This window comes from Pseudorasbora parva, chromosome 10 (assembly GCF_024679245.1).
Source record: "Pseudorasbora parva isolate DD20220531a chromosome 10, ASM2467924v1, whole genome shotgun sequence".
In the NCBI taxonomy this organism is placed as follows: Eukaryota; Metazoa; Chordata; class Actinopteri; order Cypriniformes; family Gobionidae; genus Pseudorasbora; species Pseudorasbora parva.
Genome location: NC_090181.1, coordinates 30,056,895 through 30,345,252, shown reverse-complemented (window position 1 = coordinate 30,345,252; position 288,358 = coordinate 30,056,895). Strand labels below are relative to the sequence as shown.

The 288,358-nt window shown below is 39.3% G+C and overlaps 6 protein-coding genes and 1 long non-coding RNA gene across 17 annotated transcripts in view; 2 read left to right on the top strand and 5 right to left on the bottom strand.

The window, feature by feature from the left end:
* Nucleotides 1-9,352: 9,352 nt before the first annotated feature.
* Nucleotides 9,353-16,536, bottom strand: LOC137091432 (uncharacterized). Its single transcript, XR_010908088.1, has 3 exons — nucleotides 16,452-16,536; nucleotides 15,595-15,712; nucleotides 9,353-10,557 (listed from the first exon to the last, which is right to left on the bottom strand). It is a non-coding gene; the product is annotated as an uncharacterized lncRNA (long non-coding RNA).
* A 123,719-nt stretch (nucleotides 16,537-140,255) lies between these two features.
* On the top strand, nucleotides 140,256-170,549 carry ccdc175 (coiled-coil domain containing 175). 3 transcript variants are annotated; one of them, XM_067455844.1, is made up of 20 exons: nucleotides 140,256-140,397; nucleotides 140,601-140,686; nucleotides 144,353-144,464; nucleotides 144,577-144,712; nucleotides 150,734-150,962; nucleotides 151,074-151,196; nucleotides 151,283-151,392; nucleotides 151,479-151,560; nucleotides 156,232-156,368; nucleotides 156,461-156,571; nucleotides 156,689-156,760; nucleotides 158,455-158,590; nucleotides 158,672-158,800; nucleotides 158,919-159,057; nucleotides 159,278-159,357; nucleotides 162,782-162,934; nucleotides 163,022-163,124; nucleotides 163,215-163,258; nucleotides 163,517-163,626; nucleotides 170,075-170,549. In XM_067455844.1, the coding sequence occupies exons 1-20, from the start codon at nucleotides 140,331-140,333 to the stop codon at nucleotides 170,283-170,285; spliced, it is 2,370 nt and encodes a 789-aa protein (XP_067311945.1). In that variant the 5' UTR covers nucleotides 140,256-140,330; the 3' UTR covers nucleotides 170,286-170,549. The 3 variants fall into 3 exon arrangements, with proteins under 3 accessions (XP_067311945.1, XP_067311947.1, XP_067311946.1); XM_067455846.1 differs by lacking the exons at nucleotides 140,256-140,397; nucleotides 140,601-140,686; nucleotides 144,577-144,712 and having other exon boundaries at nucleotides 144,363-144,464; XM_067455845.1 differs by lacking the exons at nucleotides 140,256-140,397; nucleotides 140,601-140,686; nucleotides 144,353-144,464; nucleotides 144,577-144,712 and adding an exon at nucleotides 149,540-149,607.
* On the bottom strand, nucleotides 164,774-173,382 carry jkamp (jnk1/mapk8 associated membrane protein). The gene is made up of 7 exons (XM_067455848.1): nucleotides 173,226-173,382; nucleotides 172,972-173,051; nucleotides 171,822-171,976; nucleotides 171,468-171,674; nucleotides 168,404-168,585; nucleotides 165,921-165,997; nucleotides 164,774-165,833 (listed from the first exon to the last, which is right to left on the bottom strand). Exons 1-7 carry the CDS (start codon nucleotides 173,227-173,229, stop codon nucleotides 165,615-165,617), a joined length of 924 nt encoding a protein of 307 aa, XP_067311949.1. The 5' UTR covers nucleotides 173,230-173,382; the 3' UTR covers nucleotides 164,774-165,614.
* A 1,543-nt stretch (nucleotides 173,383-174,925) lies between these two features.
* LOC137091429 (G-protein coupled receptor 135) lies at nucleotides 174,926-184,026 on the top strand. 3 transcript variants are annotated; one of them, XM_067455843.1, is made up of 2 exons: nucleotides 174,926-175,347; nucleotides 175,487-176,922. In XM_067455843.1, the coding sequence occupies exons 1-2, from the start codon at nucleotides 175,058-175,060 to the stop codon at nucleotides 176,448-176,450; spliced, it is 1,254 nt and encodes a 417-aa protein (XP_067311944.1). In that variant the 5' UTR covers nucleotides 174,926-175,057; the 3' UTR covers nucleotides 176,451-176,922. The 3 variants fall into 3 exon arrangements, 2 of the variants coding, with proteins under 2 accessions (XP_067311944.1, XP_067311943.1); XR_010908087.1 differs by adding an exon at nucleotides 183,943-184,026 and having other exon boundaries at nucleotides 174,937-176,501; XM_067455842.1 differs by having other exon boundaries at nucleotides 174,937-176,922.
* daam1a (dishevelled associated activator of morphogenesis 1a) lies at nucleotides 179,730-262,620 on the bottom strand. Of its 3 annotated transcripts, none has more exons than XM_067455839.1 (26): nucleotides 262,512-262,620; nucleotides 212,026-212,262; nucleotides 208,630-208,719; nucleotides 206,502-206,573; nucleotides 206,079-206,173; nucleotides 203,303-203,636; nucleotides 202,944-203,054; nucleotides 202,754-202,857; nucleotides 202,597-202,663; nucleotides 202,396-202,513; nucleotides 201,506-201,644; nucleotides 200,549-200,607; nucleotides 200,179-200,366; nucleotides 199,035-199,316; nucleotides 198,776-198,883; nucleotides 198,513-198,539; nucleotides 196,888-196,985; nucleotides 194,210-194,294; nucleotides 192,373-192,479; nucleotides 188,532-188,620; nucleotides 188,233-188,401; nucleotides 188,038-188,145; nucleotides 184,396-184,456; nucleotides 183,973-184,104; nucleotides 182,050-182,220; nucleotides 179,730-181,087 (listed from the first exon to the last, which is right to left on the bottom strand). In XM_067455839.1, the coding sequence occupies exons 2-26, from the start codon at nucleotides 212,212-212,214 to the stop codon at nucleotides 180,878-180,880; spliced, it is 3,213 nt and encodes a 1,070-aa protein (XP_067311940.1). In that variant the 5' UTR covers nucleotides 212,215-212,262; nucleotides 262,512-262,620; the 3' UTR covers nucleotides 179,730-180,877. The 3 variants fall into 3 exon arrangements, with proteins under 3 accessions (XP_067311940.1, XP_067311941.1, XP_067311942.1); XM_067455840.1 differs by lacking the exon at nucleotides 262,512-262,620 and adding an exon at nucleotides 238,949-239,269; XM_067455841.1 differs by lacking the exon at nucleotides 198,513-198,539.
* Nucleotides 262,621-281,957: 19,337 nt separating this feature from the next.
* On the bottom strand, nucleotides 281,958-284,756 carry sdsl (serine dehydratase-like). The gene is made up of 7 exons (XM_067455837.1): nucleotides 283,833-284,756; nucleotides 283,512-283,554; nucleotides 283,181-283,320; nucleotides 282,977-283,065; nucleotides 282,676-282,903; nucleotides 282,458-282,582; nucleotides 281,958-282,370 (listed from the first exon to the last, which is right to left on the bottom strand). The coding sequence occupies exons 1-7, from the start codon at nucleotides 283,983-283,985 to the stop codon at nucleotides 282,180-282,182; spliced, it is 969 nt and encodes a 322-aa protein (XP_067311938.1). The 5' UTR covers nucleotides 283,986-284,756; the 3' UTR covers nucleotides 281,958-282,179.
* A 156-nt stretch (nucleotides 284,757-284,912) lies between these two features.
* ppp1r13ba (protein phosphatase 1, regulatory subunit 13Ba) overlaps nucleotides 284,913-288,358 on the bottom strand; it is a 52,355-nt gene continuing 48,909 nt past the window's right edge. For all 5 annotated transcript variants that reach the window (XM_067455834.1, XM_067455832.1, XM_067455835.1 and 2 more), the window contains 7 exons: nucleotides 288,050-288,358; nucleotides 287,188-287,939; nucleotides 286,886-287,023; nucleotides 286,637-286,770; nucleotides 286,357-286,523; nucleotides 286,067-286,266; nucleotides 284,913-285,911 (listed from right to left, as the gene is read on the bottom strand). The exon at nucleotides 288,050-288,358 is cut by the window's right edge and continues 124 nt beyond it. In XM_067455834.1, coding sequence (XP_067311935.1) covers nucleotides 285,870-285,911; nucleotides 286,067-286,266; nucleotides 286,357-286,523; nucleotides 286,637-286,770; nucleotides 286,886-287,023; nucleotides 287,188-287,939; nucleotides 288,050-288,358 — 1,742 coding nt within the window. In that variant the 3' untranslated portion in view covers nucleotides 284,913-285,869. The remainder of the gene's footprint in view (nucleotides 285,912-286,066; nucleotides 286,267-286,356; nucleotides 286,524-286,636; nucleotides 286,771-286,885; nucleotides 287,024-287,187; nucleotides 287,940-288,049) is intronic.

The window sequence follows — 288,358 nt, the reverse complement described above, 5'->3', positions numbered from 1 at the left end:
ACTAATAATTTAAATTAACGTGTTAATTACCACAAGGGGTCAAAGCCTTGATAGCTTGTTAGCTAATGATTTATAAAACTATCATTATGTTATGGCTACTTGTTGGGGCACATGACTGTTAACTAACTGATTAAGTAATACTGTGTGTAATTGTGGTTATGGGTTTTGAATTAATTTTGAATTAGTTAACCCTCTGGGGTTCTTCATTTATGGGTCACACTCAGGACCTTCGGGTCTAAAAGGACCCGGAGGTCGGGAATCAAAAAAAAAAAAATTTGAGTAAAATCAATGAAATATATTTTTGTTCAATAATATTTTTTCTTTTCTTTTTTGGTGTTTTGAGATAATTTTATGATTTATAAATAATATTTATGCAATAATTATGACCCATTTTTTCCCATTGAATATAATAGAATTTTATTTTATTTATTTTTTCCTTTTTTTATTAAAGCTGTATTTCATTTTAGAGTCAAGCCTAGGCCTCATGAAAGCATTTTTTTATTTGATTGGTGCCATCTGGTGGACACAGTGAGCATTTTTATCACGCAATAGCACATTTTTACCACTAGAGTGCATTACAGAACCTGTGTGTGTGTGTGTGTGTGTGAGTTTTTGTTTGTCTGTTTTGCACTCTTGATGTTTTAGAGATTCACCCCTTCACTGTTGAGTCCTTTTTTTCTGCATCCTGGCTGATTTGTAGATTATATGCACAAAAAAACTCTGTATTTTCATATTTTTGCCAATTTCCCATTCATTTCCTATGGGGGTCTTTTTTGACCCGAAGGCCCCGAGTGTGACTATTTTTTTTACGACCACTTAGACTTTTCCAATCCTGTCCCCAATTTTTTTTTCTGTCCATATACCAAGTACCAATACCCTCACCAAGTTTCGTACCATTCAGATGAAGCTACGATTTTTAACATTTCTTTCAAAAAAAAATTCGGGTCAGAAATGACCGAAGAACCCCAGAGGGTTAAAGGTGCACTATGTAGTATTTTTGCAGTAAATATCCAAGAACCACTAGGCCAGTGTTATATATTTTGTTCAGATGAGTACTTACAATATCCAAAATGTTTCCAACTATTTGTAAATTGTGAGAAAATTGCTATTTTAACCAGTGAACCGGGAAGTGTCAGCATAGCGTTTGAGGGAGTCGCCTGTCAATCGCGGCATATCTGCGTTACCCTCGGTTTTATTCTGAAGATGCGCTTTTCTCTTAGCAGTGTAAACATGTCAAAGCAGCGCCGAGCGAACACACAGAGTAACGTTATAACATAATTTTAAACACACTTAAATGTATCTAATATGATAAACAGAGCTGCTTTACCTTATACTCATGACCGGAAAAGCGTAACTAGTGTGCGCGCCCGGCGACTGTGTCCCGTCCCGTCATAATAAAAGTCACGGTACTCGCGAGGCAGGTGTTTATGTAACAATCGCTCCAGCAGCCGTGCTCAGCTCCACAACACTTGGTCCTGCTCTGCTTCATACTACAGTAACGTTAATAACCGCATCCATGAACATGATTTCTGCCCGTGTCCTATTTTCCACTGGCTGTGAGGTGAAGACCACATGTCAGAAGATGCTACGCTAAAACTTGGCATCATCAAACTACACCTTTGTTTTGAATAGGTGCCCTCAAGTGGACGGAAAGTTGCATAGTGCACCTTCAATATTCAAAGTCATAACATAATCATACCTTTATAAATCATTAGCTAATGATTCATTAAAGCAGACAACTGGAAGTTGAAATGCATGGCTTTGACCCCTTGTGGTAATTATCACATTAATTTACATTATTAGTTAATATGTTATTAAAGAATTAATACATTATGTCACATTTAACTAATCATATCTTAATGATTACTTAATCTATTAAAGCTGCCCTAGAATGAGTTGAAAAATAATCCTTAGTTAAACTAGCAATTTTCTCACAAATAGTTACAAATAGTTGAAAACATTTGGGATATTGTAGGTACTCAACTGAACAAAATATATAACACCGGTCTAGTGTTTTTTTTTAGATATTTTACTGCAAAAATACTACATTTAATCATGTAGAATCTTTACAATCATTAGTTGCTGATACAGTAATCATTAATAAATGGGTTAGTTCACCATTATTAATACATTAACTCATGATTATCTGTGCATTAATTAAGCATGAATTAATGCATATTAGTGCACCCGTATTGTAAAGTGTTACCCTAAAAATATTTTCTCAAAATAGTTTGCACACAAATTATTCTTGGACACACCAGATGTTACAGATTTCACTCTCTGTAGTTTTTGTTGCTTTGTTTTCAAACTTCTTGGAGTATTACCCCTGGTTTCACAAATCTATTCCCATAATCAATGTATGTTTGAGCTGTTTTGACTGAAAGCAGCTTGCACTGACATTATGTCAGTGCATTGTGTCATCTCAAGACACACACCTGTTTTTTTCCTAAGGCGCATTTAAAAATTCTACTTAAATCAACTAAGGCCTTATGTCTGTGAAACCAAGCCAATGTTTTATTATTCGTTCTGTTCCACTTGTATTGTGGACATGAATGAGATCTCAAATTGTGCATCTTAATAAAGCCATTTATTTTAATTTCTAAGCAATTTGACCTTTCAGGTAAAAAATAAAACAAGCCATATCTAGGGATCAGAACAACATGGGTGACTTAAAGTGGGCTCTTGACTTTGTGTATGTATGTATGTGTGTATGTACTATGTACAGTATGTCTATGATGTATGTATGGATGTCTGCATTAATAATAACAGTGATAATAATAATAATAAATAATACATTTATTTATTTGTTTATTTACAAAAACAAAATGAAATAATTTTAGAAAAAAAATATTGTGGGACTTTTATGTTATCTATAGGAATAGGTTCAATTCGACTGTTAAAAATTATTATTCTAATAATCTATAATAATTATTATTAATAATAATAATAATTATTATTATTATGTTATATTAGTTTTCGGGAGTTACTTTGTAGTAATACATAGTATTATTTTACATTTAGTTTAATGGAAAATGTAAGATTTTAGCTTGTATTATTACTTCACTGGCATTGAGAATTAGCATTTTCAAGATCACAAATACTTGTTTTGGAAATGTTTCTGTACAGTCATGTGTCATCTGAAAGTCTGTAACTCAGTTGTGTATTTCCAAATGAACTAGCAATACTATGTACTGCCATGTCTAATGGTTCAACATAGTGCCATGCTGTTCTTGGAAGGACATGCACATCTATGTGCCAGAGATCCTTAGTATGTGAGAAGTGCAAAATAATTAACATCAATTCTTTACAGTGCCTTTTAATGCTGCAATTATGAACCATCTGTGCCTTCTACATTTTTCATGAGCAAACAGCTGCTACTCTCCTTCACTTCCAAGTCATTCTCCGCCACTCAGATAGCTCCTGTGTCTTTAAATGCGTTCTCCACTCTCGTAAAAATCATGGTGTCAGGTTCCTCGGATAAAAAGTTTCACAAGCACCTGCGGTAATGATGCATAAAGCCCTAGGTTCAGGCAAATTACCTCACATTCGCCTCGCTGATGCATTGTGGGTAATGGAACAGTGGTGATCCTGCTCACATTTGATGTGGGTTGTGTTCAAATGGCGTGTATAGAAGTTACAAAACTTCTCTTCACCCGATGGCCCAGGTTCAGAGAGCCAGACGCCTGTGGTGTGAGACAGCTGAGTCTCTATAGCATGGCCTGTTAAGGGACAGACTTCTCATTAGTGCTCTCTGCTCCTTTGGTAGCGGAAGCCATGCTGATCGCGCCATCTGTAGAGGGAGGGAGGGATCGAGAGAGATAATTACCGACAGAGAGAAACTGAGAGGTCGAGCAAGAGAATGTAATTTTTTTTTTCTGTGGCTAAACTGGCAGGAAAAAGGCTCTCAGTCTGGCTGGGTCTCTTTGTAGGCCCCTTGCCATTCTCATATCTGCCTGGAGAACAATTAGAATACACACATGAGTGGTCCAGCGTTTGGGTGATTCTGTGTCCCCAAAGTGTCAACAGAATGCTCATTACAATTCAACGTTCACTTACTGTTCCCTAGAACTGGCGCTGCAGTCTGTGAGGCATGTTACTTCAAGCAGTATCAGCTTGTTATCCCTTAAAGACAGAGGAAAAGAGCCCGGCCAAGGAGAACCAGGGGTGTGGAAGAGACAAGACAAGGAATTTCAATGAAACCGACTCGCAAGATCAAAGTTTCTTTTTTCCCCTGCTCTTATTTCTCTTTTTTTCCCTTGCAGTGAGAAGTGGCAGTCTTCGTTTTTAATCACAGTGTTTCTTTCATGTGTCCTCTCAAACGGTGCGCAGCTGTGGTGGCCAATCAGCTTCAGAGTTCTGCGGCCCAGAGGGCTCATGGGAGGAGAGCTGTCTGCTTGTTTTCACCCTTCACTAATACTGAACCACAACTGATCCAGCACCACTCCCTGTTCCTCTTATCCACCCCAGGTGGTGGACGCAGGCATCTGGCGGACGCTACAAGAGACGAGCTTTATGGAGTGTTGAATGGGTATCTGATGGCAATGCTCTGCCATCTCAATTTGACCCGCACTCAGCCACAGTCACTTAAAGATCCTGATCGCACTCTCACTAGGCACTACAATGCTTTTAATACCAGTTTTCTCTGTGCGATATCTATATGAGGAATGCATTAGATTGCTTCGCTTTGCTCACTGCAATGGGAGATACGTCATCAATTATTCATTGATAAATATGTTCATTTACTCTGCTATTGCTTAACCAGCCGTAGAGCCAGAGGAACAAGGCAATATTGCTAAAGAGCTATTTTTAAAACCCTCTGTTAGCGATGGCTTTGCGCTGTGGGAGCTTGATGTGTCTTGGGCTCCTTTTTAGCTGTTGTATTAACCAATTTGTGTGTTCAACTAGAAATGGAGCCTGTGGATTGCATTAGATGTAGTGTAAAAATAGCTCATGTGGTTATTTCTTTAATGGATTTTCCCCTGTATGGTTTCACATGTATGTTTTAGTGAATGAAAGCCTGATTTGCACGTGATCTGAATACTTTGGTTATATGTTCGCAATGGTGATATGTGTTTCCAGACATTATTCCAAAGATTATGCAGTAAATTTGACAGATGTAATGAATTAATTAATTGCCTGATTAGATGAAACAACAGCTTCACAGGTTGAACCACATGAAAGCTGTGAATCTTGCAATTTGTTATATATTTTTATGCAAAGTAATTTACAGTGGAGGACAGCTAGTTATGCGGTGTTGTCCCTTAAGGCAAACTGTGCAATATTGTTTTGTTGGTGCCAGACGGGCCAGCATATTTCACAATCTGCTCAGTTATTGGGATTTCCACGCGCAACCATTTCTAGGGTTTACAATGAATGGTGTGAAAAGGGAAAAACATCCAGTATGCGGCAGTCCTGTGGGCGAAAATGCATTGTTGATGCTAGAGGTCAGAGGAGAATGGGCCGACTGATTCAAGCTGATAGAAGAGCAACTTTGACTGAAATAACCACTCGTTACAACCAAGGTATGCAGCAAAGCATTTGTGAAACCAAAACACGCGCAACCTTGAGGCGGATGGACTATTACAGCAGAAGACCCCACCGGGTACCACTCATTTCCACTACAAATAGGAAAAAGAGGCTACCATTTGCAAGAGCTCAAAACATTTGAAGACTGGAAAAATGTTGCCTGGTCTGATGAGTCTCGATTTCTGTTGCGACATTCAGATGGTAGAGTCAGAATTTGGTGTAAACAGAATGAGAACATGGATCCATCATGCCTTGTTACCACTGTGCAGGCTGGAGGTGGTGGTGTAGTGGTGTGGGGGATGTTTTCGTGGCCTATTTTAAGCCCCTTAGTGCCAATTGGGCATTGTTTAAATGCCATGGCCTACCTGAGCATTGTTTCTGACCATGTGCATCCCTTTATGACCACCATGTACCCATTCTCTGATGGCTACTTCCAGCAGGATAATGCACCATGTCACAAAGCTCGAATCATTTTAAATTGGTTTCTTGAATATCGCAATGAGTTCACTACTAAAAGTCACCAGATCTCAACCCAATAGAGCATCTTTGGAATGTGGTGGAACGGGAGCTTCGTGCCCTCGATGTGCATCTTACAAATCTCCATCAACTGCAAGATGCTATCCTATCAATATGGGCCAACATTTCTGAAGAATGCTTTAGCAACTTGTTGAATCAATACCACATAGAATTAAGGCAGTTCTTAAGGTGAAAGGGGGTCAAATGCAGTATTAGTATGGTGTTCCTAATAATCCTTTAATTGAGTGTAAGTGTCAGCAGGTTTAAATATACTCTAGCCTGCCAAGCCAAAAAAAAAAAAAATTCTTTAAAACCCCTCTAAATCTAACCAGCAGACTGGCCTATGACCAACGAAAAACTCAACAAACCAACTTAGGCTTACAGCCCTACTTTCATTCACATCAAATTACATATGCCATCTACTCTGACTGTGGTCTATATCATTGTGAAGGGAAATACCTCCTCTTAGCTTGAACTGTATCTAGCTATATCACCTCTTCATCAGTGCACATGCTAGTTCAGCCTTACTGTCTCAATGATATAAGACCTTAGAGCCTCAGAGCAAAACCATAAGAGGGCATGGCGGTGTCGGCAAAGGAAGGTCAGAGGCCTCTACACAGCATGACCTATTTAGCATGGTGCTAATGAGGCTCACTGACACAAAATGAATAATTCTAGGTGGTGTGATGGGCCTCTTAGCACTATTCTTCCTACTTTATACATAGAAACATCACCTGGTTGAAAATTAGGGGTCTTTCCTATCTACTGCCCTTGTTCCCTTGGCCTCTCTGTGTCTGAAATTTTATTAGAGTCAGGACTATACCTGCCCTTCTCATCCTTGACCAGGAAACCATACACCATGACCCATGAGCCTCCAAAGGCTCAGTTGAGCCCAATTACATTAATGTCAGACATTACTGGAGAAGGCAAAGAAGAGGCCATTAATTCATATGAGATCGCTTTAAGAGCCTCAAAAGCACTAAGCAAAGTCAAGGTCAAATAAAGAGTGTCTGTCTATAAGAAACCAAATCTTTTTCTTTCGGCTGTTCCCTTCAGGGGTTGCCACAGCGAATCATCTGCCCCCATCTATTCCTATCATGTCCTCCTTCACTACATCCATAAACCTCCTCTTTGGTCTTCCTCCCCAGATAGCAAAATTGCTCTGGCCCAGATCCGGCCCACACTTGACACTTTCATCTGGCCCACTACCCGCGTGGAATGATGGCACTTGGGCGGTCCGCTCCCGTTTGCCAGATTTAGGCCGCAATCAAGCCATAGCAACGCCGCATGTCAGCCATGAACAAAACGCATGAAGCAGAACTGGCCCACATCTGGCCCAGATAGCAAAATTGCTCTGGCCCAGATCCGGCCCACACTTGACACTTTCATCTGGCCCACTACCCGCGTGGAATGATGGCACTTGGGCGGTCCACTCCCGTTTGTCAGATTTAGGCCACAATCAAGCCATAGCAACGCCGCATGTCAGCCATGAACAAAACGCATGAAGCAGAACTGGCCCACATCTGGCCCAGATAGCAAAATTGCTCTGGCCCAGATCCGGCCCACGCTTGACACTTTCATCTGGCCCACTACCCGCGTGGAATGATGGCACTTGGGCGGTCCAGTCCCGTTTGTCAGATTTAGGCCACAATCAAGCCATAACAACGCCGCATGTCAGCCATGAACAAAACGCATGAAGCAGAACTGGCCCACATCTGGCCCAGATAGCAAAATTTCTTTGGCCCAGATCCGGCCCACACTTTACACTTTCATTTGGCCCACTACCCGCGTGGAATGATGGCACTTGGGCGGTCCGCTCCCGTTTGCCAGATTTAGGCCGCAATCAAGCCATAGCAACGCCGCATGTCAGCCATGAACAAAACGCATGAGGCAGAACTGGCCCACATCTGGCCCAGATAGCAAAATTGCTCTGGCCCAGATCCGGCCCACACTTGACACTTTCATCTGGCCCACTACCCGCGTGGAATGATGGCACTTGGGCGGTCCACTCCCGTTTGTCAGATTTAGGCCACAATCAAGCCATAGCAACGCCGCATGTCAGCCATGAACAAAACGCATGAAGCAGAACTGGCCCACATCTGGCCCAGATAGCAAAACTGCTCTGGCCCAGATCCGGCCCACACTTGACACTTTCATCTGGCCCACTACCCGCGTGGAATGATGGCACTTGGGCGGTCCAGTCCCGTTTGTCAGATTTAGGCCACAATCAAGCCATAACAACGCCGCATGTCAGCCATGAACAAAACGCATGAAGCAGAACTGGCCCACATCTGGCCCAGATAGCAAAATTTCTTTGGCCCAGATCCGGCCCACACTTTACACTTTCATTTGGCCCACTACCCGCGTGGAATGATGGCACTTGGGCGGTCCGCTCCCGTTTGCCAGATTTAGGCCGCAATCAAGCCATAGCAACGCCGCATGTCAGCCATGAACAAAACGCATGAGGCAGAACTGGCCCACATCTGGCCCAGATAGCAAAATTGCTCTGGCCCAGATCCGGCTCACACTTGACACTTTCATCTGGCCCACTACCCGCGTGGAATGATGGCACTTGGGCGGTCCACTCCCGTTTGTCAGATTTAGGCCACAATCAAGCCATAGCAACGCCGCATGTCAGCCATGAACAAAACGCATGAAGCAGAACTGGCCCACATCTGGCCCAGATAGCAAAATTGCTCTGGCCCAGATCCGGCTCACACTTGACACTTTCATCTGGCCCGCTACCCGCGTGGAATGATGGCACTTGGGCGGTCCACTCCCGTTTGTCAGATTTAGGCCACAATCAAGCCATAGCAACGCCGCATGTCAGCCATGAACAAAACGCATGAAGCAGAACTGGCCCACATCTGGCCCAGATAGCAAAATTGCTCTGGCCCAGATCCGGCCCACACTTGACACTTTCATCTGGCCCACTACCCGCGTGGAATGATGGCACTTGGGCGGTCCACTCCTGTTTGTCAGATTTAGGCCGCAATCAAGCCATAGCAACGCCGCATGTCGGCCATGAACAAAACGCATGAAGCAGAACTGGCCCACAACTGTTGCCCAGATGTGGGCCAGTTCTGCTTCATGTGTAGGTATTAGATCCGGCCCAGATCTAATACCTTGCTCTGGCCCACATACCACATGGAATAATAGCACTTGGGCGGTCCGCTCTTGTTTGCCAGATTTGGGCCACAATCAAGCCATAGCAATGCCACATGTCAGCCATGAACAAAACACATGAAGCCGAAATGGCCCACATATGGCTCACAGTTAAATTTAATTCTGGCCTAGGTCCGGCCCAGATCTAATACCTTGCTTTGGCCGATATAAACCAGAACTGACCCTAATGTGGGCCACAGTTGGTCTTTTACACAATCCTCATGTGGCCCACATGCTGTTTGCCAAATCTGGTCCACAATCAGGCCATTGCACAATTCAAGTTACCTTTCTTTGTTAATGCTTTATAAAGTTTCAAAGCAGATTTACAGGAATAAACATGAAAATAATTATTTAATTATTCAAACAGAGTTAAATTCTGCAGTAAAGCAGCCCTAAAATGAAAATAGTGTCACAGCTGAAGTCAGGTCAGTGTTGATTCAGTTCTGTTCAATAACTGTGTAAGGTTCATCAATTATGAAATCAGTTCAATTTGCTATAAAGCAGCTTTGCAGAAAACATGATCCAGCGCAGTTCAATTCTCCTCCAATAGCATCAGTGCAATTAAATCAATATTATATAGACATTAGAAATACCATAGACATTTTGTAATTCTTGCTGCCAATGATACAAAAAAATTGTGCTTAGAAACAGTCTCTCTGACAGCGTGCACATGTCGTCAAATGAGGTGTCTTTCACTGCTTACTGCACTTTAGCAGTTTAAAATCCCTTGTTTTTTAACCATAATGCTTAAAAATGCAGGCAGATGATAAGATTTCATTACCACACAAGCAGAACAGCAACGTAACTCCGATAGAGATGATGGTCCAAAATCAGTAGCAGTTGATACATTTCTACCAGTTAATCATATCTACCAGTATATAGCCCACCCCTATTGTAGAATATTAAGCGTCCCAAACTAAGCAAGCCTAAGGCGACAGTGGCAAGGAACCCAAAATCCATCAGGTGACAGAAATGGAGAAGAAAAAACCCTTGGTAGAAACCAGGCTGAGTCGGGGGACCAGTTGTCTCTGGCCAACGAACATGGTGTGAATATGATTCAGGCTGCATTACAAGTCAGACTATGGATTGCAATAATTCAGAATATTTCATCTAGATCCACCAGCTTGAAGATCAGGATACAACATGCCGACATTGAAGCTGGCCTTAGGGGTCTGTGCAGAGGACAGAGGATCTGTGTTGATGGCTGTTAGCAAGTTCCTCACAGGGGATCCGTCTCTAGGAGTTGTCTAGTTGACATGTTATCTATTGACATTTAGGGCTGCGTTGATGTCTAGGTGCAGGTCCACCATCTGATCTGGATTTGGAGCAGATCCAGCTGACAATGGTAACCTCGGGATAAGAATGAAAGATTGTTAGCAAAGAATACACCAAATAAAACCATTACTGTACCTTATCGCTGCCATATTTATATAAAAATGTGTATGTCACTTTTATGTATATAGATTATAACATCCTAAACACTAAAATTAGGGTTTTATTGACATGATTTATTATTTTGTGTAAAAAATACTGAAAATTTGGCTTCCCAAACGTTGATTTTAATCGTGTCTGGATTTACTTTCAGTGCAGAAACAACTGCTGATCCTTGTATCATTTGGTTAATTTCTACAATTCAGAAAGATCAAACAGATCTTAATATTAATCTGCACAAGCGACAATCAGGTCAGTTTTGGGAAAGATCTTGGGACATGTGGTCTTCACCTCACAGCCGGTAGGAAAAAAATCGGGATAGGACTCAGAAATCATGTTCATGGGAGTGATTATTAACGTTTAGGGGTTTAACGATACACTCGTCACGATTAAATATGTATCTCGATACTGAACTCCCGACACGATATGTATCCCGATAAGCCGAAATAAAGTTTTTGTTTTTATTTTGTACTTTTTTATTGTTATTATATTATTATTTGTGTATTATTATCAGGACCCACAAATATTCCCCCATTGCATTATTATTAATTATATTTAACATTATGTTTTGTCATTGTATGATTCTATGTAATGAGATTATTAATGTAATAGTGTCACTGAAACTCTGTAAATTAAAAAACAAAAATCCCTCACGAATAACTCACACTTTCAATGCAGGCAGCATTGCTCATGCTCACTATGTCCTGCTGTTCCTGCTATTAATGCAGTATAAGAATGAACCATCTAAACTGCTTTGAATAATCATACTACTAAAACTAAATGTGATCTGGTGATTTAAATTATGTTTGCGCTTTTACTAAGGATTGCCGCTTTAAATGGTGTTTGCGCTTTGACTTTGGAGAGTGCCACTTTAAATAATGTTTTGCGCTCTCACTTTGAAGAGGGTCATTCCAGCAGTGCATGCATTTCAGATGATCAATGCAATCAATCACAGTTCTAATCGCAAGAAAGTGTCAAAATGGCCGCTCTCAAACTGTAAATGTTTAGCTCATCCAAGAATTTTAACTCACTCTCATGTTGTTTTCGCACGTTCCGCAATCATTTGAACGTCTGTGTTTACTACAGAATGTTCACTGTGTTAAAGCTACACTGTGTAACTTTTTTAGTTTATTCTTAGCTAAAAACACTTAGTTCTTTCAAAAATATGTGCTCATTAATGTATGTAATGTGATGTAATGCACTTCTTTCAAGTAATAAAGTATTCTCGTAAGTTTATAATATGCCATTGAAAATACATACGGGTGAGGGGTTCGAATGCCGGTCGTCATGTTGCCCCTCCATCTTAAAGTACAGAAGCAGAGCAGTAGCGAGTGTTGTGGAGCTGAGCAAGGCTGCTGGAGTGATTGTTAATGAGATGAACAACAAAAGCCTCACGAGCAGCGCGAAAAACGTTGATTATGCCATAGTCGCCGGCACTATTTCTGCTTTTCTGGTAATGAGTATGAGGTAACGCAGCTCTGTTTATCATATAACACATTTGAGTGAGTTTTAAATTATGTTATGACGTTACTCTGTGCGTTCACTCAGCGGCTGCTGTGACACTTGTTAACACTACAGTCGGAGTAAAGCGCATCAGCAGAATAAAACCAGAAACCGAGGGTTAAGAGATATGATGACATCGTTAGGCGACGCCCTCACACGTCCCGGTTCCTTGGTTAAAATAGCAATTTTCTCACGATTTACAAATAGTTGGAAACATTTGGGATATTGAAGGTTCTCAACTGAACAAAATATGTAGTATTGGCCTAGTGGTTTTGGGATATCTTACTGCAAATGTTACATAATGCTATTTTACAAATCTAGACGCACCCTAGCGGCAGCAAATCTAATTTGCCATGACTCTAAATACACTTCTGAGCTGTAAAAACCAAACTCTGGTCAGGCCAAACACATTGTGTGTAGAGCCAGTGGGCGGGGCTTAACATAATGACGGCAGAGAAGGTTCCGAGAAGGTTGGTTGTAGCGCTATCCTATCGCATGCAGAGGTAGTTTGAAAGACAACCGTTTATCCCGCCCCTCGGACTGAGCCCTGTCAATGGTGAGTTCCCAGAGCTAACTTCCTGATGTGGCTCTGGCTTGTCAGGCTAACTTAATGCAGTTTTAAGTGAACATTTGGGGAGCAGTTGGGGAAATGATGTGTAACATTATATTAGATCTGTGAATTAGGTCTTTATATTTATGTTAATGAAACAATAAAAGAAAAAAGGTAATCACTCACTGTTCTTAACTGAACTACATTTGTAGCTTTAATAATGTACAATTCATTTGTAATAAACACACTAAAGACTAAACATTGATTTTTATTTTATTTGATTATTTGTTTTTCTTTCCTAAAAAGTTTAGATAAGTAAAACACTACAATATCTATACAGCTCTGGGAGAAAAAAAAATTAAGAGACCACTGCAATTTTTTTCTTAAATCAGCATCTCTACAAGTATGGAAGCCTACAAGTATATTCTGGCTTTACTGGCATAGGGATACAGTGAGCGTCGGGTTGCTTCCATCCTTAAAATTTTAAAGATGGCGGTTCATAAGAACAACGTCAAGCAGCAGACATTGGGGACAACAAAGTTACAGACTGGCAGAGGGCGAAAACGACTCTACACTGACTGGAATGACCACCAACTCATTCGAATGTCACTCAACAACCATAGGATGACCTCAGGTGACCTACAAAAAGAATGGCAAAAGGCAGCTGGGGTGAAGTTCACGGCGAGAACAGTTCGAAACGGGCTGAAGTTGTGGAAAGGTAGAAAAAAGCCCTTCATCAATGAGAAGCAAAGAAGAGCCAGGCTGAGGTTTGCAAGAGACCATAAGGATTGGACTGTAGAGGACTGGAGTATGGTCATCTTCTCTGATGAGTCCAATTTTCAGCTTTGTCCAACACATGGTCTTCTGATGGTTAGACGGAGGCCTGGAGAGGCCTACAAGCCACAGTGTCTCACACCCACTGTGAAACTTGGTGGAGGATCGGTGATGATCTGGGAGTGCTTCAGCAATGCTTGAATTGGGCAGACTTGTCTTTGTGAAGGACGCATGAATTAAACCACGTACAAGGTTGTCCTACGCTCAAAAAAATGCTGGGTTAATAACAACCCAAGTTGGGTTGAAAATGGACAAACCCACACATTGAGTTGTTTGAAAGGGTCAATTCACTGGGTTCAAACAACCCAATTTCTGGGTTTGTCCATTTTCAACCCAACTTGGGTTGTTAGTAACCCAGCGTGTTTAGAGTGTAGAAGAAAACATGCTTCCTTCTGCTCTGACAATGTTCCCCAACTCTGAGGACTAGTTTTTTTTGCAGTGGTCTCTTAATTTTTTCCAGAGCTGTATATATATATATATATATATATATATATATATATATATATATATATATATATATATATATATATATATATATATATATATATATTAGGGATGCCACAATACTCAATATAATATTGAACCGTTAGGTACGCATTCATGGTTCAATATGCGCTGGTTTTGCATTTAATTAATTATTTCCATTTCCCCCCGTTTGAAATATTCCCATAGACAGTAAAAGAAATGGACAGAGCTATCCCATTGACTTCGATGGCGGAAAGTGAGATCAGTAAAGGAGCACTCATTTCCTGATGGCTGAGCGAACTGCGCAGGGTCAGACTGAGCTTGACGACGTAGACGTGACGTGAGCCCCCTGTCTGACAGCTGTAAGTCTTCTAGTAGTTGTGGAAAGTGAAATCTGAATCACGTTGTTTAAATATTTTCTCCCGTTGCTTTTGGCTCACTATGGGCTTCTCCCCATTCTTCCCCCTTGACTTTATCAGACTTTATGTCTCCTCGTCCCCCTGACTGTCTCATAGACAGTAAAAGATTGCCTGCGAGCGTCTCCTCTGGTCTATACGGTAATTTCTCAACTGTGCGACAGAGTCGCGTTGGTTATGACGCAATAGTTAGCCTATTTTTACAAAAACAGCTTCTGCGGGGCGATAGTGTAAGATACAAGGTAATGGAGCCTTTTATGCATTGTCGAGTTTCTTTAGAAATAAACAATGGACAAATGGAGTCTTTAAACGCCTCTGATGTAAAGTTATTCACTGTCAAAGAGACGCAAAAATGAATGGGAGTCAATTGGATGCTAACAGCCGGTGATGGCTTGGTTAGCAATGGTCTGATCAAGTCAAGGGAGAAGAATCGGGAGAAGCCCATAGTGAGCCAAAAGCAACGGGAGAAAATATTTAAACACCCTATGGGTGGAACGCTTTCCGAGCGCTAGATTACCCCTTGAATATTCCTCTTTATTTATTCTGCTCTTTTTTTAATGGTTTGCCTGAGTCTATGCGCTGATTTGAGCAAATATCCAATCATATGCACTAAAGTTAAGGGTGTTTACCCGCATTTACGTTTATACTCTACATTTATTCATTCAATTTCATACTTAAATGCTACTGTACATCTCTGAGCTGCCACTGTAAATCTTTATATATATTTATTTTATTTAATACAATACACTGGGAATGTGTATACATTTTTTTTATGTAAAGTTTTAAGTTTAAGTAAGGGTTTTCAAGTCTTTTAAGTAAAATAAAGAAAGAGTATTGCAATAAAAACCATTTTCTCCTTAACCTTTTTCTGTTCCTGTCACCTAAGAATAGAAGAGCACAAAAAAAAAAACCCCGAACCGGAAAACCATGGTTAAAAACCAAAGTAAGGTTATGTATTGAACCGTGGACTAACTGTATTGTTGCATCCCTAATATATATATATATATATATATATATATATATATATATATATATAGTTTCTATTACTGTTTTTTATTGCATATTTCTTCTAATTTTTATTAACAAAGATGAAATAGATGAGATAGACCTAACAAGTGAAGTGAAGTGTAGTCCCGGATTTACTCCAAATGATTACAAACAATTAGCAAAATAGACCGTGTAAATTACTTGCGTGTCCATTTTCGTTACTCCTTTTCTCTTCTCCCTCTGTCTCACTTGCAATTTGAAGCCATCTGTTGAAGTGGGATTCTACAGCTTACTCGCTTGCTCTGTGATCCTGTTGTTTCTGTAATACAACTAGTTAGTGCAGTTTAATGTCAAATTTAAGTACACAGAACTACAGAACTGACTGCAGGTTGGTATACAGTGAGTGAAAGTGAAATCATGCTGGTCTATGCTTTTTTTTCAGCAGAAGACAATGTGATTTTCAGTTCGAAGGACTTCTTTGTAACGTTAGTGATGGGAAGATCAGATAATTTTACTGACTTGGATCTTTAAATCATTTAGCAATCACCTCAAGTAGCGCAAACTTTGATAACAACTTCATATTTAAAATAAATAATAAAATAATGATAATAAAAACTATACATATTGCAGGCAAAATAACAAATTATGAGAAACAGATGATTCATTTAGGTTATTCTGGTAACGTTAGGCCTTGTTCATACTTTTGTCACGTGAGAGCCGCATAGACTAACGTTAGTACAGCAATGAAACAGACAGATATTAATATTTTATCACCATTTATTTAGCAGTTAGTAATTATCAAAAATCACGTGACAAATGTATGAAAGAGAGGTGAACTAACGATAATCAACTTGAATTGCTAACGTTATGTCACTTACAAAATCCTTCAGGTAATGGCAAAAGTTTTGAATTGACAAAATAACTAATGTTTGATAGCTAACAATTGTAGCTTTCATTAGCTAACGTTTTAATATCACATAACATGCAGTAAGTTACTCCAACTGAATATAACGAAGCAATCCCTAAAACGAAGCAATATTTTTTTTATTAAATCTTACCTTAACTTTCTTTGCCGTTTTCCACCGTCAAATCTCCAAACAAAAATCCTCCTCTGCAGCTCCGTCTTTTGGGCGCCTTTTCCGCGGCTATTTTTTAAATTTAAAGGGCCGGAAATAGGAACTCGAACCAGTTGATTTTAAATATATATATTCTAGCAAGGGATAAAAAATGTTTTTTGTAATGAAAGCATAACAAAAAAAAAGGGTTGAAAAAATTTGCCTTCAAAATAACAATAAAATGTTCTCATAGCAGGTTTTGCTGATTTGTCATTCATTTAGCCTACTCTTAAATGCATATCTCAATTAATATACTGACAGGTTATAGGACAGGACATAAATGATACAGATAATATTCAATATTTAAGTCAATATTTAGCAAAAATGAAAGACAAATTGAGTATTTTATTTATAATAATTTAGAATATCAGGGTCACTTGAAGCGGTTTATAATGACACTGCCTTACAGTTCCATACATTTACAGGTGAATGTGATTTCAACAAGACTGTTTCTGGATATTTATAAAATTGTTAATCCTGCATTCCAATCAACAAATCATATTTCAGTGACAAGCTTAAAGTTTATGTCAAGTTTATGTTTAAATGCAGGGTTTGGTGCTAGTTATTTACCTATCATTTCCCTCTGGGTTAGGTTAGGGTTAGGGGGTTAGGACTATGTTTCATGACAGGAATTGTGTTCCAGGATAAATATATACATATGTTGACCCAGGAATATGTCCTACTTAAAATCATGACAAAGATTTTCACATACAGCAACTCAAAATGTATCTCAGCCAAATATTCAAGTCAGGACCATTAAAAACAGTTCACAAATTTGACCTGTTGCAAACAATTCATAATCAGACACACACACACACACACACACACACACACACACACACACACGCACACGCACACGCACACGCACACACACACACACACACACACACATATTTTCAACCTGTAGCTGTCTGTGTGTACACAGTATACACACAAACATGATTTTTATACTGTAAAAACTGTATATTGTATCACCCTACACTAAACCTACCCCTAAAACTTCTACCCTTCACAGAGAAATCTAAACTTTTTTTTAAAATTTCAAAAAGCATAATTTTTAATTTAGTTTTCTTCACAGAGACCAAAAACATCCCCACATGGACAAGGATTTCAAATATTGCCATTTTTGTGTCCCCATAACATAGGGTTTACCTAGACCACACACACACACATTGTTTTTTTTGTGAATTGTGGGGACTTTCCATAAGCGTAATGGATTTTACACTGTACATTATATCCCCCTACACTGCCCCTACCCCTAATCACAGGAAACATGCTGCAGTTTTACATTTTCAAAAAACATAGTATGTTTATGAATCCGTTTACATTGTGGGGACCGCTGGCTGGTGATCTCAGGTTTATATTACATTGTTTGGTCCCTACAATAAATTATAAACAAGTACACACACACATTGCCCCTAAACCTACCCATCACAGGAAACATTCTGCATTTTTTATTTTCTCAACAACAACAAAAAACTCATCCTGTGTGATTTATAAGCATTTTGAAAAATGGGGTCATGGGTAATGTCCTCATATTTCACTCTCTCCCACATGTGTCATACCCATGTCATAATACACATTTAATCAGTGTCCTGATATTTAACAAAAACATGCCCACACACACACACCTCACACACACACACACACAGACACACACACACAATTAAAGTTATGTACTTTTTTTATCACAAGGCAGGCCAATCCAAAACTGATATAGTCTTTTTGTCCAGATTAAACTGTACAATTAAGAGTTGCATCCTATCAAATATAGCCCAATTTCGTTACAAAGTATTATGCCATATTTTCAAATGTGGGCATTTTTAGCTATACATCTAAATTAACTGTAATTATATTTATGGCACATTTTCCATGTCAACTAGCCTAGAAATCTAGACACACCCTAGCGGCAGCAAATCTAATCTGCCGCGAGTGTCGTCTAGCAACTCTCAATACCCTTCTGAGCTGTAAACGCCAAACTCTGGTCAGGCCAATCACATCTTGTATAGAGTTGGTGGGCGGGGCTTAAAATAATGACGCCAGAGTTGCGTTTGCGTGCTTCTAGTAAACACAGAAGCTGGCGAACGGCGGTCTTTCGAATCAGCTTTGACCACGACTCTGGAAGACTTGGAGTTAAGCTTTTCTCTGAGAAAAGAACAAAGAACAGCACTGAAGTCATTCTTAAGAAGGGATGATGTGTTCGGAGTTTAGCCGATCGGATACGGCGAATGTTTAATCTATCAACGAGCTCTGCTTCACCTTCGTTGCTCTGGTTAGTTGTAGCGCTATCCTATCGCGTGCAGAGGGAGTTTGACAGACAGCCATTTATCCGCCCCTCTGATTGAGCTGTCAATGATGAGTTTCCAGACCAAACATCTTGATGTGGGTCTGGCTTGTCAGGCTACATGTCAACTGTACTGTATATTTGGCAAACATGGCTGTAAATGTTATTAACTATTAACAGGCTTACACCCTGGTTAGCCACTGCTGACTTTGCTGTACATTTACCAAATGTGGCCCAAATTTGCTGTAATGTATTCGGGCCATATTTGCTATGCCATGTCTGGGCCACTTTAGGTTCACATTCAGATTTGCCAGTGATTAGTGTCCCTCACCTTGGCCAAAACTGCCCCAGATATGTTTTAACATAATTGGGCCTCATTTGCTGCACTATTTATGGGCCAGTTTAGGTTTACAGCCTGGTTAGCCAGTGCTGACTTTGCCATATATTTGCCAAATGTGGCCTAAATTTGGTGTAATGTATTCTGGCCATATTGGCTATGCCATGTCTGGGCCACTTTAGGGTCACAATCAGATTTACTGTCCCTATTGGCCAAAACTGGCCCAGATATTTCTTTAATAAAACTGGGCCACATTTGCTGCATAATATGTGGGCCAGTTTAGGCTCACGCTCTGGTTAGCCAGAGCTGACTTTGGCGTACTTTTGCCAAATGTTGCCCAAAGTTGGTGTATTATGTGCAGGCCATATTTGCTATGCCATGTATGGGCCACTTTAGGTTCATATTCAGATTCACGAGGGATTACTGTCCCTCACCTTTGCCAAAACTGGCCTGGATATGTTTTTAAGAAAACTGGACCATATTTGCTGCATTATATGTGGGCCAGTTTAGGTTCACACCCTGGTTAGCCAGTGCTGACTTTACTGTACTTTTGCCAAATGTGGCCCAAATTTGGTGTAATGTATTCGGGCCATATTTGCTATGCCATGTGTGGCCCACTTTAGGTTCATATTCAGATTTGCAAGTGATTTCTGTCCCTCACCTTTGCCAAAACTGGCCCAGATATGTTTTAACATAATTGGGCCTCATTTGCAGCACTTAATGTGGGCCAGTTTAAGTTTACACCCTGGTTAGCCAGTGTTGACTTTGCCATATATTTTCCAAATCTGGCCCAAATTTGGTGTAATGTATTCGGCCCATATTTGCTATGCCATGTGTGGGCCACCATAGGTTCACATTCAGATTTGTTAGTGATTACTGTCCCTCATCTTCTCCAAAACTGGCCCAGATATGTTTTTAAGAAAACTGGGCCACATTTGCTGCATTATATGTGGGCCAGTTTAGGCTCACATCCTGGTTAGCCAGTGCTGACTTTGCTGTACTTTTGCCAAATGTGGCCCAAATTTGGTGTAATGTATTCGGGCCATATTTGCTATGCCATGTGTGGCCCGCTTTAGGTTCATATTCAGATTTGCGAGTGATTTCTATCCCTCACCTTTGCCAAAACTGGCCCAGATATGTTTTAACATAATTGGGCCACATTTGCAGCACTTAATGTGGGCCAGTTTAGGTTCAAGCCCTGGTTGGCCAGTGTTGACTTTGCCATATATTTTCCAAATGTGGCCCAAATTTGGTGTTATGTATTCGGGCCATATTTGCTATGCCATGTCTGGGCCACCATAGGTTCAAATTCAGATTCACCATTAATTACTGTCCCTCACCTTTGCCAAAACTGGCCCAGTTATGTTTTAACATAATTGGGCCACATTTGCAGCACTTAATGTGGGCCAGTTTAGGTTTACACCCTGGTTAGCCAGTGTTGACTTTGCCATAAATTTTCCAAATCTGGCCCAAATTTGGTGTAATGTATTCGGCCCATATTTGCTATGCCATGTCAGGGCCACCATAGGTTCACATTCAGATTTGTTAGTGATTACTGTCCCTCACCTTCTCCAAAACTGGCCCAGATATGTTTATAAGAAAACTGGGCCACATTTGCTGCATTATATGTGGGCCAGTTTAGGCTCACATCCTGGTTAGCCAGTGCTGATATTGCTGTACTTTTGCCAAATGTGGCCCAAATTTGGTGTAATGTATTCAGGCCATATTTGCTATGCCATGTGTGGCCCACTTTAGGTTCATATTCAGATTTGCGAGTGATTTCTATCCCTCACCTTTGCCAAAACTGGCCCAGATATTTTTTTAAGAAAACTGGGCCACATTTGCTGCATTATATGTGGGCCAGTTTAGGCTCACATCCTGGTTAGCCAGTGCTGACTTTGCTGTACTTTTGCCAAATGTGGCCCAAATTTGGTGTAATGTATTCGGGCCATATTTGCTATGCCATGTGTGGCCCACTTTAGGTTCATATTCAGATTTGCGAGTGATTTCTATCCCTCACCTTTGCCAAAACTGGCCCAGATATTGTTTTAAGAAAACTGGGCCACATTTGCTGCATTATATGTGGGCCAGTTTAGGCTCACATCCTGGTTAGCCAGTGCTGACTTTGCTGTACTTTTGCCAAATGTGGCCCAAATTTGGTGTAATGTATTCGGGCCATATTTGCTATGCCATGTGTGGCCCACTTTAGGTTCATATTCAGATTTGCGAGGGATTTCTATCCCTCACCTTTACCAAAACTGGCCCAGATATGTTTTAACATAATTGGGCCACATTTGCAGCACTTAATGTGGGCCAGTTTAGGCTCACATCCTGGTTAGCCAGTGCTGACTTTGCTGTACTTTTGCCAAATGTGGCCCAAATTTGATGTAATGTATTCGGGCCATATTTGCTATGTCATGTGTGGCCCACTTTAGGTTCATATTCAGATTTGCGAGTGATTGCTATCCCTCACCTTTGCCAAAACTGGCCCAGATATGTTTTAACATAATTGGGCCACATTTGCAGCACTTAATGTGGGCCAGTTTAGGTTCAAGCCCTGGTTGGCCAGTGTTGACTTTGCCATATATTTTCCAAATGTGGCCCAAATTGGGTGTAATGTATTCGGGCCATATTTGCTATGCCATGTCTGGGCCACTTTAGGTTCAAATTCAGATTTGCGAGTGATTTCTATCCCTCACCTTTGCCAAAACTGGCCCAGATATGTTTTAACATAATTGGGCCACATTTGCAGCACTTAATGTGGGCCAGTTTAGGTTCAAGCCCTGGTTGGCCAGTGTTGACTTTGCCATATATTTTCCAAATGTGGCCCAAATTTGGTGTAATGTATTCGGCCCATATTTGCTATGCCATGTGTGGCCCACTTTAGGTTTATATTCAGATTTGCGAGTGATTTCTATCCCTCACCTTTGCCAAAACTGGCCTAGATATGTTTTTAAGCAAAACTGGGCCACATTTGCTGCATTATATGTGGGCCAGTTTAGGCTCACATTCTGGTTAGCCAGTATTGACTTTGCCATATATTTGCCAAATGTGGCCCAAATTTGATGTAATGTATTCAGGCCATATTTGCTATGCCATGTGTGGGCTACTTTAGGTTCACATTCAGATTGGTTAGTGATTACTGTCCCTAATCTTTGCCAAAACTGGCCCAAATATTTTTTAAGAAAACTGGTCCACATTTGTTGCATTATATGTGGGCCAGTTTAGGTTCACACCCTGGTTGGCCAGTGCTGACTTTGCCATAAATTTGCCAAATGTGGCCCAAATTTGGTGTAATGTGTTCGAGCCATATTTGCTATGCCATATGTGGCCCACTTTAGGTTCACATTCAGATTTGAAAGTGATTACTATTCCTCACCTTTGCCAAAACTGGCCCAGATAGGTTTTACCATAATTGGGCCTCATCTGCTGCACTCAATGTGGGCCAGTTTAGGTGTACACCCTGGTTAGCCAGTGCTGGCTTTGCCATATATTTGCCAAATGTGGCCCAAATTTGATGTAATGTATTCGGGCCATATTTGCTATACCATGTGTGGGCCACCTTAGGTTCACATTCAGATTTGTTCGTGATTACTGTCCCTCACCTTTGCCAAAACTGGCCCAGATATGTTTTAACATAATTGGGCCTCATTTGCTGCACTTAATGTGGGCCAGTTTAGGTTCACTCCCTGGTTAGCCAGTGCTGACTTTGCCATACATTTTCCAAATGTGGCCCAAATTTGCTGTGATGTATTCGGCCCATATTTGCTCTGCCATGTGTGGGCCACAATAGGTTCACATTCAGATTCGTCAGTGATCAATGTCCCTCATCTTTGCCAAAACTGGGCCAGGTGTTTTTAACTTAATTGGGCCGCATTTGCTGCATTATATGTGGGCCAGTTACGGTTTACACCCTGGTTAGCCAGTGCTGACTTTGCCATACATTTGCCAAATGTGGCCCAAATTTTGTATAATGTATCCAGGCCATATTTGCAAATTCCATGTGTGGCCCACTTTAGGTTCATATTCAGATTCGCCAGTGACTACTGTCCCTCACCTTTGCCAAAAATGGCCCAGATATGTTTTAACATAATTGGGCCTTATTTGCTGCACTATGTGTGGGCCAGTTTAGGCTCACACCCTGGTTAGCGAGTGCTGACTTTGCCATATATTTGCCAAATGTGGCCCAAATTTGATGTAAAGTATCCGGGCCTTATTTTCTTTGCCAAGTGTGGGCCACTTTAGGTTCACATTCAGATTTGCCAGTGATTACTGTCCCTCATATGTGCCAAAACTGGCCCAGATATGTTATAACATAACTGGGCCACATTTGCTGCAACATATGCGGGCCATATTTGGTTTACACCCAGATTAGTCATTGTCGGTTTTGCCAGATTTTTCCCATAGGAGGCCCACATTCGGTTTGTGATATTTGGGCCATATTCATTAATTATCATATGGGCCACTTTAGGCTCATATTCAGATTACACATTGCCATGAGTGCCGCATCTTTGCCTAAAAAGGCCCACATGTGATTTAAAATATTTGGGCCATATTTGCCATTTTACTTGTGGGCCACATCAGGCTCACATACATTTTATCCGGGCCATAAGAAGGCCTGCAGTGCCGCATCATTGCCTGAAGTGGCCCACATCCGCTTGCTCTCCTGCCTGACAGCTCTAACCTCAGCATCCTTTTACCGATATATTCACTCTCCCTCCTCTGAACATGTCCAAACCATCTCAACCTGGCCTCTCTAACTTTGTCTCCATCTCACATGTGCTGTCCCTCTGATGTACTCATTCCTGATCCTATCCATCCTCGTCACTCCCAAAGAGAACATCTCAACATCTTCAGCTCTTCTACCTCTAGCTCTTCCTACTGTCTGTTCCTCAGTGCAACTGTCTCCAAACCATACAGCATCGCTGGTCTCACTACTGTCCTGTACACCTTTCCTTTCATTCTTGCTGGTACACTTGTCACACAACAGACCTGACTTTACCTCTTCTTCCTGTAACCTCACTGTTCCACTTGGATCTCTCTCATTCACACACATGTATTCTGTCTTGCTGCGACTAACCTTCATTCCTTTTCTCTCCAAAGCAAAACATGTTGCCAGTCTTCAGGGTTCATGTAGCAACTAACCTTTGCTAATCTCCACCCCTTAAAAACGGTTTAAACAGTCACTGAAAAAAAAAAAAAAACAATTCTTAATTTGTCTTTTTCCAGTAAAAATATATGGTATTAAATATGACATATTAAATGGGATTAATAAAAATAAACAATTTAGTCATATATATCAGATCCATTTGAATAAGTCTTGCTTACAACATGATACAGACAATATATATATATATATATATATATATATATATATATATATATATATATATATATATATATATATATATATATATATATATATATATATATATATATATTTTTTTTTTTTTTTAGTTTTTGCTGCCATCTAGTTGAAACAGCCAAAACTGTCTGCAGGGTGCTAGAGCACACAGGGGCTGAGTTACACTCTTTCAAAGCGGAATTTATAACAGCTCAGACAGCATATACTTACATTTCTGTCATGTTAAGCAGTGTTTTATGTAACTTCAAAGGGTTTCCTGTAAAATGACACCAAAATTGTGTATTTATACCACTGTATGTGGGTATGGGAAGCCTTTCAATTTGGGTAGGCCAAATCCAGGCGGAAATCCACAAAAATGGCCCCAGACTAAGGTATGTAAACTTCAATGATTTCTTATGATTTCTGATTTCTTATGACTTTATAATTATTTATTAATTGTACAAACTGTAATATGTAGATGTCATATGTTATATGTTTTTATGTCTGAAACCTTGTTAAATGTGCTGCTGCCTCTCTTGGCCAGGACGCTCTTGGAAAAGAGATTTTTAATCTCAATGAGTCTTTTCTGGTTAAATAAAGGTATAATAATAATGAATGTAAAAAAATAACTAATTAAAATCAAGTTGAAAAAAAACATGCTAGACAAAATACACTTGTATTCATGATACCGTATAATCTATAAACAAGTGTTAACAATTGGTGCGCAAGTAAATTCATATTATTTTTTAATATGTTTGTAGTGAGGTTGGGGCATGGCAAAGAATAATTAAATTTTGTGTTGTATACCCCCAGTATTTTTCATTATACCCTTTCTATTTGCTATGCTACACTGTTAGCAATTGATGTAATTTTTACAGTAAATTTTACAACAACTTATTGTATTCATTTTTTTATTGTAAATGCAAATGCATGATGGGAAATTTATGGACAGTCTTGTAATTTTGTTGTAACTACACTGTAAAAGCATTATTTTACAGCCACCGCATAGCATTGTGGGATTCCTACTATTTGAATTTTGAAATTGCGCGGCACTGTGGCGGCCAATGCACCCGAATCAAACATTTTTGGAAGGAACACATCTCAGGTATGGAACGTTAACATGAAATCTATTTTTATAAGTCCATGGATATATTAATACTGGTGATATGAGTGAGTGGTGATTGTTTCGTTTGGTATTTTTCAGTGACATCTCAGTGACTTGACACTCCCGGTAAAAAACACCACGAACCGACTGCGGTGAAGCGGCGTCTTTACTCAAACCATCCGGGAAAAGTTACCACATCCAGGTACGAAATATTCACAATTTTTCGTTTGGTATATTTCAGTAACATTAGCTAGAGTAACGTCAGTTCTCTATAACGTTAGCTCAACTCTCATCATTAAACTCAAAATGATTAGTTTGTTCTTTTTTTTGCTGAAGGAGATTCAAAGACCCGATCTGTAAAATGATCCAAACTTTGGATCTACGGTGTTCTGTGGAAAGTTTTTTTTATGGCGCGCTTGACTTCTGAGAAGAACGTCACGTCTGCCTCCTGTCAGTGAGTTAGTTTATAAAGGTAACGTTAGCTTATGTTTGCTCTTTTCTTATTTTTCGTTTGGTATATTTCAGTAACATTAGCTATAGTAACGTTAGATCTCTATAACGTTAGCTCAACTCGCATGATTCAACTCAAAATGATTAGTTCGTTAATTTTGCTTAAGGAGATTCAAAGATCCGAGTCTGTAAAATGATCCAAACTTTGGATCTACGGTGGTCTGTGCTGTGGAAAGATTTTTATTACGCGCTTGACCTCTGAGAAGATTGTCACGTCTGCCTCCTGTCAGTGAGTTAGTTTAAAAAGGTAGCTGTTTGCTCTTTTCTTATAACTGTTAAAGCATATATCAAGAACAGATTTTATAACATTATTGTATATATATAATTATTAATTAATTATTATAATAAATATATATAATTATATATATATATATATATATATATATATATATATATATATATATATATATATATATATATTTTATTATTTTTTTTTTTTTTTTTTTTTTTTTTTTGTCCGTTTCGCTGTTTTGCCGAACATAGCTTGCTAGCTCCAGTCATTCTGTTTGTAATCTAGCTAACGATAAAGTCCCTTAAACTGAACTGCGCACGTTCATCTTAGAAAAATTATTTCTAAGTGTAGTAATCATAAAAGGTGTCTTTTTTTTTTTTTTTTGCACGTGCTGAAAGTCCGGTGGTCTGTGGAAAGTTTTTTTATAGCGGGCTTTGACTTTGAGAAGAACGTCTCGTCTGCCTCCTGTCAGTGAGTTAGTTTAAAAAGGTAGCTTATGTTTGCTCTTTTCTTATAACTGTTAAAGCATATATCAAGAACAGATTTTATAACATTATTGTATATATTTGTATAAATATATTTTTTGTCCGTTTTGCTGTTTTGCCGAACATAGCGGCTAGCTCCTGTCAGTTTGTAATACGATAAAGTGCCAAATCTTAAACTGAACTGTGCACGTTCATCTTAGAAAAAATATTTTCAAGTGTGTAGTTATCATTAGGTGTCTTCTCATTTTTTTTGCACTTGCTGAAAGTCCGGTGGTCTGTGGAAAGGTTTTTTTTTTTTATGGCGGGCTTTGACTTCTGAGAAGATCGTCTCGTCTGCCTCCTGTCAGTGAGTTAACGTTAACGTAGTTTATAAAGGTAGCTTATGTTTGCTCTTTTCTTATAACTGTTAAAACATTTATCAAGAACATTTTTTATAACATTATCGTATATATATATATAATATTTTTTCTTCCTTTTTTTTCGTATAATCTTCCCTAATTTTGTAGAAGTTAATTCTGTAATTTTTTTAAATGTCTTTGAGTTGTTGATGGAGGGTGCGGTGGTCAAAGGAGATAATGTTCAAGTGGATCTGTGTAAGTCTTTCTCCACTTGAACATGAATTCATGTTAGGTGGCAATAGTGTGTTGTGCAGCTTTTAGTTATATTGTTAATGGGTTTCAGGAGAGATACTGCGCGGCGCAGACACATGGATTATGTCCATGGAAGGAACATGTGTGATGGGGCCCCACAGCAACCTCCTGCATGGATTGGCAGCAGTCTTCGCTGCCTACTATGTCTTCAACTTGCAATATCCAGCAGAAGCCGCAAGCACACTTGAATTCATTCAGAGGTGTGTTTAAACATGGCACTGTCATGTTTAATTTTATAGGCATTGATTAGCTGTTTCAGGTGTGTTTGATTGGGATTGGATTTAAACTGTGCAGAACAGTGGCCCTCCAGGACCGAGATTGGGGACCCCTGCCTTAAAGGGTTAGTTCACCCAAATGAAAATTAGATGTTGATCTGCTTAGCCCAGTGCATCCAACATGTAGGTGTGTTTGTTTCTTCAGTAGAACACAAATGAAGATTTTTAACTCCAACCGTTGCTGCGCCAGTCATATAATGGGGTGAATAGGTAACAATTCTATGAGAGCAAAACAAACAAAAAAAACATGCTTAGACAATGTGCATAAAAAACCCTGCTGCTCCTGACGACACATTGATTTCTTAAGACACAAACCGATCGGTTTCTGTGAGAAACACAACACTATGTTATTTATTTGTTTTACCTCATATCCCAACGAGTCTCATCAAGTTTTCCCATAGGCTATTACTTCCGTCTGGTGAGGTCAAGCTGGTGTGATCATAGATATATATTATGTAGAATCCTCATTCGGCCGATCCGTGCCGGCACTAATGAGGCATATATATATATATATATATATATATATATATATATATATATATATATATATATATATATATATATATATATATATATATGATCGCACCATCTTGACCTTACCAGACGGAAGAAATAGCCTATGGGAAAACTTGATGAGACTCGTCGGGATATGAGGTAAAAAAAAATTACATAAATACTGTTGAGTTTCTCACAGAAACCGATCGGTTCGTGTCTTAACAAATCAATGTGTCGTCAGGAGCAGCAGGGTTTTTGTGCACGTTGCCTAAGCATTTTTGTTTGTGTGTTTTGCTCTCATAGAGCCTTATCCATTCACATGATTATTTGACTGGCACACAGCAACGGTTGGAGTTAAAAATCTTAATTTGTGTTCTACTGAAGAACCAAACACACCTACTGTGTTGGATGCACTAGGGGGTAAGCAGATAAACATCAATTTTTAATTTTTGGGTGAACTAACCCTTTAATGTCTCATGTCATTGTTATGACCATGTCATATCAGTCTTAAATGTTACCTGATAAGTTTGTTTTTTCCCCCACTGTTTTCAGAGCCTTTTGCGGCATAAATCCCCAGACGGGCAGCAAGACAGAGAAAAAACGAGGGCTGAACGCACCAGTTTGCACTCTTCTGAGAAAACTGCTGGATTTTAATTTGGTGGGTAAGGGACATTAGTGGCAAGGGGACACTACAGGACAATAGGAGACATGTCAATAAACTTAAAGGGTTAGTTCACCCAAAAATGAAAATGATTTCATTAATTACTCACCCTCATGTCGTTGCACACCTGTAACACCTTCGTTCATCTTCAGAACACAAATGAAGATATTTCTGTTGAAAGCTGATGGCTGAGAAAGGCTTCAGATAGGCCTCCATTGGCATTCAGTACATTCCCAACCACAAGACCAATAAAGGCACTAAAAACATCGATACAAAGTCCATCTCACTACAGTGGCTGTACAATAATTTTACAATGCAACGAAAATAGTTTTTGTGCACAAAAAAGAATCAAAATAATGACTTAATCTGCCAAGTTATTGTCTTCCGTGTAGGTCTCTGTGAGCTCAGGCCATAGCGGCATTCCTCCTCTTCTGGGTCATGAACGGTGGATCTGCGTCATATTCTCGCGCATGCGTCGAGTTCACGTCAATAACTTGGTGGATAAAGTCATTATTTAGATTTTTGTGCGCACAATAACTTGTAAAATTATTGTACCACGACTATAGTGAGATGGACTTTGTATCGATGTGTTTAGTGCCTTTATTGGTCTTGTGGTTGGGAATGTACTGAATGCCAATGGAGGCCTATCTGAAGCCTTTCTCAGCCATCAGCTTTCAACAAAAATATCTTCATTTGTGTTCTGAAGATAAACGAAGGTGTTACGGGTGTCCAACAACATGAGGGTGAGTAATTAATTAAATAATTTTCATTTTTGGGTGAACTAACACTTTAATCACAATATTGGTTTGATGTGTTTGAAATTGCTGATTTTTTTCTCTTTTGTTATATTACTCGTGCAAAGCAATAGCAGATGGAAAGCATCTCTTGTGTTGCAATGTACAGGGACAGTGATTTTAAATGTTAAAGATTGTTGTAAATGAGTGATTGTGCATTGTGCACTCTGTGTTCTCTTAAATTTTAAGAGAAAATAAAAAAAAATATAAAAAAATACTAAGTGTTTTGTTTTTCTTTGTAGAAGTTTGAAAGAGGACATTTATCCAAGTTACAACATTTAATTGTAATATTTACAATATTCTCTCCTGTGAAAATACAGGAAATCCCTAAAATTACAGGAAATTCCTGGCTACTGAGTTGCCGTAAATATAAAATTTTGCTGTAATATTTACAGTATTTTATCCTATGAAAATACAGGAAATTCCTGTAAAAGTACCAGTAAATTTACATGATTGTATTGTATTAAATACAGTACCTTGTTGTAGTCATTTTACAATAACAGTCCTGTAAACTGTTTACAGTAAATTTACGGCAACTATTAGCCAGGAATTTCCTGTAAAATTACAAGAAATTTCTAACAGTGTAGTCAAACATAAAGGAAGGTAGAACAGACTCAGCTAGATACAATGGCTAGGTGCCTGTTTGTCACAAACACACATTTGAGAGCAGATTTTGTGCTGTTAGCAAGACAGTTAACAGCAGCCAGTTACTGTGCAAAAAATATGCACCAATATATATATATATATATATATATATATATATATATATATATATATATATATATATATATATATATATATATATATATTCAAGATGCTTTAGATTACTGAGGTTAAAATGGATCAGTTCTGCCTTAAGACGAAGCATCGAGCTCTAACCATTTCATATACAACCTGTGTCCTTTAGCTGTTTACTATAGTGACTTTGCTTTGAATAATTAATGAGGAGCTGAAATGAACCAACTTCCTCTTTCTTCCTCCTTTCCTCTTTATTTTCTCTCCCTCTCTCTATCTCCTCGTCCCTTGTGCTGCTAGAAGTTGCCGTGTTGGCAAGCAGTGCCGAGTGAGGAAAGTCTGCTTATACTGATGCTCTGATATCTCCATTACTGAGACAGTGATGACTTAGAGATATGTGATGTAAACAGAGCCGGTGAAGGAGCAAACGCACACATTTTTCCGCAGCCATTTATAATGTGGAGGCCGGGAATAGCCGAAGGCATTATAACAGTGCCTGTCATTCCCGCTCCATCCCGGAGTTTTGCTTTATGATTAAGATGCAATCACGGCTCTTTTGGCAGACTGTGAAAGTGAAGTAAGCAGACTGAAATGGATGGGGAGATAAGCAGTGTTCAGTGCCCGGAGTCAGCGGGGTGCACCATGCACCTAATAGCCCCCTCTTACAGACACAGATCATATCACGAGCGTATGCTCGGGCCAATAAGGCATGGCCAATTTGCAAGGTTTTCTGAAAATGTATCCAAGCTGCAGTTTTTGTAGACTAAATTTTTGATCTGAATCAGCACAGGTCAGGCGTGGCCATCACGGTCAGATGTTGGGGCAACCTGGCAACAAGCAACAAAAAAAAAAAAAAGGTTTTATATCAAGGCAAACTATTTTATCAATAATGTTAAAGAGTATGTAAAAATGTATATATTGTTCTGAACCCATATGACTATACAAACCCATGATGCCATATTCCAGGTGTTTTGATATGTGACTATAGGCAAATTTAAATGGAATTTGAGAGCTACGGTGAAGAGAAGGATTTTAAGCCCAATAACGTTTCTCAAACAATCATACGGCTTCAGAAGACTATTATGGACAAATCATTTTTTTGGTAGGAATTTTGTTAATCATACAGGTTTGGAACAATATGAAGGTGATTTAACAATGACAGAATATAGTTCATACCTGTCAAGTATCCCGTTTTGGCCGCCGTCCTCCTGTATTTGTATTTTCTTGTATATATCCCGTATTTTAACGTGCGCTATTAAAAAATTATAATACCGGAGGAAAAAAACTAAAGCATTTCCAATCTGAGCTCTGTATCTAGCCTCGCGATAACTGCCATCTGCAGTAGCCTAGTACTATAGGTGGCCGTTGTCGTGAGGTTAGTGTGTGAGGTCAGATGACGAGTGAAAAAAAACAAAAAAAACAAACAGAGATGGATGATGGACGTAACGTGCCAAAAAACAGCACAGGTACAAATTAAAAGTATTATTATTATGGGTCTATGTGAGGATTTATGCCACCCCCGACCTAACTAACTAACTAACTAACTAACTAAACAGTAAAAAAAATCACTATTGTAATAATATAAATATCATATAATTAAAAAACAAAAAACAATAGGCCTTAAAAACAATAGGCCTAAATAAATAAATATATAAATCATCAATTAAATAAATAATATGCAGTAATGAATGTTATAATTTTATAAATATAATTGACTAATCACAAAATACTTTTTTTTTAATCACTCAAACTGTTGTCACTGTAAACCCTAATGCTCAAAATAATTATTTGGTTTAAGTAGGATAAACTTAAACAAATTAGTTCAATCAAATTAACTTATATTAGTATTTAGAACTTTATTTTTCTTTTAAGTTCACAAAACTGACACATTTTAGGTAATCTGAATTGTTTCATTGTATGGAGTTTTATTAACTTTTTTAGTTTTTATTTAGACAAACTTAAATTTAACTGAATCTGGGCTGGGATTTCTATTTCCCAGCATGCGTTTTACCATGGCTCTCGAAAGTCAGAGTAATGCTAAAATTAAGTGGTAAATAATGTTCCCTTTCGGGGAACTCGAGCTGCGTCGAAACGCTGTGAGAACGCCTCTGCGTTAATGCGTCGTGAAGCGCCTGTAGAACCATTCCATCGGAAAAAAGATCGATCGTCGGCGTGATGACGTCATCGACCGGAAGCTATAAAACGTCCGTGAAAACAAACAGGAACTAGCTTCTGTGCCTTCAGTAAGCGATCTGTGTGAACCTGTCTGTCTATTTGGTGTTTTTGTCTGTCTATTGAAAGAGTTTTTCCACCCTTTGTTAAATATTCCATATATTTTACAAAAAAGAGAAAATAAAATAGATAGAGAAATGGCGAGCGAAAGCAGTAACTTTAAGAGGTGTGTTCATCCCTGCCCACGCTACATCACGAGTGGGGATACACACTCTCTTTGTGTTGCCTGCTTGGGAGCGCAGCATGCCCAGGCAGCCCTCGAGGGGGCTGCTTGCGAGCACTGTGAGCGTATGCCACTGAGAACGCTGCGCTCCCGCCGGGCACTCTTCGAGGAGGGTGCCTCGGCTCGTGTTCCCCGCGGCTCTGGTCCCGCTGCTGCCGAGGCAGAGCGGAGGCTGCAGTCGTGGGGTTCACAATTGGATGTTGCGGAGGGGTTTGAGACGGGCGCTGCCTTATCTCTGCCCTCACCCGCTCCATCCAGCGGTTCTTCTCGGGGCTTGGAAGCACGCATTGCGGTTTCTTCCCCCCCGAGAGAGCCGCCGGTGCTCCAACTATCCAGCTCCGAGGAGGTGGACGTTGAGAGCATCGCGACTGAAGATTCGCCACTTCAGTCTCCTGCGAGTGATGAGCTCGTTGAGGTTCTAACGCGAGCCGTGGCCAGATTAAATATTGACTGGCCCGTAGAAAGATCTGAGGCAGGAAAGAGACGTTCTAGTAAATTAGACGAAAGATTCCTGCCCGCTCGCGCTTCAGAACCTCAGCGGCGGGGCCTGCCATTCTTCCATGATTTGCACACCGAGGTGGCAACATCATGGAGGAGACCGGCATCATACCGTGTGTTCAGCCCTCAGACTACGGTCTATAGCAACATCATGGGGCTGAAGCACTACGGTTATGGGGCGATGCCAAAGGTAGAAGAGACGCTTGCGAGCCATCTCTCGCCTTCCTCGGCATCGTCCCTAAAGGCCCCGACTTTGCCCACCAGACCATTGAAAACAACGTCGGCACTGGTGGGCAAAGCGTACTCGGCGGCAGGTCAGGCTGCTGCATGCCTTCACACCATGGCAATTATGCAGGCTTATCAGGCTGACCTGCTCAGGGATCTAGATGGACGCGATGAAGTGGGGGGTGACGTCATAAATGAGCTGAGAACAGCAGCCGATCTAACTCTCCGGGCCACCAAAGAGACGGCCAGATGTGTTGGCCGCTCGATGGCAGCATTGGTGGCTACGGAGAGACATTTATGGCTCAACCCCACCGAAATCAAAGAGAGGGAGAAGAGCTTTCTGCTCGACGCGCCGCTGTCTCCTGGTGGCCTCTTCGGTGACGCAGTACATACTGTCACCGAGAGGTTCCAGGAGTCAAAGAAACAAGCTGCGGCGCTGAAGCAGTTTCTCCCTCTCCGAGTCCAGGTCCCTGGGGCTGCCGCTGACATCAGGCAGCCCAAGCCGAGTACGAGCTCAGCTCACAGGGCACAACAAAAGCAGAGCGTCGCCGCTCGGGCTCCCCCTCAGCGCGGGGACGAGGGGCGGCGCTCTCAGACGAGGCCTTCGAGGGGCAGGGCTGATCTGCGGACAGTCCTGATCGCCAAGAAGGCCTCGTCGAAGCGTTCCTGACGCCAGAAGCGTCAGGACGCTGAGGGTGGTTCCCCCCGTAGGGAAACGGTGTCTACCCCTGCCTACGGTACCCGTTTCCCTGCGGCACCCTCGGGGGGCCGTGCTGCCAACCCCGCCGCAATGCCGGGGCGCAGTCGGTCTCCGCGGGCCACCCGAGGGTGGTCCGCACCCCCTTCGGGGGGTCCCCGAGCAGTCAAGTCAGTCGTTCCCTGCCGGTCCGCCGCTTCAGGGCACTGCATTTGTTGCTCGAAGAACACCAGAGGCCAGCCTCGAGAGGCTGGTTCCCTTAGTAGATTTTCTAGACGAATGGAAACGTCTATCAAATATATCTCATTGGGTCCTGCAGATAGTAGAAAAGGGGTATGCCATTCAATTCAGAAGTCGGCCACCTCCTTTCTGCGGTGTCCTACCTACAGTGGTGGGCCCGGAGCAGGCTCTGGTAATGGCACAGGAAGTAGAGACACTCCTGCAAAAAGGGGCTATAGAGAGGGTTTCCCCTCCCAGCAGGGAGTCTGGCTTTTACAGCCGTTACTTCATCGTGCCGAAGAAGGATGGGGGCTTACGCCCGATATTAGATCTGCGGCTATTGAATCGCTCGGTGGCCAAGCTCAAATTCAAGATGCTTACACTCAGACAGATTGTAGCGCAGGTCAGATCGGAGGATTGGTTTGTCACCATAGACCTCAAAGATGCGTATTTTCATGTCTCCATCCTTCCACATCACAGGAAGTTCCTGAGGTTTGCCTTCGGGGGAGAGGCATACCAATATCGTGTACTTCCCTTCGGTCTAGCACTGTCACCCCGCACGTTCACCAAGTGTGTGGATGCAGCTCTGGCGCCGCTGCGTCTTCAGGGCATCCGCATACTGAACTACATCGACGACTGGCTGATTCTAGCGAATACAGAGCAGATGGCGGTTCAGCATCGAGATGCTGTTCTCGCCCATATGTCGAAGCTGGGGTTGAGGCTGAACGCCAAGAAGAGTGTGCTTTCTCCGGCTCAGAGAACCACTTTTCTAGGTGTGAACTGGGACTCGATAATTATGCGGGCGCAATTATCGCCAACACGCATAGCGTCGATCCTGGCAGCCGCCAAAGAACAGAAGCTAGGCCGAGCCGTCACTGTGAAACAGTTCCAGAAACTGTTAGGTCTCATGGCAGCAGCGTCCAACGTGATACCTCTTGGCCTACTGTACATGAGGCCACTGCAGTGGTGGCTCAAAACAAAAGGGTTCTCCCCGAGGGGAAATCCGCTCCGCACGATCAAAGTCACGCGGCGATGCCTACGTGCTCTGGTCATGTGGAAAAACCCGGGGTTTTTATCTCAGGGTCCCGTGTTGGGGGCTCATGTTCGTCGCGTAACGCTAACGACAGACGCCTCCCTCACGGGCTGGGGGGCGACCATGAGTGGTCGCTCATCCCAGGGTCTATGGCAGGAACATCAGCGGCACTGGCACATAAATCGGCTAGAGATGCTCGCAGTGTTTCTTGCATTGAAACAGTTCCTGCCCGACCTCAGGGGCCACCACGTACTAGTCAGAACAGACAACACGTCCGTGGTGGCCTATATAAATCACCAGGGGGGTCTGAGGTCTCGTCCGTTGGACAAATTGGCACATCGGATCCTCCTGTGGGCCCAAGGGAAATTGCTGTCAATCAAGGCAGTATATATCCCGGGGGCCCTAAACCAGGAAGCAGACAACCTGTCGAGACAGGGGCCGAGGCCCGGGGAGTGGAGACTCCACCCAGAGGTGGTGGAGCTCCTATGGAAGGTTTATGGGAAAGCAGAGATAGACCTGTTCGCTTCGGCGGAGAACTCTCATTGCCCGCGGTGGTTTTCTCTGACCCATCCGGCTCCGCTGGGGCTGGATGCCATGGTACAGGAGTGGCCGAGGCTGCCTCTGTACGCCTTCCCCCCGATTGTTCTGCTTCCAGGAGTTCTGGAGAGGGTACGCCGGGACGGGGCCCAGGTACTCCTAGTGGCCCCGAACTGGCCGACCCGAGTATGGTTTTCGGACCTGATATCTCTCCTGGAAGGCTCTCCGATGGAGATTCCGACCAGGAGGGATCTACTCTCTCAGGCGGGCGGGAGATTCCTGCACCCACGCCCGGAGATGTGGAAACTGTGGGCCTGGCCTCTGAGGGGGCTAGGCTCATAGAGGAGGGTCTCTCGGCCGAGGTCGTAGAGACCATCCTTCACTCCAGAGCTCCGTCCACGAGGAAGCTGTACGCTTTGAAATGGAGACTTTTCTCAGCTTGGTGCAGAGAACGCCAGTGGGATCCAGTTAACTGCCCGGTTGGTACAGTGCTGGAGTTCCTGCAGGAAAGGTTCTCTGCAGGGTTGACCCCCTCCACACTTAAGGTGTACGTGGCGGCCTTGGGCGCTGTCCACGTCCCTTGCAGTGGAGTGTCTTTGGGAAGACACCCTCTAATTACACGCTTCCTTCGTGGCACATTAAGGTTGAGGCCAGTTATGCACTCGAGGGTCCCGGCATGGGACTTGGCCATTGTTTTGAGGGGCTTGTCCGGACCTCCGTTCGAACCTCTGGAGGAGGTTTCGGATAAGTTCCTCACCCTGAAAACTATCTTCCTTTTGGCCATTTCATCTCTTAAAAGGATAGGAGATATTCAGTCCCTGTCAGTAGGGCCCTCATGTCTAGAGTTCGCGCCTGGGATGGTGAAAGCATTTCTGCATCCCAGGCCGGGTTATGTCCCCAAGGTTCCTACGAGCCCACGGGGCCCCATCACTCTACAAGCCTTCTGTCCTCCTCCATTCTTGACGTCAGACCAGGAAAGATTAAATCTGCTGTGTCCGGTGAGGGCACTGGATACTTATGTCCACAGAGCTGCCCTGTGGAGAAAAACTGAACAATTGTTTGTTTGCTTCGGACCCCCTAAGAAGGGGGCTCCTGTATCCAAGCAGAGGATGAGCAAGTGGGTGGCCGAGGCCATTTCACTTGCTTATGAAGCTACCGGGCAGCCATCTCCTTTGGCTGTCCGGGCACATTCTACCAGGGGTATGGCTGCTTCTAAAGCACTTTTGTCGGGGGCTTCCCTCCATGATATATGTAACGCGGCCGGATGGTCGTCTCCTTCTACCTTCGTCAGGTTCTACGAGCTAGACCTGGCATCTACAGTAGGGGCACAGGTTCTCTCGTAACCGTGTGCGCTTCGGTTTCACACATACGAGACACTTGGTCCTATGGCGATGTGGGTATAAGCGTTCTCACAGCGTTTCGACGCAGCTCGAGTTCCCCGAAAGGGAACGTCTCAGGTTACGTATGTAACCCTAGTTCCCTGAGGGAACGAGACGCTGCGTCGCCCTGCCATACTCCCGGCGTGTCCGTGATCACTTACTTCAGGCTTTATCAGAAGTTAGTTCCTGTTTGTTTTCACGGACGTTTTATAGCTTCCGGTCGATGACGTCATCACGCCGACGATCGATCTTTTTTCCGATGGAATGGTTCTACAGGCGCTTCACGACGCATTAACGCAGAGGCGTTCTCACAGCGTTTCGACGCAGCGTCTCGTTCCCTCAGGGAACTAGGGTTACATACGTAACCTGAGACGTTTTTTTTTTTTTTTTTGTTTTTTTTTTTAATGCAAAATTAATGTTAAGTGAGGATTATTAATGTTTATTAATATTTAGCTATGCTAATTTTAAAAAAAAGTATCAGCCCCACTTTATATTAGGTGACCTCAAGTACTATATACTTACATAAAAAAAACGAATACAATGTATTTATTGTTTAAAAATTGTATTGCAAAACACCTTTGCTGATATTGAGGTGAGTTCTATCATGGTGGAGCATTAGCATAGTTTGAGCACACACTGTTAAAAAAAAAAAAAAAAAAAAAAAAAAAATACATCAAGAACATTGATTTTAATTGAATTTGGTCTCCAGTTGAACATTTTCTGGTGACTGGTCACATCTAAAAAAAAAATTGTTGGCTAATTTGAATTTCTGTGAATTGATGCAATTTAATTCAAAGATATTAAATTTGGCCAACTGAAAAAAATTAGATGTGATTTTTTTTTTTTTTTTTTTTTTTTACAGTGGAATATTCTATAGTGGAGTACTCATTAAGCAATTGCTGGGCTTTATGCTGTCAAAGCATTGTGTTACCAATTAGTAATTTAGTATTTACTTAATTTTTACTTAATTTTTACTTAATTTAAATTTTTCAGTAAAAATATTTAAGTTGAGATTGCATGGAGCAATTAAATAAATGTAAAAATAAAAATAAAAAATAAAAATCTGCCAGTTCTGCTTACTTAAATGTTAAATTTCTTAACTTAAAAATGTTTATGTATCTGATTGCCTCCAATATTTTGAGTTTTGCCAACTTATTCTTAATAAAAATATAATTTCCTAATTATTTATAAATAAATAAAAATGCAAAAATCATACCATACAAATATCATAATATAGTTTAATAAATACACCCTTTCACAATCTAATGAGATCCTAATGGATATTTCAGTTCCTTTGAAAATATTCTGTTACTGAAAGTAAGCATTGAAGAAAACCTAACAAAACACTGTCGACATATTAAATCAATCCCTCTTGAGGTTAGATGGCATGCTCTCTAAGTATCTTTACTTCTACTTTAGGGAACAATATGCAGGCTATTTAGCAATGTACACTGTGCGTATAAACTGGAGATCTCACATCAACACCAAACATAACACTGTTGACTAATCCTGCTGCCAACACAAACCAAAGACACCAGAGAAGATTACAGGTGACATTCCAGTATGTGTCCTTTCCGGCTCACTTCCCGCGCTTGTAATCCAGGGAACAACAAAGGAAATCTTTGATGTTTCATTTGACTCAAACTCTTTTGATCAGCACTCACTTGTAAGAGACAGAGCCAAAGGACACAAATTAAGCAGCAAGAAAATTAGCAATGGGTATTATATGCACGCGTTTTATATCCGCTCTATCACTATATTTTATGAAAAATTCACACGTCAGTGCATGAAAAATCCGTCAATTTTGCTCTGAAAGCTTTCATGATAGCCATTTTAGCGAAATTCCTTTATGAACGCATAGCGCGGAATATCCACAAAAGGAGCAGACCTATAATCCTCCATTTACTGCATTAGCTACACATAATAAGAATAATAGATGATAGCAATTAGACTATAATCATCTCATTCTAGGCACTACCTTGGTATTTAGTTCAACCTCCATCTTAATTGCTCTTAACTGTTGATGTTTAATGGGAGTAAAGTAACTGAGGCAGCACTGTTTCATCTCTGGAAGGTGTTGTATCCTCAACATCTGTTCTCCTCTCTTCACTGTGCGACAGCCCGTGCTAAACACTGTGTCAGAATGAACTACATGGTTACCCACGTCACATTTGTCGGCGGCACAGTACATTTCTGCATGAAACACCTCCCCACTTATTTAGTGGACCATATGCTGCTCTGGCTCACGTTTCTTTGCGGTCCCAGTGGAGACGCAATGCAAGGAATACCAAATCAAGCTTCAGAAGATTGACAGCGGAGCAAAAATGAAGCCTTCCGGGCTGAGAAAACGAAACCTTGGCTAGACTCTTTTCCCAGAGGTCTAAGAAGACGTGATCAAACCAGAAAAACACTCTGACATATTACTTCTCGTGCACACGAGCATCAAACAAGTCACTCTTTCTGGCCAATTTCAGCATGCATTAGAGCTAGAATTATAGCATGCTGGGTTTTTTTCCCCTCATGCAAGGCATCCAGCCAACAAAACAAGCAAAAAGTGTCTTGCAAATCTAATAGTTCAACTAATAGTCACATTTAAGTCTTGCCAAACACAAGCAATATGCAAAATCCAAAAGGTTTTTGGCTGGATTTATTTTTGGACTCACAAAACAAATCGATATTTAATACAGCGCATTTTCTTCCAAGGGATCTTTGCCAGGTTTATTGTGGCAATAGGTCAAAAGCTGCAATTGCGAATCAGCAAATTCAGTGGGGAAAAATGCAGCATACAAAGAAAAGCACACAAGTAAGAAGTCCAATTGGCTTAAAGAACATGACAAAACCCTGGTTTCACAAACGAAGCTTAAAAGTCTAGTCCCAGACTAAAATGTTTGAGCCGTTTCCCCTAGAGTAGACCAATTGGATCTGTAACAGAAATTGGGAATTCCCACCTGTTACGTCCAGCGCCGTAAGGTTCTGTTGCTGGGCCAAGCTATGCTTTGTTTGTTTCTCTCCCTGAAGAAAGTAATGTGCACTGACAACTGAAAATATGCCAGTCCCATTGTTTTGTCTCAACAGCTATTTAATTGTCCTAATAAACCAAGGCATAATCCTGGCTTAATATAAGCCCTGTCTGTGAAACCAGGCTTACATGTTTTTAATTATTCTTCAGATGTTAAAAAGTTCTTTTAAACTGGATTTCAGTGGCCCATAAGAGCTGAAAGGTTCACATCATGCTCTCAAATCTGGGGCCTGTACCAATATCTGAACTAACTCGGGGTTACAGGATTCGTTGACAAAACCAAACCAATCCAATCAGGCTTTGCATATCTTCACTTCTCGCGATGTTAGAGACTCGAAGGTCACATTTTTTAAGCTTTATCTGTTTATTCTACAGCTTATTACATAGTATCTGTATTCATTTAAACTAAATGCTTAATAACTTAGAAACCAAAATTGCACCTGATGGAATTTTGGTTCCTTGCCACTGTCACCTTTGACTTGGCTTGCTCAGTTGGGGACACTAAAATTTAAACTAAGTATCCAAATAAATGTAATTACTAAACTAAATTACTGATCTGCACACATTGTCACTATATTGTAATTGAAATGAGATAGATCACCATTATCTCCAGAGCGGTAAAGCCGAATGATATTCCATTACATTATTTTTCTGTTAACACTGTGAAGCTGCTTTGAAACAGTCGGCATTGTAAAAAGTGCTATATAAATAAAGTTGACTTGATTCATGTATTATCGATTAAAGGGATAGTTCACCCAAAATTAAAATTTGATGTTTATCTGTTTACCCCCAGGGCATCCAAGATGTAGGTGTGTTAGTTTCTTTAGTAGAACACAAATTAAGATTTATTAAGATTTAACTCCAACCGTTGCTTGTATAATGCATGTCAATGGGGTGTTTTACTATGAGAGCCACTATGAGAGTAAAAAGCACACAGATATACAAATCCATATTAAACCCTGTGGCTCATGGCGACACATTGATGTCTAAAGACATGAAACGATTGGTTTCTGTGAGAAACCCAACAGCATTTATTTTATTTTTTGACCTCATATCAGACGAATCTCATGTAATATTCCCAATGCCATTACTTCATTTGAAGAAGGTCATAAATATCATTATATAAATCAGTTATAAATTATATAAAACTATTAAAGCCAGACAAAATATTTTTTTATCATATAGTGACCTTTAATTTGAAGCAAGAGAAACTGGGGGGGTGACTTTATTGCATCAGACATGTCACTTTGCTCACAGCTGATCGGTCCAATTTTAGTTTGAGATCTCTTATGCAGAACATAACCGGAGCAGATTTGCTGTGGAGCTTAAAGGGTCACGTCAGCGATTAGCATATGGCTTTGTATCAGTAGAAACCCTGGAGTATATTCGAATGATCGTGCAGCGTTAGTGCTGTGAGACTCACGCGGCTCTTCTATCATTATGTTGAACAGACACGTTCAGTATTTAATTGTAGTGTCTGTTCTCTAACTCAGTCACTGTAATCCAGTAGTGTTGGCTTTGGGAATGGCCTCACAGGGCAGGATTAAAATTCTGGAAATTTTAGTCTTTCATCCCCATGAGACAAAAATAAATTTTCCGTTTTTTCTCAGACTAGAAGGCACCAAATTCAAAAATAATTTCACATTTCTACTACATTAATGACCCAGTTTAATCTTTCCAGCGCTGAAGTACCCCTTTAAGTTACTATGATGATGAACACAGTTAAAACCAAAGCCACTTTCATGGTACCTAAAACATAGGATTGGCACAATCTAAACGGAACTAGAACACAACTTAGTGAATCTTTTAAACTGTGTACAAATGAGAATATGACTATATTACTATGTAGTGCTGGGATATTTCTCAGCAGTGTATTTTTGTAAGCTGGCAGTTTGTTTCCAGAAACCATTACACAACTTGCTCATATTGCACATGTCAAAGCTGCAGCTAATGTACAGGAAATAGATATAGAGAAGAAAGTGGAAGGAAATGGAAGGAGGTTGGATTCAGGATTTAAACTAGATCCATGTGACCACAAAATCCAGCACACTCTCTGAATAGCCTGCTTCTATTGTTACTCTATGCGACGCACTATTGCAAACCATGAGAACTGCCATTATGTCCTGTAGGCAAAGCGCCAGGTGAAAATGTCACAGTCAATGGAATATAAATTAGCGTTTTGACAGCAAATGTTGCGCGTTCATATGCTTGTATACTTCACTGTCACTGCACAAAACAGCCTTGAATCTATTTCCACCCATAAAATCAAAGGACTGTTTCAATGAAGCAATCAGTGGCTTTTATACAAACACGTCAAGGCTAAACAAACCCTATCTTCTCTTCTGACAGGGAAACAAATGCACTCTCCATATTCCATCCTCATGATGGATGTGCAGAAAAGAAGGGGACAGACGGATTTTCCGCTAACAGGAAGAAGATAACCAAAATGATTTAGAAGTGTCTATATAGTCTTGTTTTTGGGCAGGTTTTGCGAAGCGATTAACAAATCACTGACTGATAGTCACTGAGAGAGAGAGAGAGAGAGAGAGAGAGAGAGAGAGAGAGAGAGAGAGAGAGAGAGAGAGAGAGAGAGAGAGAGAGAGAGAGAGAGAGAGAGAGAGCATGTCATTATCATAATATGTCACAGGGTTGCATCATTTTGTTGTATATTGCTAAGCTCTGAGATGTGCTAACAGGGTTGTCTGCTAGCCTGTAAATTTAGATTAGTGAGCTATTAGCCTGCTTTAAATTCTTTCTGTTCTGCATTCTTAATTTTTAATAGCTGTCTCTTTACATGTCCTTCTCCTTGTCTTTCTCATTGACCTACCTTTAATGACAATAACGACATTGAACCTGAAGATAACTATTTAGCATAAATGACTTGACTACCTGAAATGATACTGCATCATGCAATCTTCCCATACTTCCTTCTAAGTTTGGTTGATGAACAACATTTGCTGCTTGGTTTCTGCACTACATTTTATAATAACATTCTGTCTGGCTGTATTTGATCAATAGAGTCAAAAATACGGGTCCACAGCTGCAGTCCCTACAAGGGCTTTTGGCAGAGACATCTCATCGTTAATAACAATCTAATGAAGATGTCACAGCACACTCAGTGCTGCTGGGAAAGCTTGTCATTGTGACTGCTTTCCGTAGTGGGCATTTTCCCCATCAGCCCACATACATTTTTATCAGCACTCTATGTATTCTATACTTGTGTCAAATGGTAACACTGTTGGGGTAAGATTGTGGGCAGCTCACAGGAACCATCAAGTTATTATCGTAGACTTCATTCTAAAGGAACTCAAAGTTCACCCTTCCTGAATACTAAACTGTGCCAGGGGTTGTTCACAAAGAACACGTTTTCCCATTCCATTGCGCTGTTTTTCCATTGTTTTTCAATGTGAACAAACACTAGACAGACACTTTAACCACTGCATTCACGTCTTACGTCTTATGCAGAATACTGTGTGTGAAATGGCATTCTAAAAACGTGGCACTCAAGGTAAAAGAACTTCAACTTTTGAAAAATGCATCTCTAGACTTTGCGCTTGACAGCAAAAATAGGCATTTAAAAGAAGTTTTGTGCCTCTAACAAGTGCTTTCGGCCTTCTTTTTGATATGAATGAAATCACTTGAGGTTTGCTAAAGACTTGTCTCACCGCCTAGAAAACAACTGAATGATTCTTCAAGGGCCTCCATTCTTGAAAATCCACGGTAAACTACTTTTAAACAAGAAACGGCGGAATATTTTCATACATATTTAAAGCTTGTCTATTCGCACAGGATTCGGATGACTTTTTACTTTTTACAGAAGGTAAAAGTTGCCATAATATTTACTGACACTGGGCCCTATCATACAGGGCATAACGCAACATCAGGTGTGACGCAAGTGTTTTTTGCAAGTTTATATGTAATATGTGACAGCATACCCAGAAGTATAAAGTGACGCCGTTTCACAACTGCGCTAGCTTTTTTGCGATGAAGCAAAGTCGCTCCAAGACATGGAGATGTGTGGCAAGACGACGCAGTGTCTCGTTCCCTCCTCACAATAGCAAGGGTTATAGTCATAACCCGAGACGTTCCCTTTCCGAGGGAACTCCCACTGCGCCGTAAAAATGACACTTATGGGGAATGAGTACCCACTATGCCATCACGAACCATGTCTACCCTATTGTGAAGCTGGAACCCAGGCACATGGCGACCCATTCAACAGGGCGTTGCCACACCCGGAAAAAATCTACCAAGGGAATCAGCCTCTCAAGGCTGACCTCAAGTGTTTTTTGAATACCGTTCTCGACTCCCTGAAGCGGCTGCCCGGCAGGGAGAGGTTGTGGACAATTTTCGGTGTGCGAACGGCATCGCTGCCTGCCCGAAACCCCTCGGGGTGGACGAGGTAGTGCGTACGCTGGAAACCTATGTGGCCCCAAGCGTCATTGACGGCAGGATTACCACATCGATTTAGTAACCAAAACGGCCTCAGCCGCTTCTCCCAGGAGGGGACAGCCCTCAGAGGTCCTACCACAGCTAGGACCTCTTTCCCAAAGCCTTCTTAGCCTGAAGGATGGTCTTCAGGTCCCCTTCTGCTGAGCCGGCTGTGGGTGAGAACACTGCCTCTGTTGCCAAGCTCCCCTGGGGAGGGGCTCTAGAGGCGACGCTCTCCTTTTGTACCTGCCGGTACGAGGAGCACGATGACGGCTGGGGCTGGTCGGTCTTAGTACCAGGCCCTTTAGACTTGGAACGGCGAGGGATGAACTGCTGGAATGCCGCAGATTGCCTCTTCACCTCCTAAAACCTATTGACAACCGTATTAACAGCGATGCCGAACAGGCCAGAAGGCGAAAGAGGAGCATCAAGGAGGAAAGATTTATCCTTCTCCCTGATGCTCGAGCGCGGGCCGTCTCCCTGGTGACACGGAGAGACAAATCTGTCACTCTGCGGAGCTCAGCCACATCCTCAGGTGTGGGTCCCTTGCCTTCATCCAAGTCTTTTAACAGGTCGGCCTGGTATGCCTGTAATAGAGCCATGGTATGCAGACATGCACCAGCCCGACTTGCCACCATATATGCCCTGCCCACCATCGCCGATGTATCTCTGCATGGTTTGGTGGGCAGCACTGGGGTTTTCAGGGAGGACGCCACATCGGGAGAAAGATAACTGGCTAAAGCTCTCCCGCCCCCAAGATATTGCTGTAATCCAACACTGTTGGATTAGAGAGACGGGAGGAGTGTGGTTTGTTCCAGGACTTACATAACTCGTTATGAAAGTCCGGAAAAAAAGGCAAACCTCGTTGAGGTTGTGATCTGTAATGGAGGAAGCACTCATCAAGCGGACTTCTTCGCTTCCTGCAGTTCTGATGGCCAACTGATGTTTAGTCTGGCCACCGCACAAGCCTCAACGTCACCCACCTCGATGCAGAGCCATTCACATGGTCAGGCGGGAGCCCAGACAGTTTACACACATAGAGTGCATGTCCCCACCCGTGATGTAACGAGGGCAGGGGTGCACACACTTCTTAAACTGTTCACTCGTCATCTTTCACTCTTATTATACTGAACTAGAAATACTCTCATTCTCAGATTCACACACACACAACACAGCACTGCTGAAGAGCGAAAAAGCTAGCGTGGTTGTGAAACGGCATCCCTTTATACTTCCAGGTATGCCTTCAAATACTACTATCATGATGTAGCACCAATCTGGATTGGTCTTAGTCTCATTCATGCTTCAGATGCGTAACGCTGGGGGCATTCCCCATAAGTGTTGTTCTTACGACGCAGTGGGAGTTCCCTCGGAAAGGGAACAATGGCGCCATTGACCAACAAAAACCTGGTCTAAAGTCAACAGTTTTCCATTGTTAAACTAGCAAAAGTGGCTTTGGACCTGCCTTAAGTGCACCTGTGCCATGCACTTCAGACCATGGATGCACTAAGATTGTTTATAATATAAGTCCATCGTATGGGACTTAAATCACTGAGATGCTCTGGTAATAATTACTTTACCCCACCTCTCCATATAAAATTAATCCCATTGAAATAGGGTTTAAAGTGTTAGTTCACCCAAGATCCATAAAAGGCACTAAAGATGTTGTTAAAAGCCCATCTCACTACAGTGGTTCTACAACAATTTTATTAAGCAACAAGAATTAGTTTTTGTGCACAAAAAATCAGCGGTTCAGATCGCCAAAGTCACGTGGTTTCAACATTTTGGCAGTTTGATATGCAATCCAAATCATTAATCGATACACTGATTACGATACACGTACAAAAACTATTCTCGTAGCTTCATAAAATTATTATAGAACCACTGTTATGAGATGAGCTTTTAACAACGTCTTTAGTGCCTTTTATGGGTCTTGAGAGAGGAAATGACATTGCTGTCAATGGAGGCCTTTCTGAGCCATTAGATTCCAACAAAAAAATCTTAAAGGGTTTGTTCACCAAAAAATGAAAATTAGATGTTTATCTGCTTACCCCCAGTGCATCCAACATGTAGGTGTGTCTGTTTCTTCAGTAGAACACAAATTAAGATTTTTAACTCCAACCGTTGCTGTGTGCCAGTCATATAATGGGTTAATAGGTAACAATAATATTCATTTCAACCTATGGCAGGGTTGAAATTTCTGTGAGAAACCGAACAGTATTTATGTTATTAAGTCTTAATAAAGACTTAAGTCTACAAAATTGGTAAGTGCCGGCAATAGACATTATTTTTAATGGAAGGATATAGGCTAGGCCTGTAATGCACTTCTTTTTTTTTTTTTTTCGTTATTTTGGCTTTGAATTTCGTTAGATTTCATTAATTTTTGTTTCGAAACAAAATAAACAAAATAAATTATTGAACTGAAGATGGTGTTTGGAGTGAGTGCATGCAAAATAATCCGTTCTCTGAATCAACGGCCTTTGTGAGTGTAGGCTACACAAATAAAAGTAGACAGTTTATAGTTTATAATTATGTCTTGCACAATTATCTGGCTAAAAATGTCAATTGTAGCTACTGTGAGTTATATCTGCTTCCATAGGCTAAAGGACAATGTCCATCAGAATTAAATATTAATGTTCCGTTCTCGCACTCAATTTAGGCACGCTGCATTCTGATTGGTTCGGATAGCATACTGGGAGGTTCGGGCCAGGAGCAGAAAAAATCGTGCCATGAAGCGATTTAAAAATCACACATGTTCAAATCGCGATTTTATTACGATTTCGATTAATCGCACACTCCTAATTTGGTCACGTCAAGAGAGAGAGAACAGCAGAACAAAAGGAATATTATGTGATTCATCTGCCTGATAGACGGCCTTCCGTTTTGGTAGCCCATTAGAAAAACAAACAGCCCTAGCTGGGACGTTGGGCTTTGCTGGCCCTGGCCCATACATGTCTGAGTCCCGCGTGCTAAAGGTAACGCTCTGTTAGACACGTGCACATAAGCAAAAAGATATATAACAATGCAATACTATTACATATAAAAAACACGTTTTACTCACATAAGTGTGTTGCAACATTCCTCCTGTCGGATCCAATATAAAAGAATAGCATTGTGACTGAGATTTGTTTACAAACGATCCCGCGGTGAAATAAGTGAACGCCATGTCTCCCCCACGTGAGCTGGAACTTCATTAAAAATAAAGTTCAACCACACATTCCTAATATTAGGATCCGAAGGAAGCTTATGCAGCGACTGTGTTCTTACACAACCAGGAATAGCGCAGTGTCTTGCTATCTTCTTCAGCTTGTTTATTGCTGCTGGCTAGCGTGATCCCATGAGTCGGTGGGTGGGGCTACTGAATTAGAGGCGCTATAGTTTCTTTATAGGCAATGTTTCATCGTGCACTGATGTCAGTATAAAGCACAGGGCCGTTTGCTGAGCCTGGTGTCTATAAAAGCTTTTCTTTGACTAACAAAGACGTTTTCAGCTCTGAAACTTACAGGTTAATTGTTTTGGTTACGTATGTAACCTTAGTTCCCTGAAGAGGGAACGAGATGCTGTGTCGAAATGCTGTGAGAATGCCTCAGCGTTATTGTGTCATAAAGCGTGTGTCAAATCAGTCCAGTCGGAAGACGGAACGTCATAGGCGGATGACGTCATAGACCCGGAAACTATAAAGCACACGCAAACACAAACAGAAACTAGCTTCTGGAAAAACCTGAAGTAAGTGATCACGGGTATGCAGAGAGTATGGCAGGGTTGACGCTACGTCTCGTTCCCTCTTCAGGGAACTCGAGCTGCGTCGAAACGTTGTGAGAACGCCATACCCATGTCGCCATAAGACCAAGTGACCGTATGTGTGAACCCTAGGTGCACACGACTACGATAACACTTGTGCCCCAACCGTGGAGCCCACGTCCAGTTCGTAGAACCTAATGAACATAAGTGGCGTGGTCCAGCCTGCCGCATTACAAACATCATGGAGCATAAGGACCCTTCAAGGACCTCAAATAGCTCCTCACCAGCTGGTGACTGAAGTGGCGAGTCTTCAGTTGCGATGCTCTCAACAATAGTTGGAGCACTGGTGCCCCGCCCGGGGAGGAAGAAACCGCAGGGCGGACTTCCAAACCCCAAGACGAGGCACTGGATCTCACAGGTGAGGGCTGAGATAAAGCTGGGCCCGTCTCAAACCCCTCTGTGAGATCCATCTGCGAACCCCACGACTGAAGTCGTCGCTCTGCCTCAGCAGCAGTGGGACCCGACCTGTTGGGAACGCGAGCTGAGGCACCCTTCTTGAAGAGTGCCAGGCGGGAGAGCAGCATTCTTAATGGAAGCCGCTCACAATGCTCACAAGAAGCCCCCTAGAGAGCTGCTTGGGCATGCTGCACTCCCAAACAAGCAACGCACATAAGAATATGTATCCCCACCCGTGATGAATCGAGGGCAGGGATGAACACATCTAGTATATTGTTGTTGTTCTTTGCTCGCCATACTTTCTTTTTCTCTTTGTTTCTTAATATTTAACAAAGGTGGAAAATTACTGCCTAGCATTCACTAAGGACAAAAACACAACATTTTGACAGACAGATTCACACAGATCACTAAGGCACAGAAGCTAGTTTCTGTTTGTGTTCGCGGGTGCTTTATAGTTTCCGGGTCTATGACGTCACCCGCCGATGATGTTCTGTCTTCCAATTCGACTGATTTGACACGATGACCCAATCACGCAGAGGCGTTCTCACAGCGTTACGACGCAGCTCGAGTTCTCTGAAAGGGAACTTATATAACCATCACCTTTTATCCCTAACAGAAAAAAAATATATTGCAGTATATTGGAAAATATCATGTAATACATTAGGCAATATATTCACATACTGTATATGGAATTTAATATTTATATTCTCCAATATATTGCAATTTATGAAAGCGGCAATCATTTGTATATTTTGCAATATATTACAGGAATATATAATATATTGTATAATACCATCAATATATTATTCCATGTATTTACAATATATTATAATATATTTCAAGTGATATATTGGTAAATATATTTTCCTTTCGTAAGGGATATATCAAAAGCTCAAGGAAACGTTGATTTCTCAATTCATCACCCCTTTAATTTGTGTTCTGAAGATGCACGGAGGTCCTACGAGTCTGAAATGGCATGAAGGTGAGTAATCAATGACATTTTTCATTTTTGGGTGAACTAACCCTTTAAGTTGACGTAGTTGCAAAGTCACTAGTCAGAATGTCATCAAAATAGTGTCAGCAGATATTAAGCAGACAGTCTACAAATAATATGATCACTGGTAGTTGACATGCTCTTGCAAAATTACTTATAGTTGGTAGAATGTCTACAACGGACCATCGAAATAAAGCGTTTGCAAAATGTGTTCTGTTTGAGCCGGCCCTTAATGAGTTGAGTAGAAAGTGCATATTCTACATAACATAACAGGGAATAAATAGGAATTATTTGTAATACACATCATTATTTAATTGTTTAACAACAACAAAAAAACGTATTTTGGAGTAATGAAATTCCTCTTTCTGTCAGTCCAAACAGGGGGTGTGCCATTTCTAATTCCAGCTCATGAACTGAAAGGGAACCAGTTCTTAACTTTTAAATTTTGTCCAAAAGCTGCAAATAATACAGTGTGAAAGCATACCCTCGGGCAGGGGAAGAGGGACTGAATTGAATTTGATTCGGACCAAGAAATCCAATCAATGTGAAAACGGCCTGAAAACAAATTGTTTTTGTCCTGGCACAAGCCCTAGAGCTCTCAAGACCCAAACAAACATGTTATAGTGGGGTGTGAAGAGAGTGCTGGAACTCTTGCACTGATTCTCTAGGGGCTGGATGGTTTCGTTTGAAGTGCATTTGAGTGACGTTGAGTGAAATGTACACTGGTGTGGAGAGAGCAGCTAAAGCCTCTTTCTGTCATTCCCTCAGAAGAAGAAAGAAAATGGAGGGATAGAGGGGTGTCTGCAGCAGTTGAAGGCAAAAGAAAACACTCCCTTTGGGTTTGCCTGCACTCTGGGTTTGGCTTGGGGGGGGGGGGGATTGAACTCCTGAGGTCCAAGGAGAAGGAAGGGAGGGGCGACACTCAAATCAGCTAATGGGACACAAGCAGTCTCTGATGAAATACCTCAGGAGTGCCTTTTATCTGCCCACTGCAGACTCTGCTTCCTACCTGGCATAGTTTTATCTCGTTGACATATCGAGTGGACCTTGACAGGGCCTGTACTAGAAAACATATTATACCATTACTCCAGGCCACATACTGGGCTCGTCTTCTTTCCTCCCCAAATCCCTCTCTTTTTTTCCCTCTACACCCAGAAAGAAAGTTCAGGAAGCACAACCCGTGGAGAGATAAACTGTTTTGATATAACAATTGCGGAACCCACAGTAACTAAGGTAATACTGTGGCCCCAAAACATATTTGGACATTTGAGATGCAAATGATATGTAAAAATATACAAAAAAATATTTTCACATATCATCAAACAACATGGGGTTTATTTTAAATAAATTCAAAACAAAGGTTTATGCACTGCCATTCAAAAATTTGGGTTGGTAAGATTTTTTTGCTCATCAACATTGTTACAATTTAAATCAACAGTATTTTTTAATTTATTTTAATATGGTTTATAATGCAATTAATGATATATTTTCAGAAGCCATTACTCCAGTCTTCAGTGATCCTCATGTTAAAAAAAATGCAGGTAGTGTCTGCACGTTAAGTTACATCACAAAACATTTGGCCAGGTTTCTGAGGCAGAGTAAGAGTTTAATGATCAACAACAAAATAATGCAAGCTTTGGGGAGTACTACGTGAATAATGAATTAATACAATAGTAATTGTTCAATAAAAATAACATCAAAAGTGGAAAAGTTTGGTCAAAACCTTACATTTACACACAAACTGACCACCAAACACAACTCTCAGATGCCCTCTTTCTTTTTAGCTTAACTGTCACAGAATGCACAGGACTGTTGGATATCATAGACAGTGAAGGATACATCTATAGACCTATTCGGACGGTAATTGTTTCTCGTGGGGTGGTAAGGTAATTTCATAATTTACAAAGGCTAGTCTGTGATTTTATTGCCGTCCGAAATCCAGAATATCATTGTTTTTCTCCCACTATCCGCGTAAAAGTCCTCAGCCGAATTACTTACTGTTGAAATAGGTAGACAAACACCAAGACAAACACCAAGGTCGTGTGGTGATTCAATTGCCATCCGAATCCACATCTCTGAGTTTTCAAGAAAAGATTGCTTCAAAATTAACTGTTTTTATCCTTTTTGACCCCTGCAGAGCACCGTATCATTGCGCTTTACTGTAATTAGGATGCATTTTAAAGATCTAGCCTATTACTGAAATGCTGGAAAGTATTTTAAAAAATATTTTTTTTATCACCGCTCAAAAGAGAAAAATAAGAAACACGTAAACATGTAAAATAAGCCATTGTTATGGCAGTAATTGACGTTAAATTTGCAGTGTTCTATTAACTTTATTCCATTAATTTCCACATTTTAAAATGACATATTTTAAAACAGGACATTTAAATAATTAAATAATTTATTATTTCCTTTTATTAAATTAAATATGATTTTATTCGTATTATTCCAGGCAATGGCATTTTTACAGCAGACGATCATTATACTGACTTATGTGAGCAGGATCACAAAACTCGCTCCTCCACCGAGAATAAATCACCATCCGAATGCAAGTTTTATCACTAAGGTGGCATGCAAATGTATTTTTACGGACGTCCACATGAGAAACCATTACCATCCGAATAGGGCTAATGAAGGTATCTCAAGAGACAGGAATTGAGGCTTACATTGTACTCCGACATCCATTTATAGGACCGATTATAGGACCACTTTTAAACCTAGATTTGAGTATGCAAGTAATTAAAACTAAGTCATAAATGAATAAATAAACATATCATGTAACTCGTATTTTTGATAATTTGCACACACAAAAAGGTGATCTCGTGATTATTTGGAACTTGATGGAAGCTAATAAACGATAAGGTTAATAACAAATCAATTAGTCTGCAAAAACTGCTGTTTCGTTAAATTTTTGTAATATGCTGATTTAATTGTTCATATATATATATATATAAACAAAAAAGAAATCCACATCTGTGTCTGTATGAATGTATGCTTCGCTCTCTTATAAGTGGCCAAAATCACTCTTACATCGACCGCCAGAGCCCTTCTTTGAGCTCCATTCGATGCCCCTAGCTGATAACCTTCTCAGCCCTGTGAAATAAAGATACAGGTCAAAGCAACCATTAAAGGCCAATTGCCACATAGCAAACTGCAGTGTAACACAAGAGCTTCACCAGCATCCCAATGAGACTGCCTGGTCCCCTACATCAACAGCATGTCGTGAAGAAACATGAACAATGCTTTGAAGAAACATGAATTGAGCATATTGCTAGCTAGTTTTCTTGCTTATTAGCTCAACAAATATTTATTTTTATACACACATAGAGCATGTTTTTTAAGAACATTTTGAGTCATTATTAAGGCTACAACTAAATGATGTTTTATTAAAGGGGTGGTTCCGTGTTTTTTTTCTAGGCTTGGTTGTGTTTATGGGGCACAGTATAACATGTCTTAATACTTCTTCTTTTTTTAAACGGCATATTTTTCTTATATTTTACCTTTATTTCACACCGCTGTCTCCACTGTCCTTTGAACGGCTCGTTTGCTTCCTGGTTCTATGAAGCCCATCCCTCTGAAAAACGCAATGGTCTTTGATTAGTTAGATGGGTAGTTTCATGTATTTTTATTGGCTGAAGTGAAACCAAGGGGGTAATCTAGCACTCGGAAAGCGTTCCACCCATTGCTAACCAAGCCATCACCTGCTCTTAGCATCCTATTGACTCCCATTCATTTTTGAGTCACTTTGACAGTGAATAACTTTACATCTGAGACGTTTAAAGACTCCATTTGTCCATGGTTTATTTAAAAAAAAAAAACACGACAATGCATAAAAGGCTCCATTACCATGTATCTTTCACTATCGCCCCGCAGAAGCTGTTTTTGTAAAAATAGGCTAACGTTTGCGTCATAACCAACGCGACTCTGTCGCACAGTTGAGAAATTACCGTATAGACCTGAGGAGACGCTCGCAGGCAATCTTTTACTGTCTATGAGACAGTCGGGGGGATGTGGAGACATAAAGTCTGATAAAGTCAAGGGAGAAGAATGGGGAGAAGCCCATAGTGAGCCAAAAGCAACGGGAGAAAATATTTAAACAACATGATTCAGATTTCACTTTCCACAACTACTAGAAGACCTACAGCTGTCCGACAGGTTGCTCACGTCACATCTACGTTGTCAAGCTCAGTCTGAGGCTGCTCAGTTCGCTCAGCCATCAGGAAGTGAGTGTTCCTTACTGACCTCGCTTTCCACCATTGAAGTCAATGGAATAGTTCTGTCCATTTCTTTTACTGTCTATGAGTAAAACACCACAGCCCTTACCATTACGGGCGGAAGTCACATCTGCGTTGACTAGCAAGGGTTTATGATGTCCCAAACCCAGGAAGAAGCTCGTTGTAGTCCAAACGGGCCGTTTTTGTAGGCAATAAACTGCCATAACTTTAAAAGATAATATCTCTGTTTGCATTGAACTTTCAGCGCTGTAACTTTGCAGATATTCTTTATGCTCAAGCAGCAACATTACACACTAATTAAAGTAAAAAAAGTTAAATTGCATGCAACCGTCCCTTTAACAAAGTTCAAAAGGAGCACGTTCAGAAAATTAACATGAGTGGAGAGCACTCAGCAATCGACAATAAGAAGTGTATATATATATATATATATATTCTGCCGTCTCCCCTCAATTTGTTGACATTTTAGCAGCATCCCCCCACCACCCACCTCACTTCTAGTCCTAACCATTTACATACACAGGGGATACTCTGGGTTCGGGACAAATTCCGAGCTCGGTGCCCTCTTGAGGCAGCACGCTAAATGCGCATTAAATTTTACTCCCTCGAATTGTATGTAAGTGTGAACTCGTGAACAATAATTCTGTGATGATATCCAATAGATGTAAGTATTTTTGTTACAGCATTCATTGGGGCTGCTGAACAGGAAATCATGGCACTAAAATGTGCTGGAGATGTGGAAGCTAAGACAGAGCGATGGATGGATGGATGGATGGATGGATGGATGGATGGATGGATGGATGGATGGATGGATGGATGGATGGATGGATGGATGGATGGATGGATGGATGGATGGATGGATGGATGGATGGATGGATGGATGGATGGATGGATGGATTTCCACTGCTTGGCCAAACCTTGACTGTTGTCATCTCTGACAAAATGTATTTACTGTCACTATTGATTAATTTAATGCATCTTTGCTTAAGAAAAGTATTAAGTTATTTTAGCACATCCAGGTCTATGTGGGTAAATTGCCTATTTTTCTTCTCTATGACATTGACTTTATCTAAACCCATCCTGTCTTTGTCTCAACTTCTTTTTGTTCCTGATGCCACTCAGTCAACTTTTCTCTGTCTTCTGGTTTCATGAGTTAGCAGCTGCCAGAGTGAGCCTGGCACTGGTTAAAAAGCATCAGTTCTGTCCCCGTCTGTATGGAGGTCCAGGTGGGACTGTTTTCCTGCAGAATCTGGCATAGACTCTAGGCATCTTTTTCACTTCTCTAATCTTGTTTATCACCTCTTCCCTAACCAATCCATTCTGAACAGCTGATTCAAATGTACAACAACCATTGATCACTTTCACAAGTGATGTCAATGATCATTACACTATGATATGATGCTTTGAGAATCAATTCAAATCCATTCAACATGATTATGAATTATTAATTGTTACATTATCAAACTGAATATAAATGCTGGTTAATTTGATATTTCAGTTATATTTAAAACAGAAGATCACAGGATGACATCAAGGCCATGACTGAAATTCTATCACAACAGTAAAAGGCTTAGGCCCCGTCCACACGAAGCCAGAGCTTTCCCAAGCAATCTTTTTTTTTTCTCGTTTCAAGAAATATCTGCATACACACGAGATCACTGAAACGACTCAAAATGATGTAGTATACATGCCAGGCCAGTGTGTGGTGCTGTAATTCTGCTACAGAGGTAAAATCTCATGATAAAATAACAATAAATACATTTGCTTCTTAACAGATGTGTTTTATATCCCTACACTTACCCCAACCCTAAACCTAAACTACAATAATGCAAATACGGTAATTAAATGACGCAATATTGATGTGCGCATGCCCAGTGCCCGTTGCTGTCTCCCTTTAGTCTTTCACCGTGCCGGATCCATGTGAACGAAATGCTGATACGGTACAAAATTTATACGTATACAGCTAAGCGCATTTTCATGTAGCCTGACAAGCCAGACCCACATCGAGATGTTTGGTCTTCAAACTCACCATAGACAGGGCTCAATCCGAGGGGCGGGATAAACGGTTGTCTTTCAAACTCCCTCTGCACGGCGTGCACCCAATTGGATAGCACTACAACTAACCAGAGCTAGTTGAAAGATTGAACTTTTGCCGTATCCGGTCGGCAAAATTCAGAACATATCTTCTCTTGAATGACTTCAGTGCCGTTCTTTGTTCTTTTCTTGAGAGAAAAGCTAAACTCCAAGTCTTCCAGAGTCGCGGTCAAAGCTAATTCATCATGTTAAGCAGATTAGATTTGCTGCCGCTAGGGTGCGTCTAGATTTCTAGGCTAATCTCCATGTGGACGTGGCCTTAGTTTAGTTGCCTTTTGGTTTCCATATGTTAGTCCCTGTCTCCTAGTTTAGTTTATTCTTGATTAATCCCTAGTTAGTTCCCCTAGTTACTAATTATATTCACCGGTCAATCATAATGTATCCCTGTGTATTTAAGCCCTTAGTTTCCTTGGTCTTGTGTCAATGTTGATTTGGTAGTGTTTACTATCTCCTGTGATCTCCTGAGAGTTATGTTGTCGATTTATTAAAGTTTTTGTTTCTTACACCTTTTGTAATGTGTTTCACTACAGCCACTTGTGACACAGTTACAGCTGACTTTTTTTAAGCTGCCTAACCACACTATGACTTTGCGGGTAGTGTTTGTGCACTAATGTAGGGGAGCACAGGGCACAACCTAATGCGGGATTAGTTGTAACGCATGGTTTAAAACTTTCCACACATGCCAGGATGACGAAGCTTGGTGTAATTACTAGTTACCATATCAACATTATTTAGAGCAAAATTAAAAATATCTTTGGATATATTTTATTCTGTACTTTATTAATTATTTTGAAAACCAAAGAGTGAATAATGACTTAGAGTCGATGTTCAGAAATGATTCATTATTTTTATTATTTTGTTTTTAATTATGCTGTATTATTTTAAGCTAAAAATAACAATTGGAAAAAGTTGGTCAGTTTGTGTGTAAATGTATGTTACATTCACACACAAACTGACCACCAAACATAACTGTCAGGTGTCATCTTTATTTTTTAGCTGTCACAGGATTTTGGGATATCATAGGCAGTGAATGATACATATATAAAGGTATTTCAGAAGACAGAAAGTAAAGCTGTATTCCAATATCCCTTATGCCTTTATACGTTGGAAGGCCTCCAGCGAAGTCAGCATTTTTACGCAACCACTACTAACGCAATTTTTAAGCAGAAATTGTTTAAATGAAGGATATTGTTATGTTTAAGGTCCTTGAGGCATTTCGGGGTGTTTAGAAACAGTGCTTTCTGATATAGAAAATGAATCATTTTGGAGTGGACTTTGTGCTTTGTAACTTTGCAACCCTTTTTCATATACAAACAGCATCATACTTTAAGAAAACATTGAGCGTTGAAACAAGTAAAAAGGCATTATAGGACCCCTGTAAAACCTAGATTTGAGTATGCAAGTAATTAAAAGTAAGCAAGTAAGTAATAAATTAATAAACAAATTCATCTCATTTGATTATTTGGAACTTGATGGAAGCAAATAAACGCTAAGGTTAATAACAAATAAATTAGTCTGCAAAAACAGCTGTTTCACATTATGTACGATTTCAGCTAAAAACAACTCAAAATAACATAAAACATAATTATGACTCAAATCTGATTTGGTGAGCAACATTTGTTTCATTTTAAACTATACTGTTCAAAGTCCATAAAAATGGGGGAAAAATTTTATAAAAGTGGTGACATTGCTTTGTAACCATAAACAGCTAAACTCTGCTTTGTATTGCGCACACAAGCACAAAAGAAATCAAAGCAGAAAATGCAACCGTTTAACGGGCACCTCAAAATTTCCTCTGCTTGGGCAAGCCTTGACTGTTGTCGTCCCTCACCAGCATGTGTTTGTCTCACAGATGACCTCCCTCCACCTCAGAGGTCAGAAAGCCAGAGAAGTAAGGATGTCTCAGCCAGAATGCCATTAACCTCATGAGCCTGGACAAATGGAGGCACTGTGATCTCACCGGTCTGCTGGACCTTGCGCCTGATTGCTGCAGTGGTACTCTCTGAGTTACTGAGCGTTTGCTGAGCTGACCATTAATCCAGACATGGCCTTTCCCTTATACATGTATACCTCTATTCCTGCATCTCTGTGGTACAACTCTATAGAGATATCATATACTGTGTGCCATTATATAGAAACATACAGTAAACACACTGAGGTGAATTCAATAAAGTCTTATGTGGAACAAAAAAAAAGAATATTCTGAAGAATGTTTTTCCCAAGTCAATAGGGTCCAAAACATCATTAGACTCCATTGACATTCATTTTATAGCCAAAGAATGCTATACTATTCCATGGCGTAGGCAGAATTTAATTTTTGGCTGGGCCCGGGCAAAAGTGAGCAGGCACTTTCACACGAGGTGGGGAGTGGGGGGTTGGAGGGTTGTTTGACAGAATCTTTAGCTCTGCTGATGGCTAAGGCTCAAATGGGGCATTCTGGAGTGCTATAAACACCAGAGCAAGTCCCAAGAGTATATGGAGAGAGGACAAGGTGGATTAAACCGTCTCACCCCCCTAAGGAGCCTCACGGCCAGGTTGTGCATCCCAACTGACTTACCTCCTATGGGATTGTGATATTCGGAAAATGTGGCAGCATAGACTTTGAGGGAGGGTGGAGACGGCCTTTGCTCCAACATTTGATGTAGGAAGGAAGGTGTATTCATTGCACTCCAGTGTGCATTGGTTTATTTTAGTTACACTTAAAGTAGATTGGCCTCTCTAGTGAGATTCTTATTCCTATTTGTTTAGAATTGTAAGAACTGATATTCTAGAGGTGTTCATTATTTAATTTTATGCCCTTCTTAATTTGAAGACTACAATAATCATTTTCTCTTTTCATTTTGTGCCAGCTGAAAAGATTGACATGTGAAAAATCCACTGTTTGATCCACTCCAAAACAAATTAAAAAAAAAATTCAAATGAGATTGATACCTGAAATGTGCTATATGCAGCTGTATCTAACACAATCCAGTAATCCAGTAATGCATGAAAATAATACAGCCTTCCATAAAACATTTTTTTTAATATAATATTGTGAAAATGTCAGGTTCAGGCATCTGGTAACAGGCATCGGAGCCAGTCATAATGTATTGCTGTATATTCTGTGTAGAATCAATGCGCTCAACCCTAAACCCAGATTAAAGTCAACTCTGATCAGATCCCTGCCTGCGCCAAGAAGGAAATCCAATCTGGTCACATAGATTCCTTTCAACAAATCTTGCTGTGTGTTAATATGTCACAGTGGGGGCCAAAGATTCTGGGAAATGGGAAAAGAGAGGCAGGAAATGGGATTTTCTCCACCACCATGTGCTGGCATGTGAGCTCTTTCCCTCTCGGCCCTGATCTCTACTCAGGAAATTGAAATTTTAATTCTATTAAGGCAAAGCTGTGAGGCCAGGTGCATCTCTGATTGTGACTTATATTAGCCTATAAATGGCATGTCAGCCAGATCTAACATACCAAATCAAAGCAGATTAGCCAAAAAGGTCTCAAACCTACCCCTATCTGTCCCTTCAATTTATCCCCTGCCTTTTCCTTCTTACTGCTTAAAAAGAGCATCTTGGTAGTAAAAAAAAAAATGACAAAGGCCTTTATTAGAGACATCAAAAAATACAATTAATAATAATAATAATAATTAAAAGGATATACAAATCGTACAAGGATATTTGTTTGTTTGTTTTGTTTTTCATATGTAGGAAATGTCCACCATTCTCCATTTTCTAATTGAGCTGTTTATTTTATTGTTCTTTGGTGTGACAAAATATTTTTTTAAACAAATATATGAAAAAAATACATTTAAGTTTATCTTATATTGTACTCATTAAATGTGCATATTTTGTCTTAACTTAAAGCATGAAAAAACATATAACTTACTTTTTGATGGAGTCATGATAGAACAATTTCAAATATATTGCACATGGGTCCCATCAACAGAACATAATAAATATGGTGCACATGTATGAGTTTCCTGAGGTTATGTCATTAAATTTGTCAGAATAGGCGAACAAAGAAACAAGCTGTTCAGACAAACTTTACATCATTTTTATTTTGTTATCCACTCATCACCTGCTCTCATTAAATGCCTTGTTGCAGAAATGACTAGCATCATCAGAAGCAATATTCACCTGGCAAACTAGCTAACATTAAACAAAAAGAGGAAAACAATAACCAAACAATCAACAAGCCATTTCTGTGCAAAATTGTACATTTTAATGACAGTGAAAACCAAATTCAGGCACTCTCGCTCACTGCACTAGACAAAACAAAACAATTAATTAGACCAATTTACACAGCCATTACAGACAAGCGAGACAACCACCGACACCCCTGATTGAAAATGAGAGCAGTTTCCTTTTTGCCCCTATGAGTGCTGAACTTTACATTAGGAGATTGTGTGTAAAAACAGTCTGCAAGACTAATATTCCACTTTAATGAGGATCTGACATACAGTGAGGAATAAAAAGAGATCTTTTATGATGGTGAACTGACTTTAAATGTCTGATTAGCCCAAATGAATGAGTGTTAACAATCCCGAATCGATAACTAGTCAACAATGGCACCATGCTGACAGTTAAACTCCATATCAAAACTAAGTACTTCTCCCTCAACAACAGTATAATGACCTGTCTTCGTTGTAAATCTGATTTTAATGCCAAAATATGGGAGCGCTGACAGGCTCCAGCTGTGTTATGCAAAAGCAGATCATATTTCTGCAACACAAGAGAAAAAACAAGTAGAGTTTATTGTGCTTATCGATCTAAAATGACCTTCATGCCATTTATGTAGATGTGAAATGTGAAAACCTTTCATAAGTCTTTTCATAAAATAAACTGTTTGCTTTCTGGTCTATTTAATTTATTGGTGAGAAAAAATATAATGTAAAATTGTATGATGTACAAAATTACATAAAGTTGTTATCGGTAGATTCATACTTTAGCATCTTAAGAGCTATTCACGTAAGAGTCTCGCATAAGGGGCACAAGTTACATAAAGATGAGCTGATTAGCATTGCATATCTGAGCAGAGGATTATGGGTAGGAGTCTGAATTGTGTGTAGCTCAATTAAAAGTCATGCAGGCCTGGAATGTTACCTGCATAAAAGAAGAGGAAAATGTTGGCACAAAGTGAACAATCATTGATATAAAAGAGCCGGGAAAAACTTGATAGAGAGAAGTCTTCTTATAAATGTTGAAAACAGTGTTGCTATTTAATACTAATATTTAATACTCATGTATTTTAAGATTCTTTGATGAATATAATTTATTTGAATTGAAAATCTTCTAAAGAGACCAGTTTTGTGATTTTTGGCCAAAGCCTTTAGAAGTTACAAGCAAGTTATTTTTATATCTCCTGACCAATAGGAGGCACTGTGCCGAAACATGGCTTCAATTTCAGTTTGTATACAACTGATTAGTAAATGATTAACGAATGATTTATGAAACATGACTATGCATTCATAAATGATTAATGAGTGATTTGTTAATTATTTTACATATATTTAGTAGATTCAGTTATAAGTAATTTACAAATGATTAGTTGATCTAATAATTTACAAAACATGACAATGCTTTTCATAAATGTAACTTTTTTGTATGTTTTGTAGATTCAGTTATACATTATTTACAAGTTATTAGATAATGATAAACTAATAATGTACAAATCATGATTATACATTCATAAATGATTAATATGCTAACGATTTACAAATCTGTCATAAGTTAGGCCTATCTTTAAAAAAATAGAATTTCATAAAATAATCAAACAGATCCTTAGTAAATGTTTAAGTTACTAGTTAATATATTATTAATCACTGAAATGTCAATATACCATTATCTCATTAAATTGTTAATCATGAACAAATGATGATCAAACCATTAGTAAATGATGAGTAGCCTATATAATGTATTGATGCAATATTATTCCAATGAATCAGATGAAGTCATTTAATTCTTTGCATTTGTAAAAGTAGACATGATTTTATAAATATAAATAGGCTACTTTTTATTGCAAAAACTGACCAAAAACAGTATAAAGCTGTTGCATGTTGCATTCAAAGTTTTCTGAAGTCATACGATATCTTTATGTGAAGAACAGTTGAAGAGTTGATCTTAATGTTGTTATCATTGAAATGATGATTCCTTTATGAACGCATATTTCTTATATTTATCATTCAAATAATACTCCTGACTCTTTAGCATGATACAATCGGTCACATGACACATGAGAGCCAATGGCATTTTACAATCAAAGCTGACGTAATGACGCAATTGGTCACAAGACACACGATAGCCAATGCTGTCAAAGCTGACGTGACGTTTCTTCCTGGCGGCAAATTTTGAAATGTGTTAATCATCGGCCGGTGGATGAACTCGACGCTGCTGATCGCTTCTGGGGATTTACTTCACACAAACCAATCGTTTGGCCTCGGGACACTTGGAATATTTGTACTTTTTGAATAAATTGTTCCTGCAGTCATATCTGCCTGTTTTATATATATATATATATATATATATATATATATATATATATATATATATATATATATATATATATATATATATATATATATATATATATATATATATATATATATATATATATATATATATATATATATATATAACACAAACGGGTAGGTTTCGGGAAGGGATTGGTTATGTGACGAATTGGAGTTAAATACTTACAGTAATTAGATCAATTACCTATTTACACATTTCTATTGCAACTGAATTTTCACATTTAAAGTTACATTTGTTGTAGCAATCAATAGGCGCATTTGTAACGGGTGAGAAATATCCACAAATGACGTGTAAAACATTTACAAGTGATGAATGGTCTACACTTTAGATTAGGGGATGCAGAAAGTGTTGTAAATGCGTTGTATACATGTACAGATCATTTGTAACGGTGATAAAGATTTGTAAATGATTTATTCATGCATTTACAACATCATCTCTAACAGGTGATGAACACTTTGTAGTGTGTACTTTAATGTAAATGCTGACTGGTGAGGGTATAGACAGCTGTCTTCTCTGACATGTGCTCCTGATGCTTCACTGGTAAAACCAGTTCACATTATCACTAACATTAAACCCCACACAGAACACAAGTCTGACCCATTGAGTGAAAGGATTTAACTTAACACACTGCAATCCCCTGACTTAGTCATTCTCAAATGTTTATTAATTTGACAACTAGTAATTTATCATTCTTATAAAAATAGCTTTAGCATAAATGCATTTTGTGGGTTTTAACAGACCAGCTTAAAAATGTAATGATGCATCATAAATTATATATTCATTATCTACTAATGGTTTGATAATCATTTGTTCACAATTAACAATTGTTTATTGATATAATGGTACACTGACATTTCAGTGATTAATAATAGATTAACTAGTAACTTTACCATTTACTTAGGATCTGTTTGATTATTTTATGATTTGCTATTTTTTTAAAGATAACTTACCACAGATTTGCAAATTGTTAGCATATTATACTTAATGATTTATGAATGTATAATCATGATTTGTAAATGATTAGTTTATCGTTATCTAATAACTTGTAAATAATTTATTAAAAAATCTACAAAATATACAAAAAAATAACAATTTAGTAACATTTATGAAATGCATTGTCGTGTTTTGTAAATCATTAGTTCATCATTAACTAATCAATTGTAAATTACTTATAACTGAATCTACTAAATAAGTAAAATAATTAACTAATCACTCATTAATCATTTATGAATGCTTAGTCATGTTTCATAAATCATTAGTTAATCATTTACTAATCACTTGTAAATGACTTGTAACAGAATTTACAAAACATTCATAAAATGTTAGCATATCACTTGATAATCATTTATGAATGTTTTTTAAATGATTAGTTCATCATTAACTAACCACTTATAAATGACTTACAACTGAACGTTATTATAAAGTGTTACCGAAGTTTGAAAAGATATTAGCACAAACATAAGTCAAACTTTGGACAGGTGGTGGCGCTAGAGGGATATAGTAAGAGACTCCAAATTTGCTATGGTCAATGTTTGAACAAACTTCTATCTGTGTGCCAAATTTCACAACTTTTTACCATATGATTCTATGGGCGGCAATAGACTCAATAGCAGAAGAAGAAGAAAAACGGAAGAAGAATGATCAGAATGCTAATGATAACAATAGCTGCCTATGCACCTTTGGTGCTTGGACCCTAAAGAACACGAACACACAGGAAACCCACAGGACACACTGCAACAATCTGACACAAGACTGATGCTGCGTCCCAATTCGCCTACTTATACTACGTCCTAAAAGTATGTACTCTTTATGTGAAGAAAAAGTATATACTTTTGAGTGTATAGCAGAAAAGTATGCAAGCTACGGGACATACTACTTTGCCATCTTTAACGGACTCTGTCGCTTAGTTACGTGCATCCCGTCACCGTTTATCTGCTCTTACAATCATCGTCAGATTCGTCACAGTTCAAATCCTCCACATTCAGATTAATCTCCTGCCGTATCGGAGAGAAATGTAGCCGCTCGTTGATCTGCCATTTGTGGGTCTTCAATGCAGAGACTCTCCTCATGTGTTTGCAGTTTAAATATAATGATGCATTAAAAAGTTAATGGCCAAACGTGTCATTACAAAAGTTCATAATGCTGCTGCATGTGAAATATAATGTGGACAACACTGAATAAATATATTTTTGTCAGGTTAAATATTGATAGGGTCACTCAAACCCCTTTATCTAAACTTCTCTACTTAACCGCATGCTTAACCGTCGAACTCGCACATCCGTCATGTTTGTAGTTTTTTAACGCTTTTTATCCGCGTTTGTAGTTCTAATCGAATCCTCGTCCAACTCGCAATGGGTTGTGGGCAATATCAGCCGTTAGAGTGCCCATCGATCCATACTGTGAATTCGGACCGGAAATAGTAAACCATCCGGGAATCTTTGGAATACTCTTTTCAACATACTACGATTTGGGACATACTAATTCTATTTTCGAATACTATTTAGGATGGATAGTATGCGAATTGGGACGCAGGGCCTGTGAGACACAGGAATATATGGGCCCGGTAATGAGGTGCAGCAGGTGAGAGTGATCGGTGATGAGTAATCAGTGACCACGCCTCCAACAACACCACACAACACAGACAGAATGAGACAGTGAATTCATGAACCATGACACTAATAAACTGTTCACATAGTGCCCTTCCAAAGTTTGATTGACCTACAACACAGACCTCTGATCCTTTTCTAGGGAGAAACTGTTGCCGCAAGTATCTGGATTGCATAAAAAGTGATCTTTGAAATTCCCAGCGCTCTAAAATGTTCATTAGCATTCAGTTAAATGCAGGAGCTATAGATTAATAGACAAGCATGCTAATACAGTGATTTGAGTGGGATCAAATGCAGCCTCTGCTGTCGTACCTCTAGGACAAGCACATCTGATGCCTCATTAAAAGTTATCATTTGCTTTTAAAGTTAATTAACGTAACTTAGTTAAAGGTGAATGGCATAATGTTGTGTGCCACAAGCAAAATCTGATTCAACTCATCATCTCATTAGAAGAGACTTCAAGACCTGAAATGAATGGGTCAAGTAAGGGACCCAGCCAACATATGTATGTGGATCCTACATGGGTTATTCTTGGGCTACATGGGTACTTACTGGGCATGGGCCCAAAATTGGCATTTTATCTGGGTCATCCATGTAGTTCCCACATGGACAAACCCATATATAGGTACAAGTTGGGTCACTAATGGGAAATGAGTGCACAGGCTCAAAATTGGCAACACAAATTGGACCCAGTTGGGTTTACTGAACAGGTTAAATGTGCACAAGTAGCCTAATCAGTTAATGGTTCCAGACTGGGGACCTACCTTATTCGAGCTTTCCTGTAGCTTAATCAGTAGAGCGTGGCGCTAGCAACAGCAATGTCATGGGTTTGATTCCCAGGGAAAGCAAGAACTGATAATAATGTAAAATGTATACCTTGAATGCAATGTAAGTCGCTTTGGATAAAAGCGTCTGCCAAATGCGTAAATGTAAATGTAACCATGTAAAACATCCAAAATATTTACTGTCGCCAGGAAGAGCAGGAAACACTGATCTATGGTCCATGCATTTATTTTATGCATTTACTTTTGCTGTTTTAACCATGTAGGTTTAATGACTTTACTAGTACTTCCTGTAGTAAAGGTAAAATCCGGTTATCAAGCCGATTTAAAGCTCTGAACATGTCAAAGCAATAGGGCCTGGTGCAGACCAAACATCCCCTCCGCATTACCAATTTTCCACAGGGCTTTTCCTCAAAGTTCTTTTTTTCACCGGCTGGGTGAAGCTTTAGTGTGCAGCTGCACTCATGCTGTGCTTGTCAAGAAAATCCAGTTCTCTGTTTCCATACACCACATATGCTTAACATGTCACTTCTGAGCCCAATATCCCCATGGCTGCGCTCAAAAAAGACCAAGTGGAATAATGGAAGAGTACAGTCTCCACATGCCATGTGACACATTCAGCAGTTCAAATGAACACTGCGGCTCCCAAGATACATTACATTAAATGGATCAGACAATGCCAGGGTTTACACAAATTTGTATTCACTTCTGTTTTTTTGATGGATGATAATAAATATGAATTAAGTAAAAGTTTGAATCACTGCAAGATCAATATTGTGATTCATAAAGAAAAAGCATGTTCTTCAATAGAATTATTACTGAAATAATAATGTAATAAATTAATATATAATTATAAATCAAATAAATTACTAAACTAATAAAAAAAAAATATATATATATATATATATATATATATATTTCATTATAATATCAGTATAATATAGTATTATATAATTATTATCTTGGCAAGTACGACTACAAGCCAACAAAATGCTGTTAGCATCCAACCCGGGTGCAAATAAAAGTAATAATCTTAAGTACTGCTAAAAATGCTGATTATGACCATGAATATGCATACCAAATATATCATATTTAGGTGTGCATACTCACACCTTTTAAAAAAGATGTGCAGTTTGATGAATGCACAGTATGTATACCTAAATTGAACGCTGGAAGGTGTTCAGCTAATGCTAAAATAAGTATGTGAGAGCTACTAAAAGTGGTAAGTGATAATGATGTCTTAAAGCAGAACATTTTACAAAGTCACAGCCTCAGGAAAGAAACTCTGGGAAATTATAATATAATATAATATAATATAATATAATATAATATAATATAATATAATATAATATAATATAATATAATATAATATAATATAATAATTAATATAGAGTTTAAATACTGTATATGTTTTAGCATATTTTTGTACTCAATAGCTGTCTCATTTTGTTAAAGGGGGGGGGGGGGTGAAATGCTGTTTCATGCATGCTGAGCTTTTTACACTGTTAAAGACTTGGATTCCCATCCTAAACAGACAACGTTTCAAAAACTAATGCTGGACGTTTGATGGAGTATTTCTGTGTCAAAAATACTCCTTCCGGTTTCTCACAAGTTTCGAGTTTTTTTCGAGTATGGCTCGGCTTGACGTGAACAGAGCGGAAGATCCTTGTATGGGCCGTACGGGCTCTTCTCCCGGTAGGGTGCGCGCGCGTGACTAGAGCGAGAGAGGAAATGCCTGCCCATAAACTCTCTCAGGTGCAGATCCAGTCATCCGTGAACACTTCTGACGCGCCCTATGGTTGCGCCGCGCTCCACTTTATTCCTATGGTTGACGTCGAGCGACTTCAACGCTTCAGCACAGCATTCCGGGAAGGCAGCGCTGCATTTGACCCGATTTGAACGCAGAAATGACGGGAAGCTTCACAACATCGCTTCAGTCGCGTCGCAAAGTGGATCTCCACTGTTCACTGCTGTCAGGACTTTACCAAATCATACCAAAGAAGTGTGTTTTTGACGGAGCGGTCCCAGCGATAAAGGTTCGGTCCTGCTTTGGAAGCAGCCGGTGAGTAAAACTGCTTCAAATGTCTATGCTGTTGTCGCGTGAGTTAACATCAGTAAACAACACGATCGCGTGCTTCATCATTCAAATGCGCTTACGGACTCTATTGTTGTATAACGTATAACCAATGAGATCATCTATGTATAACGTTACACTAGTCTGACGTGCAAAACCGTTTTGCTTGCTACTGCTAAGGTCACAGTAGTAGTCGCATACAATAGTCCATAAACCGAATCATGTCCTCATAAACTGCGAGAAAAGAAAATGTTGACAGGCCACTAAATACAGTACATACCACAGAGACGGACGTCCTGCTGTTGCGGTTTCTCCTGTTCAGTTCAGCCTCCGGATCTGATTCTGGATCATATCTGTATTACCTGAGATCGATAGCGATGGGCTTCTCCACCCTTGAGGTCGTCATTCTTTAGCTCCGCCCACACGATACGCCTCCAGGTGCTCATTTTTTTCCGGAAAGACTCGTTACAGCCCATATTTCTTTTATAAATATAATAAAACTAAAGACTTTTCGGAGATATGAAGGATGCAATACTACTCTATAGGTATTCAAGATGTTTCAAGATGATGGGGGTGTTTCAGGGCTGCGTCCTCCGGAGGACCCGTCCTGTGTAGGATGCAGTATACAGAGTGTCCTCAGAATCCATCAGAATTAAACGAGACGTCCTTTGTAAGACACACAGGCAGGAAGTATCACGTTGCTATGCCAACTTGTTCAGCCTCGTTGCGCACTCACGCCAGTTATATGAATGAAAATAATTTATAACTTGAAAATGACTTTGAAATGTTTCTTGTCTTGACATCAATGTATTGTTCTAAACGTTAAAAAAAAACACTAAACAGTTGTAATCCTGTTTACCACAACTATCTGTTCGAGGTAATAACACTTAAAAAACACAAACAAGCTTAAACTACTTACATTTAAACACCACACCTACGCTGGCATGTATATCTGGCGGTGTTGCCGTTTTTTCATATCATATATAAAAATATGACGTTTGTTAATGGAGACGCAAAGAATTGTGGGTTATCTCCAGCCGTGAAGGATACACTTATGCACACTCCGAATTCCTGTAAAAGAAGGACGCATTCGAAGGTCGTATTTGGAGTTTCCTACTAACTTTTTTTAAATGAGACGGCCTTATGACGTATGCAGCCTTCAAATGCGACCTCCGGAGGAAGCAGCCTTCCGAAATGAGACACAGCTAATTTTGTAATATTTAAAGGAAGTGTATGTAAGATTGTGGCCATGACTGGAACTGCAATCAAGGCCTGCATTTTTTTACAGTGTGCTGTATTTTTTAATTCAATTAAATTCATGGTCACACTTAAATACTGAGTTTAAATACTGCATATATTTCTGTATTTTGTCATATGATGTCTTCAGTCACTGAACCAATCAGAGTGATAGAGTTTATATGTTATAGCAAAAGATGATTTAAATGAATTCAGTTCAAATCTTTTCCTGAGTAAAAATGTATATTTGGCAGCAAAGAAACAAGACAACCTTCACATCTGAGATCTTAATCATGAGAATCTTTATAAAGGGAGCCTGATGTGAAGGGAAAAAGAACTGATGTGTTCAACACCTTTATCTTTTGAAAATGAAAAATGATATGGATGGACTGCTCTCTCACCCAAGCTGGTGGATCTAAGACAGGGCCCTGGGGTAAAAGAAGGGTGTTCAGTGATAACGATGTTGTTAGTCTTCTCTCCCCACATTTCACTTCCCCTGTGTAGTTCAGCTCTGATGTGTTATTTTGTTCTGTTTCTGATCCTGTGAAATAATGTGATGCTGGCAGTAGGAGCAGTGCCTTTGAGAAGTTATCAGAATGCATCGTGAACACCAGTGAGGCTGCAAATGGCAAATGCAAAAGTGCCTTTCTTTTACAAATTACCAAAGCAGAAAGCAGGGAGAACTCTTTGTCACGGCTGTCCTTTCGCTCAAGCCCCCTTGATCTCTCTCAAACTCATTCTCACTTTCTAATAAAACTTATCCAGACACCCGAGTCATTCCATCAGTAGAGAGAAGGAAGAGACACAGATCTTGTGTCAGCAATTTGCTGAAATTAAACAACTTTCTATGCTACTTTTTTCTAAATTAACCATCACAAAGGTTCAGTGCTCTTAACTCGCATTTTGAGGCTCCTTCAGGCCCTGTTTCGTTTTAAAGCATGAGATTCAAAAGCCTAATTATGATAAATGAGAACAAAGTGCCTAGAGAAAAGAAATGCCACAAGACTAAGAAGCAGAGACTGGGGTAACCTCACAATTCAGATTAATAAAAAAAGCAATTTTATCCTAAATAAAGATAGATAGGGTAGAACTTTTAAAAAGAACAAAGGTTGGCTTAAAACAAATCTGCTCACAAATCCTGATGCAAAATTATATGTATGTATGTACTAGCTACCACTACTAGGAATATTACTCATGGGCACTTCACTTGTGATGTCATGGAATGTAGACCAATGAAATCGACGTCTTTGGTACACATCCTACAGACATGTCACGCGAATGCCATTCCCGCATTCCCCATTCTCCATGGTTGAAGCGTTGAAGTCTCACTTCAAAAGGGAACTGATTTAAGGCAGCCCCAGCCGAGTACGTCCTCCTCCGTAGCGCATCGAGCGCAGCAAAAACAGGGCGTGGCCGCTCGGGAACCAGCTCATGAACACGGGTCTATCTACTGAGGTGATAGAGACCATGTTGCACTCCAGAGCACCATCCACAAGGAGACTTTATGCACTCAAATGGAGAGTTTTTGTCACCTGGTGTACGAGCCAGGCTTTGGACCCTGTTAACTGCCCGGTCGGTTCAGTTCTTGAGTTCCTACAAGAAAAATTCTCTGCAGGGTTATCCCCGTCGACTCTGAAAGTATATGTGTCAGCGATATCTGCTTATCATAATCCATTAGATAACGCATCATTAGGGAGACACCCGTGGGTCACGCGTTTCCTCCGTGGTACCTTGAGGCTCAGACCTGCGGCACGCTCGAGGGTGCCTACTTGGGACCTGGCCATAGTTTTGGAAGGCCTTATGTTGGCTCCCTTCGAGCCATTAGAGGAAGTGTCAGAAAAGTTCCTCACACTAAAAACAGTGTTTCTTCTAGCGATTTCATCACTGAAAAGGGTAGGAGACCTACAGGCTCTATCAGTGGCACCCTCCTGCCTTGAGTTTGCACCAGGAATGGTGAAAGCATTTCTCTTCCCGAGGGAAGGATATGTTCCCAAGGTCCCGACTAATGTGCCGGGACCGGTAATGCTGCAGGCTTTCTGTCTGCCTCCGTTCACTAGTCAAGACCAAGAGAAGCTAAATTTGCTATGTCCGGTCAGGGCCCTAGATGTATATGTCCACAGAGCTGCCCTGTGGCGAAAGTCAGAACAGTTGTTCGTGTGTTTTGGGTCCCCGAGCAAGGGAAAACCGGCTTCAAAGCAGACACTTAGCAAGTGGATAGTCGAGGCTATTTCGCTCGCTTATGAGTCGGCCGGACATCCTTCACCAATGAGGGTCAGCGCCCACTCCACTAGGAGTATGGCTGCCTCTATGGCTCTTATTTTGGGAGTTTCACTGTCAGAGGTATGTGATGCGGCTGGGTGGTCCTCTCCGCATACATTTGTGAGGTTTTACAATCTAGACGTAGCCTCTACACCTGGGTCCCGGGTGTTTCTGGGTTGATTTACACATACAGACATTTGGGACTCTGGCGCCGTGGGTATTGAGGTCCCCTAGCGTTTCGACGCAGCTCAAAGTTCCCTCGAGATAGGGAAAGTCTCATGTTACGTATGTAACCATGGTTCCCTGAGAGGGAACGAGACGCTGCGTCGCTATGCCATACTCCCGGCATGCCTGTGATCGATTTGTTTGGCTTTTCCAGAAGCTAATAACTGTTTGGTCCAGGTGTGCTTTATAGCTTCCTGGTCGATGACGTCACCCGCCTATGACGTATCTTTCCGCTATTGGACTGATTACACGAGTGCTTCATGACATGGTACGCAGAGGCGTCCCCTAGCGTTTCGACGCAGCGTCTCGTTCCCTCTCAGGGAACCATGGTTACATACGTAACCTGAGACGTTGTCTCTGCACATTAAGCAACAGATCAGAATATTACCAGAGACAAGATTCTTATTTTACTGTTAGATAACAAAAAACAGATAGCATCTACTGTAACAAATGATTTACTGATAGTGTACTGCTATTCTTTGACATTTCTGGAGGAACTTCCTCTACTGGTAACACATTCTGTCAGGTAAGACCATACACCTCAGCTGGTTTCCCACATTGTTAACATATTTGTGATTCCATTCACGCCCAGTCAAGGTAATATATTCATGGGCAGACAAAGAAAGAATCCCTGACTACACATGAATATGCATTAAGTGAATCTGAAGGAAAATGGGAGGGGCAGAATGATGTTGTACAGTCATGGCAGATATATGGAATATGACATTCCACACATGGCTAACACTTCAGTGTCATTAATTAGCTCGTAAAGGTCTCTTGCTAACCTACTTTCATTTTCCAGACATACTTATGTGTATGCATAATTAGAGCATGCAAGTTCTTGTTAGTTCAAAATGGTTAGTTCATACAGAAGGATTTGCTTTGCTTTACTGTACATTGGTACAGTATATCATGTATAGTTATAAGTTGTACAATATACAAATACAGGTACCAATGTGCCATTTCGATACGTGAAACATTGTCATCTTATTTTTTGCAGTGAATTTCTGGCAACCACAGCTGACATTTTTATATCAGAATATCAGAAATAGGAATGGATACACATAAGCAGCTTTTCCACCATTCTCATTGCTAAACCATTCCGTGCCGATCCGGCCCAGCTGGTACTGACATGGTTTCATTTTCCACTGTAGGGCTGATAACAGAAGCTCTTTGGAATGTAATACAAATATGTCAGTCTTTGCCTTGGGTAACACAAGAGATGCATGAGATGTGAATAGCAACCACTTTATGGAGGATGATCAGCTATTTCTCTCATTAACATGTTTACTTTGTTTTTCCAGCATCAGAGAAGCTGATAGCCAGACAACAGAGAAGTGACCAATCCTGAAATTCATGCCTTGCAGAACCAAGCTGAAACTGTAACAGTAACCATTCCTTACCATTCCTACTGCTCCTTACCGTTCTTAGACCCATTTGGCCCAACAGTGGAAAAGCAGTAATAAATACAAATTGATTTATTGACCCCATTTTAAAGTAATAAGCCACAGAAGGTTTTGCATTATTGTCTGTTCTCAAGCAGGACACAAAGTGAATACCCTATTAATACACTGTAAAAATCATAGTAATGCCTGGTCTTAAGTGATTTTTGCTTTATAAAGTGCTAATACGATACAAATACGATAAAAAAATACCATTTAAAGTTGCATGAAACAGAAGTTTTTTACCTCCCTTCTTGAAATACTTTAATGAGTTGGAATGAGTTGGAAATCTCTAAAAAATTAAGTAATCGATTACATCATATTTTTTATTTTAAAAAATGCAAAGTTTAAAGTCCACATGAAATCAAAATCAATCTTATTTACTTTGCTGGCACATATTACAGGCCTAAGGGTGAACAATTAATCTGTGAAAGTTAATACACAGAAAAAAATAGTTTGCCGTGGTAATCTTTAATCAAAATCTGAAAAGTTACTTCCGGTCAGGAAACGGAGTTCCTTCTTAGCTGATGTCAGTTTGACGGCTTGCATTTTAAAATGTGTAACCACTCCCCTACAACCATTCGTCTGCTATGAGCGAGAGATGGAGAGGAGGAGCGCTATGGTAAAAACCCTGCCCTCTGTTCAATATTCCATTTCACTTGGAAATACGTCACAGCACTGAAGAAAACTCACTCGCTAGTTCCGGTTCACTGGGACTATAAGAAAGCAGACCAGATTTTTATTTTGTACTTGAATGTTTTAATTGCTTTTAACTTGAAACATTTGAGAAAGCTAATTCATACATTAGCTTAAAATTATAATTTAATCTCAACTAAAATATATGCCTAGTTCTGTCATGAAACTATAGATGGCTCAGGTTGGTGGGACATTAACTTTTAAATGTAAATGTAATAACCATTAATGTAGTAGAAATGTGAAATTATTTTTGAATTTGGTGCCTTCTAGACTGAGAAAAGACAGAAAATGTATTTTTGTCTCATGGGATGAAAGACAACAATTCCCAGAATGCTTTACTGCCCTGTGAGGCCACTCCCATAACCACCGCTATTGAATCACAGTGACTGAGTTAGAGAACAGACACTACAATTAAATACTGAACGTGTCTGGTCGCCGCACGGGTGTCACAGCACTAACGCTGTAGGAGTCCGATTACATTTACTGTCATGAATGAGGTAATCACGACCACGCTCGCGGCATACATTCACAGCGCATGTTCAGTCTGACACGTTTTCAGTTCATGCCTTTGGAAGCTTAACTTTCAAAGAAATTAATTTGAGAAGTTAAAACACTCACATTGCTCAGCATAGCTCCATTTACATGAATGCCTGTAGCTGCGAGCTGAGCTGTGAGTGCGATCTCCCATCCCCCATGCGCGGGTTAAAAATGTGGAAATGGCTCCCTCTGCTGGCTGTAGTCTTTGGCCTTTGGCCAAAAATTCCTCCGATGACACAAATATTATCAATGTAATGCTAATTACTGAAGTAACCCTTTAAGTGCATGACTGTTTCGCCAAACATTCTTAAATATTTGTTTCGTTAAAGACCAGGATCTATATTTAACATGGATAGACCTCTACCTGAGGAGGAGGGTAGTGAATGACGTCTCGGGTCGCTAACAACCCAAGGTATGCATTTAAGGGTTAATGCAAACTGATGATAATTACAATGGCACAATTATTAGATTTTTTTCTGATTAGTCCATGTTGCATCTGCAGACAATGAGCTTGCTGCTCAACATTTAAATTTCTGGTTACTGTTTTCTATAGCAATTTTCAGCGTGCTTTCAGAGTTAATCTAAAACCCTCCACCTTCCCCAGCTCCATGTGTATAGATCTGGTACGGGATAATTGATATATGCTATCTGTGCAGCAGCAGCAGCAACATGTCTTACATACTCACGTCAGTGTGTCATGTATGCATTGGCAGTAGCAAGTTCCTGTATTTGTTCTGCAGCAGCAATAATCTACAACAACAGCAATCATCAACAGTAGCAGAAATTGAACAGCAGCAGCATCAATAATATTAATCAACAGCAGCAGCAATTCAGCTGTAGCAGCGTAGCAGATCTATTCTGCCAAGACCAAATACATTTACATGTACATTGTCATATCCATTACCATGCTAAAAGTCATGATAGAAATTCAGCAGTGAAAACATGGCTAGCTTTGAAGGGTCAGGTCACCCAAAAATGACCATCCTCAAGCCCTCACTTTTGAGTCAGAGTTCACATATTGGGAGCATGGGAAATAGAAATCCCAGCTCGAAACAATGATAAAACTTAAAACAATGAAATAATTAAGATTAATCTTAAAACTTAAAATGTGTAAATTTTGTGAACTAAAAGAAGAAAAAAATGCAATTTGTTTAATTTCAGTTGGCTTTACTCAAACCAATTCATTGATTTTGAGTTGGACAGGACTTGATTTTGTCCATGTGGAATCGATTGGATTGTTGAATGAGTATGGTTTGCTATTGCTGTGATCTCATGTGAGTGACAGGTTGTCTTGTCCTTGTACCGAAACACGTCATCAAAAATGTTACCTCAGCCTCAAAAGGAAAACCTTAAGGGTATAGATAAAGGTTTACTTTTAAGAGTAGCTGAAGGAACAACTTTTGCAAAAAAGATCTGACAGTGTACACAACCCAAGACTTTCCGCAAATGAAGGGAACAGAATCAACTATCAACGCCTCCTGCTTCGGCTCAGATGGCTGGTGCGCTGTCTGGATGCATAAAGACATATCTGATCAATTCGAACGTGGGCCTGAGATCGAATGTTCATTTATGACTGCACAGCAGAGACTTCCACTCACAGTGGCACTGAATTCTAACACAAACTTGCCAGTCAAAGTCATCTCTCTTTAATCTGGCTGTTCTCAGAATAACATACGGCTGTAACACTGCTGTTTGATCACATGGAAACTTTTGACTGAGGAGCATCAAGATGCCAGGTGCTTCTAAGTGACAGATTTTGGAAACTGCAACACAAGCAGCGTTCCATGCTGTGGAAAGTTTGCTTGTTCTTTCTTTAATGTTAATATAGTTGGCATGGCGTTGTTCAGCTGGTTCCATCTTAGCTCATCTTTAGCCTTAACTTGCTATTGTCAAAGATCTTGACTTTTACATAATTAAACAACATTATAAACATTTTGAATCCTGAGAAGAATATATAAATGTAAATATGTTAGGTGAAAGCTCTGTGAAGTGCTTTTTAGTAAAATATTGATGTGGTCCAGATGGAGGACACCAGTGGACCATTTCCTGGTTCATAAAAAGGTCATGCACTGATGCTTTCATGGTCTGTTTGAAATTCCCCACCTTCCTTCACAAAGAGAAATAAACATGCATAACCTGCCTTAAAGAAATCCTTAGGGAGGCAAATCATATTTCTACTTCTTTTTGGCCATACATGCATGGTAAACTACCAGGGACCCCCGTAGAGTTCTTTATTACCCTGCTTAAAATGCCATGTTTGGTTTAGTCCTGCAGAAAGAAGAAATGTAAAACAAATGTATATCTGTGCCCAGAGGGCTGACTGACACCCTGTAGGCATCAGGTGAGGTGTGTCACTGAAGCAAAAGCACATGAAATGGTGGCGCTGATAGTTGTCACACTCCATTCAAGTGAAAATTGTAATTTAAAGTGCTCATATTATGCTTTTTCAGATATTACCTTTCATGTAGTGTGTAATATAACTTTTTGTGTTATTGTCTCCCAAAATAATTGAACCCATAATTCCGATCTGTATACTTGTTGTCATTAGCTGTTTCCATCCATTGTTGTGAATTAGATTATGTGAAAAATTCAAATATTGCATAAAACATTTGTAATAAATTTACACATAACACTAACAGTATGAAAAATAGTTTTTTGTGTGATGTTTTTGCAATTGGGGAAGCCCACTCAAAAAATATTCAGGCCTTTCATAGATATGATACATTTCAATTCTGTCCACTTAAACGTATCTAATTTTGTCTCAACGTAATTTAAGTGTGTTCAATCAACCTAATATATTTTAAACTGAAGATTACTTAATTCATTTTTGTTAAAGCTACATTAAATATTTCTGCTGACATAACTAACTGGGCAGTGGATCTGTAGTTCCCAGCATGTTTTGCAAGGAATGGAATTCCTGCTCTCAATTAAATTTAAAGTCTGATTCATGGAGGCCCAACCTCTCAACTTACAGGTCTTGAAGGATCTGCTGCTAACATCTTGGTGCCAGATACCACAGAACACCTTCAGGGGTCTAGTCTAGTGGAGTCCATGCCTCAATGGGTCTTGTTTTGACAGCAAAAGGGGGACCAACACAATATTAGGTCATAATCTTATGCCTGATCAATGTATATAAATATAAAATATTAAACAGTATATTTATTATGAATGAAACCACCTTGTGGCATCTAGTACTGGCCTCCATGAGCACACATATAGTACTAAAAGCACTTTAAAGGTATTTTTAAGGCTGTTGCAACATATCAAGGTGTGTTCACTTAAATATATCAAATCCTCCAAAACTTGTGCAATTTAGTCAGGTCTGCAGACTGCAGAAACTACACGTTTCACTCCATTTTTATTTATCCACATCAATGCCATAGATTTAGAGTATACAGCACTTTACAATTCTTCAAAAGGTTTGGAAACACAAACATCATACCATATGAAAGGTTTTAAAGCTATTGAATAAAACTTTCACATGCCCAAGCAGATGCTCCATAAAATCATGCTTGTTTTACAGCATCTGTTTGTTTTAGTGCAACATTTCTAGGGCATTATTTCGAGGTCTACTGAGTTTGGCACCACTCCCTTATATCAGACTTGGATAGCAGGCTCACTATAAAAACTCATTTGAATACTGCAGTGTTCTCCCATTCAGAGCTTAATTTATCACTGTGTGCCTGTCCAGCATCAAATATTTGCGATCTGACAGTTTTTAAATAACCAGGCGGCTTCTATCAAAACAAAACTCTTAATGTGATGTGTAAATAAGAGACAAAAATCTGCTTATGTTAACCACACACATAAACACGTGCAACAACTCCTATTGCTTGGAAAATGAGTTTCTTTTATTAGATTTCCTCTAAAGCCTTTTTAGCATCTTTTATAGCACGGGACCCAAAACCATTAAACCGTAATCTGTTATATGAGAAGAAGCTATCATGTATAAAAACCACTATTATACTATTTTAGATAGAAACTGTTAAAACACAACCTGCAATTTCCAAACATTCTTTCTATTTTATGGTCCCAAGTTTAAAAATGGATTTTACAATTCATATGTATTGCTGAATTCACAAATGGTATAGGTATATTCATCCTGAATAGCTCATTAATGTCATCCAGAACAGTCATATTTACACTATAGTCCACATTTTGTAGCCCACAAACCCAAAAGATCGTATTCTACTGATGAGACAACATACAAAAGACCCCTCAAGGGAACAAAAGAGAATTCAAAGTATCTTGAGGTAATTCAAATGTTTTCTTCTGTATCCCTGCTGCCAATTACTGGCTCTCCATTGCTGTGTGTAATTTCTTCAAAGGCATTATTGGAAATATCACAATGAGACCTTTTGAAATTTGCCTTTGTTTATTCACAGTGGACTCATTTAAAATCCATTATTCCACCCAGTTTCTCCGTCCTCTACTCTCTGTGTCTTCAATGTCACTAGCAAGTGTGACCAAACGAGAGACAAACATCATTAAAAGACCCAATATCTCTGTATATGATGAATATTTCAAACCAAAGCCTTCAAATCAGGGCCAAATACATCAGAGCTTTGACATCAAAAACTGGCACTGAATACTGTGGATAGAAACCTCATGCTGGAGTGCAAATAGTTCTAGATCACAAATACACATTAGCCGCATGCAGAGACAGTTGGCTGTTCCTAATTTGAATGTCCAGGGGCTCTAGCAAGAGCAAGGGAAAAAATCAGAGCAAAATGTTGTCATATGTTAATGCTGTCAATTAAAAAATATATAATTTTATGCAAAAAGATTATGCAATGTCCATTCACCATTCGTGCAATGTCGTGGAATGTATATACGTAAAAAAATATTTTGTGTACAATATGCCATAAAGTGAATCAGTCAATCAATTTTTTTTATTATAATTAATTAAATAATTAATTATAATAATTATTATAATTTTGGAAGCTATTATATTTTATATGTAATTATATTTTATTTTTATATTTATAATAATTTATATTTTATAATAATATGAATAATCATCAGATATGGACTGCATTTATATAGCACTTTTATCCAAAGCACTTTACATTTTTGCCTCACATTCACCCATTCATACACCGACAGCGATGTCAGCCATGTAAGGCGACATCCAGCTCGTCGGGAGCAGCTGGGGTTAGGTGTCTTGCTCATGGACACTTCAACACTTGGTCAGGTGGAACCGGGGATCGAACCACCAACCTTCTGGTTTGTAGACAACCTACATGAACCACTGAGCCACTGCCGCCCCGGTATCAGGGTGGCATATTCCCAATTTAATGTCAATATATAAATAATGCAATTTAAATTGTAACAAAATAGATAAAAGCACATAAAAGTACACCGATCGATCAGGCATAACATTGTGACCACTGACAGGTGAAGTGAATAACACTGAATATCTCTTCATCATGGCACCTGTTAGTGGGTGGGATGTATTAGGCAACAACTGAACAGTTTGTCCTTAAAGTTGATGTGCTAGAAGCAGGAAAAATGGGCAAGCATATGGATTTGAGCAAGTTTGACGAAGGCAAAATTGTAATGGCTAGACGACTGGGTCAGAGCATCTCTATGGGCGGCCAAGGCTCATCGATGCCCGTTTTACATCACATGGATAGCCAAGTGCGGGCGCGTCACTTACCTAGGAAACACATGGCACCAGGATGTACTCTGGGAAGAAGACAAGCTGGCAGAGGCAGTGTGATAGTTTGGGGAATGTTCTGCTGTGAAACTTTGGGTCCTGCCATCCATGTGGATGTTACTTTGACACGCACCACCTACCTAAGCATTGTTGCAGACCATGTACACCCCAAACAGCATTCCCTGGTGGCTGTGGCCTTTTTTGAGAGGATAATGTGCCCTGCCACAAAGCAAAAATGTTTCACGAATGGTTAGAGGAGCACAACAACGAGTTTGAGGTGCACTCAGCCTCCAAATTCTCCAGATCTCAATCCAATCGAACATCTGTGGGATGTGCTGAACAAAAAAGTCTGATCCATTGAGGCCTCACCTTACAACTTACAGGACTTAAAGGATCTGCTGCTTAAATATTGGTGCCAGATACCACAGCACAGTCCATGCCTTGACTAGTTTTGACGAGACGAGTTCTGGCAACAAAACGGGGCAACAACACAATATTAGGAAGGTGGTCATAATGTTATGATAGTGTTTTTTTAGACTGGTACGGTGTAAGAAAAAATGTTGAGTGTTGTGCCATTAAACAAATTATCTGGTTGTGAACAAGAAAAGCAGATTACCGAAACATGTAGTGTACATAAAGTTTGAAATTGTGTAAATACATAAAAGCAGCTAAAAAAAAAATCACTTTTTGTTACTTTTTCATAGCATCGATTTCAGGGTTTGTAATGCTCATGAATAATGCAAAGGAACTAACATAAAGATGCAGCGTAAATATTGTTTCATTGCAGTCGGAAGAGAACGTTATTTAATCTTAATTAGACGTGAAGTGATCTATATCTGATTCATGAATAACCTTTTGCCTTTTCTTAGCACATTAGCTCAAACCTGCAGTGAGAAGCAGCAGAGGAATGACCTTAATTTATAAGAAATATCATCCCTGTGAAAAGCACAGCATGAGGTGTCGTCATATAGTCTAGTATACAGATACCTCATAATAAATTGTCTGTTCGTCCGCTATATAACTGGATAGTTAATTAGAGAACGTCCTTGCCTGAGTAAGTACATAGTATGCTGCTATAAATTGTCCATGGTGCGCTATTCTCATATTAGACTGCAGGAAATGGTGGCATTTGAGAACTTCAAGTCAAACTAAAAGTGCTGGCCTCTAAACCCCATACTTCCAGGACTGGAGTTTTTAACATTTGAGATGGAAAAAAAAAACTTTTGTTTTTAAATATTAGGACAAAAAATGAATATATCTCTAACATATATAATACTGGGTTGAAAAAATATTAAATGCAAATTTAGACTTTTTTTCTACTCGTATGCATATAGTTGTATAATATAATATTGTGTTGGGAAAAATACATACTGTATATGCATTTTTGGGGGAGAAAATTATATATTATAGTATATTGATCAATATGCATAATCAATTAATTATATGCAGATTTATATGAAAATATGCCTGTAATTTAGGAATAGGGTCCCTCACAAGGGAATCATTATGAATGGCAAAAGATTGAAAACTCCTTACTTATGTTATTGTCAACAAAAGTCTTTAGTATTTTAACGACACCATACTCCCATGCAAATAAATATAATAACCCTAGCTGTCTTTGATTTCTTGCTTATGCTGCTGAGCAGCTCTTGCATTGCAGCGGTACAAAGAAAACTCATATCTCAGCCGTTCTGCTGGCAATCGATACACAGTGTTGAGTGGAGACACAGACAGATCAATGCAGCAACTGCGGCTGTCCGTTTTTTGAAGGGAATCCAGCAGAGCCCGTTCTGATGGATGAAACCGCAGTTTGGGGGGTGCCTTCTTCCACTTCAAGAACTCCGTCATTCATCATGTTGAACCTCCAGGGGTGACGAGGATGGAAATATTTTGCAGTTCGTTTAAAAAGCCATCAGAACCCATCTCGGCCAATTAAGCCGTAAAGCAATCAAAGACGATGAAGGACGCCATGTGTTGCTACCGACAGACCTGAGTGACGCACATAAACGCTAGATCAATCTTAAACAACACCATACCATGATGCGTTATCGCCATGTCGATATTCTGCTGGCTTTTCTGCTTCTTCGATCGCCGACCTCGATTATTTAGCAGTGTAATCATAAGTACACGAGAATGAAGATGCACCGTCCAAGATGCTGACGGTGGGGTCTCCAGGGCGCAGTGGCATCTGTGCAGCACTGGCTGTAGAGGTGAGGCAGCCGGGCTCGGGTTTGTGCTGGCTGAGCAACTTTCCGTAACAACTTAGAGGCCACAAAGGAAGCTCATACAAAGCAGCATAATGTCCAGTTTTGGCACAGGCATCATTACTCATTCGGAAGAACTAGACCTAAAATAGAAGCAGGCTAGTTAAGGGCACTTGCATTCCTCAACAGAGGACATAATCCCCTCAGTAACTTTTTACTAATTAAACATGGTTTGTTTCTCCGATATTATAACCACATGATAGCTGCATTCAGACAGACAGCCAAATTTCATTTTGGCTGTCTTTTAGATCTGTTTAGCTGCTTTGTAGCCTCAAAAGCAAGTGAAAACGCATTTTTACAAACAGTCAAATCTGATTTCTAAAAATGCAAGAATTTTCTGGGCAGCATTTAATGTCATACACAATAATGTCAATATAGTAATGCATCTGTTGCTTACCTTATTTCATGCACCTCAGCTTCACATCTATGTTCAGACAGACTATATCTTTACAAAAGTAAGATATAATTGACTTTGTTCAATGGCCCTATGTCCCTAGTTCAGTAGTCGGGGCACTAATCAGGACATAAGTCAATGGGCTGGCTGATCAGTGCCCTGACTACTGAACTATGGAGCTGATTGAGACAGCAAAATACATTGCGTAACATGCACCGCCTACTCAAAATCAAAGTCGTTGTTTGGATTTAAATAGGCAAATGCTTAAGAGTTGATGCTGTTTCATGCATACTGAGCTTTTTACACTGTTAAAGACTTGGATTCCCATCCTAAACATAGACAAAGTTTCAAAAACAATTGTTGGACGTTTGATGGAGTATTTCTGTGTTAAAAATACTCCTTCCAGTTTCTCACAAGTTTCGGAGAGTTTTTTTCGAGTATGGCTCGGCTTGACATCAATAGAGCGGAAGGTCCTTGTATGGGCCGTACGGGCTCTTCTCCCGGTAGGGTGTGCGCACACATGACTAGAGTGAGAGAGAGGAAATGCACGCCCATAAACACTCTCAGGTGCAGATCCAGTTGTCGTTATAGTCCGCACCGCGCTCAACTTTATTCCTATGGGTGACATCAAGCGCCTTCAACGCTTCAGCACAGCATTCCGGGAAGGCAGCGCTGCATTTGAACCGATTTGAACGCAGAAATGACGGGAAGCTTCACAACATCGCTTCAGTCGCATCGCAAAGTGGATTTCCACCGTTCACTGCTGTCAGGACTTTACCAAATCATACCAAAGAAGTGTGTTTTTGACGGAGCCGTCCCAGCGATAAAGGTTCGGTCCTGCTTTGGAAGCTGCCGGTGAGTAAAACTGCTTCAAATGTCTATGCTGTTGGCTCGTCGCGTAAGTAAACATCAGTAAACGACACGATCACGTGCTTCATCATTCAAATGTGCTAACGGTTACTCCATTGTTGTTCTATGTATAACGTTACACTAGTCTGACGTGCAAAACCGTTTTGCTTAATACTGCTAAGGTTTAGTCGCATACAATAGTCCATAAACCGAATCACGTCCTCATAAACTGCGAGTAAAGACACACAAATGTTGACAGGCCACTAAATACAGTACATACCACAGAGACGGACGTCCTGCTGTTGCTGTTTCTCCTGTTCAATTTATTTCAGCCTCCGAATGATTCTGGATCATTATCTGTATTAGTTGAGATCGATAGCCATGAGTTTCTCCACGCTTGAGGACGTCACCGCGTTGCGCGCTCGTCATTCTTTAGCTCCGCCCACACGATATGCCTCCAGGCACTCGTTTTTTTCCGGAAAGACTCGGCACAGCCCATATTTCTTTTATAAATATAATAAAACTAAAGACTTTTCAGAGATATGAAGGATGCAATACTACTCTATAGGTACTCAAGATTGACATGAGATTGACTGAAACTGAGTGTTTCATCCCCCCCCCCCCCCCCCCCTTTAAAGGATTAGATCACTTTAAAATGAAAATTGCCTCATGATTTACTCACCCTCAAGACATCCTAGGTGTACACTCTAGGATATTTAATATCCAAATAAACCTTCCATTGCACAAAAGGTTCTTTGTAGTACAAAAAGGTTCTTTAGACTATAAAATGGTTAGAAATGGTTCTTTTAAAAACCTTTCACAAAATGGTTCTCTGAGGAACCAAAAATGGTTATGGCATCACTGTGAAAACCCATTTTTGGTTCTTCCTGGCATCTTTATTTTGAAGGGAGCATATGACTTTCTTTCTGATGAACACAGTCAGTTATATTAATAAATATCTTGATGTTTAGAAGCTTTATAATGGCAGTGAACAGGGCCCATGCATGAGTTTGAAGCTCAAAACAGTGCATCCATCCATCATAAGCATACTTCACACAGCTCCGGTGGGGTTAATACAGGCATTTGTGTAACCCTATCCATGTTTAAAGCTTTATAAAGTAACATATAAATTCCTTCCATATTCAACTGACGAAAATAGTGTAACTGATGAATACGTAAACTGTGAGAGGCGTTACACTTTCTTCGTAAGACATGGCCCTATTCCATGACAATGTCTATGTTCATAAGGCTCAAATAGCGATATGTCTCAAAAAGTCTTTGGGATGTGCTGGAGAAGACTTTACAGAGTGCTGGACTCTTGCATTATCAATACAAGCTGTAATTGATACAGCTCTTGAGGAAAATAAATATTGTGATGTTAAAACACACTCCATCGATTAGGGTTAGAAAAACTGTTGCCAAACATATTCTAGAAAAACGTTACATTCATTATGTGTTAATTATTTGATTAAAGTTGTTGAACGTTCGTCAGTTCCCGCCTCCCTCTTCTCTGAACATATGAACTACATTACAGCCCGCGTCCTGTTTTTAAATTGAGACTAAATAAGAGATTTCCACCACACAGAACAGAGCACTTTAAAAAGACATGCCTCAAAAACACTATAATGCCATGGCTTTTAGAACTCACATGTGTGCAAATGCGTTTGTCTGGACATCAGACTCACCTTTCACACTTTAGTAAAGCCATTAAACCTAGTATAGTGCTGAAATGTCAAGTATGTCTTTGTGTTCACATTCTGTAGTACTGACCACGATTATACTGACTTACAGCAATGAAATTACGTCTCACATTACACAATTATCACTCTGAGCGGGACACATTTTACTCTTGACCTAATGTGCCTTAAAAGGTCGTTGACATCGGTTTTGGAAACTCACACCTCTCCTGCTTTTCACGCCAAAAGATATCCATCAAAATCTAGGTTGGCTTATCTCTTCCCAACACCATTTATTCCAGAGGGATCCGTATCTTTGGTGTGAGGAAAATCCTCACCATCAGAGGTTTTAAAATCTCCTCCCCCATTCGCTTTCTTTAAGAAGAGAGACAGTTTTATCACAGCAATTCATCTTAGTGCCCCCCTCTCTCACAGGGACGCTGGTACCCTCACATCCAACATGCGCAGTAAACACACGACATCCAACCCTTGTTAAAATGGGTCATGAGCCTTTCCGCCCTTATGTCTTTTTATAGAAACACAAAAGCCATTCTTTCAGAATCAGCCTTTGTTTTGTTGGCTTTTTTCTCTCAAAAGAAAGATGCACTTTTCCATTGCAATAAAAGCATGCATTTTTCAAACCTGTAAACCACTTTAAAGAAGAAAAATGGGCCGAATGCAGTAATGGAGCGGGTTCTCAAAGCATCACAGTTCCCTTTTCCCCTGCTAAGGGCCAAGTACTGAATTAATAAGTAATTGAGAGTACTTGTAATTAGAGGTGAGTGAGTGGATAGCCAATATCAAAGTGCACTTTGTTTGTCTTTGTTTGTACCTCAAGAATTTCAGTAGATTTTGAATTCACAGCCATTCTGTGAGTGAAACACTACCCATCTGTCAGCATGAGCATCTACATTTCCACACACCACAGGGGAGGACCTGGACAAACAGGAATGTGATAAAAAATTCTGTCTGCTGATGGTTGTTTAAAAACAAACTAGTGTCAGAATGCACGTTTAAATGTAATGATGGCTTCAATTCTGTGACATCAATATTCATAAGAAAAAAACAATACAAAATCATGTAAACATCACCTTTCTGTTGAGGCCTGAGGGGATTGTGGCTATAGTGTGTATGTCACACAGACATACAGTTTTGAGTCAGCAGTCAAATTACAAATTACTAAGACTGAAATAAAAAATAAATTAAAGCTTAATACAAACATGAAAACGAAAAAAAATGACAAAATCAACAGAAAATACAATGACTAAAACAACTAAAATGGAAATGGAAAATATAAAAAAGGTCATTAAAAATATGAATACATATTATAATAGTATGTATAATAATTAAAATATGATACAAATACACTTCTCCAATCTAAAATTCTAATATTATATTTTGTAAACACTTTAGATATAGAAAAAACGAAAATCATTTATTCAGTGAACAATATTGAGACCCTTGACCATAAAACCAGTCGTAAGTCTTATGGTACTAAGTTATGATTGGTTATGATACAGTCGTATCTTCATGGAACATAATCTTTACTTAATATCCTAATTGACGGTTTGGACCCATACAGTCTATTGTTGGGTTTTGCCACAAATATACCCACGCAACTTATGATTGGTTTTGTGGTCCAGGGTCACATATCTTTACAGCCTTTATTATTCTAGGTTAATGCTTATTTTTACATACTAATATATTTAGAGAACTTCTAAAGGTGTATAAAATAACATTAATTGGCATATAATTAAAGGGTTACTTCAGCGATTAGCATATGGCTTTGTATTGTTAGAAACCTTGGAGTATATTCAAATGATTGTGCTTTCTCTCCCAGCACTGAAGTACTCCTTTAACAATTATAAACAAACAGTATTATTTAATTTAACCTTCACTCGCCCATATTTTTGTTATATCTGTTGGTAACTCAACAACACCATCCTGGGATAAATTACAGGCAACTGATCTTGAGCAAAAACTGTAGAAATGTTCAATGAAAGTCACAGCGAAAATTAGACAGAATAGGGTCTGGCTTTACAATAACACTTGTACAGCTTGACAGAAAAATACAACTAGCTTGGCTTCTTTGTGCCATATGACTCATCTGTGAATGACTGTTCTATGAATCAAGTCTAAATAAGAGATTTTTATCATACCACCCAGAGCACTTCAGAAAGACATGGCCTTTAGCACTCACATGTCCTCAGACATGGCAGTCTGGACATCAAACTCACCTATCACACTTTAGAGAAGCTATTAAACCTACTACTACAGCTTAAATGTCAAGTATGTCTTTGTGTTTGCTTGCTGTAGTACTGACCACATCATCTTGACTTACAGCAATGAAGTGATGTCTATAGCTGACGTCTAGTATTCAGACATCTTTTTAAGTGGACCCCCTACCTCATATGCCTTAGAAAGTAATATTTGCTATCAAATATTTGATATTTGTTATATTTACACATTCATTTGCCATAATGCAATATTAATGACTGGGAAATGCACCTGTCATGCTCTATTATCTACACTGAAAGTGAGCCATCGACACACTCCCACCATTAAAAAAAAAAGTCTACACCGTAAGAGCCCAATGTCCGTCATGCACAGCTTCATTGACTTTTATGGGACCAATTTAGTTTTGTTGCATCCCGTCATGCTGCTTACTCACACTGTCAATAGGTGCTCTTGTTCTGGGACCACATACATTTACAAATGAAACACTGAAGCATCGTCAGCTTTGAGCACTAATAAATGCTTGATTTCAATTCCTTCAGAAATGCATGCACAACAATCTCTTAAATAAATATAGTCAGGAATTGTGGTAAAGATTAAACAGAGACCTTAAAGGCCCTGCTATACTGTTAAACTCAAGGAAAGAATGTCATCTAGCGAAGTTAGGCCAAAAGTTCATTTGGCCTACATTTCTGGAGATCAAACTGCTTTTGGGAAAAGTTTCCTCCGGATAGTAAACACTATCAAACTATCATTGGTCCGTGAAGATTACATAATTAAGTAGGGGTGCTCCGAGCTCCGCCTTCTTTGATGTGGGTATCTTCTCTGGTTCATTTCTTCTGTTCAGTCTGTCAAGGTCAGATGTCTAAAACATGAACACTGTCCGCTGACATCTTTGTTTTACATTTATTTTATTAATGAGATGAAAGTGTGCAGCACAAATGTATTTATTCATCTAAATACTGTTGCCAACAGTGTGGGCTGCAAAACAGGTACACTTTTTAACCCCCAAAGTCCCGTTTACACTGAAATTACCCTGAATAATTTGTCCCAGGAACTGTTTTCTCCCAGAATTGTCGTTGTCTGCATTTCCATCGCGGTCTAGTGAAGATTTCCAATTCCCACTTTTTATTTGTCCTCTGCAAATAAGTGTAATTATTTTTCATCTGTCTGATTTTTTTAAACTTCATTGTTGATTGTTGAATTAATGCTTGTTTCACAACTTACACTTTCATGCATGGGCGTCGGAACCATTGTGTGTGGGTAGGACAAGACCCACCCACTTTTTAAGACCAATGATATTGGACTCACTCACTTTTATCGTCTCTAATTCAGCACGTGTGCTTACATTGACTACCCCTTAACCAAGAAACTTATTAAGAGACTTGTGTTAAACACATGTTAAATGCTTTATTTCCCCTTTTCTAATATTTTCTATTTTTTTATTGAAAATAAATACCTTTCCGATCTGATATGTGATGGGGAAAGGGAGTAGAGCAAGTGTGGCTAAAGGCGGATTCAAACCTATGCTCAACATGCGTCAAAACTTGATGCCATGCGTCTTACCCCTACTCTACAGCCACAGTAAATAATTTTGTGATTTCTGTAATTTTGTCTGGCCCAATCAATCATTTACTAAACGGCACTTTTTCTGTCTGGACACGGAGCATAAAAAACATGCAACTTGTTCATTATCATTATCTGTGAAATTGTTGATTTGTATGGCAGTTAAATGAATATAGACTATTGGTATTGACTGGTTTGAGGTCTTTTTTGGTATAGGAAAGAGATATGGCCTAAAACGCACCATAATGCAGGAAATCACATCTATGAAATCATTTCTATGAAATCATCCAGACCCCCTGCATAAAAAATGTACCCACCGATCATATTTTGCCTTAGCTGCTACTGACCCACCCACTTTTTATTTGCTTCCGACGCCCATGCTCTTATGTGTCACTTTCTCAGAAGAGGCAGTGTGTGTTTGTTGTATTAAATGGAGTATAAATGGGCACAGTCCCATTTTAGTACTGCTTGAAACAAAGAGTCATAAAAACTCCAACAGAGGAATTTTATTGTGCCTTCTCACGGACCTTAAAGAGAAACGCACAAATCTGTCTCTCTCTCTCTTATCTGTCTGGACAGACAACTTGGCACATCACCTAGGCTGTCTTTCAGCTGGCCAAGCTGGTAAGGCCTACACACATGTGAAGCCATGTGTGTGTGGGACAGGAAACCCTGACCATATGATTGTGGGCAGGCAGGCCCAACACCTCAAGTTGAGTGCAACTTCCTCAACTTAAAAAGGGGGTCGAAATAACTGCAAGTTGATTATATCTTCTTCAGTGAATGCAGAAGAAATTGATTGCAACTTCAACACCAATGGACCAAATGATCAAGACTTTCTCCTGTGATTTAACATCGGATGCTCTTCAACAGCTCAGGCTAAATGCAAGTAATGTACGATATACAAATCGCTGTGTAGTTAGTAAAAGCTGTAAACCCCTTTGGTCAGATGAAGGAGCTTGTAGTCACTGATGGTTCTCCCAGGTATTTCATTCCTCTGTTCCGATCTGGTTCCGATCCGGTTCTTCATTCAGTCACTTTTCATCTTAACCAAACAAGTGTGCCATGTATGTATGGGTTTTTGTAAGTTTAGTCGTGTTCGTGATTTAGTTTAAAAAGTCTGTGCACAATACATACATGGCATATTAATGCCTGCCTGCAAACAAACTCTCATTTAAATTATCATTTTTTTAATGCGCTATAAGCAACGTAAATGCAAAGGAAGTATCATTTTTCTAAATTAATTAATAATCTATGCTAAATGTTCACAGGATGAACTGATTGATTGACTGATTGATAAGCCCGGTCTCACAAAAATGTGTAAAAATAGTATGAGTGTGCGATCTTGTGGAATATATACATGGCAAAATGAGTTTTGGCGTGCACATGGTATGCTGTTTTTTGCATGCATATACGCACTTTATGGCGTATTATACACACAAACCACCCACCCCCATCCTACCCAAGAGCGTGTCATATTGATTGATTATTGATTGATTGATTGATTGATTGATTGATTGATTGATTGATTGATTGATTGATTGATTGATTGATTGATTGTACTGTAAATGTAACTGCATCAAGTTTATCTCATTAACTGATTCAAATATTCATAATTAATCATAATGATTTATGAATAATTATTAATATTTCCCCCTATAGCTAATACGCTACAGCTGCGTGAACTCAACCAATCAGCATGTAAGTCCTTCTTTGAAAAAGTACTACCTCGTGAGCAGGGACGTTTTAAGGGGGAAATTGTTACTCTGAACTTTATTTAGACCCTGGTCCCTGCAGTCGAAACACATTGAGTACCACCCCTAAGTCCCTAATTCCTGGGGCAAGTTCCTGCGGTGGGAACGAGGATTAAGCAAAGTATGAAAAAAATAACTTTGCTGGAAGTAAATTGAATAGGGGGCATAATTTTTTTAAGCTACAACTGTGTGATATTTTCCCCCATCTAGCGGTGAAAAGGTATATGACCATACAGTGAATATAAGTTTCTGTTCCTCTCAATTCCGATTTCGTTTTAACTCCTACGGTACAGTGCTACTCCTACAAATTGATGATATTTGCATCATAGGAGGAATGTCTGGAATAAGGCTAAAGACTACAGCCAGCAGAGGGAGCCATTTCTGCATGTTTTGAACCCGCGCATGGGGGATGGGAGATTACACTCAGAGCTCAGCAGCTACAGGCACTCATTTAAACGGAGCTATGGTGAGCAATGTAAGTCTTTTAACTTCTCAAATTAATTTCTATGAAAGTTAAGCTTGCAATGGCATGAACTGAAACGCTCCAGACTGAACATGCGTTGTGAATGTATGCCGCAAGTGTAGTCGCGATTACCTCAGCTCTCATCACGAGAGCTCAGCTCATTTATCTGACTCCTGCAGTTAGAGCTCAGTGCTGTGATACTCGTACGGCGAGTCACTTATTATATTGAACAAACACGGTTAGTTTTTAATTGTAGTGTCTTCAACTCAGTCACAGTAATCCAGTAGGTGGCTTTGGGAATGGCCTCACAGGGCAGCGAAGCATTCTGGGAATTGTTGTCTTTCATCCCCATGAGACAAAAATACATTTTCTGTCTTTTCTCAGTCTAGAAAGCACCAAATTCAAAAGTAATTTCACATTTCTACTACATTGATGACCCAGTTTAAATACAGATTATTCTTCCCAGCGCTGAAGTACCCCTTTAATGTTTTATTGCATTCATATTTTAAACACAAAAAAAGTATGAACTCACTTTTGTTGCCCTTGACATTTGGTTGCTACATAACTTTAATAAAGCATTGTCTCAAGTACAAATTTAGTTAATGTACTTATTAGAAAACATTAGAGCTCAAATCAGATTGCCATATGGTTCAAGGGGCTGCAAGATTAGGTAAAAAAAATTAGGTACTTGGGCCTTAATTATCTGAAATGACTGATCTGCTCATAAAGACTTCACCAATACTCTTTTGCTTTGGCAGTTCCTCAAGGCAAGATAAAGATGAACAACTACATCAGTTAAAAATCTTTTGAAAGCCACAACCTGTTGAAAAATCACTATCTGTTGTTTCCTTTCTTGTCGGTCCACAGGAGAGGATGGAGTATTTTTTTTTAAACTTATTTTCCAACAATACACCAGGGAATACAACAGAGTTTGACACGTATGCCGCAACACTTAGCATTCATTACATCCTGCTGCTGGGCTGGGTGTAAACATGGGTGTTAAGTGTCAGAAGGCAGATTGTTATTGGAGTTGGATTTTCTGTTCCATCCTGTTAACACCTGGGTGATTTAATGATTCTTTCTGTTCTCGCTCAGTATTGGGGATCTCAGAGAATCCTCTCTCTCTCCACTGAATTTACCTTGATCTCCTCAGCCTGCTCTTCCAGGGGTCTGGCTTTCAGATCAAAGATCATGGACCTGTCATTAAAACTTCAATTACACTAAAAGTGCACTGTTTCCCAACTTCAATGGGAATGCCCATCTGTCCATTGCCAATTTCCGCTTACAACATGAAAAGCATGAAAATTATTTTCTCTTTGCCGATCAAATCCACAAAACCTTTTTATCTTTTAAATGGACATTTTCAATGTAAACCTCTTCTTCTGCCAACTACTGCCCAGTACCAAAAAGTACTAGAGGCCTTTAACTTGGCCTAGATTTTCTACCAGAGTGCTCGCTTGTAGTGCTAAAGGTAATACTCATAACACAATTTTGCCTTCGTATAATAATCACCAGTGGTTTCAGTGGCAGTCTAGACTTGGCGCCCTAGGGAAAGATATAGTGGAAAAAGTTTCATTTCTCTCAAGGAGATCTTGGTACATATCACAATGTATATCTACATTTTAATAAAATAAAATAAATATAATAAAAATAAAATAAAATAAAATGAAATAACAATGGAATTTAAAAAAATTGCTCCAAACTCAGTTCATGTTTCTGTGTCAGACTGGTCATATGCATGGTCAATTCATATATTTATTCCATAAAATTAACCAATTTTTTTTCAAAGGAATTGGTTACTTTTGTGTTTTAAGTTATGATATAAGATGGTTCAGCTTATTTCTTAATAAGAGTAAAATGACCAGAGTAGGTTTTAAAGCAATAGACTTTACTTACAATCATGTTGTTCCAAACTAGGAGCTAAACGCTTTTTTGAGAGACAACAAAAAGAATGTATTTTGAAGAGTGTGCTGTTTTAATGCAGTTACAATGAATAGGGACTGGATTTCAAGCATCATAATGGAAATAAAATACCATAAAATTATCATAAAAATGTCTGTGTGCTATATTTCAGTCTTATGAAGACTATACAAGTTATTTTATGAGAAACAGTCTGAAAATCGCTGATAATCTTCCCCTCTAGTGAGCCATCAAGTCACTGAGTCAGTGAGTTGAACCTGAAATTGAAACCGATTTTGTGAATTGGATCAACTGATTCGTTTGAAAGATCTGACTCAAAAGAATAAATTGTTCTTTGCAGCCAAGGAGGGCTAAGGTATGTCAGCCTTCCGATAACATCTATTTCCATGTTCATCACACAAAGCTTTCGTATGACTCAAATTAACTGTCCATGATACTTCAACAATTATAACACAATTATAATTGTGGGTTTGGAGGAAGCAACAAGCAGAATTTCTATAGTCTCCAAATTCTTCTTTCTGTGATCCAAGGAAGAATGTTATACAAATCAACACGAGGTGAGGGAAACAATGAATAATGAGAGAAAGCATGACTAAGCAAAAACCGTAGTGTGTATTAAAAAAAATATGCTTCTATCGGTCATTGTCTTATCGTGGCATTCTATATGCAGAGTGCAGAGTTTAGAGGACACCTTGGGCACTAGAGCTAGTCTTCTTGATCATATCGTAAGTCTGGGTGACATTTCCAAACTCGGACTTGTGATTTCTCTGTCTCAAGGCCCTCCTTTCATTATGTCTGCCTGCCCGAGTCGAGCTGGTTTTATGAGTTTCATAATTCCCAGACCTAACAGTGGCCTGGGGGTCCATAAATGTCTGTCTCTCAATCAGCTATGCTACGGGAAAAGTGCACACCCTCTCAATGAGCCCTATTCGCCATGGCAAAACTGACCTGAAACCTGATGGTGAGAAAAAATAGCAATATAGATGCAAGTTTGACATTTTTCCCACACTCTTGCAAACCACAGTAGGTGTTTTATCCAGCCTGCCTAAATGTGTAGTAATAATGTGCTGGTCCCCCATGAGAATGGTGTTGAAAGGCAAAGTCGAGAGAGGTCAGTCCATCAACAATAACCTGAAACAGCTACTTCGGCTAAATGACCGATATCTCTAAACACGTTCTGGATTGCTCTGAAAACCGGCCTTGTCAGAGTACATTTATTCTTACATTTTTTTTTTTTTTTCGCTGTTTCACTCAGCAGGATAAATTGGCATCCACTAAACTAAAGGTCATCCGCAAAATTGTCTCGGCAATATAGGCACTCTCCATTCCTCCATACCTCCCATAAAAAGCGAAGACAGGTTGTTTATGCCGACACAAATCCTAAATGATGGCTTTACGACAAGCTTCATAAAGAGAACCGGGGCCTGAGTTCATCGATTTACGCATTTGCTTATTCATCTTCGACATTATGCGTCTGTCCCTCGGCTTTTCGCCACCACACACACATCATGCCATCAAAAGCAACCTCTTCTCGAAAACAGAGTACAAAAATGCCTTTCTCTCTCCTCCTCTCGTATACACAAACAAAATGAGTGGCCCTGGCTGTGATTCCAAAAGACCGGTGAATCTTGTCTACATTTACAAAGGAAAGAGGCCTGTTCAATGAAAAGAAAAGCCTTTTGAGAGAGAGAGAGAGAGAGAGAGAGAGAGAGAGAGAGAGAGAGAGAGAGAGAGAGAGAGAGAGAGAGAGAGAGAGAGAGAGACTTTTAACCACATTTTCTTTAACCTTATGTAATTTTGTTTATGATTTTTGAAGATACAGGACCATATCATACAACCGGTGCAATGCGACACCAGACACGACAATTTGTTTTTTTTTTTTTGCTTGTTTCAGCCCGTCGCACTTATCATTCTAACGTCCAGCAGTTGTTTAAATAGCAAATTAACTCACGGCCATCTGTTTGCCATGGGCATGCTGGTCTGAAAACAAGGTATCTCTCCGTTCCCAAATTCCACCATGTAAACAGCAATCCGCCATGGTGCAAGTGCAACTGGCTTTTAAAAGGAATCGGAGGCGAAGACTCTGATTGGTTTATTTCATTCAATTATACTGAACGTATAGGAAAACTTCCTTATTTTTAGTTTAAAAGAAGTATACTAATAGCACACTTCAATAAACTTTTTTTGTGTACACCATTTAGTGAGCAAAAAGCATCTTTTTTTTAAATTGAGCATCATCTTCCAAGCATTCATTCAATAATTCATTTGTTCATGTGTGCATGCATTCTTGCGTGTGTTCATTCAATCGTTCATGCGTGCCTGTGTGCGTTCGTGCATGCATTCATTCAGAGAGACAGACAGAACTTCGTTATATTAGATTACATTATATATTGCTTTATCAGTGATATTTTTTTAGGGTAGTATAAAATATCTGCTGTATTATGTCACAGCGCATGATGTCAAAGTACGTTACCGCATTTATGGGTCAGCTGATTGGATCAGATTTTGTCTGGAACTGAGTGCTCAAGACCCAAGATGGCAATCACATTGTGCACTTATGGAGAATCTATGAAAGCATGAAGTTATTACAGGCCTCCTTGTTTCTTCCAGATCTCGTATAGGCCTAGTTAAAAACAAAAAAAAAGTATATATATATATATATATATATATATATATATATATATATATATATATATATATATATAGATATATATATATATATATATATATATAAGACTTTTGGCAGTTTCTTTTCTCATATCTAAATGTGTCATAGTCATAGATTTGTTTACTACAGCCACTTCAGACACTGTCTGGGCAATCAGTTTGAAAAATGAGCCAGTTTCTTATACTGTATCCAGCAGCAGTTCCTGCCAGCCAGCACAATTAGATTAGCACCATCGTCATTATAATGTTTGTCCCTCCTACTCATCCTCTATTGTTTGGAGGCTTATGGGAAAATTCACCGAGGTGTAAAGATGATTTTGCCAACAAGTGCATTGACTGTCTGTAATATTATAGTAACAGTATAATGTAATCACATTCATAAAGTACATTTTGTGGGGATTGTAGTGGAGGAACATGATAAAATCAATATGGTCACAAACTAAAGTCATGATATCTATGAAGCAGAAAAGGGAAGACTATAATTAGCAGTGCTGAGCAAAAGCAATAATATATATATATATATATATATATATATATATATATATATATATATATATATATATATATATATATATATATATATATATATAGATCACACATAATAATATGACTAATGTTGTGTTGGTCTAATGTTGCTTTAGCAGCCAAAACAGCCCTGATCCGTCGAGGCATGGACTCCACTAGACCCCTGAAGATGTGGTGTGGTATCTGGCACCAAGATATTAAAGTCCTGTAAGTTGCAAGGTGGGGCTGTGGGTTTTAATACTCTCCAAAGTTGCTCTCGCTGAAGGTTCTGAGGACACATCTGGGACATTTCTTCACGTAATACTGCGCATCATGCGCCATATCAAGTCAGAAAAACCTCTGACGGGCTAAAGTGCAAGGCTGCCCTTGATGACCGGCCAGGTCGTGAACACCCAAAATTGCCTCAGATTTTAAGAATTCAGGTAAAACGAGTTGGAACTTCTTGTGCTAGGTGAGCGGGTCTTTAATAGCAGGATTCCATTAAGCACAGAATGTATGTCCCACTGCTTCAGAATCCGCAGCACACACTGGTTTTCGTTGGCACGGTTCCTGCTGACATAATAAGACACCCTAGCAATGACAAGGTCCTTGTCCCTGGTGTTTTTTGCAAGTCTGTCAGTAAAAGGGAATGAAACTTTGAGCTATCAAAATGCATACAGATAACACGTATGTCTGTGTAGGTCTGTGCCGAAACGAACCATTATGTGTGTGTGATTCCGCGTGTATGTCTACACCGAAATGAACCATTATGTGTGCGTGTGTGCGTGTGTCCCCACAATGTAAATGGGTCTATAAACGTACTATATGATGTTTTTTTGAAAATGTAAAAATGCAGTATGTTTCTTGTGATGGTTAGGTTTAGGGATCAGGGTTGGTGTTTAGGCAATCATGATTGACATGGCTAAATTAAATTTTTATTATCTGTTGCAGGGCATTTTCACTGAACTGGTTATTTTTTATTTATTTTTTTATTGGAGATATAAGTATACAGCTACAGCCAATTATCTTAACAAGCAACAATGGATGACAATATAAAATTATAATAAGAGAAATTTCCGCTGAACTGGTTTGGGGGGGAGAGAATTCATGCATATGACATCATACCCATGTGCCTTGAGAAACTAATCTCGATTGGTCGATGAGACACTACCAGGAACATCAAGTGCCCCAGATTCCAAAGTTTGCGGTTGGCAGGTAAGATGCAAAACCTCTAGCACATTTCCATCCTCTACACTGTGTACTTGTCTCAACAGTTCAGAATAAGTTTCGGACAAAAAACGCTGACTCATTGACCTGACGAATGGATCCCTACTGAGCGCATCTGCCACCACGTTGAGTTTTCCAGGAACGTATTTGATCTCAAAAGAATACAGAGCAAGTTTAGAAACCCAGCGCTTTTCATATACATCTAACTTCAGTTTGTTCATAATGTATGTCAGCGGTTATTATCTGTCCATATAGTAAACGTATGGCCCTTAAGCCAGTGACTGAACTTGTCACACACTGCACACTTTAGAGCCAAGAATTGCAATCTGTGCGCAGTCTTGGGGTGTTAAACTCCCAAAAAGTGCCGGCTCTCTTGTGACTACCAGCAGCTTTAACTTAGTGTTCCCTTTCGGGGAACTCGAGCTGCGTCGAAACGCTGTGAGAACGCCTCTGCGTTAATGCGTCGTGAAGCGCCTGTAGAACCATTCCATCGGAAAAAAGATCGATCGTCGGCGTGATGACGTCATCGACCGGAAGCTATAAAACGTCCGTGAAAACAAACAGGAACTAGCTTCTGAGCCTTCAGCAAGCGATCTGTGTGAACCTGTCTGTCTATTTGGTGTTTTTGTCTGTCTATTGAAAGAGTTTTTCCACCCTTTGTTAAATATTCCTTATATTTACAAAAAAGAGAAAATAAATAGATAGAGAAATGGCGAGTGAAAGCAGTCAGTTCAAGAGGTGTGTACATCCCTGCCCACGCTACATCACGAGTGGGGATACACACTCTCTTTGTGTTGCCTGCTTGGGAGCGCAGCATGCCCAGGCAGCCCTCGAGGGGGCTGCTTGCGAGCACTGTGAGCGTATGCCACTGAGAACGCTGCGCTCCCGCCGGGCACTCTTCGAGGAGGGTGCCTCGGCTCGTGATCCCCGCGGCTCTGGTCCCGCTGCTGCCGAGGCAGAGCGGAGGCTGCAGTCGTGGGGTTCACAATTGGATGTTGCAGAGGGGTTTGAGACGGGCGCTGCCTTATCTCTGCCCTCACCTGCTCCATCCAGCGGTTCTTCTCGGGGCTTGGAAGCACGCATTGCGGTTTCTTCCCCCCCGAGAGAGCCGCCGGTGCTCCAACTATCCAGTTCCGAGGAGGTGGACGTTGAGAGCATCGCGACTGAAGATTCGCCACTTCAGTACCCTGCGAGTGAGGAGCTCGTTGAGTTTCTAACGCGAGCCGTGGCCAGATTAAATATTGACTGGCCCGTAGAGAGATCTGAGGCAGGAAGGAAAAGATCTAGTAAATTAGATGAAAGATTCCTGCCCGCTCGCGCTTCAGAACCTCAGCGGCGGGGCCTGCCATTCTTCCATGATTTGCACACCGAGGTGGCAACATCATGGAGGAGACCGGCATCATACCGTGTGTTCAGCCCTCAGACTTCGGTCTACAGCAACATCATGGGGCTGAAGCACTACGGTTATGGGGCGATGCCAAAGGTAGAAGAGACGCTCGCGAGCCATCTCTCGCCTTCCTCGGCATCGTCCCTAAAGGCCCCGACTTTGCCCACCAGACCATTAAAAACAACGTCGGCAATGGTGGGCAAAGCGTACTCGGCGGCAGGTCAGGCTGCTGCATGCCTGCATACCATGGCTATAATGCAGGCTTATCAGGCTGACCTGCTCAGGGACTTAGATGGACGTGATGAAGTGGGGGGTGATGTCATAAATGAGCTAAGAACAGCAGCTGATCTAACTCTCCGGGCCACCAAAGAGACGGCCAGATGTGTTGGCCGCTCTATGGCAGCATTGGTGGCTACGGAGAGACATTTATGGCTCAACCCCACTGAAATCAAGGAGAGGGAGAAAAGCTTCCTGCTCGACGCGCCGCTGTCTCCTGGTGGCCTCTTCGGTGACGCAGTACATACTGTCACCGAGAGGTTCCAGGAGTCAAAGAAACAAGCTGCGGCGCTAAAGCAGTTTCTCCCTCTCCGGGTCCAGGTCCCTGGGGCTGCCGCTGACATCAGGCAGCCCAAGCCGAGTACGACCTCCGCTCACAGGGCACAACAAAAACAGAGCGTCGCCGCTCGAGCTCCCCCTCAGCGCGGGGACGAGGGGCGGCGCTCTCAGGCGAGGCCTTCGAGGGGCAGGGCTGATCTGCGGACAGTCCTGATCGCCAAGAAGGCCTCGTCGAAGCGTTCCTGACGCCAGAAGCGTCAGGACGCTGAGGGTGGTTCCCCCCATAGGGAAGCGGTGTTTACCCCTGCTAACGGTACCCGCTTCCCTACGGCACCCTCGGGGGGCCGCGCTGCCAACCCCGCCGCAATGCCGGGGCGCAGTCGGTCTCCGCGGGCCACCCGAGGGTGGTCCGCACCCCCTCCGGGGGGTCCCCGAGCAGTCAAGTCAGTCGTTCCCTGCCGGTCCGCCGCTTCAGGGCACTGTATTTGTTGCTCAAAATACACCAGAGGCCAGCCTCGAGAGGCTGGTTCCCTTAGTAGATTTTCTAGACGAATGGAAACGTCTATCAAATATATCTCGTTGGGTCCTGCAGATAGTAGAAAGGGGGTACGCCATTCAATTCAAGAGTCGGCCACCTCCTTTCTGCGGTGTCCTACCTACAGAGGTGGGCCCGGAGCAGGCTCTGGTAATGGCACAGGAAGTAGAGACACTCCTGCAAAAAGGGGCTATAGAGAGGGTTCCCCCTCCCAGCAGGGAGTCTGGCTTTTACAGCCGTTACTTCATCGTGCCGAAGAAGGATGGGGGCTTACGCCCGATATTAGATCTGCGGCTATTGAATCGCTCGGTGGCCAAGCTCAAATTCAAGATGCTTACACTCAGACAGATTGTAGCGCAGGTCAGATCGGAGGATTGGTTTGTCACCATAGACCTCAAAGATGCGTATTTTCATGTCTCCATCCTTCCACATCACAGGAAGTTCCTGAGGTTTGCCTTCGGGGGAGAGGCATACCAATATCGTGTACTTCCCTTCGGTCTAGCACTGTCACCCCGCACGTTCACCAAGTGTGTGGATGCAGCTCTGGCGCCGCTGCGTCTACAGGGCATCCGCATACTGAACTATATCGACGACTGGCTGATTCTAGCAAATACAGAGCAGATGGCGGTTCAGCATCGAGATGCTGTTCTCGCCCATATGTCGAGGCTGGGGTTGAGGCTGAACGCCAAGAAGAGTGTGCTTTCTCCGGCTCAGAGAACCACTTTTCTAGGTGTGAACTGGGATTCGGTAATTATGCGGGCGCAATTATCGCCAACACGCATAGCATCGATCCTGGCAGCCGCCAAAGAACAGAAGCTAGGCCGAGCCGTCACTGTGAAACGGTTCCAGAAACTGTTAGGTCTCATGGCAGCAGCGTCCAACGTGATACCTTTTGGCCTACTGTACATGAGGCCACTGCAGTGGTGGCTCAAAACAAAAGGGTTCTCCCCGAGGGGAAATCCGCTCCGCACGATCAAAGTCACGCGGCGATGCCTACGTGCTCTGGTCATGTGGAAAAACCCGGGGTTTTTATCTCAGGGTCCCGTGTTGGGGGCTCATGTTCGTCGCGTAACGCTAACGACAGACGCCTCTCTCACGGGCTGGGGGGCGACCATGAGTGGTCGCTCATCCCAGGGTCTATGGCAGGAACATCAGCGGCACTGGCACATAAATCGGCTAGAGATGCTCGCAGTGTTTCTTGCATTGAAACAGTTCCTGCCCGACCTCAGGGGCCACCATGTACTAGTCAGAACAGACAACACGTCCGTGGTGGCCTATATAAATCACCAGGGGGGTCTGAGGTCTCGTCCGTTGGACAAATTGGCACATCGGATCCTCCTGTGGGCCCAAGGGAAATTGCTGTCAATCAGGGCAGTATATATCCCGGGGGCCCTGAATCAGGAAGCAGACAGCCTGTCGAGACAGGGGCCGAGGCCCGGGGACTGGAGACTCCACCCAGAGGTGGTGGAGCTCCTTTGGAAGGTTTATGGGAAGGCAGAGATAGACCTGTTCGCTTCGGCGGAGAATTCTCACTGCCCGCAGTGGTTTTCTCTGACCCATCCGGCCCCGCTGGGGCTGGATGCCATGGTACAGAAGTGGCCGAGGCTGCCTCTGTACGCCTTCCCCCCGATTGTCTTGCTTCCAGGAGTTCTGGAGAGGGTACGCCGGGACGGGGCCCAGGTACTTCTAGTGGCTCCGAACTGGCCGACCCGAGTATGGTTTTCGGACCTAATATCTCTCCTGGTAGGCTCTCCAATGGAGATTCCGATCAGGAGGGATCTACTCTCTCAGGCGGGCGGGAGATTCCTGCACCCACGCCCGGAGATGTGGAAACTGTGGGCCTGGCCTCAGAGGGGGCTAGGCTCATAGAGGAAGGTCTCTCGACCGAGGTCGTGGAGACCATCCTACACTCCAGAGCTCCGTCCACAAGGAAGCTGTACGCTTTGAAATGGAGACTTTTCTCAGCTTGGTGCAGAGAACGCCAGTGGGATCCAGTTAACTGCCCGGTTGGTACAGTGCTGGAGTTCCTGCAGGAGAGGTTCTCTGCAGGGTTGACCCCCTCCACACTTAAGGTGTACGTGGCGGCCTTGGGTGCCTTCCACGTCCCTTGCAGTGGAGTGTCTTTGGGAAGACACCCTCTAATTACACGCTTCCTTCGTGGCACATTAAGGTTGAGGCCAGTTATGCACTCGAGGGTCCCAGCATGGGACTTGGCTATTGTTTTGAGGGGCTTGTCCGGACCTCCGTTCGAACCTCTGGTGGATGTTTCGGATAAGTTCCTCACCTTAAAACTATCTTCCTTTTGGCCATTTCTCTTAAAAGGATAGGAGATATTCAGTCCCTGTCAGTAGGGCCCTCATGTCTGGAGTTTGCGCCAGGGATGGTGAAAGCATTTCTGCATCCCAGGCCGGGTTATGTCCCCAAGGTTCCTACGAGCCCACGGGGCCCCATCACTCTACAAGCCTTCTGTCCTCCTCCATTTATGACGTCAGACCAGGAAAGGTTAAATCTGCTGTGCCCTGTGAGGGCACTGGATACTTATGTCCACAGAGCTGCCCTGTGGAGAAAATCAGAACAATTGTTTGTTTGCTTTGGACCCCCTAAGAAAGGGGCTCCAGTATCCAAGCAGAGGATGAGCAAGTGGGTGGTCGAGGCCATCTCACTTGCTTATGAAGCTACCGGGCAGCCATCTCCACTGGCTGTCCGGGCGCACTCAACCAGGGGTATGGCTGCTTCTAAAGCACTCTTGTCGGGGGCTTCCCTCCACGATATTTGCAACGCGGCCGGATGGTCGTCTCCTTCTACCTTCGTCAGGTTCTATGAACTAGACCTGGCATCTACAGTAGGGGCACAGGTACTCTCGTAACCGTGTGCGCTTCGGCTTCACACATACGAGACACTTGGTCCTATGGCGATGTGGGTATAAGCGTTCTCACAGCGTTTCGACGCAGCTCGAGTTCCCCGAAAGGGAACGTCTCAGGTTACGTATGTAACCCTAGTTCCCAGAGGGAACGAGACGCTGCGTCGCTTTGCCATACTCCCGGCGTGTCCGTGATCACTTACTTCAGGCTTTATCAGAAGTTAGTTCCTGTTTGTTTTCACGGACGTTTTATAGCTTCCGGTCGATGACGTCATCACGCCGACGATCGATCTTTTTTCCGATGGAATGGTTCTACAGGCGCTTCACGACGCATTAACGCAGAGGCGTTCTCACAGCGTTTCGACGCAGCGTCTCGTTCCCTCAGGGAACTAGGGTTACATACGTAACCTGAGACGTTTCTGGCCAGCTGTTAAGTTGAATAAGAGTCTGGAAATACATGAGCAACTTGGAATAAAGGATTGGTAGTACAGGACCATACCAAGGAACGATCTGATTTTTTTTTTTTTTTTTTTTGTGAAGGTGTGGTTCCGTTTTCCTTAATCAGGTCCTCCTTCTGAAAAGCAGAGATGACTTTAACTTTCTTCTCATCAACTGAAACAACCAAACCATCTATTACATGGCCCAGGAACTTTACAGATTTCCTCAGAAAATTACACATTTTCGGTGCTAGCTTCAGGTTACTACCTCTCAATCGAGAAAACACAATCTCCAAACGCCTCTTTTTCAGAAGGTGCAAAGAACAATAAGTCATCATGATAACAGAGAAGAAGACTGGAAAAGTTAAGGTAACTGAAAATGCTGAGCATCATGCATATTAAAGACGCAGGGCTATTGCAAGGGCCTTGAGGAAGAGGATTATACTCATACAGACCCATTGGTGTCCATAGTGCTGAAAAGGACATTACCACCCAAGGCTTTGAGACAGTCAGCTTGATGGGGCAGATGGTGGCCGTCCTTCATGGTTTGAGCATTGAGCCAACATAATTTAGTGCAGACCCTCAGATTACCAGAGTTTCTCAGAGTTTCAGACCATCTCTAAAGGAGATGCATACTCACTGACGGACTTTCTAATTATGCCTTTCTCCTCAATCTCTGAAAATGCTTCTCTCAATTTTTGATAGTGGGCTGGAGGGATGCAATGATAGGGCAGACAGAATGGGTGCTCATCATAAAGATGGTACTTTACTGTAGATGATACTGTGCACAAAATTCTTTGCCTCTCCACAATCCAGCTTATCCTTGGAGAAAACTTCATGGTTGGAACCAAAAAGAGTCCATCAATGTCCATATCCATCAATGTCAATGTCCCTCAGACCATGATCCTTAAGCAACTGTGCAGCATTAAAGGATGAGTCAGTTATCAGGGGCTTTTAATCAGGAACACTACAATGGGTTTTGCTCAGACCCTGCATGACAGTGACATTTTCCATGGCTAGACAGGAAGAAACATCGCCCAGTTTAGTGTTATGGCGAAGTGTCACTGATATTAGATTAGGGTGCAGTATATTCGATCACCCCACATTGGGGTTACTACTTGTCCGACAAGAATGTTTTTAGGCACTGAATGTGCAGTGGTCGGCTCAACAATTACAGCGCCTGTAACAGGAACAGGAACAGGAAACACTAGGGGAAACAGGAACACTAGCAGGCAATTTGCCCCAAAGAAGATACTCACATATAGGAAGTAGAGTGTTTGCCTGGCAGAGTTTCACAGAAACAAGTTTATCAGGCTGTTGAGGCCCACCATCGGGAGATGCAGCTCAGAAGTTCAAGGAATTGCTCACACTCAGGATTACTGTTATTGCAGGAAACAAGCTCCCAGTACTTATCATGCGATTTCATCTTCTGACTTAAAAAACTTAAATCCATAGACTTCAATTTCCAAGTTGTAAGTACACTTTGGCTGAATTGTAAGGCAACCACATTACTTGGAAGTGACCACATTACTTGGAAGTGCTTGAGGATGTGAAAGAAGACCACCAACTTGCAGCTTGGACTCACCCTCTTCACTAAATATGCAGGGCATACTACCAGAATCCAGTAACCCCTTCAATGTGTAACGGTCACAAACTGTCACAGGAGCATAAAACTTGCCTCATCAACTCTTTGAGACCCCACAACACAGATTTGTCTTCTGGCAATAGCTTGCAGCTGTTTACAAAAACATTTAGCTTGATCTGTGAGGGAAGTTTCATTAAAATTGCCCATGCTACCCCTCTCATCGCATGTGCTCTTCAGTTTAACTGAGCAGTGTCTGAGGGAGTCACAGGGCATGCTGCTTTAGGGCAGTCATTCTTAAAGTGGTCAGGACTGAGACAGTGAAGACATAGCCTCTGACGTCGACAATGCAAATATGTAGTGTGTTCCTTGGATCTACAGACCCTACATGCAGAGCCAAAGTTGGTCTTGAAATCTGAAGCTTTGCCTGCATGAACCTGACTGAAGTTAAAGAGGCAGTGCACAATGACAGGACTCTATCCATCATGCCAACCATGTGCTGAAGACTTACAGGAGGCTGCGAGAAATGGACACTGAACTGGGGGCAAGTCAAACAGTGCACAGGTTCCAAACTGGCAGGGACATTGTATGCTGCATCCTAGGAGAGACTCTTTATATCCATCCGATGACCATCCAATCGCTCCTGGACCTCAGCGGCGCTCCACTTCTCAGCTGGCTTAAACTGAAAAGATATAGCAAGACTCGGGTCTGGGTAATGTGAAATAAACATCATGACAGCTTGATCCTCGACACTTATTACGTCTGTGCAAGCACTCATCACCAACATCTATGGCCTTTTTAAGCCGTATCCAGTAATCCATGGGATTTTCATCTGCTCTTGGGACAGTGTTATAGAAGTCAGCCATAGGCATGTTAGAGTAAGACAACTCACTGAAGTTGCGTTTCAGTATGTCAAAACACTCCACTTGGGAGCTCACTGGCACTCAGTTTAGGCCAGCTTCGCACAGACACCTTAACCACTTCTCTCGCTTTGCTCATGACAAGATCAGAGACATCCGTTTGCGTTTCGCATTTAATTCTGTTTTAATGACTGTACATCATATCTTCCCACTCGTACACAGTAAATTAATCATTCTTATCACCCCTGAAGAATGGCGGAGGTGGTGCATCTTGCTGTACTATCACCTTCAGGTATCAATGTACTCACTGGAGTGGTGATACTGGGAAGGTGCTTTAGGCTGTACTGAGCTGGGCTGGTGTGCAATATAAAGGCTAGCTGAAATACTATCCCCTATTCTCTGAGTCAGTGATGCCCCCTAATGACTCAGGAGTAATGGCATGTTTAGTATTCGGGTATGTGATTGGGGTGGAGCTAGCTGCTGGACCTGCATAAGCACCAATCTTTGAAACTAGGGATGGGTAATACCACTTATTTTGTTTTCGATACGATACCAATACTTTCAAGCCCAGTATCACCGATATTGATACTTCTAAACTGAACTTTTTATTATTAAATGTATTAAATTATTAAATTTACTAAGAGTAAAATGGGTAAAGATACCCAGTTAACATATTTGAAAGGTATTTTAACATTTAATATGCTTTAACAGCAACTTTTTAGATCATATTTTTGTTTACACATGGTTAAAATACCATGAAATTAAAATTTACTTGTAGTGTTAACCATGGAAATCTACAAATAATAGTTGAACTACATTCACTGTAGTAATAAACCACCCTCATTTCCTCTCCAGTGGATCACCAATGTATAGAGGAAGAGGAGGGGACAGAACAGGAAATGACCTTAACTCGTTATGTTATCACAATTAAAGGGGAAACCACTCACATTTCAATTAAAGGGTTAGTTCACCCAAAAGTGAAAATTATTTCATTAATTACTCACCCTCATGTCGTTGGACACAATAATTGTACCAAGCGGCAAGAACAGTTTTTGTGCGAAAAAAAATCAAAATAATGACTTTATCTGCCAAGATATTGTCTTCCGTGTAGGTCTCTGACGTGAACTCACCTGGAACTCATGCGATATCGGTGCTCCTCCTCTTCCGGGTCATGTATTCGCTACGATTCGAACGGCGGAGCTGCGTCATATTCTCGCACATGCGTCGAGTTCACGTCAATAATTTGGTGGATTATATTGTTATTGTGATTTTTGTGCACACAATAACTATTTTCGTCGCATTGTAAAATTATTGTACAGCCACTGTAGTGAGATGGATTTGTAACAAAGCCTTTAGTGCCTTTTATGGGTCTTGTGAGTGGGTCAGTGGAAATATACTGAATGCCAGTGGAGGCCTTTTTGAAGCCTTTCTCAGCCATCAGCTTTCAACAAAAATATCTTAATTTGTGTTCTGAAGATGAATGAAGGTGTTACAGGTGTCCAACGACATTAGGGTGAGTAATTAATGAAATAATTTTCATTTTTGGGTGAACTAACCCTTTAAGGTATATGTATGAAAAACAATTTTGGGTGAATTCTAATAAACAGTATATGCAATTACCAGGAAACCTTCTGTAGGTGTTACATTAGGAAGGAGGTACCTGTCAAAGTAACATCCACATGGATGTCAGGACCCAAGGTTTCCCAGCAGAACATTGCCCAAAGCAATGACATGGAGAAAATCACAGATTGCTTCATGAGCAATCTGTGCTACAGTAGCAGTCTGTTTGATCAGACCACGGACATCAACTTTGGCCCCCCAATGACCCTGTCACCAGTTCACTACAGTGTAAAAAAAAAAAAAAAAGTTGATTTAACTTAAAAAAGTAAGTAACCTGGTTGCCTTAAAATTTTGAGTTTACTGAAATTAAAAATTTGAGTTGATACAATGGAGGAAATTTGTTTAATAAATAGAAACTCAAAATATTATTGTATCTGAACCACATAAAAAAAATGATAAATCATGAAAATAGCACAATTTGGCATGTTTCACTGCATCATCACAAATAAAATAACCACAATTACCCAATATGTTTACAAAATCTTTTAATAATATTTGAATAAAGGTCAATGTCAATTCTCAAAAAAAAAATATTTTATTAACTTTTTAAATTTTAATGAACTCTCAATGAACTTTCAATGAATTTTAAGGCAACCAGGTAACTTATTTTTAAATATTTTTTTACAGTGTACTTTTCTTTCCTTGGACCACTTTTGATCAATATTGACCACTGTAGACTGGGAACACCCCACAAGAGCTGCAGTTTTAGAGATGCTCTGACCCAGTCGTCAAGCCATCCCAATTTTGCCCTTGTCAAACTTGCTCAAATCCTCACGCTTGACCATTTTTCCTGTTTCTAACACACCAACTTTGAGGACAAAATGTCCACTTGCTGCCTAATATATCCCACCCACTAACATGTGCCATGATGAGATAATCAGTGTTATTTTCTCATAATGTTATCCCTGATCCGTGTGTATATTATATTATATTATAAATAAATAAAAAATAATAATAAAATTATAATTAAAATTATCTGAATTTCTTTTTTAAAAAGCAATCACAAATATGTTGTATATGTGATATATACCATTACCATAATATCAAATTACTATTTTAATACAATATTTTCATCATTATTCTTTCACAAGGCATTGTGTTTTCATCTAAATTATGAGCAAAACAGCCTCTGATTTGTAATCTTCCAGTGATGATTGGTGTGTGTGTGTGTGTGTGTGTGTGTGTGTGTGTGTGTGTGTGTGTGTGTGTGTGTGTGTGTGTGTGTGTGTGTGTGTGTGAATGCAGCCTGCAATGTAGCATGTGGGCGGATCCTAACTGGCATTAAAACAGTGTGATTCATGAAATGAATCACTCGAAGGATGCTATCTTTAACAAGCACACATCTGTGTGTGGCCCATGAATGTTAATTATTCATATTAAAGAGAAAAATACCAATTTAACCTTACTCACACACAATTTTTGATTCACTTTATTCATTAACCCTTGTGCCTTTCATAATCACCAAATGTATTTATTTTAGAAAAAAAAAAACAAAGAGACTTACAGTGACGGAGCAAAAACTTAATTTAAAATACATTCTGTGTAACATAAGTAGAATTTTTTTATGAATATCCTGACTTCAGTCAGAATATCCTGAGGCATCTATACACTGTACAAATTAAAACATTAAAAGCATCCAATTTTCTTTCAATTAATCAAATGATTAAGTTTGATGAACCAGTTCATAAATGAACCATTGAGACTCATCTGATTCACTAACTCACTGACTCCCATTCACTGTACTTGGATGGAAAAGACAGAGCAGCATTATTCAAAATGTCTTCCTTCAAATCTAGCAACAAAGAGCTACAGAGCAACAGTGCAATACAATGTACTATCCAGGGCCTGTCATGTTCTCAACTCTCCTGGGGATTTTGATAGCGAAAGTCATCCATCAGGAGGCAAGTAGATAGGGTTCCCAATGGCTGTATGGCAAAGAACTGTTCTGCATTGTTCCTTAGACACAAAGCCAAGGAGTAGGGCAGGGACTCTTGGATCTCTGGAGAGCTCATTATTTCATTAAGAGGAGGACACAGTTCGTATCACTCAACACTATTGGGGACAATTTTTCATTAATAGTTTTACAAATACAAAGGAGTCTGTTATCCTTTGGAGAATATTCTGAGGAGTTTAAGCCTTTTACACTTCAGCAATCAATATGTCAGAATACATGCATGGGGGTTTTTATGTCATATTTTCACATGCACAGGTACCAGCCAGACCTTAATGTGTCTTTCTGAGGGTAACCTCATTTCTGTATGCATGTAACATCTGCAGTGTGCACTGCAAAAGAATGTCTGTTAGAAAACCTAAGTGCTATTTAATTACACAGGTGGAAAAAAATACAACAATAAAAATTATACATAACCATTCATAACTGTATTAAAGAAAAGAAAAAAGAAAGGCCCTGGTCCTTTGAACAGTTGTGTGCGTGCATGCATGTGCCATAACAGCGACGAAGCCTGCTCAAAGTGGGTCAAATTTGGTGCCGTGACCCAGGTGGGAATAAGGTTTATGATGTTTAGTGTACCAGAGGCCAGGCAGCTAGTAAGAGCTGTGCAAGTAAACCTCACTCCCCAGGCCCAGACTCCAAGAGGCACGCTAGAGACCGGCTCTGGCGCTGTGGACTTTAGCATCCTTGTTTGCGTGCCCGCCACCCATGCAGGGGATGATGGTTCGAATCCTGAAGGCAAGCTAGTAAGAGCTGTGTGAGTAAACCTCACTCCCCTGCGGTCTTTGGTGTCCTGGTTAGCTTTCCCACTTCCTATGAAGGAGGAGATGTCAGTTCAAAGCCTGCCCGAAGCAGTGCAAGTAGAACCAGAGGGGTTACATTTGGAGCCGTGACCCAGATAGGCATGAGTGTAATGAAGGCAAGCTAGTGAGAGCTGTGTAAGTAAACCTCACTCCCCTGGCCTCAAGAGGCATACTAGAGACTGTGGTCTTTAGCTTTTTGTTAGCACCCTTGTTAGCAGGCCAGTTCGAATCCTGCTAGGAACAGGTTGAGTAGAACTGGATACATATATTTATTATAGGGCTGTCAAAATTACCGTTTAGCGATCAATTTTTTCAGGTTAACGCATTAAAAATATAAATTAACGCAGCATTCGTTTTTTTTTATTTCATCCTTTGGCTTCACTACAGCCTAATAAACTCTCTGCTGTGATTTAAATTTAAGAAAAAGACGACGAGAAAATCACTCACTGCTCTTGACTGATCTTTTGTAGCTTTAATAATGATTAATCTACATTTAAAGGGGTGGTTCCATGTTTTTCTTTTCTAGGCTTGATTGTGTTTATGGGGTGCAGTATTACATGTCTTAATACTTCTTCTTTTTTAAACGCCATATTTTTCTTATATTTGACCTTTATTCCACACCGCTGTCTCCACTGTCCTTTGAACAGCTTGTCTGCTACCTGCTTCTATGAAGCCCATCCCTCCGAAAAACACAATGGTCTTAGATTGGTTAGATGGCCAAATAAAGTTTCATGTATTTTTATTGGCTGAAGTGCCAAGCACAGGTTGTCCGGAAACGCCCCGCCCTTACCATTACGGGCGGAAGTCACATCTGCGGTGACTAGCAAGGGTTTAGGATGTCACCAACCTGGGAAGAAGCTCATTGTAGTCCAAACAGACCGAATTTGTAGGCAATAAACTGCCATAACTTTAAAAGACAATATCTCCATTTGCATTGAACTTTCAGCGCTGTAACTTTGCAGATACTGTTTATGCTCAAGCAGCAACATTACACACTAACTAAAGTAATAAAAAAAAGTGAAATAGCATGCAACCGCCTCTTTAAGTCCAGTGGCCAGCAGCCATATCACCCTGTAGCCCAAGACTGGTTTCCCACTGAATCTAAGCAGGGTTGAGCCTTGTCAGTACGTGGATGGAAGACCAACTGGGAAAACCAGGTAGCTGGTAGAGGTGTTAGTGAGGCCAGCAGGGGGCACTCACCCTGTGCTCTGTGTGGGGCCTTACACCCCAGTGTAGTGATGGGCACACTATACCATAGCAAGCAACGTCCTTTGAATAATACATGAAACCGAGGTCCTGACTCTCTATGCAGCCATTAAAATCCCAGAATGTCCTTCGGAAGGGGTGTAACCCCGGCATCCTGACCAAATTTACCCATAATCCTCTGTCCATCATGGCCTCCTAATCCTCCCCATATACTGATTGGCCTCCTCACTCTGATGAATGAGTTCATATTAATTAGTTCATTATTTAATCGATTGACAGCACTAATTTATTGCGGTAACAAAATGCATATAAAATATGACCTAAGAAGTTGTACCAATTTGTATACATTTTATGAATTTACATGATGTTCAGTGACTTATAATTGTGTCACCCCTGAATATTTCTCACACGCCATAAAAATATTTATCATCAATATTCTCTGAAAACAAGTCTTATTACCTTTGTTGGTAATTTATCTAGTTTTAAGGATATTTAGTAGCTTTGTCTTGTTAAAGTAAAAAAAATATGATAAAGAATATGACAATTTGCAGTGTGCACCCACAGATACGCCAATCCAACATGAACAACTAATAAAATAAGTGCTCTAGCGAGCAGTGCAGTATACTGCACATGAAATACATTTAATACAATCCCAGATGAGTCATTTGTGTACAGCAGTGAGGTTTTTTTTTTATATTAATGGATATTATGAACCTGCATTAAAAAGAGTATCGTGTTTGAATGCGTGTGCTTCTTTAAAACAAGAATAATTGAGGGCTATTGTGATTTGTTACTGCAGTACTACTAATGGCCTCCCAACTACTGCCACATTTACAGATACACTTTTTGAAACCTGTCCAAAATTTGAGTCATCGACTTAAATGAGAGAACGGAATTAGAACATCCAGCAGCGTAGGATTTAATGAGTCTACCTCTCACTTCCCACAGACGGATAAATAGATGACTACAGATCATGTGGGCTGCTTTTCCTCATGGGAGGCTTGGCAAATCAAATGGAAGTCACAAACTTTTGCTTTGGATGTGCCAGGCTTTCTGTCTTTTTCTGTAACGCGTCGTACTGCCTGTGGATTTGGATTTTACTGTTTCTGAACCCTGAGCTTCAAAGTGATGCTCTTCTGCATGATGTATGATTGAAAGGCCACACACAGGCTTGTATAAACAGTTTATGTCCTGACAGATATACATGTCTTCTCACAGGAGACCAGTGGCTTTATTTGGCTAACATGTCCACAACTGGTTGTGTTCATCCTTATTTTTGGCTAAATAATTTCTCAACACCTTTATGCTGTTTCACAAACTAAGCCTTGCAAAAAAAACATCAACAGGAATCTAAAAGCAAGAGGGTTTCTATGAACCATTGTAGTGAACACAACACAGGGTTTAATGATCAAAACAGAGGGAAAAGCGTAACTAATAAATGGAATATGAAATAATAGGCATATAAAAATAGTGTAGAAAAGTCTAGCTTTAGAAATATATGGTTACTGCCGAATCAAACAGACATTTTGAGATCACTAATTGCAATACAATAATTAATTGACATTATTAAATAATACGAAATTTAATAAACATTAAAAACAAGTAAATAAATTATAAATACAATTATTAGTAAGTTATAAAAAAATATAAACTGGGGTTGGGGGGGTGCTAAGTCAATGATTTTGCGTTCTATCGCAAATGTTTTGCATTCCCCGCGAGAAACTTTGCATTTGTTCGCAAAATGTTTGCGTTCCCCTGAGAAACTCAAAACTTTTGTGTTCTTTGTGAGCACAAGGAAAATTTCTTCACCATGTCCCTTTAGGGGCGCCGTGATCCACTGACGACACACAAATGATAGAACACAGCTTCTGGTTTAACAGTCCTGTTTTTCATGCGTTTTTGAAGCTTTGATTGTGTTTACAGTCTGCAATATAACATGAGTTCATGTTTCGCGTGTAAAAAAAAAACAGTATTTTTCACACAATTTACTTATCTGTATACCGCTGTTTCCTCTGTCCTAAAATCGGCCTGATGATTTCCTTGTTCTATGAAGTCCCTCCTTCAGAAATGCGTAACGAGTTCTAATTGGGCCAGAGCTTCCCGTGTTGTGATTCGACAGCAGCTTAGCGCACTTTGCCCGGAAAGGTCACGCATCTTACCATAACGCGGAGATGCACGCACTCAATGTGCGCTCTTCTCCATGTGGGAGAGTAACAAAACCATGCCCCCTTTGTTGTGTATTCTTGTGGGCGGAGGGTTGGTCAACAAACTGTTCTAGTGACGTCATTCCTGAAGGAAGTGCAGGGGTGTAGTCCAAACCGGCCATTCACTGTAGGCTTTGAAAGTGAACTTCCGTTAAATAAAATATCTCGCTTGGCATTCACTTTGAGCTTTATAATTTTACAGGTATTATTTATGCTCTAACAGCAACATTACACACTAAATAAAGTTTGAAAGATGGGATCGCGAAGGACAGGACCCTTAAGGCCCCTTTTTTTTGGGGGGGGGGGTAAATAAGTACATTGACAAGCGCAAACCTTTGTAAAACACATCGAATGATTAATTTGGGGGGGGGGGTGCATTCTGACTTATTTACACTGTTAAAAGAGTTGGATTCTCATGCTAAACATGAAACATTTCAACAAATTTGTTGGACGTATGACAGAGTATTTTTGTGCCGAATACCCTCCTTCAGGATTCGAACAAGTTTTGTAACATTTTTTTTTTCTTCGAGTATGGCCCTTTATAACATCAAAAAGGGCAGAATTTATTGTATGGGCACTTCTCACAGATATTGTGCGTACATCAACCAGAACTAGAGCAAGAGTGTCAACAATGAGCTTAGTTCGGTTTACGGGAGCCGTCGGCAGCGCTGTCATTTTGCAAAGAAGTGTGTTTCTGATTGTGAGTGAAATATAACCTTATTCAGCTTTAAAGTAAATAAAAGTTAACTGAAATAAATCAAAAATTTAAAAAAATTAAACAAATCCGCATTTGTTTTCAAACCTCAAATAAAGATTTAAACGGTCATGAATCAGCGTATTGATTCATGATTCGGATCACGTGTCGAACTGCCAAACTGCTGAAATCACGTGACAATGGCGATCCAAATCATGAATCAATACACTGATTCATAACCTTTGAATCTTTATTTGAGGATTGAACACAAAAGCGGAAGAGAAGACAATATCTTAATAATAGAAATATCTTAAACTGTGTTCTGAGGATGAACGGAGGTCTTACGGGTGTGGAACGACATTAGGGTAATCATTAATGACAAATTTATTTTTTAGGTGGACTAACCCTTTAATGCTTTACAATTTAATCGACTAAAACTAAAACCAATTCAGGTAACTAAATATGACTAAAACTAAATGGCATTTTAGTCAAAAGACTATGACTAAAACTAAATCAAAATTAACTGTTTCCAGGTCACAAGTTGCAATAAATGTCTGTTCTGTTGGCAATTGGCACATAAGTGAAAATTATCCAGGGAGTGTGTGTGTGCTCGAGATTCTTTAGCTCTGCCCACACCATGCCTTCACGAGTTCAGCTATTTGTTTGGAAAAAATCTGTACAGTGCAGACTTTTATAAATATGTACAGTCTTTTATAAATATGATCAAACTAAAAACAGAAACTTTGTATTATGCCCCTTTTAAATATTCTCCTCCCATAAATTTTGCGCCTGAAAGGGAAACTCCTACAAATGCATGCAAGAACGTTAGGTAAAACTACTTTTAAGCAATAATTTATCACTGCGTGTCTTTAGTCCAGACAGTAGTTTGTAATGCCAAAAGAGGTTTTGGCGCAAACTGTAAGTAAATCCGGCCCTTTATGTTACGCTATTTCTTTCATAATTGTGGATGAAAATAAGCAATGAAAAATTAAGCATCAAGTCAAAAGCAACAATACAGGGGAAAGTAAACTGGAAAAGAAAATCTTAAGCTAAATTTATTATAGACATGTGATGAGATGGTGAACCATTTGCCACATGTTCAGCCAGCAGGAGGCTGACAGTTATGGTCAAAAGTTTGTGTCCTCCTCACACACAAACACACATAACCGCTTTTATCCTACAGCCGTGGCAGAGTAAATCATAACGGCCAGCTGACATCTTCCTCAGAGTGACAGGGTGGCATCACCCAGGCTCAACACAGGTGTTCGGTGACAGGAAGCTCACCGTATTACCTATTCATTATTCAGCAATGGCAGGCCAGGCTTTTAACCACAGGCCCCCGTCAGCACAGCTGGAGGCCAAGATGAAGCTCAGGGACTCAGATGACATAAAAAGTCAGCTACTGGAGTCACCTCAGTATCAGTACAACAAAGCACATCAGCACAGAGCTGATTTAAAGCCATTTAGCACAAAGTGAAAAACAAACACTTTAATAAAGATGCTGCGATATACAAAATTCTGTCATGCAAATCTAGATGGTGCAGGCTGATAGACCCTTAACTCAATCTGATCCATAGGCCATAGCTGATTGGTTTCTTATGTGTCAGTAGCCAATGAGCTTACTGTTTAGCCTTCAAATACTTGGTTAGCATTAGCACACTCACTCAGAGAGTTTTCATGGCTGAACTAAGCTATCGCACTGGATGAACAGTATCTCAAAATATGAGTCTGGTTGAGGAGAGGTGAGATACTGTATTACTTTAAGTGATCCGGCTTTTTGATGAATAAAACATCCACAAGAATCATGGAATTGCACCCAAAAATGAAAATTAGCCTATGATTTACTCACCCTCAAGTCCTAGGTCATTCTTCTTTCAGACGTATAAAGTTGAGTTATATTTTAAAAAGTCCTGGCTAATCCAAGCTTTATTATGGCAGGGATTGTTGCTCTATTTTTGAAGTCCATAAAAGTGCATCTGTTCGTCAAATACTGTGCTCCACATGGCTCTGGGAGGTTAATAAATGCCTTTAGAAAAGTTAATTGATGCGTTTTGTGTAAGAAAAATATCCATATTTAAAACTTTATAAAGTAATGTTTCGGCCATTCGCCTTCAGTATTCAGTTCATGGAAAAAGTGTTGAAAGTGCCTCTGCAGTTCAAAGGCTTACGCTTCCAGGAGCACTCACACATCTTGAACTCTGAGAAGGCACTTTCAACACTTTCCCACGAAAGGCGATCAGACGGAGCTTAAATTAAAAAAGTTTTAAATATGGATATTTTTCTTACACAAATGCAACTATTTACTTCAAAAGGCCTTTATTAACCCCCCAGAGCCGTGTGGAGCACGTTATTTGACGGACAGATTAATTTTTATGGACTTCAAAAACAGAGCAACAATTGCTGCTATTAAAAAGCTTGGATTAGCCAGGACTTTTTTAATATAACTCTGATTGTATTCATCTGAAAGAAGAATGTCATATACGTATGACTTGAGGGTGAGTAAATCATTGGCTAATTTTCATTTTTGGGTGAACTATCTCCTTAAGGAGGATCCCAAAATCATACAGGGAACAAAAGAGCAATGTGCAATCTGAATACATTAGCAACACCATAGTAACCATCCAGCACTCCATAGCAACAGCATAGCAACCTCTAAAAAAATTAAAAACCTCACTGAACACCGCAGCAGCCTCCAAGAAAACTGGCATTTGTGAATAAAATTAACATTTGAGATAGATGAAGCCCCTAAAGGGACATGTTGATGGAAAAAATATATATATATAAGATGCTAGGAAAATGTATATTTAAATGTTTTTGCATTTTCTTACAAAAATATTTTGCATCTCCCTGAGAAACTTTGTGTTCGCTCACAAAGAACTCAATGAATGAACGTAAAGTTTCTCAGGGGAATGCAAACATTTGTGAGAGAATGCAAAAAGCATTGAAATTAATACTTTTAAATTTACCAAAGTGTTAAATTTACTGTTACAAAAAAAAATCTATTTCAACTAAATCATCTTTCTGTTCATGAATCCTGAAAGATATGTTCACGGTTTCCGCAAAATATAGAGCAGCACAACTGTTTTCAACACTGATAATAATAAAAAAAAAATTGGTACACTCTCTGAACAATCATATGACACTGAAGACTGGAGTAATGATGCTGAAAAATCAGCTTTGCCATAAATTTAATAAATGACATTTTAAAATGCATGCTAATAAAAAATGGTTGTTTTCAATAATACTTCAAAATATAACTGTTATATAATCAAATTAAAATTAATTCTTAATAGTGAGTATATGACATTTCTTTCAAAAACATAAAAAAAATATATTATTGATCCTAAACCTTTGATCACTATTGTAAAGTTCATATTTATGCATTAACCAGGAATTTTAATAACCTTGCTATAAGAATCACTGAGAGGCAACTTGATCAGCTAGTAGCTACTGGTTACCAGATTTCCATTCAAGAACACTGACAGCCTTTACATTCCAGACTCACACTCTGTGACCATGACACCTTTCTGCTTCCATCATGTCATGCGGACATGCGACCTCATAGATCTCCCTGTCAGCAATTCTTAATGGTACAACATCACTTTACATACGTGTAAAATTCATATCGTGCATGACAAAAGGACACACACCGAAATTATAGCTGCTGTCAGCATCACACAGAGGCAAACATCTTCTTAGCAGATGCTAACACTGTCTGTCAGATGTTTTGTTCATATGTACAAAATGCCATCGGCAAAAATCACAACTCTTAAGACAGTTATATTTGGCCTCCTAATGCACCACAACCGATATTGCCAGATTCATTTTGCACACATTATTTGTTCTCAGGCAATTTAAAGAATGACTAGTCAGACAAATAAAAAAGGATATTTTCTCTATTGCTAGTACCATCCAAATAAGTTAAATGTGGTTAAATTTGCTGGAATTAATTATGGTTATTGTACAAGATCCCATAATGATGTGCTGAAGCTAAACATAGAGTTTCCCCTCATTAGAAAACCATAATGGATCTCCAGAAAGAAAGATTTAATCTCTAAAGCTTTCCACTATTATCACACACACTGTAACACACACTATTACTGTAATTAATGTTCTTCTGCCCCCATGTGGTAGAATTACCCCTAACCTGAGACAGCTCACGTTATATATGAATAATAGTGCTCTAAATCATTGTAGGAAACTGCACAAATGAGATATGATACAGACTGCACATGACAGTGATGAATATGCTTGCATAAGTAAACATCAGTAAATATTTAACTTGAGTAATAGCTCATACAACAAACAAATTGAGAACAAAGTCCAGTTAAGTTTCAGTCTGGATCAGACGTTGCCGAGATGTTGTAAATCCAGCCTTTGTAAACAGAATTGTTATTGTTGGGTAAACAGAGAGGCCATTGTTTCTCCAGGTTAAGCAGATATCCATGAAGTGCATGACTCTGTTCTTGCTGAGAGAAAGATGATTTGACCGAGCAAGTTTAGACAGAAGAAAATAAAAAATGTGGTACACTGATAGAAGGTTTTATTCGTTTTTTCCACTTATGTGATATAAAATCCACCTCGTATCAGATATCCCACAGAGCTCAGTATGTTTTAAGACCCCCTATGGTGAAAAATCAAGCTTTTATTGTTGTTTATCTGTCTATGTTTTTAATATTCTTTAAGGCAAACTTGCAAATTCATAAGTCAACACAATTGCTGAATATTGTCTCTTTAAAACTGTAGAGAACCAAAGGGCCCTATTTGAACAATCTGAGCGCATGGTCTGAAGCGAAAGTACACTTACGGCATGTCCGAATCCACTTTTGCTAGATTAACGATGGAAAAATATGGTCAGCACACCAGGAGCATAGTATAAATAGGTTGTATAATCTCATAATGAAAATTACACATGGGTGTTTTTGGGCATAACGTGCAATAAACCAATTGGAGTCTTATCTCCTTTCCCTTTAAAAGCACGTTGCGCTTGCACCACAGCAGATTCACTATTTACATGGAGTGATTTGTGAGCTGAAAGACATAATATATATATACAGTGCCTTGCGAACGTATTCGGCCCCCTTGAACTTTGCAACCTTTTGCCACATTTCAGGCTTCAAACATAATGATATGAAACTGTAACTTTTTGTGAAGAATCAACAACAAGTGGGACACAATCATGAAGTGGAACGAAATTTATTGGATATTTCAAACTTTTTTAACAAATCAAAAACTGAAAAATTGGGCGTGCAAAATTATTCGGCCCCCTTAAGTTAATAATTGTATAATTGTAGCTCCACCTTTTGCTGCGATTACAGCTGTAAGTCGCTTGGGGTATGTCTCTATCAGTTTTGCACATCGAGAGACTGAAATTTTTGCCCATTCCACAGAACAGAACAGTTCGAGCTCAGTGAGGTTGGATGGAGAGCGTTTGTGAACAGCAGTTTTCAGTTCTTTCTACAAATTCTCGATTGGATTCAGGTCTGGACTTTGACTGGCCCAACACAAAAATATGTTTATTTTTTTTATTTTTTTTATTTTTTATCACGGCACACTCACACCTCTCTGCGGGCCACCTCCACGAGACAGCCGCCCCAGACCGGTGCCTGTATACCCCCTCGCTGCCCCACGGTGGGTACGCCGGTGGTCCCGATAATCCCGCCTTGTTCGGTCTCTGAGAGCCTGGTCAGAGCTTCCCAGTCCGTTTCGCTGGCTCATTCGGACCATCAGGCTCGGCTATGCGATTCAGTTCGCCCGGCGTCCCCCCAGGTTCACGGGCGTCCGCTTCACTTCGGTGAAAGCTGGAGATGTCCGTGTCCTGCGTGCAGAAATTGCAGTCCTACTGGCGAAGGACGCGATAGAGCCGGTCCCTCCAGCCGATATGACGACAGGCTTCTACAGCCCGTACTTCATTGTACCCAAAAAAAACGGTGGGTTACGGCCAATCTTGGACCTGCGAGTACTGAATCAGAGCCTTCACAAGCTACCGTTCAAGATGCTCACGCAGAAACGCATTTTCGAGTGCATCTGTCCCCAAGATTGGTTTGCAGCGATCGACCTGAAGGACGCGTACTTTCATGTCTCGATTCTCCCCCGACACAGGCCGTTCCTGCGCTTTGCGTTCGAGGGGCGAGCATATCAGTACAAAGTCCTACCCTTCGGGCTGGCCCTGTCCCCCCGTGTCTTTACGAAGGTCACGGAGGGGGCCCTTGTGCCCATGAGAGAACAGGGCGTTTGCATCCTAAACTATCTCGACGACTGGCTCATCCTTGCACAGTCCCGGGAGCAGTTGTGCGAACACAGGGACTTGGTGCTCAGACACCTCAGCCAGTTGGGTCTTCAGGTCAACTGGGAAAAGAGCAAACTCGCCCCCGTGCAGAGGATCTCTTTTCTCGGTATGGAGTTGGATTCGGTCAAGCGGACTGCGCGTCTCACGAAGGAGCGCGTCCAGTCGATGCTGAACTGCCTGAACACGTTTCAGGGCAGGATGGCGGTTCCACTGAAACATTTTCAGAGGCTCCTGGGGCATATGGCAGCTGCGGCGGCAGTAACACCGCTCGGCCTGCTTCATATGAGACCGCTTCAGCATTGGCTTCACGGCCGAGTCCCGAGATGGGCGTGGACACGCGGCACGTATCGGGTGAGCATCACTCCGTCCTGCCGCAAAACCTTCAGCCCGTGGTCAGATCCCGGGTTCCTTCAGGCCGGAGTGCCGTTGGAAAAGGTATCCAGGCATGCTGTGGTCTTCACGGATGCCTCATCCATGGGCTGGGGTGCCACGTACAACGGGCATGCAGTGTCAGGGGTTTGGACGGGCCCGCACCTGCAGTGGCATATCAATTGCCTCGAGTTGCTAGCAGTACATCATGCACTGAGCCGCCTCAAGGGCCGGTTACGGGGCAAAGATGTACTGGTCCGTACGGACAACACGCCGACCGTTGCGTACATCAACCGTCAAGGTGGTCTACGCTCCCGTCGCATGTCGCAACTCGCCCGCCATCTCCTCCTCTGGAGTCAGAAGTGTCTGAGGTCGCTTCGGGCCATTCATGTCCCTGGGGTGCGCAACTGGGCGGCCGACGAGCTGTCACGAGCTGCGCTTCCGGGAGAATGGCGGCTCCACCCCCAGGTGGTCCGGCTGATCTGGGTTCAGTTCGGGGTGGCACAGGTCGACCTGTTTGCCTCCCCAGAAACGTCCCACTGCCAGTGGTTTTATTCGCTGACCGAGGGCACACTTGGCGCGGATGCACTTGCGCACAGCGGGCCCCAGGGCCTACACAAATATGCGTTTCCCCCAGTGAGCCTACTTGCACAGACACTGTGAAAGGTCAGGGAGGACAAGGAGCAGGTCCTGTTGGTGGCCCCGTATTGGCCCCACCGGACTTGTTTCCCAGAACTCATGCTCCTCGCGACAGCCCCTCCTTGGCCTATTCCTCTGAGGAAGGATCTTCTAACTCAGAGACGGGGCACCCTCTGGCACCTGCGTCCAGACCTCTGGAAACTTCATGTCTGGTCCCTGGACGGGACGCGGAGGTTCTAGGTGACTTACCTCAAGAGGTAGTTAACACCATCACTTCAGCTAGAGCACTGTCTACGAGCAGGGCCTATGCCTTGAAGTGGAACCTGTTCGTCGATTGGTGTTCTTCCCGCCGGGAGGACCCCTGAAGATGTTCGATCGCGTCAGTGCTTTCCTTCCTGCAGCAAGGGTTGGAGCGGAGGCTGTCGCCCTCCACCCTCAAGGTTTACGTTGCTTCTATTTCTGCCCATCATGACCATGTAGAGGGTAAGTCGGTGGGGAAGCACGACCTGGTCGGCAGGTTCCTTAGGGGGGCGAGACGGTTAAATCCTCCTCGTCCTCCCTCCATACGCTCTTGGGATCTTGCTCTGGTGCTCCGAGCACTGCAGAATGCCCCATTTGAGCCTTTACAGTCAGCAGAGCTGAAGATTCTGTCCATGAAAACTTTGCTGTTGGCTGCATTGGCCTCCATCAAGAGGGTAGGGGACCTGCAGGCATTTTCAGTCGACGAATCGTGCCTGGAGTTCGGGCCGGGTGACACCCACGTGGTACTGAGACCCCGGCCTGGCTACGTGCCCAAGGTTCCCACCACTCCCTTCAGGGACCAAGTGGTGAACCTTCAAGCGCTGCCCCGGGAGGAGGCAGACCCAGCCCTAGCTTTGCTCTTTCCCGTCCGCGCTCTGCGGATCTACGTGGACAGAACCCAAAGCTTCAGGACCTCAGATCAGCTCTTTGTCTGTCACGGAGGCCAGCAGAAGGGAAAGGCTGTCTCCAAGCAGAGGATGGCCCACTGGATAGTGGATGCCATCACCTTGGCTTATCAGGCACAAGGCGTGCCCTGCCCGCTCAGGCTGCGAGCACACTCTACTAGAAGTGTTGCATCCTCCTGGGCGCTGGCACGTGGCGCCTCGCTGTCAGACATCTGTAGAGCTGCGGGCTGGGTGACACCTAACACGTTTGCTAGGTTTTATAGCCTACGTGTAGAGCCGGTCTCCTTCTGTGTTCTCACCTCAAACGGGTAGAAGCACTGAGAGGCCCGGCTCTTGTCGGCTTGTTGCGCCTCAGCGCTTAATTCTCCAGAAGCAAACTCTGGGAGTCCTCCACCGCCCTCGGTGCCGGGCGTGGCGGAGCGTCCGGCATCAGGCCTCTTACCGCTGAATCCTGGAGATCCGGTAATTGGCTGGGGCCATGTGAGTGACCCTACAGGGATCCCACACTTCTTCCACGGTTGCTCCTCTCGGAAGCCCGTGTCTTTCCCTTGGGAGAGCCCTCCATTTTAGGGATGGAGCCCCCCTCACGGCGGCGGGCTACGGCTCAGCTCGGTCCCCACATAACTCCCGTGGTATGATGTGGTTCCGCAGCGGCCCCCCATTGGGCACGCTTTCCCAGTGTTATCCAATAGTCACTGAGCAGGTCATGCGGAACAGCAGTGATGGACTTCTCTGTGTGAGCCCCGTCTCATCAGGTAAGAGAGCTCAGGAGGCTCACACAGGGCACTGGAAGGGGGCAGAGTCCAAGGCGCTTTGGTAGGGATTCCTATTCGTCGGTACTCCGACGTGGCGTCGAGAGTGACCGACTGAATGGGAACGTCTCGGTTACGTATGTAACCCTCGTTCCCTGAAGGAGGGAATGGAGACGCCACGTCCCATCGCCATGTCCTCTGTCCCTGCCGGGGTGCCAGTCTACCTACTCGGCTCCTCAGCAAAAAAGATAATTTGATGCAATCACCTGTGTATCATTTATACCCGCGTGGCGTGGCATGAGCACCTGGTGCAATCATTGCATGCCAATGTGCATTGGCTCGTTTAGTTAGACTCGAAGTAGATTGGCTCTCGCAAGCGAGATTCCTATTCGTCGGTACTCTGACGTGGCGTCTCCGTTCCCTCCTTCAGGGAACGAGGGTTACATACGTAACCGAGACGTTTTTGATTTGTTAAAAAAGTTTGAAATATCCAATAAATTTAATTCCACTTCATGATTGTGTCCCACTTGTTGTTGATTATTCACAAAAAATTACAGTTTTATATCTTTATGTTTGAAGCCTGAAATGTGGCAAAATGTCGCAAAGTTCAAGAGGGCTGAATACTTTCGCAAGGCACTATATATATATATATATATATATATATATATATATATATATATATATATATATATATATATATATATATATATATATATATATATATATATATGCATGAAAAACACCACAGAAAATCGCTGGGATCATTAAAATGTACACCCCTAACATTTGCATATGTCCGAACATGTTCATTGTCAGGCGGAACTGACAAGTGTCACGTGAGGATAGCGAAAACGGTAGATCATGGGCACAAATGTCATGTTCCAGGTTGTGCAGGGGACGTGAGGACTTTTCTACCCTTCCCACAGATAAAAATTTCAACAGTCATGGTTGATGTTTATTATAATCGGATACCACAACAATTTAATTTAAAATTGTTCGTTTGCTCGGCCCATTTCAAGCAAGCTTCGCTCAGCGTCTAAAACTGAAGAAAGGGGGCAATTACAACTATATTCATGCAAGCAGTAACTAGTGATTTATCCAAGTATTGACTGTTTAAACTATTTCTGATTAAATTGAAAGTTAAATAATAAATAACGCAAGATGCTAGTACAGTAACAATAGGAAACCCCAAGTACCATACAAAACTAAATAGTGTGTCTAATGACAAAGGTTAATAGTATTTTGTATTACAAAATACAACGATAGATACATATGTCATACTACATTAATTTAGTTGCTTACAGATCGCTCACTCGATCCTTCTAGCTAACGTCACCTTCTCCACCATATAAGTTCAAACGATAGTCATTTGAAAAGGCTTCTATTCATTTTGTAAAAAATATATATTTATATTTTTGAGAACTGAAGTATTATGTTTTTGCATCATGCTTATTGCACAGTACAGAGTACATCACAGTCACTGCGTAGCCTACATTGTGACTAACGTTATATAAACATGCAATATCATTGACAAAAAAAGGCGAGTCTAAACTGTAGTTAAAAAACTTGAACAAAAAGCACTATTTTTGGTTTGGTCATGGGGGAAAGAAGAGCGTTTGAGCGTTCGGGCTTGCGGTTGCCTTTCAGTAATTTAAATCCCCCAATCAGAGCTTTTGTGTGAAAAGAACACGTAAAATACCCGGTGATTTACCTAAACATGCAATCTGGCAACCATATGCACGCAAGCTCTCTCTCTCACGCGGATAATCTGAAAACACCAATAAACAAGTAAGCTGCATTTTAGCAATCTCCATTTGAGATTTCCTGCTTAAAGTGTCATTCAGTCGGTCTGTGTTCTGTCAGGACTCACGAGCCGCTTCGCTGAACAACTGAACATGTGTGAGCAGTAAATGGCCCTGTAAAACTGTATCTGGACAAGTTTTGCCTTTAAATAAGCTACATACACTCTATGTAGATATCAGAGAACAATTTATCATATTGTTTCAACTCATTCTAGGGCACCTTTAAACAACATGGCGCTGGACATGAAAAATGACAACTGCGTAGGGCTGAAACTAACAATAAACAGTTGACAGCCGCCTGTGTTTTTCTGATGCCACAAACTACCTTGTAACCACGTCAATGTTCAGACGGGCTAGGTTATCTAAGAAATATTTTTCTGTTGATGTGAATAATCATGGAGATATAGCGGGTAAATTATGTATATGATATATATTACAATGTTATGATATGCCTTTCTCCACTGACATACTAAAATTTTTCAGAATGTAAAGGATGCTGATTTTTAGAAGCTGTCTGCCTCTGAGGTGATGGATGGGAACATGGTTTGTGTAACATTAGCAACATACTATAAGCTGTTTGATAATGTAGGCTGATTATATTAATTACTGTTGTGTGTCCGACGTTGTAGAGAGAAATACATTTTTACTACAGTAAAGTAGTCCTGTGGATCAGGTAATCTTAGCTTGTGTGATTGAGTGGAGACAGGCTAATTTGCATATTCATAGGTCGACATATTAAATAAAGCAACAGTGTAGAGCTACATTTAAGCTATTTAAAGGCATGAATATTTTTTTAAATCTGTAATTTTGGTGACCAATTAGGAAGGGGTCCAGAGCAAATTACAGGGTCTCACATCTTACTTGCAAGCTCACACACCTCTTTAAGACATTGATTTGCTTATGAAGAAAATACTTAATAAAAATGCTTTTTAATGAGACTGAGAACAAAGATGTAAAAAACACAAGCCATCAGAAACAGTCAGTTTTGTAACATGATTTGAGGTTAAATACTTATTCGGAATGTTACTGAAACTAAATATTGACAAGCTGTTTTATAGACTTCCATCTTCATCCATTCAAGTTGATAGAAGATGTACTTGTACAACCACCACACCTACACAGAATTAGTTGCCCGGAGGTGTTAGCATCTAGCCGTAGAGTGAACTGCATAGACTGAATACACTGCCAAAAAGATTTTAACTGTACATTTTTTATTTCATGTACAGCGGCAACACTGAGCTTTTTCATCTACATTCTCCACAGGTTGTGTCTTCAGAGACGCTCTGAGTATGGTTTTAAATCTAACGCTGCACTGGTGAGGACCTTATGAGGGAAAAATCTAATAAAACCCTGGTCCATAACCAAGAGAGGAAACAACAGCCAACACAAACTCAGTTAAGCAGGTTTGAGAAATGTTTCGGGAAGAACTATCTGAAAATGTATAGGCCCAACAAATATTACTTTCCGCTGATCTGGTGACATCAAAGACAACTACATTATCATCATGTAAATGGTAACAAAATGCAATTGCAAAGAACATCAAAGCAAAGGTCTACAAAAACTGCTGATTGTAAAATCATGCCGCACTTTCTACATGTGTACTCATGCGCACCTGCATTTCTGATTTCATTTTTTTTCACATTGGTTCAGCTGTGATAAAGAAAGATGGTTAATTAATCTTAGAAGAGGGAAACTCATCTCTATTTTCTAAGGCTATTTTAGCTGGTATGGGCAACTGTGGATATTTTACAAACAACCATCTGATTAAACATCTGGAACAGCCAGTCTGTTGAATATGCTGATTTGATGCATAGTAAAAAAAATAATAATAATAATAAATTATCAATATTGAACGCAGTTGCGCTGCTTAATATTTTTGTGAAAACGCAATGCATCTTTAAAGGATTCTTTGATCAACAGAACAGCATTTATTTAAAATAGAATTTTTTCAGCGGAAGAAAGCATCTTACTGAGCCCACATTTTTTGAATGATAAGTGCAATAAAATATTATATTATACATCATGTGATGGCCTAAATACCACGAAAAGTCTTAAAAGCATGCCATTTTAGATTCCTCAACAAAATACAGTATAAATGGGTCGGGCCAACTGAGCATCTTCTCACCTAACCAACCCAGCCACCGTGGGAGTAAATAATGTGCTTGTTCATTTGAAAATGATCCCATACAGTTACTTTCATGTACTGTAGCGACAAATGTAATAAAACTATGAGGAGGCATATCAAGGCCATTAGTTCCTGCTAAACCTTTAGTTTCAAGCACATCATGGTCGAAACTCCCATATGAAACCCCTATATGTGAACAATTATTTTCTTCATCTCTTTCAACACAAGCTGACAACTTTGAGAATGACAAAAGGAATTCATTTTATGTGGATTTGTAGGGCTGGAATCAGGTAGACGATCGATTTTTAACAGCACACGGAGGACTGGAGGTAAGAACGTGTGCGGAGGCTTTAAACGAACAGGATTTGATCTGCTTTCTCTGCCACCCTTTAAAACCTCTCCCTCTCGTTCTCTCAGGCTATGCAGTCATTCTGTGAGGCTATTAGCGCAATCAGACAGCAGCTGCACACTTGGCTGTATAACAGGTAAACACAAACAGGATTAGACTTGGCAGAACTGTTATGGCTACGCTCCTGAGGACAACTAGCTTGACAGTTCACTTTTGACGACCCAAGCTTTTTCCTCAGAGCGCTATTGTTTGCTTGTAACAGGCTTTCAGTTGCGCAGGCAGAGAAGTGTAAGACATCGATTATGGCCTATGCGCTGTCTCTCCAGTCATTCGACCATTGTTAGTTGAGCTCTGACAACCAGGTGTATTCAAGGTCTGCTCTCAGAAGGAAGGAAAATCAATTGGGGCTGATTTCGCATTACCCACAAGATGACATTAACATGCCTCTTGGAGATTGGTGTACTTTGCTGTCCATCACAAGGCTAGAGAAAAACCAAAGCAGATAAACACAAGTCCGAGGTAAAGACTCTCTTGATTTGAGGAGCTCTCTGGCACTGAAACAACAGAACAGTTGGTTTTCGGTCTGGTACAGGAGACCATCTGCAATGTGATAAATGTGTGTTTCTGGGGCCACCGAAGAGTCCCACATCAGCAAATCAGACCAGCGCAGTATGTGGTCAAGGTAAGGTGAGCGCACAAAGGGTGTTCAAAGAGGAAGACAACTTTGTTCTTTCCTTCCCAGAGCGGGACATTTATTGTGCCTCTGGGTGACAGGGTGTCCTGACAGAAAAAAACGTCTGATTTAACTGCCGTACTAACACTAGTAGACAAAACCTCAGTGTCAGCAAGTACTCCTTCACTTATACAAGCCATTTCATAAATCTCAACCATGCCCCTTGACGAAAACTGCCATCAAACAAACTTGTTAAGAGCAAAATTGAGTCGTGAGTCCTGTGATCTTTACCAGGAGGGTGAAGTCGGACTTGGCCGAAGGGAAGAATCCAGCTCTGGTCAGACGGGACATCGGACGAAATGCTCTTACACGCATAAGCTCTACTACCCAAGCGAGAGACATGATGATGTATTACCTCTGGTGCTTGGGTTCCATTGGCAACAGGCACACAGAGACTTCCAACACCCCCTCAAGCACCAATTACAATTTGGGAGCGTCTCTTTGCCAGCAGGGTTTTTTCCATTCAAGCTTCTGCAATTTCAAAACGCACACAAAGCTTTGTGTCAATCCCTCAATCCCCAATCTGTCCACTCATTCACGTGCCGTCTCACTCCATCATTCGCAATCACTCTTTCCCCAGTTGTCGCCTCTCTTTCCCTTCACCAAACACACAAAATGACTCGCCGTTCCCCACGGACTAGTGTCTCTTCAGCAAGGAATCCGCAGTTTATGTGAAGTGTGGTATTTATTACTACATCATGTATTATGCAAGCCCCATTTCTAGAAAGAGGCTCAATAATGTATCAAGTGAACAGCATATCTGGTAGCATAAGGCACAGCCCGCGTAGCCGTTCGCGTTGCTTGCGGAAAGTGGAACGTGTGAGTATTTTATAGTGTCTGATGTCATAAAGACATCCTTGGGTATGTCTAATTTTCCCAGAATCAAATTTGCACATGGCATGCATCTGAAACAGAAACAGATAAACAAGTCTAAAAGGGTTACTTCTCTCTCCTGAGAGAAGCCTCAAGCAAACTGCGCGATGGTTTCACATGAAGTAGCTAGTTCAATCATGAAAAACAAATTAGCAATTTTGACGTTAACAGATACATGGCACACATGGAGTCGTAGACACTTATAACACCCAGGTTTTTTTTACTACAGCTGCAAGTGACACTATTACTATAGTCACAATAAAACAAAAGATCATGCATTCCCTATTGTGTGATGTACAGCCAAGTGAAACATAATCGAAAATGTAAAAATGGGACTTTGTGGATGAGGATTGGAGAAGTATGGCATACATCACCACAAAGAGGTCATTTCACTGAAAGACCATTATGAAATGAAGAATTAAGTGGTAAAAATTAAACTTTTTCTCAAATGAATTGTTCACAATAGGTCAATAAGGAATTTGCTACTTTAAGGGATACAAATCACTACCATTCAGAACAATGGGATTTCACAATGGGCGTGGCAAAAAAAAAAAAAAGGAAGAACTTTTACCACAGTTCATGTTATTGTGACACAATTACAACACAATTACTTTTCAAAGTAATAAGACCTTCATCTGGTGGATTTTTTTTTAAATAAGTGAACAAAATATTCATAAATCTAAAATAAAGTAGGGACTAAAGCCATATCTGAGACCAGATATATATAGAATATTGACTTGGACTAGTAAGAAACTACCCTCATACAAAACACACTAACAACCAAACAGCTATGCCATACCACTGATATAATATAAATGAGTGGATTACTCATGATGTCATAAAAAATGAAGCCTCTGTTGGTATTCCCTAGCCCCTTACATTCTATAGAATTAATAGGAAATCTGATTTTCATAAGGAAACATTAGGCCCTACCTACCGAGTCAGCGTTTTTAAATCTGAAGTGTCTCCCTGTACATTCTTGCAACGCAATCATAACATTAAATGGTTATTTGTTTAAAAAGCTGGGAAATTCCCCTGCTTATTAAAAGTTTGTATTAAAAGCATTTGTATTAAAAATGTCACAACGATTCTTCTGAGATCTAAAGGCAAATGTATGCTTTGTAAGGCATGCACACACAACTTAAATTATCACAGGCTACAGTTATTCACTGTGATTATGTAGCTTAATCGTGTTGTATTATATAGGCTAATACTGTTTTTATTCGTAGTAACTGTAAAAGATTCAAAAACATTTTCGTTATCAGCATGTATTTTGAAGCAGTACATTTGACAACTTAAACATTGGTTACATGAATAATTAACACAACAGTATATAAAAAATAAAACAATTCATATGCAAACTGCCATGCTAGTACAGAGCCATAAAATTTGAGCTGACCTGTGGCTTTTTAATGGATCATTTGGTCAACAAAAAGAAAATAGGAAATAATATAGGCTTACACACTTTACAAGTTAGGCTATTCAGGCGCTAGAGAATCATTAATTTTTTCAGATTTCCGAAGTACGATTTTTTTTCCCGGAGAACCCCCCAAAAAAGCTATTGTTTTGGGGTAGTGGTGGCGGGTTTTGTTATAAAAACTTGGCAACCCTGTCTGCACGCGCGCTGGAATAAACGAGCTTTGCTGTGTTGTAAAAAAATAAAATAATTTAATGATACACAGAGTACTTACCCAATATGATCATCATTTTTGAGAGAAATTGTGAAGGTGAATGCAGATACAAACAAGCTCTCCGTTTAGAATTCAAACAAATATAAACCAAGCACCTTTGATGACGTACATGATCACGTTACTGTTGATCATCTGTCCGTCATCGTCTAAAGCCTGCCCTGATGATTTCATTGGTCCAAACTGTTTCTGTTCAGGATAATTACTCCTCTATGGATCGAGGCCAGACTGAACCGCCGGACCTAAAAATGTTGTGGGTGGGGCTAAGTTCGGCTGGCATCCAGGCTAATAGCAAGTACATGTAGTAAGGTGTAACTATGTCAACTTTAAATAAAGTGTTACCAAATATAGCTATATTATTGAAACCCTGGGTTTGTTGATGAAAAATGCTAATTGCTACAGCTGCACAATTTAGAAACATGATATTTCAGACAGCTATAGAAAGTTCAGTATTCAAATGGCAGATGCACATGCTGCACCAATCTGTGTTCTCGATAAAGGAAGCCAGTAAAGTGCCTATAATGAGAAAACAACAATATACAGTAGTTTTTAAAACACTTTTAAGAGTAATCTGGCATCTGAGAGCTGTCGAGAACTAGGAGGTCTCGGCACAGAGCACAGTGAAGAAAACACCTGCTCACCTGCTGCACTGACATTTATGCTAATTGTTTGATCCCATCTGTGGAGCAATACAAATTACTGAAGCAAACAGTTTACTGGCAAACACTTCTGTGTTCCCAACACATCTCCGCATGCCATGTGTTTTAAGCATCCTATAGTTCTGTGTAATTATTCCTTTCGTAATAGTTTCATAATTAGTATACATAACCTCTTCACACGTCCTTTCACCCAGGATCTGATTTCAACAACCATTCCTTCCCTACAATCTCATTATGTATATCATTTTAATAGCTGTATAGATAGTCTATATGGAGAGGGAAGGTTTTTTTTTTATTATTTGCCTGCAGCACCGTGGCACAGCAGATGGGAAACGATGACAGCTCAAGATCCCTGTACAGTCTCAGCTCTCTGTACTGTCTGCATCAGAGACGTGGTCGTGTTGTAATATTTTATTCACATCAGTCACATATAATAGAGTGTCAGCCACAATGCAATGCACATGTTGGGGCGAGGCAAAATTATGAATTTATAGAAATGTCTTTCTTTCAATCCATGAGTATACATTTGCAATTTAGTGCCCCACTGGATGTTGAATTGGAATGACAGTAGGAGGAACAGGGTGACCTGCAATGCAAAAGACATATCAATCTTGGGTGTTTTGTTATTAAAGCTGCATTCCAGTTTTTTCCTCTTTTTCGCCATCTCTGTTCGAAATCTGCGTTTGCAGTTATTCGCGGAATAATCAACTTTATGTGAGTTGTGCCTCCGCACGGCACAGCGCAGATGAATCAAATGTTTTGAGGATAATGTGCAGCAGTCACTGCACCGGAATGGATTGTCATTCCGGTCATTCGGAATCACAGATTCTACTTAAAGGGTTACTTCAGCGATTAGCATATGGCTTTGTATCATTAGTAACCCTGGAGTATATTCAAATGATTGTGCTTCCCCGACCCCCCACCACCCAACCCCCACCCCCTCATATCCCCCTGAGACAAGAGATTTATGTCAATTTGCGTCATGGGAGGAATTGTTGGCCAAAGGCTAAAGACTACAGCCAGCAGAGGGAGCCATTTCCGCATGTTTTCAACTTGCACGTGGGGGACTCCCTCAGCGGCTAAATCACATATTGAACACAAACGTTCAGTTTTTAATTGTAGTGTCTGTTCTCTAACTGAACTGATTTTATGAAAATGAACACGGTCGCGGTGGGAAAGTGAAAGTGATTCAGTAATCTAGTAGCCGTGGCTTTGCGAGTGGCCTTTTAGAGCAGCGAAGCATTCTGGGAATTGTTGTCTTTTATCCCCATGAGACAAAAATTTATTTTCTGTCTTTTCTCAGTCTAGAAAGCACAAAATAAAAAAATAATTTCACATTTCTACTGCATTAATGACCAAGTTTAAATACAAATGTATCTTCCCAACCCTGAAGTACTCCTTTAATGAAAGTATAACCGACATAAGAATGTCATCTGAACAAGTAAGTAGCTAACATCCACTAATTTTGACCAACTAAAGAGGGGAAAAAGCATTGCAATAAATCACAATGATTAATCTAACGATCGTTTATCATATCACGTCAAACCGTGCAAATTACACTTTGTTTTCAAATTGTAAATCGGCATTGCGTGACTATATTTAATGTGTATTACGGCTACCTGTAGCTACCCAGTCTAGGTTATAATTGTCATACTAACACATTAATGTGGAGAAGAGGTGAATTGCTCCCTATAGCTAGCACAAAATAATAGAAATTACCATAATGCTCATAGCAAAACGAGAAAGGCACAACAAAGAAAACTCCCTAACAATATTAATTAAGGGAACAAGTGTGCTACTGTAATTGAACCATTGAAATTTCTTACCTGTCCAGCAGAAAAAAAGCTGGGGGGGGGGGGGGGGGGGGACTTAAAAACACGGAGTTCAAAAGCCCTTTTTATCTTTGTTTTCGCATGGGCCTGGTTGAAGTCTCTTTTTTTCTGTAGCCACTCCAAAGTCCGAAGTCTTTTGCATTGTACAACGGGTGGCTCTCCAGTTCTCACCGGTGATTGTCGTTTGAACCTTTTTGGATCCGCCATCAAATTAATAAGCTTAATAACTTGATTTCCGGTATATCAAGTGCTGTGAGAAAAGGCTATAAATCTCCACCTCTAACATTCTCACGCGATATAGCCTACTAGCCAGGACAACTTATTTATGTAAAAATATGTGACACAATGACGCAAAGATATGCTTGAATTTCCCGTGGAAATCCACCAGTACCACTGGAATTAAAAACATTATTACAAGCTTACCGTTGTAAATTGAGCTACGGTAAGCAGATCGTTTTTGAACACTGGATGGTTATGTACTTGTTCAAAAATGTATTTTGGATCATTTTTAACCCAAAAAAGTTATGGACTGCAGCTTTAAGTTGTTTTATGTTGTTTGGCTCAAGTGCATTCTGTGAAATAAATATAATATATATATATAAATATATAATTTTATTATATATTTAGTTATTTAATTATTTTATTTGGTATAGACACACACTAACGTTCACAAGTGTTTTAAGTATAATTAATACTTTTCTTCAGCAAGGATGGTTTAAATCAATCAAAAAGGACAGTAGAGCCATTTATAATTGACTGCTGAAAATACAGCTTTCCAGCACAGAAATTAATTACATTCTAAAATGCTTTAACATAGACAACCGTTGTATAAAATTGTAATAATTTTTCACAATGCTACTGTTTTTACTGTATTTTTGATCTTTGGTGAGCATAAGAAATATTTTACATTATATACCAATAAAATGTACAGTATTTAAAGAATGCTGATATTTATGTTGACAAAAACAATATACTTAAAAGTGCAATTTAGCATTCTATTTACTCAGTTAATTTTAAAAAATCATTCTAATCAGAAATGACAGAAAACCCTTTTCATTAATTACTTCATGCGTATGTTTGCGTGCTGATTCAAGAAAATCAAAATGCTTTCAAAGACAGAATGTGTTATGCTGAATAAAGTGATTATGCAATATGAGTCATGTGTTTTAATACAGCCTACTGTGCCATCATTGAGTTAATCCCCCTGCTACATTATCAGGCAGAGAATTAAGCTCCATTACACCGTAATCTATTTTACCCTATTTCCTCTTCCAACTAAGAACTGCTGATTTTTCACAAAACAATATTAAGACCAGCAATTTTGGAAAAGAATCCTCTGCTTACTTCCATAATGAGAAACATTAAACCCACTTCAAGTGCTGCTATGTTAGATGTCATACCATTGCAGTGGCTTTTGACCTTGAATCAGATCAATTATGCACATGATTCGTAACACAACCCAGGTTTGAAGCAAAGCCAAGTACTTTAACAGTGCAACAGCACTACCTGTTCCATTATGCACAATCAAGCCCCATAATGGGGCTGTCTGCAAACAACACAGGAGACAGCCGCGTGAGTAACCCAACACTCTTTGGCCTGGATGTGGCACCCCATGATGTATACAAGGACAGAAGGGAAGGACACACACAATTCTAACAGCATACCTGAACAAGCATGTGGAGGGATGACTGTAATTTGAGAGGTGTGCTGATGTGCTTGAGCCTAGAAATAAGCAAGCTGGAAGCAGGCCTGGTCCATTTTGCCACTGTTGCATCTGTCAGAAATTATAGGTTGTGGCCCTTTGGAGGCTTTTTGTGGCCACTGGAGTCCGAATCAAAAAGGAAGATTTGATGCATTCCACCAGATAGGCTTTATTACGAGTCTGTGTTTTAAAGAGCTTTACTCAAGACCTCAGTGATCCCTTTTAAAGTTCTCCTAAGAGGCTACTAGCTGTGAAGAGGCAGACAGTTAGCAGCTCCCATCACAAACTAAACCATGAGCCTCGGCTTTTCCCTTCACTCGACTGCCCACATCAGCTAGTATGTTGGCTACTGAACCTCTGTCCAATTAAAATCACTCCGCTTGGACCCATTCCCAGTTCAACTGCATTGGCAGGGAGCACTAACATTCAGACTGGGAAAGATGAAAACGAGTGCAGTCTCATTCAGCCAGACTATCATTATCAATGTTTCAAATTTTGTAAGGTGAAGATCATGACAAAGCACTCATCTTTCCAAAAACATTATTTTTAACACGATTCAGAGTATGCTTTTGAATATCATCCTTTCTTGGTAGAGACTGTGGTAGCTACTTGTGGATTGCCATCTCAGCAATAATACAAACATTATCTTGTGAAAATCAATTATAGGTGTATGCTTAATAGACTTTTGCTGATAGTATTCTAGCCTACACTTATGTACTCATAGACTCAGTACCCACATCCTTGCACAGAGACAGAAATTCCATATATTGTGAAAAGAAATACAAAATACACACTATTTTCTAGATGCTGTGGCAAGGAAATCAATAGCAACACTGCAGTTCTTGCCTATTCTAATTGCATTTCTAGTCAGGAATGTCGGGCTCACTGTCTGCTGTTTACGTGGACTAACAGTGCTCTCTAATGGACGCTTTAAAAAGGACAGCCTCTCCGAGAGTTGTTGAACCACATCAAACTATCCTCTTTCCTTTCACTGTCTCAGAAGATTACAAAAGGGTATTAGGTTCAGACAGGCCCTCAGAAGAAGCACTGCTTCAGCTACTTCTGTGAACCATCAAAGCACTTCCTGTCTTAGCTGTAATACAAAAGATTAGCAATCATATCAATGATGGCTCGTTGCCTGATATCCTGACCAGCTACGACATGAAACAAAAAACAAAAATGAACCATAGTTTCAGCCAAACAAAAAGTCTGATTAGTGTTTGGATGACAGAACAATAGATGGATTTTACAAAAGCAAAATAGGTCATTCATGTCAAATCAACCTTTTTTTTTTTTTTTTTAAATTTTAATTTTATTTATTTATTTGGGGGGTGAGGGGGGATCTGTACAAACATAAATAGTGATGAAAGCCAAACTATTAAATGTCACAGATTATACTGTGATCCACTATTTTGTAGAGGAGGGTCAAAATTAAATGTTCACCTGAGATTTCAAATTTGATGGGTGTAAAAAATTACTTTAGAAAGATGGCAGCATCATTGCAGAGATTGGAATGGGAATGTATATTAGTAAAATCTGTTAACTCTATCAATTTTTGTTTCATTATGCCAACGATGACCATTCAAAAATGGGAAAAGCACAAGAAGTATTAAAGGTAAATCCTATTCGATTTTGGTTCAGACTTTTCTTTTGGTATCTTCATTTTAAAGACCCTGTACGGTTCAATTCCAGAGATAGATCTTAATGTGGCTCCATGAGTAAACTGGTAAACACATTTTCAGTGGTCACAAACCAAATGTGGTTAACTGCATACAGCTGATTTTTATTTTATTCTTTATTTTAAAGAGTAATATCTGGGCAATAAATAATGATGAAACTAGAAATTGTGTTTTTCTGTCAACACAATTGCATGATATACCTGTCTGAATGTCATAAATATAATTTTTCAAAATAAATATAAATATTCTTTTAAAGTTACATGCCTGTAACTCTAAAGTAGCTCAATGTCTCTGGGATTGAACCATTTAGGGCCGGTAACTTTACAGTACTTTACAGTAATATGCATTAATTCATGCTTAATAATGCACAGATAATCATTAATGTATGACTCATGAAGAACTAAACCATGTATTAATGATTACTGCATCAGCAACAAATGACGATTATACAGGTGCTGGTCAAATAATTAGAATATCATCAGATATTATATTTATTTCACTAATTCCATTCAAAAAGTGAAATTGTTTATGCTATTTATTCATTACACACAGACATATATTTCAAATGTTTGTTTCTTTTCATTTTGATGATTAACTGCTAACTAAGGAAAATCCCAAGTTCAGTATCTCAGAAAATTTGAATATTGTGAAAAGGTTCAATATTGAAGACACCTGGTGCCACACTCTAATCAGCTAATTAACTCAAAACACCTGCAAAGGCCTTTAAATGGTCTCTCAGTCAAGCTACATAATCATGGGGAAGAAAAAAGTGTACAAGCAATAGAGATAACCGCACCCTGGAGCGGATTGTGAAACAAAACCCATTCAAAAATGTGGGTGAGATTCACAAAGAGTGGACTGCAGCTGTGCTTCAAGACTGTGACTGTCAGTGCTTCAAGAACCACTACGCACAGACATACTAGACATGGGTTTCAGCCAGTGTTCGAACTATACTGTGTCCTTTGGGGGAGCCCACTTTTCGAGGGGGGGGGGGGGGATCTATCTCGCGTCAATCTATTGCGATCTAACGCGTCAATCTATTGCTTAATGCATTGCGGAGACTCTTAATATACAATTTACAATCATTGAAGAACATCTTTGATTTTAATGAAGGAAGAAAAAAACAAGAATTGATAGGTCAAAAAGCCCACAAATCTATAAACAAAGCATCCGGCTGTCTTTGAGTTCACATGAACAACGGTTGAAGTTACTCGTCAGGCTACAGAAGAATACCATAATTCAATCGATAGTCGCGCAGACCTATATCAACCCAGCCACAACACATAATTGGGAATAACATGCCTTAACACAGAATCGACCACAGAGGCTTGAGGTCAGCTTCATTTGCTGTTCTTCCAGAAATCCAAGATCAAGAAGTGGATATTCGTTTTTGTTTTTTCTACGAATCTTTGCGTTGACATGTACTAAACATGAGTGGAATTTGCACCGCAGTGCCACCACACCTTGATGGTCATGACAAGAACAGCATGTATAGTTATCTTTATTGAAGTGAATTAGATTTAAACTGCCGTCATGCATGAATTAATTATATATTTTTAGCAATTTTACAAATAATAATCCACAATGATTACATTACATAAAAATGAAATTGCACCTCAAAATAACACAGTGTCAATATTTTTGAGACCCCCCAAAATTTCACAAATCACGTTTTCAGGGGAGCCCATGTCTTATTTAGGGGAGCCGAGCTCCCCCTAGCTCCCCCGTAGTTCGCACCCTGGTTTCAGCTGTCGCATTCCTTGTATCAAGCCACTCTTGAACAACAGATTGCATCAGAAGCTTCTTGCTTGGGCTAAAGACAAAAAAGAATGGACTGCTCTTAAGTGGTCAAAAGTTATGTTCTCTGATGAAAGTAAATTTTGTATTTAATTTGGAAATCAGAGTCTGGAGGAAGAGAGGAGAGGCACGCAATCCACGTTGATTGAGGGCCAGTAGAAAGTTCTCACAGTCAGTGATGGTTTGGGGTGCCATGTCATCTGCTGGTGTTGGTCCACTATGTTTTCTGAGGTCAAGGTCAACGTTGCCGGGAAGTTTTAAAACACTTCATGCTTCCTGCTGCTGACCAACTTTATGGAGATGCAGATTACATTTTCCAACAGGACTTGGCACCAGCAGTGCCAAAGCAACCAGTACCTGGCTTAAGGACCATGCATCCCTGTTCTTAATTGGCCAGCAAACTCACCTGACCTTAACGCCATAGAAAATGTATGGGGTATAGTGAAGAGGAAGATGTGATATGCCAGACCCAACAACGCAGAAGAGCTGAAGGCCGCTATCAGAGCAACCTCTCATAACACCTGAGCAAAGGCACAGACTGATCAACTCCATGTCACGCCACATTGCTGCAGTAAATAAGGCAAAAGGTAACTAAGTATTGAGTGCTGTACATGCTCATACTTTTCATGTTCATATTTTGGCCATGTTTTCTAAAAATACTTTCTTTGTATTGATCTTAAGCAATATTCTAATTTTCTGAGATGCTGAATTTGGGATTTTCCTTAGATGTCCGTTATAATCATCAAAATGTAATTGGTATTAATGAAATGTGTTATCATGTATTTATTTCAGCTTGTTTTCTGCTTTAATTAATCATAAGCTAATGATTTGAAAAGGTAACATTATATTATTAGTTTACTTGTTGAGGCACATGACTATTAACTAATTGTAAAGTAATATGTCATTGTGGTTTGGGCTTTTGAATTAATTTTGAACACAGTTATGTGCATCAATCAGTAGGCTAAAGTAGCCAACCAACACTCCTCTAAGAAATTACAGTATCTACAAAACAAACATTTTCAAAGAAAATGAGACAAAAATACTGATTTAAAAAAAGCTTACTTTGCAAAAAAAATTACAAAATAAAAAAGTATCTACAAACTGAACAATGTAAATCCTTCATATACATTAAAATAAAATAATAAAACAGCAACAAGATTTAATGTAGAACACCTGACAACTAAAGTATTCAGGGCAATACTTGAATTTTCTGTCTTTTTGTTTTTGTTTTTGTTTAGTTGTTTTAGATCTGCTTACTTCACAATCATGCTAACGTTACACCAAAGCTGCCAAAAACGGAGATCATGCATGGGGTCTCGCGACTGACGCCGGTCGTCATGCCAACGCGTCCAGTACACAGATTACCTGACAGACAGTCTGCTGTTTTCAACTCGTGCATCTTCTGCCTATCGTCCTTTTCCCGTTTAAAAATAAAATAATATTTAATAACATGGCGACTTGCTTGGTACCGGATTTCCCAGCTGTTAGGATTGCCTTAGAACATTTGGGCGAGTTAGGTAAGAATTTGAATTTGTAAGGTAGGAAAGTATGTTTACACTCACAATAGGCCAACTAACGTTAAGTTAACGTTAACGTTAACTTAACCGCGTTGGTGGCAAATACTAGGTTCGCTTCGACCAATTTCAATATGCCCGTTTTTTAAAAAAAATCGAGTCTAATTTATTTGTGAAATAATGTGGATTCATTTATGTACTTACAGATACACGACTGAGGGAAGAAGGAGTGTCATTTAGTCAAGAAGCAAGTCACCACCTGAGAGAGACAGCTGAAGCCATTAAAGAGCTGGTATTTAATACGTCGCAAATATTTAACTGAATCATATAATCTAAAACTTAACGTTATACATTCTTTACTATGGTTGTCAAAACTTATTTAGTAGGCTACATATCAAATTTGTCGTTTCTGTTATGTTGTAGGCTACTACAATTTGTATGTAACTTAGTGTAATCATTTTCTTCCCTTACGAAAAATAAGTTTGTGTGCTATCAGTAGCCCTATAGCCTATTCTTCTTTTAAACAAAAATAATAAGAAAGTATGCTTTTGTCAAAATGTATGTATTTCTCAGAAATATACTTAAAATTGCAGTAAGTACAATTAAGTAAACTAGTTAAAAGTATATTTCAAGTATTAAAAATAACACCTAAATAGGAACATAGACATGCCTATTTAAAGTGCAAATAGTAAATAATACATATGGTGTTTTGTTCACTTTTGTTCAAAACAATGATAGCAGAAAAGTACTGCAATGTAATCATAAAACATTTTACTGAACAAGAGAAGTAAAGCACAAAAAAAAGCATTTAAAGCGAATAGCGGAAAAACAGCACACATCAGCTGGAATATACAAAGCCCATAAAAAGGGATGGTTCACCCAAAAATGAAAATTCTGTCATAATTTACTCACCCTCAAGTTGTTCCAAACTTGTATGAGTTTCTTTGTTCTGCTGAACACAACAACATATTTGAAAGAATGTGTGTAACCAAGCCTATGGTAGTGAATTGTTGATCTATCTGCTTGGTTACAGTTGGTTTTAAATGATTCTGTTTTATTTTATGCTGCATTCACGTGTTATCGGAAGTTTTCTACTTCCCACTTCAGAAGTCGTGATTACAAGCTTGTGTTCAGGACCTTTGTTGTCGAAAAGAATGAAGGACGCCAGTTTCATACTTTTGTGCATCTTGGGAAAATGTTATTTTAACACTAACCATTTCAGTAATTTTCTGGTCCCAGAAAATCATAGAATTACTGGCAAACACTAGCAGCACACACAAAACCATATTTTTTATAATCACATTCACAATAAAGGCGTAATGTAGACAATGTAAGGCTGCTTAAAGACTAAAATGTTAATAGTTTTCAGCCATACATCCTATTGTATAGCTACTTTTTACCACAGACTCCGCTTGCTCACTATTCTGGAATGATGGTCAACTACATGCGATTTTCGATGTGTTTAAAATACACAATATGCTTCAAATTATTATTAATTTATGTAAATATGTACTACTTTAACATCAAGACAAGACAATAAAACGAATAAAACACCTGCCACAGCAGAAAATCGTCTCCCAACCTGCTATTTTTAACGGTTATGCCACGCCCATCTCCGTGTTTCAGAAAACCATTTTTAAAATCATGTTTAACTATTCTAGATTTAGGCCTACTCCTGGCTTAATTTAAACCCTGTCGAGGAAACCACCCCATGACGTTTAAGCTTGGAACATACTCTGCAAGAACAAAGAAATTTGTTAATTTTCTCGAGGTGGCAAGAACAAGAATAAAGTTCGTTCTTGCCAGTCAGGGCCGACGCTCCGCACACGCACATCACGCACTGCGCGTAGGGCACCAAACAATCTGGGTCGTGAAAAAATCATCACAATAGGCTACTAGTATAAATAACAAATAAAATATTTCTAAAAGCATGTTAATATACAAAAGTAATATAGGCCTAGACCAAATTAGTCGAGAAAAATGTGAATCTCTGTGCCAGCCTCCCTCTGGTGGCCCCCCTTTCCCCACCTCTCAGTGGTCTGTTTAATCAGCCGGATCTCACGAAAACCCAAGAGCGTGTCATATACACGCCATAAAGTGAAAAACGAGTTTTGGCGTACACATTCCACGACATTGCACACTATGCCTCAATCAATGTCAAATTTGGCAGACACCGCAGTGCAAAAGATCTGGGGCTTTTAGCCCTGCATGTTGAGTCTTTTATTTTAACGGGTCCGGGGAAATTGTGAAACTTGGGCTGTTAAAGATGCAGTTTGAGAAGGAAAGGAAGGCCAATCATTGGGGTCCTCATCGTCATATTTGAATGACAAATAAAGCTAATTTTCCCTGTACGTTACAGATGTGTCGTGTGCATATAGCTATTAGTGCTATATATTAGCTTTGCTTCAATACAATGTCTATCTGCCTCAGTCTGAACTTTAGAAAAACCCTGCAACTGAACATGATGTGATTTTGCCAAATTAGACTGCTTAGATAATTATTTTTCGTTGTTGTACTATGGCAAATTATTAGGGCTGGGAAAAGATTAATCTCGATTAATCGCATCCAAAATAAAAGTTTGTGTCTACATGATATATGTGTGTGTACTGTGTATAATTATTTTGTATATATAAATTATATATACAAAATAATTATCCAAATTATATAAATTATATATACAAAATAATTATCCAAATTATATAAATTATATATACAAAATAATTATACACAGTACACAAACATATATCATGTAGACAAACTTATACTGTTATTTGCACTAAACTTTTTTTGCACTTTTAACTTTCTGTGTTTACATTGTTCAGTTCCAATTATTCATGTGCAGCAGTTATTTTGGAAGTAAAGAGAACCTAACTAAGAAATTCTGAATGGTAGTTTTTTCTTTGGTTGTTGGGTGGGGTGGGGTGGGGTGGGGGGCACATTAAATGTATGACCAATCACACAATAGTTCTCGGACACCCAAGAAAAATGTTCTGCTCAGACGATGTGTCGAGAACAAGCTTGCGAGAACTCCCAAACCAGGGCTGCAAGAACAAAATAGCATAATGTATGTTGCAGCCTTTACTACTGTTACACTTAAAGTTGTCACAAATGCACTCACTCTCTCCACTCAAGCACCTGCACCTGTTCATTCACAATCACAGGAGTTCTGATCACCCGCACCTGATCCTCATCGCCATCACAGTATATCAAGCCTGCACTCATAACATTTCACTCTCAGGTCTAATCACACTGCACTTATCTGCCTATCTGAGGTCCTTTTAATTCCTTCAGTTTCTGCTCATGAACTACCATCCTGGTTACCTGTTGTACTCACCTTGGCTGTCCATTAGTTAAGTTGAAGATCATACATTCACTGTTGTGTTTGTGTCTCAGCTCAGCTCTGTCCATAAACTTTTGCTTGTATATTTTACTTATATTCATTCACAGTCTGTTCCCTTGTTCTGTTTCATGAAAAAATTAGGCTATGCTTAAAAGTATAGTGTATGTACTAAAAAGTGGGCCAATTTAGTCTCAAGTAATATTGCAACCGTGCACTTAGAAGTACATTAGTAGTACATTAATATGCATATTTACTACATAAAGTATACTTAAACTATACTTGTATTTTACTTATGTATACTTCATAAAAATTAACTTGAAGTATGTTTTTTTTTTGTAAGGGTAAACATATATAAATAAATTCCTAATTTAGTTCCTTTTTCAAAATTAATATAGGTGAATTCAAAATAAGTTTCATGACTAGTTTTGATGTTGCTATTTTGAGTCCCATCCACTACCGTCTAACATGGGGGGGGGGGGGGGGTAAGAACTGTATTAATATTCCAATCTCAGTAACATTATCCATCCTATTGCAGTTACTCATTAACAAATTCTGATGATACTGCATGACAGATATGATCAATGTATGTGTTCATATCACTGTGGCAAACTCATTTAGGAATCCTCTAGAAAAACAGCACATGAGAAACTTGAGGTTGAAACCATTGAGACGAGCAAGCTTCGACATCGAACGATGAACCTGCAGGATGAAATCAATAGTGAAATATCAGGTGAGTTCATCCTCAAATCTTTTAAAAGTTTAAATGCGGTGGCATCTCTGGCACCAGCTCATGGGGGGGATGGGAAACTACTCATGTAACTTTTTGAAGTTGGGTATTTTAGCTTGTGTTGCTGCTGCTAGACAACGCAATGCTGCAGTGGTGAATCAACTTCAGTCTGAGCTGAAATCTGTATTAGATGACATACAATCCATGGAGGAGAAGCAACAACTCATTGAACAAGAAAATGCTGTTCTGATGTGAGTCTTTAAACATGTTGGCAAACAGAGATCATGGGAAATGTAGTTCACATTTATTTGTATTATTAGCTACACCATACTAATTAAAAAGCTGAAGTGTGTAAAATTTCTTCCACATTCACTTTCTTGTAAAAAGCAATAGGTGTGTTCGACTTCGGCTGTTGATGCATGTAACATATTTGTGAAATTTGCAACTTTCAATCAGGGTGGAGTTGAAAACAAAGACAAGAAGTCAGACAATTTCTGCGTCCCATAGTGGAGAGCAGTGTTTGACTACACGCGTCTCGCAGCGCGTGAAAATGCTGGTCTTCTCGAGTATCATCAGTTATGTCTTTTAATTAGTAACTAAACCCTAAATGGCAGTCACTGTGAGCGTTTGTCATTTTTCACAAGTTTCATGGCCCACAGAATTATCCAAACATGAAAATATATAAAAAGAAAGAAGACCTGCTTTATTCTAGTGTCATGCATTCTTTATTAATCAACACTTGAATGTGTGTACGTTTCATGAAAAATCGCGTTTTTTAAAAAGACACGTTACATCCAGAACGATGATCAAAACACGGATGTAGTAACTGTTAGATCCCCTCCATCAACGTTTCTCATTCAATAAGCAGTTTTTTATTTAGTTGCTGTTTTTTGCTGATGATCACATTTTTCATATGCATCTCGTATATGAGGGCTGCGTCCGAAAACCTAGGCAGCTGACTCGTTGCCTCGCTGCCTTATCAGGCAATGGCTTGTGAGGCAGCATTTTGTGCATGAAGGCACCTCACAAAACTGATTTCGGACAGACTTCTAAGGCAGTGTAAAAGTTTAATGATCAACAGAAAAATAGAGAGAGCTTTGGTGAGAACTAATCCAGCCGGATCTCACGAAAAATGCGTATAAATAGTACGAGTGTGCAATGTCGTGGAATGTATACGCCAAAACTCATTTTGGCGTGCATATGATACGCTGTTTTTTGCGTGCATATGATACGCATTTAATGGCGTTTTATACATACGAACCCACTACCTTAAACCTACCCAAGAGAGCGTGTCATATACATGCCATAAAAAGTGCGTATCATATGCACACCAAAATGAGTTTTGGCGTATACGTTCCACGACATTGTACACTCGTACTATTTATACGCATTTATGTGTGATCGGGTTGACTAAACACATATTTAATTACTGCATTAGTCATTTCTTGCTAGAAATGACATCAGAAGTGGAAATCTAGATTTACACACAAACTCACCAGCAAACGCAACTTTCGGACGCCATCTTATTTTCCAAGCTCAACTGTCACTGAATGGAAAGCACAGGATTGTGGGATATCAAAAGCAGTAAAGGAAACGTGTGCTGCCTTCAAAAATCGGTCAGATGAAGGTCTCTCAGGAGAAAAGTGAAGTAACCATTAGATCCGGACTTTGCTTGATGCGTTCCTGCCTTGAAATCTGTCCTCCGAAGGCAGCATTTTACCAAGGGGGTAATCTAGCACTCGGAAAGCGTTCCACCCATAGGGAACCAAGCCATCACCTGCTGTTAGCATCCCATTTACTCCTATTCATTTTTGCGTTACTTTGACAGTGAATAAATTTACATCTGAGGCGTTTAAAGACATTTGTCCATGGTTTATTTATAAAGAAACACGGCAATGCATAAAAGGCTCCATTACCTTGTATCTTACACTATCGCCCCGTAGAAACTGTTTTTGTAAAAATAGGCTATCGATTGTGTCATAACCAACACGAGTCTGTCGCACAGTTGAAAAATTACTGTATAGACACAAGGTTTTTCCTGGGTCAGAAATGGTCTTTGGTGGTGGCTGACCAGACATGGTCATCCACACACGCGCACACACACCAACAGTAAAAGTGCCTACCCGCGTGATCTGTGAGCCCAGTACTGACAATAAATGTAAAAAAAATGTTGTTGTTTTTTCTCATCTAATTTTGATTTCTCATTATGTATGATGTCTTGATGTTTGTTTCTTTAGTTTCTCATGTTTACACAGTTTGCATGGTTTACCGATTAATTATTTTGGCAACAATCATTAAAAAGTAGCATTAAAAATGTAATGACAAATAGTCTAATTCTCTACCATATACAGGTCCTTCTCAAAAAATTTGCATATATGATTAAAGTTCCTTATTTTCCATATATTTTAGATTCATTGCACACCAACTGAAATATTTCGGGTCTTTTTTTATTATTTTAATACTGATTATTTTGGCATACAGCTCATGAAAACCCAAAATTCCTATCTAAAAAAATTAGCATATTTCATCCCACCATTACAAGTGTTTTTAATACAAAAAAGTCAACCTTCAAATAATTATGTTCAGTTATGCACTCAATACTTGATCGGGAATCCTTTTGCAGAAATGACTGCTTCAAAATGGCGTGGCATGGAGGCGATCAGCCTGTGGCACTGCTGAGGTGTTATGGAGGCCCAGGATGCTTCGATAGCGGCCTTAAGCTCATCCAGAGTGTTGGGTCTTGCGTCTCTCAACTTTTTCTTCACAGTGGCCCTCATTTATCAATCTTGCGTAGAAACGGGCGTATATGTTGGCGTAAGATTATGCTTACACTCCTCTCACCGCCTGATTTATGAAACTGTGCGCACCTCTGCAATTCAGGTGTACGCAATACTTGCCCTTAATAAATGCCGCGGCTGAAAACGATCATCATTAGAATAACACGCCCCTATAGATTCAAGTCTCTGCCTCCCCCGCGCCCTCATTTTATGCCATGGACACGGAAGACGGCAAAGGAGCGAAACGTTTTCTCCGTGGAGATCGGACGCGTCTCAATCATCTTGCTAGTCCACTAGTCAGGGCACTGATTAGGACATCAATGGGCTGACTCCCTGATCAGTTCCCTGACTAGTGGACTAGCAAGATGATTAAGACGCGCCAAACGAGACCATCACCAGGGAAGTGGGGGTAAAAAATTTAATTGTTTTATTTGGGAGATTACAGAGTAGGATTAAAGGCACCCAAAAAAAAAAAAAAAAATTACCCAAATTACGAGTACTGTTAATAGTGTGGAGGTTGAGAAGCGCACTCCAACAGTTTAAATAGCTGTTTGGATGATAAATTACCATCACAATGCATTATTTTACAGCATGTTTTGAAACAATTAGCATTTAAATTCGTATAACGGCACCTGTATTGGGGTGTACGATATGATGTGATGTGGAGTAGCCTACCATTCATTCACATTAATAATTGCATGACAATTTGTAAGATTCTTTTTATTATTATTAGGCCTATGATTTTTATTATTAATGACGCTGTTATTTAGAAGAAATGTCGTTATTATTTATTTTATTATTATTTAAAAGAAGAAGAATGTAATTTATTATTTTGTCAGTCTGAATTATTCAGTCACAGTCCGTGCGCAGCTGCCACACAGGCTCGCAACTGGAGGAATACATGCCTCAAATGCTTTGGTAGCCTATAGTCACACAAATTAAACATTGAAGTCTACGTTGCACAAAAATAAACACATAAAAGTTTATACTTACTTTTTTGTTGTTTTTTACAGTGGGTCATAATACAGCATCTCTTTGTCAGTGCGTTTTGTGGTGTTGGGAATAGTTTTTCTGTGCATTTTGGCACTAACTCAAAACGTGCATACACCACCTCCTGAGCTGGCGTAGGATTTGAGCGTGCCGTACACCAACGTCCATATTGATAAATCTCAAAGTCACCGTGGGTTTGGGTGTACGCAAGGTGTACGCTGGAAATTTGGTGTAGGCACTTTTGATAAATGAGGGCCAATATCCCACAGATTCTCTTTGGGGTTCAGGTCAGGAGAGTTGGCAGGCCAATTGAGCACAGTAAAACCATGGTCAGTAAACTATTTACCAGTGGTTTTGGCACTCTGAGCAGGTGCTAGGTCGTACTGAAAAACGAAATCATCTCCATAACGCTTTTCAGCAGATGGAAGCATGAAGTGCTCCAAAACCTTCTGATAGCTAGCTGCATTGACCCTGCCCTTGATAAAACACAGTGGACCAACACCAATAGCTGACATGCCACCCCAGACCATCACTGACTGTGGGTACTTGACACTGGACTTCAGGCATTTTGGCATTTCCTTCTCCCCAGTCTTCCTCCAGTCTCTGGCACCTTGATTTCCGAATGACATGCAAAATTTGAGCAACAGTCCAGTGCTACTTCTCTGTAGCCCAGGTCAGGCACTTCTGCCGCTGTTTCTGGTTCAAAAGTGGCTTGACTAAAGGTTCTTCACCTTAATTTCAGAGAAGCAACTGTTTCTTTCCATAAGATAACGTAACTCTTCTATAGCCACACTCAATTTACGCCCATGTACACTATGATGTACTCATAACCACACCTTAAGTGACGTGTGATCCAAAAATCACAACGTCAGCGGTGATGTGAGTATCAATCACTACCTTACTTAGTGTCCTTGGGTAGACGAAAGTAAAAATCACTACAGAAGTATATAAAAGTAGACTGTTTTTTTAGTTTGTTTATTTTTAGTTTAAAAGAAGTATACTAATAGAACACTTGATTAAACTTCTTTTTTTGGAAGGGTCTTCAAAATATCTTAAAGGTCCCATGGCATGAAACTTTAATTGTATGAGGTTTTTCAACATTAATATGAGTTCCCCTAGCCTGAATATTGTCCCCAAGTGGCTAGAATTTTTTGATTGGTGGAAAACAAGTTCAGGCTGTCTTTCTCTGCCTTTGAGAAAATGAGAGCCCAGACGAGCTGATCTTGAATTCTCCTGTTATGACGTCATAACAGGAAAGGTTACCTCCCCTTCCTCTGCTTTGCCCACAGAGAATTAGTAGAGAAAGGAGTCAGTTTATCATTTGCGATGTCAGCACATGCAGGCTTTACCATACGGATTCAACAGCACCGCCACAAACAGTGAGTAACAGTGTTCATGAATGCCTGATCTGGGATCAGTGAGTTCTGATGTGTAGCTAATTATTCAAGTTCACACCAACTTTCTTTCTAAATCGTTTAAAACTGTCAGTCCCGCCACTGGCCGTCTTGATGCATCAGTGAATCAAGCCAGTGACTAAAACGATCAACTTCACCTCATTTCTGTTAGCAGCATGAAACAAATGTTATTTAAATGATTAAACTACAGAGAGCATTCAAAGAACACTCTTTATAATGTTTGGATCGGTCAGTCACCCGTTTGAATGATGCTGCTCTAGTAATAATGCTCAACAGAAGCTCTTACTATATTCATGTCGTGTTTGTTGTTAGTTGTGGTGAAAGCATTTTGTGAGAGAAATAACGTTGCAAAGTTCACTCGTGTTTATTCAGAGCTTTGATACAAACAAAATAAAATCGTGCTCTCAACTTGGTATACACTTCCTCAGTAATCTTTCCCCAGCTCCGTCTCTCTCGACTGGCCGCGCGGCAGCTGCTCCTGCTCGTGCCTGACTAAACCACGCCCCCTCCGCACGTAATCTCATTTCAAATGCAGATGTCAGCCAATCACAGCAGTGGGTGTTTTCACTGCTGTCTTACAGCAGACACGCCTCTTGAAACAGCATTCAAGCCAGAGGGCTAATCAGTATAGAAAAAATGCCTTTTTTTTCTAAATTATGACATTCTTTGATGTAAAAACCATACTAACAATATAGGTATACCCCAGGAAACATTATAAAACAATCCATGCCATGGGACCATTAAGATGAAAGAAATGTATACAGGTTTGGAACTTGAAGGTATTTTTGGGTGACCTATCCCCTTAAGTCAGATAAAATTTCTAACCGTCATGCACAGTCAGATTCAGAAGCCTTAAGTCGAACACACCTAATGTCATGAGATCAAGGCTGGGATAAAAATAACAAAATTCTTTTTTTTTGTCTTTTTTTTTTGCCTTTTTGTCTGACCAATGGTGAGCATTTGAGAAATCTGTTTGAAAACAGTTATCTTTACAATTTTGGTGCTGTAGAAATTACTCACTTAAACATTAAAAAAAACTCAGAAACAAATTACAAAATGCTAACTTTTCCCTTTTGTCATTATATTTCAGTCGGGAGAGAGAAAACATTAAAGAAAACTATAAAGAAGCTGTTGATCAGATGAATCAGCAGCTGTCAAAAAAAGCTGGTGCACAGATACTGCTTATGGAAAAACAGAATGAGATCCAAGCATCGAAGGATAAAATGGTACAGGTTGAAACGGCCCAACAGGACCTGAAAGAAAACATGATTCAGAAGAGGATAACATTTGCTGAAAGAAAATGTGCTGTGGGAAAGGAGGTAGTCTGAGCAATTCTTATTTTATTTTTTTCAAATGGGATAGATTTTCACTCAAAACAAAAGTTTAATTTTACAATAAATTTTTATTTAATTCATATTTTTCCTGTTTAGATAGAGAAAACTGTTCTTAAGATTAAAGGACAAAGAAAAATTAATGCAGAAACATGCAGGGAGATAGCTATCATTACATCAGAACTCCAAGACAAGGAGGAGACCGTCACACAGTGTGAAGAAGTAAGCACCTAAACACACTGTAAAATGTCCAAACAATATTACAATAATGTTTGTATGACATGCTTTATTCATTCATCTGGTTTCAGCATATCTCAGAGTTGGAGAAAAACATTGCTAGACTGACTACATCTAAAATGAAGTGCAAAGAATGGCTTCATGAGGAGATCAGTAAGGCAGAAAAACTCGATCAACAAAAGTAACTTGCCCTGCACAACGGTTGTCTTTTTCTGTTTTCTTCACCTCTGGACAACAGAAATCAGTTTTGTCATTCATAATCAACAGGGAGTTTCATGAGCGAGAACTGCTTGAATTGGCAGAAGCATTTGAACAGAAAGTTCAGGCCATTCAGGAGCAGATGATAGAGGTAAGACGAGGCAGACATCTTTTGTAAAACTCCTGACACTAAACGAATGGATGCTCCGTGTTTAATGCACTCTTTTCGGAAAGGGATCAAAACCCTCAAATCTTAGTCTTTAGATGTCAGATCTGAAGCATCGATTTCCTGCCTCTGACAGGTCCCGCTGAGCAGCCGTCACATTGAGCTTTTAAAATGCTTTTCTTCAAAGACACAATGTGCATAGATGACCTTTTGATACAGCTGAGTGTTGGACTGCCTTTAGATGTTATATAGTTCAAGCTGTCAAAAGGTGTGCGCCTGGTCTGGGTGTATGAATGTCCTGTCTATCTATCTGTCTATCTACCTTGCAATGGTACAAGAGGGTGTCAGTGTGCTATTGTTAACTAAAACTTTGTTAATTGAAAAAAAAGCTTAAATAAAATATAAATATATTGTTAAATAAATAAAAAATGTGACGTTAAATTAAATTAAAAAAATGTAACAATGATCATTAAAACTGAAACAAATTCCAAATATTAATAAATACTGTGTATAAACAACAAGTGTTAGGGAGCAACAAGTTATGTTACATTAATTACAAAAATAAATGTAACTGTTGGCCGTTTAGTAAAGCGATACTATTCTGATGCTTTTGATTAGTTTTCTTGTTTGAATTTGCACCGCACCATGTCTGGCAATTACATCAATCCACATTACCATTGAAACAATTTAGGATACAACCTGTCTGAGAGTTGACACCATGTCAAGCGATAAAGATGCTTTCCTGATCTGGTAATTTAAAAATAATTTCATCCAGAAATCTATTTAACCTCAGAACGAACTCAAAGAAAAATGAGGTGAGAGTCTGATTTTATGTTGGATCTGCTTTAAAATTCAATGATTATAATCTTAATTCAAGTGATGAAAGATTTGGAAAGTCTGACAGTGATCAGTATTTACTTTTGTAAGGTTAACCCTGCCTGATTAAAATGTTTGGAAATGATTTACAGCTGCGTTAGAAATTTAATAAACTAATCAAATATAATCGGTTACATTACTTTAATAAAGTGATTGAAATAGTTACACTACTTTTACATTTTAATGGGGTAACTTGTAATCTGTAACCTATCACATTTCCAAAGTAACCGTCCCAACACGGTACAACACTGTAACCCAGGGTCGTGCACAGGGGGGTGGCCTGGTGGCTAGAGCCACTGCCCCTTTGCCCTCGTCGGCTAAGGTGCCCCTCTTCCCCCTTTCCTCCCTCACCCTCAGAGGATTTCCATAAAAGCGTTCGGTTCCGCTAAAAATCCACTAGTTCCGCTAACCCTTTCCGTGTTTTCCCGCTCGCTCCGCGCAGCATCGCCCTGTCTGCGGCTGTCTGCTCTCTGTGGAGACGGCTGTTCCAGAATGTCGTCCCATTAACAGGTATATTACAAACTACAATCCACAACGTTGAATTGTTTCAACAGTGCAAACATGGATTCAAAGCTCCAGCATGCCACTCCTGTAAAATAGATTTCCGATTATAATCAATTTTACGAGTTAAGCCTAACATAGCCTACTTCATATTTATGATATTTTATTTAGACCATATTAATCATTTACACAATTTTTAAAAAGGTAATACAGGCTATTATAAATATACATGAGTTGTATCAGGGTAGCCTATAGCCTAGCACACCCTAAGAAAAATGTGTTCATTTTTCAAAAAAGTCCATACTTGTGCAAAAAAGCAACGTTTGCAGTATTTTCTGTTTATTTTGATTAATAAAATATTTAATTATTGTTCCGTAAATATTAAAATGTTTATATAAAAATTTATTTAAAATACAGAAACAAATGTTTAGCCTAATAATCTGAAAACATTGAATAAATGAGATTCCATAATAATTTTATAAAGTTTTATCCTTGTAACAACTAAATATATGTGTATTATATGATTATTATCATATTTTTTATTATAAATATGATGTTGCCTCTAAGATGGACACCCAACTTAAGATATTTACCAGCTGAATCTTAACCATGTCATGTCAACAAATGGAAGTCAGCCAGCTGTTTATCATCATGTTAAATATGCCTTTTACCCCAAATACCATACCTTTATATATTCTGTTATTAAAAATCTGTTGCGTATGATTTACATAAATCATGAACAAGACCTTTGTCTCAAAATATATTTAATTTTAGTGATTCTCATTTGCTACTTAAATCTCCAATAAAAAATGTAAATAGAAAAGATATCAAATTTGCCCAGAATCAACTTTTTGGAAGAATAATTAGAACAACAGAAATTTAATTAGCACTAAAGCCTAACAATTGTATTTACAGTATGATTGTAAAAGGTTTGTTATTCATTTTCTATATTAAGATGATACTCAATCCCCTTATAGTGCCGCTTTTTTTTGGTTTGGGCCACTGCCCCTCAAAATATCTGTGCACGGCCCTGCTGTAACCTATGCAAAATTTTATATTTGGTTTACCAAATGGAAACATTATTAATGAAACTTTCTTAGTAAAAACAGTTCCTTTATAACCTTACGTATTCACGTGACGTCACCCAGGAACGCCCACCAGGAGGGCAAAACAAAGCTGTCCTTCATTGCCTGCCAGTCATTTTTTGTACTATATAAGACAGTGATATTGAAAACCCAATTCAACAGCATATTGATGAAGCATACTATGTACAGACAAGTAGATGAACTCCAAAAATATAAATGTAACACACAGTTTCTCATTAAGCATTTTTCCATAGAAATCCATTATAAAGAGAAAACAGCCATTTAACTGCTGTGTTCATATTCTGGGCTCATCTGTTTGTCTATATATAGTATGCGTCAAGGTGTGTATAGGTTTTAGTAGCTTGCATTAAGACACTTGAGGTGTTTTCATGTAGTATTTTTGCAGTAAAATATCCAAAAACCACTAGGCCAGTATAATATATTTCGTTCAGTTGAGTACTTGCAATATCCCAAATGTTTCCAACTATTTGTAAATTGTAAGAAAATTGCTTTTTTAACTAAGGACCGGGACGTGTCAGCATAGCGTTTGAGGGAGTCGCCCGTCAATGGCGTCATATCTGCATTACCCTCGGTTTTATTCTGCAGAAGCGCTTTTCTCTTAGCAGTGTGAACATGTCACAGCAGCACCGAGCGAATGCACAGAGTAACGTCATAACATCATTTTAAACACCGTTAAAGGTATCTAATATGATAAACAGAACTGCTTTACCAAATCATGACCGGAAAAAGCGGAAGTGCAGGCGCCCGGCGACTGTGTCCCATCCTGTCATAATAAGTCACGGTACTCGCGAGTCGTGTGTTTGTATAACAATCGCTCCAGCGGCCATGCTCAGCTCCACATCACTCTGTCCTGCTCTGCTTTACACTACAGTAACTAATAACCACATCCATTAACATGATTTCTGCCCAAGTCCTATTTTCCACCGGCTGTGAGGAGAAGACCACATGTCCCAAGATACGGCGCTCACACTTGGCGTCATCAAACTACGCCTTCGTTTAGAATAGGCGCCCTCCATTGGACAGAAAGTTGCATAGTCCAACTTTAAGCATATTAAAACATCCAAAATGTTTTAAGTTATTGAAATACCGCAACAGGACCTATATTGCATATGGGACACAAGTACCCAAAAACTTGCAGTTTGTTAATATATATTTTGTTTCTCCTATTGAGATGGAAAACTGACAGACCAGTGCAGCAGTTCTATGGATGCTTTTGTGTCATGTGACTAGGAATGTAAATGAATAGTTGGCTAAAATCAAGTTTGCAACTCTCAAATTATTATAATGATTATTATTACTATTATTATTATTCTCATTCTCCTGGCAACCGCCAAAACCAGACTCGTCCATTGAATTGCTAGACACAAGCGTGAGTCGTCACTCCAGAGAACGCGTCTCTACTGCTCTAGAGTCCAGTGGCGGCGTGCTTTACACCACTGCATTAGACGCGTTGCGTTGCACTTGGTGATGTAAGGCTTGGATGCAGCTCCTTGACCATGGAAACTCTGTCCACAAAGCTCTCTACACACTGTTCTGTTACACACAGAGCTAATCTGAAGGCCTCATGAAGGTAGGAGGTCTGTAGCTATTGACTCTGCAGAAAGTTGGCAACTTTTGCTCATTGTGCGCCTCAGCATGCGCTGACCCCAATCTTTTTATTTATTATTATTTTTTTTTTTACATGGCCTATAACTTAATGGAGTTGCTGTTGTTCCTAATTGTTTCCAATTTGTTATAATACCACTAATAGTTCAATGTGGAATATTTAGTTGTGAGTAAATTTCATGAATGGACTCATTGCGTGGGTGGCAACCCATCACAGTACTATGCTTAAATTCCCAGAGCTCCTGAGAGCGACCCATTCTTTCACAAATGTTTGTAGAAGCGTCTGCATGCCTATGTGCTTGATTTTAGACACCTTTGGCCATGGAAGTAATTGGAACACCTGAATTAAATGATTTAGATGGGGGCTGTCCCAATTCTTTTAGCAATATAGTATATATTTGAATATATAATTTTAGTATATAATGCTTTTCATGCAAAAAATATAACTTAATATAGTACATTTGTTTGATTTTGGGGTGACTTAGATTGCCCATCTAAGCCATCCATAGACCCGGGTTAAACATTTTATTCTGCTCTGAGACCGTAATGAGATGTGATTTCTCCTCAGACTGAAAATGAGATGAAGGAAGAAGAGAAAGTGAAAAGTGCTTTATCAGAGCCCCATGCTAAACTGTCAGACATCTTCAGAACTCAGAGGAAAAAGGAAGATGACATGATTGCTGAAAAACACAGTCTGTCCAAACGGTATATTCGTCTCTTTAGTACTTTTTCTTCTTTGCTTCCTCCATGGGGACTTACTTGAAGTGTTTATATTTAAAATGATCTTTTCATTCCAGGTTAGAGGACAATAAACGAAGACATGAGGAAGACATTATATCCATTGCCAAATTCAGATTTGAAATCAAAAACATGAAAGAAGAGATGAGACAGCTTCATGACGCTAACATGTATGATTCTTTATTTTGTTTAATGGTTTTGTCTTACTACATTACAACCAAATTAAACATTAACATTAAATTGTCATTAAATTGTTTCATAACTTTATTTGAATGGTTGTCTCTCAGAATCAGTGCAGATATGTTCAGAAAATCACTGGAGGAACAGGAAAGTCAATTGGCCAAACAGAACATAAGCAGGTCTGTCTAACATGTTATTTTAATATTACTCAACAATACATGTCCTTCTCAAAAAATTAGCATATTGTGAGGAAGTTCATTATTTTCCATAATGTAATGATAAAAATTAAACTTTCATATATTTTAGATTCATTGCACACCAACTGAAATATTTCAGGTCTTTTATTATTTTAATACTGATGATTTTGGCATACAGCTCATGAAAACCCCAAATTCCTATCTCAAAAAATTAGCATATCATGAAAAGGTTCTCTAAATGAGATATTAACCTAATCATCTGAATCAACTAATTAACTCTAAACACCTGCAAAAGATTCCTGAGGCTTTTAAAAACTCCCAGCCTGGTTCATTACTCAAAACCACAATCATGGGTAAGTCTGAAAAGTGGGAAGGAATAAGTGTGGCAAAAAACGCTGCACAACGAGAAGAGGTGACCGGACCCTGAGGAAGATTGTGGAGAAGGACCGATTCCTGGGGAGAAGGAAATGCCAAAATGCCTGAAGTCCAGTGTCAAGTACCCACAGTCAGTGATGGTCTGGGGTGCCATGTCAGCTGCTGGTGTTGGAACACTGTGTTTTATCAAGGGCAGGGTCAATGCAGCTAGCTATCAGGAGATTTTGGAGCACTTCATCTCCATAAAGCTTTTCAGCAGATGGAAGCATGATTTCATTTTTCAGCATGACCTGGCACCTGCTCATGGTTTACTAACCATGGTATTACTGTGCTCAATTGGCCTGCCAACTCTCCTGACCTGAACCCCATAGAGAATCTGTGGGATATTGTGAACAGAAAGTTGAGACACAAGACCCAACACTCTGGATGAGCTTAAGGCCGCCATCGAAGCATCCTGGGCCTCCATAACACCTCAGCAGTGCCACAGGCTGATCGCCTCCATGCCCCGCCGCATTGAAGCAGTCATTTCTGCAAAAGGATTCCCGACCAAGTATTGAGTGCATAACTGAACATGATTATTTGAAGGTTTACTTTTTTTGTATTAAAAACACTTTTCTTCTTTTATTGGTCGGAAGAAATATGTTAATTTTTTGAGATGGCAATTTTGGGTTTTCATGGGCTGTATGCCATAATCATCAGTATTAAAACAATAAAATACCTGAAATATTTCAGTTGGTGTTCAATGAATCTAAAATATATGAAAGTTAAATTTTTGTCATTACATTATGGAAAATAATGAACTTTATCACAATATGGTAATTTTTTGAGAAGGACCTGTGTATATATATATACTTATGATATATCTTCTATGGAGGACTAACCTGAAAAACATACCTGAGAAACAAATTCTCCAAGTTGCTAGCCAGCAGCCCCATAATATTTTATGAATATATGAACATGCAATTTATTAAAAATAAGAGCCTCTGCTCTTTAAAAAAAAACTTTTTTTTAAAATTACCTTTTTATCAACACTTGAATGTGGGTAAGTTATATTTAAAAGCAAAATTTTGAACAAAAAGCTGAGAAAATTGTTTTACTCAGGAGTAAATGCATATATCGCTTGTTTCTGTTTTTTTTTCGCCTGTGTTTTGATCCAGAGATTCTCTGCTCTTTCAGAAGAGCCCTAATAGCACCTGTACCATATAACAGTGTGTGGGGGGGAAATATTGCCTGAAATTCCATCCATATTGGGGAAAGAGTTAACATGGTCATTATTGTGACATTTACATATTTGCACCCAGGGCAGAAATTGAAGCTGAAAGAGAGAAAATATGCCAATCTCTCAAAACTCTTAAAGAGGAACAAAAGGAGTATGTAAGGGAGATGAATGAATCCATCAAACAAATAGAGAAGAGATATGGAGAGCTTCTCAAAGAGGTCTGTCGGAATTATTAGTCAGTAGTGGTGGCAATACAAAAGAGGCATCATTATATCTAAGACCTGTTATTGTTTTTGTAGGAGAAGAAACTCCAAGACCATATATTATTGAATGCAGTGATAGACAGTCTTACAGAAGAGATGGCCAACACTGAAGAAGAGGGAAAACAAATGGAAATGAACTACCAGTCTGAAATTCTACAGCTTACTGTACTAGAGAACAGTACTATCCATATTTGTATACTTATTATAAGTGACTTGATGTGGTTTAGCTTGGCATGCATAACTGGATCTGCTAACTAAAAATGTATGTCTTGTGATAAAAAAGAGGGATGCAGAATCAGTCGCTCAAGTTCATATGGAGAAACAGCAGGAGCTTGAGATCCAGGAGTCGATATTAGCGACAGTGGAGTCTCAGTTAGACATTGACGATCTCAAACATCAGACTTTAAAGAACCAAATAACAGGTACAGGTTCATTTCTATTCTCATGTAGTTCAGCGCTGGATAGAAATATGGAGTAATGAATGTTTTAAATTTCAGTTTCTTTGAGATATTTACAATACTGGGTCCTTCTACAATTGAAAATTATTGAAATGAGAAAGAATAGAGATTAACACAGCACAGAAATTGTTGTTTTGAGGGTTTTGCATTGTCAAATGTAGTTTTTTTTTTCTCCCTTTATCAGATTTGGAAACCCAAAAGAAACGTCTTGAGCTCTCTATTGAGGAGGTCACAAAGCAGACTGTGGTGCTCCTACAACCAAAGGTTAATATTTAATCAATAGGGGTGTAATGATTCATTTTAACAACGATTCGTATCGCGATTTGAGATTGTCGATACGATTTAAGGACGATATTGGTTCATTTAGAACAATATGATCCGAAACGATTCAGTGACTTAATCAATTCAGTAACTTTTTAGCCAAAAATTTAAATAAGTGTGACTGATTTATTTCAATCGAATCGTTGTTAAAACAAATCGTTACACCCCTATTAATCAACATTTCACATTTCCTAATTGTATGCTATAGTACATTATGTTTTTAGGTACGTCTACATTAATCCGGATAAACCCGGATTTGAAAATGGCTTTTTCACTTAAAAAAAAAAAAACTCTCTGACCACTCTAGTGCTTTCAAGTGTTTTTCAAAAGTTTCTCGTCCACACTGATGCTGCTGCCTTCCGTACTATATAGTAGGTGAAAAACAGTTTGAGACTCGAGTAGCATGTCTGAATTCATAGACAAAGTGCCCTATTTTAACGATCTGAGAGCATGGTCTAAAACACAAATGGCGCAGGTGTACTTAGTCTATGGAAGCCAGTTTCCACCACTAAATAAAAAAATAAAAAAGAGTAATTGTGACTTTTTATCTCAGAATTCTGACTCTTTTTCTCACAATTGCGAGTTATATTGGGCGAAGTATAAAATGCCAGAATAAATCGTCTTACTGCGCATGCATAAAACATAATAAAATCTCACTGAGATGTAAAGAGACAGAGAGACCAGAAATAATGACTGCGTTGCTTCACTGCCCTATCAGGCAATGACTTTGCAGGCAATGTTTGCACGTGACGGTACCCCACAAAACTGATTTTGGACATTTCGGCTGCATAACTGTTTCATGATCAATAACAAATTAGAGAGAGCTTTGGTAATAACCAAGCGAGTATTTATTTTCTACGAAAGTAATTTCTCGGAATTACATCTAAAGTGGAAACCGTTGGTCAAAACATGCATTTACTTAACTGACCACCAGCCGCAACTTTCAGATGCCATCTTTATTTTTTTAGCACAGGACTGTGGGATATCAAAGGCAGTGAAGGATACATCTATGCTGCCTTCAAAATCGATCATGACATTATCTCAAGAGGCAGGAAGTGAAGCTAACATTCATTTCAGTTGTGCCTTGATGCCTTCATACCTTGGACTCTATCCCCCTTCATGCTATTCTTTTGCCATGATCACTTTATTAGCAAAATGTGTCATACCAATGTTTTTTTAGGTCACACTTAATCGCCACTCCATATATGATCTAAAATGCAATTGCCCTCATGCTTAGCCACATGACAGCATCTTTGAAGAAATGATATATGTACAAAGAAATGTAACTTTAGCAAAACTGTAAAAGTAAATAGCACATAGCAGGCACATACTGGTATAACGAGATCTATCAGTGTGTCACATGACTAAACACTTAGGAAAGCTTCTCCAAAACTTTTCACTAGACAAAAATGGCATCTCTGTGTACGTAGGCCAAAGCGCATAGAAAAAAGATCAAGTGTGTATTCGGATTAGTGTACATAGACATATATTAGCCTTAAAGTGATGATACACAGGGCAAATTTTTGAGCAGTGTTGCCCAGCGATGTTGCTTGGGCCCTTTCCCATTGAAAAGGCTCAACAAATTTCTATCTGGACACTTTAGATTGGTCTGGACCCTGTGTCTCACCTGTTGCCCATTGATGGAAACATTGCTAAAAAAATTGCCCCATGTATCATCACCTTGAAGGGGGTCGCACACCAGACGCAAAGTTCAACGCCGCAAAGTACCGCGCCATGTCTTTAAAATTCGAACACATTATTTTCAATGAGTGTACCCACACCGTCGGCGGCATTCGGCCCCTGTCCACGGCTTTAACTTTGTTAAATCAAAGTTTATCTATTAATTCTGTTGCACCAAATAAGAAGATAAAAATAAGAAGGTTTACATTTAATCCATCATTTTGAATCTGGATTTAATTTATATTTAAAATGGATTAACTTTAATCCTATTGCTCCATAACTTTAAACTCAGATTTAAATCTCAATAATGGATTAATTTTAAACTTACATGTAAGGAGGTTTATATAGAAACAGTAAGTGTGTCATCAGGTCTCAGAGAGGTGTTTATTTAGCCTGACAAGCCAGACCCACATCAAGATGTTTGGTCTGGAAACTCACCATAGACAGGGCTCAATCCGAGGGGGGGGATAAACAGTTGTCTTTCAAACTCCCTCTGCATGTAATTGGATAGCGCTACAACCAACCAGAGCAACGAAGGTGAAACAGAGCTTGTTGATAGATTAAACTTTCGCCGTATCCGGTCGGCAAAACTCTGAACACATCTTCCCTTTTTAAGAATGACTTCTTTCTTTTCTCAGAGAAAAGCTTAACTCCAAGTCTTCCAGAGTCGCGGTCAAAGCTGATTCGAAAGACCGCCGTTCGTCAGTTTCTGTGTTTACTAGAAGCACGCAAACGCAACTCGGCCGTCGTCATTATGGCCCCGCCCACTGACTCTATACACGATGTGATTGGCCTGGCAAGAGTTAGGGGAATACAGCTCAGAAGGGTATTGAGAGTTGCTAGACGACACTCGCGGGCAGATTAAATTTGCTGCCGCTAGGGTGCGTCTAGATTTCTAGGCTAGTGTTTATTAATAATAAAAATGAAAAATAAAGCTAGCCTATTTGAGCCATCAGAGTGTGAGGGTTGTGGCAGCCTGTGAGTTTATGCCTTCTATCGTGTCCAGGATGTAGATCTGTCACTCATCTCGGTGTCCGACAAAGAAAAGAAGAAAGGACTATATTTAGCATTTAATGGTAGCTGTGATGATGAGGTGAGCGTCAGTGATCGCGGCCTCGCCTCGCGTTTCTCATGCCAGCTCTATCGTGGCTGTTGCGCGGCAATCAGACGGAATGGGCAGTGAAAAGTGGAGATGGTCACTCCGCCAATTTTGACAGTTGTTTTGTCATAAGTTACAATGCCACAATATACTCCATTTATTGATACTATAAATATATGTCCAGGTTTATGAAATCCGCACACGCTGCTGTGATGTTTTCATCGCCTGCTTGATCAGTAACAGTCTTTCTACATAGCACTATAAGACAGCTGAAGTTTATTTCCTTTATCGGCAAGAGCTACTTATGTCAGAGAAAGAGTTTCTGGTGGTCAATTAAAAAAAAGGAAAATTGAATATAAGTATTGTTGCTGTCTGTGACGAATCCATCATGGTGACAAAAATTAAACGTAAATTGAGGTTTTAATCGCAGGTTAAATTCCAATCCCTGATTTGTTATTCTAGGTTTAAAATGAAGTGGTGCAACGAAATTAAAGCCTAGATCAACAAATCCTAGATTAGCTCTAAACTGAGTTTAATTTAATCCTTGTTGGTGCAACCTACCCTAATTGTATGTTTGCTGCCATGCAGGATGATCTGAAGAAAGAATTGATGACTTTGAGGGCCAAGCATATGGAGATGTTAACCGCTAACGCTGCAGGGATCAGTGCAGTCGAAAAAAGCATCTATGAGAACAGGGTCATGCTTGAGCAAGTCGGGATGGAAAACAGCCGTCTGCATGTGGTGAAAACACACGCTACTCAGCAGACACATTAGCACATTGCTCGAGAGGTTTTTCAACAATGCTTTCTAACAGCTCTGTACTTGCAGTGCATTGAACAAATGAAGGAGGAAATATTGGAAACCGAGAAAGACCAGGAAAAGTATATGCAGGAGGTCAACAGGATGACAGAGGAAAAGCATTTCCTCTTTAGTGAGTTTTTTGACAGCCACTTAACATTTTAAAGTATTGTGCTCTTAGCATAATGATCCAGAACGAATCATGTCTCTTTTCCATCCCCAGAGAGTCTAATAGACACCTGGACCACAGAAATGGTGCTTACTGAGGTACAAGCAAACGGCAAAGTATACAAATAAACCTCAGTCAACAGCATACTGTCGACCACTACTCGATCTTGTTTGCACAAAGAGCTGCACATTCCTGCTTTTAAGCTCTCCTGTAAACTGAAGGATGGCGACAGATGCTGGAACGTCCCTTTAAGCTGATGAACTTTAGTTTTGTGTTATTGAAAAATTCATTATTGGCTATTGAAAAATCCTTTCTGACCTTGATGTTTTGATACATTTTCCTTTCCTTTATATTAGGAATCTGCAGATCAAGACCAGAAGATTGTGGAGAACATATACAGTCTCATAGTAAAGATTCAAGAAAGAAAGCATCACATCAGTGACGTCAACAGCAGGCTGGAGAAAGAGTTAGTGTGCATGAGTTCCATGTTAGAGAAGCCAGGAAATAAGCATTTACACAATACATAAATATGGAACAGCATTTCTACTATTTCCAATATCTTCTGACATTTCAATCTTTAAAGGGATTGTTCACCCAAAAATGAAAATGACCCCAGGATTTACTCACCCTCAAGCAGTCCTCGGTGTATATGACTTTCTTCTTTCAGACAAATACAATTTATATTTTTAGTTATATATTTTTTTATTTTTTAAATATCCTGGCTTTTCCAAACTTTATAATGGCAGCCCAAGTTTTGAAGCTCAAAAAAGTGCATCCACCATAAAAGTAATCCATACAGCTCCGGGGGTTAATAGAGGCCTTCTGAAGCGAACTGATGCGCTTGTGTGAGGAAAAATATACACATTTAAAACTTAATAAAGTAAAATATCTACGTCATAATCGCATTGGATACAGAAGGTGGTCTGGAGGAAGCTAGATATTTTACTTTATATTTATGTTATATATTTATATTTTTCTCGCACAAACTCTTCACTTCAGAAGGCCTTTATTAACCCCTGCATGGATTACTTTTATAATGGGTGGAAGCACTTTTTGAGCTTCAAATTTTGGCCTGCCATTATAAAGCTTGGATTTTTTTTCTATTTAATATAACTTATTGTATTTGTCTGAAAGAAGAGAGTCATATACACTGAGGACTGCTTGAGGGTGAGCAAATCATAGGGTAATTTTAATTTTTGGATGAACTATCCCTTTAAGAGCAACTTCTTGCTGATTTTCTACTGATCGTACTAGAAACATTGATTATAGAATTTTTGGTAGTGGTTTCAGTATAGCATTAGTAAACATGACTCTCTGCATTGGATGATCTAACAATGAGCAAATAATTTTTACAGCATAATCCTTGTTAATGATGGTTAATAAAATACCATTTTAATTTTAGCTCACCAACTTGTTCACCATTTTTGATTTCGAAAAATGTACTTTTTTAAATGCATGACACAGTGAAATAACATCAAGATCAATAAAAATTGTATTGTTCCTTGTTAGTTCATGACAAACTAATATAATTACCTTACCTAACAAATGGAACCTTACTGTAAATACGTGTTTGGTTATTACAATTTTTAAAAAAAATCACACCTATGGAAAAATCTGTTTTAATAATTTATTTAACAAGTCAAACATGGTTGACAAAAGTTCATTTTCATAGATCTGATGGCCATGGATGTAACTCACCACTAACATGTAAAACCTTATTACATGTTGAATAAAACATCATCTCTAATCAGCTTATATTCCACACATAACTGTAGACCTTATAAATATGTTTAAAAAAAAATCTTTAGTCAAGTTGTAATGTTGAGTGTCTGAGAACATTGAAAACTACATAGAATTATTCCCACAATACAATGTGTACGCAGATTTACATATTCAGCAGCAAAGCATTCATAAAATGCCACATGCAAATACGATGTCACAAAATTCCTTTTGTAGTGTTAAGCTATTATTTAACCGCACATGAAAAGAATACAATTTATATTTGGCACAAGAAAGTTTGACATATGAAAATGGTTAACGTTAAGTGAGAGCACTCAAGAAATTCACAGACCAGCTGTTTCATATATATATAACACACAAAACCTCCAAAAATGACATTGTACATTACAGCACATTTTTGATTTGTAACTCATTTTGACGATCGATACAAATTGCAAAGTGTACTGAATAATATACACTAAATTTACAAAAACCATTAACTGTCTTTCCAAAACTCGCTTTTAGGATTCAAAGGAAACCTGTAAAGAAAAGATTCTTCACAGAGCATTTCATTGGATCTCCGTTCAATACAAGCAAACAAATATGGCAATATACAATATCGAGCAATAACTAAATGCTTTGTTTATGGCTTTTTGGTGTCCATGCCAAAGGTATATCTATGCAGCTCTAACATGCAGGTTTGTAGGAAGGTGATTCTCCTAAGAGGAAGTGACATTAGTGTCCATTCCCACCCTCTGACAGAATTCTGTTTGGCTCTGTGAACCTGGCCGTCAGTAAGTAGAAGAGAGCGGGTCCGGGCACCAGAGCCAACAAAGGCAAATCCTGTCCCAGTTTGTCCAGTCGGGATATGGAAATGATACCATATGCATGGAGGAGCCAATGGCTGAAGAGAACCACGAGGCGTTTTTTCTTAGCCACAAGGTTTTTGAAAGACTGCAGGAGATAGGGCACAAACAGTTAACATGAAATAAAAAGCACTGCGACATTAAAAGAAAACATATAGTACATAAATACACTTACTTGTATCTCTGAAGCTGACATGTAAACTGCCAACGTGACCAACGATAATACCAAAATAATATATGGGAATGCATAGTCTGAAAAAAATAAGAAAGGGAAATATAAAAAACACAAACGTCAACTAAGTAGATTTTCAAATCATCATTAAAGGTGCAGTCTTGTAAGTTTTGCCTCTTTGTCGCCATCTCTGTTTGAAACCTAGATATTTGGGGAATAATCATATTTATGTGCATTGTGCATCGGTGTGTGTAGTGATTCTACATCTTGGAAGTATGATAACAATACGAACTTTCACTGAAAAATGTAACTTGAACAAGTGAGTAACATGTCTGCCACTTTTGTTCTGACCAACAGAGAAAAAAAAACATTACAATAAATCACGCTACCAATGGTGATTAAATTGCTTAGTTCATATCACATCCAACATGTAATTATTATTGTTATACTTTGTTCTCAAATTGTTAATGTTGACAACATCAGCATTCAGTGACTTTTGACTAGGGGTGAGTCTCCAGTTGTCACCAATGACTGTCATTTGGAACTTTCTGGATCAAAATGCTCAATTTAATTAATCCAGCTGCTTTGAGAAAAGGCTATAAATGATCTGCCACCTGCACCATCCTCACATGCGATAGTATACAGTCCCTGACAAAAGTCTTGTAGCTTGTGTACAAATTGACCTAAAGTGCCGCTGAAATATATTTCTAATCAAGATATTTTTACAAGAAATGGCTCATTTTAATCCCACCAGCTTTTGTGATAATGTTTCAGTGAAAAACTAAACTTTCAAAAAGTATTCTAAGCCCATTGAGTCAATTTTTGCAAAGACATAAGTGTTGTCACCTTGTCATATGAGCTTCCCCTGTGACTAATATTGGATCAATTAGGTCTCAAGTGTGTATAAAAAGAACCCCAGTACACTAGACCTTCACATCAACTGCAACTAGACCTCTGCAAACATGCCTAAGATTCACCCTGAGACTAAAGTTTTGATTATCAAGAGGCTGAAGACCAGATCCACTGCTGATGTGGCAGACACCTTCAATGTGTCTCAGCGTCAAGTACAGAGGATAAAAAAAAGATTTGAATAGACTGGAGACGTTTTTTGACAAGCCCAGGTCAGACAGACCCCGCAAGACAACTGCTCGAGAGAACCGTTTGTTGGCTCAAAAATCCAAGGCCAGCCCATTTTCCACTGCAGCAGAGCTCCACGAGACCTGGTCACCTGAAGTCCCTGTGTCAACCAGAACAGTTTGTCGGATTCTGTCTCGAAACGGCCTCCATGATCGAATCAGTGCCCAGAAGCCAGCACTAAACAAAATACAATTGAAAAACCATGTGGCATTTGCCAAGGCCCACAGCCTGCTAAAAGGATGGACGCTGGAAAAGTGGCAGAAGGTGGATTTTCAGATGAATCTTCAGTTGAAGATTGCAGGAGACCTACTGAAGCCTGAATGGATCCGAGATTCACCCAGAAAACAGTGAAGTTTGGTGGCGGAAAAATCATGGTCTGGGGTTACATCCAGTATGGGGGTGTGCGAGATCTGCAGGGTGGAAGGGAACATCAATAGTCTAAAATACCAAGAAATCTTAGCTACCTCTTATATTCCCAACCATAAAAGAGGCCAAATTCTGCAGCAGGACGGTGCTCCATCGCATACTTCCATCTCCACATCAAAGTTCCTCAGGCGAAGAAGATCAAGATGCTCCAGGATTGGCCAGCCCAGTCACCAGACATGAACATCATTGAGCATATGTGGGGTAGGATGAAAGAGGACGCATGGAAGACGAAACCAAAGAATATTGATGAACTCTGGGAGGCATGCAAGGCTGCTTTCTTAGCTATTCCTGATGACTTCATCAATAAATTGTATGCATCCTTGCCAAACCGCATGGATGCAGTCCTTCAAGCTCAAGGAAGTCATACAAGATATTAAATTTGGATCTCACAGCGCCACAACTTAATTTGCTGACATATTTTTGTATTTGCAGTAAATTTGTTACATTTCTGTATAGGCGACAAAACTTTTGTCTTGCCAAAATTTGACCTTTCTGTCTTGATTAAATGATAAATATTTCTTCTGTGAAAATTATTTATTTCAGTGCATTAAACATCAATTGGGAGGGTTTTAGCTTTTCATATGAGCTATTTCTAACACCAATTGATTAATTAAAAGTCAGGGTAATATCAGGTATTTCTACAAATAGATAAGCGACAAGACTTTTGTCAGGGACTGTATGTATACAGTACATATGTGTATACATATATCCTTTATGTATACGGATCTGGCGTAATGACACAAAGACATGCTCGAATATCCCGATGAAATCCACCAGTACCACTCAAATTATAACACATTGTTACAAGCTAACTGGGAATCGGGCTAAGGAAAGGAGATAGTTTTAAACACTGGCTAGTTATGTACTTGCTCAAAAAAAGTTACTGCAGCTTTAAAAAAAGAAATACAAAAAACAACACTCACAAAGAAGTCCTCCTCCTACCGCCTGCAGGACAGTGAGGATCGGGAAGAAGTACAGCGCTGCGTAGATACTCTTGAAACGATCGGTCTTGCCTAAGCCACATGCAATCTTTTTAACCAGAAGTGGCCGCAGAAGCATCATAAAAACCAGACAGAAGGCGTAGTAGATCAACACAATGGTGTACCTGAAACAACAGAAATTGATAGGGGTGCTCATGTCACAATGCATCGCAAATTATATGCAACAATACTGACATCCCACCTCTCCCGGAATTGCCGGGGTCCTCCCGAATGGCTGACACACGTTTCAAATGTGTCTCCTGTGATCACTTGTGTTTGGAATTCGTCAAGACACCCCTTTTATTTTGTGACACTCTAGCTCTGGCTTTTCAATGCCACAGACCCCCAAATATGGACATCCTTGTGTTTTCATTTCTGAAATTTAAAGGGATACTTCACTGCTTTCATATTAAAGTATGTTATTCCCTTAACTAAGATGAGTTGATACATACCTTTTTTTGACAAATCCTCCCTCTCATCTCCCCCTCCCTCTCTCATTTCTGTCAAAAGGGGGGAGGGGGAGATGTGAGGGAGGATTTTTCAGCCGGGACTTTCTACTGCGCCGAGTCAAAGTACTCTCAGAAGTGCTATTCCGCCGTACATTATAGTTCTCCTTTTTAATCCCATTAGAAAGTCGCCACGTTTTATTTTATGTCACCATACTTGATCGTTCAACTATTAGTGTAACTGTATTTAAATAAGGAAACCGTGGAGGTGTTTGGTCGCTTCTAACTTGATCTCTGTTTGGTACCATAGTGAATGAACTGGGCTTAGTGGGCTAAACTAAATGCTATCAGAATGTCACCGTGCATCAGAGCGATTAAGTGCACACACTGAGACTTAGTGTGTTAAGGGAATAACAGTTTAATAATATGAAAAAGCGGTGAAGTATCCCTTTAGAAGACATCTGTCTTTTATAAACACCCAATTAATACACTAAAAAATAATATTAAATATCTAACATTAGTTTATATTAAGTTACTTTATGATATATAGTTTCTTCTCACTATTAGAATTTAATGCTAATTGCATAATTTATTTGTATATTTAAATCTCATTTTTATTAATTTATATTGATAGTTAATTTAATAGAATAATATTTTTAATCATTTATTTTAATCAAATTTATTTATTTTTCTTTTCAATTTTATGTTAATTTAACATTTAAATCACTAATGTATAAATCTAATTTATGTGCTTAATTTATTATATGTTTAATATATATTTTAAAATATATTTTCTCTAAAGTTTTCCACTTTTATTTAAGCTAATTTATTTATTTATTTATTAATTGTATTATTATTATATTTAAAATTTTACTTTAGGCTTTTTAACATGTATTTATTTTAATCTTATGTATATATTTATTTACCTTTTACATTTTTCATATGTTAATTTACTATTCAATAATTTATTTATTTTAATCTAATTAATTTATTTAATTTTATACTGTTTCTCTACACTTTTAAGCAAATTAATAAACAAGAAATGTATTGCATTTATAAATAATACATTATATTTATTTACTTATTTTATTTTTTGTGCATGTTTTATATGTTCATTTAACATTTAATCACATTCATTTATTTACATTTTCTCATGGTTTTTCTCTAGACTTTTCCACTGGTTTGCGGCCTCCTGGAGTTCCCCGGACCCCAGTTTGAAAACCCCTGCTCTAGCTTGCATCACTCTCAGTGGACAAACACTACTGAATGAACAAAATCATGTTACATGGCTTATTCTAATGAATATAATACACTGCCCGGCCCAACAAAAAAAAAGGTTGCTTTATTGCAGAGATTATTATGTTTCTAATGTGTTATAGGTTTGTCAGCAGTTCTTTTAACACTGATGGAGTGTGTAGCTTTTCATTTCTTAAACAAGCATGTAGTTAGAAACAACCATGCTTGATGGAAAAACATTACAACATATATTTCTATCAAGAGCTGCCTCAAATATTGGTCAAAATCTTATATTGTCAATGCAAGAGTCCAGCACTCTGTAAAGTCTCCTCCAGCACATCCCAAAGAGTTTCAAGGAATTTAAAGGGTTAGTTCACCCAAAAATTAATTCTATCAATAATTACTTACCCTAATGTTGTTCGACACCCATAAGACCTCCGTTCATCTTCACACACAGATGAAGATATTAGTGTTGAAATCCGATGGCTCAGAAAGGTCTTCATTGACACCAATATCATTTCCTCTCTCAAGACCCATAAAAGGCACTAAAGATGTCTTTAAAAGCCCATCTCACTACAGTGGTTCTATAATAATTTTATGAAGCGACAAGAATAGTTTTTGTGCACAAAAAAAACCTAAATAACGACATATAGTGATGGGCCGATTTCAAAACAAAGTTTCGAAAGGTTATGAATCAATGTATCAATTCACGATTCAGATCGCCAATGTCACGTGATTTCAGCAGTTTTACACGTGATCCAAATTATGAATCGATACGCTGATTCATAACCTTTCGAAACTTTGTTTTTGAAAGGTTTTAAAATTGTTTTTTTTGTGAACTTTTTGCACAAAATTGTGCACAAAAACTATTTTCGTCACTTCATAAAATGATTGTAGAGCCACTGTAGTGAGATGGACTTTGTAAAGACGTCTTTAGTGCCTTTTATGGGTCTTGAGAGAGGAAATGACATTGGTGTTAATCAAGGCCTTTTTAAGCCATCGGATTTCAACATTTGTGTTCCTAAGAGGAACGGAGGTCTTACGGGTGTCAAACAACATTAGGGTAAGTAATTATTGACAGAATTTTCATTTTTGGATGAACTAACCCTTTAAGGTCTGGACTCAGAGGTGCCAATTCATGTGTGAAAATGAATCTTCATGCTCCTCCCAATCATTCTTTCACAGTTTGAACTTGATGAATCTAGACTGTCATCCTGGATTATGGCCACGATGATTCTTCCTACATGGTTGTTTAAGAAATAAAAAAACTACACAGAAACCAACAGAAATAACTGGCAACTCAAATCAAATTAAAGGGCACTCACAGAGGGAACACAGCCTCCTGCGTGCAGTGCAGCATGGTGACGTAGTCGGGACTGGGGTTATACAACATGGTGTACCAATCAGAAAGCATCTTAACCTCACAGGAACGAATAGACAGCAGGCCGACGGGATCGTTGAGCAGCAGAGTCACTACGGCAGCTGCTGTGCACTCAAACAAGGCGGTGATGTGCTGGAAAAGGGCACTAGAACTAGAGGGGACATTAGCATAGGTTAGTCTGGAAAGCTCAATTAATGCATCATCAAGTTTAAGACGCAGCATTGCAAACAAAATCAGATCCGCACAATAATATTGCCTCATGTATTTTTTGTGTAGCACAAGAAATTCTGCTGACTACCTTTTCTTCCCAGAATACCACTCAATAAAGAACCAGTGCAGGACCAGAGGCAGCATCGCCATGAAGCCCAGGTAAAGCCAGTCATACAGCTCAGGGGATCCAGTGCATTTCATGCAGATCTTCTCTAGGTTTGTCCTCTGGCCACGAGGACACACCTTTAAAATGAGAATGGTAAAGGTTATTAACACATCAAATAGTCCCATGTGCAATCATACCAATTAGTACAAGCAGTATGAATCATTTGTTCTTGAATGACCAGGTGACGGCTGTTGCCGTTAGTAATAAATAAAGGACTTAGAAATAAATGTAACACTTTACAATAAGGTTTGATTTGTTAACATTAGCTAATGCATTATCTTATTCCCGGTACATGTTGTACGATTTTGGCCTGTCCCAGATGAAATGCGATTTCTGTGGCCGTGGCTCCTAAATGGTGGTCCTACGTCGTACAGTGAGAGAGAGGTTGTCACAGTCTTGTGACAAAAGATAGCCTGCAATCATTTTTGGACTGTAAGAAATTTAGCATGGTCATCTACCTACGTCCACTGACTAACTAAAACTTAAAACTACTTACCTCGAGCTCTAATTACAAAATTGACATGCCAATTTGGCCTCTTTTCCCTAGTCATGACCACGTCCATATTCTCCTCTTTCACTTACTCCTCTTTTTTTTCAGAGCATAAAAAAAAAAACAATTTCCAAACGTGCTCTATTTGTTTACCACTAGCGCATACTGAAGATGTTTTACTCTTCTATGCTATATTGGCGTCATCATCGTACTGTCTACATACATGTCATATCATGTAAAGGACCCCCATTCTTGATTTAAAAAGGCATATATCTTTTATAAACACCAAAATTATATACTGAAAAATGTATATTATAAATCTAAAATTTGTTTTTAAGTTACATCTATTTTTCTACTCACTGTTAATCTATTGTTTGTTTATTTTTAATCGAATGTTCATAAAATGCGTATTTATTTTTATCTTATTTCGTTTTAACAGTTGTTCCAGAAATAAACACATGTGACACATCAGGGTGCATATATATATACACAACTGACCTCTCTAATTGTACATTGTAATCAGGCAGTTGCACAATACGTGCATGTTTTAAACTGATGATTAAATGAATATGAGGCACTTACCCCACATTCTCCTTCAATAGACTCATTTATGATGGTCCTTCCACAGTACAGCCCAGGACAAGTGGAGCTCATTGCTACAGCTGCATTACACCCAGATAAACATCATTAAAACACACTTTAATTCAAAATAAAGACATATCATTTGCATGTTGCTGTTAGCAAACTAGGTTAGCGATATTATCAACAGCAATAATCCAATTAGATATTGACAATGTCATTAGTTGTTTGCAATAAATATTGTACGTTTAACATACCCATGGCATATGCAGCATTACAAAACTATCAATAAGCCCAGTTTTTTATTAGTAATTTTAAAATTCAACGATCTAAACGACGTAACAGAAACCGGAAGAATAAACACATCCGCCTTGTTCTTCTTCATGTGAATGTGGCACGTGTCGCTACAAAGTTTGACAGCGCCTCTCACTGGTCAGACACAGATCATCAAAAGTGCACTTTTTCTAACATTTCAGCATATTTTCAACCGTGTTAGTATACACAAAACAACAACGTATTATTTTTTACTACACAAATTAAGTGTTTCATTTATATAAATTAGAGCCGAAATGTTTCATTCGCAGTAACTGCCTTTCATAATTAGCTCTTGTCTTGCTAGCAACCTTTTGATTTGCATCTCTTCTCATTCAGTTTAATACATGTCTTTATTATTTATTTAATTCAATTGATGTTAACGGTTAATTAATTATTTGGTACATATATAGATCTCAATGTAATCTATATGGGCTAGTTTCTAAAGTAGAATTTTGCAATCGATATGGATCAATGTAGATAGATAGATAGATAGATAGATAGATAGATAGATAGATAGATAGATAGATAGATAGATAGATAGATAGATAGATAGATAGATAGATAGATAGATAGATAGATAGATAGATAGATAGACAGACAGACAGACAGACAGACAGACAGACAGACAGACAGACAGACAATTATTAAATTACCTCAAATAAATTATATAATATTATATACATTGTGCGTTAAAATGGAAACGGCTGGAGGTTTTCATCAGCGGCTGCGTGCGCACAGAGCATAGCAAATGAAACAAATATTCATAAGAAAGTGCGTAATTCAACTCTGGGAAAAAAATTCAGGTCCAGTGTCATGGCAACGGCTTCAAACGTCACGGGGAGGTCCAGGGTCCTGCATCTGTATAATAGAAATAGAAAAGGCACGTAGAGCGGCGAATACAATGAACCTGAGTCTACAATTGGGCTGGCGTTTGTCAGATACAACGAACTAGACAAACGATTAAACGCTCTTTTTAGTTCACTGTTTAATCGAGTTGGCTCAATAGAAGTGTAAAATATTTTCCAGGTCGCTACTGAGTAGACGAGAAGACGGCTTTGTCACATGACACTTGTTACTTTTCACAGCGCCGCTCAGGATGGACCAATCACAGCTGTTTGCTCGAATTCACTTCTTCACTTCGGCTGATGTTTATCAATGTATTAGGCCGAATCAGGGCCGAATCAGTAGTCGTAGAATGGTATGTAGCAAACTATTCTTAGTTCATCTGAAAATAAGTATTTTTTATATAATGGAGAATTGTATTGAATCAGGTGTATTATAACCCAAACAATAACAAACGATGCTTTATCAGCGATGAGTCGTGACTGTTACTTTTCTCAGCGCTTGTCAGAATGGACCAACCGCAGATGCTGGTGCATATCCGATTAATCATTTTTAAATTAATTTTATAGAGATTGACATGGCATATTTCCATGTGTATTTTCTATATTAATCCATTAATTTATAATATTATAAAAAAAATGTATTATAAAAAATTCCAGTGCAACACAAGCTGTCTTAAAATATGAATGTGTTTCAATGGTAAATTGGCTTTCTGGGCCTCCAAGCGCCCTCTATAGGAATGAGCTCGTTTCGTCTCACATTAACAGTAAGCGAGCATCATTGTCAGCTCAATCTGTAACAGGGGAGGGCACGGGGAGCATTATTTACTCCAAACACAGTATATGGCATCAAAGAACTACATAGGGACCATATGTGACATCGTAACGCACTCATTTTACTGTGATACGGACACGGGAGATACTGACAAGGGATGAATTCTCTCTCACCCCGTAGATGCGCCCTAACAGTGTCCAATGGCTCTCCCGGGCATTCGCAACACGACCGTGGACAACATGTCAGGTTCGGGCTTCATTTTAGAGATTGTGACCATCAAACCAGTTGTAAACAGCCTGAGCACTCAGGCCGGCAACTACACGGCCGGGGGCGAGATGAACCGCGACACCCCAGTGTGGAGTTCGGAGGGGAACTCGGTTCTCCAGGGCATCGCGGTGGCCGCGCAGGCGCTGCTCCTCCTGGCCATCTTCTTGCTGTCCAGTCTGGGTAATTCAGCGGTCGTGGTGGTTATAATCAAACACAGGCAGTTGAGAACTGTCACTAATGCTTTCATTATGTCCCTCTCCCTCTCTGATTTTCTCACGGCCGTTCTTTGTCTACCCTTCTCCTTCATGATGCTTTTCAGCAAGGATGGCAAGTGGATGTTTGGGGAGCCCTTCTGCATCGCCAACGGCTTCTTTAACACCTGCTTCGGCATTATCTCCACCTTGACCATGACTCTCATCTCATTCGACCGGTATTATGCTATCGTCAGGCAGCCGCAAGCCAAAATCGGCCGGAGGAGAGCGACCCAGCTCCTGGTGGCCGTTTGGTTCTGCGCGGTGGTCTTCTCGTTTCCTTGGTACCTGCTTATGGAGACCTCCGGGCGCTTGGTGGTGCACAAACAGGGATTTTACCATTGCATGTATGTGTTCCACTCGGGCACCTCCAGGATGGGCACCTCATACAGCATCGCTTTAATTGTAGTGTGTTACCTACTCCCCTTCGCCCTCATGTGCTTCTGCCACTATAACATCTGCAAAACCGTCCGGCTGTCGGAGATCAGGGTGCGGCCGGTGACCACTTACGCGCACCTGTTGCGCTTCTACAGCGAGATGCGCACCGCCACCACCGTGCTCATCATGATCGTGTTCAGCATCTTCTGCTGGGGGCCTTACTGCCTGATGGGCATCATCACCGCGCTCGGGAGCTACTCTTTTAACCCTGCTATGGATACTGTGGCCATATGGATGGCGTGGGCTAACGGTGCCATCAACCCGTTGATTTATGCCATAAGGAACCCGAATATATCGATGCTGTTAGGCCGGAGCCGAGAGGAGGGATACAGGACTAGAAACATCGCCGCGTACCTGTCTACGCAGACGCAGCGCAGGGACGCGGTCCGGACTCGGGCCGACCGGATTCGTGACCGGTATGTGAGCCGGCACGGCGCAAACAGCCGCATGTCTTCCTCCAGCCCGGCCAACGGGGGAGATGTGGCCATGTGGGCCTGTAAAAACCCGGCTGTGTTCTTCTGCAGAGATGCGCATCCGGATACTATCACGGAACCTGCAGTGCCCAAAGTTGAGACTGCTGACACCAGTTTGTAATGCGGTTACACTTTATGATGACTTAAACGAAAACGACGGGAGGTGCTACAGGTGGGCCCAAACAATCACTTGGGTCACACTTAAAATATAAAATTAGGCCTACATGTTCATTGGAGAGCAAAATCAAGTCAGGTGGAATTTATTTTAACCAAGAGAAGTTTGTTATGGTCTTTAGAGTTAAAAATAAAACTGATTTGGAAGTTATTGTAGCATTTGTATTTGGATTCCATTTGGTTTGATTTTCTTTTCACGCAATGACATTAATTTTTAAGCTGTAAGAATTTAATTGGGAAGGATTCAACTATTCCTTTTTGCAATGCCTTTACTTAAAAAAAACATGCAACATGGCCACCTTATTTCCACATTTATATGATTTTTATATCGCATTCGCATTGTTTGCATTGTTTCCAGTGGCAGTTTCTTGATAGTTTGCTCATACAGTAAAGATAATATAATATCTAGAAAACCTCAATATCTAGATTTTCTTCTTAAATTATACTGATAATAGTCAGGTTTTTTTTCTCCCTATGGGCCATTCTATTTCATGTAATAGTTTTGGCTATTACATGAAAAAAAGTAGCCTGTTATTAATATAGTTAAACAATTAAGATTTTGACAAAAGGAGCTGACAAACCCCAACCATTAAGTTGTTGTTATAATGTAGACCCTATAGCCTACAGAAAATATCACACATTTAATTACTTGTTAATCCAATTAAATGTGTGATATTTCTGTATTGGGTCTACATTTTGCGATTGGCTATGCAAATTTGTACATTGGCTATTTAATAAGATTATGTTTAATTTGCTGTTAAACTTATGTAGGCCTATAACATTTATTTAATTAAGTCATAATGCTAAAATGTTGTGTTCTTATGTATCTTATTACAACAAAATTTCATTTTGCTTAAGGAGAAATTCACCTAGGCCTATACTTCCCTTCAGATTTCAGCAAATAGGCTAAATGGTCTATGGGCTGCTGCGTGAATAAAGTTTCATGGCAGTTCCAACTATTTGAATGTACATTTGACTTGCATTTTTTTTTTTTAAACTGAAGTAGCCTACCCAATTTGTTCACTAGCACCACCTTGGATATTTGCAAGTGGAGCTTAGCGAAGAAACAGAAAACCCCGCCCCCTACTCACGCAACATTCTTCAGTTTTATGACTATTTCAATGCATAGGCCTAGATTAATTGAATAGGCCTACCTGTTATGCATTATATGCTCTAATACTGTTTATGATTCACTTACAAGTCATTATAAAGTGTTGCTGTGTTTAACACTTTTGCTATCACCAACCGAATTTGTGTATTGAAACAGCTGTGTGTGTGTGTGTGTGTGTGTGTGTGTGTGTGAGCCTGTTTATGTGGTTTATGAGGACACAAATTTGTATAACTACATGGGTATTACACTGGTATTACACTATAAATGTGGTTTATGAGGACATATCAAATGTCCTCATAATTCAAATGGCCTTAAAAACATACTAAATTATGTTTTTTTGAGAAAGTAAAAATGCAGAATGTTTCCTGTGATGGGTAGGTTTAGGGGCAGGGGCAGTGTAAGGGGATAGAAAATACGGTTTGTACGGTATAAAAACCATTACGCCTATGGAGAGTCCCTGTAAACCACATAGACCAACATGTGTGTGTGTGTGTGTAGTGCCAAGATGAAAGTCACTATTAAGCCTAATGCAAATGCTTTACACTGTGAACGAACCGAAGGATTTAGGCTACAGAAATCTCTCACATAGCCTAAAACCACAATCTTCATGATCTGCTCTGAGGTATTACTACTGACCTGGAATATTAAAGAGGCTATTTGTAGAATTCAGAAACCCGTTATTAGCGACACCAGTGGCCATGAAGTGAACTGCAGCCAGCACCTTACTGCACGTACACACGTATAGTACAAAAAGACTGTAGGCTACAACATGATGCAAGGCCTCGGTATACTTACCGCAAAGTTCTTTTTAGTTCTTCAGTAAGAAGTAAAAAATAAGTAGGATTTGCAGCGATACTGTTATGGCAAGCCGTTTTGACTTTTATTCATCCCCATTTGAATTCTTGATATCAACAATTACATTTTCACTATAGGCTAGTAAAAATGCTAATTCTTTATTAGTAGCTAATTGTATTCTAACTAGTGAATTATCACCAGACTGGCATTCAAATTCAATAGTTGATATCAGGAATTGAATTGCTACTAGTAAACATTTTCATATTTAACATCAACAATTTATTTGCGACTAGTGACAATGTTTATATATATATATATATATATATATATATATATATATATATATATATATATATATATATGGGAAATAACTTCATTTTAATAATCTGTAACAAAGAGCATATTAATTGATTACTGACAAATCCTCATATTTTTGAAAGAAACCAGATAATCGTCTCTAAAGTATGCCATTTTGGAAGATCAACACAAAACCTGTATATAACCAACGACCTGCCTTAATTGTTGGATGTAGCATGGTTTACAGAATGCATTAATATCAGTTTTTAAATATTTGGAACCATTTCCATTGTTTCAGTCGGTCACCTTGGAGCATGAGTTTATAAAATGACGATTGTTATAAATGTATATGACTGCAGCATCAACTGCCATTTATTGGTTTGATGTGAGGAGTTAACCAGCATTCACCTTTCCACATATCAGTGCTTCTAACTCTTCTATATTTGATGAAAATCTAACTTTTTCCTCAAACGTTCATCAGCACACTCTAAAAAAAAAAAGCGCTATATAATACTAAAAGTGGTTCTTTGGCTTGTAATCATAGGGGAACCACTTTAAGTGCTGTATAGCACCAAATCTTGGTGATTCAGTGGTTCTTCATCAGTTAATTGGGATGACTGGGGTGCTATATAGCACTGTTACCATATGAACCTGTTAACCCCCTGTATGGTTCTTCGGTGGTTCTTTGGGGTGATAAAGGTGAGCAGATACAAATATATCATGTTCATTTTTTACCATTTAAACAGCAAAGAGATGCATTATTTTTAAATACTCAAATCCTTCATTTTTGAAATATCACTTTAGCTAAACATTGCCATTTGTCTTTGAAAGCAGTATGCCTGAAATAAAGTTTGAATTTGTTTTATCATTTTTGCTTCTTTTAAGTATTGTTGAATACTCTTCACAGATCACTCTAATGCATTTTTTTTATTTACTAGAGTAATGCTGGGTAATTACGACGATGAAGCACTCTCATTGAGTTTCAAGAATTAATTTTGAATGAAAAATCATACACCAATGGAATGACCCTCAGGGTTTTGTTTATTGATTACTCATCTTACATCCAAATGAAATATTTAAATAAAGAAAATGAAACAATCCCGCCAACAAAGGAAACTATTACAAAGTATTACAAAGAACTATTAGTGAAAAAGATTTAATGGCATCTGATCAACAGGAAAAAAATATTAGCACAAAATTGTGTCAAGGACTAAGAAAAAGCCTTGGTCAGAAGAGTTAACAATGGGTATATGTACATATATACAACCTGAAACACAAACACAAGAAATTACAAGAATATACATGCACGGCAGACAGTTTGGTTTTGCTTAAGATGCAGGTTTTGCATCCACAGCTCATTTAAATGAGTTATTTTTGGTAACCGCAAAAAAAGAGGATATTGCGTTGTTTTATCTCTCTGCAATATATTTGTGAAATCAAAGATTGACCTCAGAATATTTTTTCCCACTACATTTCCTATCAGTACATTTAATACATGGCATCGGTAGATTATAATAAACACTTAACTCTCTAAAGTTGTGCACTGTGCTTTAACAGGTCTGGAATGGACAGTTTTTTTATCAAACGATCACTTGTGCTTGAGTTACAAGTGTACCAAAATGAAAATACTTATTACAATCAGGCCAATCACATCATACAAGTATCACTGGTTTTGTCATCGGAGTCCCACGATTTGGCAAAAATCATTTTTGCTTCTGAAACACTGACTTTTAGTGTTTACCACAACACATATTGCAAAACAAGGCCTGTTTCTTGATAGTTCAGGTTGTGCACTACCAAACATTCAACAAAAACATATGCAGTATCTGAGCTGGCAGAAACAAACAGGGTTTATGGTTGTCAGGGAAGCAAAACTATGAAAATGGGTGTGCATTTCAGCACATTTTTTTTCATGTAGCCCTTTCTGTTCATTCTTTCCGTGACAACTACGGTTCTCTTGGTGCACAACTCCTGTCATCTTCAACACAAACACTGTCAACTGATTTACATGTTTAGAAAAGCCTTTATAAATCTTTCAGAAGTATTTTGGCAGTCAGCACAAATGGGGCCTGGATATCCTCTCCAGTTCTAAAGTGGTCGAGCATTGCGCACGCACGGGTGTAATGTCTCAGCTCGACCACCAGGAGGCAGCGCTCGCGCGCGCAGCTTCCTCAGAAGTTGAGTTTGGTGATGGGCCTCTCTCTGCTACTCTCCGCGCTCTGTTTGACAGGACGTTTACGGTTGTGCTTCATCTTCGACAGATCTTTGTCGAACACCTCCCCAGATCGGAGTGCAGACACCAGGTCATCGAATTCTCCATCCTCTTCACAATTCTCTTTGGCCTTCCGGGCTTTTCTTTCCTTCTCACGCTGTTCCTTGAGCTGTGGACAGAAATATTTTCCTTAATGTCTGTAATTGTGGGGGTATTTAGTTTGCTCAATGAAATAGAACAGTACTACCAACTGCATACTACACAGGGATTACTATAGAATACAGCATACTATTTTTTTGTCAATTAGATATATTCTTCATAATCCCCCTCCGAGTTTTTAATTGTGACTTTTTATAATGAGATTACAATCTCGCAATTCTTTAGAATTGTGAGGTCTTTGCACACTGGGTCCGAAATTTTTGGGTTTTCTTGTCACCAGGCGGTTCTGAATTGTCCAAACTCCTCTCAAAATGCGGATGCGAAATGCAGAATTCGAACCTAATCCAGAGGGGGTTTTTTTTATGATGGAAGAAAGTTGCAGAGGCATTTTTTTAACGCACGAAAATATAAAAATAAGTGTCTAAGGAACTTTATAAAGTAAGAATTACGTTGAGGGGAGGGGGGTTAATCAGTCATCGGTTAATCAGAAGTAGTTCCCCTAAAATCAAGTTATCTGGAACATCTTGAAAAAATAAATGAATACTTTTGCACTGAAATGACAGTAAAGACATTTATTTCCTTCAAACAACTGTTAACTGCCCTGATAATAAGGAACATCTGACACTGAAGATTGGAGTAATGATGCTGAAAATTCAGCTTTGCCATCACAGGAATAAATTACATTTGAAAGTATGTTATAATTAGTTTTTAATTATAACAGTATTTCACAACATTACTGTTTTTACTGTACTTTAAAACCTTTTTTGGCCCCATTTTGGACAATGTTTGGTAATGGTAGTATGGCATTCTGAACATACGCATAATTGTTTTTACTTAGATTGGGGAAACTGTTTGTATATATTTGTATATAAAATGACAAGTGTTAGTACAACACTTTAGAGAGGGGCTTGCAAAGGGGATGTGTGTACATGTGTTTGAGATGGACATACTGCGTTCTTGCTGACACATTACCTGCGCCTCCATACGGGCTCTGCGCTCCTCTTCCTCCTTGCGTCGTTTCATGTTCTCATTGTCCTGTTTAGCTTCACTGAAGGCCTGTAGAAACTGATCGAAGATGCCAAAGAACTCATCGGGCTGCATGCGTGTGACGTCCTCCCCAAAGTGCTTCACGGCCTTCTCAAACTGTGTAAAATGAAAGACAAGGACATTTAGGAGGGTGATTCGTTATGTTGTATAATCATTATTTTATGAGGAATACTTTGGCACTTGAACTTGATGAGTAATCCAAAAACTGATGTAATAAAACGATTGGGTTCAGGCCACTAGAATGAACCAGCTTTGAATCTCCTTGCTTTCCATATACACTACTGTTTAAAAGTTTGGTGTTGGTAAGAGTTTTTAAGTCTTCATGTTGCATTGTCTGGCTATCACCAGACCAAGCTCAATCTTGGGGAGTCTGCTCTGTATTTTCTACTGCACAAGAGGCGTGATCAACGGGCAACGATCCATCGCTTCACTATCCGTCATAGTGTTAAACCCGCCAATAGCACGCCAGGTGGATGAGCCAGTCTGTGATTGGTTGCCGCAAATGTGTAACAGAAGCAGGATAAATTAATGCACAGTTTTCCAGCCTGAGCTCCCGGGCAAAATCAAATCGACTGATCGGGCTGGGTTAACCCAGTCTACATGTTGCATTTACTTGATCACAAATAGTAAAAACTGTAATATTATCAATGCTGTATGCAATGTGATTCATTGGCTAAAAAAGAAAACAAAACACATAATAAAAAAAAATAATTTGAGTGATAACATTGTTTTATCTAGTGGCAGCAAATCTAATCTGCCGCGAGTGTCGTCTAGGAACTCTCAATACACTTCTGAGCTGTAAACGCCAAACTCTGGTCGGGCCAATCACATCGTGTATAGAGTTGGTGGGCGGGGCTTAACATATTGACGGCCGAGCTGCGCTTGCGTTCTTCTAGTAAACACAGAAACTGGCGAATGGCGGTCTTTCGAATCAGCTTTGACCGCGACTCTGGAAGACGTGGAGTTTTTCTGAGTCTCTGAGAAAAGAATGGCACTGAAGTCATTCTTAAGAAGGGAACATGTATTCACAGTTTTGCCGACCGGATACGGCGAAAGTTTAATCAGTCAACTAGCTCTGCTTCACCTTCGTTGCTCTGGTTGGTTGTAGAGCTATCCTATCGCGTGCAGAGGGAGTTTGAAAGACAACCGTTTATCCCGCCCCTCGGATTGAGCCCTGTCAATGGTGAGTTTCCAGACCAAACATCTTGATGTGGGTCTGGCTTGTCAGGCTATGTTTTATCCACAAGGGTTCTATATTGCGATATATCGTTACTGTGAATTTGTTTGACCACGATAACCGAAAAATCTGATATTGTGACTAGTGTATGAATATAATAAAATGTTAGACCAGATCCAAATATAGGAGACATAACAAGCAGATCTTAAACTTCTCACTAAGACCAAACGTGTCCAATTGCCAACCCTTTAGAAAACCAGCTAGAAACAGCTGCAGTAGCATAAAATCCATGTGCAGCTTAATGAGCAGGATCAGACTGGAAGAACCTGCCTTTGAAACTGATCTTCAGCCTATTGCAGTTAAAGATTAAGGTCCATGTTTCCAGCGGTTCCAATGTCCACACAGACGGTCAGAAGCCCAATAAACTCCAATGAAAACAGTGATTTAACTTCTACAGGTCTGAGTTATGTGTGTTAGCGTGGTGCAGGGAGAAAATCTGTCATTTCAGACTTTTAACAGCAACTTCAAAGCTGCAGCGGAGCAACTTTATGTGAGCATTCACATTTATGCAGCCAGATAGAGTGACAGGCCTCGCTATGTTCAAACCTCTAATAAACCTTTAACATCTATTATCTCCTTAGGTTCGGTGTACTGTTGTGTGCTTTTCTTACCAATTCCTTGGCATCCTGAAGAGAGTCTTCAACTTCAGAGAAACTGAAACCAGCAACAGTGATGAACTGACTCACAACAGACACAAACTTGTCGCCGTGGGCCTGAGGCTGACCCCTCTGGTACTCCAGCTCCTGTTGAGAAAGAGAGACAGGCTGCTATCAAGAAGGAGGGATGGACACAAGTGAGGATATGACTTAATAGAAAAATGCCAATTCATCCTAAATATCCTATAATGACTCAAAACACCTTAGCAATCTAGCAGTCTATCTATTTTTTTAATTTCAAGTGTAGTAACAATAAATAATGTTTTAGCCAATTATATTGCAAGTCTGTTGTATAAATATATGCATTTGCTACACTGGATGACTTCATAAGCTTTAGAGCTTTTTGTAATTGTAACGAGACGAGAGAACGTCACTCACCGTCTCCACGCTTTTTAAGCCAGCGCGCATATTGTTAATGTCTTTCTCCAGTTCAGTCATGCTGGGAAAAAAGGAAGAAAAATAAGTCGGAGAGGGAGATAATGAGAGATAACGTTTCACTGGACAATTTGCAGACCCTTTAATCTCATTTCGAATGGCTGAGAAATGAATCACATCAAACAGTATCTTCACACAGTGACTACGGTTTTGCCAAATAGGACATGTTCCTGGATCAACAACTTTTGTTGGTCCTGGAACAACATTCCGGTCTAACAAAGATCCCGATCCCGAACTATAAACTACCCTAAAAAGAGTGAAATCATAGGCTGATGCTGTTCAAGTCTCCAAATCAGCCAAACATCTGTTTGTTTGTTAAAACAATATTTGGGGTTCAATACACACTACTATTCGGAACTAACAAGCTCCTAGTTTTTCATATATAGTACCGTATTTTCCGGACTATAAGTCGCATCAGTCAAAAAATGCATCATGAAGAGGAAAAAAAACATATAAGTCGCACTGGACTATAAGTCGCATTAGGGCAGAAGCAGAGCGGGAGCCACTCCCGCTCACTGTGCATAACTGAGCAGAAGAAAGAAAGTTTGAAGTGAGATAAACTTATGAGGAACTGGCGAAAAGCAGAGGTTACTTTAACTGTAATGAAGAAAACAAAGAAAGCTAATCGCGGACTGTAAGCAAGATGGCCAGAGCTGAAGGGACGAGTCCACAGATGCTTGAACTCTGCTGGGAGAGGCTCAGCCGCGCGAGACAAACTTTCTCGGCAGCATATTTACTACATGCAGTTTTTATTTTGCAGAATAAGATATTCTTTATTTGGGCATTTTGTTTGTGTTCAGTCTTTCTAAGTTGTTGTCTTTTACAGTTAATATTTCAGTTAAGAGTTTTTTTTTTTTTTTCTTCTGTTTTCAGTTATTTTTTTCTGGGCTAGGCTACAGGAGCAGCATAGAGTGCACTCTCGCGGCTATATGTTTATTGTTGTCAGTCAGTACGAATTAAATTTGACATATAAGTCGCACGACCAGCCAAACTATGAAAAAAAGGAAAATAAGTATTTGAACACCCTGCTATTTTGCAAGTTCTCGCACTTAGAAATCATGGAGGGGTCTGAAATTGTCATCGTAGGTGCATGTCAACTGTGAGACATAATCTAAAAAAGATAATCCAGAAATCACAATGTATGAATTTTTTTAAAACTATGTATTTGTATGATACAGCTGCAAATAAGTATTTGAACACCTGAGAAAATCAATGTTAATATTTGGTACAGTAGCCTTTGTTTGCATTAACAGAGGTCAAACATTTCCTTTAGTTTTTCACCAGGTTTGCACACACTGCAGGATTTTGGCCCACTCCTCCACACAGATCTTCTCAAGATCACTCAAGTTTCTGGCCTGTCGCTGAGAAACACGGAGTTTGAGCTCCCTCCAAAGATTCTCTATTGGGTTGAGGTCTGGAGACTGGCTAGGCCACGCCAGAACCTAGATATGCTTCTTACAGAGCCACTCCTTGGTTATCCAGGCTGTGTGCTTCGGATCATTGTAATGTTGGAATACTCAGCCTCGATCCATCTTCAGTGCTCTAACTGAGGGAAGGAGGTTGTTCCCCAAAATCTCGCAATACATGGCCCTGGTCCTGTCCTTATCCTCTCCTTAATACATGCCCTGTCCCATGTGCAGAAAAACACCCCCAAAACATGAGGCTACCACCCCCATGCTTCACAGTTGGGATGGTGTTCGAGATCGTACTCATCATTCTTCTTCCTCCATACACGTTTAGTGGAATTATGACCAAAAAGTTCTATTTTGGTCTCATCTGACCACATGACTTTCTCACATGACTCCTCTGGGTCATCCAAATGGTCATTGGCAAACTTAAGAAAGGCCTGAACATGTGCTGGTTTAAGCAGAGGAACCTTCCGTGCCATGCATGATTTCAAACCATGACGTCTTAGTTTATTACCAACAGTAACCTTGGAAACGGTGGTCCCAGCTCTTTTCAGTTCATTGCCCAGCTCCTCCCGTGTAGTTCTGGGCTGATATCTCACCTTTCTTAGGATCATTGAGACCCCACGAGGTGAGATCTTGCTGGAGCCCCAGTTCGAGGGAGATTGACAGTCATGTTTAGCTTTTTCCATTTTCTAATGATTGCTCCAACATCGGACCTTTTTCACCAAGCTGCTTGGCAAATTCCCCATAGCTCTTACCAGCCTTGTGGAGGTGTACAATTTTTTCTCTAGTATCTTTGGATACCTCTTTGGTCTTGGCCATGTTAGTAGTTGGATTCTTACTGATTGTATGGGGTGGACAGGTGTCTTTGTGCAGCTAACGACCTCAAACAGGTGCATCTAATTTAGGATGATAAATGGAGTGGAGGTGGACATTAAGGCATAAAGGCAGGCTAACAGGTCTTTGAGGGTCAGAATTCTAGCTGATAGACAGGTGTTCAAATACTTATTTGGAGTTTTATCATACAAATAAATAGTTAAAAAAAATCATATATTGTGATTTCTGGATTTTTTTTTAGATTATGTCTCACAGTGGACATGCACCTACGATGACAATTTCAGACCCCTCCATGATTTCTAAGTGGGAGAACTTGCAAAATAGCAGGGTGTTCAAATACTTCCTTTTTCCTCCGTAAAATTCAATATCAGTCTACTTCTAAAAATTATAACATTTTAAAATGTAATTTATTCCTGTGATGGCAAAGCTGAATTTTCATCATCATAACTCCAGTCTTTAGTGTCACATGATCCTTCAGAAATCAGTCTGATATGCTGATTTGCTTGCTCAAGAAACATTTCTTATTATTATCAATGTGGAAAACTTTTAGGATTCTGAATGGAAAGTTTAAAAGAACAGCATTTCTTTAAAATAGAAATCTTTTGTAACATTATAAATGTCTTGACTGTCCAGCTTGATAAATATAATGCATCCTGGCGGAAGAAATGTACAGACAAAAAAAAAAAAAAAACACTTCACACCATTCCTCATTTTCTTTAAAATAGATAAATAAATACATACAATCAATGTAATGGAGAGGAAATTATTTTGAGATGATTAAAAAGTACAGTAATTCTTCTGTTAAAACCTTTGTATTATTTGAGCTTTGAAGCAGCTTAAACCATCATTTTTAAAGTTTAGGATTTATGGCATTGCATTGTCAGCAAAACATGTGATATAACTTTACACATAAAAGGCCAGTAATCAAAATTTTCACATTAAAAGCATGAAATTATGGTTATTGATTATGACTCATTACTATTGAGGCATTGAGTATTTTAACGTTTACAGATTGAACTCTATTCACTTCCCTTTTAAGTGTCTCACTGAAAGCAAAAATGTAGCTTTGTTTAATAAAAATAAATGGAAAATCATTTTTTTGGTAATCAACATTATGTCGTTATGTCAAGTGCTGTCGATTATGCTTAACTAGTAATAAAAACAGAATACTCTTTTTATAATGTTGTTCCTGGACCAACAATGACATTGATCCAACTTAGCAACATCCTAAGCATCTTCCAACATTCCCATTACATTACATACACTCTTTTTAAGGAGAGAAACTCTTTCAAAGACTTAAGTGGGTGAAATAGTGAGATTTGATAGTTTTAGTGCTTACTGGACTTTTGCTGCTTCTGTAACGTTGTGCAGATCCTCATGAATCAGGCTGACTTTAGGGTACTTCTGTTCAAGAATGGTAATCAGATAGTGCAGAAGAGTGACGTTCCTATTGAGAAACACACACAGCTTGTTAACTGCATGGCCGGTTGGAGTTTAATATACATAACTTGCACAAATAGAAGCCCTGTCTTACTTGTCGATGCTGGACTTGGTGTCAGCGATCTTGTTGAGAGAGGACACTTTGAAGCCATAGGCATTGCCCCTCTGGCCTTTGTTCATGTAGTTCCCAAAGGCCAGCACCACCTCCAGAAGCTGTCTAAGATTCCTACTCTGAAGAACCTCCTTAGATGCATTACTGAGAGCTGTGGAAGAAAAATTAAATTTTTAATATTAAACCTTCCATAACCTACAAGGTGTTTGTATATGTTTATTTCTCACAAGTCTAGTAGGGAACATAACTGTAGATCACACATGATTTATAGAGGGATTTACCTTCCACTTTCGGCTTGATTTCTGCTATTCTTTCTGTAAACTTCTTTTTGAAGTAAAGCGACTGTAGTCTTTGCTGGTAGTGGTTGATTCTGTGGATTAAAAGGAAAATTGAAATGAAACAAAATAAATATTTGATAGCATCTCATTTACACTACCATTTTTTTATATTAGGCTTAAATTTCAGGCTTAAAGGCACAGTATGTAATTTTCGCAGCTACATGTTGCTTATTCAAAACAAAGGCGTAGTTTGGTGACGACGTAATTGAGCATGGAATCATGGAAGTTGTCGTCTTCACCTCCGCTGATAAAGGAATCCGACAGACTCGGGCAAAAATCTTAGTGGATGAGCTAATGATCAGAGGCCGAGGGAGGAAATGCTAATGAGAGAGACCTGCAGAGCTTTTATTATTCCGCTTATTAAAGAGTTAGTTCACCCAAAAATGAAATGCATGTCATTAATGACTCACCTTAATGTCGTTCCACACCCGTAAGACTTCTGTTCATCTTCAGAACACAGTATAAGATATTTAATATTTAGTCCAAAAGCATATGAAAGTGTATGCACTTTAAAAACATCATCAAAGTAGTCCATATGACAATCAGTTAGTTCATTAGAATCTCTTGAAGCATCGAAAATACTTCTCTTCCGTGTTTGTATTCAATCGTCAAATAAAAATTCAAACGGTCATGAATCAGCATATTGATTCATGATTCGGATCACCAATGTCACGTGATTTCAGCAGTTTGACACGCGATCCGAATCATGAATCAATAAACTGATTCATAACCGTTTGAATCTTTATTTGAGGATTGAACACAAACAAGGAAGAGGAGACAATGCTGAATAAAGTCATGTTTTTTTATATTTTTTGGCCAAAATGTATTTTTGATGCTTCAAGAGATTCTAACTAACCAACTGATGTCACATATGGACTACTTTGATGATGTTTTTATTCCCTTTCTGGACATGAACAGTATAGTGTGCCTAAACTTGCATACGCTCTCGGACTAAATATAAAATATCTTAAACTGTAGGGCTGTGTATTGCCAAGACTCTGGCGATACAATACTTATCACGATACATGGGTTACGAAACAATATATTGCGATATTGTAAGAGAGGCAATATATTGCGATATTTCGTTTTTGTTTTTAATAATTTAAAAGAATAAAAAACACAACCATAAGCCTAAAACACGAGACAAAGTATTTTATTTAATTAATACAGTATAATTTATATCACTAATCATATGCAATGTGCAATCTAAGTTAAGGGAAATGAAAAGTGACTGCAGGATTCTTTATGTGTACATGTTTTAAAGGTTCACAGTATAGCAGTGGCTATTTAACAACAGAAAGTGCAGTCCATTTCATGACTGAATGACTGTTTGTTTTATATTTAACACAGTAGCCCCGATCACACAGAACGCGTTTTTGCAGCGAGAAGCCTTTTTTGAATGGATTTCGGTTGGCAGAGAGCGGTATGCGCGCCTCGCGTTTTTGAAGGAGCGCTCAGAGCGCATGAAGTTGAAAAAAAGTCAACTCTGAGCAGAAAAGCGCGCAACATCATCGAGCTTATTTTCTGTTGTCCAAACACATGAATGAAGAGGCGGGCCTTCCGTTGTGTTGACCGTTACATTGATTTGACTGACAGTACGGGTGATTCGGGGGTTGCTTAGAAACATTAAAGCGCACTGCTCATTTTTGAATGAGAAAACGCCGACCAAAAAAGGGAGTGCAGTGTGCCTCGCGTTTTCGAACCCGAAAAACACGTTCTGTGTGATCGGGGCCTAAAGCTGTTTTCTATAAAGCAGTCTATTGTATAAAGTGCTATTTCAAGTACTGAACTGCAGAGCTGGTGCATCCATATCCACATCGCTATTATCTTTCGTTCTCCTGCCACCGCTGTCAGTTTTGGAGTGTGTTTATTTTGTTACTGAGAGGAAAACGTGCAGTACATTCTATCGAAACGCTTCTCAGCAGCGCGGGTGACGTCAGGATGTTAAGCGAGCTCTCTGTTTCAATGTGTTTCCCGAGTATTAGATTATAACTTGGCCTATTTTGCAAACAAAATGATTCTTGTCGATTTCCTTAGTGGCTTCTTTTTAGCTGAAGCCAAAATGAGTCCACACTTCAGCTCTGTATACTGCAGGAGCGGAATAATGCTATCGTCTTGAGAGCTGGGTTTGCTAATGTAAACACTAGTGATGCACGCACTTTTACCTTGTGCTTCTCCGGCTCCGCGTCAGTTATACGTTCTGAGATAACACTGCCATCTAGCGGTTGGGTGTTATACAGTCTGTGGTTTAAACCGAACACAAAGCCACGAATCTTGGATGTAAATAAATAAATATATAAATATCGATACAGCGTTTTTGAGAATCGATACAGTATCGCCAAACATAGCATCGCGATATTCACGTGTATCGATAGGGGTTTTCTTACACCCCTATTAAACTGTGTTCTGAAGATGAACAGAGGTCTTACGGGTGTGGAAAGACATTAGGGTGAGTCATGTCATGACAAATTTCATTTTGGGGTGAACTAACCTTTTAAGGCCGCTTTCACTCATTTTGTTGAGTATGTGGGTAATACACACATGCAAATGTTTGACATGAATAAATAACAATCATTCTAAATACATTTAAGTGTGTTGAAAGTTATGTCATAAAATTACTCTGTGCGTTCGCTCTGTGGCTGGTATGAGACACTTATCGATATTGGAATATCATATTAATAAAAACTGGATGACGTTGTTGCTTAAATGACATGCAGTTAATTTTAAAATATCCAAACAGTTGCTCATCTGTTTATTACATATTGTGCCTTTAAATTATTTTTTGTGACAATTATAAGTTGTCTACTTTTGAATCCAGACACAATTGATCAAAAATAATTTTTGATTCATTGATTTAACATTAACAATTGCATTCTTTCCCATTTTTGATTACTTATTTTAAAATGTGGAAAATAGCAAAAATAAAGAACACCAACAAAAACCTCTTGATCTAAAGGCTTCTGCTTATGTTGAAATTAGTCTTGAATGAGTTTTGATTTGTTTAACATTTGTGTGTAACATTTGTTTAACCGTTTTGATGACTTTTATTCCAAGTCATGGAAAATGTTGAAAATGGTCCAAAATAAAGAATAAATGCACCAAACTTTTGACTGATAATGTATATGAAATATAATAAAAAATATATGCATACTAGAATAGAATAATAGATCTTAAAAAAATTTTACTGACTGTAAAAAAACATTTATTTACAAGGGGTGTACCCATAATGCATAGCCACAAAACGTCTGTAACATTAACAGCCAAATATTCTTCTGTGGTTTTTCATTGTTCTGTCGACGCACACATGTTCATGAGACACTGTTTCCCATATTAAAATAATAATAAAAAAAATAGTCCAATAACACCTGCAACTTGTTTATTTTTAATTAATTGATGGAGAGGCCCATTCATCATAGCTTTTATATTTATGTCTTTGTTTGCTGACATTCCACAGAGATTAATGACATTAAGAGCTGCACAATGAAGAGGTCAGAAAAATGACGAAATGTTTCCAGGCCCGTCTCAGACCATTTCAGCCTGCCAAATTGAGGGAAACTGCATTTGGTAACAGGAGTCAAAGATTATTATAGCAAGAGACTAGACAGACCAAGATAAGAATGTCCTCCTGAGTCAAAGAGTTTATTTTCCACATACTGACCGCTTCATCACCTGCAACTGTTGTGCGGCAGCACCATTTAGGAGATAATGTGTTTTGACAGCTCTGTCCAGTCTGATGAACATTATTTTTTATATCTCAAACTAAGCGACCTAAATTGACCGTTACCTGCTCATCTCATAGAGGAAGCGATCTGCCTTCGCCATCCGCTCCAACTCATGTTTGTGTTCCTCCAGAAGGTCCACGTCACTTTTTTCTGGCACAAACTTCAACAGCTGCAGGGAAGGAGAGGAAGCATTATAATGACTAAATTGGGCCAACCAATCAGAGTTCGTTTTGAAAAGAAGTCTTAAAGGGATAGTTCACCCAAAAATGAAATACTCACCCTCAAGCCATCCTAGGTGTATATGACTTTCTTCTTTCAGACAAATGCAATCGGAGAAATATTAAATAATGTTCTGGATCTTCCAAGCGTCATAATTGCAGTGAATAGAGGATTTGATTTTGAAGCCCAGAAAAATACATCATAAAAGAGATCCAAATGGCTCCTTCTGAAGTGATTTGATGGATTTGTGTAAGAAAAATAACCATTTTTAAAACTTTATAAAGTAAAATAACTTGCTTCTGGCAGACGGCCTAAACAAGACAACTTGCGCCAAAAGAGTAAATCCTGACACAATGTAGAAGTAGCGAAAGTTTTGACGCCTTTTGCGGTTCAAACAAATAGGGCTGAGCAACAAACTCAAGCTCCTCTTCTCTTATATAGAAACTCCTCAACATTTCTCTTAAAAAAATCTTGTTTTAGACTAATTCATGGCCGGTGTTTTCTTTTGCTCTACCCTCTGCGCTTCTGTGCTCATCAATACATCATGCGTCAGAGCAAGATTACACTTTTTGCTATAAAACGATGCATACAGCCGTCTGTCAGAAGCTAGTTATTTCAGTTTATAAAGTTTTAAATATGGATATTTTTCTCACACAAACGCATCGCTTTCCGGAGCCGTGTGGTTAACTTTTATGATGGATGAAAGCACTTTTTGGGCTTCAAAATGAGATCCTCTATTCACTGCCATTATAAAGCTTGGAAGAACCAGGACATTATTCAATATATCTCCGATTGTGATCGTCTGAAAGAAGAAAGTCACATACACCTAGGATGGCTTGAGGATGAGCAAAGCCATCCAAGGTGTATATAAAAGTGACTAATTTTCACTTTTGGGTGAACTAACCCTCTAAAAATACAGTAGCAAAAAAGTGTTTATTCACCAAATAAAATGTAAAGATAAAGGGGCATATACACAAATTCACTTGAGTATATTATAGCTCTTTTAAGTGCTTTAATGCAATGTGGTGCAATCAAACACAAATCCATTAAGAGAACATGCCTTCCAGTCACACTACAATAGCTGTTTGATTACTGTTCAGATTAAAACAACAGCAATCAGAGGACTTATAAAACCTGATTGCCATTATATTGCTTTTCAAGTCCATTTGGAAAATGTTACAACCATTTACTTGCTGCTCTTATTTGGTGATTTGCTTTAAAGGTTAAACAGGGTGAGGTATACAAAGCTGCATTTTATTAACAAAATGGCTACATGGCTTGAACAGGTTTTAATTAAACTATAAATGTGTTTGATTTCAGTCACCGCTAGCAGGATATACACAACAGATTTGATTCAGGCATGTGGAAAGGCTTCAGTATGGTTTATATTTATAACAACTACAAGAAATTTCACCATCATTCAGAATGACAAAAATGCAAGGACGATATGGTATCTTGCCAAAAATGTTTCTGCAAACAATAATTACGTGCTGACTTGGACTCTTGGGCCTATGCAATTAAACTCACCGCCTGTGAAGATGCTGTATCAGCTAATCACAGTTCTGAAATGTTTGACGTCAATCCACTTGCAGTAAAACAGGTTTGTTTTGGACATGAGCAATCTGGACGTATGTGTTAAAGTGTGAGCTAACTGATGGAGTATGTGGTGATGCATCTCACCTGCTCTAACATATCCTTAGGCAGGTCTTCCTGCTCATCCATGGTCAGTATGGCTCTCTTGATTTCCTCGTTGGAGAGTTTTAACCTGCATGGAAAAGATTGTGAATTTGACTTGATTTTGAGTGAATTTTGCAGTCACAAGTGGACAACGCTAAATCCAGTTTAAAGGGTTCTGGGACATTTTGAGCTTGTCCATTTTTGATCACTTCCAGAGGTATTCAAAAAACAAATTTGACCGGATTGCTTTCGTAGTGTAAAGGCTCGTGGTTGAATGCATTTTTACAGCCACAAAAGACCGCCTACTGACCTAATGCATAAACATTACGGGAAGTGTGCTAGACAGACGGGATTTTAACCAGGCTTGTGCAAAATTCAGAATTTTAGAATTGGCCTTGAATTTGAATTGAAATGACTCCGCCCCATAGGAAGTTGAATTGGAATGACAGGAAGTAGCATTAAATTCATGATAATTCAAAGAAATTCCACAGTTACACAACAGAAAGAATGAATCTCACATACATTCAGTGTAAGGAAGGTTACTTTGGTAATGTAATTGATTACTGTTATAAGTTACCCATTATAAATGTGTTTTGGATTACTTTATCAATGCAAAGCAATTTCCTTTTAATATGATTAGTAACTAATTGAATTACACATTTTACCTCAGTAATGTAAGAATTACATTAATTTAGTAATTTAATAACACAATTTTACTACACGTATCTACACTGTTAAAATATTACACAGTATCTACTCTAAAAATGAAGTTAACAATATTACACATAATATTTAAGTAGTTTTTATGATGAATTGATTCACAATGATTAAATCTTATTAGTGGAATGTGCTTTTAATTCAAGCTGACTTTGGAAATAGATATATAAATTAGAGTAAATGGAAATGACCTGTTTATATTTGACTTTCAGTTGTTATTCATTTAATAGTCTGTTTGATGCTGGTACAAGTAGAAACAAGCGTGTTATTGCACTAGCATTAGCAAAGTTATTGCTCATTGAACAAAGCAACATTCTTCATAATAATATTAATAATAATACTTACAGTTATTCACATCACAACCTAAGCTCTACTCTTCTGCACAATGGTAACGGTCAAAACTTCAACATAACAGAAACTTTTTCAAATGTCAAACATAAATGAACATTATACATTAACAATGTTTCCCTTCACTCAAAAACACATTAAACAACACTTCATTTCAATATTAATCTCCATTTCCAGCCATATGCAAAGCATGCTGGGAACTAATGGTGTCTCTAAATAAAACTGCACAATTGAGCTAGTTCTCTTAAAATAAACAAGTAATCTTACTTTCCTTCATTTTATCAGCTTAAGTTCCTCAATTCAAGCCTCAAAATTGCTTACATTTCCTTAAAAAAAAATTGGAAAGTGTTTTGTTTTATTTCTATACAACACTGAACCATAATTTTCTTAAAAATAATATATAATAAATATCTATAAAATATACACACTATTTTTAATTATCACATTCATTTTTTATGAAAATTACAAGACCCATAATTCATTTTTAAAATGTCACTCCTCAACCCTGCATACATTTTGTTCTAAAATACAGATAATTATCAACTGAAATAAATTACCCCCTCAATATTGTTTAATTTGCTTTGTTCCAATGTTATTTTCATTTCAAAGTAATCAAATAACACAAAGTTGTTGTAAATGCAGTTATCATTAATTCCAGTGCAAAACTCACTGAGCAACACTGGTGCATCTAATTCTCAATCGCTCCTCAAATGTTTAATCATTGAGTCTGCACCATTCTGAAGATCTTTCCTGCAACACTTAAGATTCCCTCAACAGGTGCAGATGAAGCTGCTATGGCAAGATGGACATGTATATGAATTTATTTGAATTTTTCTTGAATTTAAATTCTGCTTCCTTTAATTCTATATACTGTGTTTGACTTCAGTTCAAGAACTGAATTGGAATTTGGGAGTCATTCTCAATTCAATTCGGAATTGTGCACACGCCTAATTTTAACTTTGTAGGCTGAAGACACAAGTTTGGTTTGAGGACGAAAAACGTACCAAGTACAATGTTCTCTCACCATTCCTGATATCTAACACACTTAACAATGTTCACCACAGTGTTTTTCTCCGGGTGCATTTATATATAAATTACCTTATTTTGTCCATTAGATCGAAATATCGGATTAAATCCCCCCAATCCCCAACCCCCCCAAAAAACATACATTTACCCGCCTATAGACCCTCCCCTCAAAGAATACAGGACAGAAGTGGTTGAAAATGGACAAAAGAGATGGATTAAAACACCAGGTTTAAACGGAGATACGTCTCACTCATCTACTTGTGATCCGATCGACCAGAACGCATCTTAATACCAGATTTAAACCTCAATTAAAGTTTCTTAATGCAGTTAATGTTTAAAATAGCTAAATTCCAGGTTTCATTCCCAGCTATACAATTCAAACACATGAAGTGAGCTTATGGGATATATGTTTATCACCACTGCTATGGCAACTTGTGATACAACAGGAAAAGAATCCTGGCTAGGATCATCCAAAATGGCTTGAGTAAACAAAGAATTATTCTTTAGTGAGTCATGCAGGAATGTTTATTACTGTGAACGAATCTTAAATGGTCAAAGATGGTGTCAGTGGGTTCCTAAGCTAGACTCACTTGGAGAGAAGGATGTTGCAGTTTTGCGCTCGCCGGCCATCAATGACAGATAATTCTCTGACCTTTTTAGAAGTGACAGGGTCATCCTCCGACTCTTTCTGCAGAAAGACAAATGGAGTTAAGGTCTGCATCAATATCACATTAAGCAAAAGACTTGAGAGAGAGCAGGCTAGAGATTTTGGTGCAAATCAGCAATTGATTGTCCTCTAAGTTGGTGTACTCATCATGTATGGGATGATATTTAGCAGGTCAAATGCAGGTTTGGACTCAAGCAAATACACACGAATGTGAAACCGACAAGACACCTGCTGTCTTAAACTGAATTTAAAAAAAATTAAAACAGGACAACAGGCTCATGACACATCCATGACCGAACACACCAGACATCCACAACAGAGGCTGAAAACAGTCATCTCCGCCTCTTTAGTGCCAGCTGGGGAGCAGACAGCAAGAAATTGCGTGTTTAGACGATAGTGCGGCGGGTTTTATTTGGAGGAGGGAGAGAGTGGAAGGGAATCTGTCCAAGAACAGGGGGGATATTTGTTTTTTAGTTGGTGGAAATCTGTCTCCTTCACTGTTGCATAAACTCCAGATGCATGCCTCATAACCAACTGCATGCCTCATAACCAACTTGGCTAATTACGAACAGAGACATCTTGAAATGCTCGCTAATAAACTGAAATAGGTCATTTGGTTCATTGCGTTTTTTAAGCTGTTCCACAAAACTCAGCAATTTGGTGATTATCTGCATAAAGAATGCTGATAAAATTGCACAAGTACTATAGTGGATCAGACAGCACTTTGATATACATTAATGTATTTATTGATTACTATATTTATATATGGTATTTGAGTGAATCCCATCAAAAACTTTTGAGAAACATTTTAGAACAGAACATGAAATGTATTTTAGGACAATATGTTTTGATGACATGTTTACATTTTTACACACACGAGCATTATTTTAATGACAGTTAAGCATGGGAAAACCCATCTAATTTTCTAAATCATATTCTCATTATTTGATATATTATTTTAACTTTAAGGTATAGACCTTAGTCGAGGTGGCCATATTTAAATTTTGACAGGAATGAAACCGATGCTGTGAGAGTTTTGTAAATTGTGTTTAATGGACTGTACTGTTGTTTAACATTTTCAGCTGATGAAATATCTTTCTGAAAATATTTTAAGTAAACAAAAACTCAATTAAACGGTTTTTAAAGTTGTGAGGTGTGAAAATTACTTGATCTAGAACTTTGCCATTACTGAAAACCTGACTAAAATCTATTTATACATCATTGTATTATTTTTGTACTATTGTATGCTCATTTTAAATAAAAAAAAGAATTGTATTTTTTATTGTAATACAGAAATGAATAATGTATAAGAATAGCAAACTGCAAAATGTGCTTAATTACTCAGACAATGTCAAATTGCAACAAAACACTATATATAAACACCAAAAAATAATTACTTTTCTGTTGATTTTGGGGGTGAAATGTAACATTTATTTGTACGAATCAAACATGCATATGGTACTCCAAAGTACTTTAGAGAGCATCATCTACCTATAACATGTCCTTAACAAACACCAAACTAAAAAGTCAGGACCAGAGACCACTTACCTGTCTAAAGTTATTGAACAGAAAGTCCTTTGTGGCAAGCAGGGAGCAGGAAAGTGTTAGTTAGATCAGGAAATATAAGTACAGGTGTAAACAATAGGAAAATAGAAAATACAGGGGGAGGGACAGAAATTAAAGGAGTGGAGTTTTAGTCATTTTAATTTGATAGTGCAGCATCATCCATAGAATGCATTTGGAACAATGTGCACAATATTTACAATACAGGAACAGACAAAATTTTCAACAACAACAAAAAAATCGTATACCTGCTGTCTTTGGTAAGCGGAGAATGTTTTTTCAATATCCTCCAAGTCCAATTGTTTGAAAACTCTGATTTCATCCAGTTCCAGCCACAATGTACCTTCCAGTTTATTCTGTGAGACAGAGATAAATAGCAAGTAAACTATGAATACACCTTAAAGGACCTGTGTTTACCTGTAAAAACATGTGTTTACATTACAACGTAAAAAGAGGAATATTTAAAAAGACTAACAGTTATAGAATTGCAAATGTTTATTAACTAACTTCATTGAGTTTGGTCCAGTTGAAAGACTTGAGTGGGTTGGATGGCTGAGGAATGTTCTTTTTAGTCAGTGTAGAGCCTAGAAGACCTCCGATCGGAGGAGGAGCACCAAAGCCAGGCAGGCCTGGTGGAGGTGGCGGTCCACCAGGAGGAGGGGGAGGGGGTGGTGGTGCTCCACCTGGAGGTGGTGGAGGAGGAGGAATGCCAGCTAGACCTGGTGGTGGAGGTGGGATGCTACCAGGGGCCAATGGGACGAGAGGGGGGCCACCTGGGATATTTGTCCTCTAAAAAACAACACACAATAGAAATATAAAGCAAAAAGTTTGTAATGCTTTGGGTCTATTATAATTATGAACCAAAACATTTTGGTCTGCTAAACCCCAGTGAGCTGTTGACACTGCATTTTAGGCAGAAAGCCCCAGGCTGTTTCAGTTATGCTGGCTTATACACAAACAAACAAGTACCACTGGACTTACTGTTATTATTTTGGACATGACATTATTATAGTTATCTTTAGTCTCCAGTGCCAACGTTTTCCAGAACAGAAAACTATATATATATATATATATATATATATATATATATATATATATATATATATATATATATATATATATATATATATATATATATATATATATATATATATATATATATCCAAGAGAATGTGTTAGTATATGTGTGTGTGTGTGTGTGTGTGTGTGTGTGTGTGTATATATATATATATATATATATATATATATATATACACACACACACACACACATATACACACACATTCTCTTGGATTCACTGAATTTACCTAGAATGCTGTTCCCTTACAAAAATTACTTTAGTTGTAGAATGTTGTTGAATAATTACTACTTCTTTTTTTACGTAAACCATCCTATGGTGGTTTGCTGGTCTTAAGTTTGTTTACGATGGTCTAGCTGGATTATATGGTCTCCTTTGACAACAGATCAGCAGTCTAACTAGCAGCCAAAGAGCAAACCTTTTTTTTTTTTTTGAGGAACTAAAGCTTGTTCCAATTCATTCACATATGAGGTTTCGTTTCAGTGAGTTTGTTGCCTTAAAATGTAGCTGCCAACAGAGAGAGCACTAGGTTTTGGAATAGGTACTTTGTGCTTATGTGTGTATGTAACATACATTACTCATCTCATGTAGCCGGGCAGAAAGGTCAGTCACTTGCTGCTTAACAAGCTTATGCTCACTGCTTTCTTTCTCCAGCTTTTCTTTCATCTTATTGAGTGTTTGCATCATTTCTTCTTTCTCTTGGGCTTTTGCATCACACTCTCTTTCTTTCTTTTCCAGCTTCTGCTGAAGTTCATTATGCTCTACGATTCAAGCCAGAGAAAAAAAAAAAACTGAAATCAAAATGCACAAACGCTTCAGTATTTGACAACATCAGCAATGTCATCGCTGATTCCCATGCTGACGAAGGTACATATAAACACATTCAAGGCATCCTGAGGGTAAACACTCAGATCAATATTCGCCTCATAGAGAGGTCATGTACCTTTTCTCATTTTTTCCGCTTGTTCTTTCCATTGCTTCACCTCGTTCTCGTTGACCAACCTGTAAAATTGAACAAGAGAACAGTTTTGGTCACTTGTGAATGGCTAAAGGGATAGTTTGCACAAATCCTCTCTTTATTTACTTGCCCTCAATCATTATAAAACTGTATGATTTTTTTTTCTACAGCAGAACATAAAAGGAATTGAGAATGTTTTGTTCCACACAAGAAAGAAAGTTAAGAGCTTTGGAATGACGTGAGGGAGAGTGAAAGATCCCAATTTTCATTTTTGGGTGAACTATCATTTTAAATATCACCATGTGACCCTAAACCACAAAACTTGGCATTCATAATTCTTAAAAAAGCAGAAAGATGGCTTCATATTAGTCGGGTAGGACCAGCAGGAAACCAAGGAACCTCGGTGCGAAATGTTAAGCAATCAGAGATGCTCCTGTCAAACTTCAGCTCTGTAACATTTGATCAAACCACCAAATGTTTTCCATATGTATTCTGCATATTTGTCTTTATTTGACTGAAACTGTCCCAGACCGTCTCTCAGCCTTCGACTTGTTTGAACTAGAGTGAAGTTGTGTCTCGCTTCTAATTAATCCCATGCAGAAAGATGACACAAAGAAGTGTTTATTTTAACTTTTGTACCACCAAAAGGAAGCAACTTTTCAGTCTGGTACACATTGTTATAAGATTGTCATGTTCAGTTATATCCTGTAAATCTATATCCCGGCGCTTACCTAAAATGTGATGAGATACAGGTGGATGGGTGGCTTGCTCCAAATTGACTTTGAGACAGGATTATGTATTTGGGATTTCAAAATTTTCCAAATGGCAGGCAGTTTTGGAGGGTATTAAAAGCTTAGGATATTAATAAATGAGAGGAACTGAGGACAACAAGGTAACACTATTTCTTTGGATAAACAAATTCTTGGACAGTCCTTCACTTACATGCGCACCACATTCTTCACGTCGAAGTTCTCAAGGGGAGCCACATCTGGGTCATGACCCTTGTCGTTCTGTAGGACAATCTGCTGGACAATTCGATCGAGAAGGAGCCAGTACTGCACAGTGTTCCCGGTTCTTTTGTCTGTGAGCAAAAAGATGATGTCAACACTTCCAGATAGCACATAGCAAAGTGTTCAGTGGCCAATACAATACAAAATATATACACTACTGTTCAAAACTTTGAGGTCTGCAAGACTTTTTAAGGTTTTGAAAGTACCTCATACTAATCAAGGCTGGATTTATGTGATCAAAAATACAGTGAAAACAGCAATATTGTGAATTATTATTATTATTATAATAAAATAACTGTTTTCTATTTTAATACATTTCAAAATTGTATTAATTCATGTAATGGCAAAGCTAAATTTTCAGCGTTATTACTGTCATTCTAATATGCTGATTTGCTGGTCAATATTATCAATGGTAAAATATGTTGCTTAATATTTTTTGTGGAAACTGTGGTACATTACTGATCTGGTCAAAGAGTTCAAAAGAACAGCATTTATTTAAAATATAAATATTTTGTATAAATGTTTTTACTGTCAATTATGAGCAATTTAATGCATCCTGGCTAAATTAGGTAATGTACATGATGAAATCTAACACTGACTAAAATTCACAAAAAACATACTTTTTCAACTAAAACAAAATTTTTACAATGGTACATGAGCAAAATATTGTTCATGTCCATTAAACATGGTATTATCATAGTGGCATTTCAAAAAATGATATACCATGGTATTCTTTTGTCAGTGACACAGTTTATGATGAGCTAATATTATGATATACTGTTATGGATTTGGAGGGGGGTCAAGGGAAGTGACATCACTCACAAGGCATATGAAGACAGTGCTGTAAGACAGACATAAAGTGCGGGAAGGCGTCTGTGTGGTTTATCCTCTTCCGAATGAGATCAAACACCTGAGTGGCACTTTTAGTGTCTATATGAACCTGAAACGAACAAAGAGACAATCTTGAAATTACTATTGAAACAAGTGTTTATATTCAGAGACAAATTAAGACTGCAAGTGTACATTTTCAAACCGCTTAGCGAGGGCTAATTCATCTTCATTCCGTAGCATCTCAAAGAAGTCCAAATGCCTGAAGAGTAATAAAAGACGACTGCATGTTAAGTTCAACAAAACGTGGCCAAGTACTTGAGGACAGCACTTCTCAAAATACAGCACTTACCGATCTAACGTGGAGTTTTCATGGGACCGTAATTTATCAATCACTGGTTGGATGCCCAGCATTAGAAATTCATACCGCAAATGAATTCGGAATTCCAAACTGGTCTGTAAATGAAACGTTGGAAGTCAGGGAGAAACTCTTGGATGATTTGAATCTAATGAGATGCAGATGTGGAGAAAGTAGCGCTTACCTCCCCTGCTCCTTGACTGAGGACTGCGTTGATGAAGGACATGATTGCCGTCTTGAGGTTCACCTCATCTCTGTAGCGGCCTGTACTCTTGTCCAAGTCATTTAGAAGGGTCTATGTGTAAACCGAGAAGAATGGGAGAAAGAATGAGAACAACAAAGGAAAAAGACCTCTTAATATTTCATTCATTAGTCTCGATGGACTTATTCATGAAACACAAGCAGAACGAATTTCTCTCTGTAAATTGTTGCATTCGATTTAAAAGGATAATTCATGTATAACTGTTTTTTATGAATGATTTGTGTTTGAATAACGAGGCCCAATGTGGCTATAAGAGAAAAGTCTTGAATTTTCCTGCCCACCTGAAATCGTGTCCGTTCACATGCGAACTTCTGATAGTGCAACATGGCTTCCAGGATTTTCTTGTGTCCTCCGGGCACCAAGCAAACAGCACCCATGATCTCCAGAACGGCCACTTTGGTCTTAATGTTCTCAGTGGCCAAGCTCTGAGCGATGATGTTGATGCTTTCTGAATGTGCGAGCACATGGGCACGTCCCTGAGAGTTGTTCATCAGGGCTTTAATGCAGCCTATCAGTGAGGTATGGATCTGAGATTCGGTGGTCTCGTAGTCCATCGTTTTCAGGAAGTTCAAGATGCACGTCAGTCCATCGAGGTCTATGAAGCGCGTCACAAACCTTGAGGAGCATGACAGAGGTCAGGCCAAGTGCATGAAAATACATTTCAACTCATAGGTAGGAGAACACATGGAAAATTTAAAACTTAATGTCCTGAATTTTAAGGGCATTTTCTGTTGTAGCTTAGAGATGGTTGCTGGCTCTGTAAATGGTTTCTGGGGGACAGCAATACAAATTCCTAATCATTTTTGCAGCTGTCTCAATGCACGTGCTGTTTTATAAAACTGGGAATTACCAAAAAACAATACAATTAAATATGCGTAAAAGCAGGCCAAAATTAACATATTTTGCACAAGCTACATTTAAATTTTCAATTTTAGTGTGCATATATTGGGATAACAAATATGTCACCTCTGTTTTTTAAGCATTTTCATACAAACATGCAAATAAAAAGAGTACATGAAAATAGTATACAATACTATAGTATACATGAACATTTCCTGATGTATGCATGAAAGTAGATCTATTAAAAAAAAACGCTGATGATCAGGGATGTTTATGTCCTGTAGATCAAAAGGGGGAGGAAAATCGTGTCAGACTGCAACTTAAACTATGTCTGAAGAAAATCTCTCTTGTTGAATATAGGGCAAGTTAACACAGTAACTCATAAACAGTTAAAATAGCTATGTTGAAGCATATTTGACCCTATGAATCATCCATAGTTCTAATCTAGGGTGCACTGGTCTGCGGTTTTTCCCTACACCAAACATTATTTGTAGCGCCTCCCATCCAATAATTGAAAAGAGCTTTGTGTTTTGTTACTTCTGATAAACAATAAATTGTGTTTTGACGCTCTTAATGTGATGTGACAGATTGCTGTAACATCTCAGTTCAAGCAGCAGAGTGAAGAACAAATCTTTCCTTTATAGCATAAAAACATTCATGAACATCAAAAGGTATGTTCAAAGATAAAGTACTTTCCGAAACAAATCATGTCTTATATAATCGTTCAATATTTCAACCACAGAAAGAAAAAAACACTAGACAGGAGCTTATTAACTGTTAATTATATGTTTGAATAAATTTGTCATGAAGACAAGTGTTTATGATAACTACCTTATGTGCAACTGAGTTGTATACACTCACCTAAAGGATTATTAGGAACACCATACTAATACTGTGTTTGACCCCCTTTCACCTTCAGAACTGCCTTAATTCTACGTGGCATTGATTCAACAAGGTGCTGAAAGCATTCTTTAGAAATGTTGGCCTATATTGATAGGATAGCATCTTGCAGTTGATGGAGATTTGTGGGATGCACATCCAGGGCACGAAGCTCCCGTTCCCCCACATCCTAAAGATGCTCTATTGGGTTGAGATCTGGTGGCTGTGGGGGCCATTCTAGTACAGTGAACTCATTGTCATGTTCAAGAAACCAGTTTGAAATGATTCAAGCTTTGTGACATGGTGCATTATCCTGCTGGAAGTAGCCATTAGAGGATGGTTACATGGTGGTCATAAAGGGAGGGACATGGTCAGAAACAATGCTCAGATAGGCTGCGGCATTTGAACAATGCCCAATTGGCACTAAGGGCCTAAAGTGTGCCAAGAAATCATCCCCCACACCATTACACCACCACCAGCCTGCACAGTGGTAACAAGACATGATGGATCCAATGTTCTCATTCTGTTTACACCAAATTCTAGCTCTACCATCTGAATATCTCAACAGAAATCGAGACACATCAGACCAGGCAACATTTTTCCAGTCTTCAACTGTCCAATTTTGGTAAGCTCATGCAAATTGTAGCCTCATTTTCCTATTTGTAGTGGAGATGAGTGGTCCCTGGTGGGGTCTTCTGCTGTTGTAGCCCATTCGCCTCAAGGTTGTGCATGTTGTGGCTTCACAAATACTTTGCTGCATACCTAACTTGTAATGAGTGGTTATTTCAGTCAAAGTTGCTCTTCTATCAGCTTAAATCAGTCGGCTCATTCTCCTCTGACCTCTAGCATCAACAAGGCATTTTCACCCACAGGACTGCCGCATACTGGATGTTTTTCCCTTTTTACACCATTCTTTGTAAACCCTAGAAATGGTTGTGCGTGAAAATCCCAGTAACTTAAATCACATTTCTTTCCTATTCTGACATTCAGTTTGGAGTTCATGTGTAACTCTCTCTCTCTGTGTGTGTGTGTGCGTGCGTGCGTGCGTGCGTGTGCCCTTTTTTATATTACATTGTGTGGACAAATGTCCCCATAAGGATAGTAAAACCTGAGTTGCCCTTTTATATCTTAAAAGGATTTATAAACATACTAAATTATGTTTTTTTTTTTTTTAAATGTAAAAATGCAGAATATTTCCTGTGGTGGGTAGGTTTAGGGGTAGGGGCAGTGTTGGGGGATAAAATGTCCAGTTTGTACGGTTTAAAAACCATTATGTCTATAGAGAGTCCCCACAAAGATAGTTAACCAGATTGTGTGTGTGTGTGTTAAAGGCAGTACCTCATGGGCTGTGTGCGAAGAGCTGTTTTCAAGCTCTCTATGGTCTTATTCCTCTCCTCCTCATCCTCTTTCTCCAAAGCCAGCAGGGACTTCCTCTGGTGGTGATATTTAACGCAAAGGCAAATAATTAACGGACTGACCAAAGTTTGCCAGGTCAGAGTTTTAATTTTTAAAAAAATGTGTGAAGGAATTTATAGCTTCACCAATTATGATGATTTTGACGAGCATCAGCGCTCTTTGCCCTATGAAATATTCACAGTTGTTTACCACTCTTACATCCCCAACAACTACCTCAAGGGCAGGATATGTGAGTTTAATGACTCCCACTTGACTAAGACTTTTATATCCTCGGGGAAAAGACGGAAATTAGCATGGTCAAGGAAATGTTCAGTATTTGCTGCCTAGCTTGCAAGTCATACTTACAGCAGCCATAGAATTTATCTGATCGATGTAGAATTCAGGCCAACTGGTCGCCCCCTTATTCTCTTCCGTTTCCTATGGAAAAACTAAAGATTAGCCTGCATACTGAAATCATATAAACACACATTTGACAAGACAGACAAACAGACAGAGTAAATAGGGTGAATTTTAAACTACAAACATCTGACACAAAAACATCAACATACTGTCCTCCACACCAACAGAGATCTCTTTGTACTGCCACATTCTCATGAACTTTAACAGCCACAATGTGTGAGAACAGCTTATCTAACCATTGTGATTCCCAGAAAATCGCATCCAACAATCCAAGTGTTTGTGAACGGATATATTGTGAGTGTCCACAGCTGACAAATTGATTGAGATGCTTCTTGTTACCTAAAAACTGACACAGACACTGCACTTTAGCACTACTCCACTCCCAATTTTGAGTTAAATGCTCTGGCGGAGTGCTAAAAAGCTACGATTTAGTCCAAAACATGACTTTTCCCATAGTAACTTATTCTTTAAAAGCTTTTAATACAAAGCCTGGGGTTGGGAAACAATACCACAGTGTTTTGTGCTATGCTCAAGTGTCTATAATATAGCAGCTGCTTGCTCTTTCAGACTGAGATTGACTTATGCTGGCCAGGGTAAGTTTGGAATTGGGAATTGGGGTTGTTTTGGGGGGTTCCGCGCACCACATGAGCCGATAAGCTTCCAGGAATCTTTTTTAACAGGTCCACCCATTGTTTTATAACCACATTCTGCAATTATACAATTTAACTGAACTATTTTGGACCATAGGGGCTTAGAGATTAATAAAAGTATAGCTCGAAACCAAATAGAAGGGTGAGAAAGTTCTCATTATAGTTATTATGAACACAAATACTTCATACCAGACATTCACAAGTTATTTAGCCTCAACATCTTGACAGTAGTTTTAGCACTCATTATATTGCACGGTGTTGGTTCCACATGTTGCTCAGACCCCAAAACTCCACCGGGAGGAGATTTGATCCAGGCCTTGCAGGTGTAGTTGGCTGACACGCTGCATTCAGTGTTTTATTGAGCTGCGTTTACACGGCATACCCATTTTTCTGAGACCGTTAGGGATGAAGCATTTCTGCACAGTTCTGCAAATCTGTATTTCCAAAATAAAATAACAAAATAAAAAATAAAAGTTTTACTGGAAAAATATAAAATATCTATTTATTTGCCATCTGTATTTCTGGGGAACACAAAAGAGCATATTTTTTTGCCATACAATGAAAATCAATGGGGTGGAAAACATTATTTGTGGGATCCCACTGACTTTTACCGTATGGCTAAAAAAAAATTACTGAAAACATATTTCGTGTTTTATAGAGAAAAAAAAGTCAAACAAGTTTGGCGAGTAACTGGGCGAGTAACTGGCAGAATTTTGGGTAAACTTTCCCTTCAAGTTGAGAGCTGACAGACATAAGCTATAAAAATTTCCAACTGAAATTCCATCTCTACCAGTGTATAAGCTTACCGAACTTTGATCCATCATACAGAACAACGACATAAATGTTTGCTTTAATATATGAATGAGAATAAACTTCATTCCTAACATCATAATGATTGACAGTATTCTTTTTTAAGTGTTTTTGGAGGACAATAGGTCAGCAGCTGAAGAGCGGTCCCCTGGTGGGTCGTGACCAGGTAACTGGTCATGAACTCCAGCAGCCGTAGACAATCCCCAGGCCACCGCTGTGTGGTTTGCTCTTTAGTTCCAGTGGTGTAAATGCCTCTTATAAATGAGGGTTTACACAGTGTGTCAGGGCAGCCTGGGTTCTGTTACCTCTCACTCCTCAGACCCAAATCACACATACTGTGAAAATAAACCCTTGCACTCAACACCACTTCTCTGTCCTGAAGCCAAGCCTGTGCTGGAGAAGCACCGTTTACATTACATCCTTTTTTGGATGTACAGTAAGACTGCGATGTGTTCATACATTTAGCTGCTTAGTTTCAAACTCTAACGGTTAAGTCCGTTTGAATTGGTTTTAGGAAACTGCTGTGGATTTTTAAAGCCAAGCAATACCCTTTGACATGCAGGTCTTTCTGAAAATGGAAAAGGTTCCAGTCCCATGCAGTGGCAATGTCTTACCTTCTTCTTGCTACAGTAGATTTGCCATTTCTTCTCAGCAGGAAGGGCAAACATGGCCTCTCTATGTTTCTCTGTGAGATCCAGCTCATCCTGTAGGAGAAGGAGACACGATGAGAGATTTGAAGTGTATACTCCATAATTTCAAGCCCAATAAACAAACTTGTCACATTCTCATACATTTAAAAACTTAAAATGTAGACTTTAGGTCCATTGAATTGAATATAATAAAATATAATACAATTCAATATAATAATAAGGGATAAATTTGAATAAATAAGATTTCCATTGATGTAAGACTTGTCCAAAGATAGGACAATACTTAGCTGAAATACAACAAATTGATAAAGGGTGCAAAATAATCGAAATATTGAGAAAATCGCCTTTAAAGTTGTCCAAATGAAGTCTTTAACAATGCATATTACCACTAATAATAAATGTTTTATATTTTTATGGTAGGAAATGTAAAAAAGTTTCATGGAACATGATCTTTTTTTATCCCAATGATCTGTCATAAAAAAATTATAATTTTGACCCATACATTGTATTGTTGGCTATTGCCACAAATATAGCTGTGACTTACGACTGTTTTTGTGGTCCAGGGTCACATTAATATATAATATAATATAATATAATATAATATAATATAATATAATATAATATAATATAATATAATATAATATAATATAATATAATATAATATAATATAATATAATATAAAAGATGTACATTATATTTATGAAATAAACATCTATGAAACGTAAAAATTTACAATAAATTCACAAACAAACTAAAATGACTGCGCAAAAGAGGAAAAAACATTTTGAGTAAATAATAAATGTCAAATGTACTTGCAGCGACACACTATCAATTTAGCCACGAGGCCTGACAAAACCAACACGACTTAAAGTCTGACATCAGCCTCTGGATATCACTGACCCTGAAGCGGGGGTTAATTTCCCACAATTGTGTGTGAGATAGAGACTTTTTGTTTCCTCACAGCAAAGAAAAGATTTAGTCACGTAAACCATATATTAATGCCTGCACACTCATGTGACCTCTGTGCATTCCCGTGATGCAGCTCTGGACTAAGTTGGTCATATTCAGTCCAGATGTTCAGGCACAACTTAATTAACGTCATGTGAGAGACACATACAACAAGCAGGTCCAGAGACCAATTTAACAGGCTGCATAAGGAAATAATGAGGATTAAAAAAAGAATGAAAAATACAGGAAAATCGTATAATCCAACTCATAAGTACTGATGTATATTTGAGCAGAGATTCCAGAGAGAGAACATCACATCCAGACACCACATCCATTGTAGAGGCAGGCAGGTCAAAATCTGATCTTCTCCAGATCGTTCTCTCATACTTTCTCCCTCTTTATGTCTCAGCGGAAAAATCTGAACCTGATATTTTGTTCACTGAAAGCCATTTAGTTAGAACAAGTGATAATTGGATGCTTTCAAGCAGTGACAGCAGTGTATTTGCGACATACTGTATGTCATCTAAACATTTTCACAACATATATTCTAGTATTGCGTCTGGCTGTGGCAGTGTTAAACTATGAGAGCAGTTGAAAGCAGACAATGTTTAAAGATAAAGTTCAGACAGTATTCCTTCACGAGGTGGACCGCTTTCTCACCTCAAATCGATCGCAGAATCAAAAGCCTGCGAGAAGTATTTTCCTGTTAAATCAACTTCACATGATACTGATTGACATCTCCGTTGTGGCTCTCTGCGAGTGCTCAAAGGCTCAGCAGGGGGACAGGCTGTGTAAAGGATGGAGTCTGGCGCATGCAAGTCATCCATGAGCCCATCTGTGCCAAATGCCTGCTGGTCACGCGCTGGTGGGCATGAGACATACAGACGGTCCTCTACTCAATGGAGTCTGCAGAGCTAATGAGGGGACATGCATTGTCTAACATACTCTTTACTGGACCATTAGTAGGGAATGCTTGGATTCCCCATATTACGGAATCCAAGACAAGCACTGATTCACTCCACAAATGGAGGAATGGTAGAGCAAAGCACTGCTTAAAGAATAAGCTTTTTTTCCTAACTATTCTGATGGGATTTTTTTGAATGAACCCAGTTAGCAGGCACTGTTTGTGATTTTTGGCCATTAGGCGTGCAAGCTTACAAACTTCGCACGTTCTGTATTAGCAAAAAAATGCAAGGGTGAAAATTCATCATGGGATGCAAAGACAAGTTCCTTCCATTTTAAAAAAGTTATCCTAAGTTATCATATATGTATACTGGATAATATTTGACAAAACCAAAGATCAGAGTTAACTTCCAAAGTGGCCTGTGTCCATATGTTTAATAAAACACAAACTAAAAAAAATAAACTACAATGAGTGCTCTATCTATCTAGCCATCCATTCGTCCATTCGTCCATTCGTCCATCCATCCATCCATCCATCCATCCATCCATCCATCCATCCATCCATCCATCCATCCACCATCTACCCATCCAAGCAACCACCCATCCATTCATCAATCCATCCACTCATCTATTTACTCATCCTTCCATCCATCTGAAAATTCATCATGGGATATAGGCAAGTTACTCTCTATTTTAATAAGTTATCCTTTATACTGTATGCCTGCAAATATAATGTTTGACAAACCAAAGATTTGATGATGAAAGTGGCCTGTTTCCAAATATCTGAAGTATCAAGCTCCAATCAAAATATAAATAAAACGTATAACAAATATTTATAAAAAAATTAAACTACAAAAAGTACTCCATCTACCCATACGTCTAGCATATATCCATACATCCACCGATCCATCCATACACCCACCCACCCATCTAATTCACTCATCCACCCACCCATCCATCTGAAAATTCATCAAGGAATATAGACAAGTTCCTCTACGTTTTAACAAGTTATCCTTTACATGCCAGCCAAAATAATGATTGACAAAACCAAAGACTGGATTTGACTTTCAAAGTGGCCTGTTTTCAAAGATCTGAAGTGTCAAGCCCCCCAAAAAGTTGAATAAAATGTATTACAAACTTAAAGAAAATGACACCAAAAATGCTCCATATATCCATCCATGTAGCATATATCCATACATCCATCCATCAACCCATTTACCCATTCATCCATCCATCTAACCCCCTTTAAAAAAAACATCATGGGATATAGACAAGTTCCTCTCCGTTTTAATAAGTTATCCTTTATATGCCTGCTAATATAATGTTTGACAAAACTAAAGACTTTGGCTTTCAGATTTGACTTTCAAAGTGGCCTGTTGCCAAAGATCCTACCGATCCATCCATCCATGCATCCACATCTATCCATCCATGATCCATCCAATTGAAAGTATGGGGAATTAATAAAATAAAACAAAAAAACTAAGAAAGAGGTCATGGTACAGCACATACCACCAGTTCAGTGAACATGGCATCCAGTTCCTCGGTGGGGGGCATGGGCAGGGTGGGCTCCATAGTTTGCAGTGTGAAGTTGCTGTCATGGCGGAGGCGGTAGGTGATCTCAGGCTGGTCCCGCCCCTTTAGACAGCAGCAGAGAAATGACAGGCCCCGCCCTCCTCGCTTACTACGTGGGGCCATCATGGCCAGAGGCCCAGCCAGTCAAATTTGTCTCGCTTCAGCTACGACCCCCTGTCCAAGAGAAAACAAAAAGAGACAATGAGGAGGGATGTTATCAAAGATACAAAAAAAGGATACTGACAATCCATTCTAAGTTGACTGAAAATGTGACTGGATGTGCTGGGTGCTCAATACAAAACAGATCAACATGGCAGAAAATCATACCCTCACCATAGCTATTTGCAGCCATATGTCACATGACATGTGTAATGTATTGAAACTAAAATGTTAATCTATTGAGTTTACACACTTGACTAACAGGTTACATTGGACTCCCCACTGTATAATTTCTGAAGGATCATGAAACGCTGAAAACTGGGGAGATTTGCTGAAAAAATCAGATTTTCCAACACAGGAATAAATAACATTTGAACTGTATATATATTATTTAAATTATAATATTATTTCACAATATTACTTATTGTAGTCTGAGTGTGGTTAACAGACTTAACCCAGACTTCCAAAAGGAAGTTTATGTACTAAAAAAAAGTGAGTAATGGGGTTGACTTTTTATGTCTCCATGCAGTGATACTCATAATATTCAGCATTGTATGATCTTATATCCCATTACAACAATAACATAAGCCTCAAACTCTAGAAACACATAGTTGCATGATTCGGCATGCTCTAAAAGCAATGAGCCATCACATTACACTATTAGGTGCTTTTAAATGTGAACTTTACAGGAAAAAAACAATGACACTATGTTGACACTAAACCTTGTTTAAAATGTGCTTTACAGGTAATATAATTTAGTATTTAAATGGGTCTGTGTCTATCAGTGAAAGGCAAATGCATGGGTAAAACAGAGAAGCCCTTCACAAGGATTAATCAAAAATACTAAAGCAATAAAATGAGTAGTAACTAATATTAGAACCTGATTCAGCTACATTTCGTTTTTTAAAGATGTGGTGACGTAATGTGTGAATATCGACTGAGACGCAAGTTTCAACACCACATAACATTGTGAAAGAAGAATGTTTGAAAAAAATGTACACATCTCCTTTACACGTAGTGAAACAAAATGAATCAAGGGCTGACAAGTTCTAAAAAGCACCGTAAAAATGGGTTATACATTGCAGGTCTTCCGAAGCCATATGATAGCTTTGAGTGAGAAACATACCAAAGTGTAAAATTTGAGCTTCTGCACATCAAGATAAGACTTAGATTTTGGTCAGAGCTGTCGTATGACTTCAGAAAACTTAAGATATAGTGCATAAACCAACTTTATGGTGCTTTTTATATTTATATTTTTGGGGGCTGAATGAACTTTATTCAAAACATATTATTTTTAAACAGATTTGGAGCATCATGAGGGTGAGTAAATTATGACTGAAACTGATTTTTTTGGGATGAACTTTCTTTGAATCCCTATAACACCAGGTTATACTCCAAGGAGACTGCCCTTTGCGTCTTCATGATAAAAGTGTCTGCCAAATGACTACTTACTACTTAACCACAACATCACCTTGTTTGATCTAGATCCCCAGATGTCCCAGATTTCATAAAACAAAAGATTTGTCTGTCTGTGGTCTATATGCCCAGACCTCACACAGTGAAACTAGCCCTCACCTCTCAAAATACTGAACCAAGTTCATCTTCCCATTCTCCATATTAGGAATAACAGAAAAAGTTACAATGCCCAAATTTATCTTCATCCAGTCCTGTTTTAATGAGTACACCAGCCTGAGCTCCAGCACTATGGCCATCATGACCCAGAAATCGTCAAACATAAACTTCACTCTGAATTTATGATCAGCCCCAGAAGCTCAAAGTGACCAGATGTTTCCCTTTAGAAGAGCAGGGACATAAAGGCCTAAATGGCTGTTGGATTAGACTGGAGTTTATAGTATGTGTGTTTGTGTAAAATCTGCTCAGTGTACTTGACCCTGCAGAGCTGGTTTATAGTGCCATCATACCCAAACACAGACTTAACTGGTGATGCTAAACATGATCTGCTACGCAATTTGACTTCTGAATATTTGTCTGCAGCTTATTTGAGAAAAGAAACCAATGAAATTATTCTATCAATACTCAAAGAAAACTTTCACTGTAGTTAGTTGCACTAAAATCATCCTTGTTCACATTACTTTAAAAAAAAAAATCAAGCAACTACATAAACTTAAACTTACTGAGTAGTTTCTACTAAAAATTAGTATTGACAGCTTTACTTAAGTGTTCGTTCGGTCAACTTACATTGCTGAGTGAAACAAACAAACTGGGCAGTGGATCTGTAGTTCCGGCATGCTTTGGCAAGGGACTGCGTTAGGAGAGTAAATTTAGGGATTAATGTGATTATAATATGGTTATCAGTAAAGGGAAAGATGTTGTCAGGTTTATGTTTTGTGTCAATGTTGCCTCTTATTTCTTTTCTCACTGAGCAAAGCATTTCTCTTTTGGGCGGACATTTGGGTCACCTGAGCAAAAAAATTATTTATACCAGACCTGTACAGCATACATAAACACACACAAAAAGGTTTTATCATGCAGTTATAATTTTTAACTTTAAAGTAACTGTGATATATTAAATAAAAAAACAGTTTATTTAGAAGTCAAATCAAGCACATTTTAATTTGACAGAGATTAGTTTTTTTAATATGCTGTTAACTGTACAAATGTTCTTTACCAGGAAAAAAATATTAAAACTATCCCCTAAAACAGTTAAATTCATTATAATATTATAATATGGCATGGATCCCTAAACAATCCCCTTGTGAGAACAATTCTTTATTAGGCTAACAATATAATATAATTATAACAGTCTATAATATGCTATAAAAACTAATTGAAGTATTTAAAGGGATATAGACTATTTTATCGGTTTAAATGTTTCAATTTAAAGAAAGAAAGAAAGAAAGAAAGAAAGAAAGAAAGAAAGAAAGAAGGAAAGAAAGAAAGAAAGAAAGAAAGAAAGAAAGAAAGAAAGAAAGAAAGAAAGAAAGAAAGAAAGAAAGAAAGAAAGAAAGAAAGAAAGAAAAAAGTAAGAAAGTAAGAAAGTAAGTTAAAGGAATTTTAAAAAGACATCTGTAAACGTCTGTTTTGTTACCTGTTCCCGTCATCCATTATTTCCACCATTTAATCAAGCCAAGTTTCTTTAAAACATGATGATGTTTTATTTCACGTCGCCTCTAATATTGAGCTATTTGGACCGCAAACATAACTCGTGACATCATTCTCTCTATGAAACCTGAAAACCGCATTCACCGATTCTAACATTATAGCGATACTAACTCTATAGTGGATGAATTGAGCACTGCAATTATTTCTCAAGTAACATTCACCTATCATTTATTGACCTTAAATATGGCTTATCATTTATAGAAACATATAAAAAGCTATAAATGTCTTTCGAATAAACCAATTTGATTAGAAAACAAATACTCTCTGATTACGTCAGCAGTATCAAAGGTGCATATTCACTATACTGCAGAGATGACAAGTCAACATCGTCAACAGCAGACACTGACACAGAAAACACTAGTTTATTAATAAATAATTCAAATGACTCATTGCTAGTTTTTCCCAGACACATTCATAATCATTACTTTTGTCGGTGCTTAGCACCAAGCTTTATGCATGTGCTTGGGCATGAAACATATATTCCACCCCTATTTAAGTAATTCAATTAATATAAATGTGCGATTAGTCAACTAATGGCTTAAATGACTACTAGTTCGCTAGAAAAACTTTAGTCAGGGGCAGCCCTACACAGAATTGACAAAATGCCCATATCGGTGAGTATTCTTAGTTATGTCTTGTGTGTTTGATTATTGCCTCCACTTATTTGGTTATTAGGCTGCAAACCATTGAATGATTTAAACCATATATACAGTTAAGCAGCATCATACAATTCAAGATGTAGACATATAAAAGGCAGAAGTAAAGCTTCTGTCTGTAAACTCATACTAGGCATATGCAGGACCTAAAAAGTCACATCCAGATGAGAAAGATAAAAAAGGAAGGAAGGAAGGCAAAGAGAAAGCAAAATCACAGAGGAAAGTATTCTGTTTTCTCTGAGCCTTGAAACAAATGATTCACTCTGCCGTGTCAACAACCTGGCTGTTCACACTAACACGGCCTTGAGTAATTTCCAAACCAGGAAGAGTATCTCGATTCTCACACTGTAAACGTTTAGCAGCGATAACCCAGCAGAGCAGACACAGCTGTTCCTCTGAGCCAAGCAGGGAATTTTCTCACCGCTGGGTTTACTTCATGGTGTGAAAATAGCTCCGGCCTGGCTAGCTGGTCAAACAGTCAGTGGACAAAGACCACACACTTTACACCATAAAAATGGATTCCACATCTACTATTAGACTCGTTTTCATAACTTATAGAACGATTTCTACCATGACAGCAGGCGTTTAAGAATTTAGACATTCTCCGCAACATTACAGTTATTCATTTACACTGTAAAAAAAAAAAAAAAAGTCTCCAATTAAAAATTTTCTATTGACTGATGACATCTAAATTTTTCAGTTGGTTGAATTGAAATTCTGTGAATTGATTAGGCATGTGCCGATATTCAGATATTCATGTTGCGATTAATTGCTGAAGCTTTTATCACGGTATACGATATTATCACGATATTGAAATAAGTTGCAAAAAAAGTGTTGTCATAGCATAACAGCTTTAAGAACTATTTTTGTAGTAACAAAAATAACTGAATGTTTAAATACAATAAACCAGAAATATATACAGCTCTGGAAAAAATTAAGAGATCACTTAACATTGAGAAATCAGATCTGTAAAAGTAAAATTTTCAAACAGATTCAAGTGCAAAAGAATTAGGCTATAAAGAACAACAGGTAACACATTACAATAAGGTCTCATTTGTTACAGAAAGTATAATGTTTTTGGTAATGTTAGATAAGAAATACTGATCATTGTTAGTTTTATCTTAGGTCCATTAAAAAAGTTATTTTGATTTTAATGTTATTAAACAGTTACTCAGAAATTAACATTACTTACAATAATGAATTCTTTATAAGTAGGCTATTTTTCATTGTCAGTTTGGTAATAATGAATTAGGATGTTAACTAATGAAGTGTGTTAACGAATGAAGTTTTACTGAACAATAACACATAATAATAATAGTCCAGATTAAAACATTAAAATGTTTAAGTTTGAAAATAAATAGCCTATTAAGTCTTTAAGTATTAAGTATTTGCCGTATACTCCCCCCCCCCCCACACACACACACTCTACAAATTCAATCACTGTACGCACTACTGTTACGAACCTTGCTTTCAACGTGTTTGTTGGAAAGGGGCTAAGCAAAAAGTATACGCAAGACAAAAAGGCATTTTGATGATACCACTGCATTCACGTGTCACCGTTTAGGCAAAAGGTTGAAATCAATCAAAATCAGCTCAAACTGCTGATGACATCAGCGGGGGGCAGGGCACCCACACATCGCTGGGCCGTTCTATCACTACACATCAAAATTTGATTGGCTGATGACCCACGTCAGTCAAAGCTATGGTCCAATGGAAAATAGCAGCTTTAATGGAAGGCTAGCTATTCTTCTAGGGCTGGTCCTCAGAACTGTGATGCGTTTAGATGATAGCATATGGAAATACAGCTCAGCCTCACACAAAAATAACAATATCGTGCATATGCATTATCGTGATATATTGCATTATCGAAAATCGGCACATGTCTAGTATTGGTGTAATTTAATTCACAGAAATTCAATTCGGCCAACTGAAAAAATTCGATGTGATCGGTCACTTGAGCATTTTCAATTGGAGACCTGAATTGTTTTATTTTAACAGTGTAGAATTAGAAGATGGGCAAATCTCACAAAAACATGCCAGAGAACACACACGATAAAGGAAAAACACATTTTGCATAATGATAATGAAGCCTGACATACAAATAAAATCCCATTGAAGCACATTTTCCTCCAAATTCTTAATACTGTAATGCATTTAGTCATTTTAATTTTTTAATTCCTATTGTACTACTGATAATTTATATTTCTCATTACCGGAGTGGGTTGCAGCAAGGGAGAGTAGATGCAGGATCTAGTTGCAGCGGTTACATTTATTTACAAAAGAACCATAATACATACCGCAAGAAAAAAATCAAAGGAACAAGTAAATCACTGACATTTCAATAAGAATGGACAAAGAACTTCTAAAACTGAGGGCTACATATACATAGGATATCTAAGCAGACTATAATAAGCTAAGCTGAGCTTCGCACCGCGCCTTTAAAATTAGAACACGTTCAATGAGTGTACACACACCGGCGGCAGCATTCAGCCCCTGTCCGCGGCCACTCTGGAAGTTGTTTAAAATCCTGCTGCACCACAGAGCGCTTTCGTGCAGCTCATCTGTCAGTCCATTCAAAATTGAGCTCGCGTGTATATAATGTGCGCGTCAGGTGGCGGTGTGAGTGAGATCCTGAGGCGCGCGGGGCTGAGCTTTGCGTACGTCTTCACCCGCTTTAGGCACAATCGGCTTCAGAACGTGCATGTAAACGCACTCAAAGTGTTCTTTTCCTCTTTAGGCAGGTATTTTTTTAGGTTTATTTATCAAAATGTTCTTTTATATATTTGTGTGATGTTCTGTAATTCGATCGCGGCTTTAACATGTTATGAGAAAGCGGTTTATTTATGTTTATCCACCACATTACCTTTTAGGCTATTTAAACCTAAATAAGAAAGCCATTGTCAGTTCGTCTGTCAGTTGGCAGGCAGTTTTGGTCGCTTTATTAAAAGGAAAATAAAAATAGCTTTACCCTTCTGCTGAAAGTGTCGTGCCCCTCCCAACCCATTCACACACACACACAGATGATTCGACTATCAGTCGACCATAGAGAGATTCGACAATTCTGATTCGATTGTCTAAATCCTTAGTCGACGACAGCCCTAATGTTTACAGTGTGCAATATAGGGATGCGCGGTATACCGGTACTGGAAAAATACTGGTATATGTTTTATTTAAAACGGTACGATATCATGATTTGGCACATTTCGGTATATGCTGCTTTTCCGAAGTTCACCACTAGATGGCAGCGCGCTACCCAAACTGACCCGAAACAACCGGCAAATGTGACAACAACATAGATGAACAAAATGGATAAAGCAGTTCAATCTCACTCAAGATGCCCAAAACGAATTAACAAAGAGAGGAGTAGAAGTGACATTTGTAATTACTTTGCTTATAAAACTGATGAACCATCAAACCTAGCCAAGCATCTGTCACTATTCTGACTTAAAGGGTTACTTCAGCGATTAGCATATGGCTTTGTATCAGTTGAAACCCTGGAGTATATTCAAATTATTGTGCTTTCCCCCCTCATATCTCCCTAAGACAAGAGATTTATGCATTTTATTTCTGGAAAAATTCCTCCTATGATGCAAATTGACGATTTTTGCATCATAGGAGGAATGTTTGCCCAAATGCTAAAGACTACAGCCAGCAGAGGGAGCCATTTCCGCATGTTTTGAATCTGCGCATGGGGGATGGGAGATTTCACTCAGCTTGCAGGGAGAGCTCAGCTGGAAGCTACAGGCACTCATTTAAACGGAGCTATGGTGTGTAGGGATGGGTACCGAAAACCGGTATTAAACGGGCCCCGGGGCTGAATTTTGAAAGACCGTTGTATCGATAAGCTTTGACGTTATCGGTTCTGCTGTCGGTACTTTTGAAAATACACGTGACGAGAGAGAGAGAGAGAGAGAGAGAGAGAGAGAGAGAGAGAGAGAGAGAGAGAGAGAGAGAGAGAGAGAGAGAGAGAGAGAGAGAGAGAGAGAGAGAGAGAGAGAGAGAGGCTCCGCAAACGACAGCCGAGGACAGAACCAAACATTCAAACATAGCCTGGTTACACTTTAGATCTGTGATAGTCTGCTTTTATTTTAGATTTTGTCTACCAAATATTATAATAATAATATTTATGTCTAGCCCAACTTGATTCCCTTTGCAGCAGTAGCCTACGTACGCTGTCATTTCTCCATAAAACTAAAACGTAATGACAGAATCAGCACGATCAGGGATTGTTGTAAAATACAGTCTAGCTACTGTTGGTAAATTGTGGGACGCGTTTTATAATAAAAAGAGCGATTAAAAGCACAAAAATGTGCGCAAGAGATTGTTCCCAAGTCGACGCGCGCTCTGAAACAGCCGCAACGAGACGAGCACATTACACTTTCGGTTTCACACTCGCGTCTAAACGATCAAATGTACTCAAATATCTATGTCAAAATGACCGGCTTGGAGAGTCTCTTAAACACAACACAGTTTGTGTCTAAAATGGACGTAGTTATTATGGATATAGTCAGGAGAAAATGTAGTGCATTATCTGCCTATTATCAGTCGCCTATAGAGCTGCACATCTGTCTTAAAGAGGCAGCAGTGTAAACAAACAAGCTGACGAAATACTGCGAATTAAACAACCAAATGCAAAGAGAAAATCCCTCACAGCTCTTGCATGAATAACTTCAGCTTTAATAAGCATTAATTTGGCTATTTATGATGAACAGTGTTATTTTACATTTGATTAGTAGAATTCTTCCTGAAATGAAAGCACTGCATGTGTAGGCTGTGTATTTTTGTTAATTGTGTGTGTGTGTGTGTGTGTGTGTGTGTGTGTGTGTGTGTGTGTGTGTGTGTGTGTGTGTGTGTGTGTGTGTGTGTGTGTGTGTGTATGTGTATGTGTATGTGTGTGTGTGTATGTATATATATATATATATATATATATATATATATATATATATATATATATATATATATATATATATATATATATATATATATATATATATTTATATATATATATATATATATATAATCTCAAAAAGTACCGATAAGAATACCGTTAAAGTACCGGACCGATAAGCAGTATCGGTAAGAGTAGTAATACCGTTAAAACCTTAACGATACCCATCCCTAATGGTGTGCAATGTAAGTCTTTTAACTTCTCAAATTAATTTCTATGAAAGTTAAGCTTGTAAAGGCATGAACTGAAACGCCCCAGACTGAACTCGCGTTGTGAATGTATGCCGCGAGTGTAGTCGCGATTACCTCAGCTCTCATCACTCCTGCAGTCAGTGCTCAGTGCTGTGATACTCGCGCGGTGACTCACTCATTATATTGAACAGACACGTTCAGTTTTTAATTGTAGTGTCTTCTCTAACTCAGTCACTGTAATCAAGTTGGTGGCGTTGGGAATGGCACAGGGCAGCGAAGCATTCTGGGAATTGTAGTCTTTCATCCCCATGGGACAAAAATACATTTTCTGTCTTTTCTCAGTCTAGAAGACACCAAATTCAAAAATAATTTCACATTTCTACTACATTGATGACCCAGTTTAAATACAGATTCATCTTCCCAGCGCTGAAGTACCCCTTTAAAGACTTAAGAGATCTACAGGTCAGTGAATCATTCAAACCATCTCATTTAGACATTTATTTTCTTTTTACACTGATCAACGCACATACATAGCCTAACATAAGATCTAATATCACAAAATCTTCAGCTTTCGTTTCAACCAATGACATTTAGATCTCATAATATTTGCATGCGTACTATTGCACTTTTTACATTCGTGTTAGACACAACCAACTGTGTTTATGTGAATACTCACTAAAGACGGACATTTGTACATAATTCTGTGTATTTGACTGTTTAAGGAAACTTAATTTGTAATGTGCGAGCTCTAAGTTACAGGCGTGTGTGTGTGTCATTATGAGCTCATATCTCCTTATTACAAAATGCTATAAAATCGCTTGCATGTTCAAATGATTTCCGTTATCCATCCCGAGACGAACGTGAAATGTTGAATCAGATTATGCAGATTGCTTTAGTGTAGTGCGATGTCTTTTGAAACCAGAAGCAATTTGCTAATTTTGAGAGATTTTTGCTGCAATTATTTCTCACAAGAAAGTTTTCAAAATGACTGATTTGATGTGATAAGCTTTGCTAAATAATTAACTAATAAGCATTTGTGGTAATTTCCCACTTTATAAACTCAAAACTTGCATAATTGTACTCAATATACCCGCGCTAATATCAGACCGTGTGGTATCGATTTAATATCGGTACTTCGGTATTAGTTTGGGGTATCGTACCGAACCCAAAATTGTGGTATCGAGCCATCCATAGTGCAATATAACATGAGTTCATGTTTCGTGTGTAAAAAAAACAGTATTTTTCACACAATTGACTTCTGTACAGCGCTGTTTTCTCTCTCCTAAAAACGGCCTGATGATTTCCTTGTTCTATGAAGTCCCTCCTTCAGAAACACGTAACGAGTTCTGATTGGGCCAGCGCTTCCCGTGTTGTGACTGGACAGCAGCTTAGCGCACTTTGCCTGGAAAGGTCCCGCCTCTTACCATAACGGGGAGATGCCAACAGGACCACGCCCCCTTGTTTGCATGTTCTTGTGGGCGGAGGGTTAGTCAACAAACGGTTCTAGTGACGTCATTACATCCCTGCACTTCCTGCTGTAGTCCAAACCGGTGTCATGACAAATCCTGTCCCCCTGTGAAATCGTGTCCGCAAGGACCCCCAGAGCGATTCTATTGGCTGAAAGAAATTTTAATAGGTAATCCGTTCAGAGCCTGATTACAATTCTTACACAATCGCGTTTTGATTTTTGCTGTTTAAATTGTGTTAAAATAGTCTTTAATGTCTTACAAAGCATGTTTCATATATTAGTAGTATACAACGGAAGCTATAAGTGCTTATATAAGTATATAATTCAGAACATGTTTTTGCTCCCATTACAGCAATCAATTTAATATTTCAAATAAATGTTTTGCGTGTGTACTTAGTATGGCAATGAATTCATAGTTTATTAGTTTATTATTTAGTTTTTTTTAAACAATTGATTGTCCAGAACCATGTATAACAACTTTTGATCAGGCATTTAAAACCGCTACCAGCAGACACGATTTCACAGGGGGACAGGATTTGTCATGACACCGGCAGTTCGCTGTAGGCTTTGAAAGGGAACTTCTGTTAAATAAAATATCTCGCTTGGCATTGAACTTTAACCTTTTTTAATTTTACAGGTATTATTTATGCTCTAACAGCAACATTACACACTAACTAAAGTTTGAAAGATGGAATCCCAAAGAACGGGACCTTTAAAATATGCCCCAGGAAAGTGGGGAACACAGGAAACAGGAACAGAACACAGGAAAACAAGATGATACAAAATAAAAGTCATACATAAAAGTCAGAACATAAACCTGAGAATTACATTAACTAAATTAAATCCAGTAAAAATACTTCAATACTCCTGATAAGTACTTGATTAGAGTAAAATACAGAGTAAAATTAGAGGCATTTATTTAATTTCAGTGTTCTAAGCAATATCCAATAAACCAGTAAGCCACTGTAAATGATTCATAAGCGGCAGATTTTAATCCCACATGCCACTACTGGATGTTCTTATTTGCAAGGTCTGATCCAAACTATGACCCACAAACACCGCAAAGCAAATATTCTCTTCCTTTGTAATTCAAACATGATACAATGCAGGAGCTTATCTGACAAATGTCAAAATAAAAATGGATTATCCAAATCCACATCTTGTCCAAACAAAGCATTGGGATCGCTTGGCAGAAAAATAATCTTTACATCCTAGGAAACCCCTAAAATGTAAACATCTTTAAAAAGACTAGAAAAGGAAAGTTATTATTACAAAACCTACAAATGTGTGAATGTAAAAAAAATCGTCTGCTTCTCATCTTTCATCTCATAGGCTTATGAAATACCCCAGTCTGTACAGAGACAGGTGACTAAAATATTTACAACTAAAATAGTAAAAGAATCAGCAGCTAGCCTAAATGAAAATAAACATGTGCTATGAACGGAGCATAACATTTTATCCCTAATAAAAAATGACGTCTTTCCCAAAGCCCAAATGAAATAAGAGTCTCGTTGTACTTGTAAAACACATAAAACAACCAGTTTATGTGTAAGTTTGTCTTTTCTGAAGGGACGACTGTCAACTGAAAAAGAGAAGCATGTTCTAAAAATTCTGGTCACAAGTTCAAGTCCATTTCATTTGACATGCATCCTTGACAGTGATGTTATAGTTGACTAAAACGTATATGTTGAAATAACTGAAATAGCCTAAGTAAAATAAAATAAAATAATACTGCAGAAATATTGGGAGGGGGGACAAAATCTTAAAACTAAAATGAAAATGTAAGAATATAAATAAATAAATAATACTAAAATAACACTGTCCTTGAAAAAGGGACATCTTGTTATAAATACCTCACAGCATGGCGTACTTCCCTGGCAAAATTGACTCACAATTAAACTTGGCTGCCTATACAATAGAAAGGCAGACTAATTAAATCAACACTACCTGCCTAGAGAAAACAAAGTGGAAAAAACATCTTCCTTTTTGCCAATTAGGTAGAAAAATTTCAACACCCAAAATGCACTATAAATGTTGCTATCCAAGGCCACTCCTACCAGTTTGCTATGGATACGCTTGACTAAAGTCAAGTCTTGCTTTAGAAGGAAATACTTCTTTGCAAACTTTTAGTCAAAAAGTTGTCCACTTGTACAGTTCCCGGGTGCATGTATTGTTTCAAGTGAAGGTTCCAGTGCATACGCAGTGGCTAAAGGCTGCAAATAGGGCTGCGCGATTAATAAACCGTGCTAAATGAGTGATTTGTCAAAGGCTGCAATGTTTTTATGCACAGCTTGCTAGTGCAGCACAGCTCTGTGATCAGCAGTAAATGCTGCTCCATCTGAAAGCCAGAGGGTACACATCGTTTCAGGAAATCCCTATGGGCATCATACTATGACAGTAGATGAATAAACAGAAGATGGAAAAGCGTTGATTGATTAAACATGACTAATAAACACATGACTACGACAACATATGGTTTAATATATAGTGTTCTTAGCCTTCTAAGTAGGGCTGAAACGATTCACTCATTTGCTCGATGCATCGATTACAAATCCTGACGATGCATATGCATCGATCTTGAAAAATGTATTTTGAATTATTAATCGTTCATTTAGGCCGATGCTCGATGTAAAATGCTAAGAATCAAAAAAACTAAAAAAAACTAAAAAAAACTAAAACTATTCGGTGCTTTAAAATAAATATTTGTATATATCTACATGCGTGAATTAATAGAGACATTGTGCTGCGACAGCTGCGTCATCCGCGCCCTCACAGCCACAGCCCTCCTTCACAGACATGCGCTCGCTCTTTACCGCCTTCACTGGACTGGCTCATTTATATAAAATAAAATACAGATGTTTTATGGAAATGGGTCACCCCAGAACACTTGAAATACAACCCCGCTTATTCAAAGATGCACATTTATTGCATGGACGGAGCAAACACATTTGTAAGTGACGTGTCTAAAATGCATACGCAGAGTTCTGATGAATGATACATGAAATTTAAGTTACATCTTTAAAATATCATTTAACTGACTATATGAAGCAAACTGTTAAAGTTACTACAACATTACCAACACTGAAATAGGAGCGCTCGGTTTATCTATCAATCAGAGGCACATTAAAGTTATGTCCGATACTATAGCAACACTGGCACATTTACTTTCAGAATCATCATCATAAGGAAATGTTTCGTATAAAGAGAACAAAGAAGGCGTTTCTTTCTATTCCGTGAAGAAAAGTTAGTTTAGTATTAGCTGGAAACATGCCTGATATTTCCTCTCCATGGAAGGATTGCATGTTTAATGCCTGGAACACTTTAGTAAGGTTGTGTCCATTAACACTATCAAACCCACAAGTTAGTATTAACAATACTTTTAAAGCCTTTTTAAATTTGGGCTTATTTAAATTTTCACAAGTGCCATTTTATATAGGCTATTAAAGTAAAGTGTGTAAAAATAATAAAACAATAAAGTAATAATATGAACTAACATTAACAATGGACAAAAGTTTTTTGGCAACACTTTACAGAAAAGTTCATTAGTTAACAAACTAATAATGAACTGCACTTATGAAGCAGTTATTTATCTTTGTTAATGTTAATTTCAACATTTACTAATACTTTATTAAAATCTTGTTAACATTAGTTAATGCACTGTGAACTAACGTGAACAAACCATGAACAGCTGGATTTTTATTTAAAAATAAAAATAAAATACAGTAACAAGTGTACTGGTTAGTTCATGTTAGTCAATACATTAACTAATGGTAACTAATGAAACCTTATTGTTAAGTGTAACAGTTTTTTTTTTTGGTAACACTTTACATTGTTTCATTAGTTAATGCATTTTTTAAACATGGACTTACCATGAAAAACACCTCTGTTCAGCATTAGTTCATCTTTGTTAACATTAGTTAATAAAAATCCAGCTGTTCATGGTTTGTTTATGTTAGTTCATATGTGCATTAACTAATGTTACCAAGATTTTAATAATGCATTAGTAAATGTTAAAATTTATATTAACAAAGTATATATGCTTTATAGTGCAGTTTGAAGTGCAGTTCATTATTAGTTCATGCTAACTAATGAACCTTATTGTAAAGTGTTACTGGGTTTGTTGCTCACTCTCTGACCTCTGAAGGCCGCTGTGTAATTCACACCCTGACTAAAACAGATTAGGGAAAGCATTTTAATAATCCTATAAATGCATAATCGAATCGAATTAATCGAATCGTATCGAATTTTAATGTGAATCGTCTTGAATCGAATCGTTCTGAATTGGCATGCATAAATCGTTCTTGAATTGGATAAAACACCTATTTATCGTAAATTGAATCGATTTGCTACCTAAAGATTCACAGCCCATCTTCTCAGGTATTTTCATGATAATAAAGTATATTTATACTCAATGCTAATAGCCTTTACCACTGGGCCTTATTCTATGTAAGAAGCCACATCATTTTACATGATGCTCAACTGTTGTTTTGAGTAAAAATATGTTATTAAATGTTGTCTTTTGTTGGACAAGAGGTTCATAAATGCTTCTTATGTTTAGAAAGATGTTTGATGAGTATTGCTCTTTTTTTTTTTTTAAACACATTGTAAGCAACTCAAACTGTGCTGTGCCACAGTGCTTTCAGGTGGAGCAGCGTTTACTACTGACCACAAACAAGTGCTTCATTGCAAAAATAAATCAGCCGATTTCATGATTGTAATATGCCAAAGCGGTTAAGGCGTGATTTTAGGTCAATTGCGATTAATCGTGGAGCCCTAGTTGCAAAGAATCGTAAATATGCAGAGAGCACCGGGATGATAAAGAACACAGTGTTTAAGAGCAAACAAAGGGGAACAACTGAAAGAAACTGCAGTTCTGTTGGTCCACCCTAAATAAAACTCACATACAGGTAAGAAATCTCTTGCTATAGACCTTATTCACAGCAGCTTTATCTTTGATTTTTAACAGGGATGAAAGCAAAGCTGTGAGGGATAGACATACATCTCTTCAGTGGGACTGAAGAGGGGGTGATGTTATTTAATGTATTATACATTAATGTAAATATTTCATCAATTATGTGTAAAAACTCTACACAAGAGTTGTGGAAAATTATAAGTAAACTAAGAGCTTTATACAGCTTTTTACAACCGATGCCACTGAAAACTTGGTATGTCTATCCATCACAGCCTTGCTTTCATACCGGTCATGGCGCTGCGATGAAAAAGGTCTATATACCTTTTTACCATAATTCCAATTTATCCTAGTAATAACTGTTCTGCTAATAACCCTCTGTTGATCTGACTGTATGTGGGCCGTTATATAAATGCAGCCCTGAAGCTGTCAAAAGGCTTTCAGATGATCTGTTTTGCATCACCCGATGGATTTTTGGTGAAAAATAAATCTGAATTTCTCACTTACACGAAAAACGAATAAACATTGTCTATTAACATTACTACAGACATTGTAACAATACAAAGTGGATTGAAAATCGGTGAAGTTTCACTTTAAATACTCCCAGCATCCTCTTCCAAAGCAATTCAGATAAATTGTTGGGTCTCTATTAAAGGGATCCCATGGTGTTGAGACTTGTATGGCTTAATATAACATAAATGATGTCTCTTACTGAATTATGTGGTAGAAAACCCATGAAAGATCTACGTTATTTAAAAAATCGATTTTATATTTGGACCATGGGCGGCGCCATTTTGTTTGCGTTCTAGGTTGATGACGTAGAGTGGTTGAACTAGTGTTGGGCGATATGCCTAATTTTCCAATCGTCATATCGTCAACCTGTGAGATCGCCGATATGCGATCTTATCGCGTCGGGGCGGAGCATTCAGTGGCATAACTTTGTTTTAAAAAGTGGGTGGGACAGTCTCACGAAAATGCGTATAGTACGAGTGTGCAATCTCGTGGAATGTATAAGTCAAAATGAACTTTGGCTTACAAATGGTAGGCTACGCAGTTTTTTGTGTGCATATGATACACACTTTATGGCGTATTATAAGGGGATGCATCTAAACACAATATAGCGTTAGTGTCCAGATTTTTCACGTGAATAAAGGCATAGATTTGCACACTTTAAATCCTCGTATTTTTTTCTCATTAAAACCGAATATCATCAGTGATTGTACATGAAGAGCAGGGACAGTTTTTGTGCATTTTGTTTCGTGATTTTACCGGAACGAATACAAAAGTTAGATTAAAGTGCTCTGCACATGCACGAGCCACGAGAGAAATCTGCACCACTGAAAACAGCGGCAACGAGCGCCAGATCGCCTCTTATTTAACAATCGAAATGATGCTCTTCTAGTTAACCAGATGTGTTGTGTTCGTATTAGTTAGGTTCATCCGTGAAGCAATCCGTGTGCAACTGGTCCGCTGTTGCATACCACAAACACAGCATTTATTCATTATTTTTTATTTAAAATCCAAAAGTTTTTACTGAACATGGCTCGTCAGAATTGCAATTCTGCTAGCCTACATAAACAGCATTTTATTCAATTCATTTATTCATATTTAGATTTAGCTCACACAAGTGGCAAAACATTTAAACATAGGTTATAGCCTAAATCACAAACATTTTAAATTAGAAACTTACAATAGGCTATTCAAAAACAGCAGACTCTCGTCTTTTCTTTCGTTTTTAAACCTTTTAAAGGAAATCCTGCAGTCTCGTTTCCTTGCTTAACTTAACTTAAAAAAGCCATGTGTTGACTTTGAAACAAGAGTAGGCCTATATTTTAAATTATACGCATCTGTGGTTAAATTACTAGATTTTCGCGTCAATAGCCTACCTGTTTATTTTAATGCGAACAATGTTCTGTCGTTTTAATGCAGCAACGCAGCGCAGCAAAAAATAGCCTCGGTACGAAAACGATCCGTGCACTGCTGCAGACGCACCGCTCCTGGAACGGACTGACGGACAGCATCCGCGTGCAGTATGAAAGCTGTCATCCGTTAACATGGGTACGGAAAAGAAAACGCACCGCACACGCACTGCAGACGGAGTATGTGTGAAACGGGCTCCATCGGAACGCGTGTTCAGTGCAGCCGGCAACATACTCCCCACCGCAACCTTCTCAAACCAGCTGGTTTTCTTTATACAAAACATTTTTGGGAATAGATACCTGAATTGCATAACAATAATTGTTGTCTTAATTGTTTCTGGCCTTGTGTTTGTTTTAGCAATAAGTTCATTCGAGTAGCCTATACATTTGAGGTGATTTAATTGTTTTGCCGTTTTATTTGAGTTCTTTCATTGTGTTTTTTATTTATTAAAGCCTATTTCGTTATTTATTATTTTTAGGCTACCGTCAACCTGGTGTCACAGCCTGTCTATTTTAATGGACTATTTATTTCTGTAGCCCATACAGCGGGCAAGGGCTAAAACACATTATTAGAAAATACATTGTCTGGTGACATTTAAGTATTTCACTGCACTTTAACAAGAAATCTTAGCTTAACGGCCAGTGCAATATTTTTTGTTCATTGTTGTTCCGTCGTTAAGTCGTTTGAAATAAAGCTGCTTTTACTTTTTGACTGATTGCTCTGTTCAAATGTATAGGCTATAGCCTATAATTACAATATAGCAATTTGTTATTGTATTATTATAAGTATAAAATAAATGTACATTTATGAAAAAAAAATGCTTTAGGCTGATGATGATGATGCCGTTTTCGCCGTGGCTTATGTGAATTTGTGAATATAGGGCTAGGTTGATCACCTTGCAATTAAATTCTGAAACTATGTAGTTTTTTCGTCTTTAAAAAAACATTTTTTTCACTGAAGAGTAACTCATTTTTACATTTTAAAAGCGTGTGGTGTTGCACTCGCAGTATATATGCGGCACATAGCCTGTGAGTGCAACACCACGCGCTTTGATGTTGATGTGAATAGTAATGCTAAGCAGAATAAGTACAATTAATGTAATGATGATGATAATAATAATAATAACTATGATCATAATATTTTCATTTAATAATAATTTTTATTTATTTATTATATTCATGGGGAACGAGCCAAATATCGCCTTGAAATCGCCAACAGGTTCCGCTTTCGGCGATCTCTCTGCCTATCGTCGATACACGATACTATCGTCTATCGGCACAACCCTAGGTTGAACTCCTCAATCAGCTGGCGTTACCCGTTGCTATTTTTACCACAACGCAACTCGAAAATTGTTTCAGAGTTAAACAAAACAAATGAATTGCTTTGTAATTGTACTTAAAACACACTCAAACATACATGTGCACACAAACTCACCTACACAAGTCACAAACAGATCGGCGGGCGCGCACACACACACCTGACTGCTCTGTCTCAATCGCATGCATCATCACCAAAACATCCTGCCTCTCTTCCTCACGTTACTTTATCCCATCGTCCTACCTAGATATTTCCCTCTGCTGGTCACATTAGGCATTATAGTTAATCTACTATCAACAGTCTATCTAGGGAACAGGATGTGTTGAACAGGATATCAACACAGGGAATAGATTGAGGGGTATGCGCGCGCAGTGCGTGCGTGTGTGTGTGTGTTCGCGCCGATCTGTTGGGGTGTGTGTGTGTTCGCGCCGACCTGTGGGTGTGTGTGTGTGTGTGTGTGTGTGTTCGCGCCGATCTGTTGGGGTGTGTGTGAGAGTCTGTGTGAGAGAGAGAGTTTGTGTGCACATGTATGTTTGAGTGCGTGAAGTCGGACAGCTGTTTGTAAATCGGCTTTACTCGTTATTGCGGTGGAACGTGAGACTGAATGACTGCACTCGAACATGCACTATGGTGTCGGACAACACTACAAATGTCCGTCCCTTCAAATAATGCCCTATTTAAGGGTATAGGGTCGATTTCAGATTCAGCCCCTGTCGTGGAGACTGAGCAGCCCAACATCTCGATTTAGACAGAGCCTGTCGTGTGCGCGCCCGCCGATCTGTGTGTGACTTGTGTAGGTGAGTTTGTGTGCACATGTATGTTTGAGTGTGTTTTAAGTATAATTACAAAGGAATTCATTGGTTTTGTTTAACTCTGAAACAATTTTCGAGTTGCGTTGTGGTAAAAATAGCTACGGGTAATGCCAGCTGATTGAGGAGTTCAACCAATCTACGTCATCAACCTAGAACGCAAACAAAATGGCGCCGCCCATGGTCCAAATATAAAATCGATTTTTAAAATAACGTAGATCTTTCATGGGTTTTCTACTACATAATTCAGTAAGAGACATCATTTATGTTATATTAAGCCATACAAGTCTCAACACCAGGGGATCCCTTTAAAGGTCAGGCTCAGAAAAATTAAATAAAATCAATAAAAATCAAGCACTATCCACAACAAGACTGATTTTTCACTACAAAAAAACATGCACAAAAGTGTAGGGAGTATAAAAGATAATACTGACAACAATCACATAAAATAATTGTGAGGAAAGACCTGAAAGAAGGTTAATCTGAAGTGATGTTCATGTCTGTGCAACAACTTGCATGAAAATACCTCCATTACATGCTTATCTTATGAAATCTCTCTGTCATAAACCAGTGGAGCTAATCCATGACAGCCCAGCCCGTGTATCTCCGTGGACCGTGCCCCATCCTGGTGACCGCACTTCAGCAGAGCGCGTGTTGCCGTTCACACCACCTCTCTGATCGGATTCACCATTTATGTAAGCAACGTTCTATCTTTATGAATGCTGTATTGATCCTTCTTCCGAAAACAATTCCCATTCATGCTGGATCAGGAGTCAATGTATTATGTCAATGTATTAATACACCAAAATCGTAAAGCATGGTTGCACTCCTACATATCATGAAGCAAGCACTGTACATTAGTGGTGTGAACCTACACTGGTCACACGGTTCGGTTCAATTATGATTATCATGTCATCAATTCAGTTCAATGCGATATCACGATGCACTGCATCCTCGGATTCTCAGGGGGGGGGGGGGGGGGGGGTATACTGCTCTACAGTCATTTGAAAGTGATTGCAGTACCAGTTTTGACCTAGTGTTGTCACGATACAAAAATTATGACTTCGATACGATACCAGACCAAAATACCTCGATACCGATACTAAATCGATACCACGGTTTAAAAATAAAAACAAAAAAAACAAGATAATATGATTAAAATGACAACAGAACTTATTATTCATTGTTTTATTTTTTTACTAAAAATTCACTTGGCCAGCATTTTCCTGCCCTGGTTTTTGACCATTGCTCCTCTTATTGCTATAATAACAGCCAGTGTGAAGATCCTCACAGAGATCACATTATCAATCAAATTATCATTCACTAACCTTTCACTTCTCAATAGGTTGGGATGACCAAAATCTTATTTCATGATAAGTAATTTAGTAATTTAATATTTTTTAAGTGTAATTTAATAATTATAATATAGATTTTTAATTGTATCTTTGTTTTTAAAAATAATATAAAAAAAACGCAAATTACAAACAATATGACAAAAACAGTGCTTTATTTTTCAGTTACATTAGGTCTCTTTAACAGTAGCAAGTCAAGAAAGAAATTAAATAATCAAATATAAAACTGCTTACATAGTCTTCACTCTATAATTTAGCAATAAACTGATTCTTAATAAATATATATTTAGTTATTTAGCCAACCATGTGTTGGTTTTCTATTTTTCTTTGGTGTTTGACATTAATCACACAGAATGTCTGTATTAAGACCTGCACTGATCTAATTACCTCAACTGTATACTTTCACTAAAGACATATCCGACTGTGTTTACCTCAATACTCACCAGATCGTGAATTTTTACATATGTTTGACCATTCAAACCCAAATAATAATCCGCGAAAGAACTGAATGGTGATCGCATGTTTGTTGTCTGAAAGGCGCGTGTGCGCGCACTTTAGGTCAGAGTCCGGTAGCGCAAGCACGTCCGGCGCAACGCTTTTTCTTCTCATGCGCGCATATTTCTGGTGCTTTCTTTATGATGCACTGGCGTATATTTAACTCTTCTACTTTTAATGTTAAGTGAACAGTGGAAGCAGAGCTCTGCACACGTCCTGACACACATCCACGCACATTAAGAAACACAGCTCATATTAGCGCTGTCCTCCTTAAAGTACCGGTACTAATAAAAGTCTGTATCGTACCGTTTGTAATAGCAGGGTATCGCAATACTTTTTTTAGAACCGGTATATCGTGCAACACTATTTTGATCACAATCTTACATACACTTCCTTTAGCTTACACTACACGGCTAACCTTCTCTGCAGCAGGTTTTATTCTGGGTTAAAGATCACAAACCAAAACTGGACTAATCAGCTGCAATTAAAGATGCAATAAAGCCACACCACCAGTATCTCTAATTCCAAATTAAAACAGTTTATAGTGAAAAATTTTAGAGAAAATTGCTCATCCTTTGGTGCTAATTATTTATTATATTTATATTATATGAATTACACTTACTTTTCTTTTAAATAATATATTGATATAATTATTTTGGACAAATGTAAATATAATACATGCATTCATAATTCTTTTAAACAACGTGTATTCATTTGAGCTCTTTGTGAACCTATAATTATTAGGCTTTTTTTTTTTAATTCACATCATGCATTGATATAGTCCCGATATTCATTCAGCTGTCTTCTCAAACTATCGCTGCAGCAGAAGCATTATTATACACATAACTGTGATAAAGATGAGGACTAGACCAAAATCTCTACTGGTTGACAAATTTATACCAGTTAATTGTGTCTATAATCATCGCCGAGCCCTAAATGGCAGGAGGTTAATTGTTTTTATATGCTCTTACAGAATGGTCTGATTTGACTTAAAGAGCTGTCAAATAAATAAGAATCCATTCCTATTATCCTCATTCCACAGACAGATCTTAAGAGAAATAAAGTGAAAGATACAACCAGAATTTTAATCAGTATTGCACAAAATACTGGTAATTACTTGTGGTCACAAACACTTCCTAAGCTTCAGAACACGGGGCGCTTTGTCTTCAATTGTCAACAGAATGTCTGGAACCTATAGAAAACTGTGTCCGTCCTGTTTGTTGGTTTTCCCTGCAAACAGCTGAATGTGGAGAAGACTTCTTCACCAAAAGAATGAACAAATCTGAGCAAGCCAATATAAGCATAAAGATTAATAAAATATGTGCATTCTTTAAATATATGGGAAGAAAAGTTTTCCCTGGTCTTGTGTACTTGTAATCAGTTTCATTAAAAGTCTCACCACATTTAGGCAGCATCTAAAGAGTTTGGGCGGTAGGATTTATAAAGGAAAGAGTTCTCAAAGAGGCACACAACTCAAGTGATGTCATGGGAAATGTACTGCTCATTGGCAATTTGCATTTTCTTTCTTTGCTGTTGCAACGGTTGTGACACGAAGAAGATATTTGGATAAGTAGTCTTAATTTTAAATCGCTTAAATTTTGCCAATAATTTACATTTTATTTTACTAAAAAATATCTTAGCTTAGCTTGAGTGTAAAAATGTTTTTATGTATTAATCAAAAGTACCAGTTATAATGATGAATTTAAAAAAATTATAGCTTTTAAAATTCATTGTTATTACTGGTACTGTTGTTTAATAAAAAAGAAAAATGTTACACTTAAAGGGCTAGTTCACCCCAAAATGAAATTTATGTCATTAATGACTCACCCTAATGTTGTTCCTCACCCATAAGACCTCCGTTCATCATCGGAACACAGTTTAAGTTCACGTGATTTCAGCAATTCAGCGGTATGACGCGATCCGAACTGCTTAAATCACGTGACCCGAATTGGCGACCCGAATCATTAATCGATTCACTGATTTATGAACCGTTTGAATCTTTTTGGAGGAACACGGAAGAGAAGACAGTTTTTGATATTTTTGGACCAAAATGTATTTTCAATGCTTTAAGAGATTCTAATCAACTAACTGATGTCACATATGGACTACTTTAATTATGTTTTTATTCCCTTTCTGGACATGGACAGTAAAGTGGGCATAGACTGCATATGCTCTGGGACTAAAATATAAAATATCTTAAACCATGTTCTGAAGATGAACGGATGTCTTACGGGTGAGGAACAACATTAGGGTGAGTCATTAATGACATTTCATTTTTGGGTGAACTAACCCTTTAAGCCAAGCTAAAATATTTTTTAGTAAAATAAAATATAACTTATTGTATATGTTTGTATTACATTTTAAAATACTGTATAATAGAGTAGAACAATTTAATTGCAATAAAATGCTTCACAATTTTACAACACCAACATTTTAAACAGTAGTGTTCTAATGCAGGTTGATTGCAAAGAGCAGGGTAAAGGCCTTCATAGATAGTCCTAAGATACTGTGCCTTAAAACCAAACCAACACTAACACTTACATCCCAGAGCAAACATCACTCAAGTCCTGGCGCTCCATAATAGCATAATTGCACAGCAATTGTATGAACAGATGAGGCAGGATTTTGAGGTCCCATGATGTAGCCAGCAGTCATATCTCTTCCAGGATATGACCTAAAGAGCTTTTACCCTGGGAAAGACAACAGCACTTCAACACCAGAATCTAATGAATCTGTGGCTGTTAGTCTGTCTTTCCTTATTTGCTCTGTGAAATTTTTCTCTCCCTGCGCCATTTATTTTGTGCCCGTGTCATCTGCATGGAAAAAAATCCATCATCATCATCAGTGCTCTGATATCAAATGCCGTCATGAAACTAACACTAAACCAACAGCTCTGCAGGCTTGCGACATTGTCTGTAATTTTTCTGCCTCTCTCATTAAAAGCTAATCCATTACTCTAGAAGCCTTGATCAGCGGGGCTGGAGAAGAGCGGATGGCTTTTTACATTTTAGAGTTTACATAATGGAGGTCAGCCAGTGCAGCTCTCAGGCCAGCCTAGGATCGACTAGAAAACAAACCCTGGCCTTTGGTCTCTCGTCCAACAGTCACGAGCCAATTTTCCTAATGGCAAGTTACAATATTGATCCCTACTGAACTAATCAAAGCAATGTTAAGTCTGATATTGGCATATCCAACCATGAGATTGATCTGTTGTTAATGTGCAAGAAAACGAGGAGGAAAAAAAACAAACACATGAAAGGTCTTTGAATCGCGATCATATGCGACAACGAATAATATTAAACATACATGAAATAAAATGGGAAGCAAGAAAGCAAAGAGAGAACAAAAAGAAGATACAAATACACAAATGTACAAAATATATATTGCTTGGACTTCCAAACATAAGTTAAAAAGATATCAATGCTATAACTTAAAATTAACACATTTTGTATTTTAGCGTTTCATGTTTCCAGATTGTTCTAGTTGTAACTGAGAAAATGTTAAGAACCTATCTATCCTATCTATGCATGCATACAATCATGAAAGATAATGCCCAAAACCAAGTCATGTCAAACACGCACACATAAACGTTATCTACGTCCCTAGATAGTAAGTCTGTTGTGCGTACCGGATGCCACATTTAATCTCAATGTAACTAATGTGTGTACTCAATAACATCAGGACAGTAGCAGAGGCGTCCCACAGGGGTCATGGGCCGCACCCGTCAGGGATCTGAGCACTTAGACAAAACAAGAAAGGCAACTAGAGAGAAAAGATGCAAAAATGCTGTCCATCAGGCAGACGACGAGCCAAATCGCTTTCAAAATACAGACCCCTGACCCACATTAGCTTCATTCCACAGCCACATTTAAGCCTGATTCCCCAGGCTCAGACTCCTCCAGAGTCCAGAGAACCAGTATTATCCAGTACGTGCAAACTGTCTGTTTTCGCCAGGCGTTTGAGATTCGGCAGGCCGCATTATATGTGCTAATCCCGTGGCTTCAATACTGGGGATTGCGGCCAAGCAGCGTATATAATGAGTTTCCCCAAGCTCAACTGTGATTGGACGGGCAAATACCAAATCGCATGTGCTGATACTGGTTATTAATTCATATACAGTAAGTGGGTCATTAACAAAAGCACAGTCCAAATGTCACCATGGCTATAATCATCACAATGCAAAACGCTACAGAAAAGGACAAAGATACTTTCGTACACTCTTAAAAATAAAAGTTCACGTTGTTTTCACAGAAGAACATTTTGCAATCCCCAAATAACTATTTCTTTCTTAGCCATTTTAATAATCTATTGAGCACTTTTCCACTACAAGGAATGTTTGTGCCAATAATAAACTTTTATTTTTAAGAGTGTATTGTAGTGAACAATGAATCTAAGAGTGAACGTATACACACATACACAGATATCCTCATCCAACAAAAACAGATCAGTACACAATGGACAAACATGCATCAAAAAGGACAGTAACATATTAGATAAGTAGATCATTAACAGGCAGTTTACGAATAGCTAGCTGATTAAGTATGCATTATGTCACTAGGCACACCCACATGAAAAATGCACACCAGTCTCATTCCATTCACAATAGATCCTCAGTTGAGTGCAAAACTTTACGGCTGCTTCACCTGAGTCACTTAGCTAAGGGCACGGGACAAAAATGACACAAGCACACACACCAGTTCATCTGGGGCCGGTTGCACCAGCCGTGTGTCTGTTACAACTTTTAGAAGTTTTGATGTAAATTCATTCAATGAATATTTTTGCATTGAACCATTAAACTTAGCTGAAGCGTAACTCAAGGTATAAACTAAATATTTACGGAAGCCTCCAATCAGAGCTTACACTTGGAATAAAGCAGCAGACTGACTGAACTGCATCAATAAGCTCTTGTTTTACCTGACAGACTATAATTCTCTAGGCCTACTGTATATGCTGACATTTACACACACTTACATTTTAAGAGGAAGAACATTATGTGAATGGATTACTATTTTGTTAATGGCTCACCAACACAAACCTGTCCTAAACAGGTGTCTGCATAGGTCCGTGTTGCGCACGTCAAATAAAATCTAAATAAATGTCTGTTGATCCTAAGCCATTTCAAATGGCTTCTGGTCTGCTGCTCATGTATTTGAAGGCTGCTATTGGATCATTGAAGGTAAGCATACTTTACAGAGAGCTTACTAGCTACATTCTGCCTTAATAACAAATGGTGCAACCGAATAAAGAGTAAGGTGCAAACTAGCTAGTAGTTACTAAGCCACTAGTGTGGACTTTCATGTTCCAGTTTATGTAAGAAGTTACAAATGGTTGGTGCAACCCTACCCTGGGGCCAAAGGGTAAGTATACATAAAGATTATATATCTGCAGTGATCCATGTATCTATAAATGACAACTCACACAACAAACTACAGTATGTTACAAATACAGAAACAAACACAATATTAAAGTGACTTCACTTTCTGATTTCTCTAAATCAAAGACGGCACGCTCACCTCAGAGAAAGGCAGATCAAGAGAACATAGTCGCGTGAAATCCAGGCAGCGAGAGCTGTGTTGATCTCAGCCCTGAATGCTGCGGTGTGGGAAGCACGCAGACCGCAGCGGCTCATACATCTCTCACCATCAAATCACAGAGCTGGTCCTGAAATAGCTGATGAAACTCCCTCCACTCCACAAGATCAACACAAAAAAAGTACTCTTCGAAACAACACGGCCTCAGGTTTAATTCTCCTCTGGATTTGCAGTATAAGCGGTCTGAATATTTTAATATCTGACTACAACTGTAGGCTTGAGCTCAGAGTCTGAATAAGTGCTCCGTCCACACAGTCAAACAGATGTTCCCGGTCTAACTGGGACCGCCCTTCTTCCTCAATGCCACACCTCCTTTCTGCACTGTCCACTGGGAGACATGACAAGTGTAAAGTGAAAAAGAGATCCATGTTACAGTGAACAAAAACAAGAATGTGAATTATAGAGAACCAATTACTTGCCAGGCAAAACATTACTTTGCTAGGCAGAATAAAAACTGTTTAAGAAAAATTAAATAAAGAAGAAAATAAATAAAACATAAATATACAATTAAAAAATAAACAACAACAATTTACTAAAATTACTAAAATAAAATAAAAGGTAATTAAAAATACTATAAATAATACTAAAATAACACTGTAGCTAAGGCAACTGTCACGATTACTGAACTGTTAATGGGACAGATATGAATAACACCTCAAATTAGGGCTGCACAATTATGACCAAAATCATAAAAATCGGTTATTCCATTGAAACTGTAATTGCGATTATTAATTACAACTAGCACCGTGTCCTAACTACACGTGACGTCGCGACACACGAAAGAAGGTATCTTTTCCATGTTAATTAGAGTTTTTGTCTATCTATTTTAGAAATGGTTTCTATTTGTGCGACGTCGCGGCTGGAACAACACCACAAAACAAGGCAATGTTAATCTCATGTACTGTTTATGTGCTTTATGTAATGTTGAAAGTGTGTAATGTTCCTTTGAATATCATTTAGCGCTCCCAGCTATGTCATACTAAAAGCAGCAAAGGATAATTCACCTCAGATCTTGAAATTAACACATTGGAACAAGAGCGTTCAAACTGTGAACAAACAAGTATATTCTTTGACAATGGTTGTTTTAGTTTTAGTATGTATTTTTAGTAGTTTAAATTGTGTAATATTTGTAAATTTGATTATGTATTTATCATTTCCTTGCAAATGCTGTCAAGATTAATCTCTGGTGCAGCTAGAGCTCCGGCCACAAGCTGTTTGATTGGCTGTGGTTTTTGATTGATTTGTTCCATCTTGTAGTCGCGTCGCGTCGCGTCGCGTCACGTCACGTCGCGTCTGGTGTGGACAGACAAGTTGCTTTTCACTGGAATCTTATCGCGTTGCGTGTAGTTAGGACACGGTGTAGGGGTGTCCCCAATTAAGGATTTACTCATTTGAATTAGAATTGTCGAATCTCTCAATGGTCGACTCATAGTCGAATCATCTATGTGTGTGTGAATGGGTTAGGAGGAGCACGATACTAGTCAGCAGGAGGGTAAAACTATTTTAATTTTCCTTTACACACTGCACACAGCAACAACTTGTAATAAAGCGACCAAAACTACCTGTCAACTGACAGACGAACTGACAATGGCTTTCTTATTTAGGTTTAAATAAAAGGTAATGTGGTGGACAAACATTCTTAAAACGTTTTCTCATAACATTTTAAAGCTGCGATCTAAATACAGAACATCACACAATATATAAAAGAACATTTTGATAAAGAACACGTTGAGTGCGTTTACATGCACGTTCTTAAGCCGATTGTGCCTAAAGGGGGGGGGGGGGGGGGGGGGGGGGTTGCACACCGGACGCGAAGCTCAGCGCCGGGTCTCTCACACCAGATGCGCACATAAAACGCAAGTAAAATTTTGAATGGACTTCTGACAGAAGAGCTGCACGATGGGTGTATCTTGTAGCACAGGGTGAAATCAGTATGTACATTGACGATTTGAGGGAAATATAATATACATTTAATATAAAACCTTGAACTGGAGCTCTGTGGCGCGGCATGATTTTAAACAACTTCCTGAGTCGGCGCGGACAGGCACCGAATGCTACCATCGGTGTATGTCACTCATTTAAAACGTGTTGCAATTTTAAAGGTGCGGCGCGGCGTGTCTGGTGCGAAGATTAGCACCCTTAAAGGGGTCGCACACCAGGACGCGATCATAACACCTGCGAAGATTCAACTGTGAGAGATCGATGGTCGAATCCAGCTCCGCATATCGATGCAGAGAATCTTTGACTATTCGGGGTCATCCCTAATTACAACCATCACAATTTACATTGAATGATATTTTAAATAGCTTTACAGTATTGAAGCAACTGCGCGGTGTATTTTTATATGAAAATAAGCTGAAACCACTATCTGAAAACTTGTATTGCTTTTCTATATCATCATGCCTCAAATGGCAACTATACATTGGTTAGATTTTTTTTTAATAAATAGAACAACAAATAGAAAGAAGAAGAAAAAATTAAGCATGCAAAATAATCTAAGTGGAATTTCTTTTTGTAATACACCTTTAAACTGTTACGTAATCGTGGCATCTGTAATTGTAATCACGATTAGAAATTGTATTAATTGTGCAGCCCTAACTCAAATCATGAGGTTTACTGCGGTGCGGAGGAGGCGTGTTATTATTTTTCTTAGCAATCAGACTTAGGATTTTCAATTAGCTGCCATAAAATGAGCAAAGCAATACCATTAAACATGAATATCAAGACTTAAGGGGGAGAGGGGGGTCTTTGACTCTGGCTAATAGACAAACCACCTTAGAAACCATAAAGTGACACACTAACATTGTCAGCTAGTTTAGCGTGAACGAGCACCACATGGTTTCTTTGGAAAACATAAAAATCAGTTCAAACCCTTTATAAACATATTAAACTGATTTACACTGCCAACAATGTACTAACCCTCACAAAAAAAAAGATGTTTTCTTTACTAGCTTTCTCTACGTGCCTACAAATAAAGCCTGCTTTTGTGTTCACTGAAGATAGTAAACAAGTTAAAGCAGATCATGCAAGACTTGATTTGAAATTATTATAATTCTGAAAGCCTTCTGTCTATTAACTCCCGTTTACAAACCTTTAGCTTAGAAATACAGCTGGGGAGGACGATTAAAAAGCTGAACAGCTGTCACAGAACATCTTTACTGCAGAAACGCTAGCCATTTTTTGAGCTTTCAGGCATTTTATGCAAATCCTATCTGGTGGAATACATACTTCTGGAAATACTGTTTGCATAGACCATAAATACATCTTAAAACGTTTTTGTTATTAGTTTCAAAAACATGTTTCATTCAACACTGCACAGCATCTGCAACTCATTTTTCACCCGTAATGCCATTTTTGAGTTAAACTGGATTGATTCAATTGTGAAAAGTAGCCGTTCAACACCAGACCTGGATGGGAATTTGCTGTCGATATTGGTTGTGGACATTGTCTAACACTGACCAGTTATTGGTTAACATTGACCAGCTAAAAAGGAAGTTTCAGATAGGGATGCACCGATACCAAAACCAGTAGGGCTGTAATCTCCCAGTCGATTGTTAGTCGAAACGTTCTGGCTCGACCAAAATTCTGATTGGTCGATTTTTTGCCGCATTAATTTAATCAGTTTTGCCGCCTTCATCAGTTTCATCAGGTGGAAAGCAAAGCACTGATTGCGAATGGGCGTTTTTTTTAGGGCGCCCCTGTTTCACAGGACCTGTCTTCAGAACACCCCCCTTATTTTCACTTCTTTTGGATTACCCAACCCACTGGAGAAGAGAGACAGATGGAAGTAGGCTACTTGCCTACATTATTTAATTGTGAAAGTCCCCTTCTACAATGTCAACAAATACATTGGCAGTATTGCAGCATTTTTAAAAATAGAAAATGGGGGAAAAAAAGTTGAATGCAAATTTTGCAAGCAACAGTTTGCATATTACGTCATATCACCTAAAACCAGAAAGCTAACTTGTCTGCGTTAGGTTGCCCCGTCTGTTTTGAGTAGGCTATATATATATATCGGATTTGTCATATTTTAATGTTTTAGTGTAGGGTTTTTCAATTGGAGCCTGCGTGATGCGCTCTGCCAACTGTTTGTATTAGTTTTGAACGCTTTATTTTTCAATTATGCACTATATTTAGTTTCAGCTCTTGATCTGGCTTGTTTAATAAATTTTTCTTTTTTTATTAAAGTGGATGTGCCGTTTGTGTTTAAGAGTAAAAGCTTTAAGTTAGTCTATTCGTGTCTCAGCCGTGAAGCTGAGCTGAGCTCTATAAGTTCGAACTGCACAGAGCGGCTGAAATTATAGTGCCTGTCAGTTATAATATTACATTAGACAAAAACAATTGTCTAAATTATGTTGCATATTCCTCAAAAGTTATTGTGATGATATCACTAGTTAACAACATAGTACTATATTTTCAGAAATCATAGGCTATGATCTTGCACAGGTGCACGCGATGCAACGCTGTCTGAGCCGATAGACTCGTGTGTCAGACTCATTTTCAGTGCAAAAAAATATTTTATATACTGCAAATAGCCTACTAGTTTTTTATGTTTATTTATCATCCATTTAGGCAGACAACAAGGCTACTGCACACAGTGCGCAGCTAATTAATTTAAAGGTTTTTTCCTAATTTCAAATTTAAGTCGAAAATTTCAGGATTTCAGTCAACCAAGATTTTCTTTGGTTGATTACAGCCCTAGATACCAGTGCTCGGGTGTCGGTCCGATACTGTGCTCAAGCCTCAAGTACCCGTACTCGTAAAACTACTCCGATACAACCGCACCCGATACCACTTAATGGCAACACACTTCGGATGTGGAGCCACGCAGAAAGTTATAAAGGGTTATAACACCATGCTAAAGGGGGTCCGTGCTCTCAAAGCACACGACTGCGATGACTTCAGTTGTGGCGCTCACAGCTTCGCACCAGTGCGGACGCGGCGAGTATAAAACAAGCTTAAAGGGTTAGTTCATCCAAAAATTTAAATTCTGCCATTTATTACTGACCCTCATGTCGTTTGACACCCATAAGACCTCCGTTCATCTTCGGAACACAGATGAAGGTATTTTTGTTGAAATCTGAAGGCTAAGAAAGGCCTTCATTGGCCGCAAGTCATTTCATCTCTCAAGACCCATAAAAGGCACTAAAGATATTACAAAGCCCATCTCACTACAGTGAATCTACAATAATTTTATGAAGTGACGAGAATAGCTTTAAAAACGTTAAATGTGCACAAAAAAAATTCCAAGCCGATGAGCAGCAACACTAACATTTAATTGACCGTTTTCACCAAGTTGAATGTTAAAATGTCAGGAACAGCATCAATTTGTATAATTACTTTGTTAGAGTCATAAAGTGAAAAACATCTGATGAAAATAAAACATTGCTGGAAGAACTGTAATTGTATCATTAAGTACTAGTATCAGTAATACTACTCTGTATCGTAAGTAATTGTACTTGCTCTGAAAAAAGTGGTATCGGTGCATCCCTAGTTTCAGAGACTAAACAACTTATTACATTTTGATTAAAAAAAGTCTAAAAAAAAACATTTGTAATAATGTGCGCTGATATAGTCATGCTTGCACAATAAGACCCGGAGTTATTTTAATTTCATGTTGACAAAGTGTTGTCTGAGGCTCAGACAGCAGACATCTGATCACATACCTTATCATAAACACTGACTGATCAGTGTTCAGTTAGCATCAGCCCATATCACTCTAGCGACTGATCAATCCCTCATTCACGTCATTCCATTGATCTCCATAAACCAATCAGCTGTGCACTTGTACATAGAGTAGACACAAAAACATGTACACAGTGCTTGGTTGCCTTACTTGAGCAATCTGCTTCAGATATGAAACGCCATTATTTTCCAAGAATACTACTTGGAAGCAATAATGAAAGCCTTGGTTTCCAAGAGCAGATCACATTTCCTCCGTTTAAAGGACATGAACCAGAGTACATCTGGCTCTTTCCTTTTCTGTGTTGAGCGCAGGTCACAGAGGTCGGGTTGGGTCATTGTCAGGAAGTGTGGGTACTGCTAATGGGGATTTGTGTCTGTCAACATCAATTATTGATCATGAACTTTGCTCCTTTGCATCAGTGGAGTGGACAAATACATTCACTTCACTGCATCAGCACAACACCATTTGAGGTCAGAGTCTATACCAACTTTTTTAACATGCTAAACATTTTTTAATATAATATCTAAGTGCAATATCTTGGTTATATGTTGGAATATTTCTCCTAACTAGAACTTCTTTTCCTTGAGGAAACAGCTTGCTTTTTGTCTGGCTATCGCCAGACCAAGCTCAATTTAAGACTGATCATTGGTCTGGGGAGTCTGCTCTGTATTTTCTACTCCACAAGAGGTGTGATAAACGAGCTAATTCAAATGACTCTGTATGCAATTGGATAGTCCTTCAACCAATCAGAACACAAGAGGCATGATCAATGGGCAATGACCCATCGCTTCTCATCCCTTCTTCTTCTTGGTCTTTCCTGTAGCTCAATGAGTAGAGCATGGCGCTAGCAACGCCAAGGTCATGGGTTCGATTCCCATGGGAAAGCAAGAATTGACAAAAATGTATAATGTGTACCTTGAATGTAATGTAAGTCGCTTTGGATAAAAGCGTCTGCCAAATGCATAAATGTAAATGTAAATGTTCTCTATCCATCATCGTGTTAACCCGCCAATAGCGTGCCAGGTGGATAAGCCAGTCTGTGATTGGTTCCAGTAAAAGTGTAACAGAAGCAGTACAAATGAATGTACAGGTTTCCAGACTGATCTGCAGGGCAAATTCAAATCAGTGGCAGATCAGACTAGGTTTACCCAGTCTAGTTGTTAAAAGTTTTGGGTAAGTTTAGGTTTAAAGGGGGGGTGAAACACTCAGTTTCAGTCAATCTCATGTCAATCTTGAGTACCTATAGAGTAGTATTGCATCCTTCATATCTTCGAAAAGTCTTTAGTTTTATCATATTTATAAAAGAAATATAGGCTGTACCGAGTCTTTCCGGAAAAAACCGAGCGCCCGGAGGCGTATCGTGTGGGCGGAGCTAAAGAATGACAAGCACGCAAAGCGGTGACGTCCTCAAGCGTGGAGAAACCCATGGCTCTCTCAGCTAATACAGATAATGATCCAGAATCTAATCTGAGGGAAATAAATTGAACAGGAGAAACGGCAACATCAGGACGTCCGTCTCTGTGGTATGTAAGTTACTGTATTTAATGGCCTCTCCACATTTCTGTGTGTTTACTCGCAGTGTATGAGGACATGATTCGGTTTATGGACTATTGTATGCGACTAGACCTTAGAAGTAGCAAGCATACTGTAACGTTATACAGAGAACAACAATGGAGTAACCGTTAGCGCATTTGAATGACGAAGCACGCGATCGTGTCGTTTACTGATGTTTACTCATGCGTCCGTAGCCAAAAGCAGAGACATTTGAAGCAGTTTAAGTTAACTCACCGGCTGCTTCCAAAGACGGACCGAAACTTTATCGCTGGGACTGCTCCGTCAAAAACACACTTCTTTGGTATGATTTGGTGAAGTCCTGTGACAGCAGTAGCGTGTAAATCCATTTTGAGACGCAACTGAAACGATGTTTTGAAGCTTCCCGTCATTTCTGCGTTCAAATTGGTTCAAATGCAGCGCTGCCTTCCCAGAATGCTGTGCTGAAGCGTTGAAGTCGCTCGACATCACCCATAGGAATAAAGAGAAGCGCGGCGCCACATAAGTGTTCACGGACGACTGGATCTGCATCTGAGGGACTGTTTACAGCGTGCTCTAGTCACGCGCGCGCGCACCCTACCGGGAGAAGAGCCCGTACTGCCCATACAAGGACCTTCCGCTCTTATTAACGTCAAGTAGACCCATACTCAAAAAAAACTCGCCGAAACTTGTGAGAAACCGGAAGGAGTATTTTTGACACAGAAATACTCATCAAACGTCCAACATTAGTTTTTGAAACTTTGTCTATGTTTAGGATGGGAATCCAAGTCTTTAACAGTGTAAAAAGCTCAGTATGCATGAAACAGCATTTCACCCCCCCTTTAAGCTTTGGATAAAATGCAACGGAGACATCTTGTTTTGTGTCAGTTGTGCCCAAGAATCAACGCATTATGGCTTTATGCCTTTGCAGTTTGGATTACATCAGCAAATAAAAGTAAGAGAGACCAATTGCAATTCAGAAAAAAATATTACAATGACATCGTCGTTTTCATTGTCGATTAAAAATATTTTAACAATAAAAGATTTTAAGTCTAAATAAATCAGGTGGTAAAAAAATGCTTGAGTATTAATTTTTAAGTTATAAAAAAACAATTCTAAAATGTTGTGCATGTACAAAAAAAAACTGATAATAATATTTTAAAAAATCAGCTAATTTGAAAAAAAAAAAAAAAAACTAGGTTACAAATTAAAAATGGCAGGTTTTAAGTGCTGTAATTTCTCTATATTTTTATTCCCATCTATTTCTCTGCATCAAATCTTTTGTCATGGCAAAAATAAATAAAATAAAATAAAATAAAATAAAATAAAATAAAATAAAATAAAATAAAATAAAATAAAATAAAATAAAATAAAATAAAATAAAATAAAATAAAATAAAATAAAATAAAATAAAATGCTTCCATGATGTGCAAAAATGCATTCATGTTTAATTAAAGCAGCATTAGGTAACTTTTACTTTCAGGGTCCCCTTACAGATATTGTCCTCTACTACTGTCGTAAACTCTGTCATCCTACATCAAGTGATGCGCACGTGCATTTGTTGAAATGACAACCATGATAGCCCTGAACTAGTGATGAGCGGGTCGTCTCATAACTCTACTGTATGTCTATTTAATGGTCACGGGTGTGGGGCGGGTTGTAAAAATATATACAGTGGTGTGGGGCGGGCCAAATAATTTCATAAAAGCTGGACCCGCAGGTTGGAAAAAAAGCAGACCCGGTGCATCACTAACAGTTCCCCTGAACACTGCAGGAGGAGTTCACATGCAGTTGTTCTGCTTGCGTCGCGTGTGAAATGTCTTCATCCCAGGTACAGTCAGTGGCATATGTTTCAGCATGTCATATGAATATAATTTCATGGGTTTTATTTTTTTCAAACGCCAAATGATCGCGATGCTCACGTTTACAAGCCAGCGTCATTATAGTAGCCTAGTCTATTGGTTACCATTTTACAGAATCTATGATACTTCAATTCAATGTTTGAGTGGTAGGTAATAACCATAGCAAGCATGACAGCATCAGTTGGGCACGCCTCCCTCAGCTCACACCAACAAGCAAACGTTGGCCCAATGTTGATCCTCGTCCTGCCTTTAATCTGATCACTTTTTTGTTTCCTCTTATTGCTTTCCTCCAACAAAACCTTTGCTTTCTTATTTTTCTGTGCTGCTTCGGACTATAACATCCGACAAACAAACAATAGTTGAGCTCGCACGTCCGATTTTAAGGAAGTGGGGATGGTGGTGGATGTGACGTATATGCTTTTGTATGCTTATGCTTAGGGCTGCACGATTAATCGGAAAAAAATCACGATCTCGATTCAAACATAAATACGATCTAATTTCTTAATGTTGGCGATTCACTTCCGTGTATTTCCCTCAGATCGTGCTGCGTTCATGCGTTATTGGTCACACCAGAGCTTGTCACGCTCACACAATAACAAAACACTAACCAATCAATCATAAATCTCCACTTCTCTCCTCCCCCTCATTGGCCACGTTCCGCTGTTACTGACGTGTAACAAGGCGGCAGACCTAAATGGAGTCAGATGATGTAATAGTACAGAAAAAAGGAGTACATTCCACCGTGTGGAGCTTTTTCAGGTTTAAATCTGAAGACGATGCACAGAGTTATATTTTGCAAACACTGCTTTTCCATCTTCGCAGCACCGCAAGGTAACATCACTACAATCACCTCAAACGTCAACACAAAATACATTACGAGTTAGCCGTCTTTGATCGTTAGTTTGACATGTTCTTCGGCAGCCGATTAATGACCACTGCAATCACATTTTACCTCATACGAAATTCTGGCAGTGTCAGAAGATTTGGCGCACAGTCCTGCAGTGTGACTTCTCCTACGACGACAGTCAAATATCTCCGTTTTTCAAGACAACTTATGACCAAAACGAAAGCTAGAGATTTCTTTGTAGCCACCATTCATGCGTGTAGCCTAATGCTGCTGACTGTCACCGAACGCGTCATTCATTGATATAAAACTCTGGACGAGTTTTCTTTCGTGATCCGTCTTTAGCACGCCTTGACTATCGAACATTCTGACATTAATGACAAGTGAGATCTTAGTGTGACATGGCTTACAGTGGCGATCATGTTCGTACAGTCTGACAGTTCGTACAGTTTCCCGTTTACATGCCAACCAGTAAACTGACAATGCAAGTATACCGCGTTTACATGACTTTATTAATTTATTTCCTTGTAGTGACAATTATAATGTCCCTATCTGACTGAGAGTTTTTCAAATGTTACGTCAGTTGTGATGATAAATAAAGCGTGCACCGTGTCACCGGGAGATTTACGGCTCATATTATTCCTCATATGCAGTTACAGCGTTCTGACTGAACCTCTTCTACTTCTGCTGCTTGAACATATCTTTACAAATTTCTAGGTCTTAAAAGAGTCTGCGTTTGTGATATATGTCCTTATTTCATGCAAACCGCTAGCTCGCTCCGTCTGGATTAGGGCTGGGACAACGCGTCGACGTCATCGATGACGTCGACGCAAAAAATACGTCGACGCAAAATATGCGCGTCGATTCGTCAGACTCAAAATAAAGATGGCGGCGCCGGAGAGTAGTAGCAACCATAGATGTACATAATAAAGTATATTATGTAATTAAGTATATTATTTATTATGTATATCTATGGTAGCAACACGAGTGGCTCCTCAGACTTTCAGAAGTGCAAGGCTTGCGGGTTGGCCACAGTCTATGGGGTTGGCGCGCAGTGAGCACGGAGCATCACAGGTATGCGCGCACGCGTTTTGTTGTCACGGCTACATAAACAAATTTCTGCACACAGGAAGACAGATGTTTTGGTAATATTTGATGTATTTTAATCACAAAAACAAACGTTTACATCAAGTGAAAGCATCAGACACATTGGCTACGTTACCTATATAATAAGCTGTTTTAAATGTAAAATGTTCGATGTCTAATCGCGCTGATGTGACCGAGGGTATCCATCCTCTAAGTGAGCAGTTTCATCCCAGGACTATTCCGGTTTTAAACGGAATATTGGCGCCCATAATGCACTCTACATGTAACTTTTTTCACTGTCATGCCGCGGATGCGCATGGCGTTTCTGTTGCGGGTCAGCCACGGGGCTGTGTGGCGTTTTCTCTGCCTTTGCACACTAGAAGCGTGTCTGACGCGGCGCTGCTGCTGCTATTGATGCGGAGGGAAGCCCTATTCCTAATGTTAAACATAAATAGCCTACTGATACAGCAAAGAAAACGTCGGGAGTAGCCACATTAGATTAGATTAGATTAGATTCAACTTTATTGTCATTACACAAGTACAGGTACAAGGCAACGAAATGCAGTTTGGGTCTAACCAGAAGTGCAATAGTAGAAAGTGCAGTATTTACAGTGGTTGAATAAGTGCAGGACATGGTTATGTACTGATATAAATAGAGATGATTATTGCTATAAACAGAATATACAGGTTAATATGTACTATATAAATATAATATACAGACAACTATTACTATAAACAGACTATACAGGTGAATATGTACTATGAATATGATCATAGAATCAATGTGTACAATAAGTTAGAAATAAGATGAGCAGTGTAGCAATGTATGATATAGTGCAAATGAGCATATTCAAGTTAAGGTGGAGTAGTGCAAGGTGCTTAAGTAAACAGCTGTCGCTGTATTAAACAGTCTGTAGTGCAAATGAACATTCCAGTAGTGCAAACGAAGTAAAGGCAGATGTGAGGGGGGAGAGGAGTGTTAGCCATGTATGAGGGGAGTTGGGTCAGCGAGGGTTAGAGTTCAGCAAAGAGACAGCTTTTGGAAAAAAACTGTTCTTTAGTCTGCTGGTCCTGGTCCGGAGGGACCTGAAACGTCTGCCGGAGGGCAGGAGAGTAAACAGTCTGTAGGCTGGGTGAGAGGAGTCTTTAAGGATGCTGCGAGCTCGATGCAGACAGCGTTTCCTCTGGATGTGCTCGATGGCAGGTAGTGGAGTCCCTGTGATGCGCTGGGCAGTTTTCACCACCCGTTGCAGTGCCTTGCGCTCTGCAATAGAGCAGCTCCCATACCATACTGTAACACAGTTGGTCAGGATGCTTTCTATTGCGCAGCGATAGAAGTTCACCAGGATAGTCGAGGAGAGTTGGTTCTTCCTCAGTGTCCTCAGGAAGAAGAGGCGCTGGTGAGCCTTCTTGACCAGGCTGGAGGTGTTGGTTGTCCAGGTCATATCCGCCGAGATGTGGATCCCCAGGAACTTGAAACTCGAGACACGCTCAACAGCCGTTCCGTTGATGTGGATGGTGTCATGTGTGCCTCTTGAGTCTTTCCTGAAGTCCACGATGAGCTCCTTCGTTTTGGTGGTGTTGAGGAGCAGGTTATTTTCAGTGCACCATGTGGCCAGGTGCTGGATCTCCTCCCTATAGGCAGTCTCATCGTTGTTGCTGATGAGACCAATCACCGTAGTGTCGTCTGCAAACTTGATGATGGAATTAGATCCATACACAGGCTTGCAATCAGAGGTGAAGAGGGAGTAGAGAAACGGGCTAAGCACACAGCCCTGTGGTACACCAGTGTTGAGTGTGATGGACGTGGAGCCTGATCGAACATTCTGGGGTCTGCTGGTCAGGAAGTCCAAAATCCAGTTGCACATTGAGGTGTTGATGCCCAGGTCTCCCAGTTTGGCTATTAACTTGGTTGGGATGACAGTGTTGAATGCTGAGCTGAAGTCAACAAACAGCATACGTGCATAAGTGTTCTTATTGTCATATCTATGATATGACAATATCTATGATATAACACATATCATGTGTTATATCATATCTATGATATAACACATATCTATGGTATTGATGGCAAAATAGGCTACAGAATATTTCGTTCTGTATTGACAGTTGCAATATTTCAAAATCGATAATTGACGTTTTTTATTATTACAATTAGGCCTATATCTGCATTTATGTAAACCTACAGACTTTCAAACATGAAAATGTAATTTAATAATATGTATTCGTGTCAACATGATATATAAACATCTTTTCCTATTCTATTTTGCCTGGAGACGCTCCCAACACACGTGAAAAATAGCGCTCTTCTATTTCCAGCATGCACGCGTTTTCCGCGCGTCACAGGCAGTGTGCAAACTCCAACCTGTTAACATGGGAGCCGAAACAAAAACGGACACGCCACGCAGCCGAGACGCTCACGCTTGCAGTGTGTCCCCGGATTTGATTAACCAACTTGTTGATATTTAATCGATGTATTACAGGCATAGCCTGTAGGCTGAGTTGCATACATAGAAAAATCGTATAATATGTTTCTTTGTTGTAGGTTAATACTTATTTATTTGTGTGTGTGTGTGTGTGTGTGTGTGTGTGAGTGTGAGTGTGAGTGTGAGTGTGAGTGTGAGTGTGAGTGTGAGTGTGTGTGTGTGTGTGTGTGTGTGTGTGTGTGTGTGTGTGTGTGTGTAGCCTACTTTATGTTTTCAAGGTTTTATTGAATGCATTGCTCTTGTATAGTCTTACTTTGGAATTTTAAGAGCAATAAACATATTGCAATGTTAAGGAATTCGTTTTTTCATTCAGATAATTAAATCAACATGTATAAATAGCTATTAGGCAATTAATGGGGAGATAATCGGTAATCGAATCGAATCTTAACCGAATCGGACAGGAAAAATTAATCGTTAGATTAATCGATGCATCGAAAAAATAATCGCTAGATTAATCGTTTAAAAAATAATCGTTTATCCCAGCCCTAGTCTGGATGCATTTAAATCTGCTCGAAGTTTCCGTTATTGTCCCCCATAACACATGCGCACTTGGATAAGCCGACGAAAGCAGGTTAATGCGTTTACATGCAGCGCGAAATCGGGGTAAAAGGCAAAAACTCCCTGTGTCGACCGGTTTATGCTTACGCCGTTTATGACCTTACTCCGATAAAAGAAAACGGGTTACCGTGTTTACATGACCATGTTCATTGTTGGCTCATTAGGCATAATCGGCTTAAATGTGCATGTAAACGCACCCACTGCCAGCGAAGATGACCCCATAGTCTAATGAAAAAAATACAAGGGACAATATCCAATACCGTCTTTGCTAGCAAGGAAATACCTCTGTATCACTGCTATAAGTTCCCCATCAGAAAGGGTTTTTAGCACAGGGGGAAGATTATAACATGCCAGCGTTCCTCCCTGACACCTCAAAATGTTGTTCTTGGCCAAGAACCTTTAAGGTTATGTGGCGATTGGAGCAAAAAGCACAGTTTCTATTTAGTTATTTTAATTTATTTTTGTATATTTTAATGTTCTCTTATGTTCAACAACATAGAGCTTTAAAATTATTATTATAAGGTGTCTAAACTAAAGAAAAGAGGTAGAATTTTTTTTGTTACTCCTGCACTTTATTATACTGAATGTCGTGTTTTGTTTTTTTGTACTTGAGTGCAATACATTTTGATTGAAAAAAATGAGAATCGTGTCAGAGAATCGTGATCTCAATTCCCATGGAGAAAAATCGTGATTCACATTTTAGCAAAAATCATACAGCCCTACTTATGCTTATGTAGTTCTTTTTGTTCTCGGGTTACTACCCAAAACTCAAAGTTTAAAAGTACGATTAAAAACGATACAGACCCCATCAGGCTATGGCAGACGTGTCATTCAACCTATTGTAAGTCAATGTATCATCACAAGAGTCTTGAAAATATATTATGAAGGTTGAAAAGTTACCTAGTGCTGCTTTAAGTACATTACTTTTGCACTTTCATCTACTGATGATTAAATTAAAATCACTTTAAAATCAGTTATTGTGTAGATCTCGCATTGATTAAAAAAAGACTTAGTTGACATCTTTCTTCAAACCTCAGGCAATTGGCAGGGGACTTCAGTCACTTACCGCCTACATTACAGCAACAGCCTTTAATCACGCCTCAACATATCTGAACACCCGCACTGTGAGACGAGGACACTATTTCAATCATTTCTTTTCTTCAATCAGTGCAGCACAAAATGCAAAGCATTTAATCAGATACAAACTCAAGTATGAGAGAAAGAACCCGATCTGATTCTTCAGGTTGTAAGGCGTGTCTTGAGTAAACATTCAGATTCTGAGCGTATCCTGAGCGAGGATTTTTCACACCCTTAGACTGCCAGGTAAAGAGACGGGTGTGGGAAGTGGGTGTGCCTGCCCTGATGACAGGATGTGCATCATGTAGACCCATGGGCCTGTGTGAAAGTGTTTATAGTATGACAACACTCGATCTGCAGAGGGCTATTCCACCACCCACCACTGACCTTCACCCAGGATATCCCAGAACAATCTGCTCCTTTCAAAATACTATAACAAAGTGAAGAAATAGAAACTTTCCCTTTGGCCAAAAACCTCCTACGGCGGAATGGATAAAAGCCTGGCTCTAATAAACCAGAACGGGGATGCACAGAAAAAGTATGAAAGTTACAAAAGGCCAGCAGAAATCATTCATTTTATTTACACAAGAGTCATTTTAACACACCCACTCATTACACAGCAAAAAAAGCCTCTTTTGTGTTCGTAAAAGAAGGGATATCCTGTTTCTTCATGTCACTGTCCAAACACAGTAAAATTCTAATAGTAAATCTGCCAGAAAGATCTTGAAAACACAGCAGCCAGTCCATTGGGGGACAGTGTCCTGTCCTCTTTATTTGATATGAAACAAATCTAATCCACAGCAGTTCAAAACAATCTGAGATATGATGTTCTGTTCGAATAAAACCCACCCTTTTCTTCATTAAAAGTCTATGTCTAATGTTTAAAGGACAATATAGTCAATGTTTTGGGTTTGGATACATTTTTTTTTTCATTTAAGGTGTGTCACACATAGGCGGATGAATTCAAGGTGACAACTCAGAGCCTCGCCCTTGAGAGACAACCTGTGATTGAATTGCACTTAAACATAGCTTCATATGACAGCCAGTGTTGACAAGCACCATTTAACCATTAAGTCTGACAGCTAGTGGTAGCTAACATGGAAATAATTAAGTCAGAGACATGACCTAGCATTCCCTAACCCTACTGCAACTATTATCGGCCTCATTAAATATAGAAGAAAGTGAATAAATAGTTCGTTTTTCAGAAATAGTTCTGGCAAGACTGGTGGCGCAAACAGTCTTGCTTTTGTCCGTAGTCTAGGGGATAAAGCTGAGAGCTCTGTGGCCTTTCTTCCACTCCGCAGGATAAATGTAGTCAGTTTTCCCCACCATTATTGCTCTAATGTGCACCCTAAGGGCTTCTAGTCTTTGCCAAACCAGAAAAAGCATACTGGTTCACCCTGGTAACAAAAAGGGCAATAAAATTCCCCCCGAGGATAACATTGCCACTGGCTACTGTTTGGAAACACCCTACCGCATGTGCCGGCTCCAATCCAGAGCCAATTAGAGACCTTCAGACTTGATTGCATTTTCAGCCTCAGCGGTCTTGTTAGAAACTTGCATTTCCACTTAAGTTAAACCCACATTTGCACACATTTCATGGCCCACTGAAATGTTTAGTTAACAATGGCAGGTCGCAGGCATTCCCTTCTGCAATGCTAGCTAGCCCCCTCGGCTTTTGAATACAATGACTTCCAAAACATCTTTGTTTCAATCCCCAAGAGTATTAATTGTCGGCCTGTCTTCCTGGTGCAAGTGGAGTTCAAGGCTACGGCGTTTCTGCTGCTTCTTTCCTAAATGACTTGAACCTCTGAAGTGGATTCAATGGACAATGGCTGCTGGCCACCACCTTCTCCATCTGGTGAATCCATCACTTAAACCCATTCCATGTAGAAGCAGTGTCACGCCTTCCCATGTGTCACTGAGGACAAGAGGTTTCAAGCTGGATGAAAGAAGAAAAAAAAGAAAAAAACTTTCGGCTTCTACAACAGATCAAAAAAGAAAAGGAAGAGAAAAGGGAAAAATAAAAAATAAACCTGTATCATTGGGCCTTTATAAATAAAAATATAAAGCAGCATATTTTAGGGGGTCCTTCTCAAAGGCATAATCATATTTGACCCCTGGCTAGGGATAAAAATCTATGCTAAATGACTACTAATTAGGGAAAATGGCTAATTGCTTTGAATGTTTGGGTTGTACAACATAATATAATCTATTGCATCCATTAAATCACATACAGTAGACTGTATGTTCCACACCTGTCCCATGAAAACATTAGATTAACTCTTCATTTTAACTAATTTTACCTCATTTTGTTTATCTAAACTAGCACCTTTCCACGCATCATAAAGCTTAAAGTCTACTATATCCGAGTATACTTATACAGCAAGAAATTTTCATGAATACCAGTCAAACGCAAATGCACTGTCAAAGTAGAATGGTATTAGCAAACCTTTAGTTGATCTCCATTAAGGAATGCCACTTGGGCTCTTGCGTCAGATGTATGTTGCAACAGGATGCCATGGGCTGTGGCCATGATAGATACTACAGGAACCAGTAGAAAGGACAGATCAGCTCAATGGTATTTGGGTCCCCTGCCCAAACTGAGAGCCTCCTGCCTTGGGTGGTTAAAGGTGCAATGCTTTTTGGAGCACTAGGGTGCCAAGCAAGACCATAATATGAATAACATGAGATCAGAGCATTGTCCGAGCTTTATCCAGGAGAGAATGGCAAATTTAAACAGCTACACTGGGCTTTTGTTCCTCTACACTGGACAGAGCTGGGATAGGCCTCCCAGAACACCTCCTTTATCTGAGGCACACAAACCCTGAGGCACATCAACATCCACACACACACACGACTCCTTCAGCAGGCTTGTGCAGTTCAGAATACAACCTGATGAAGAAAAGGCTGGCACCAGCACTAGAAGACAAGCATGTTAAAAAGAGATCAAAAGAGAAACTGAACGGTGGTACCTCTTTCGCCCGACCGAGTTTAATACAGTTCAATGTTTTACACTGTACGCACCCAAGCAGAACACGGACTGCTTTTTTTAATCCTACTTTTGACAAGACCTGTATAAGACATCACACAGGTGAAGCAGACCTGGCTCAGCCTCAGACGTCACACCAACGTGTGCTGAACATCTGATGTATATGGCACTTATCTAGAAACTTCAGGAGTTTTGAAGTCATCATCTGATTGGTTGAATTCTACTACAGGATGTCCAGGATACATGAGTGTCATGTTCTTTAAAGGTCTGCCTGGAAACAAATGTTGTGATGAACTCGTGGAAGACAAAGAGCACTAAATGGCTCAACTAAACATAGATTTTCAAAAGTATGTGAAGTTCGCTGCTCACAAGACGCAGAACAAAACAACTGTGATTGGTTGTATTACAAGTCAGTCAAACTGCTTAGCCAATGAAAGCTGCAATAGAGTCCAAACTTTCTGCTGTCAGTCTAAAGGTCTAGTTATGCGAGATGTGCCCCACACCATACTGGTCAATTATATTCAATACACTTTATTGACTTAAAGGCAACTAAACAATATTGCCTTTGCATCCTTATTGGCTCACAGATGGGTTTTATTACATTGGAATTAGGGGTGTCCATGGTTAACCGATTGACCGATTAACCGTTAAAAATTGCGTAACCGAGTGAAACATTTTGCTCGGTTAAATGGCGTCAATGACGTGCCTTGAATTTGCTCCCAGACATTTGTAGTATCCATAGGGTAGTATCCACAAGAAGAAGTCATGACCAGCTTTCTAAGCGGGCAAAGATAGCGTGGGAGCACTTTAAAAATGAGAGTGACGGGGCAAAATGCAAGTATTGCAATGCAGTGCTTACCGCATTTTTCAGGCTAGTTGCTCCGGAGTATGAGTCGCATCAGTCAAAATATGCGTCATGAAGAGGAAAATAACATACGTCGCACTGGACTAAAAGTCGCATTAGGGCAGAAGCAGAGCGGGAGCCGCGCGCGCTGTGCATAACGGATCAGAAGAAAGAAAGTTTGAAGTGAGAAACTTGTGAATGACTAGAGAAAAGCAGAGGTTACTTTAACTGTAATGAAGAAAACAAAAAAGCTAATCGCGGACTGAAAGCAAGATGGCCAGAGCTGAAGGGACGAGTCCACAGATGCTTGAACTCTCTGCCGGGAGAGGCTCATCAGCCGCGCGAGTCAAACGCTGTGTCTGTGTGAATCATTCTCGGCTGCATATTTTACTAACGTTACATGCTCTAATCATGCAGGCGCCCTCGCGGCCACTTGCATTGCTCGTGAACTGGAGCGCATCTCATCCTAATTTAACGAAACTCAGCGTACGCCTCGCAGACATGAAATAGATCTTAAGAAACTTGAAATGTCTTTTAACAATTTAAAACGAAAAGAAATAGGCTACTCTCTGATTATGTAATCCATGATGTGCATTTCTCTATATAGGCGCGTTCACTACGGAGATGGCGGTCGTCAAATTAATAAGCTAAAAATAACCCCGACGCACACTATGGTTAACCGAGTATTAACCGCTAAGGGCCTCGGTTAACGGTTAATGAAAAACTTGAAAACGTGCAGCCCTAATTGGAATTAATCTACAAACCCGCCTAAAGCATTGCAATGGCTTTATGATTTGATGTTATACCTGCACTTTATATTCAATGATGTTCAAAAATGTTCTTATGCCTGGCAACCCTTATTATCACCATAAATAAATCATTAATATAATATAAATAATATAATATAATAATATTATATATTAATGATAATATAAATAATCAACCATAAATGTAATTCCTGGGATTTACATTGTTATTGTAACTTTTTCATACACCTCTCTGTATTGTAGTCTTGTTTCTTGGATGCTTAGGTACTTGTACATAAGTCAATATGGTTTATGCTGTTTATTACACTGATTATAATTATCGTATCTAACTCCTCTTTCCCTTATTTATTTACATTTATTTTGTCATTATTTAACTATTGCATAATTCTCATTTTTATTGATGGTCATTATATTTTGTACTATAAGGCAGTTTGTTCTGGGTAGGTTGTAAAGGGATTGAAAATGTAAAAAATACAGTCTCTGTACAAACAATACATTTGTCTGAGGGGAAAAGCGGGGGGGGGGGGGGGGCAAATAGTTGATGTCTTTATGACAATATATAAAGTTTGTTCATAATGCAACTTCCTATTCACCTAAAGGGTGAATCTAACAAAAACATTACCACTAAATTTTACCACTAAATCTAAATATATTAGTATTTTTTTTTAAAGAAAATTATAACATTGCATTTTTTCCATTGTTATGACAATGAAGCCCATTTTCTTTATAGTATTTATTATAGGCTATTGTAAATATTTTAAAAGAGTGATACTGAAAATAAGAGATATGGAACTTTTCCGTCCACTTGACTGAGGGCGTCTATAAAAAAAAAAAAGTGTAGTTTGATGACATTAAGTTTGAGAGCAGAATCTTGGGAAATGTGGTCTTCACCCCACAGCCTGTGGGAAATGACTCGGACAGAAATCATGTTCATGGATGCGATTATTAACGTTAATATGAAGCACAGCAGGACCGAGTTGAGGGAGCTGAGCAAGATCGTTGGAGCGATTGTCACACAACACACAAGAGCAGCGGGACTTTTATTATGAAGGGACACAGTCGCCAGCTCTATTTCTGCTTTTTCAGTGTGCGTATGAGGTTACGCAGCTCTGTTTATCATATTAAATACATTTAAGTGTGTTTAAAATGACGTTACTCTGTGCGTTTGCTCAGCGGCTGCTGTGACACTTGTTGCACACTGCTAAGAGTAAAGCGCTTCTGCCAAATTAAACCAGGAACCGAGGATAACGCAGATATGACACAATTGACAGGCGACTCCCTCAGACAGACGGCTTGGTTAAAATAGCAATTTTCTCACAATTTACAAATAGTTGAAAACATTTGGGATATTGTAAGAACTCATCTGAAGAAAATATATAACACTGGCCGGGTGGTTTTTGGATATTTTACTACAAAAATACTACAAAGTGCACCTTTAAATAAAACACCTTTTCTTTTGATTTTGAGGTGAATTATCACCCAGACATGCTCTCGATGGGTTTATCTTTTAAAGTTATCTACTGTACTGTAGATGTGACAAACGAAGAATGTCAAAACAATAAAAGTACTTTAGGCAAGCAAGAGACATCCCTCACAGTGCTTTAAAGAAATCTCTGTTGCCATGGATACAGTAGAGAGGTTGTCATCATGACATGGACTGAGGGTTTTGGGTATTCTCTTTAAACTTGAAACTAGATTACAATATCTGTATCTTATCAAAGAAACGTGAGAATGTGATTATCAGATCAGAAAATCCAAACCGACTTGTTCTTCTCTTACTTCAGTTCAGTCTGCACAGCAAAAGAAAAGCAGTTTCAAATCCCACAAAAGCCAACATATTACACATATTTCTATTTACAATGTATTTCATCATACGTTACGTACAAGAGACACAGAAACTACACATAACACTTAAAACCTAAAAAAAACACTTGACCAGATTAGCTCAGAGACAGAGCCCATGGGAGGGTGGAGACTTTAGTCTGGTATCGATTGCACTCTGAAAGAAGTCCCGGTATCATATCTTGGCACTATTTTGACATTCTCTAGCCCTGATACAGTGGAGATGTGTCAATGTGACCCCACCTCTGTAATTAAAGACATCTCCCACACGTCTAATGTCAGCATCTCTACCAGCCTCCCCAATTAAACAAAACAAACTCTCGTTGCTGTGCACGACCATGTACAAACACACACACACACTCTTCACATAAACCATCAACCCTCTCCCAAAAACAAAAACTGCAGGCAGTGCCGGGACTGCAGGCAGGAATTCTGGACCCTGCTGGAGGGATTTGGCCTATCGCCCAGCATGTTAAGCACTAGAGGTGTGACTAAACGAGAGACGCTGAACACTGCACGGTGCAACAAATTAATAAGGTCAGACGGCCCTGGATGAGCAGTCACGGATATAAAGGAATGTGGCAATGATTTTCGATGTGAACGAACCTGCATTACATCCATGAGCGAGCAGCAATTTCAGTCGCATCAGACTCTTTGCTTTAATGCTTACATTGTCACTGCAAGTCTGTGCTTGTGAGCTTGATCACAGAAGAACGCTATAACTCCTTGTTATTGCAATAATTTAAAATGCTGAGGTGGATCGCGTGCAGGCGTAATTGTTCCACTTCCAATTGTTCCATTGTTTCACTAATAATCACACAAGAAAGACCCCAAGTATTATATTTTTCATCCAAACAATCAGCAAACAGACCACACACACAGTCTATCAAGATCCAACCAAGATCTTCTTGGTGAAGCCACTGCATGTAATGCGAAAGACCCTGACATTGCTTTGATAAGCAGTTTTTGCCAGATTTACATATAGCTCCTTTTGAAAAAAGTTAGTTTGTGTGGGACATATAATGAATAGGCTGTGGCTGGTGGAATCAGGGAGGGATATGATCAATATTTTGAAAAAGAAGTAAAGTTTAGATGCATGCATATCTACCATGAATGTTGATTTTGTCAAAGCACACAAACATATCACATGAGCTTAAAAATAGCCTTAGTTTTTCCCTTAGTTATACAAGTCACAAAAACCACAGTATCAAACGCTTATTACAGGAAAAACTACAACAAATGTGCTTTTATTTTTTTTAAAAAAGCATACTCTGTCAAGACCACAAGTATACTATATCACCACTTCTGCTGTTGTGAATGAACAATATATGTCTTCTAATAATCTATGTGGGTTTTTCTTGTAAAACATGTCATTTATTAAAACACAGCTCACCAACATTTCTACTCCAGTGCATGAAAGTAGATCATTTCCATTTGCTTAATCATTAACTTTCCTTTGTCCTTAATGAAAAGTAGCACAAAAAAGCAGCTGACAAAACACTGACAACTGCTGTCTAAATTAAACAGAAGTAAATTTGGCGTGTAAAGAAGTTTTAAATGGCAACATTGAATCAAACTGTCATGAGTTGGTAAACAAACAACGTAGCCTATAAAGTGCAGTTTATAAAGTGAAGTACATTAAAGTTGTTAATTATCCGTTGTTACAAGCAGGACGCGTTTGAATGCAAACAAATGTACTGAATCAGGGGAAAAACATGTTTCATTTGTTTAATAAATCAGACGACAATCACTCGTCCATTGAACCGCCGATTTCGCATGTATTTCTATGTCCCACCCTTTAAAGACAAACAACTTAAAAAAAGAAGTCCAACGTGTTTTTATTTATACTACTTGTTTTTTCTGGAGGTCTCGTGTAGCTGTCAGTTTTGACGTCTGAGATTGAGAACTTACCTTGTAAACAGTCCCATCCTCCCCGCGAACGCTCTGAGCTCGTGCGCTGCGCTCTCTCATTCCCCTGTGCAACAATACAGCACGACCCGACAGGCGGGTGACGTCATCCCATTTAGGCTACGGATTGACAATCAATACGCATGCGCAACCGTAAGGGGCGCATGTTTACATGGGAAATGTAGTAGACCTACTGTGTCTTAAGAAAGGATCGCGAGGGGAAGCGCCAAAAGCAGTGGGGATTTAAATCACATGCATTGCTCATAGATAAATAAAAATAGATGGCTGTAAGCCTGTAAATTCCTATTGGCCTATTAATAAAATGCAATTACATGTGAATTTAATTAATAATAAATATTACACTTTTTTTATTGTAGCCTCCATAATGTGATCATTTTTCTAACATTTTTAAAGTACATCCAAAAGACAATGTTAATAGGCCTGTGTCTTATTTTGATATTTGAAATGTTAAATTAATGATCAACGAAATAACATGATTATTCTGTGCTTTTTATTTTATTATATATATAGGCTATGTGAGTGCAAAAATGAATCCCAGACTCCCAGTGTAGTCACAAAGCTTTCTTTTCCATTCTGTAACATGGAATCACTACAACAAATAAATCATTATAGATAATAAAACCTTTAATTTGTGAAAATCTTGCAAAATTTAGTTTACAGGACCATTAACATGAGCACTAGCAAGTAAACCTTAAATTTTAGACTAATTTATAGGGCTGGATAAACAGGCCTAATCCAATTGGATTTTATTTATTTATTTGTTTATTCATTCATTTGTTTGTTCGTTCGTTCGTTATAGTTTTGTACATTTTTGAAAAATCATACCAAACATTTATTTCTTAAACAAATATAATAAGATAATTAAGATAAGTAAACTCATTAAAAGTATTTTTAGTAAGATGTAAATTCAGATGCAATGTTCAGAAGCATGGCAGTGCCATGAGTCAATAAGTAAACAAGTCAATATAATCATTACACATTACACTTTTTTCATCATGAACTAGTATGAAATACCAATTGAACACTGATGCCCCATTAAAACATTTTCTCAAAATACTTATGTATACAGCAAGTCACGTGACGTTTAATGTGCCACTCATTCCACTTAAAAGCAACTGAAAGAAGAGATCCATAGGATTTATTTAGGCAAAAGCAGGCCACAGACAGACTTACAAAGGATTATGGGAATGATTGAACATGGTGGGCTGTCTGGTGGAATTACAGACATGGCAGCAGCTGGTGATAGAGATTGGGCCATGGGGCGACACTGACCAAATTTGAATTCCCAAAACGACATACTGCCTGCTCTAATTTATTTCAAGGAATTAATGTTAGTCAAAATTAATGTTAGACTTCTGTAACACCTACACAGTTATATCAACTTTTTTTTAATAATAATAAAAGTTTAATGTTTTGGGGCAAGAAATAGTGCAATGACAGAAGCATAACTTGCTAGTAATTAAATTAACTTAAACAACTTTTGTTATCTCGAGATCATGAGAAAATGAAGTCGTGATCATGACAAAACAGGACAAAAATTATTACCCATGGCCGTTCGGGGCTTCCGTATTTTCACTAAGGCTCCTGTGATTTTTAATCCCGGATTGAGGAACGTTTCACACTTGTAGTTTAAATATATAAATACATTTTATGCGATCTAAAGTAGACTACCGCCGGTTATGTGGGACTGTGCGTGACTTTCCAGTTCATCCTCCGCATTTCATCCTCTCCATATAAGCTTAATAAAGCCTGAAGCCTGAACCTCGTCGTTGGTCCATCGGGCGTACATTTTAAACTCCATTGTTGTCTTATAAAATTGGTTGAAATAAAAAGCTGCTCTACCAATTAAAGTCTACCAATTAAAATGCTGCGTGAACTCAACAGACCCCAGACAGTTCCTGAACTTTGAAAAAGTATGCTGCATGGGGCGTCGGCGTCAACACTTCTCATTTACTTTGAATGGGTAATATATAATAATAATAATAATAATGATAATAATAATAATAATAATAATAATAATAATAATAATAATAATAATAATAATAATAATACATTTTATTTATAATGCACTTTATATTAAACAAAATCTCAAAGTGCTACAGAATTAAAAACAATCAACAACAATAAATAAATAAGTAAATGAATAAAATAAAATAAATAAAACTGAAAAAATAAAGAAGTAACAAGTCAATTAAAAGCACTGCTAAAAAGTTGGGTTTTAAGACCACGCTTAAAAGCATCTATAGTCTGTGGAGTCCGCAGGTGGTCAGGGAGAGCATTCCACAGACTGGGGGCTGCAGAGCAGAAGGCCCGATCTCCCATAGTATGGAGATTGGCTGTGGGAGTTTTAAGGCGATACAGCGAAACAGAGCGGAGGTTACGAGCGGCTGTTTGTGTGGTGAGGAGTTCCTTGAGATAGGAGGGAGCATCACCATGGATGCACTGGTGGGTAAGGAGAGAGATCTTGTACTCGATCCTGAACGACACAGGAAGCCAGTGGAGTGATTTTAGAATGGGGGTGATGTGGTCGTATTTGCGCACCCTCATGAGGATCCTAGCAGCGCTGTTCTGAATACACTGCAGCCTCTAGAGATTTTTGCTAGGGATGCCAATAAGGAGCGCATTGCAGTAGTCCAGCCTGGAGGAGATAAAGGCGTGGACAAGCTTCTCCGCATCTGCCAGTGATAGAATGGGACGAAGTTTGGCAATGTTTCTGAGGTGGAAGAAGGAGGTCTTACACAGATGTTTGATGTGAGCTTCAAAAGTAAGCTGCGATTCCATTCTGACCCCCAGATTGGTGACTGAAGTGGAAAATGGAATGACCTGACCAGAGAAAGCAAAGCTGGTGATAACGGACTTCTGGACCTGAAGTGGAGTGCCGACTAGGATAGCTTCAGTCTTGGAGCTGTTTAGCTGCAGAAAGTTTTGCTTCATCCACGCCTTTATCTCATCCAGGCAAGTGATCAAAGTGGATGGTGTGAGGTCAGCAGAGGGAGATGAACTTGTCCTAAAGTAAAGTTGAGTGTCATCAGCATAGCAGTGAAAAGAAATCCCATGCCGGCTGATGAGACGGCAAAGGGGGAGCATGTAGAGTATGAACAGGGTGGGTCCGAGCACAGAGCCTTGAGGGACACCGCAGGTGACATTGTGTGACAGGGATGTAGCTTCTCCTAACGCAACATATTCAGTTCTAGAGACCGATGGTGGAATGTAAACGGTGAAGGAGGATGTTATGGTCAACTGTATCGAAAGCTGCAGTTAAGTCCAGGAGGATGAGAAGGGATGGGGAACCAGCATCTGCCACCATCAATAGATCGTTTGTGACCCTGACCAAAGTTGTTTCTGTGCTGAATTATGATAATGAAACATGATGACAAAATACGATTGGATGTTGTCACTATGATGGTCGCATCAGCACCAGCTTCAGACACACCCTCCATCAATTAAGCACTGACACTGTGTTAAAGGTGGGGTAAGTGTTATTTCAAAACTGTTTTACAAAACGGACTCTGCCGAGTCCAATAACAAACTTTTAGCCAATCAGCAGTTAAGGGGCGTGTCTACTATTGATGTAAGAAGAGAGCGCTCACTCAGTGCAAGTTATTATTCAAAACATACGACACATGTGACGGACATTAGCTGAGAACTAACATATGCTTGCTTTTGCTTTTGTGTTGTTTGTCCATTTACGATCGTATTGTGGCTCACTTCAGCAATGATAAAGACCCGGTCATTTCCACACCGTATGGAGCATCTAAATCTCTTCACTGTCTTACAAAATGTGTCAGACAAGTAAGATACTATACTCCTAATATATGTTTGTTTCCTCTTTTCATGATAACTCTAATCCGGACGTAATTGTAATGTGTTGTTAGTTGGACTCGTGCTCGTGCTCGTGTAATATCGAGTTGTCATGAGAACGGTTTGTGTTTTTGTGATCCCTATATAACTCTAATCTGGTCATAATTGTAAAATGTCGTTAGTTGCTCATGAGACCGGTTGTGTTTTTGTGATGGAAGGGGTGACTTTTTCATTGAATGTTCAACCTGGATTAGTAACACACAGATTCTGCCATAGTCGTTGCCTGGGTTACGTATGTGTGGGGCCGAGCTATCAAAATAGGGGCGAGACCCTTTTTGGAGGTAGGGGCTTGTTTGTTTTGGTGATTTGAAATATCAACAATGGTTACCAGAAAGCACTTACCCCACCTTTAACCCAGAACTTTATTTAGACACTGGTCCCTGCTGTCAAAAAAACACAGAGGCTGTGTCTGAAAACTGGAAAATGCTGCCTTCGGAGTACACATTTCAAGAAAATAAGGCATCAACACGCATCTGAATCCAATGTTCGCTTCAACTCCTGCCTCCTGAGAGACCTTCATCTGATCGATTTTTAAAGGCATTGTAGATGTATCATTCACTGCTTTTGATAATCATTTCATTCGGTGACAGTTGAGCTAGAAAAAGAAAGATGGCGTCTGAAAGTTGTGTTTGGTGGTTATTTTGTGTGTAAATGTACATTTTTGACCAATGTTTTCCACTTCTGATGTCATTATAGTTAAATATTTGTTTAGTTCTCCCCAAAGTTCTCTCTATTTTGCTGTAGAGTCAGTCTGAAATCAGTTTTGATGTACTTTTGTGCATTTACAATAAGGCAAGGAGGCAACAAGTCAGCTGCCTTTAGGTTTTCAGATGCAGCCACAGTACCATTCCAAAGTCCCTATAGTTCCTGAAGAAAGTTCCTGTGGTGTAAACGCAGCTTTACTTAACCTTTATTGCTATCAGGATGTGAAGAGAGTTTCAGCCAGCATAACAAAAAATGTTTGAGGAACAAATCACTTACCCTGCCTTTAAGTGGGGTTAGCACTGCTTTTTATGCGGGGTTAAAGGGTTGGTTCACCCAAAAATGAAAATTCTGTCATTAATTACTTACCCTAATGTCGTTCGACACCCGTAAGTCCTCCGTTCATCTTCGGAACACAAATGGACACCAATGCAATTTCCTCTCTTAAGACCCAAAAATGGCACTAAAGACGTCAAAAACTAAATAACAACTTTGTCGTGAAGGTGATGAAGGGGAGGACTCAAATAGCGGGTGAAAGAACAAGTTTATTCAGGCCAACCAGAGACACCAAAAAATAAACAAAAGACAACAAAAAGACTGGAAACTGTCTGAGAAGACTGTCTGGTGCTCCCGCTGTGTCAGTGCACACCACAGCTGACACGCTGGCTGGAAAGGCCACCGAGAATACAGGAGGCAGGAAGAAACGAGACCCAGCCAGCAAGGTAACAACACTTGCTGCAACTGCTCGTCTAAGGGTCCTGAATGCAGAGTAAAAAGACAGGTAAGACACAAGACAGAACGTAGTGCAGACATCCAACATCAACGTGACAAGAAGTGATCTACTGACAACAAGAGATAGACACAGCTGGGTATATAAAGGGTTGAGGGAACAAGGGACAGGTGTGGGAGATCAGCTCGTGATCAAGCTAATTACTCCAATCACGAGCTGCAGGAAAATGACAGGACAAGACAAACAACAGGAAGAGCCAGTGTCACACCCTGAACCTGTGACAGAACCACGCCACTCCTCCAACGCCAACTTAACAGCCAGTAACTCCTTATTCCCAATGTCGTAATTCCGTTCCGAAGGGGTAAGACGATGAGAAAAAAATGCGCATGGGTGTACTCTGTCGTCTGAAGGTGACCTTTGAGACAATATCGCTCCCACTCCCACCTCTGACGCATCCACCTCCACAATGAATTGACGAGACGGGTCAGGGTTGATAAGAATGGGGGCCGAAACAAAGCGGCTCTTTAGATTTTCAAACGCCTCCTGAGCCTGCGTTGACCAACAGAACCGAATTCGTGTGGAGGTGAGATTCGTCAGTGGTAGGGCGACCTGGCTAAAGTTCCGAATGAATCGTCGGTAAAAATTGGCAAACCCCAGAAATCGCTGGACCGCCTTGCGACTCTCTGGGGTGGGCCAATCAGCAACCGCTTTTACCTTCCCTGGATCCATTCGGATGCCTTCAGGCGACAGAACGAAACCCAGGAACGGAACCGACTGTGCATGAAACTCGCACTTCTCCACCTTCGCAAATAAGCGATTCTCGAGTAGCCGCTGTAACACTCGTCTGACGTGCTGGACATGGTCGCGCTCGTTCTGGGAGAAGATCAGGATGTCGTCGAGATAAACAAATACAAACCGGTCGACCATGTCTCGAAGCACGTCATTGACGAGTGCCTGGAAAACCGCTGGGGAGTTTGAGAGTCCAAAGGGCATGACCAAATATTCAAAGTGACCTGTCGGGGTATTAAATGCGGTTTTCCACTCGTCCCCCTGCCTAATCCGAACCAGGTGATAAGCATTGCGCAGGTCCAACTTCGTAAAGATGGTTGCTCCCTGCAAGAGTTCGAACGCTGAGGACATCAACGGCAAAGGGTGGCTATTCTTTACCGTGATGTCATTCAGCCCTCGATAATCTATGCAGGGACGCAAAGAACCATCCTTCTTCCCCACGAAGAAGAACCCCGCCCCAGCTGGAGAGGAAGAAGGACGTATTATGCCAGCTAATAGAGAATCGCTGATGTACTTCTCCATGGCCTCCCTCTCAGGACCGGGGAGCGAATAAAGGCGTCCCTTGGGTGGGGAAGTGCCAGGTAATAATTCTATTGCACAGTCGTACGGACGGTGCGGAGGAAGAGATGAAGCTCGGGACTTACTGAACACCGCTCTCAAATCATGGTAAGCCTCTGGTACATCCGCCAGGCTCACCGGTTCCTCCTGTGACACAGAAACAGACATTAATGGGGAAGAAGCAGACACCAAACACTGAGACGAACAGAATGGGCTCCACGCCAATACGGAGCTTTGAGCCCAGTCAATATGAGGGTTATGCTTAGTTAACCAAGTGTGCCCCAATACCACTGGAGCAGAGGGAGAATGAATCAACAGGAAACGAATCTCCTCAGAATGATTCCCAGAGATGGTGAGGCTAACCAGTCTTGTGGAGTGAGTGATTCTTGTGAGGGGTGTGCCACAAAGTGTTCTGGCTGAAATCGGCTCAGGCAAAAGAGAGCGAGACATGCCCAAGTGCTCAGTCAGACCAGTATCCATAAAATCACCCTCTGCCCCAGAATCAATTAAAGCTGACACTCGATGAGCTGCCCCTCCAAACTGCAGTAAAGCCGGGAGTGTGGACCGACCACCAGATGGCAGTAGCGTGTTAGTAACGCTCACCGTGCGTCGTCCTCCAAAAGATCTGCGTTGCCCCTTTAAGGGACAAACCGCCGCCATGTGCCCTGCCTCTCCGCAGTAGAGGCACAAGTTGTTGGTGAGACGATGATGCCGCTCTGCGACAGTCAGATGAGTTCTCCCAATCTGCATGGGTTCCTCCTCAGATCGGCCAAACTGCTGTGATGCAGTCATTCCCGTGCTCTGTGCGTTGTTGATGGATCTGTGAGGGAGCCCCGCCCTTCGATGCTGGGAACGAATGGAAATCCGGTTGTCCACCCGAATAGCGAGATCCATCAGACTGTCAAGGGAAGGGGGTAACTCCAGTGAGTAAATCTCATCTTTAATGTGCTCAGCTAAGCCATGAAGAAAATGGTCCCACTGAGCCTTAGCATTCCACCCACAGGATGCTGCAAGTGTACGGAACTCGATAGAGTACTCTGATACGGACCGAGCACCCTGCTGTAATAGCGACAATGCTCGTGCCGCCTCGGTGCCCAGTGCCGAACGGTCAAATACCTTGCGCAGCTCTGCTGAGAAGTCCTCAAATGTACTGCAACAATCATGCTCATTGTCCCACATAGCTGTTCCCCACTCTCTCGCAAGCCCCGACAGGTGCATGATGACGAAGGCTACCCTCGACTTCTCCGTCGCAAAGCAGGAGGGCTGTAGTGAAAAAGTCAAGGAGCACTGTGATAGGAATGAACGACATGAGTTGGGCTCACCGGAATATGGAGCTGGTGGGTTCAGGCGAGGTTCAGACTGGCGGGTATTCACTCTCTCAGTGTCAAGTTGGCTCGGGGAGGGAACCACGGCAGGGTGTGGCTGTAGCTGTTCGAGCCGCTGGCTAATATCTGCAAGCTGGCGTGACATCTCTGTAATGGCATGATGAGAAGCTGACATCGCTTCTTGCTGCCGTCCCAACAGAATGCCCTGTTGAGTAATAGCTCGTCGTAACTCTAGTTCCTCCGCTGAGTCCATCGTTGGTCAGTAGATTCTGTCGTGAAGGTGATGAAGGGGAGGACTCAAATAGTGGGTGAAAGAACAAGTTTATTCAGGCCAACCAGAGACACCAAAAAATAAACAAAAGACAACAAAAAGACTGGAAACTGTCTGAGAAGACTGTCTGGTGCTCCCGCTGTGTCAGTGCACACCACAGCTGACACGCTGGCTGGAAAGGCCACCGAGAATACAGGAGGCAGGAAGAAACGAGACCCAGCCAGCAAGGTAACAACACTTGCTGCAACTGCTCGTCTAAGGGTCCTGAATGCAGAGTAAAAAGACAGGTAAGACACAAGACAGAACGTAGTGCAGACATCCAACATCAACGTGACAAGAAGTGATCTACTGACAACAAGAGATAGACACAGCTGGGTATATAAAGGGTTGAGGGAACAAGGGACAGGTGTGGGAGATCAGCTCGTGATCAAGCTAATTACCCTAATCACGAGCTGCAGGAAAATGACAGGACAAGACAAACAACAGGAAGAGCCAGTGTCACACCCTGAACCTGTGACAGACTTATATAGTGATGGGCCAATTTCAAAACAAAGTTTCGAACCGTTATGAATCAGTGTAATCATGTTATGATCGCATGTGAAACTGCAAAACTGCTGAAATCACGTGACATTGGCGATCTGAATCATGAAGCAATACGTAACCTTTCATAACCTTTCGGATCTCTGTTTTAAAATACGCCCATCACTATACAAGTCATTATTCAGGGGTTTTTTTGCGCACAAAAAAATATTCTTGTCGCTTTATAAAATAATTGTAGAGCCACTGTAGTGAGATGGACTTTTTAACAACGTCTTTAGTGCCTTTTATGGGTCTTGAGAGAGGAAATGACATTGGGGTCAATGAAGGCCTTTCTGAGCTATCGGATTTCAACAAAAATGTCTTCACTTGTGTTCCGAAGATGAACGAAGGTCTTACGGGTGTCAAACGACATCAGGGTAAGTAATTTTTGGGTAAACTAACCCTTTAAGAAACCCTGCTTTCGGAGGAGGGTTCGAACCCCTTTGTGGTCTCATCTCCGCATTGCATTTGACAGTAAGCATGGAAATGACCGGTGTATAAACACCTAATTTTAACATTTGAGGGGGAAAGGAGATTCCATTTCATTCTTACATTAAACTTTATTGCAGGTCTACAGGTGGCAACATATAATGTAACCTAAACATATCGTTTGTCCAGTCAGTGACATTGACACCACAATTAAATGCAAATAAGGAAATTAACCCAGGGTTTAAGAATTTGAAACCGCAGTTTACAAAAACGTCAGGATAATTGTTAACCCAGAGTAAATTATGAGCAGTGTGAAACGTGAAGCAAGATACACAGGATTCCATTTACCAAAATGAGCCAGGGTTACCTATTTCAAATGTGAAATGCCCTAAAGTTTATTTATCTAAATATATGGCAATATTGTTAATCATTTTTAACCCTGTTAGTAGCAGTGTTGGGAACGTTACTTTAAAAAAGTTATTTGTTAAAGTTACTCACTACTTGTTCGTTGTTAGTTAGTAACTGAATTACTCTATAATAAAAGAAACACATTACCAGGGAAAGAAACTATTTGCATTACTGTAAAAAAAAAAAAAAAAGTGCTATAAGTCATAGAAATTTGATTTTTTTTAACCAGTTTTCAAAAGTCAGTTGAAATGAGTAGAAGAGACAAGTGTTTGTACATAACTTTTAATATTTATTGTAGTGTCTAGACTCTAGAATAAGGTCTATTGCTTTCACATTCTTAATTAGCATCCATGTAACCGCCACTATGATGTTTGTGACTATGATGACCATATTAAGAACACAACGGCTCTCTGTATCTCTCCCCTATATGCACTTTCCACATCTTTTACATCTTTTAAATCTTGTTCCACTCTTTCTGTCTCCACTCACTGCTACAACTGTACATAACCACGATCTCTGCTTCTGCTATTTTGGCAGCAGCTCTTTAGTCTGAAAACTCACTAAGGACACCTAACTTGGCTTTCAACATGCCGGATTGTCTTGGCAGTCAGTAAATGTCTTTTCAGAAGCCAAAGCTGTTACTTTCACCTCAGCTCAGAGTCAGTTTGCCACACTAGAGCCGTCATGGTTGGAAGGACGGTCTGTTTAATGTATAGAGAGGGCTTCTAAGGACTTGGCCGAGAGTTTTAGAGGTGTGTAAATATTTAAACAGTCCAGGTCTGCATATTGTTATCAGCATGCAGGAATTAATGGGAATGAGCCTGTTCTCTTCTATAAGCTTTAAAACTGCTTAAACCAGAAGGATTCTATCTGGATTACATGACTTATCTATAACGCCTGTTCGACCCTTAAACTAACTGTTATAATTACTGATTCTGAGCATAATTCGTTAGGAAATCCCTGTATATTACGTAAAATTACACAGAGACAGAAGTAAATGCAAATACAGCATATCGTTCAAAAATGTGGGATGAGTAATGTTTTTTGGAAAAAAAAGTGTTCACCCCGAGGCTACATTTATTTGATCAGAAATACAAATAGAAAACAGTTATTTCAATTGTAATACATTTCACAATATTACTGATATTGTGAAATTTATTACAATTAAAAAAGAACTGTTTTCTAGGCCTATTCTGTGATTACAAACGTGATGCATCAGTGATCTGATAATCCTTCAGAAAAACATTTCTTATTATTAACAGTGTTGAAAACTTCTTAATATTTTTGTGGAAACCCTTTAAATACAGCACTTATTTGAAATGGAAAACATTTCAAAAGTTTTTACTGCCACTTTTGATCTATTTAATGTGTCCTTGATGAATTAAAGTGTTAATTTCTTTGGAAAAAAATCTTTGGTTTATGAAACATTTTCTAAAAGTTCCTATTATAAAACTTCCCTAGCAAGATAGTAAATAGTTTACTCTGACATTTACTCACCTTTGTGTTGTACCCTTATAACATTTAGCAGAATATTCAGGCTACTCTTTTCCCTGGAATAGAAGTGAAAATGCTGTTGTAGGGGATGAATGATTTTTTTTAAATCGACATATGTGATGAAAGTCGAGTCGACTAGTCGCTAATGCCGCTATTAATGAACAAATAAGCCTGAAATTCGAATCGAATGCGTGTTGCCTTGTGTTCATCTATGACACAGCACTGTGACCACAAAACATGACCACAAAACAGCTTATTTTTTACCAGTTCTTTTGTCTTGGGGTCATTATATTTCTGAATCTGATTTAAAACTATTAGAAATCTGTGAGAAATATAATCATATACTGATAAAGTAGCACAGTAAAGATTATATGAATGCATTAGGGATGCATTACTTCTGGCAGTGTCTCAACTACTAGTAATTAAATTAACTTAAACAACTTGTGTTATCTCGAGATCATGAACAAAGTTGTGATCATGACAAAACCAGGAGAAAAACATTTTTTAGGACCTATGGCCGCTCAGGGCTTCCGTATTTCCACACTGCGCTAATTGTGATTTTTAATCCCGGTTGAGGAATTTTTCACACTTGTAATTTAAATATATAAATAAGTTGTTATAAAAACAAAAGTTGTTTAAGTTAATTTAATTACTAGTAGTTGAGACACAGCCAGTTAGAAATAATTCATCCCGTGCAGCACAATGCAGCACTCATTACTTTAGAATGGCGATTAATTTACGTGTATAAGCTGTTTAAAACATGCATTCACACAATCAATTTTGAGGATGCAGATGGTATACTCAAACATATCTTGTGAAGCGCTCATGGAGTATGCATTTAATTATTTGCCATTTTAACTGTTTGGAAACTGAGAGTAAAAGTGGATCAGTGACTAGTCAACGTCAAGCTTAAAGGGATAGTTCACCCAGAATTTTGAATTATGATTTACTCACCCTCAAATCATCCTAGGTATTGTCCTACCAGACTCGTACATTTTATTTGTACAACGAGTCTGGGCACTCTCCATTGACAAGCGTAAACTTCCTTGAAGGCGGGTTCTCTGTTGAAGATTTAAACCATTGGATCTGCCATAAACAATCACTAACGTTTGGTCTTGACATGTCATCTCAAACTATAGACTGTAGCGCATGGCATCAACATCATCGCTCTCAGCGACTCCCTCTGTTCGATGATTGCCGAGTCATTGGTGGTGGTTGAGGAGATTCCCCCTTCTATGTAAAGCGCTTTGGATGCCTAGAAAAGCGCTATATAAATGTAATGAATTATTATTATTATTTTATTATTGGACCGGTTAAAATTTGATCGGAGAAAACCAGAGAATATACCGCAATCCAAGACGGAGTACTGAAGGAAACTTTTTTTTTAAATTGAGTGGAAGTATACGTAGAAGCGCAGAGCCAAGCTCTTATCTTTCAGACGAATACAATTGGAGTAATATTAAAAAATGTCCTGGCTAATCCAAGCTTTGTAATGGATGGCTGCCCAAAATTTGAAGCCCAAAAACGTGCATCCATCCATTATAAAAGTAATTCGAATGGCTCCTGTGGGTTAGAAAAGGCCTGCATATGGGAAGCAAACATATGGGTTTTTTTCAAACAAATATCATATTTATAATATATTTATCATGTTATAAAATAAAATAGCTTGCTTCCGTCGGACCGCCTTTAGTATCAAACTAATGAAAAAAGTGTAACTGGCGCAACAATGATGTCCATAAGTGTTTTGAAATGCAAGAGGCATTACACTTACTTTCTAAGTTGAATATGGAAGGTGGTTCCGGAAGTTAGATATTTTACTGTATGAAGTTGTTGTGTAAACATACCCTAAGTTTGACGTCATCAAAGAGACCTGATAACTTCAAAACTGGGATATCCTATCATCCCCATTCGGAAATGAGCCGCCAGAAATTTCTGCTTTTCCACAGAAGTAATAAAGTCATATGGTTTTGGAACGACATTCATTTTGGGGTAGCTGTTCCATTAACGCGATCACAGATAGCATAAATATTCTTTACAAAGGCATCAACTTCAAACATATCATTGCCATGTGTATTTAACAACAAGCCGCTTTTTTCAACTGAAATCAACCTCTAGAGTACAGATAAAAGTGGCCAGAAGTAGAGTAGATTACGGGCCCTCTGTGGGGCTCAGAATCAATCTCATGACTTTGATCTGCACTTAACCCTTAGGACTGAAAACTGTGAGAAGCTTAAATACGCTCTCAAGCGTAAAGCCACTTAGGTCTTTTTAATCTTGGCAGAAACTTTATTAGAAACAAAGAGCTGGTTCCCTAAAAAGCGCTCTTATTCAAGCTATTCAATAATGTATAACTAGATAAACATTCTCATGTATCAGTCATTTCAAACAATCATAAATCAATGCAAAAAGAACATTGCTCATGTCAGAAACTGTACAATTTCTTAACCACAGTGAAGTATCTTGTACGCTGCCCAGCATTCAGTGCACCATAAATCCTGTAATATACTACAACCACGGTCTTTGTTCTAACACAATTACCTGCCTTTTCCCAATCACATGACAAAGCACTTGGTAATTTCATCGTTATTTACATGGATCATGAGGTCCATTAATAACAGCCTTAGGAAACAAGGCAGATCCTGAGTTACAGCCAAGTGGTTTACATTACTCTCACACTTTTTTGTCTGTAGTTCCAATACCAGAAGACTTTATGCGTGCAAAAGAAAACATATATTACGAGAAAATATACACTCGCTGGCCACTTTATTAGTACACCTGTTCTACAGCTTGTTAATGCAAATATCTCAGCCAATCACATGGCAGCAACTCAATATAGTTAAGCATGTAAACATGGTCATGATGGTATGCTGAAGCATCAGAATGAAGAAGAAAGGTGATTTAAAGGGTTAGTTCACCCAGAAATGAAAATTATTTCATTAATTACTCACCCTCATGTCGTTGGACACCCGTAAGACCTTCGTTCATCTTCGGAACACAAATGAAGATATTTTTGTTGAAAGCTGATGGTTGAGAAAGGCTTCAGATAGGCCTTCAATTGGCATTCAGTACATTCCCACTCACAAGACCCATAAAAGGCACTAAACACATTGATACACAGTCCATCTCACTACAGTGGCTGTACAATCATTTTACAATGCAACGAAAATAGTTATTGTGCGCAAAAAAATCTAAATAACGACTTTACATGCACGAGAATATGACGCAGATCTGCTGTTCATGACCCAGAAGAGGAGGCACCGCTATCGCGTGTAGGTCACGTCCGAGACCTACACGGAAGACAATAACTTGGCGAATAAAGTCATTATTTAGATTTTTTTTCCGCACAAAAACTATTTTCGTCGCAATTTAAAATGATTGTACAGCCACTGTAGTGAGATAGACTTTGTATCAATGTGTTTAGTGTCTTTATGGGTCTTGTGAGTGCAATATACTAAATGCCAATTGGAGGCCTATCTGAAGCCTTTCTCAGCCATCAGCTTTCAACAAAAATATCTTCATTTGTGTTCCGAAGATGAATGAAGGTCTTACGGGTGTCCAACGACATGAGGGTGAGTAATTAATGAAATAATTTTCATTTTTGGGTGAACTAACCCTTTAAGGGACTTTGAACGTGCCATGGTTGTTGGTTCCAGATGGGATGGTCTAAGTATTTCAGTAACTGCTGAACTGTGGTCTGGCTATCACCAGACAAAGCTTAATCTTTTAGGACTGAACATTTGTCTGGGGAGTCTGCTCTGTATTTTCTACTGCAAAAGGAGTGATCATCGGGCATACAGTGTGTACAGAAAGTATTCAGACCCCCTTCAATTTTTCACTCTTTGTTATATTGCAGCAATTTGCTAAAATATTTTTTTCTGTAATTAATGTACACACAGCACCCCATATTGACAGAAAAACACAGAATTGTTGACATTTTTGCAGATTTACAAAAAATAAACAACCTGCAATATCACATGGTCCTAAGTATTCCGACCCTTTGCTCAGTATTTAGTAGAAGCACCCTTTTGATCTAATACAGCCATGAGTCTTTTTTGGGAAAGATTTAACAAGTTTTCACACCTGGATTTGGAGATCCTTTCCAGTTCTGTCTGGTTGGATGGTAGTTGGAGGACAGTCATTTCAGGTCTCTCCAAAGATGCTCAATTGGTTTTAAGTCAGGGCTCTGGCTGGGCCATTCAAGAACGGTTATGGAGTTGTTGTGAAGCCACTCATTGTAGTTGTGTGCTTAGTGTCGTTGTCTTTTTTGGAAGGTGAACCTTCGGCCCAGTCTGAGGTCTTGAGCAATCTGGAGAAGGTTTTCGTTTAGGATATCCCTGTACTTGGCCGCATTTATCTTTCCCTCGATTGCAACAAATCATCCTGTCCCGGCAGCTGAAACACACCCCCACAGCATGATGCTGCCACCACCATGCTTCACTGTTGGGACTGTATTGGACAGGTGATGAGCAGTGCCTGGTTTTCTCCACACACAACTTAGAATTAAGGCTAAAAAGTTCTATCTTGGTCTCATCAGACCAGAGAATCTTATTTCTTACCATCTTGGAGTCCTTAAGGTGTTTTTTTTTTTTTTTTTTTTAGCAAACTCCATGCAGGCTTTCATGTGTCTTGCACTGAGGAGAGGCTTCTGTCAGGCCACTCTGCCATAAAGCCCCGACTGGTGGAGGGCTGCAGTGATGGTTGACTTTCTACAACTTTCTCGCATCTCTCGACTGCCTCTCTGGAGCTCAGCCACAGTGGTCTTTGGGTTCTTCTTTACCTCTCTCACCAAGTCTCTTCTCCCCTGATAGCTTAGTTTGGCTGGACGGCTAGATCTAGGAAGGGTTCTGGTCATCCCAAAAATCTTCTAATTAAGGATTATGGAGACCCCTGTGCTCTTAGGAACCTTTTTTGCAGCAGAATTTTTTTTGTAACCATGGCTAGATCTGTGCCTTGCCACAGTTCTGTCTCTTCAAGCAGTTCCTTTGACCTTATGATTATCATTTGCTCTGACATGCGCTGTAAGCTGTAAGGTCTGAAATAGACAGGTGTGTGGCTTTCCTAATAAATTCCAATCAGTATAATCAAACACAGATGGACTCAAATGAAGGTGTAGAAACATCTCATGGATGATCAGAAGAAATGGACAGCACCTGAGTTAAATATATGAGTGTCACAGCAAAGGGTCTGAATACTTAGGATCATGTGATTTCAGTTTTTCTTTTTTAATAAATCTGCAAAAATGTCAACAATTCTGTGTTTTTCTGTCAATATGGGGTGCTGTGTGTACATTAATGAAAAACAAAATGATTTTAGCAAATTACTGCAATATAACACAGTGAAAAATTGAAGAGGGTCTGAATACTTTCCATAAACACTGTAGTTCAAATGACTCTGTACGCAATTGGATAGTCCTTCAATCAATCAGACCAACGATCCATCGCTTATCTATCCGTCATTGTGTTAAACCGTCATTAATCCGTCATTGTGTTAAGTTTGTGATTGGTCCCCACAAATTTGTAACAGAAGCAGGATAGAAATATGTATAGGTTTATGTAAAGTGTATGTAAAGTGTAGATCTACTGGTCTTTTCACTCAAACCCATCTTTAGAATTTACAGAGAATGGTCAAAAAAAAAAAGAGGAAATATCCAGTGAGCGGCAGTTCAGTGGGTGAAAATGCATTGCTGATGCCAGAGGTCAGAGGAAAAAGGCCAGACAGGTTTGAACTGATAGAAAGGCAACAATATCTCAAATTTCCACTGGTTACAATCAAGATCTGCAGAAGAACATCTCTGAAAGCACATGTCCAACCTTGAAGCAGATGGACTATAGCAGAAAACAAGACACAATGGTGCCACTCCTGTCATCTAAGAACAGAAAACTGAGGCTACAATTCCCACGGGTTCACCAAAATTGGACAATAGAAGATTGGAAAAACTTTGACTGGTCTAATGAGTCTTAAACGTGACAATGAGTCTCCACAGTCACCAGATATCCAATAGAGCACCTTTGGGATGTGATGGAATGGGAAATTTGCATCATGGATGAGCAGCAGACAAATTGGCAGCAACTGCGTGATGCTGTTATGTCAATATGGACCAGAATCTCAGAGGAATGTTTCCAGCACCTTTTTTTTAACCCATTCCTTGAAGAATTACGGCAGTTCTGAAGGCAAAAGGGGGTCCAAAGTGATACTAGCAAAGTAAGTGGCTGGTGAATGAATGTGTGTGTGTGAGATCTTTTTAAAACAAGTGATTTTCATCATTGAAATGGCTAAGCTGCAACTGACAGTGGCTATGTAGTTTTCAAAGATTTTACATTATTTACATTATGAAAATTTGTAAAATCTTAAAGCAGCACTAGGTAACTTTTCAACCTTCATAATATATTTTTTAAGACTCTTGTGATGATAAATCGACTTACAATAGGTTGAATGACACGTCTGCCATAGCCTGATGGGGTCTGTATCGTTTTTAATCGTACTTTTAAACTTCGGTTTTCGGGTAGTAACCCGAGAACAAAAAGAACTACAAAATTTGACTGCTTTACGGCATATACGTCACTTCCACCAACACCCACACTTCCTTAAATTCGGACGTGCGAGCCCAACTTTGTTCGTCGGCTAATATAGTCATGTCCGAAGCAGCAGAGACAAATAAGAAAGAAAAGGTTTTGTTGGAGGAAAGCAATAAGAGGAAACGAAAAAGTGATGGGATTAAAGGCAGGACGAGGATCAACATTGGACCAGCGTTTGCTCGTCGGCGTGAGCTGAAGGAGGCTTGCCCGACCGATGCTGTCATGCTTGTTACGGTGAGCTACCACTCAAACACTGAACTGAAGTATCATATAGATTCTGTAAAACGGTAACCAATAGACTACTATAATGACGCTGGCTTGTAAACGTGAGCATCGTGATTATTTGGCATTTGAAAAAAATAAAACCCATGAAATTATATTCATATGACATGCTGAAACATGCCACTGACTGTAACGTTACTTACCTGGGATGAAGACATTTCACACGCGATGCCAGAAGAACTCTGAACTCCTCTTGCAGTGTTCAGGGGAACTGTTAGTGCTGCACCAACCCGCGGGATGCTTTTATGAAGTTATTTGGCCCGCACCGCACCACTGTATATATTTTTACAACCCGCCGCGCACCCGCGACCATTAAATAGACATACGGGGTCCGCGGGTTATGAGACGACCCGCGCATCACTAGTTCAGGGCTATCAGGGTTGTCATGTCAACAAATGCATGCGCGATGGCATCCCCTGATGTAGGATGACAGATCTTACGTCAGTAGTTGAGGACATTATTTTTTCCAAACTGTAGGGGGACCCCGAGAGCAAAAGTAGCCAAGTGCGGCTTTAAGAAGCTTCTTTTCTATTATTATTAGCATATTTGTGGTCATTATTTAAGGAAAAGACACTACAGTTGAATATAGTGAAAAAAACACCATACTTTCCAAGTTGATTTAATTTGAATTATTCTAATTATTAGAATTTCAACAACAAAAAATTAGTTTGACAACATTTCTAAAATATTGTGCTACTCTGTAAAAAAAATTCTCCAATTGAATCTCTTGAGTCTCCAATTGAACATTTTCTAGTGACTGGTCACATCTAAATTTTTCAGTTGGCCAAATTGAATTTCTGTGAATTGATGCAATTCAATTTGGCCAACTAAAAAATGTAGATGTGATCAGTCACTAGAAAATGTTCAATTGGAGAACTGAATTACTGAATTTAACAGTGTAACATGTACTCTAACATGCAAATAAGGCATTATATAACAAATTATGCACTAATTTGCATAGATTTTTTTTATCACTTCATGAAATACTGTCAACATAAAATGTTGTATAAATTAATTATATATATATATATATATATATATATATATATATATATATATATATATATATATATATATAAATTTGAAGTTTTTTTTTATTGAAGTTTTCTTTTTTGCTGTTGAAGTTTTTTTTTTTTAAGTTTTTTTTTTTTAAACCTCTGTAAAAAAAATCTTCAGACTACTGAGGTAAAGTGCATTAAAATGATCGCTAAAATGTATATTTTGGATGTTTTCTTTCCACTAGTCTAAAACAACATGATATAAATAGCCCAAAATCTCAAAATGAATCAGTGCATGAAAAAAAAATGTTTTTTGCCTAAAGTGTCTTGCCATAAACTTAAGCAAAACATACAAGCTTTACAGTATATCAAAAAGGCATTAGCACCAACAAAAGACATTAGCACCACCTGCAGTTTACAGATGGTAAGTGACAATATTCTGCTTTGTCAAGGGACTTTATTACACAAACAGCATTTCAGTGAAGCAGGGTTACAGATAATGCAACAAAAAAAAAACAGTTCTGAATGTTTGCTCAAAGCAATACAGCAGTATTATCCTTATATATATTTTGATTTATGCAACACAACCAGTCAGTGCTACTTAAATCAGATGCATAGACCTTTTTTTTCAGAGAATGTAGAGATGTGGTCATTTCCGTATGACTGCCTGTAGATGCTGAAGCTGAGCCCGGTTGACACTGCCACCCCCACACACAATCATTACCAGAGGGTCGAGCGGTTTAGGAAGGCGTCCATCCTCCTGTAGCCTCGGAATGAGTCCGCTGTACACTGCAGCCAATGATGCTCCGCAGGCTAACTCCACCAACACACGCTCCTCATCTGCATACAGGATACAGCAATCAATCGCAAAGCAAGCTTTATGGTTATTGAGCTGTTTGATGGCCTTTATCATAGAGATGAATTTACCCAGGAACAGTTCCACTGCCTCCAGGGCCTGTAGATCTGTCACCACCTCTGAAATGACATTGGGCCGTTTGCTGTACTCAAACGCCTTCTGGCAAGCCGTTTTTGCTCCCAGACACGTTGCCTCACTTGCAACCAATCAGAATTCAGATGTTCAAAAACATTCAGATTTGCAAACAAAAAAACTGTTCATGAATTCAAGATGATTTGTTCATTTATACCTTGTAATGTCAGGCAGTGTAACCAGATCTCTTGCTTTCAGAGCAACATTTAGACAATCAGCACCCTTGGTCTCCATGCACAGGACAGGCACATCGCCCCAGCCTACCTCATCCAGCCCTTCCATCACCCCACAAAACAGACCTCCACCTCCTACGGAAAGCACTATAGCTCCAGGTTTGGATGGCAATGAGGCCTTGAGTTCATGCACAATGCTGGAATGACCTTTCCTAAAAGACAGATTTTTTAACAATAAATTTAATTTCTTGAGTTTATTTATTTATTCATTTTATATAAACTCACCAGACCAGAGGATGGTTGAACGGGTGTATTACAGTAAGACCTTCACTTTCAGCCAATCGTAGGGCCTCGGCATTTGCATCATCCCATACCTACAACACCACAAAAAAACTGTCATGTAAATGATTTAAGACAACGTAATAAGATAACTGCATCATATCTGGAATAAAGGCATTTAGGTTAGCTGTGATGGTACGTTGATCTTGCCTTGCCGACAACTTTGACTGTAGCTCCTTGGTCCTTTAGTTTTTGAGCTACCAGTTGGGGTGTCGTAGAGGGCAAAACAATGGTGGCTGGCAGGTTGAGTTTTCTTGCTGCATATGCTGTGGCCATACCAGCATTACCACCTATATGCACAGAAACAGAGAGGACGTTCAGAATGCTGTTAAACACAATAAATATTTGAATATGTTCATGTTAAATAAGTGATATAGTGTGAAAATTATGTTTTAAGTTTGTTTTCTAAATCAAAGGGCCCTTGGGCCAAAAAGTGTCCATACAAATGGAAACACAAGTAAATCTTTACCATTTTACTCACCAGAAGAACAAATGACACCCCTCGACTTGTTTGAACTTGCAACCTTATAAAGGAATAAAAAATAAAAAAAGTTTATGTTTATCACAATAACCTATGCGATCGTTCCTTTAATAAACACTAGATGGCGGTGTGAACCCGGACTCTACTGCGTTTACTGGAAGTAAACATTTGCTTTCTTAAAGCTTGATTCAATGATCGATACAATGTTAGGATCATTTTAAATGCCACATTGTGAGTTATAACATTTAGCAGCTTTATGTTTAGTCAAAAATATATATTCTGGTGCTTGATTTAGTGAAATACGGCGATATTTTTCCTCACATTTTGACACATGTATCCTATTCCACGGATTTTGAAGGAACCAGCGGGTTGTGAGCTCTCCATCTTCATAAACACTGTAGTCCCCATCCGCTTAGACATGCCCGTGCTCTCGAGAAGTGGGGTGACGACATGAAATCCATTTTGCGTGGACATTTTGCTCAAAATGTTCTGAAATACAGTTAATATGGTAGGAAGTGGACAACCAGTTACGGTGGGTAAGCGACCTCAGTGCACAAACCGTGACGAACATTTTAAAGGGATAGTTTTCACCCGAAAATTATAATTCTGACATAATTTACTAACCCTCAAGTTTTTCGAAACCTGCAGGCCTATGCATTTCTGTTTGCTGCTGAACACAAAAGATATTTTGAAGAATTTGGGTAACTGACATCATCTTTAGTTTTGTGCAGAAGAAGTCTGGAACAACTTGAGGGTGAGTAAATTATGACAGAATTATAATCTTTGGTTGAATTATCACTTCAAGAAATTGCCTCAGATTTTTCTTAAGAATATTGAGAATTTTTGTAAGCACATACGTTAAGTTTTAAACATAAAATATGCAGACAAAGTAGTATTTATCACTCAGGCCTACTCACCTCTTTGCGTGCTGGTGTTATATGATTCTGTTGAACATTGCCTATAAGTTCAAAGTTCTTTTACTGACAATAAAGTAATGGAGCACTAATGAAGTAATGTCCAAGACCGCTAGATAAAACATGACAGCATGCGAAATTATCAAATGTCAGGTTAAACTAGAAGTTATTCCTGAAATTGAGAAACACGAGTCTAATTAATTAAACATCTATATTATGCTTCACAAATGCTTGCCAACAATATTTTTTTCAAAAGATATAAGCATTTATTTTCCAGCTAAAAAAGTAATTAATTAAAATAAAGCAAGACTTTGGATACCATGTTGCAAACTTTATGACAAATGCATCTATTATATTTCAAGATCGAAACCCAAACAAGATGTTTTTAAACTTTCATCATACTCCTACATAGAATACAGGCTGTAAAAAATCCAGTCAATACAACATATGTGACTTTGTCCCAATATGGAAATTTTATTGTGCACATATACATGACATTGCATAAAGGGCTCTCATATGGCAGCACAAACACAAGGCAGATCCCGCCTGTTTTGACAGCCATAAAAGTCTATATCAAGCTGTTAAAATAATTGTTTTCCCATTTTAATTAAATAAACAACCTTTAAAGAGGGAAAATATCATGTAGCATAAAAAAATCACGCCCAAATTAAATAAAGCGTAGGAATATAGGTTTTATGTGATATGTTGTCAATATCTCCTTGTTGATAGGAAAACAGCCACAGCATTAGTTTTTATGGCATCAGTTTTCCTTTCAGCATCCACAGTTCCTCATAGATGACTACACAATTTCACCTCCATCAGCCCACATAATTCTTCACACATAAAAATATACATGTTTCCATAGCAGGCCACTTCCTTATTATCCATCAGTAGCTTGACCAGCCTCAAGGTCTCTTCTAAACACTTTCCAGCACTTTCCTTCCTTTTCCCCGAATCAGCAACTTCCTAACCATGGGAAATGAAACATCAGTCCCTTAGGTTTTCTCTTCGCCTGATAATAACCACAGAGCACGAAACATTGGAATCCAAGACTGCATACTCTGTCACCAACTCTTATCATCACATCCACATCCCACTCTGACAGTAACATCCCATTCTGAAACACTCTCACACATACATATACTCAGGAGGTTTGCACTGTGGAAGAGGTCAGAAAAGCTAACATGTTCCTCAACAGATACAAGGGTAAGATGGATACTGCAAAAACAACACATCAAAGTGACGATTAAAATCTCGGATGCAAACGGAAGACCACTGAGTTCGACTCTGACCACTCTTCGGATATTCCCTCTTGTCCAACACCAGACGTGCTCCTTGCCACCCCTGTGAGCTCTGTTTTGTGGTGATGGCAAAGAAAGGGTCGACATCCAGCAGCTTCATGCCAACGGCTGTTGCAGGAGCTCGCGCTGTCTCTTCTGGCTACCTATGCCAAGGAACGTTGCCTGGGTTTGATCCTTGGGTACAGCTACAATGACAACAGTGAACAACAATTACAGATGGAGAACCTACCTTTTAAACAATTAACAGAGTCGATTCTTTCTCATCTTAAATTTGAATATTTTTTTAAAGCATAACAGTGCCATTCAACAAATAAATACATGCTCTATAAAGATATCCTACCCCTAACAAGTTGCGTGGTACGTAGCCCTCCTTGTCATTAAGCCTGGCCCACCACCACTCTGTCTCGCTGTCATCCCTACGGCTCAAGATGGTGAGAGCATCGCCCTCATGGAAGGACACCTCATCTGAACTCTGAGCTTCATAGTCCCACAGGGCATAAACTGTCCCTTTATTCATTACCCCCAGCTTCTCCTGTACACCTGGAAGGTAAATAAAGAAGCCACTAGTCTAGAAACTCGCTTTATAGTAAAAAAAAAAAAAATAACACCAGAAAATGTTTTTGATGTTACCATATAGAAACTGAGAGCACTGGACATAACCCTCCTCCATCTCTTCGCACTTGTCTGCTGCCGTCTCCACATCACTGATAGTAGTGGCAAAAATGGCAGCTCCAGACTCCACCAGCAACTTGCAAAGATGAACATTGTTGCATGAAGCTGCACAGTGCAGGGGCGTCCTGATCACAAGTGAGATAGAGTTAGCAACTGGTAACATCAGTTTATGAGTAAGAATTTGTCTGTACAATATTACAGTTGTCTGGTATTCTCTGACAAAAGTTAGAGTCCTCACCATCCATCACTATCTGCCGCATTGACATTGACCCCAAAGTCCAGAAGGAATTTTACAATATGGTGGTGACCCGCACATACCGCATTATGGAGAGGGGTAATACCCTCATCATTTGGAGTGCTAGGATTGTTCACCTGAGGATGAAGTAAAATAAACACAATTTGAGGAGGAAATAGTTGACAATCTACTACTGAGTCTAGTTCAAGCATACAATATAGGTGTAAGTGGAGTTTTGCAACTGAATAGTACCTCATAAATAATTCTTTGCACCAAATCAAACTCGCCCTCCAAAGATGCATCCAAAAGCAATGCAAGAGGATTGAACTTGACCCTCAAGCCATGACCTGTCCTCTCAGAGCCAGGCTTCTTCAAGTTGGTGCGCTTGACCTGCAATGTAAAAAAAATCTATTAGTTTTCATATTTCAAAGATCAAACATCTCACCAGACCAGAGGTTAGGGTTAAAGGATTGACTCTGTGTATGTATGTTTGTTGTGAATCTCACAAGACTTCTTGCAGAATGACCCTAGCCAACAAGCTAGTGCCAACTCACCGTAGATGCACCAGGAGGAGTTCCTGACTGTGCTGTGGTGTCCTGCTCTGCAGGGGAATGGGCTTCTGGTACCGGACTAGATTGTGTGTCCGTAACATTTGTGTGGTTGTTGTTATGATTGTCCTCATGGTTGTCCTTAGAAGAAGGGTCTGAGGCATCATCCAACTTGGCACCCCCTGAGTCACTACATAGATGTGTCTGCTGGTTCTCATTGTCATCAGCTGTAGGTGACACAGAAGAGGTGGGCGGAGGGATTGAGATTGTGGGCTCTGCTGAAGGCTCAGCTAACATGCTTGACTCCACCAGGTTCCCATTGGCAGTGTCCACATCACCCAGGGCTGTGGCCATGTAGTTCAAAGGACTGTCAGGCTGGTAGAAAGGTGTACCACCCACTCCACTTTCAATGCCCCCTGCAAGAGTGTTGAAGCGCTGATATAGGAGCTTCTGGATGTTAGGCCCACTGGGTCCTTCTGGTTCTGTGATGGAGCTTCGCTTCTTCAAAGGTCGGGGAGCATTGGCTAATTTCCTTCTCAGCACCTCAAGGTCAATGTCACTTTGGTAACGGAGAGGGGAGTGGGCCACAGGGGTCAGTTTGGTAGGGCTGAGAGGGCGAGGGATGTGCTCCACACTGGGTGGAGGTAAGGGAGTGCTCTCTTGGGCCATCTCTTTGTCAAAATCATCTGTGGAGGACTGTTGGTAGAGTGGAACTGGAGAGGGAGAGGTGGAGCCTGGTAGGACTGGTTTTCCGTATACTGGAAGCCAATGAAAAGAAAGCCAATTTAAAAGAAGTGAACATGCATAATCATAACATGGAAAGCTAATTTCCATATCTGTTTGTGAAACCAATGCAACTTTTTCTTACCTGCTTTGACAGCAGCTCTGCTGCTGCTGGAGTAATTTTTGGCTGTAGGCTGCTGCAGGTACATATTGTAGATTGAACTGGAGTTCATAGTGGCAGGGCCCTTCCTTGGAGACTGGGGCCGGGACCCTCTGTCTGGAATAAAGGGACGCACCGCCACAGCAAGAGGAGGCTCTGTCCTCTCACTCTGAGGGAAGAGGGCTGATCCAGACTGAGGCGTAGGGCTGGGAGGCACTGTTATCCGCTGTTGGATCTGCTGTGAAGAGGAACCAGAGGCAGGGAGTGTTCTCTGCCAGCCTAAGGTGCCAGGAG

Excerpts from the sequence above, each read along its gene's own strand:
- sdsl (XM_067455837.1), bottom strand. The coding sequence starts at position 283,985 with ATGTCCACGCAAAATGGATTTCATGTCGTCACCCCACTTCTCGAGAGC. Across the intron at positions 283,555-283,832 it reads TAGGATACATGTGTCAAAAT|GTTGCAAGTTCAAACAAGTC; the intron begins GTGAGGAAAAAT and ends TTCCTTTATAAG. Across the intron at positions 283,321-283,511 it reads GGGTGTCATTTGTTCTTCTG|GTGGTAATGCTGGTATGGCC; the intron begins GTGAGTAAAATG and ends CTGTGCATATAG.
- ccdc175 (XM_067455844.1), top strand. The coding sequence starts at position 140,331 with ATGGCGACTTGCTTGGTACCGGATTTCCCAGCTGTTAGGATTGCCTTA. Across the intron at positions 150,963-151,073 it reads AATGTGCTGTGGGAAAGGAG|ATAGAGAAAACTGTTCTTAA; the intron begins GTAGTCTGAGCA and ends TTTCCTGTTTAG. Across the intron at positions 151,561-156,231 it reads TTCAGGAGCAGATGATAGAG|ACTGAAAATGAGATGAAGGA; the intron begins GTAAGACGAGGC and ends ATTTCTCCTCAG.
- LOC137091429 (XM_067455842.1), top strand. The coding sequence starts at position 175,101 with ATGGCTCTCCCGGGCATTCGCAACACGACCGTGGACAACATGTCAGGT.
- daam1a (XM_067455839.1), bottom strand. The coding sequence starts at position 212,214 with ATGATGGCCCCACGTAGTAAGCGAGGAGGGCGGGGCCTGTCATTTCTC. Across the intron at positions 202,664-202,753 it reads GAAAACTCCACGTTAGATCG|GCATTTGGACTTCTTTGAGA; the intron begins GTAAGTGCTGTA and ends ATTACTCTTCAG. Across the intron at positions 188,621-192,372 it reads TTCCTCTATGAGATGAGCAG|AATCAACCACTACCAGCAAA; the intron begins GTAACGGTCAAT and ends TTTAATCCACAG.
- jkamp (XM_067455848.1), bottom strand. Across the intron at positions 171,977-172,971 it reads CTATTGAAGGAGAATGTGGG|GTGTGTCCTCGTGGCCAGAG; the intron begins GTAAGTGCCTCA and ends CTCATTTTAAAG. Across the intron at positions 168,586-171,467 it reads CAGGAGGCTGTGTTCCCTCT|GTACACCATTGTGTTGATCT; the intron begins GTGAGTGCCCTT and ends CTGTTGTTTCAG.